The 264,361-nt window shown below is 43.1% G+C and overlaps 1 protein-coding gene across 3 annotated transcripts; it reads right to left on the bottom strand.

Moving 5' to 3' along the window:
- Positions 1-46,452: 46,452 nt before the first annotated feature.
- Positions 46,453-241,064, bottom strand: ARL15 (ADP ribosylation factor like GTPase 15). 3 transcript variants are annotated; one of them, XM_056848586.1, is made up of 5 exons: positions 241,022-241,064; positions 171,167-171,311; positions 167,531-167,590; positions 160,495-160,703; positions 46,453-46,736 (listed from the first exon to the last, which is right to left on the bottom strand). In XM_056848586.1, exons 1-5 carry the CDS (start codon positions 241,031-241,033, stop codon positions 46,584-46,586), a joined length of 579 nt encoding a protein of 192 aa, XP_056704564.1. In that variant the 5' UTR covers positions 241,034-241,064; the 3' UTR covers positions 46,453-46,583. The 3 variants fall into 3 exon arrangements, with proteins under 3 accessions (XP_056704564.1, XP_056704563.1, XP_056704565.1); XM_056848585.1 differs by lacking the exon at positions 241,022-241,064 and adding an exon at positions 208,112-208,168; XM_056848587.1 differs by lacking the exons at positions 167,531-167,590; positions 241,022-241,064 and adding an exon at positions 208,112-208,168.
- Between the last annotated feature and the right edge of the window lie 23,297 nt (positions 241,065-264,361).

Here is a 264,361-nt window from a genome sequence, read left to right as displayed (position 1 = left end):
GCACCTTAGAGACCAAGAATATTTTTGGGATATAAGTTTTCCTGAGTCAAAGCTGTCAGACACCAGCAGTATTCCATCAGGGTTTTCGGGGTCTAGTGAGTATTTACTTGCTTGCTTGCTTGGTTCATTTACCCCCTGCCTTTCTCACTAAAACTCAAAGTGGATTGCAAAACGTTTTTAAAAAGTTAAGTCAGACAGCATAAAACATCCACTAAACAACAAGATAAGACTTGGATTACAGAATTAGAAAAAAAGCTGTAGTGAAGTGCTGTTAACCATATGTAATAAACCTGCCTAGGAAGGGTTATTTCTCTTGGCATGCACAGTTTAAAATCTGAAATGTCACATCTCCTTGGCGAGTATTGATATGTACTTTGGTCTGTATTTTTTCTTTTACATAAACTTCTTTCTTGTTCCTTTAAAAAAGAAAACTGCATTGTCTCTGTCTGTTTAGTTTACATCTCAGTTATTGATCCCGGCCCAGATTCTATCTCCAGCCCTTTTTAAAAAAATTCCTTCTGAAATTCCCCAGTGCAATGGGGAAGGGGCAACATTTTTGACAGGAAATCCTTCGGGGTGGTTTCTCGCCCCACGAAACTGTCAAAATGACTGTGTTATTTGGAGTCTGCGGTCATAAGCAGCAGCTCCACAGGGCCAGTTCAGGTAAGAATAATTGTGTAGGTGGAAAAAGGTTAATTCTCTTTTCCCGTAGTCCCAATCTGATTCAAATGTCCCTATACCTATGATAAATAAATATGAAATGCATGGCAGCTCCAGCCAGGGAATTCTCAGCATCACCAAACACACAAGGGACAGGGAATAGAGACAAACAACAGAGGATGGCTATCGGCCTGACTGTGTGACAGTTCATATATGCAGCTGGGCCAAGCTAATTTTCCCTCGCTAGCGGTTCTTCTTGGAAGCGATGGGATGCGCTGACCCAGTGGCTCTTGAATGTCTGGCAAAGGGCAGGGTGTCCTTCCACTCTTGGCTGCAAGCCCTGGGCAGCTGGCAGGGAAAGCAATGTGTTCTTTTTGGCTGGGACGGGGAAGTCAGTTCCCTGTGGCTGCTCATTCTCTGCACAATGGCTGAGGCTAGGCTGATCTTTCTGGGTAATGTTGTTTTTCCTGGGTAGGGGCAGCCTCCCAAAGGCCCTTTGAATGTTGACCTTGTTTTTTACATGGTCCTATCTCCCTTCAGCAATCCCCCTACCTTTGGTTTTCATAGCATTCCTCTTGCTCATGCTGAATTGCAGTCGCTAGACTGAACCACACCCCATTTCTTTCAATACCGGGAAGCATTCTACATTTAGAGATGGATTGACTCTATAAAGGAAGCCACAGCCCTCAGTTTGCAAGACCTGAGCAAGGCTATTAAAGATAAGACGATTTGGTGGACATTGATTCATAGGGTCACCATGAGTCGGAAGCAACTTGACAGCACTTAACACACACATTCTACATTTGCAATTGTGCAGAAAAGATTTACAGTGGCAAATCTTCTTCCAAAATGTTCAAGTTCATGATTTTAAAGGAGTCACATTTGTGTACCGCAGAAATATATAACAGTAATGCAAGGTCATAGGAATTATATTTTTCTAGAAATGTGTGTAACCTCTAGGTGTAACCACTGTGGTCAGTTTTCCTAACACAGCCTACCAGATTTCTAAGGTGCATCAACTGTTTCTCAAATGGGGTGGCCAACCTCCAGGTACTAGCTGGTGAACTCCTGCTATTACAACTGACCTCAGCCAATAGATCAGTTCCCTTGGAGAAAATGGCCACTTTGGCAATTGGACTCTATGGCATTGAAGTCCCTCCCCTCCCCCAACCCCACCCTCCTCAGGCTCCATCCCAAAAACCTCCCACCAGTGGCAAAGAGGGACCTGGCAACCCTATTCTCAAATATCTTACATACTGTCTTGTTTGCTTAAGTTAGAGAACACAGCTAGTGTGTGTGTGAGTGTGTAAAGTGTTGTCAAGTTGCTACCGACCTATGGTGACCCCTTATGGGGGTTTCAAGGCAAGAGAGTAACACAGGTGGGTTGCCATTGGCTGCCTCTGCATAGCAACCCTCATATTACTTGGTGCTCTCCCACCCAAGTAGTAACCATGGCCTACTCTGTTGAGCTTCTGAATCTGATGAGATCAGGCTAGCCTGGGCCATCCAGGTCAGGGCCATAAAACATTAAAAGTTATTAATTAAAACCCCAGAATTAAAAAAAATAGTCAGAACATAAAACCATAAATCATTGAACAGTGAAATGAATTCAACAGTTTTCAGGCGAAAAGTGTACTATAAAAATGTTGTTAAAAGATCAACCTCTTAATTAAAAGCCTGGGCAAACAGAATCTTTTTGGCCTGGCGCTTAAACGAGAGTTATGTAGGTGCCAGGGGTGTAACCTCTAGGTGTAACCACTGGTCCGTTTTGACTCCCATATTCTCTGAGAGAGTTTTAAGCCTCTAGGAGGAGTGGATGCTGTCCCACTGGCAACTGAGGGGATTTCCATCGCCATGAACATCTCTTTGGCTTCAAGCTTCGACCTCCTCTATCTATCAACACTTAAATAATAATTTTTTTTTGAATGGAAACCGCATCTTCCAAAATCTGAGTAACTTACAAGAACTCCCTTGTTTTTACCTTGAATTCGAAGTTTTGAAAGACCGGGAAAATCACCTATGCAATCCGCGCTTCTCCGCCCAAAAAATAAGTGACTTTGTAATTTAAAAAGATACTAGATAAACTGGCAGGAGCCTTATCTACTTGATCTGTACTTAGACACAACAAACGGGACTTTTGAAAGACATTACAACTACCAATCAGACCCCGAGACGTCAAAAGGGGTGGGAGTAAACAAGAAAAATACCTTTGGGTCTTGCCGGCTTTAGAAGGTCCTCCAGCCACGTTTTCACTGAAATGATCTATCTCGGAGCACCGGAAGACTGCAAGGAAATATACTCGCTGCTTTTTAAAGTACCCTATAACTAAGACCCAGCACCACCGAGATCGGAGAGGACAGACTAAATCGTTGGACCAGAAGTGCGTTTCCCTCGTGCAACTACAAAATAACTCCTACAACCCAGGATCATAGAGAGGAGACGATGGAAGGTCCGCGAACCAACAACATCCTGTCTACTTCCTACTCCACTGCCGAGCTAGAGCGCCACTAAAACTTGATGGTTTGTTGAAACTTTAAGTCTCATTCTTATTATAAAGGGAAAATTTAAACTGATTAAAGTTGGTGGAAATACAAAGTAAACAGAACTAGGCCCTGCCATTTCATTCAAAAGACAAATGTTAAGGATATAAGTTTTGACTTTGTTAAAGATTGGATTTTTAAGCATCACTTCTCTTGTAACATCAAAATTTCTGGAACCTTTTTTAGAAATAAATATGGATGACATTGAAAAAAAATACAGGGAATGCTAGCAAAACAACAGGATCTGATAAGTAAACAACAAGAAAAAATGTCACACCAATTGACTCAATTAACTGGCATGTTAACCATGTCAACCAACTCCAACCAATCTATTAACCAAAAACTAGTCATTCTGACAAGAGATATGAAAAACATAAAATCACAAGTGACTATAATGAAAACGGATATGGGACAAATGGATTTATCAATAAAAAAGACAGTTGAAGAACAGAAAGAAATAAAGAAAAAACTGGAAACTCAAGATCAACAAATTAAAGCTATGCATTCCCAAGAGGAGATTATTAAAGACCAACTTGCTATGATAGAGATGAAAGTAAGAGAATCTAATATTCACCTTCGCAATTTGCCGGAAGAACTAGGTGACACCAGAGAATCAATTATAAAATCATTGGCTGATCTAACTCAGATAAGTGAACAAGATTTGAACTATGCAATAAATAGAATATACAGAATCACTTTACCATCCAGATTGGAAAAACCGAAGACCAGATATGTTAAGATCTCCTTCTATGACAATAGGATGAAAGACATGATCATGCAAATCTTTTACGACAATCCTTTGTCAGTGAAGGGAAATCCATTGATAATTCTCAAGGATATCCCTCAACATTTGATGATGAAGAGAAACATGTATAAAGAGTTCACTGTGATACTGAAGAGGAATGGAATAAGATTCTCCTGGATATTTCCACAGGGACTTATTCTTACCTACAAAGGGGTCAGAATTACCATCATTTCACCGGAAGACATTAAAATATTTTTGAAATGTTACGAACAAGATTTAATCAATATAATTCCAGAGCAGAAGCAGGAACAAGAAGAAGGGAAAGAAGCTCCATCTTTGAAACTTGGACAAAAAGGAACAGATATAAGAAACTCTAGAAGTGGTGGAAAAACTATAATCCATGGCAAGAACAAATCCAAAAGACATCGTACAACCTATGGGTGAAAGAGAGACTCGGAGAGCTTACTATGTAATTTAATAATAACCAACAAATTTTAGTTAGTATTGATCTAATCCTTTTACTTTAATGATAATTTTTGAAAATAAACTTTCCACTATTATTTTAAGTTAAAAGATAATATGTAACTGTTATATCTATTATAGTGATAGAAGACAGAATTGAAATTACAGTTTGGAATGTCCTAGTAGGATTAGAATTTTAAATACAAAAGAGTGTACAAATTTATAGCAAGACGGAGGAAGATGAAGGGGAAGTCTTTTTATTACATTATATTTTCTTAACGATGAAAGAGCTTTTCTACAATATTGTTAAATTTCTCCTTATGCTACCTATTCATAAAATGTATATGTTGTTGAAAAGTATTTCCTTACAGTATATTTTGAAGGAAATATATATATATATATATATATATATATATATATATAAAAGATATTTAAGCAGTGGAGTAATATGATACAATAAAAGCATACATTTTTTAAATGGTCCACTGCTCTGGAAAATATAATGCAGATTTTTGGAAAGCCTGCCATTCCAATGAGTCCTCTTAGAATCTGGGATGGCAATTGTGAACAACACTTAAGATTTTTGTTTGAACAGCTACATTGGCTTCTCAATCACCCCAGCCACCTTCTCCAGAACTGTGGTGGTCTGAGAAGTGAATGCCGAAACTGAGCTCCCCGGTATGAGAGCTGTCTTGATGTAGTCCAGGGGTGTCAAACATGAGACCCGCGGGCCAGATCCAGCCCCTTGAGAGCTCTTATCTGGCCTGTAAGCTAGCCATGGAAGCCACCCCCACTCAGTCTGGGCTAGCAAGCCTACTGCGAGCTTGCCACCCACCAGTCCCAATCTGGGCTTGTGAGCTTTATGCGAGCTCATCAGCCGAGGCAACCACCCTCCCCCACTCTCCATCTGGGCTGGCAAGCCCGCTGTGGGGTTGCCAGCCAAGGCAGCCACCTCCCCCAGTCGTGATCTGGGCTGGGTAGTCTGCTGTGGTCTCACCAGCCGAGGCAGCCACCCCTCCGTCCTGGATCTAGGCTGGTGAGCCAGTCAAGGCAACCACCACCACTGCTCCTGATCTGGGCTGGCGATAGGGTTGCCAGGTGGGTGATATTGGTGGGCAATTGCCCGCCAATCCACCCAGCCACTCTGGAGCAGTGTCTGCGTGCATGCGTGGGTGCGCTTACACAGTAACGGCACTTCTGGTTTTACTTCATCGTCACGGCTGCTTTAACACTCAAACTCCCAAAACCCACGGCTGCCCCAGCCACGCCCCCTAAAACCTCCCACTGATCGGGAGGGGGGACCTGGCAACCCTAGCTGGCGAGGCATGGCCCCGGCCTGACCAAGTGATATTTATGTCATATAACAAATGAGTTTGTAACAAATGAGTTTTGTAACAAATGAGTTTGACACGTTAAAGAAGAGCTAGAGCACTCTAAATACTACAAGGAACTAACAAACAATGTGAAGCTTGGGTAAGGGGCTGCTATCAGGAACAACGTCTAGGCAAGGTGGCCTGCTAGTTTGAACCGTGAAGCTCCTCTTCTGTTCTTTTATGTCCTTTACTACTGGGTAAAGTGATCACAGTGACAGGCACCCTTCCATGCATGTCAAACGCAGAGCGGTCCTTTCCCTTTCAAAGAGACTTTCCACATAACACCATGTCAGGCAGCTCAGTCACACATCATTCATTGCCCATGGGACATAAAATCTAATGAGAGCCAATTAGGGGCATTGTGTGTGCACTCCCGGAGTAATCACTAATGGGTCTACTTATATTTTGGGATCTCCATTTCAACGGAATAAAAGCTATCAGGCTTCGTTCATTCACACCTTCCATCATTACCTCCTTATAAAACAGGATGGAAGAAATTAAGGCGTGTCAACTTTAAGGCGAAGATTCTACCCGGTTAATTTTTCTTTTAGAGCTCAGACTACTCCCCTTTCATGTTTAGCATTGTTCAGTCCATTTCAGCAGCTGGCTGGAGTGTCCTGAAGACCATGCTGTTAAAATAAATCAAGGGTGTGTTTTTCTAAGGTGCTACCAAAACCAAGCATTTCTGCTTTTTGTTAATTAGAAACGATACCAAGGGGGAAAAAATCATTTCCTCCTTCTGGCAAATTGGTAACAAAAACCAACCACCAACAATTTAAGTTAATCTGGTCGCATCTCCAATTATGAAAGGAAATTAAAGGAAAAGGGAAGGGAAAACAGCTTGTTTATTTTCTTAATTGACACCCTCCTTTCTCCCCGGTGGGGACCCAAAATATTATTAGCTGTACAAAATAGTCTTCTCTCTGACACAGCTGCTGTCTTCACTAGTTCTTTTCTCTGTTTCCCATAGTACTTCTCTCCTCATAGAACTTATTTTCACCCTTCTATTTTCCCCCTCCTCATCTACACAATCATAATGCCCCTCAGGAGCCCAGGACAGCATCATGTCCCTCTCATGGTTGTGATGTGTGAATTCACGAAACTCAGAAAATTGATCTTGACACGAACCTTCACAGTGTAGATCAGCAGCTCTCAACCTCTGTGGTATGGTGACTCACAAGTCCAAATTTATTTGAAGAAGAAGAGGAGGAGGAGGAGGAGGAAGAAGAGGAAGAGGAGGAAAAGTTGGTTTTTATATGCCGACTTTCTCTACCACTTAAGAAAGAATCAAACCAACTTACAATCACCTTCCTTTCCCCTCCCCACAACAGACACCCTGTGAGGTAGGTAGGGCTGAGAGAGCGTGTCTAGCCCAAGGTCACCCAGCTGGCTTCATGTGTAGGAGTGGGGAATCAAATCCAGTTCTCCAGATTAGAGTGGGGAACGAAACCCGGTTTTCCAGATCAGACTCCACCGCTCCAAACCACCCCTCCTAACTACTACACCACACAGGCTTTGATATGGTGTGACCCATAAGTCCAAATTTATTTGGTATGGTGATCCATCCAGGGCTGGCCCAAGGTTTTTTGGCACCCTAAGCAAAATATGAACTTGGCACCCATCTAGCTCAGCATTCCATTTTCTACACTGGCTAAGCAGATGTTTTTGAGAAACCAACAATCATCGCGCAAAAGGCGCAGCAAAGCTGCCCCCACTATGAAATGTCAACCAAGTGCCATTCGAACATACAACATGCAATCTTTCATATGGAGGTTACATTCCAGCCTTTGACCACCCTCCCCTTCTCCGTTACTCCCTGTAAACCCCCCCCACAGAGCCCATGACCCAATTTCAGAGGCTTCATGGTCTACTTTTGGGTCCCGACCCACAGGTTGGGAAACGCTGGTGTAGATTATCTCAATCCAGTTGCATGACATTGGAGCATACATTTGGTCGTATGCTCTCTTTGCAATTTCATGGATCTTTTCAATGACTCTCCTAATTTAGTTTCATCTTCTGGAACGTGCAATCTTTATTTCCCTCTGTTCCCCGCTGTAATATTTACAGCCTGATCCAGCAAATGATAAACTTGTGGGTAAATCTTACACACTTCAATGTGATTTGCTCCCATGCAACTGATTGCAGCCTCAGTGTGCTTACTTTTACCTAAATTCTCAGTTGATTTCTCATACGTTCTTTTGTTAATTGTTACAGAAGCTTCCTTTAAAATGTGCCATTATTATCCTAATGCATGGGATAGGGAGAATGACTGCAATTTATGGAATGAATGCTAAAAAGTGTGTAAAACCCACTATCGGTAGCTTCTAGCTGACATATTCTTAGATGTTATGACATCTAATGGGTGCTAAGTCATCTTTGTTAAGCACTATGGGAAACAAACAGCGTAGTCGAGTTCTCGCCCCTCACGTTGGGATGCAGAGGCGGCAGCATCAAGGTAGATATATACTGCCTACACTGTGAAATAAACAGGCAAGGTTAAAGGGTTTGGTCCAAATGACCCACATCTCTTTTATTCTCCTTTATACATATTTGTGTCACTTGTGGGGCACAGCTTAGAGACCCTCTTTTGCATCTGACTTGTAAAGGACTGAGGGCCATTGCTGACTAGCATTCTATCCGTCACTGGTAAAGGTAATTCTGGGGCGCCAGAGGCACCGACAAACAGAAGCCCAGCACAAAAGGGGTTACTCGAAAGAGTATGATAGGAGGAGAGGGTTAGCGGAAAGAAAATAGCCCGACACTCTTCCCAGCTTGTTTGATGGAGATGCGACCTGGCAGCATTGAAAAGCTTCAAGATTAATGGAGAAAAGGGGGAATCTGACAGCTTTTCCGCTGGTTTCACTTCTCCTGGGTGGGCCGATTGGTCTTGAATGTCACTTGCTACTTAATCTTGTGTATCTGAAACAGACTGACGTGTTTGGGGAGCCCTGCTTGCTCTGTATAGACATCAATTGGTAAGGCAGATAAAAGGAAACGGCATTGAATTGCTCTCTTATGCCTTTTATAGAGCAATTTCTGACAACAAAATAATTAGCGGGTCCAGCCAATGAAACTATCACACTTCGGATGCTCTTCTTCGACACCAAAAAGTGAAATTTTGTTTCTCTCATTTCAGCAACTTTCCGAAATTGCTTCTGCTGGTATCATCACATTATTTAATCTCTTCTCAAAGTCTGTAAAAATATATATCTTCATTGTTCTTATGCCTTCTACACAACCCTCTTGAAAGTTGGAAGTGAAAAGATTGATAAATTATGACTTACACAAGAGTAATGCAGCACGCACTTTAAAAACAAGCATGCTAGACTTGCTGCATGTGTATTGGCTGGGTGTGTGTGTCATATTTATTATTTAATTCAATAAAATATTTATATACTTCCTTTCCTACCATCAAACAGTGGCTCGAGATGACTTCCAAATGGAGGTGTGAATTCATACCTGTGAATAAGTATAAGCACAATCAGAAACTATCAGCATGCCGAATAATGCACTTCCGATGTACTTTAACTGTTTGCAAGTGGAATTTGCCGTTTCACACGGCATGTGTGAAAACCCCCTATGTTAGCAAGATAATGTGTGAGGAATGCATTGAGCTTTTCAGGGAAACGAATATAAGTGCACTGAGGTTGCAGACCTCGTCATAAGTTACTCGGGGATAAAGCCCATTGAACTCACTGTTTGAAAGTCTAAAATATTATAAATACAAAACCTAAAAAGACAGAAACAAGGTAAATATCACACTATAAGAATGTAAAAAAAAGGTGTATGAAAAGCTTGTACTTCTTTTTGGTGGCGGGTGCTCTTCCCAATTTGTTGTTTTTTAATTAAACAACCCATCCTCTATTGCCTACAACAATGCTGTGCCAGTCAATTTAGAGAATGGGAGGTTTTAGAAGAAATTTAAAAAATGTTCCATTTGGGTGCTCCTGGTTAAACTCTATTCAATATTTTTTAGCAAAGTACTGTAACATGAAGGAGCTAGAAAAGATTCTGAAGTGTAAGGATGTGTCACTGGCCACCAAGATTAAGTTAATTCATGCCATCGTATTCCCTAATACTATGTATGGGTGAGAAAGCTGAACATTGAAGAAAACTGATAGGAAGAAAGTCAATTCCTTTGAAATGTGGGGTTGGAGGAGAGGGTTACGGATACAGTGGACTGCCAAAAAAAACAAATCAGTGGGTTATAGATCAAGTCAAGGCTGAACTGAACCTAGAAGCTAAAATGAATAAAATGAGGCTATCGTACTTTGGTCACATTATGAGAAGACAAGAGTCACTGGAAAAGACAGTCATGCTAGGAAAATTTGAGGGCAGGAGGAAAAGAGGAAGACCCAACAAGAGGTGGATTGACTCAATAAAGGAAGCCACAACCCTCTGAACAAGATCTGAACAAGGCTGTCAAAGATAGGACATTTTGGAGGACATTGATTCATAGGGTTGCCGTGAGTCGGAAGCGACTTGACAGCACTTAACACAACTGTAACACTGATATAGCAATATTCCTGAACACAGAGTTAGCAATCCCTTCAATATAGTTTAAAGGGATTGCTAACCTGTGTTGAGGAATATAGCTGTTATCAATGTAACAGTGCATTGTTAGCGATCACGATCATAACAGTTTATAAGCACACTATAAAGATATACACACAGTCAGAATAACCAAAGGGTAGTGACGAGACGAGTTATACCCACCTCCATGTATGTGGGGAAAGTATTGTAATTAACCTATGTGTTTGACAATACAGAACAATACAGAACCAGGTAATTGCTATGGTTTGGATGTAAAGATATCCTTGCATGAGTAGAAGGCAGTTCCCTTTGTACAAGAAGGCATTCCCAATTTTTGTCAATTCTCAACTAAGGAGGGGCTGTGGCTCAGTGATAGAAAATGGTCGCCTTGGAATGTGGACTTTATGGCATTATACCCTCAACCCAATCCTCCTAAGGCTCCGCCCCCAAAATCTCCAGGTATTTCCCAACCCGGAGCTGGCATCCCTATCTGGAGCCCATTCATTTGAACATGTAAATTTGACCTACTAAGTTTTGCCCACCCCCTCCCATTCACTTGTTTTGTCAAACGTAGACCCAACTTAGCCCAGAGCCTGCCGGTTGCCAACTTCTGCTTTTCCTCCTGAAGGCCCCAGATTCAATCCCCAGCATCTCTAGCTAAAAAGATCAGGTAACAGGTGCTCTGACAGACTTTGACCAGAGACCTGGGAGAGCTGCGACCAGCCTCAAGCAAGTCTCTAGAGAGGTGCCATGAAAATTCTCTAAATAAATAAATATATGCTTGAACCTAGGAAAGGATGCATGCAAACCATATGTCCACCTTGAGTCTCCATGAGAAACAGCGACTATTAATGATGTGAATAAACATATTCTGCCACCAAACCAGAGCTCAGTCCATGGTTAACGTACTCCAAAAATCTTGTGGTTAGATGCAAGAAGCTGTAGTATACTTCTTACACCAGATGAAATATATTTATTTATATAGTCCACTTTTCTCACTGAGACTCAGTGGATTACATAATAATCTAATTGGTAATGTCATAAGATTAGGATTACAGAAATCTGAAACAAAGCATAAAGTATTAGACATGATGTGTAATACAATGCAGGTAATGGGTTTTTTTCTTTCTTTCTTTGCCATCAAGTCACAGCTGACTTATGGTGACCCCTTTCAGGTTTTCAGGGCAAGAGAAGAACAGAGGTGGTTTGCCATTGCCTGCCTCTTCATAATGACCCTGGACTTCCTTGGTGGTCTCCCCTCCATATACTGACCAGGGCCGACCCTGCTTAGCTTCCAAGATCTGACAAGACCAGGATAGCCTGGTATAAAACAGTGAAGAGAGAGCAAGATAACATAAACAGTAAACAGTTAATACATACCAAATGCTGTATTTTACAGTGAGAGCCAGCGTGGTATAGTGGTTAAGAGCGGTGGTTTGGAGCGGGCAAGTCTGATCTGAAGAACAGGGGTTGATTCCCCACTCCTCCATGTGAGCGGTGCACTCTAATCTGGTGAACTTAATTTGTTTCCCCACTCCTACACACGAAGCCAGCTGGGTGACCTTGGGCTAGTCACAACTCTTAGAGCTCTCTCAGCCCCACCTAGCTCACAGGGTGTCTGTTGTGGGGAGGTGAAGGGAAGGGGATTGTAAGATGGTTTTATTCTTCCTTAAATGGTAGAAAAAGTCGGCATATAAAAAACAGTTCTCCTCCTTCTTCTACATGAGTCTAATTGAATATAATCAATCCAATGCCTGCCTGTCTACAGTATCTGTAAACTGATTTCAAAGCATATGCAACTCCAATTTATGGATAAGTAAAGTCTAATAGAATCTTGCCACCTCTTACAGCTTATGAATGCTTTAAATAAATGAATAAATCTCCAGAATTTTACTTATAAATTGTATGTATTTTATGTGCAATTAGATATAGTCGTTATTTTAATAGACAATTTCCTTCCAAGTGACGCATGTTTGTTTCAATAAATTCTGCTCTCTCTGTGTGTATGTGTTTTTTCCATTAACAAATTTTGAACATGTCCCATGCCCTTCCCATTTGGGTCAGTGGTGCCCATTCAACCTCAGCCACCACCCAATGAACGTAGCACCAACTATGCTGCAATGTGCTATATTGTACAGATGGGGGCTCCCGCAGACATCTTCCATAGTGATGTCCAACTGCTTGTTCCTCCCTAAGACTGGATGAATAGGCTGCAGGTGGGGAGAAGGACTGGGGCCTCTGAATTCCACTGTGGGAAGTGTGCACGGGCCTCCTGTCCTAGGACACATTGCAGTGTGTTCAGTGATATGCATATCAAAGACCACAAGACGAAGTTAAAAGGGTTCCACCACAGAAACCTATGGATGAAGGGGGGGGATCGTGCCCTTTAAAAAAAGTATGAAGTGTTGGTTCTTTTAGAATTCTAGAAACAAAATCCTATTAAAAACTTATAATAGACCTGCCATGACTATGTTTATATCAATTCGTGGGAGTTCTCAGCTTGGTGTGGTGGTTAAGAGCGGTGGACTCCGATCTGGAGAACCGGGTTTGTTTCCCCACTCCTCCACCTGAGCAGTGGACGCTAATCTGGTGAACCGGGTTGGTTTCCCCACTCCTACACATGAAGCCAGCTGGGTGACCTTGGGCTAGTCTGTTAGAGCTCTCTCAGCCCCACCTACCTCACAGGGTGTCTGTTGAGGGGAGGGGAAGGGAAGGTGGCTGTAAGCCGGTTTGATTCTTCCTTAAGTGGTAGAGAAAGTCAGCATATAAAAACCAACTCTTCTCCTCCTCCTCCTCATGCTCTTGTTGGGAAGAGATGGACTGAATGATGGATCCCCATCATGTTCGCATCACCAACCTGTTGCTTTTCTTTTCCTTCCCAAACAGGTATCCCTAGCCACTTACTATTTTTAACGAACCAGCTGTCCTCCAAGCTAGTTATGCCTCGTTAAAGAAAGCTGCAGCCAACACCCCTGATGTTTTGAATGCATGTTGAGCAAATAACTTCAAAGGGGGAAATTTTGGGACCTGCTTTATCCAACCATTCAGGAAACATCTGAGACCCACCATTTCTGTACTCTGTAGTGAAACTGTGATAAGCATGCCTTTTAAAATTGTAGCATTAAATCTTTTCACTCAAATGTCTCAGTTGATTAAAAAGCAGGTGAATCGAGAGCAACATTTTGCCAACTTGTTTTTTGGTAAGCTGTTTGCCTGTCTCCTCCTGCAAAGCAGAGGAGAACTTTACTGCGCTTCATTGGGAGAACGGGAATAGTGAAATTCTCTTCACCAGTTGGGTAAATCTGTACACGTAGCAGATTACTTGGTGGTTGATATGCATGTACTTCATAAACACTTACCTATATTTTTTCCTTTCCTGTTTGCAGAATAGGAGCAGAAAATACATGGATTCCCTGCCAAATTCTTTCACATCTTAGAGGGGCCGCTGCTAATTTGTACTATACTGCTAATATTTACGTTATATTTATTTTTATATAAGAGAAAACAAACATAAGATTGTATGGAATCAGAGAATTTTCTATTCTAGTGGTCAATAAGCAAAACCCAATTAATCGTAAATCTGATCAGGGTCTTTCCATTTCCCTCTAATAACAAGTAATTTTTGTTAGAAGTGGCACGGTTCATATCTTTGAACACCAGTTCATAGCTGATATTGAGGTCTTGATTTTTCATGCTTATTCCATACACATTCTAGCCATGAGAATCAAGCCTGTGAGTCGCTGTGTATAGTTAATACCAACACAGTTTCTCTAATCAAAATACAAGCAGTTCCCATACATAACCAATAATATCTGCTTATATTATTTTTTATCCCACTTTTTAGCCAACATTGTCTCCCAAGGTAGATTCCAAGAACAAAATCAACTCAATACAAAATATTCCCCCGCTGAACTGGATTCAGGCACAATGGAACCTGGCCTCATTGACAGAAGTGGAGACAGGAGGGAAAGTGGAATTCTCAGAAGGAGGTAAAGACCCTGATGGCTTCCTTGTTGTGGTGAGGAAGAAGTAGTAGTAGTAGTAGTAGTAGTAGTTTGTATACCCCGCTTTTTCTCTACCTTTAAGGAGTCTCAAAGAGGCTTACAATCGCCTTCCCTTCCACTCCCCACAACAGACACTTAGTGAGGTAGGTGGGGCTGAGAGAGTTCGGAGAGAACTGTGATTAGCTCAAGGTCACCCAGCAGGCTGCATGTGGAGGAGTGGGGATCTAATCTGGTTCCTCAGATTAGAGTCTGCCCTTTATGTGGAGGAGCGGGGAATCAAACCCATTTCTCCAGATTAGAGTCTGTTGCTTTTAACCACTGCACCTTAATTTCACTCAGCCTGTCCTGTGGAGTAATTCACTATGAGGACATGCCTCTATTTTCTTTCTCCATTATTCCAGGAAATGGGAGGCAGGATTTTGAAATACTTCGCATCTCATCAAGTAGGAACGGTGCAGTGTGGTCCTGGTAGTAGGGAGTCCTAGCCTCAGGCAGGCAGATGATGGCAGAGCACTCAGAACAGCTTGCCAAGCACTGCAGTATCTACCAAACTGATCTTGCAATATCAAACTTCTAGACAGCTTATGCAACTGCACAGAGCTCTTCAATTGTGTCAGTCATAATCTGAAATAAGGCCCTCTTTTTACGTCCTTAGCAATCAATATTGCTCATGCAATACAGGGACATGTTTCAAAAGTCAATTTCATCCTTTACATTCGCCACAGTTTAAGGAGGTATCATAGAGTCTCCCTTACAGGCTCCCCTTTAAAGGAAGGGGCAAGTGCTTGGAGATAGAACATCTGGTTGGCATGCAGAAAGTCCCAGGTTCAGTCCCCAGCATCTCCATCTGGAAGGATTGGGTAGTAGGTAACATGAAAGGCCTCTGCCTGAGACTGTGAAGGCATGCTGCCTGTCTGAATAGACAATACTGACCTGGATGGACCAGAGGTCTGAGTCAGCATAAGGCAGCTTCATGTGTTCATCACCTGATAACTGCAGTATCAGGCAATAGCTCATTCATAAATGCAAGCTACCAGAGTTAAAGGCACTTTTCACACATGCCCACTAATCCACTTTCAATCAACTTTCAACACACGTTGAAGCTGGATTTTAATGTGTGAAACGGCAAAATCCACTTGCAAACTATTGTTAAAGTGGGTTGAAAGTGCATTATTCAGAATGTGTGAAAACACCCTAATCTGACAGACGGAAGAGTCATATCATGACACATCAACTGAAACACAACCGGTTTCCACAAAGTCTGCTCACACATTTAGTTGCTTGGCATCAGGACATACATAGGGTTGGGTACAGACTAAATTTTCCACGAATGGAAAGGGAAGTGTAATTTCTGCAACTTCCCCCTTCCTGCTGCAGACTCCTGATTTGCCCATCATGTCCTTCCTGAGGGTCCCTTGCCCCCCCAGGAGCAGCCAGTCAGGGAAATCAGTGGGCTGAGGGAAAGACAGGAAAGTCCTACTTAGTGGAACTGCCTTCCTTTAGCAGAAAACTTAGTCTAGATCCAACCCATAAATCTGTAAACTCTCTGTCTTGAAAAAAAGATGTAAATCATTAATTTCATATTAACACCTCTTAAGTATCTTAAGAACATACCACTTGATAATAACAGTATTCACACATTACTGTATCATGTAATCTTTTTAGCCATTTTATGGTCTAGGATCTATTTTAGGGATACTTTTTAGGGTGCTCAGTGGTTGTTTTATGCTGATTTTATGCCCTGCTTTTTAATAGCTTGTTTTGTTTTTTATTTATAATTTATGATTTTTAATGATTTTATAATATTGTTTTTACTTTTAAGCCATCTCAAGCAGGGCTCTGGAGAGATGGCATGTAAATGCTGGGGTCCCAGCCTGTGGAACAGTCAGACATCAGTTGTGGGTTCCTCAGTTCCCATGTATGGTGTGCCCAATTCAGATCAAGATCACAGCATCCATCAAGAAGGGCACCAGATAGGGTTGCCAGGTCCCTCAGGGGGGCTGAGCCTGAGGAGGGTGGGGTTTGGGGAGGGGAAGGACTTCAGTGCCATAGAGTCCAATTGCCAAAGCGGCCATTTTCTCCAGGTGAACTGATCTCTATTGGCTGGAGATCAGTTGTAATAGCAGGAGATCTTCTGCCATTACCTGGTGGTTGGCAACCCTAGCGCCAGACCTCTCCCCATTTTCCTGACCTGAAATGGTTTGGGAGGGGTGCTATTTGGCCCACTGCAGAAATCCAAATATATCCCACAATGGCCCATTTCAGGTGGAGACAATGGCATACTATATTCTCCATCCATATTATATTCCCAATCAGGCACAGGAGTCAAGGAGAGCTCATAATTCACATCTATTACTCAATGGAATCTATCCAGACACAATCTGTGTATTCCATAATATGTTCAGATTTGACATCTGTCTTTGGGGGATACTTAGAAGATAAAAGGGGACATCTTGCTGGCTCCCAGTTTGCAAATGGTGGTGTTTAAGGCACCAGTATTATGTCTACACCTAGAAGTGAGGTATTTTTAGTTAAAGAAGAGCTTTATTTAAAACCACGGGAGTTCAAACATTTTCTTTCTTTCTTTTGGGAGATTATAAATGGCAGGAAACACTAATATATTTCATCTTTTCACCTAGGGAAAGGCTTTAGTAATATATACACTCTTAAAGCTCTTTGCGTTGTTATGCTGTCATGAAGCATGGTCCCTTTAGAACTGAAAAAAACAGCAAAGCAAGATCCTATGTGAGGGAATGTTTTATTTCATCTCCCTCTATAACATTTGCAAGTGATTTTTTGCCAGGGGTTTTTAGTTATGTCAAATCATAATATTTTGGGAGGCATGTCGCTCTGGGTATCTGTCTATATAGGAACATTACAGTGTGGGCACTTTAGACATTTTAGGATTTTTACAGTTGGAGAGCATACAGACAGGGTGGAAATTTATACTGGAACCCACTGGTCCCTTATCCCTGGAATATATGTACAATGGTAACAAGAACTAGAGAGCATGGTATACAGTATTACAGACAGACAGCCCTTCTATTCAATCTGATTAATGGGGGGGGGCTTTTATGCAGGGACGTTTCCCCGTGGTCACCCCTGCCAACTGCTTCGGGCTTCCTTTTGATTATGCATGCCTTTCCTGCCTGTCAGAGGTCACCTTGCTCTCCCCGCACATTTTGCCCACATTTTCCAGATGCTGTTTTAGCCAAAATCTGGAAAATGTGGGCAAAACACACGGGAGAGCAAGGCGACCTCTGGCGGGTGGGAAAGGCATGCATAATCAAATGGAAGCTCCAAAGCAGTCGGCAGGGGTGACCGCGGGGAAACATCCCTGCATAAAAGGGGAGGGAGAGAGACAGAGGGAGAGAGAGAGAGAGAGCTCCTCTTATTTTTCCTTATTCAGCAAAATAGCCTTTGGCCAAGGCTGGTTACACATCTGTCTATCCTATAATATATTTATTCTGTCTATCTTAAAAGAGCTCAGAGCTTTTGCCCTCCCTATTCTTATCTTCACTATAAGGCTGTGAAGATGGTTCAACTAAGAACTAGTGACTGGATATAGAAGGGTATAACTGCTTATGATGGCACTACAAAACCCACACTCCCTTGAACTTGTGCATCAAAATTATGTGCTGAGAGAAAAGGAGAAGTGGCTCACTGATAGAGCAGGCAGAGGATCCCAGTTTCATTTCCTGGCATCTCCAGTTTTAAAAGCATCAGGCAGTGGATGATGTGAAAGACCTCTGCCTGAGACCCTGGAGAGCTTCTGCCAATCAGAAATAGACAATACTGACCTTGATAGACCAATGGGAAGACTCTATAAGGCAGCTTCATGTGTTCCTAGGAACAGGAATCTTGGCAGAGCTTCCCTCCTTTTGAAGTCTAGACTGTACTCTGTGGCAAGCAAGTCATCTTTTTTTTCTTTCATTGTTACAAGCCACAAAGAACATCTGCATCCCAAATGTAAGCCTGCACTCATGATAAATGGGTTGCCACCAGCAGAGCTATCTGGGTTCAAAACACCAATCCATAATGTACAAAAGCAGTCCTATGAATTAGCCCATGTTGTAATATCATTAGAAGAGCTTGAAGGAAACCACTTGCCTCTGTACAGACAAGAATGTTTTAAGACAAACTCAACTAATTGCACTATAGCAGACTGGGGGGACGGGACCTAGTTGACAGGTGCCACAATGGACTGCCTCGATATATGTAAAATCTTTGTAATATTTTATGTGGCAAATTTCATCCTATGACACCCCAGGAGATTTGAACAAGCAAAGTTTAGTCCAGCACTTGCTAACAGTGATGGCAAAATGGCTGCTGCCCTAAATTTCAGTTAACGTAAGAACATAAGAAAAGCTGTGCTGGATCAGACCAAGACCCATCAAGTCCAGCAGTCTATTCACACAGTGGCCAACCAGAGAGCCTCTGGGAAGCCCACAAGACAACAGCAGCAGCATTGTCCTGCCTGTGTTCCACGGCACCTAATATAATAGTTCTCTGTTGGTGTTCCTCAGAACCTCTTGCTTCTCTGTACTCCCTTGTAGAACATTTTGATCCCCATTCCCATGATAATACCTGCTTTAACCCATCCTTCTGTTTCATAAGAGATAAGGTCTTCTGTTCTTCAGACTCTTGATTGTGTAGCTTGTCTCACGCTCTGCCAGCCAAACCTCACCCCTTGTCGGTTTTCTCTCTTCCCACTCATATTTTCCTCTTTCTAGACCTAGGTTGAGAAGACTCTTTCCCCTCCAAAATGTCACCCCCTCCCTTTCCTGTTTCCGAGGATCCCCAGGTGCGGGGAGTGGCAAATGTTTGGCTTTCACACAGAAAAACAAGCATTTGGTGACGTCATTGTCACCCTGGTTGAGACTCTCAAAACAAAGATTGTGTTGAAGGAAACGTCTGCTGAAGAACTTTGGTCTGGCTCCTGACTGTGGGTTCTAGCGTGGCAGATTATATACGGTTTAGGAGGCCTTTAACAAGTCTGGGGGGTTAATCTGAACATAAGAAAAGCCCTGCTGGATCAGACCAAGGCCCATCAAGTCCAGCAGTCTGTTCACACAGTGGCCCACCAGGTGCCTCTGGGAAGCCCCCAAACAAGACGACTGCAGCAGCACCATCCTGCCTGTGTTCCACAGCACCCAAGATAATAGGTATGCTCCTCTGATCCTGGAGAGAATAGGTATGCAATCTGGTCTTGTTCGCTGAGCATGCCAGGAGACTTTTCCTCCCCTGCAGTTCATTACCTCTTCACCGGGTGCTGCTTTTCATGATAAATGGCGGGTTTTCATCTTATAATGAGGAGATGGTTGAAGCTCCCCAGAAGTTCTCCCAATTTATTATGTTTGTTAAAAGCTTAAGGTTTTTCCAAACTGCTGCAGTTTGGCTAACACAAATCTTTCTCTCTGCCCCTCTCCAACTCTCCCCCTATACCAATGCGACTAGTAAGAATACTTCAGGGAACCTTTGTAAATGTTCCCACAAACTCAAATTCACAAGCTGTTCTGTTATGGGGAAAAGTACAATTCAGGACAATCCATGCAAAAAAACTTTGTTTTTACAGAACAAATAAGTTAAAGACGTTAAACTGAATTTTTTTTAAAAAATAGAGCCACTGTGATGTAGTAGTCCAAATTTTAAGAAAGGATCGAGGAGACCTGAGCTTAAATCCTCAATCTGCCCTCATGTTTACTGGGTAACCTTGAGCCAGTCTTTCTCTCTTTTACTTCATGGAGCTTGAGGAAAATAAGAAGAGAATCATGTATGTCACCCTGAACTCCCGAGAGGAAGGGCTGGGTAAAAATGCACACCACAGACAAATTCAGGGTTGCTGGGGATGAGGGCGGGCTATAAATTTGAAAAAAATAAAATAAATATAAAGCTGCCATATACTATGCACTTCAATATTGTTTACTGAGCTTACCTTTTTTTTTTTCTGTGAGCCTGTCCCCGCTCCTCGAATCTTCCCAGAAGGTTGCCAGCTATACCTGGCAGCCCTTCTTGTTCCCCAGTCTGCCCTGTCCTCTTGCCAGTGGGAAAGAACTAGAAACTAGAACTAGGGGAGACCAGTGTAGTGGCCAAGTTGGTAGATTCAGGACGGTGAAAACCAAGGATGACTGTGAGAAGTTCCAGGAGGATCTCCACAAATTGGGTGAGTAGACAACAATGTGGCAGATGAAGTTCAGTGCTGATAAGTATAAGGTGTTGCACATTGGAACAAAAAAAAAATCCCACCAAGTATAGGCTAATGGGGTTTGAACTTGCTGAGACTGAGAGGGGAAAAGATCTTGGGGTCATAGTAGATAGCTCTATGAAAGTGTCAACGCAATGTGCTGCGGTGGTGAAGAAGGAAAACTCTATGTTAGAGATTCTTAGGAAAGGGGTTGAAAATAAAATGGCTGATATAACATCCCTGTACAGGTCTATGGTGCGGCCTCTATTGGAATGCTGCATGTAGTTCTGGTCACCATATCTCAAAAAGGACATCTCAGAGATGGAAAAAGTACAGAAGAGGGGAAGGAAAATGATTAGGGGGTTGGAGCACCTTGCCTACGAGGAAAGCTTGAAGAGTCTGGGACTTTTCAGTTTAGAAAAGAGCCAACTAAAGGGGGACATGATAGAGGTTTATAAAATTAAGCATGGGGTGGAGAGAGTTGCGAAGAGAACCTTTTCTCCCTCTCCCAAAATACTAGAACTCGAGGGCATCCAGTAAAGCTGATGGACAGTGGATTCAGGACAGACAAAAAGAAATACTTCTTAACACAGAGAGTGATTAAAATGTGGAATTTGCTGCCATAGGATGTAGTGATGGACAGCTTTACAAGGAGATTAGACAGATTCATGGAGGATGGGTCTATCTAGCCATGGTAACTAAAGGGACTTCCACATTCAGAGGCAGTAAACCTCCAAATACCAGTGCTAGGAGGCAACATTAGGGAAATGCCTCAGTCTCTATGCCCTCTTGTTGGCCCTCCAGAGGAACTGGTTGGCCACTGTGTGAGACAGGATGCTGGACTGGATGGACTACTGGTTTGGTCCAGCAGGGCTCTTCTTATGTTCTCACAAAGGCCTCAGCCTCTATGCCCGGTAGTTGGCCCTCCAGAGGAGCTGGTTGGCCACTGTGTGAGAGGATGCTGGACTGGATGGACCACTGGTCTGATCCAGCAGGGCTCTTTTTATGTTTTTAGAAAACGAAACGGCTCATACGAACAAAGGTCCCATGGTTAGGTACAAGCAGAAAGTTTCCCCAAAGTCACTGGGAGTGTGCAACGATTGACAGAAAGTGGAAACATGCTGCTCAAGATCAATTGATCAAGGAGCTTCTAAGGGATAAAAGGAAAGGAAAGTGGAAACACGATGCTCAGGAATGACAATTGGGCAACCCTGTTTGGTGAGAATATTGGTTAACTGTTCTGGTTGGAACTCTTTCCCCTCTCTTGCCTGGGGAAACAAAACCAGACAGTGAGGCAACAGAACATTCCCAACTGTTCCCAAAATGTTGCATATGATCCTGTTTGGATTCCAGGCATTTCTGATATTTACGATTGTGTGTGGTTCAGGTCAGATCTTGTCTAACAAAGTTTTGATTACACACTGCTACTGTGGAAGAAGATGGAAGATATCCATCATCGGATTTTAGGATATGATTGAGGAATTTAACACCTACAGAGCGTGAATTTCTTTGAACAGCCACTGAGTTAGGTTTCAACGGGAGGAAGCTGGGCTGCATATCGCTACCAGCTTGTCAACTGTCATGTCTCTTGCACCAATGAGTGGGATAGGTCACACCCATTAACAGGGTCTTTCTGAACAAGTGGGTGTCTTCACATTGGCTTCCTAATATGGTGATCCTGTGATCTTCTCTCTTAGGAGATGCAATTTTTGTGTTGAATGCTGAAGGCCAATTCTTTTTCTGAGAAGACTCTACCCTTTGATACAAAACAAACTGCCCTTTAATTTCATAATTTCTTTGACTCTTCCGCGTCAATGATTACCTTCAGTCATTTGTCTGGCCTACCCAATTTCAAAATAGACACATGAAGCAACACAGGTTTAACAGGAGCAAAGGGGGGGGGGGACAAATTATCTTTTACAAGAGTAAATTCCCATTACTCTTGCAACATATGCTTATATGTGAGGTAGAAATTCTAAATCCTATTATAAAGGAGATGAAGCAAACCTTGCCAGGATGAGGGCCCATTGGGGTGTTTTTCACATGGGAAAGACCTGCACAATATTTCCTCATACTTACTGATCCATACACTCTCCAGACGTTTAGAATTGCATTATGTGGACATGGCTTCCTTGCAGCTGTGTGTAAAGAGGCCACAGTTCCTTAGGTTTCTTTACTTACCATTTCTAGGGTTGCCAGGTCCCTCTTTGCCACCTGTAAGTGGTTTTTGGGGCGGAGCCTGAGGAGGGTGGGGTTTGGGGAGGCGAGGGACTTCAATGCCATAGAGTTCAATTGCCAAAGTGGCCATTTTTTTACATTTTTCTATCAGCTGGAGATCAGTTGTAATTGCAGGAGATCTCCAGCTAGTACTTGGAGGTTGGCAACTCTAACCATTTCCTAGGGTCACAGCTGCCAACAAATGTCCCTTGCCATATTTTCTGCAGCCAAGTCAATTTGAAACTGCTGCTGCGGGAGGAACTGTATCTGGCTACATGGAAATGTGTCCTTCTTCCAAGGAGCTCAAGGTGGCATACACTTTATCCACATTGTATCTTTACAACAACCCTGTGAGGTAGGTTAGGTTATGTGTGTGTGAATTAGGGTTGCCAACCTCCAGGTAGTAGCTGGAGATCTCCTGCTATTACAACTGATCTCCGGACGATAGAGATCAGTTCACCTGGAGGAAATGGCCGCTTTGGCAATTGAACTCTATGGCATTGAAGTCTCTCCTCAAACCCAACCCTTTTCAGGCTCTGCCCCAAAAACCTCCCGCTGGTAGCAAAGAGGGACCTGGCAACCCTACTGTGTGTGTGTATGTGTGCGCACGCATGTGTGAGGGAGGGAGAGTGAGACTGACCCAAGATCACTCAATGGAGATTTGATCCTAGATCCTAGTCTGAAAGTCTAACCCACTATACTACACTGGCTCTTGGGATTAGCTCACTTTACTGTAAGAGTAGATGTAGCAAGGGTAAGGCCCTCAACTGGATAGCGCTAGGCTCGCTCAATCTTGTCAGATCTTGGAAGGTAAGCAGGGTTAGCCCTCGTCCGTCTTTGGATGGGAGACCACCAGGGAATATCAGGATCGCAATGCAGAGGCAGGCAACAGCAAACCAACTCTGAATGTCTCTTGCCCCCAAAATCTCCAGGTATTTCCCAACCTAGGCTGGCAACCCTACCTGAACTCCTTAGAAATGTGATAAAATTAATATGTGAGAAGACAAAAGGCTTGTTTGGGGCAAAATAACTTCTACAGCAAGGCCTCTCAGGGTAAGGGAAAGGGTTATTGATCACCACCGTCTGCAGGTTAAAATGCTCTCTGGCAGTTAGATATTTCCCACACTCTTTCAAAATACAATGTTCTTCCCTTAATGCTGTAAATCATGTTCTGTCCTCAGACCCTACTGCAACTCACTGCCACATAAACCCCGCTGCTTCTTACAAACAAAAATCAATTTTTTTATAATTTTTTAAAAAATGGGTGGAGAGGCAAAAAATAAAGGCACAGAGACAAAATTTATTCTGAATACTAAAATTTAATTTTCTTGGCATAAAATATGGGATTCCTTGATGCAGAATTTGGGATTTGGAGCCCAAAACTTAGACTGCCCAGTTCCTAAATTATGGCAAAACCAAGAACAGTTTGTCTTGAAATTCTTTCCACCTTGGTTCTCAGTATTCAGTTTTCTAAGCCAAAAGCAAAAACTCTTTACTCTTTAGTAGTTTGCATAGTCATTTGCTAAATATTTTGGAAACAGCTCTATTGCTTTTGAGTTGCAAGCCTGGAAGTTCTTTCCACTCTCTGAGAAAATTTACAAATTTTCATTTCCACATAATGTGTCTTTTGCTGGTTACAGTATTTTTTAAGTAGGACAGAAAAGCCATTTAGAAACCCGGCGATTGTTGTTTAACAGCTTTAGAAAACAATCTTCCTCAAGGGAAGTGATGGTATCGCTTTACTCTGCTCTGGTGAGACCTCACCTAGAGTATTGTGTTCAGTTTTGGGCACCACAATTTAAGAAGGATGTAGACAAGCTGGAACGTGTCCAGAGGAGGGCAACAAAGATAGAGAGGGGTCTGGAGACCAAGTCCTATGAGGAAAGGTTGAAGGAGCTGGGTATGTTTAGCCTGAAGAGGAGAAGGCTGAGAGCGGGTATGATAACCATCTTCAAGTACTTGAAGGACTGTCATATAGAGGATGGTGCCAAGTCATTTTCTGTTGCCCAAGAAGGTCGGACCAGAACCAATGGGTTGAAATTAAATCAAAAGAGTTTCCGTCTAGTCATTAGGAAGAATCTTCTAACAGAGCAGTTCCCCAGTGGAATAGGCTTCCTCAGAAGGTGGTAAGCTCTCCTTCCCTGGAGATTTTTAAGCAGAGGCTAGATGGCCATCTGTCAGCAATACTGATTCTATGACCTTAAGCAGATGATGAGAGGGCATCTTGGCCATCTTCTGGGCATGGAGTATGGGTCATTGGGGTGTGGGGGAGGTAGTTGTGAATTTCCTGCATTGTGCAGGGGGTTGGACTAGGTGACCCTGGTAGTCCCTTCCAACTCTATGATTCTAAGTAGCAAGAGTGACCCATTAGTGCCAGTGGGGCATAACAGTTTGATGTTAGAATAGGGTCTGAGAGACCCAGATTCGAATCCCTGCCCTGCCATGGATGCTTGTTGGATGACCTTGGACCAGTCATCTACTGTCAGCCTAATCTACGTCACAAGGTTGTTGTGAGGATAAACTGGAGAATGCTGTAAGCTACTTTTTGTCCTCATTGGGGAGAAAGAAGCAAATAAAATGTGCAGAAGATATGCTTTGGGGAGAAAGGAAAACAGGGGCAGAATTCAGGCTTACTGTTGGAATGTGGTCCTTCTCTGACCAGAGCTATTGTTCCAGTATCTCCCACAGACGGTTGCGCCCTGGTCAGCTCTAGCAGCATCAAAAACCTGTAAGAGGCCACGGGAAGGGAATTGACTGCAATCCTTCCCTGACTCCAGCACTTCCACTTCCCTGAACTGTCAACATGGAATTCACCAACCATCTGTTCAGCTCATTCATAGGAAGAGATTTTGCATGCGGGAACCTGTGAAATATCACTTATAGCAATATTGCAAATTATGTCAGTGCCTTGAATACCCAATGTCCTTGAGAAATTTCAGGCATTTTATAACACTTGAAAGCATTTCTGCTAATTGTAACATTTGTTCTAGTTGTTAAAACGGGGCCATTCAGAAAAGCATCTTAAGAAGAAAAATATCTGCCAAACAGAATTTTCCAAAAGCAAGATTTGTACTGCTGCAATGTGTTGTTGTGGCAAACAAGCAGCAATGTGCGTCCTGTGTGTTCCAGGCTATTTTATTTTTTGCCATGAGAAAACTTATTTTAAAATTTCTAACTTCCCTAGACTCCTTGTGGCCTGGGGCCACGCCAACGCATTGCTGCCTTCAACGACTTTGACCCAGGTGTCCTTGTCTTTCTTGCAAAGTAATGTCGACTAGGTAAGACTGCCAGGACCAAAGAATCCCAATTCATCTTGGCACTGGGTGTTCATTAGATATTTCACCAATGTACTGGGGAATGGGAAGCTACACTTTTCCATATGGAGTCGAAAGCCCCTCTGAAAGGTGAATTTCTTCCTCTCAAGATGCATCAGCCACAAATCCATTCATGTCTGAACCCTGTCCAAAGGCAACCCAGAGCTGCTAACTGGAAGAAAAGAGATTGTTATGCCAAGTATTTTCCAGTAAGGCAAATGGAAACGAACAAGGAAAATGCAAAAATGTCAAAGGCGGAAGCACAAAAAATTTTTTTTCAAGAAGCCAATAAATTTCTACGGCAGAATCCCAGAAAACTAAGAAACCAAGTCAGAGTGTGTCCCGCTGCCTGGAAATTGATGGCTAAGTTTACTGGAGGAGAAGGACTCATTAGTCAGTATGGCTGCAGAGGCTGGCTAGACGGCAGGTAGGTTGGTTTCCAAGCCAAGAAATAGCTTCTGAGGGCCCCACTTTTGTTTGCAGTTTTAAATCCTTTCAGTTAGTCATAATCAAATGCCTCACTGGCACTTCAGAAAATGGGCCAATGTCTGACTTTCTGTTAACACATTAGACCATTACAAAAACGACCAATCAACTAAAAAGCCTCACTTCTATTACTTCCATGAATTACTTGGCAGCAAATTGCCTTTCATTTAGTGGAATGAAGCCCAACTCGATATATTAACTAGGCAGAAAAAAGATAATGGATATGGATGTACACTAGGGTTGCCAACCTCCTGGTACTAGCTGGAGATCTCCTGCTATTGTAACTGATCTCCAGCCAATAGAGATCAGTTCATCTGGCCAAAATGGCCACCTCATCAATTGGACTCTATGGCATTGAAGTCCCTCCCCAAACCCCGCCCTTCTCAGGCTCCGCCCCAAAAACCTCCCACCAGTGGCGAAAAGGGACCTGGCAACCCTAATGTACCCAGTGGTACAGACACCTCAAAAAACAAAGAAACAAGAAACAGTGAAAACCAAAATATATGCTTTTGTTTTACTGTTCATCATTATCTTCTTTTTAAAAAGTTATCACTGTCATGCACTATTTGGTTATTTCACCATAAGCAAAATTACAAAGATTTTGCAGTTGTTTCACATTTAAGTTCCAAGACCTTTCATGACTCCATCCACTTTACAGTAGACAACAGCAACACAGTGAAAAGCAACAGCTAAAATATTTCACTTCCACTATGACACCATTGAAGCTCAGAGTAGTGTAAATAGTACTGGATGAAAATTGGTTTATCCAAGCTTTTTGCTAAAGATTTTCTTTGGGTGAGGGCTTCGTGTCTGAAAAATTAATTATGATTTTAATGCTCTTGTTAGCTGCAGTTTAGTTTGTTATTACTAAATTTTAGAGCAGGGTTGGGGAACCTTTTTTCTGCCAAGGGCCATTTGCATATTTATAACATCGTTCGGGGGCCATACCGGGCGTAGATCTCCTGGGGGGGGGGAAGCTAGGGTTGCCAGATCCTCTTCACCACTGGTGGGAGGTTTTGGGGGTGGAGCCTGAGGAGGGCGGGGTTTGGGGAGGAAGACTGCATAGCCATAGAGCCCAATGACCAAAGTGGCCATTTTCTCCAGGGGAATTGATCTCTATTGGCTGGAGATCAGTTGAAATAGCAGGAAATCTCCAGCCACCACCTGGAGGTTGGCAACCCTAGGGGAGGCTATGCAGAGAAGGCTTGGAGGGTGCCCCTGCTCCCCCAGGTCTTCCCCTTCCTCCCAGGTGGGAGGGCAGCCAGCGGTGGGCCCAGGCAACTGAGGTGCCAGGGGAGCGCAGCTTGCAGCCTGCGGGTCGATCTGCAGGGAAGGAAAGAAGGAAGGAAGGAAGGAAAGAAGGAAGGAAGGAAGGAAGGAAAGAAGGAAAGAAGGAAAGAAGGAAGGAAAGAAAGAAAGAAAGAAAGAAAGAAAGAAAGAAAGAAAGAAAGAAAGAAAGAAAGAAAGAAAGAAAGAAAGAAAGAAAGAAAAGGGAAGGAGAAAAAAAGAAAAATAGAGAAAGAGAGAGGGGGGAGAAAGACAGAAAAAGAAGACAGAAAGAATAGGAAAAAGATTGACAGAAAAAGGAAGAAAAGAGAGAAAAGCCTTCATACACACACACACACAGCCGGCTCCATGTGACCGGGCTTCAGCCTTCCCACTCCCCCCCCGACACTCCAAAAAAGTTCTCCACCTGATCGGCTCCCACGCGCATGCTCTGCTGCTGGGAGCAGCTGGCTTTTTCCTCTTCTTCCCACCTCTCTCAGCGGCAAGAGAGGTTTAAACTGTTGTGCCGCGGCGTGCAGGAACGCTTCGCCTTCCCGGCTTGGGGGAAGCGTCTTTCTCCCTCCCCCCTCCTCTCGCCGATTAACAGCTGACAGTCGGCGAGGTTTAAAGGGGCCGCAGCGTTTCTGCACGCTGCGGCTTCAGGGAAGGCCATGCTGTGCTGTGTTTCTGTGGCAGGGCCCTGGAGCTCCCGAGGGCCACTGAAAATGGCCTCGGGGGCCGTAAATGGCCCGCGGGCCTGATGTTCCCCATCCCTGCTTTAGAGGAAGAAGAAGAGTTGGTTTTTATATGCCAACTTTCTCTACCTTTTATGGAGAAGCAAACCGGCTTACAATCATCTTCCCTTCCCCACCCCACAAAAGACCCCTTGAGAAGTAGGTGGGGCTATCTACCAGGAATTAATTAAATGGGAGGGGAAAAAATGTTCATTAAAGGAATTTCAATTTTTTAAAGAGGATCTACAATGGTTGCAATACTGTCAGATTAAATCAGTTTTTGTACAAGATATGAAAAATGGATTTTCTAAAGAAAAGTCCCCTTTCCACAAGATGTTATTAGATAACAATTTGAAACTGATCTCGAAAATGTATAATCTACTTTTAACAATATATTGTGAGCAGGAGACAATTAAACCAACTATGATCGACTGGGCTCAAAACATGGGACATGATATTGCTTTAAATAAATGGGAAAGACTATGGTCAAAAGATTTGAAAGGAATAAATGCGCAATCAATTCGAGAAAACATTTATAAAATGATGTATAGATGGCATTTAACACCTAAGAAGATTGCAAAGATATATAAAGTGACATCCCCTAAGTGTTGGAAATGTAATAAGGAAATTGGTTCCTTCTATCATATGTGGTGGACTTGTGATAAAGCTAAAGATTTTTGGGATATGATCTACAATGAATTGAGATTAATAGTACAAAAAAATATACCCAAAACACCAGAAATGATGCTATTAAGTATGATACCTGACGATTTGCTAATACAAAGAACTTTTTTGATCTATGCTACAACAGCTGCGAGACTGCTTTATGCAGCAAAATGGAAAGGGGCAGAAATTCCCGAGAAAAAAGACTGGATTGGGAAAATGTTTGAATTGGTGGAAATGGCAAAACTTACAGCCATTTTAAATGAAAAAGACAATGTTCGATTTTTAGGGGAATGGGAGGATTGGATGAAATATTGTGAATATGAATTAAAACTGGGGAAAATGGAAGAATACTTATTAATCTGATCTAGAGGACACAATTAATATTAAGAGTTATAATCATTTATATTAATAGAAGATGTTTTATGAAAGTTAAATGAATTTATGATAGTTAAGATCAGACCAATTACGATGGGATGAATACTTTATTAAGAGGCGGAGAGAGGTGATGGGGAACTCATAAATTTTCCTTTAATTGTTTTTTTTGTTATGAATTTAAGAAACCATAACAACATAGAGTTAGAATTTTGAATTTCATATTGCCTTTATTGTTGTTTACTATCATGGAAAATTTGTATTATAAAAACCAATAAAATTATTATAATAAAAAAAAGAGAGAGAAGTAGGTGGGGCTGAGAGAGTTCGGAGAGAACTGTGACTATCCCAAGGTCACCCAGCTGTCTTCATGTGTAGGAGTGGGGAAACCAACCCAATTCTCCAGATTAGAGTCCACTGCTCTTAATCACTATACTACATTGTCCTTTAAATGATGCTTTATTGACTAGAAGAAGCCACTAGGCTCAAATCTTTCTGGAATATATATATTATAAAATAAATGTTTTTTAGTAATATCTAGTAATATCTTTTAGTAGAAGCAACCAAACAATCACAATATCAGGCTGGTCCTAAGAAAACGTTTTACATTATGTTTGTTTTTGGACCAGTGGGGATAGTTAGGATCTCTCTCTCTCTCTAATAAGAAAAATCTTATAGATTATGCATTCTGGTAAATATCTCCCACTCACATTGCCTCTCCCTTCCTCTGGGATGAAGCTGAAAGTAAGTCATCCCAATTGGCCCTAAACCAAGTTCAACTGCAAGAATACAACTTTCAATTTATTTATCCCATTTGTTTCCACTAGGGTTGTGCAAAAATAATAATAATAGTAAATTATGTGTTCGGGTATATTGGGCCCGATTTTTTTTAGCTAAACCCGAAATACACTGAATACCCATACCGGTAAATATTGGCATTTGGCTTATTTCCGGGTTTACTGAAAAAAATTGGGGCCATTATAGTCTATGGGGAAAAAATGCAAAGTTCCTGTGGGGGTGTTTTTGGAGGTAGAGTTCCCAAACTTTCAGGGTAGCTTGAAGGAACTCTCCTTGCATGAACCCTGGAATTTGGTGAAGATTGGGTCAGGGGGTGCAATTGTATGGGTCCCAAAGGGGTTACCCCATTCCCCACAGGAAAACATTCCAAAGTTCACACAAGAAGACACCAAACTGCCAAAAAAACCCTCTCTAAATTCAACAATGAGAATGATGATGACAATAACAAAGCAGTGCCCCACCAAACAATCAAATCACCCCCTCCCTTCAGGTAAAAGCCAGAAAGTTCTGAAGCAGAGAAAACCCCAAAATTCAAACAATGCAAGCCCCAAATACAACAAATTGTTTAAAAGGAAAACGATGATATCTCAAACCCTTCAATGCCTTCTCCTCCAGGCAGCAGGCAGGAAGGAATCCAGCCCAAGCAGCACATTGTAATCCATCAGGTCAGGATGAAGCACCAGGATCCAGAATTGCAGAGGAAGAATCAGGCAACAGGAGCTAAAGCCAAACGATGCCACCAAACTCTCTCAAACAGCCCGCTCTGGGAACCAGACCTTCTTTTATAGTCTTTGGCCAAGCACAGAAAAGTTTGAAATTAGTTCCAGCCAAAATTGACCTTGGTCTGATCCAGCATGGCCTTTCTTATGTTCTTATGTTACATCCATCCCTGGCATGAGGCCCACACCTCAGGGAGGCTCATAGCTTACCTGTGCTCCAGTTGGGGTTGCCAGGTCCCTCTTCTCAACCGGTGGGAGATTTTGGGGGTGGAGCCTGAAGAGGGCAGGGTTTGGGGAGGGGAGGGACTTCAATGCCATAGAGTTCAATTGCCAAAGCGGCCATTTTTCTCCAGGTGATCTGATCTCTATCGGCTGGAGATCAGTTGAATTAGCAGGAGATCTCCTGCTACTACCTGGCAGTTGGCAACCCTAGCTCCAGTATCTCCAGCAATGACTGTTGCAAGGTGGGAAGACTTGCTAACCATGAGCCTCACCAAGCAATGGCCTTGCCCACTTTGCTGAAACATAGGGTGGGTGCCACATTGGGGAACAGGCCTCAGAAGAACCACAGGTGGTATGTCAAAGAGCCACATGTGGCTCCTGAGCCATAGCATGAGTGGGGATTTGAACCTGGGTTTCCCAGGTCCTAATCCGATACCTTAACCACTGTAGCATGCAGGTTAGATTTTATAACCCTGTACATTCCTGCCTACTAACCATATGATTTTGTTTTTATGATACTTCTGATGACTTTATACACTATCCTAGAAAGATCAATGCACAGGCTTTTAAAGGACATGGTTGACATTTATCCCTAGGGTTATCAAGGTACCATAACTGGCAATCTGGCTACATGAAGTTTCCCATGAAACATTTCCCTCCTCTTCAAATTTCAACTTAATATATTTTGTCCCTGCCAACCACAAAGCACAAGGACTTGCGGATTGGCTGAAAACACCTAATGCATCTTGTAGATTAACTTTACTGGGTTATGAAATAACTTTCTTCATCACATAATTAATTTACATAAAAACTACTCTTTGTCGGTTTTGGCTGACCGAACAGCCCAAACATAATGACAAGTTGGGCTTATTTTTTTTGGTGGGGGGAGAGGGGACAGACAACCCTTCAGGATTCAGAAAATCCAGATGGAAGCTACACAGCATATCGATAGCAGCTAGGCTACATCCCAAAACATTCCCTGCTAGATATTTCTTTTACCTCACCATAAGAAGTGGAAAACAGACAGAAATTCAAACCATTGTACGTGATTCTTCTGACTGCCAGGTTAAAAAAATAACAGTAATGCATCAATGTACTAAAAGGATCATATGACATTTGGGCTAACTACTGAAGGGAAATAAAGTATTAAATAGAAAGCAGAGAGCTTATTTACAACCTGTTAGACTGGGCTCCTGTGCCCCTCTCATTTGTCACCGGAGATGGATCTGAAACTCACCCCCAAGAGCCATGCTGAACCCTAGGAGAAGTTCAGATCCTAACCATGCAAATCAAGAACATGGGCAGCACAGTATTTACTAGCCAGAAGGTTCAGGATCCCCATGTTCACAGGCTGAGCTGCAACGAGGCAGAATAAATCTTGTGGTTATGGCTGGGGGCTTGAAGCTAGATTACCAGTAGGGTTGCCATCCTCCAGGTAGTAGCTGGAGATCTCCCGCTGTTACATTTGATCTCCAGCCAATAGAGATCAGTTCACCTGGAGAAAATGGCTGCTTTGGCCATTGGACTCTATGGCATTGAAATCCCTCCCCTTCCCAAACCCTGCCCTCCTGAGGCTCGCCCCCAAAACCTCCCGCCAGTGGTGAAGGGGGGGCCTGGCAACCTAATTACCAGGTTGATACTAGCATGCACACTTTGTATGAGAGACCAATACAGCTCAGTGTAGAACTTACAGGTATTCTACCTAGAGGGATTTCTAATTTGAAATGTATTATACATCCTATACGCATGCCTGGGCTTATATAAAGTTATCTATCTATATATGGTGATACATTTGTATACTACTTGTGTGTGCATTATATGGGTTTTTATTTGACCACTGATGAAGGTCTGTAGGCCAAAACACGTATGGTGTGTGGTTTAAGTCTATCAACTTTATGAGTTGCCATAGTCTCTAGGTTTATCATTTTTAATGTTTTTAACCCTGAAATAAGTGCCTTAAAATAAAATATTTTTCTATTATTTCATTTTACCTTCTCCACCCAGCCTTGCGTACCCAGCTTTAGGCATTCAGGTATTTCAATAATGAGTATCACAAAACACAATGGGAAAAGAAGTGAACCTTGTTGGTTAGGCTTAAAACAGCAGTGGTGGCGGTGTGTGGGGGGGGAAGGATGTAGGTTACTTTTAACTACAATCACATTGATGTCTTCTGTCCTAGAACAGGCACACTGGCGAGGCTTAAAATTAGCAAAACATGCCACTCTATCTTGATACGCATTGTTTGTAGTAACTTCTATAAATATTGTGGCCAAGGGGAGAAGAGTTATCCATTTATCACTGCTGGCTCCAATTATTTTCTCAGCTGTGAAGCAAGTTAATTGTGGACACTAATAGATAGGAATGCGAGGTAAACATTCCCAATACCATTAATGTATGTCATTATTTTAGCAGCCATAGGTTACCTTATTTACTGTCACACTAAGGTCATGCTCATTACTTTAAAGGTGGAACAGCAAATGAGTGAGCACTGTGCAAATTTCGACAGACACCCTTTCTAGCCTTCAGGATTTGCCCTGCTGGGTTTATAATTACTTGCATGAGAAAGAGAGGCCACCAACCAACCAATACGGAAAAGTATGAAGTACCTGAAAACAAAGAGTACTGAATGCATAGAGTTTACAGCCTTTGCCTTTTGTAAAGGAATAAACAGGGTGATTTAAAAAAAAAAGTTAGGGCTGCAAATTAATAGATTGGGGGGAAATCCATAAATTAATCAACTGAAACGCCAATTCCAGATCCAAGTTGGTGCATATTAATAGTTGGGGCTGAGATAGAGAGGCACTCACATGCACCAAGTCCCTCACCTCTGTGTCATCAATTTGAAAAAAAAGATATGTAAGGCTGGCTTTTCCTCCTGCTGCTTTGTGTCCAAGCAAAGGAACATTTTACATCCCAGTTTTCAAAAACGGATGAAAAAAGAAAATATTTTTTCATACAACAAATGGCAGAATTTCAGTTCTCACAGTTAGAAACTTTTCAAGGTTCACAAAAGGCACATACATTAGAATTTTAGCAATATTCAAATGTAACTCATTAAAAGACAGAGTTAATCATCGGAACCTTTTATAAGTTTAGTGGTTATTGTTACTGCTTCACTAACTGACACCGTCAAATTCCCATAAATGTTTATAGAATGATAGAGTTGGAAGGGACCACCAGGGTCATCAAGTCCAACCCCCTGCACAATGCAGGAAATTCAAATCTACCTCCCCCCGCCACACCCCTAGTGCCCAGAAGATGGCCAAGATGCCCACCTCTCATCATCTGCCTAAGGTCACAGAATCAGCATTGCTGACAGATGGCCATCTAATCTCTTCTTAAAAACCTCCATGGAAGGAGATCTTACCACCTCATGAGGAAGCCTGTTCCACTGAGAAACCGCTTTGTTAAAAAATTCTTTCTAATATCTAGACGGAAACTCTTTTGATTTAATTTCAACCCATTGGTTCTGGTCCGGCCTTCTTGGGCAACAGAAAACAACTCAGTACCATCCTCTATATGGTTATCATATCCCCTCTCAGTCTTCTCCTCTTCAGGCTAAACATGCCCAGCTCCTTCAACCTTTCCTCATAGGCCTTGTTCTCCAGACCCCTCACCATCTTTGTTGCCCTCCTCTGGACATGCTCCAGCTTGTCTACATCTTTCTTAAATGGTGGTGCCCAAAACTGAACACAGTACTCTAGGTGAGGTCTAACCAGAGCAGAGTAAAGCGATGCCATCACTTTGCGTGATCTAAACACTATATTTAATCAGCAAAATTGTGAAAAAAGTTCTAGCACGAAATAGAAACCCACCATAATATGTACAGCTTTCAAAAGTGACTTTAATGCATGCATCACAGTGAGGTTGCATTTACCTCAATGCATTTCAACAGTCACCTGCAAGAATGTTAAACAGAAACACTAATATAATACCACCTATTTAAGCATTAATGTTAACTGAAATGCAATGAAGCAAGTGCATCATATGAATATGGGATCTTAATTCAATGTGTGGGGTTGACACTAGCTGAATCGTGTTTTTTCTTTCCCCAGCAGTAAAACACAAAGCATAACATGCATACGTGCTCCCACACAATGCGTAGTGGACTGTGCTAGAAAAACCCAGCAAATGTGATCGCTGTGAAACTGGGAAGTGGCTCTTAGACGAACCAAGCCTCGCCTTAGGAAAAAGATGCTCATTGTAAATACATGCAGTGCCATTATTTTTTTTGTTGAAGGGCACAAGGTGGCAGTCAGAAGGGTGCATTAGTTTTTAAAATAATCTCACAGGTTGTCTATTAGATTCCAGATTCTGACGTTACAGATGGAGAACTGAGCCAGAGTGTCAATGGCTTACCTGATTTCATGATTTGTATCAGGGATGTCGCCCTGACCTGGATGGCCTGGGCTAGCCTGATCTCATCAGATCTCAGAAGCTAAGCAGGGCTGGCCCTGGTTAGTATTTGGATGGGAGACCACCAAGGAAGTCCAGGGCTACGATGCAGAGGCAGGCAATGGAAAGCCACCTCTGAAAGTCTCTTGCCTTGAAAACCCTATGGTTGGCTGTGACTTGATGGCACTTTCCACCACCACCATTAGGCACATCGTAGCTCATATGGTTGCTCTTACAGACACTACATACTTAATGGTTGCTCTTACAGACACAACATACTTTTGGCCACAGTGAAGAGAAGCCCCATTCCTTGAGGCCGTACCTCTACTGATATTACAAACAAGCGTCTCCCTTCCTTTCCCAAAATTCTCAAAAGGGAGTACATGTTTATGGAGCGCATGCATGAAGTGCTCTAAAACTCACTACCTCCCAAGTGGCCCCCAAGAGCCAGCATGGTGTAGTGCTTATAGGATTGCCAGGTCCCTCTTCGCCACTGGCAGGAGGTTTTTGGGGCAGAGCCGGAGGAGGGCGGGGTTTGGAGAGGGGAGGGACTTCAATGCCATTCAGTCAAAGCGGCCATTTTCTCCAGATGAACTGATCTCTATTGGCTGGAGAGCAGTTGTAATAGCGGGAGATCTCCAGCTAGTACCTGGAGGTTGGCAACCCTAAGTGGTTAAGAGTGGCCAACTTTAATCTGGAGAACTGGGTTCGATTCCCCACTCCTCCACATGAAGCCTGCTGGGTGACCTTGGGCCAGTCACAGCTCTCTCAGAACTCTCTCAGCCCCACTTACCTCACAAGATGTCTGTTGTGGGGAGGGGAAAGGAAGGTGATTGCAAACCGCTTTGAAACTCCTTAAGGCAGAGAAAAGCAGGGTATTAAAACCTACTCTTCTTTTCTTCTTATTTCAGTGCACTTTGGTTTCTTCCAGCATTTTTCTCTCAGCCTAGTGCCACTTTACTCACAGAAGCAGGATTCAGAGAAAAAAGTGCTTCAAAAAGAAGAGGGCTCAAAGGCAAGGTAGGGGACTGAATTCGTGTCCATTGCCTGCATTCTTTGGTTTTGTTTTAGAACAGAATCACATGAACAGGTGGACTTGGCATATTGAACTCCTCCGCAGCTGCAAAGCGTTTAAATAAAATAAAAAAAGACTGGGAAGCCTCAGATCCTAAAGCGACTGTTCTTTCATGTAGGGCTGGATGACCTGATTCTTTGTCATCACCTCTTCTCATCTGACCACCAAGTGTGTGTTTACTCTTACTATTGCAGAAGAAAGGGAAGCCTGAAGCCTTTCCCCCCAGTATGCAGGGCAGTAGGGATGCCAGGTCCTTCTTTGCCTCCGGATGGAGCCTGAGGAGGGCGGGGTTTGGGGAGGGGAGGGACCTCAGTGGAATATAATACCATATAGACCATCCTCCAAAGCCACCATTTTCTCCAGGGGATCTGATCCCTGTAGTCTAGAGCTCAGTTGTAACTCTGGGAGATCTCTAGGCCCCACCTGGAGGCTGGCAATTCAAATCCCTCATCATTCTTTGCGGTGTCCCCAGCCTTCTTCCTATTGTATCCCAGGAACGCCTTTGCTTTTCACAGGGCGGTGAGAAGTCCTAGTTTCTCTGTTTAGCCTCCACCACAATCTGCACTGCTTGCAGGTACAATCAAAGTTCTACCCCTTACACGTTACTGCCCCGGGGTGGGGTAGGGGTATCACAGAATACAGGAGCCATACTTACACAAAATCCTCAAGTTCTCCCAAAATCACAGAGTGCAGACAATGGCAGAAAGTGGAAACACTGGGCGAAATCGCATGGTCACTTTAGCCTCCTTTGTTCCCTGTTTCAGCCAGGATTCAGCCAGGATCGAATGCACGTTCGGCGAAACGCATGCGTTCGATCCTGGCTGAATCCTGGCTGAAACAGGGAATAAAGGAGGCTAAAGCGACCGTGCGTTTTCGCCCACTGTGTACATAAATGCCAGTTTGGACAATCCTGTTTGAAAAGATTGGCTAAACGTTTTGCATGGGTTTATTTATTTTATTGCTTTTTTGCCCCACCCTCCCCAGCCCAAAGGTCGGGCTCAGGGTGGTTTACATAATCCAGAATATAATAAAAATCAATAAAACATCAAAAGCATAATTTAAATATACTTTAAAATAACCCTAATTAATTCAACAAATAGGGGCAATAATACCCCCCCCCCGATAGTGCTAAAATCACAGAATAGCTATCTGCAGCTGGGTAGATGAATCTAACCGCCGCCCCCCTGAATGGGGGAAGGGGCTCAGCAGCAGGGGAGGGGAAGAGATTAGGGAGGCCAGTATTTATAGGGAGAACCATAGCTGGCCTCAACCATAAGCCTGGCAGAATAGCTCCATCTTGCAGACCCTGTGGAATTGTTTGAGATCCCGCAGGGCCCTGATCTCACGTGGGAGATTATCCCACCAGGCAGGGGCCAGGGCAGAGAAAGTCCTGGCCCTGGTCAAGGCCAGCCGGACACTCCTGATGGGCCGGGGACCATCAGTAAGCTGTTATTTTGTGATTGTAAGTTCCTATCAGGCACAAACCTTCTCTCATAGCATCTCTGCCCCCATTGCCTAGGGGGGAAAACTAGACAGGAAGGTGCTAGAATAATTATTTATTAAAACATTTATATCCCACCTTTCCTCGTGGTTCAAGGTTGCTTACAATGATACTTAAAAACATTTTCAGTTAAAACCAATAATAAAATAGCAGACCCCACATCTCTGCCCCCCTTCCAAGATGCCTGCCATTCAAACCCCCTCAAAAGCCCTGGCAAACAGGCAGGCCATGTAGAATGTCTTGAAGATCTCCAAGGAAGAAGCGCATTCCACAGAGCCAGAGACCTGGTGGAAAAGACCCAGACTCTAGTCGATGCCAGACAGGCTACTCTAAGTGGTGGGATGGCCAACGGATGGCTGCCTGATTACCATAGTTGGCACACAGGGATATATTGAAGAAGATGGTTCTTCATATATGTGGGTCCCAGGTCATGAAGGACTTGAAAGGTCATAAACAGCTTGAATTGAGTTCGCAAACCAACTGGCAGCCAAGGTAGCTGTTTCAAAATGGGCAACGTAAGTTCCCGGCAGCTACTGACAATAGTCGAGCTGCTGCATTCTGGACCAGCTGTAGTTTCTGGGTTGTCTTCAAGAGCAACTCCACGTAGAGCGTATTGCAGTAATCCAAGGTTTCTGACTGCTCCTTAACATAAAAAGTAGATCTGGAACACTTGCTGTATTTATGAATGTCAGTATTCCAGATCTTTATGAATAACTATCCAACTGCACATCTCTACAAGTAGGAAGTCATGTATTATGAGAGCCAGCGTGGTGTAGTGGTTAAGAGTGGTGGTCTGGAGCGGTGGAGTCTGATCTGGAGAACTGGGTTTGATTCCCCACTCCTCCACATGAGCAGCAGATGCTAATCTGGTGAACTTGTGCCAGAGGGGCCACCCTAAGTGGTGGGATGGCATTTCCCACTCCTACACACAAAGCCAGCTGGGTGACCTTGGGCTAGTCACAGCTCTCTTAGAGCTCTGTCAGCCCCACCCACCTCACAGGGTGTCTGTTGTGGGGAGGGGAAGGGAAGGTGAGGGGAAGGTTTGAGTCTCCCTTAAGTGGTAGAGAAAGTCGGCATATAAAAACCAACTCTTCTTCTTCTTCATTATGGTCCCGTGTATGAGTACTTTGCTGTACTTGGCTAGAAGTTACACCTTACATACCTTCCCTGTACATGCATGTTTATACATATTAATACAGTTCATGTCTATGCAAGGTCATCATCACTACTGGAAAATGAAACACAGGCTGCATGTTATTTCCCACACACATATGCTTTCAGTGTAGGAGAAACATCTCTTAAAAACCAGAGTGACGACTAGGAGCAGTTCTGTGATTTCCACACATCCCTTAGGAACTATGCGAACTTTATCTGGATTTTGTCGGCCAGAACTATTAGATCTCCATTCACCGCTATAAAACTGAACCTTTGAGTACATTAAGCCTGGTAGCCTGTGAACATGTAGAGGAAAAGCAGCCTCTTTCCAAAGCAGATAAATTAGCTCTTTAACTCCCTCTGAAGTCAGCTGGGCTCAGGCCAGAAGCACAGACATGGTGCGGCTGCTGCTGAGAGCAGTGTCCCAGCATCGTCTCCTTTCTCTCTCCTGCGGCAGTTCAAAATGCAATTCATGTGTAATGACATCACTGGGTTGGAAATCTCACTGAGTCCTGCAATCAGTAGTCACAACAGAAATCCACAATATGATGTGTCACATCTCACTTTTTCACATTAGTAGTAAATGCTACAGGATGGAGGAAGTTAATCTCTGTGCAGCTCCGCCTCAAAATGCTAATATCACGAATGCGGGGCTGGCTTACCCAGCAGTTTCTTATAAGTGATGATGATGAAGAGTTGTTTATATGCCGACTTTATTACTTAAGGATCAAACCGGCTTACAATCACCTTCCCATCCCCACAACAGACACTGTGAGGTAGGTGAGGCTGAGAGCGCTGTGACTAGCCCAAGGTCACCCAGCTGGCTTCATGTGTAGGAGTGGGGAAACCAATCCGGCTCGCCACATTAGAGTCTGCCTCTCATGTGGAGGAGTGGGGAATCAAACCTGGTTCTCCAGATCAGAGCCCACCGCTTCAAATCACCGCTCTTAACCACTACCCCACGCTGGCATTCATCATTCCTAAAATCAGATTATGAACCACAGTGGCTCTCCTTCCCACGGTCCCCATGTCCAGAGAAGGGAGAAGAGAGGAAGATGGAGTCCTCCTTACGATCATCACAGCCAGTAGTAGCAGTTTGAAGGTTAATACAGAAGACTTGCAGTGTGTGTGTGAAGGGACTCACAGGGAGGGTCCAGCTAGTATGAGTGATTTGAGAAAACTCCGAAAAACAGAAGAGCTCTCTGATGTTATTTGAAAATTCCTGGGCCTTTTGCAGTTCAACCCTGGATGTCTGGCTATCACTCATTTCCTTGATCTGCTTGCTGATCTGTTGCATAACTAAACATTACGAGATAGATTTATGCTGTACCAGAGTCCAAAACTGTTTCTGTTTCTCACTATGCTTTTCCTTTGAGCAGATGTATCATGTTTACAACTTTATCTTGTTTACACACATTTTGACACAAGCACAGTATTATATTAAGGGTGTTTCTGGCACATCCCAGGTCTTACATGGTTATTCTATCCTTTTGTGGCGGGTGTTACGTTAGTTATTGTGTTGAATGTATTACTGAGTTTTATTGTGAAACCACCTCCAGCATAGAATGTGTACATACAAAGACCTTTATTGCACCTGAACTCTGGAAGGCCCTAAAAAAATGAGGAACTAGTCACTGAGCAAACCATTTCTGAAATGGAGAGTACCTTCACAAGCCAATTATGATATGGCTCAGGAGTAAGTCATTAAAAGAATAAGTTCCTTCCCCCCTTGTGTGAGACTAAGCCAGTGATATTAACTCTGTGGCTTGGGGGGGGACGACACGTGGCTGTTTTGAGCACTGTTCCCCAATGTGAGCACCCGCCCCATGTTCCAGAAACATTAGGAGGGCCATTTCCTGGTATGGTTTATGGCTAGCAGGTGGTTCCCACCTTGAAATAGCAGCTTCAGGAGGGAATGGATGATAAGTAAGCTGTGACCCTGACCAAGGGCCCTGTGTGATGGATAGAAGGGCCGATTCATGCCATGGTAACATCAAGCATAGACTACTGTAATGCACTACACACAGGTATAAACTTTCGAGAATCAAAGCTTCCTTTGTCAGAGAACTCTGACTCTTGAAAGCTTATGTGTGTGTGTAAAGTGCCCTCAAGTCACAGCCGACTTATGGCGACCCCCTATGGGGTTTTCAAGGCAAGAGACTAACAGAGGTGGTTTGCCAATGCCTTCCTCTGCATAGCAACCCTGGACTTCCTTGGTGGTCTCCCATCCAAATACTAACCAGGGATGACCCTGCTTAGCTTCTGAGATCTGACGAGATCAGGCTAGCCTGGGCCATCCAGGTCAGGGCCTTGAAAGCTTATCCCCCCCCCAAAAAAAAAACCCATCTTGTTGGTCTCTAAGAGGACACTGGACTTGAGTCTAACTTTTCTACTACAGACCAACATAACTATCCTCTGAAATTACTTTTTGTTTGTTTTGTGTGGTGGCATACAAAGCATACAGTACTCATGTGGCTCTTTGGGTTGATGACAACTGCAAATGTGGCTCTCCATGAGTCACAGATAACCACTGGCTGAAGCTGTTGTTCAGTTCTGGTCACTAACTACATGTGCTTCTCTGGCCTGTGTTCCTCAAATTGTTTTAAAATTCATCATGTGCAGTTTGCCATCATGTGATTGGGAGATAACCCATTATGAAAATTAATCTTATATGGCAGATAATTCACAGTGGGTAGCCGTGTTAGTCTGTTTGCAGTAGTCAAAAAGGGCAAGAGTCCAGTAGCACCTTAAAGACTAACAAAAATATTTTCTGGTAGGGTATGAGCTTTCGTGAGCCACAGCTCACTTCTTCAGATACAGCTAGAATGTGAATCCATCGGTCTTTAAGTAGAGGAACAGTATGTAAATGTGAATAGCAGGCTTGATGGGATTAGGTGTGATATGCAGAAGAGTCTGTGATGTCCAGGGGAGAGATGGGTGTGGAGAAATCAGCATTGGTAATGGGCCATGAATGCAAGGTCTTTATTCAGCCCAGGTAAATGCATTGACTTTATTCAAACTAAAGTCAATGCATTTACCTGGGCTGAATAAAGACCTTGCATTCATGGCCCATTACCAATGCTGATTTCTCCACACCCATCTCTCCCCTGGACATCACAGACTCTTCTGCATATCACACCTAATCCCATCAAGCCTGCTATTCACATTTACATACTGTTCCTCTACTTAAAGACCGATGAATTCACATTCTAGCTGTATCTGAAGAAGTGAGCTGTGGCTCACGAAAGCTCATACCCTACCAGAAAATATTTTTGTTAGTCTTTAAGGTGCTACTGGACTCTTGCCCTTTTTATATGGCAGATGATATTGAGATCTAACATTTGTTTCGATCCATTCCCCTAGGATATATCTCAACAAGGTGCTGATATTTCCATGGAGGAGCTTATTGGCATGATTCCAACCTTCTCCAAGGAGCCTTCTTCCAACTTACGTGGCTCTTCGATCGGAGGAAAAGCCACATAAGTTGAAGAAAGGCTCATGAGACTGGAGGAAAGGTTCAAGCTTTGTTCAACAGAGTGGTAGGAAAGGGGTAGGATCCAGCCAATTGCATAAAAATTCAAAAGCCACATGGATTTTGCAGGAAACTAAGTACTTGCACACTCCCGCTTGCCCGGCTTTCTGAAAGAATTCCACAGATGTTGCTTTACAATGTAAAATGTTCCTCATATCACATAAACATGTTCTATGGGTATAATTTGCTGGCAGGAACCCATACATTGGGCTTTACTTTTATTCAAGTAAAACTCCACCCAGACGTCTGAACACACCTCAAATGAAGTGACTTAGTGAAATGCACACCTTTGCAGGAACATTCCAAGAAATTGTTGTGCAAGTGAGTCTTCTGAGCACCATAACAGACTGTGTAACAGACACTAATAACACAATCAAAATGTTAATATTGATGATAACATTTGAACTGACGTGTTCTACACAGCATTTATTTCCATTTTGGTTAGCGTAAATTATATAAATCACAAACGGTTCCTCCTGCATAGCAGTTGTCTGCACAAATTGGTCAATGAAGTACTGATGCTGTACTTTTAGTATAAAGTCAGGGCTATATGATAGTTAGCTATCATCCATTGCATTTAACTAAAGAGAGATACAAACCTTTGGAATATAAATTATTTGCCATTACAAAAAAAGGCAACTGTATTAGCTAGTTAAGTACAAAAATCTGTTAACTTCTATAAATAATGAACCATAAGAAGCTCAGTAAAACAACACATACTTAACAGTATTTGAACATGGAAGCCAAGACATGTGGCACATTATACAGGGGAAAAATACTGAGCATGTTAAAGATATTCAGAGATATAAGAGCGAGGGACAGACATGGGAACAGCACAATGAACATTTTAGAACTGGTAGACAAAAGGAGCCACTGACGGTTGTAAAGCATTAGATGTCTGACAGAAACCTGTCAAAACAGCTGCTGTTAGATACTGATTGATAATGTTTTTATTCTGCCCAAGTACTGCAGACACTCATAGGTCTGAGAAGAAGGGGGGGAAGCCCAATGTGGGCACTCAAGTCGCACACTCACGCATACTCAGAAAGCAATTTAACAGATGTCTATGAGAGTCTTGCGCCTCAAACAGCATTCTCTCTCTCTCTCTCTCTCTCTCTCTCTCAAAACCTCCCCCAATATTCAACGTTTAACGACTTTCCATGGCAAGTAATCCCCAACAACGGGGTTTATTTCATCTATACGATGAACGTACAGGACGAGCTTTAAAACAAACATTTCAACAGAGAGGACAAACATTTTAACAGAGAGGAATGAAGAACCGTGTTGTTGTTGAGAGGTTAATTTACATTCAAAAACATTTTAAATAGTGGTCTTGATATGTGATATTAACGAACTTATTAATCCTACTAGCTTAAAAAATGTGAAGTGTTTAAAGATATAAAAACTTTACAGATATGCTAAAATCCAGTTATAATCACAGAACTACCAAAGACGAACAACAATGAAAAGGTACTTGTCAAGCATATCTGAGGTATCATTTCTTTACATACAATGGAGTGAACACCCAGGTATCTATGTCTAATGAAAATCCTTGGACAGATGAACTTTTCTTGTGTACTAAACATTTTTCTAAAAAGTCCTGCAGCTTAATCTGACGTAGGTTTATTCACAAGTAAGTCACACTGAGTTCAATTGGGGCTTTCTTACAAATAAGCACACACAGGTTCACTGCCCTATAATTTCTTTTACCATGAGCTTGAGGTCTTGTTCTTCATTTCTGGGGTTAAGCTGTTTTGGTTTTTCAGTTAGGCAGCACCTAACAGCAGTGGCTATATGTTGGTGATTTCAGAACTGTGACACAAGTCAAAATGCTCAGTAGTTTGTTTCACATCTGCTGGTGAGCAAGTTACATTCAAGTCATGGCAACTGGACCCACATTTTACCTTGCTGTTAATTGGGCCTATTAGAGATAAGAAGCCAATTAGAAAATTATTCTCTCCTGATTTTTTTTAAAGCAGTGAATGGTTGACTCTCGGTTGTTCTTTTTGTGCAAAAGACAAAACAAACAAAAGACTTGAACCTCTGCTCATCACGGAGAGGAACCATAATAGCCCAACCATAACGTTTGGGTTTCTCAAGATGACACCAGGGTGCAATGTAAGAGATTAATTGGGAACAAGCCTTGGGAATATAATTCATCCCCATAAAATGTACATCGCGGGAAGACTACAGGCAAAAAAAAAAAAAAAAAGGATGATGGCAAAAATTATTATATGCCTTTAGGTGTCTGAATTCCTAAACTTCTGATTGATTTTAAGTCAACTTCTGATTTTCTGGTAAACTTTAACTCTTCTTCTGCAATTAGTTTTTAAAACTTTGGGCTGGATATCGATGTGTCTCAAGGAAGGACTCATTTTGTGAATGAGAACGTTTCTTTAGAATCAACTCCATGGTTTCAATACAATCCCTTATTTAACAGCCTTGCTACTAAAGAGTATATCATACGGCACCCTTCTGCAGGAACAAAAAAGATAACAAGAGATCAGCGGCCCAAAATACCAAGTGTACTGATGTATCAAATTGCATTATATACTGAGAGGTTTCTTACAATTGTATGCTGTTCTTTAAAAGTGACAGACAGCCTTAAAAATAATTTTAAAAACCCAAGACTCCAAATCTACAAAAGCAAGATAAAATGCTGCAACATTCATATTCTTGGAACAAAATGGAGTGCTTTCACATTTAACAACAAACACTCCTGCCTTTTAGATTAAGCGCTTTATACCAACATTCATCCCAAACAATGTTTGAAAGAAAAATCCAAGCCCCTGAAAATAGGGGTATATAAGAAACATGGGCACATCACCATATAATTTAGACACTAATACCTTAAACAAAACCAAAAAAGATCCTGTGGCTTAGGAATTCTAACATAATGCTAATTATATAGAATACCTCTAATGGTTATTTAAATTTGCATATTGCTCTTGCACCACAGTTGTTACTAAAAGTGAGCCTCCATTCATCATCATTTTAGGTGATCCGGTTAATTTACATCTACAAATTTACCAAGGCTACTCTTTATACTCAAGATGCTTCTGAAACCATAACGCAATACTGATATTCCCATTGTCTTGGCTTTATTTCCCACTTAATCAATGGTTTGTCTCATTAAGAATTAAAATAGTAAATGTTAAAAGGTACGTGGGTGCATTTAGTAAGGCTTCCAACTAACGTTTGCATCAAAATCACTCCTGTGACTATGAGTGACCGAAGTGCTCATACCACACAATTGTAAAATAGCTAGAGCACTGTTGAACACTATTTTTAGAACTGTAATTAGTTCTTTATTTGTCTATTTTTAGGTTGCTTTACACGTGCAGCACAATTCCAGATTATTGTTTTTCTAATGACCGCGCAAGACCATGCCACGTAGTGAGCAGAACTGGAGGTAAACAAGAGGAACTCCCCATTTTAGTAGTATAGACAACCTTGCCAAAAAGAATCATGACCAGATTCACAGAACTTATTAAAAAAAAGTTTTCCAGACTAAACACAAAAATATATTTATTGCAAGCTCTAACGCAGTCTCCTCAATATCAAACCATAATTCAGCAGAAAGCAAGACGAACAGGTACAACGCTATCCAACAGCCATTCTTGTTTCTTTTCAGATTTGGGCAGGCTCGAGATCTCTGTCTTCTAGTAAATTGATCAGCAGACCAAAGCTGTCTTTTACAGCTTCCATGTCATCCAAGGAACATGGCTTAAGTATCCAGCGTTTTCCTCGTGCAAGCGGTTCAAGTTCCAAATATTTTTTTATCTGTTTAAAAAGAAAGAAAAAGAATCCAGAAAGAATGGTCAGATATGGTTTTCACAGTTACCAAAAAGAAGTAGAAGTAGTAGTAGTCGGGAAAAAACAACTTGGATGCTTACTTTAAGAGTTACCACACTGCTGTTCGTAAAATACAGGTTATAAGTAGTGACCTCAACATGTTTTCTTTAGCAGGGAGTGACCTGCTTGCAAAACACCATTCTAACAACACACTAACAGCACAACGAATTATACCCACTTTTATGACACAGGCATACCAAGTGTTCAAAAAGGAAGAAAATCTAATCAACAGCATGGTTTCAATTTCTGAATTAAAACATCTCCCAACTTGTCATCCGCAGGCATGCAGAAGTTTATTGCTGGACAAAATAAAAGATCTTTATGAAGCTCGGTGATTATTATCACTTGCAGTGTGTTCCACGCCCTTGAAGCCCGTGCTGTTCAAGTGGCATGCACAACGAGGCCTTCCTTTTATAGTTGTGGAAGGTTTCAATATTATAATAATAAAAGCTACAAAAATATTAAAATTCTACTGAGCATCTACAAGTTGTTTGGGACTACAAAATATTAGCAGCATGCATCACAACTTGAGGTTCCAAGTGTACTTACAAAGGATAAGACAACCTAACGACATCTCCACAAATTAAAATCTAAATGCAAAGGTACAAATACTAAAACATCATTCCATATCAACTTAAAGTGAACTAATCAGGACAATAGAGTAGCAAGCTCCAAAAAGTCACTTTATGTGAATAAGCATCAAATAAGAATGCCTGAAGTTTCCAAGGAGCTCTAACTGCTCCTCTGCCCCACGTTTATGGACAGCAGTGAAACACGGAGATTGTACGTCTCCCTCTTCCAGCCTCTGAACCTCCGAGTGTCTAGATCTACCACTGGACTAGGAACTTTTGATATCTCTGGCCTCTGTTCTTCTCCCTTGAAAAATCTGCATTCAGAGCTAGGAACCATTTAGAGATAATTGCAATTACTAGCAGCAGCAATCATCCTATCATATTATAACAAAGAACTATATATAGGGGAGGGGCTGTGGCTCAGTGGTAGAGCCTCTGCTTTGCATGCATAAGATCCCAGGTTCAATCCCCGGCATCTCCAGTCAAAGGGACTAGGCAAGTAGGTGATGTGAAAGACCTCAGCCTGAGACCCTGGAGAGCCGCTGCTGGTCTGTGTAGACAATACTGACTTTGATGGACCAAGGGTCTGATTCAGTATAAGGCAGCTTCATGTGTTCATGTATTAAAATAGTTGCAACCTATGGAGGTCAAAATATCTAATTCCCTGCAACTCTAACGCTGTTGACAATGCCAACCCTTCTCAAACAGAACCACTCAATGGATTTCATTAGCCTCATCTGTCAAGGCAAATGCTAGAAGTCCTATCATATTTAATTAACAATGATTCTATCGTTAAAAAATGTAACTTATTTAGGGTACCAGTTTCCTAGCATTATTTCTCCATATGATAACAGGCATTTGAATTCTTGCAATACGCTAACCATGCAATCCTATGCAGTTACGCCAGTCTAAACACTTTGGCTTGGATCCTACCCAGGTGCAAAGGGGTGTGTGTGTGATTTTTGCTCATCCCCCATCCAGCAGGAGACCTTGAATCCCTCCCAAGTGGAGCAGGGCCGTGGGTCCAAGCACTTGATTTCAGTAAGTTTGAACTGGAATAACTCTTGCACAGAACTGCACTGTGAGGATTTTGAGATAGCTGGAAAGGAACTTATCACACTGATGTTAAAACCTGGTACGTTAACCACATAATTTAAGGAAAACGAAGGACCTCTGCGGCTTGTTCCAGCAAATACAACCTGACAGCTATATGCAGAGAGGAAGCAAAAGCTGTACGAAAACATAACAAAACACAGTTTCAGTGCAGCCACTTGATAACAAAGCCAGCTGGTGCTAAGCTGACAAAAACAACTGAGTAACTTGAGATTTTCACAAAACTCCAATGTAAAGAATGCCTAGGACCCACCCCCCTTTGCAAGCCACTGTTCCCTACCCCACTAACTACCTCAAGGCCTGCATTTGTCAAGGTATTCAAGCCTACCTGCTGGAAAGAGCAATTTGCTTAAACATCTGTAACATCAAACTTCTGAATCTTCCATAACCGTTACAGAAAATGGAAGACAATACTGAATGCACACTGGTGTTTTCGACAGCTGGCATGAAAAAAGCTGCACTGCCTAATGGTCTGAACAGATAAATATAGAAGCTGATTTCAGAAAACTAGTCCACGACATTTCGGTACTCAAAGCAGCACGATATGAAAAATATGTATCCAAGAAAAATGTCCAACGCAACCATCACTTTTGTGTTATGCAAAGAACATAAATCAACCAAGGTCTAAATATTTGCTCTCATTACTCAGGCAAATTGTACTGGTGTTGAAAGCCCAACTTAGGGTAGCCATTAAAATAAGAAGAAACAGATAATTTTGTGGTAGCTTTTGATGCCGTGACCTTTGATGCCGTGACACACTTCTCATGGATCCTGTTTTTTTTTTTTTTTTCATGATCTCTGGGCCAAGAAAAGGATATTCCTGTTCATGTTATTTAAAGTTTTAGTAGTACACGCAGTTTAAAAAAAAAAAAAACAACAACACCACAGGATTCTTCAGCTCTACAGTTTGAGAAATCACACTTAGGGTTTTTTTTTGGGGGGGAGGGGTTAAGCGTCCTACAGAACTCTGCTACAGTTGAAACAAACCATGCACTGCCCTCTCATCTAAAGCATGGTCACTGCTTTAAGACCACTTGTCTGACAGAACTGTCCTCCACTCAAATGCTCTGAGGACCAGAGCCTAAACAGAAAAGTAGGGGTTAGGCTTTAGTTTAAGGTGAAGACTAGGGATGCTGGCCTCCAGGTGAGAACTGAGGATCTCCTGGCATTACAGCTCATCTCCAGTCTACAGAGATCCGTTTCTCTGGAGAAAATGGATGCTTTGGAGGGTGGACTCTATGGCATCGTACCCTGCCGTGCCCTATCCTCCCCAGGCTCCACCCTCAAATCTCCAGGAGTTTCTCAACCTGGAACTGGCAACCCTAGTGAAGATAACAGCCACAAAACCAGAAGGCACACACTGGATGGACTTGATTGCTTTTACTGAATTCACTTTTTAATATAAAGAATTTTTAATAGTTTTCCCCAAGTCGTTGATATGTTATGAAGCCTCTCAGTTCCTGGCCTAAATTCTGAGCAGCTTTAATAGGATAATGTTTACATAGGTTCCACATACTGGAACATTTTGCTTCCTTTACCATTTGAAGGGTCAAACGGGTGATCTGCTTTTAGTTCAAATGGAGATCTGCTTTTAGTTCTTTGGACCCAACCAGTTGTAATGATAACCCGACTGAAGGCTACTCAGCATTTTACAAGCAGATCTCATCTCACCTTTGCTAGGATGTCAAATGATATGCCAAAGGAGCTTCAAACGTAAACGGCAGCGTTGCTTATGTGGTTAAAATCACCTGATTCAATGGGGGAGCCACTCCATGCAACTCCCTTTAAATTTTGCTACAGCAGTGGGGACTACACCTGAAGCACGAGGATGTGCCTAAAACACATTTCAATCAGGAGTTATATCATAGCTTAAGAGATAATGGGCTTGATTCAGCACAAACTTTTTACTTGCTCTGGAGTTCTTCTGCAAGCAGAAATGCAAGAAAAGGACAGCGGCAACCACTTGTGTTGTCTGCCTCATTGCATCCCCACTTGCTTTTTTGCTTGTGAAAGATTTTGTGCAGCCAATTCCTGGGCACTATCATATATAGCGAGGAAAGGGCTAGTTATTGCACAAGATCTTCTGCAAGTGGAACTGTGCTGCGTGCGCTTATGTTTCCACTTATGCACTGCTGGATCCAAGCCAATGCATGTAAGCGAAGGAGATCCACAAAAGAAAATGCCTCATTCTCCAGGATTCACGTTCAAAGGCAAGGCACAAGAACAAGTCCTCCTTGTCACACCACTGCCTGATCCTGTGTACCGTTAGATGTATTTCAAGAGTTTCTGAAAATATGGGCTGCCTCATTTACTTCAGTGGAAAGGGTGAACAGACCACAGGCGGAGATGATCTTCCACTCAAGTGAATGGGGCAGACAACTGTGGGTGAATTTTAACTTGGCATGAGCAGAGCCATCTTTATTGGCTGCAAGGTTTCTCTGGTTGAAAATGGGCCTTTGTACCCTGACAAGTTTTTATGCTGGCTTTGCTATTCTAAAAGGACTATTGTCAAAGAAAACAAGGCCTCCATCCTTGGGCGCGATAAGATGGTACAGAGTAGAATTTTGAGTTACCCTCCCTGAAGCTACAAGAAGCTAGATACAATTTCTAAGCTGCATGAATGCATCAATACTTGCTTATGTCTAATTGGATGGGATAATTCTTCTTTTGCAGTGCTTCCTTAGTAACACTGTGATGTCATTAAAACTATAAAAGTTGTATGCATAATGAGCTCATTAGAACTTCCCTGTCTTCAAGTGACTTAGACTAGGTGAACTTCTCAGCTCAAACTCTTAATAATGGATTACTTTAATGGCTGTTTTGTTTGGAGTGCATCATTGGGCAACCCTCCTTGGAACCTTCAATAAATTCCCCGTCACAACACATGTGTGTTCTCTATGCGTTCTGCATAAAAGACTCCTAATTCCAAAGCAAACCAACTAACAATTTCAGATCCACATTTTTGTCACATTCTTCCTGTTGGGTCAAGCAATGACATATCCATGACTTTATATCTGCCAGCAGGCTCTCAGAAATAACTACCATTCCAATAATATTTACCAATGTCTGCATTAAAAACTCAAATACACATGTGAGAGCCAGAGTAGTATAGTGGTTAGGAGTGGTGTACTCTAATCTGGAGAACTGGGTTTGATACCCCACTCCTCCACATGAATGGCGGACTCTAATCTGGAGAACAGGGTTGGTTTCCCCACTCCTACACATGAAGCCTGCTGGGTGTCCTTGGGCTAGTAACAGTTCTCTCCGAACTCTCTCAGCCCCACCTACCTCACAAGGTGTTTGTTGTAGGGAGAGGAAGGGAAGGTGATTGTAACCAGTTTGAGACTCCTTAAAAGGTAGAGAAAATCAGTGTATAAAAGCTAATTCTTCTTCTGAATTGAGAATTTTCAGCTAAGTATCACACAGAATATAGATTGACAGGCAATATATATTATAATTTATTAGATTTTTATCCCAGTCTTCCTCTAAAGAGATCAGGGGATATACATGATCCTTTCCTCCCATGTTACCCTCTCAACAGCCCTGTGAAGTAGGCTAGTATCAGACACCATGAGAATATGTAATTATATATCTTACGACTAATGATGTCTGAAGGATAACTGCATGTAATTAGCTTATCTGTGCCCCAAGGAAACTTTCCTCCTCTTACATCTTATTACTAATATTTTGAAAAGAACTTGGCCTAGTATAGAACAAAAGTTGGTTAAGAAATATTCTGTGCACTGAGAAAAGTTAATGAGTCTAAGTCCTGAACTCACATATCAGAGGCAACCAATTATCCTGTCTGAAACACAGGCTTGTAAAACTATCAGGTACTTATAAAATGGTCTGCTACACACGAGTAAGATGTTGTTTAAATGACTCGTTTGACTAGATGCACTCACCATGAAATTGATTCTTTTAAAATACTATTTTTAAACTTGATACAAGTGAACTGCATGGGCTGAAAATGGGGGGAAAATCTGGCATTAGAGGGCAGGTTTCAGGTATACATTCAGTTTTATGGGGTCGAGGGTTACTTGAATGAGAAACTCATCAAGTATGGTGAAATCCAGAGCTGAACTGACGGGGTTTCACACAATTAGATCATTCGGTTGCCATGCCAAAGGAGATAATGCCGTTTCACCACAAAGAGATTCATCGTACAGCACCACAGTTACAGACAGTATTTGAACCTCAAAATAAAGGATGTGGGGAAGACCCTCCAAATTCCTCTCCTGACCAAAACCTGCAAATATTATTTTACCCTGTAAATATTACCCTGTAAATATTACTTTAGATATTACAAATAAGACCAAATTAAGTCTCCCTATTTGGTTAGTGAAACCCTTCAAAATTTAAAGCCTTGGCTCGTATCTTTAGCATTGTAGACCTGGTTGCCACAATCCAGTTCCAGCACTAAGCTTGTTTGTGCCCATAGGAAACCTTGTTATTGTGTAATAAAAAGCAACTGCAGCCAGTCCTAGCTCCCGGAACATACCTTTGTGGCATATGTTTACAAACTCCAACTACTGCGTTCATGGGAACAATGTCACGTTTTTAAAAATCTTAACTATAATCTTAAAATGAAATGGGTGAAGTAGCCCTGAGGGATCAACCATACTCGTGTCCACCATGTTTTGTTTTAAAATCATGGCACGTGTGCTCTTCTGCAGTGGAGAATGAGTTGTATACCCTTCAGAGAGAGCGGGCGTGGTGTAGTGGTTAAGACCAGATCAGCAGACTCAGATCAGCAGACTCTGATCTGGGGAACCTGGTTTGTTTTCCCACTCCTCCACATGAAGCCAGCTGGGTGACCTTTGGCTAGTCACAGCTCTCTTGTAGCTTTGTTTCCTGCGCTCGAGTCTGTGTTTTGTTTCTAGGACAGAAGAAAACTTGGTAACATACCGGGGGCTGGGGGAGTAGCTTGGAATATTTTCCATTACTCAGAAGTAGTTCTAATTTTAAAAAAAGATGGGCAAACCCTGGACTACAGGAAAGTGGGAACAACTCTTCAGTTCATCTTACCCCATCCTTCCTCCAAGGAGTTCACGTATTCACCATGGACTGGCCCAATGTCACTCAGTAAGCTTCACAGCCAAGTAAAGATCTGAATCCAGGTCTCCTCAAATCCCATTAGCCATTACACCACATTGTATACAAATGTTGTATAACTGCCATTTATCCAGTGTACACAGGCTATTTAAAGTCCAATCCAAAAATGCCTTGTGCGTTCTCTTTAAAAAAAAAAAACAGGCCTACATACACACACACACAGACTGTAAAACTAATGTATTCAACTTCTTCTATTTTGACTCCAAGACAACAGGTTTTCTCTTGAAAATGTGATGCCAAGTTGGAAGAGGAGCAATGGTAATAATTGGACAGAATATGTGCAACAAAACTGTTTACACACTATCTTAGGGGATAATGCAACAACGAACCTGTTCTGCCAACTGGAAAAAGTTTAAGCTCTGGAGCAGATTCAGAATTTCAGGCCCCCAAAAACTTGGCTGTGTTGTGCCACAAGACGATTAGCACTCACCAAAGAGTGCCAGCCACACTGTTTTGTTTTTAAAATAATACCAGCCGCAAACAGTTTCATGGAATGAGTCTCTCTCCATCTCGTCTTTCACTTCACAGGCAACGTGCCATAGCAAAAGGAAAGAGGAAACAGACATAAATATCAAGAGAACAACAAGAAATGCAGCTTCAGATTACAAGGAGGCTATAAAAATGCCTCATTCTAATATGTGCCTGGTTCACCATGCTGAAGACAGCGTATCAGACTGACATAAAAGAAAGTTGTATTGATTTTGTCTGAAGATTACTTTTAGGGCTTCAGACTTGGAAGGAATGGGGAGACTTGGCAAATTGCATCATTTCCATGGCCAGGACACAGTGAGCTACCTTAGGCACATTCAACCAGTTGTGAGCCTCAGATTAGTAACTTCAACTTTGCCAGACCTGGGACACACCTATTGGCTATACACTGCTAGCCCCTTTAAGGCCAATTATAACAACTATGTCTATAGCAACCACAAAATTTCAAGTAAGGTTGTATATGAGCTTTAGGAATTCTCCCTTCCACCTCCAGTTAAAAGGGAGTAGGTGACATGAAAGATCTCTACCTGAGAGCCTGGAGATTCGCTGCCGGTCAGAGTAGACAATACTAATCTTGATAGACTAATGGTTTGACTCCTGTAGGTAGGGTTGCCAGGTCCCTCTTCACCACCGGTGGGAGGTTTTTAGGGAGGAGCCTGAGGAAGGCGGGGTTTGGGGAGGGGCTTCAATGCCATAGAGTCCAATTGCCAAAACAGACATTTTCTCCAGGTGAACTGATCTCTATCGGCTGGAGATCAGTTGTAATAGAGGGAGATCTCCAGCTAGTACATGGAGGTTGGCAACCCCACCTATAAGGCAGCTTAATTTTTTTCAGCAACAGTTCAAATGGATATACAACAGGAATAATTTTTTTCAGCAACAGTTCAAAGGGATATACAACAGAGATCCCCACCAGAAATTTACTCAGCCTTATGTTGCCATCTTTAAAATCATACTTGGTTGAAGCAGGAGGAAGAATTATCCTGTTGTATTTATTTATATGAAACTGTATCTGGAAAAGTAATATTCCCCAATTCTCGGGGCCCGGGATTTGGCTGGCCTGTGAAAAAGTAAGTCTTTAATAAGTTAACTGTTTGTTTGTTTTAAAACAGAGCCTCAAGATTAATCTGAACACATTGCCTGGACTGTGAGGAAAGGTTTATAGCGTTAGTTGTACAGGTTTAGTTAATGGCCAGTGATTGGTGAAAAGATGTGTAGGATCAGATATTAAGCACACATGGAACACAGTTTACAGAATTAACGATCCTCATATCCCAGTCGATTTCAGAAAGCGTGCAAAATCCACTCCTTTCCAGCAAGTACATCCTCACAGAATAATAGTCCGAGGTTTATTTTACATGGATCAGCTATCGTGCTATCTGTAGCTTGACTCAATGCAAGACAGACAAAGAGCTAGGAGAAATTAATGCACTCTAACAATCCAGACTGTCTGAAACATTTGATTCTACTGGAGACTGCTGAGTCTCCATTACATCCTGGAAGTATTAGCTTCATAATATTATCTTTTTGGCCTGACAATTAACTTCGCTAACGTAGCGGCTAGGATGCTGCCAAGTCATTCCGGGAAGCACTGGTGAGGATGAAACAAAAATATACATACGCTAAAGGAACGGGGATACGACATTCAGCTCAGTCAAAAAGTGTTGGAAAATCTGCCCTCCCTAACGGTGTCACTTGCCTACACATTAAGAGGGGGGACTGACCACAGAGAGTCAGATAGATAGCAGGACTCGGGAGGTATCTGTAGTTACACCTCACCCTCATTTCCTGTCCCCTTTGATGTTTAGAGATGTATTGTCAGGGAAACTTCCCCCTCTCTCTCTTTCCCTTTGCCCATCATCCAAGCAAGACCTAGAGCCGGGCGCTCCGCACGTCCAGGCCTTCCCACCCCAAGATGGAGTGGAAGGCAGATATAGGGCTGTTGAAAAAAAATCGGTAAAGTTCAGCTTCGGCAAAATTTGGCCCGTTTAAATTCAGGACGTGCCGAAGTCCGAACTCCCCCTCTTCGGATCCGCAAAATTCGGTGCGAGATCCGGAGCTCGGGGGAAAATTCGCCCCCCCCGTGGGGCTTCACGGGGCTTCCATGAATGCGCGCGGGGGGCTCTTTAAACAGATCTAGGCACAGATCTGTTTAAAGCGCCCCCTGAAGGCGCGCGGGGGGGGAACAGATCTGTGCCTTCCAGCTGGAAGGCGCAGATCTGTTTAAAGCACCCCCCCGTGCTCCTTCAGGGAAGCCCTCTGAAGGCGCACGGGGGGGGGGAACTGAAAAAAGGCGGGAACGCCGAACCTGCCAAATTTATTTGGCGATGCCCGAATTTGCTGAATTTGGGGCGTCGTTTTCCCGCCTTTTTTCAGTTCAGTTCCATCCGAACTGAAAACAGCCGAATCAGGGGAAATTCAGCTGTTTTTCAGTTCAGGACGAACCGAATCAACAGCCCTAGGCAGATACCCTTTTATACCTAGAGAATTAGCAAGGTAGATCAGGATAGGGGACCCTTGTTTGTCCTTTCCTATCCAATGTGTATTTCAACAATAAATGTACTTTAGTTTGATTAGAGCACACGACTGATGCTCCTTTTTATTTTCACACACGCACACATGGGTATGCTTCTGCTGAATGCTAAGCTTGAAGCACTCTGCTAAATACAGGAATATCTCCACGACAGTTATTCCAACAAAAAGTGCCATGATTCAGTGAGCTTCAAATATGAACACCATGCAGGCTGAAGAGACAGCGTGTTTCTTCCTGCAATTGAATACATGAAGCTGCCTTATACTGAATCAGACCGTGGAAGAGTGGGAATTTGAACCTGGCTCTCCCAGATCCTAGTTCACCACTTTAACCACCACACCACGCTGGCTTTCAATATCCTCCTAAATATCACCTATGGCACAATTTGGAAATACATTAATTCTCTTCACTGCTGCTTGGTCCAACGATATACAAGGGGGCTGTTGCATACTTGGTCTTCAACATGAAACTGGTGCCTTCTGCCTGTATCTGCTGAGAATTAGGAGGGATGGAACAAGAAGAGTAATAGCAGGTGACACTTTGATGGGGGAAATGGAGGTCCAAGCCATACTTGCCAGGCAGGTGGGGCAGTTTAAATCCTGAAACTAAGAGCTATCTGGAAGGGACTCAGGGGTGTTCAGGAAGCATCAATGTCCCCAGTGATGCTCTAAGACCACAGACAGGGTCTACAATGATATGAGCTACCCTTGGATCATACGCTGTGTCCAGCACTACAACAGATACTTATTAAGGTTTGGACTGTTTTACTAAGCCAGGAAGTAAACTGGAAGCATCACTGACCACACTTTTAAGACCCTTTTAAGGATTATCGTAATTGTTCTATTTACATAGTACAGTCAATATAAATTGCGCTTTATAGAGTAAATCCAGGACAAAAAACAAATAAGGGAAAGGAAGAAGTAATGGGGAAGGTGAGGATAGCAAGTGATGAGCGCAAACAAAGCAAAATCCACATTCTTTTTATGACAGGTACTACAACAGTTTCAAAGAAATTCAAGGTGAACTACAATATTTTGATATCATGCATAAAAGATATAACATCGGTAACAAGATACCTCTCCCAAATCACAAAATGGACAGTGCAAAAACCCCTCAGACTTCCTGCTCAAAAGCAAATGTTATTTTGGAAGATACTCAGGGTCAGCTAAATGTTTAGGATTTTTAGCAGAAGCGCCTACACATAAATGAGTCCTCTGCTTACTAGTGTGAGAGAAGTGCACACTGAATATAAAGGGCAGAAATGTAATGAGCCAGTCTTGTACCATTGCTTCACATTTACAACTGTCTGGGGGAAAAAAACACTGCATGGGCTATTAATAGCCTGAACAGATGTTCAAGAGATACCTTGGGCTTCTGTTTGGCATCTAATCAACGTGACAAAATACTAAAAACCCATTAACAATGAGCAAATTAAAGGATTAATGTGAACAATAAACTGTCTAGAGAGAAAATGAGAAAGACAATAAAATTTGATCAGAAAGTTAATATATTTTTATTACTGCCTGGCAGCCGACGACTAAATAGATCATTTATGCGTGTTCAACAATATATGAGTTAAGCGGCACAATGGTGAAGAAGACTGAATGACAACTCAATATTTACAGCAAAATTAAATGAACCTGACTAGAATCAAGGTAATTGATTCCTATTTTTTGATTCACCTATGTTTGGAAATTCTCACGAGACTCCAAAAAAACCTACTCAAACTATTACAGATGGCTTGCAATTACAATTTTCTCTCACAACACATGGATACTGTAAATCCATGAGCTGAAGGGAATACTGACAGCCTTTCATAGAACCATTACATTTACTTCTGAAATATACTATATCCCATCATCTCAGATTCTTAAAATGCATGTTTAATATGCACCAAAATGTCTGAAAGCAGTGGACACATACTATCCTTTACAATTTCTAATATTCAGATGTCTTAATATGATCACCGTGAGGGCAGAACAAATTCTGAATATACTGGAGAATGTCTGTGCAACAAGGGGGAAGTTGCCAATTCCCCCTTTGGATAAGACTTTTGACCCCCCTTATTTATGTTTATTAAGATGTTTTATACCCCACCTCTCCCCATGGTTCAACAATAATAATTAAAAATATTTTCCAGTTAAAACCAAACAGAAATAGCAAACACCAAATCTTTTCCCCATTCCATGATACCTGCCATTCAACCCCTCCCCAAAAGCCCTGGCAAACAGGCAGGACTTGCGGCGCCTCCTGAAAGGTAGCCCCCCCTCACCTCTTCAGGGAGCTCATTCTACAGAGGTTGAGTTATGATGGGAAAAGCCTAGGCCCTGGTTCATGCCAGACATGCCAATCCTAAATGGTGGGGTAGCCAACTAATGACTATATTCAGTGCACAAGGACATATGAAAGGAGATGGTCCTTCAAATATGTGGGTCCGAGATCATGAAGGGCTTTAAAGGTCAAAGGAGCCAGAGTGGTGTAGTGGTTAAGAGCAGTGGTTTGGAGCGGTGGACTCTGATCTGGAGAACCGGGTTTGATTCCCCCCTCCTCCACATGAGCGGCGAAGGCTAATCTGGTGAACTAGATTTGTTTCCCCTCTCCGACACATGAACCCAGCTGGGTGGCCTTGGGCAAGTTACAGTTCTGTTAGAGCTCTCTCAGCCCCACCTACCTCACAGGGTGTCTGTTGTGGGGAGGGGAAGGGAAGGTGATTGTAAGCCGGTTTGAGTCTCCCTTAAGTGCTAGAGAAAGTTGGCATATAAAAACCAACTCTTATTCTTCTTCATAATGAGCCCCGTGGCGCAGAGTGGTAAGCTGCAGTACTGCAGTCCAAGCTCTGCTCACAACCTGAGTTCGATCCCAATGGAAGTTGGTTTCAGGTAGCTAGCTCAAGGTTGACTCAGCCTTCCATCCTCCTGAGGCCGGTAAAATGAATACCCAGCTTGCTGGGGGTAAAGGGAAGATGACTGGGGAAGGCACTGGCAAACCACCCCGTAAGCAAAGTCTGCCTAGAAAATGTTGGGGTGTGACGTCAACCCCATGGGTCAGGAATGACCTGGTGCTTGCACAGGGGACCTTTACTTTACTAAGTGGTAGAGAAAGTCGGCATATAAAAACCAACTCTTCTTCTTCATAACCCGCACCTTGAATTGAACTTGAAAACAGACTGACAGCCAATGTGGCTACTTCACAACGGACAGCGTATGTTCCCTGCGGCTAGCCTCAAAAAAAATGCTAAGTTGTGTCCCATTCTAAGTCAGATAGAGTTTACTGAAACACCAACACCATCCCAACTAAAACAAAGATTTTAAGATCCACCAATTTCTGCAAATGAAACCAGTAGAATTTAAACATACTTCATGTTGGCTGAATCATACCAATTGCATATTAGCAAGCCAGTGGGATGAAAATGTTAGAGCGCCACACTAGGACCAGGCAAATTACATTTCAGACCTCCGGTTCTGCCAAGATGAAGCTCAATGGGTTGACCTTGGGCCAGTCACATACTCTCAACCTAACCTCACAGGCTGCCCTGAGAGGGAAAGGATAAAAATGTGAACAGCAACAATCCTCTAGCACTGAGGCTGTTCGCTATGCAAACCTGGATTAGCTAATGTTAAACATTTCCTTCATGAAATTTCATATCCTTTGAGTATCTTCCTTCTTTCCTTCCTCTGCCAACTGCAATTACTATTGAGAAGACCTCGCCATCACCGTGAATGTGTATCCATAAAAACATCTGAAATTATATTACACACGAAAACACTAAAAAGAACCAGCCGCTTATCACAGGTCAGCCGTAAAAATAGACCAAAGCATATAAAGGACATTCCCACAAAATGGTTTATGTTCCATTATTTTGTACTTTAAAGCCCCATATATGTCTGAAATTTTTTAAAACATCAGAGTAAGGCAGTGTAACTAAATACATGAGGTCAATGACTGCGATTCAGCTCTTCCACTGATCTTAACCGAAGACTTGAGAAAAGGAGCCAAGGAAAGTAACAGGGAAATTGTATTTGTCTGACCTTGTGACAGATCTGTTAAAGCTATGAGCAACTTGACAGGTACCATCTGGGTTTACCGACTATGGGAATTTGGAAGGCTGCCATGCCCTTAAGTTTCCTATTATAAACTGATAGTCTAGAGGCGGGCCTTAAAAAATACAGCTCTAAAAAGGAGTTCCAGGAGGTCCAAACACGCTCATTCTTAGAGAGAAAAATACTTTCACAACCATCCTGGCTATGTGCATGTGTGCGTGACAGTGAGTGGTTTTTAAATGGCTGTGTGCAACACACTGGAACCACCCAGGGGTCTAAGAACTGTTCAAGGACTGATAAATACATGGCTTGATTTGCTTGCATCATTACTATGTTCTCTCCAGTTTACAAAATTGTTTTTGAGAGTCCTAAATGAGAAGCTGTGTGAAAGGGGATAATATCACACTCTGAAGTGGAAGGAAAGCCAAGCAGATTGTGTGGGGGAAAAAAAAGCATTCTGTGAATACAGCATGATACCGGCTTAAGAAGCCCTCCAACTGGCTTGGCCTCCCCCCCCCCCTGAATTTTGTCCCCTTGGTGGCCCTGAGCCTGGGGCAATTGTGCCCACAGAGAGGAAAAGAGAAGTGACACTTGACAGGAAAAGGCTGAAGCCAGCATCCAAATAGTCGACTCACCTGGATCGAGTATATGCCCTAACTCAGTGTGTACCATATTACAAAACATGATACACAGCATAACATGAATTCCCTGTTTCAATCCCTGTGTTGCAGAAAGATCCTACTAACCTGTGAGAGATGTTCTGCTTTGGGCCTTCCATGAGGCCAAGACTCAGTGCCCACCCAACTCGCAGAGGGGTTCTCTTTGGGTATCTATGTTGCCACTAACTGGTCATTTACATTATCTCCTGCTAAGAGGGCCAGCAGCCTCTACTGTCAGACCCTTTAACTGGAGATGCCAAGGATTGAACCTGGGACCTTCTGCATGCCAAGCAGATGCTCTACCACTGAGCCACAACCCCCACCCCCCAAGAAGGCAAGCACTTCTACCACTCCATCTGCATCACCCTTTACAGGCTCTGCCTATTGCTCACATGTCTCCCTCGATCCAATTGCCTTCCGCAGGGACAGCTTCCCGCATTTGCACACCCTGGAGAATTTAGCAATCTACTGACGTGTCCACCTCCCTTCCCCTGGCACCCTTTTAGTAATGTGTTTGAGAGGGGTTTAACGTGGTTATGGAGAATGAACCATTTGGAATCCCCATATCTCTGTCCCCTCCTAGTTGTCACATTCCGGCCAGGGCGTGAGATGTCCCTTCACATTTTTCTGCTGGCCAGAAGTATTTGCATAACCAAATTCAAAGTGCTTGCGAGTCATGCTGGGATACAGGATGCTTCAGAGCAATTACTCTATTTTTATTTAATTTTACTTATACCCCTCCCTTTGCCCTCCTACTGTTCCCTGTCCTTTTACCAAAACAGAAGCTGCTTGGAAAGATTGTGGGGCTTTGCTGCCCCCCAAAAAAGAAGAAGAGTTGGTTTTTATATGCCGACTTTCTCTGCCACTTAAGGGAGAATCAAACCGGCTTACAATCACCTTCCCTTCCCCTCCCCACAACAGACACCCTGTGAGGTAGGTGGGGCTGAGAGAGTGTGACTAGCCCAAGGTCACCCAGCTGGCTTCGTGTGTAGGGGTGGGGAAACAAATCCAGTCCACCAGATTAGCCTCTGCCGCTCGTGTGGAGGAGTGGGGAATCAAACCTGGTTTTCCAGATCAGAGTACACCGCTCCAAACCACCACTCTTAACCACTACACCACCATAGTGTAAGGTTGCTGCAAGTGGTAGGCATTTTGCCAAACCCCACAACTTCAGAATGCTTCTTATTTTTGAAAGACTGCCAGTACTTCTCAGGAGATTTAAATTATCTCCAATTGGCAACACTACCCAACAGTGAAAATAACTTGTCTAGAGTCCCTTCTGTTTTCAGCATTTCCTGCACCTCATCCATTGCTTCTCCTGACCTTGGATGTCTTCTGTTGTATACTAATAGATACTTATTATGGGGTAAGGGGTTATTGGGAAAAAAAATTCGGAATAGGGTTAGGAGAAACAAGTGGAACTTTTAACATTTATCTTTATTAAAACATGCATAACCCACCTTTCCTTGTAGAAGCTCTTTGTGCAAACTTCTCTAATGAATCTGGCTAACAGACGTGGTTCAGGACAAAGTGACGGATTACCAGTATGTTCAGCCTGATCCAGCAAGTGAATTCTTGTGTTCCCTTGAAGAACACTACTTTTTGATGGTGTTTAGCATATCCAAAATTTGAGTTGTTTAATATGTACTGGTGGAGGCTATTTGTACATTTAATATCCAAGTTTATAACTATTGATGGAGGTCTTATACAACAACCCAAAGAGGACCCATGTAATCCAATGGCTGCAAAGAAGATCTAGAGTTATCACAACTGATGTAGCTTTGGTGAGAGATCTCACGAGCTCATTTCCTTTCACACATAGGAACTCAGTCAATAGTAACAATCAAATGCGGAAAGACAGCTTCTCTATGTCTTATGAGGAGATGACATAATCTGTGTCCAATTAGCTGCTAAATAAGGTATTCTATTCTCTTGAGTTAGTTATGAATGGTTTATTCTTAGTCTTTCTTTTATCAACCTTGGCCTGAAGGTCTGTGCTTCTAAAATCACGAAGCAATAAGATATTTGTAGTTAGTTCTGAACAGTGGTTTGTGTCATTATTTTATTTTAGTGTGATGTATATGTTAAGAGTAGATGATCGACTTTTAAAGACATATAGGCATTTTTTTATAAGGGTTTATGTTTGCGTTTGATTTTATTGGATTACGGGCTTTTTTACTAATTTACATATATTTATTTAAAACATTTATTAACCACCTTTCTGCTTTATGAAACACATTGTGACTTAAAATGTAAACAAAACATAAATCATAAGAATACATAAAATAAAATGAATTAAACCCACAATTTAACACTGCTCATAGACAGAACAACTAAGCATATGAATAGTATGAAGTCATGATCCATGCTGCAGTTTTCATTTATTTATTTACTTCATTTATATCCTACTTGTCTCCCCAGTGAGGACTCCATATGGTTTACATTGTTTTCCTCCTCTCCATTTTTTGGGCACCACAAGCTGGAACGTGTCCAGAGGAGGGCAATGAAGATGGTGAGGGGTCTGGAGATCAAGTCCTATGAAGAAAGGTTGAATGAGCTGGGTATGTTTAGCCTGAAGAGGAGAAGACTGAGAGGGGATATTATAACCATCTTCAAGTATTTGAGGGGCTGTCATATAGAGGATGGTGCTGAGTTGTTTTCTGTTGCCTAAGAAGGCTGGACCAGAACCAACGGGTTGAAATTAAATCAAAAGAGTTTCTGTCTAGACATTAGGAAGAATCTTCTAACAGTTAGAGCAGTTCCTCAGTGGAACAGGCTTCCTCAGGAGGTGGTAAGCTCTCCTTCCATGGAGGTTTTTAAGAAGAGGTTAGATGGCCATCTGTCAGCAATGCTGATTCTGTGACCTTAGGCAGATGATGAGAGGGAGGGCATCTTGGCCATCTTCTGGTCACTAGGGGTGTGTGTGGGGGAGGTAGTTGTGAATTCCTGCATTGTGCAGGCGGTTGGACTTGATGACCCTGGTGGTCCCTTCCAACTCTATGATTCTATAATTTTATCCTCACAACCACCTAGTGAAGTAGGTTAGGCCAAGAGTGTGCTGGCTCAAAGTGATCCAACAAGCTTCTGTGGCAGACTGGGGATTTCAACCTGTGTCCTGCAGATCCTAGTATAACACCCTAACCACTATACCACACTGGCTCTCCATTATGATTCACTGCATATGTGGCCATATATATTGCATCTTTTTGGCTTTTGGCAGCAATTACCCCTACTAATCTTGCTCGACAAACTTAATGGGTTAGATCCTATAATCCATGACCATGAAGTGGATCTTCTCCCACCTTCCCCTTACCATAGCAGCTTTCTCTGTCCAGAAAAGACACTGCCAAGGATTGGGAAATTCATATGGACAACAAGCCACCAGGCATTCAACTGTAATTGGGTGAGATGGCCACTCCTCTCTCTTCTGCTAGAGTGCAATAGGTCCTGCTGATAGAAGAGACAGGAATTGGCAATTTCAGACTGTCATGCCTATTTAGCAAAATAAAGTTAACCAGTTCTCTCCAATCCAGTCCAGTCCAATCACTGTTCCTTTGACCATTGTTATGAACAGGAGCACACAATCAGGTAAAACAAACCAGGCAGGTGGAGGAGGAGGAGGAGGAAGAGGAAGAAGAAGAGTTGGTTTTTATATGCCGACTTTCTCTAGCACTTAAGGGAGACTCAAACCGGCTTACAATCACCTTCCCTTTCCCTCCCCACAACAGACACCCTGTGAGGTAGGTGGGGCTGAGAGAGCTCTAAGAGAGCTGTGACTAGCCCAAGGCTACCCAGCTTGCTTCATGTGTAGGAGAGGGGAAACAAATCCAGTTCACCAGATTAGCCTCCGCCGCTCATGTGGAGGAGTGGGGAATCAAACCCAGTTCTCCAGATCAGACTCCACCACTCCAAACCACTGCTCTTAACCACTACACCACGCTGGCTATAATCGCCACCGAATATTTGGCCACCAGTACACTGACTTTTTCTCATCCGGGGAAGCAGAGCAAGCTCCAAGTAATGGAAGAATTAGTTTGATCTTAAATATGAGGACACAGGACAATCTAAAACTATATGGTCAATAGAATCTATTTGATCTGAACTGCAGGTACATAATCTGTCAGAGAATGGTATACCTTGGTATCTTCCCATTAAAACTGCAGACAGCAACGCATTCAACCGTGCTAACATAAATGCCCTTCTATACTCAGATACTGTCAGCAGAAAAAAATATTATGGTATAATTGGAGGGGCTCTAGTGGTTGTGCTTCTAGAATTAAAATCCTTCAAATGACATTTTATCAAATTGCTCAGTTCCTGCTTTCCCAGGGCAGCCATAATTTCATTTGTTTTATTGAAATATAACAATTTACTCTCCACCATCCTGTCCCAACATATTAAAAGGGTGATCCTTTGGATCCACACAATTACTGTCCTATTAGTTTGCTATCTGTAGTGGAGAAGCTGTATGTTTCTATTCTTTATAACAAATTATCAATCTTGTTCGGAAGAAGAGGCAATTCTGGGCCGAGAACAGTTCTTTTTTCACAGAATGCCGTTTCTCTTTACATCAGACATAAAGAAACCAATTCTCTTCTCAATTTGATTCGGACTCTCCTTGATATACACAAGCTCCTTCCAGGAATTTTCTGAAAAAAACAACAACATTGAGTTCTCTCCTGGTTTGCAATGCTGGTGCATGCACCATATAGTCTGACCCTTGGAAACTGTAATTCTGAGTACCAGCCATGGCTTAGAATTGCTTGGAAATTCAACCTCCTCCACCCCTTCCCCAAAGCCAATAAACCACAAACACACCTGGAAATATGACAGGTTTTAAAACCTGGATGCAGATCAGCAATCATATTAAAAGTTTGTACGCAACACTGAAGAGTGTTGGCTGAAATTTAAAGAAGATACACGTCAAACAAACTGCTTGGGTGGTCTGGATACGTAGTTCACAGCAGAGCTTCATTGAGAAGGAAGGGTTAAGGAACTTTTGTGCATATGCTAACAAAACAGCCTGGCCAGTCCAAGATTCTGAGCTTCGGAAAAACATCTAGAAAAAAGGGCAGTTGATTTATAATACCAAATACCGCCAAGAATTACAAGGTGGACAAAATTTATATTGCAAATCAGGTAAGTACAACCACTAATTTAAACAAAGCCTTAATACGCTTTAAGTCCTTGATGATGACTTTCACAAACCAGAAATGACAATAATTGATTCCTAATATGCACATATAGTAAGACTTAAAAAAAAAAATCCTGGGGACAATGATGCATTAGCTAGACATGTTTTTGCTGTGTTGTGACCTCGACAACAAACACTATTGCTAACAAAGGTAGTCCACTTCACCAAAAGAACAAAAACAATTGAAGACAAGAAGAAGTTAAATGCATGCTAGTTACTGTGCGAAAGATGTTTCTGCATTCACTCTTGGCCTTAAAAAACAAACAAATTTAAACCAGAAGTCAAAGTTTATTCAGAGTGCTGAAAGAAGGAAAGGAAGAAGAGTTGTTTTTTATATGCTGACTTTCTCTACCACTTAAGAAAGAATCAAACCGGCTTACAATCACCTTCCCTTCCCCTCCTTGCAACAGACTCCCTGTGAGGTAGGTGAGGCTGAGAGATCTCTAAGAGAGCTGTGACTAGCCTAAGGTCACCCAGCTGGCTTCATGTATACGAGTGAGGAAACCAACCCGGTTCACCAGATTAGCATCCGCCACTCATGTGGAGGAGTGGGGAATCAAACCCGGTTCTCCAGATTAGAGTCTGCTGCTCCAAACCACCGCTCTTAACCACTACACCACGCTGACAACATAGATCGCTCAAAGAAGAAAAATACAGCACAATGTAGCTACCAAGGCCAGTACTCTTCCGCCACTCTAACCACTACACCTCACTGACTTGTTACTCTAGGCCATCTGCTATTTTGTACAGCCTTGCTGCTCCCTGGCAGATGCCAGAGGTTCAGGCATGGCACCGTGCTTGCTTATGATTTAACATATTAGCACAACTAAGGCTTGAGCACCTTTGGTTAAACCATCAAAATCCCAAACAGTAATCATAAAAGCCATTTTAAAGCACAGCTCATCATGGTAAGAGAAATCAGATGTCGGAGAAGAAGTCAGAACAGATTTTGTTCCCTAAATGTGTTGCTCTCCGAGGGCTTTGCAGAATCCCAAGGGTTTGCCCACTTAGGAGGCTTTTTCCAGAGCCTTGGGTCTCAATTCACGGTAAGTGATATTGTGCCAATTATGATGCCACACTTGCATGCATGATATATAAAGGTGCACGGGATCCAGGCAGTAGTCACTACATATTGACAGAGAAGTGTAGGAGATAGTGATAACAGAAAGGGAGGGGAGGGGACCCTGTTTAGCTTGGAAAGAAGGCGGTTAAGGGGAGACACGATAGAGGTCTATAAAATTACGCATTGGTATGGAGAGAGAGGACAGGGAGAAGCTTTTATCCCTCTCTCATAATACTAGAACGTGGGGTCATCTGCTGAAGCTGGAGGGGGAGAGATTCAAAACAGATAAAAGGAAGCATTTCTTCACACAACACATAGTTAAATTGTGAAACTCCCTGCCCCAGGGTGTGGTGATGGCTGCCAACTTGGAAGGCTTTAAAAGGGGAGAGGACATGTTCATGGAGGAGATCGGTATTTATGGCTTCTAGTAAAAATGGATACTAGTCATGATGAATACCTATTCTCTCTAGGATCAGAGGAGCATGCCTATTATATTAGGTGCTGTGGAACACAGGCAGGACAATGCTGTTTCAGTCGTCTTGTTTGTGGGCTTTCTAGAGGCACCTGGTTGGCCACTGTGTGAACAGACTGCTGGACTTGATGGGCCTGGGTCTGATCCAGCAGGGCTTTTCTTATGTTTTTATGTTTTCATGAGGCATCCAGATGGGACACTTAATGAAACCTGAAGGCTTGAGGTCCTACATGGATGGCCAACCAAGTCAAGCTTCTCTGCAAAGAACACAGGTCTTTTCTTGTAGCAGGTCATAAATATTCCCACAGGAACCAAAGAGCTATTACTAACCTCCAAACCTTCCACTCCTAATGCTTACTTAAGAGTAAGAGTCACTTACTCTTAAGCTCAAACAGGTCTTACATATGCACATCTCTCAACGTTCGACCTCAAAATGCAATAAAAAGCAGAACGCCACCTTTCGGCACATACAAAATCTCTACAGCGGAGAGAATGTAGCTGAATGAACTATGCCGAAACCCTTGCACAATAACACAAAGCATAGTACCGGGGCCCTCAACCTTTTTGACCCTGTGGCACCTTTGGAATTCTGACACAGGGTGGTGGCACAGTGTGGGAGGCAGGCCCACACAGAGAGAGAGAAGGATACCAAACGCACTTTAAATTTAAAAAAACACACTGTGAAAGAGGAGTGAGAGAGAAAATAAAACCAACACTGCAGTGAAACAGTGTTATTTGAATCTGCATAGCCAATCAGATCTCCAATGGCCAATCAAAAGCCCTACTGGGCAAGAGCTCCACCTGGCCCCACCCACTTTCTATAAACACTTGGTGGGCACCAGGTAGGGTTGCAGCTCTGGGTTGGGAAATACCTGGAGATTTTGGGGGTGGAGCCTGAGAAGGGCGGAGTTTGGAGAGGGGAGGGACCTCAATACCACAGAGTCCAGTGGCCAAAGTGGCCATTTTTCTCCAGGTGAACTGATCTCTATCGGATGGAGATCAGTTGTAATAGCAGGAGATCTCCAGCCACCACTTGGAGGTTGGCAACCCTAGCACTAGGAAAGGTGTTGGTGCGCACCATTATGCCCATGGTCACCATGTTGCATGGTGAAACCTGTATATTGTGTACAGTCTCACTGCAATGTCCCAACCAACAGAATTTATGGGTGAAAAGAGGCGCTAAGCCCAATAAGCAAACTCCACTCTTCTAACTAATCCTTAGTTAAAAGAAGAAAACTGCTGTTGGCATATACTGGAATTTTAAACTGTTCTGGATTACTTTTTTCTACATTCTGAAGAAAGGAATTATTTTCCATCCTCCCACTTTCACCCAGGAGCAATGTCTGCCTGTCACTTAGATACCTGCAGATTAAAAAAAAGTAGTAGTAAGTTGTTGATTTAAATCATTTATTGCCAAGTGTAGCAGCAGAACATTTTATTTGCCTGTCAAGCTTATTAACCACCATAAACAAGCTTGTGCCCTTTAGGCTTAACATGATCACACCTTATAGCTATTTTTTTTAAAGGAAAAAAATATTGCCTACAAACTCGCTTTACATAATGAATGTCTAAGTAAATTGCATTTCTACTTACCGGTCTAGATTCTTAAAACATTCAACCAAGCATAGTTTACTGAATCTACAAGTTTTGTCAGCTGCAAGGAAAACAGAGGTCTGACTGTGACCAGCTTTGCATGACCTCTTATGGGAGCTCGTATGTTGTGGTGGGGAATAGAAAGATATCTTCCATGTTGTTTAGTGTATTCTGGTATGTGATTTCAACTTCTGCAACTTTATATCTCTTGCCTTGGAAACCCTACGAGGTCACCATAAGTCAGCTGGGATTAGATGGCCAAAAAAAAAAAAACACCCCTACTTTATCTGGTGCAAAAAATGGAGTAAGAAGGCATAAAGACACAGCATATGCATGGGTTGAGGAACAGGCATAGCTTAGGCACTGTTTGCCACTACGTGAACAATCCTTGAAGGAAATTCAAGGCTCCATCTCCAACCATCAAGGTTTAGAACCCCATCTTGTGTGGAGTAAAGAAACTTCAGCTCTCCACAAGTCCGCCTGCTTTTGGACACCACGGAGAATTGCAGCATGGTCAAACTGGGAAGCTTTGAATAAGGCTCCAAAGGAGGAGGAAGGCAGGAGGAACACATGGATCACCATAAAAACAGAAAGAATGCCTTGGCCCAAATGCAGTTTAATTGCGGCTTGTTGAATGCAGCCAATGAGGTGCTTTTGTGGCAAGTCATTACATCCAGCTCTGCAACTGATGGTTTGATGGTCTATTTAAACACACACAAAGTGGGGAAAGTTGCCAGCAAAAAAATCTGTTCACCACACTTTCTGCAAAACGTAGGATTCATTTGCCTGTAGCTCCGGAAATGTACTCATTCTTCTCCAGGAGATGCAACTGTCCTAATCCATTTCTACCTCCCTTAACTCCTTTTAATATATTGTTAGATCCAAACATTGTATAGCTACTCGTATCACACATTCATAAAATAAACACTGATGATTTTGCTAGAAACACAGGTAGCTTTTCTTTTTTTGAAAAGGGGACAGTCCAACAGCATTCATTGAAAGCAACCATTTAGCTAGTTTGCTCTCCCAATCCCTCTCCTATCTTGTCCATTTCATAATAGCAATGTGTTTAGGTCAAGCATGGCTTGCTTTTGGGAAAACAGTTCCTTCTCTCAGCTGACTTTGCTCCAGTGGCAGAATGTTTCTTCACTCCATCTTACACAACTAATGGGTTGATTGTATAAACTCCTTGTGACTGATCAGTATATTTTTGTGAAATTGAGTCTTGAATAGGGGTGTTCATCATTTTTTCCAGTATTTTTCATATTTAATTGATCTGAAATTTTTCAAAAAAATCTACAAAAAACCCAATCTCCATACCAATTTGGTTTTTGGGGGCTTTTTATGAATATCAGAAAAAACTTTGGCCCATCAAACTCTATGGGAAATCTTTGCAGGGCTTGGGGGGGACGTTTTTTGAGGCAGAGCCACCAGATTTGCAGCATAGCTGCAGGTGACTCTCCTTATAAGAATTCCCAGGTTTGGTGAAGATTGGATTAGGGGGTCCAATATTATCAGCCCCCAAAGAGGGTGCCCCATCTGTCCTCCATTGGAAACAATGGAGGAAAATTTAGGGGTCCATAAAATTGGACCCCCTGATTCAATCTTCAATAAACTCAGGGATTCTTGTAAGGAGATGCACCAGCTGCAAATGTGGGACCTCTACCTTAAAAAATAGCCTCCTCAGAGCCAGGGCCGGTTCTAGTCATTTTTGTGCCCCAGGCAAGACTTAACTACGTGTGCTCCCCCATTGCTAACCAATTTTCAAAAACAGATGTCTTGTAGAAAAAAATAAAAGCACAAAACTTTTGCTATAAAGACGTTTATAATTAATTACATTCCATACCACTGTTCTGGTACTTATCTTAAAATTAATAAATAAATAAATTGTCAGTTGCATTTTTTCAAGAAACTAATCTGTTTAAAATTGTGCCTCTCAGACCAGTTCTGCACCCCTCTGGGGTCTGTGCCTAGGCGACCGCCTAGTTCGCCTAATGGTAGGACCAGCCCTGCTCCGAGCCCCACAAAGTTTTCCCATTAACTAACATAAGAGCTGTTCCCTTTAACTCTCCAGAGTCTTAGGCAGAGGTCTTTCGCATCACCTACAGCCTGATATTTTAACTGGCAACGCTGGCAATTGAACCTAGGTCATCCTTTGTGCAAAGTATATGCTCTACCACTAAGTCATGGCCACCCCAGCAGGGAAGGTTCCTGGAGGGTGGGGAAAAGGGTCTCTCTCTTCTTTTTCTTACTTTTACCTCTTCTGAAATCTCCCATCTCCTTTGAAACCTCCACCCCCACCTCAGTCTACGGTATTGTGCAGAGGTTCAACTCTCCTTCTCTAGACTGACTGAAGCCCTGAACAGGAGACCTCATGGTAGAGGACTGTGGGATACACTGCCACACTTTGTTGTGTGCTGCCACTTGTTACCGCATTAAGCTCCACACAGTTGTGACATATTTGCCCAGTGTACAAAAGAAAGGCTGTTAGTTTGTGAAGTGGGCTGTCAAATATCAGATTATGTTTTCCTGTTGGCTACAGCTTTCCTTGATTTAGAAGCCATGCTGATGGGCCATTGCGATCTCTAGAATTAATTTAAACAAAAGAACTTTTCTGAGTCTTTCGAGTGCTCTAAGTACACCCCACATATATTCTCTTACACTGAAGCAAAAAGAAAGCAAGACATTATACGGCTGTGGTAGAACACATGCTTTGCATGCTGAAGATCCTAAATTCAAACCCTGGCAGTTCCAGTTAACTGCTCCTGGCAGTTCTCATCTAACAGGGCTTGCTTGGATAATTATTGCTCGGTGGCCAAACCACATTTTTACACACAGTCATGCATGTTTCCCTTTGCATTTTTGGGTTGTGACAGAGCGCATATTTTGCAGGCAGAAATTCCAAAGCTCAATATCCAGCATCTTCAATTACAGGATCTCAGGTATTGGGAAAGACCGTTCTCTATCTGAGACCGCTGGAAAGCCCCTGAGACTCAGAGTAGACAATACTCAACTAAATGGACCAATGGTCTGACTCTGTCCAAAGCAGCCCAATGTGATTATAATCTTTATAATTTGGTGAACTGGATTTGTTTCCCTACTCCTACACACGAAGCCAGCTGGGTGACCCTGGGCTAGTCACAGCTCTCTCAGCCCCACCTACCTCACATGGTGTCTGTTGTGGGGAGGGGAAGGGAAGGTGGTTGTAAGCCGGTTTGATTCTCCCTTAAGTGGCAGAGAAAGTCGGCATATAAAAACCAATTCTTCTTCTTCTTCGCAATCTGTCAAGTCAACATATTATCCTCATATGGCAGATGACTGAGGGAGGCTCACAGTGAGTGGCACCCAGTGAATTTGTGTCAGTGGAGAAATTCAAACCAAGGATTATGATTGTAACTCAGTCTCTTAGCTGTTATGCTACACCAATTCTGGGGTAACGACACCACATAAACTATGCCAAGTATGCTGTAGGGTCATTTCTGTGAGCTTATAAAGAAAAGCATGGGGATCAGCATTGGCTGGAGACCCAAGACTGTGAACTGACCACAACTGATCTCCAATACTACCTCTGTATGGATATACTGTTGGCATTCATGTTGCTTGATGCCATTTCCCCCTCTTATATTACTTCTCATTTGGGTGCTGGTGAAAACACAACAGTGAGAAGGAGAAGAAGAAGAGTTGGTTTTTATATGCCAACTTTCTCTACCATTTAAGGGAGACTGAAACTGGCTTACAATCACCTTCCCTTCCCCTCCCAACAGACACCCTGTGAGGTAGGTGAGGCTGAGAGAGCTCCAATAGAGCTGTGACTAGCCCAAGGTCACCCAGTTGGCTTTGTGTGTAGGAGTGGGGAAACAAATCCAGTTCACCAGATTAGCATCCACCACTAATGTGGAGGAGTGGGGAATCAAACCCAGTTCTCCAGGTTAGAGCCCACCGCTCCAAAAGACTGCTCTTAACCACTAAATCACGTTGGCTCTCAGCCATGCGAGGTTATTGCTGATCCCCCAAACCACCTATGTGTGGATATCTTGTTGGCTTTCGTGTTACTTGATGCCATTCCCTCATCTTATATGGGTGCTGGTGACTAGGGCTGTTGATTCGGTTCGGCCCGAACTGAAAATCAGTCGAATTTCCCTTGATTCGGCGGTTTTTAGTTCGGGACGAACCGAACTCAAAACTGGCGGGCAACCGGGGAGCCGAATTCAGCGAGTTCGGGAGTTCACGAATAAATCCGGCCAATTCGGGGCCGTCAGTAAGCAGCGTAACCGTCAGTAAGCAGCATTCTCCTCCCCCGGCCAATCGGTGGCCAAGCTGGGTCTTCTTCTGGCCAATCAGTCAGGATTGAGTACTGGAGGAATCAGCTGATGTGCGGCCCGGCCGGGGAGAGAGAGAGAGAGAGGGAAATCCTCCTGTGTGTGTGTGGGGGGTGGTGCTTGTGCACATTCGCTCATTTCCATGGCTGCAGGGGGCGCATTTTTTGGGGTACAGACCCCAAACTTTCAGGGGATATTCAGACAATCCTTCTTAAGAGACCACCCAAGTTTTGTAAACATTGGGTCAGGGGGTCCCGAGATATGGGCTCCCCCCTTTTTTTCTTTCCATGGCTGCAGGGGGCGCATTTTGGGGTGTGCCGACCCCAAACTTTCAGCGGAGCATCAGACAAGGCTTCTTAAGAAACCCCCCAAGTTTTGTAAACATTGGGTCAGGGCCCCCGAGATATGGGCTCCACCCCTTTTTCCTCTCCCCCCTTGTCCATTTCCGTGGCTGCAGGGGGCGCTTTTTTGGGGGTGCAGCCCCCAAACTTTTATCATAGCTTCAGACAATCCTTCTTAAGAGACCACCCAAGTTTTGTAAAGATGGGTTCAGTGGGGGCAGAAATATCGGCTCCCCCCTTTTCTCTTTTCGTGGCTGCAGGGGGCGCATTTTTGGGTGTGCCGACCCCAAACTTTCAGCGGAGCTTCAGACAAGGCTTCTTAAGAGACCACCCAAGTTTTGTAAACACTGGGTCAGGGCCCCCCGAGATATGGGCTTTCCCCTTTTCCCTATTGGGATGAATGGATCACCCTCGAGAGATGCATACATATGGATCTCATATTGGATACAAATGGAATTATGTTGGATTACCCAGCCTCCCAGCCCCTCCTGATGGAACAGAAGACAGCCACAGTAAGACCCCTTTGGGTCTTACTTTTTCCTTTCTGTGTGTGTGTGTGGGGGGGAGCAGTTTCTGTGGGTGGGGAGGGAAGCCAAAGGGGGCTTTTGCTGGTTCTGCCTGGGGTGTGTGTTCCCCCTCCAGTCTCTCTCTCCCTGGTTTGGGGGGGGGGGCTTCATTTTTATGTCTTCAGGTTTTCCCTCATTCATAAGATCAGTTAGGTTATTTTGATGCTTGCTCAAAACTAGTTTTCAAATGGTGACTTAAAGAATGCATCTGCCTGGTCCCAAGTCCAATGCAAAAGGAGAAATTCCACCCCCTCCTGCTCATTATGCATAGCTAGCTGCCTCTGTCCCTTTCCATGGTTTGCAAACGCCCAGGTGTCAGGTGTTGCTTTGCACTGTTGCAAAGGTGTTGCATTGCGTGCTTGTGTTGCTTTGCAGTTGTAGTTTTGCAAAATTCTTCACACCTGCCCCGCCCTTTGCATGTTTGCAAAGGTGTTGCTTTGCAGTTGTGTTGCTTTGCAAAGTTCTTAGCACCTGCCCCGCCCTTGCTCTCATCAGCTGTTTGTCGGGGCTGGGAGCTTTGTGCGTGGGCAGCAAGCTCTGCTCAGAGATGCACATTAAGGGTGGGGGGGACTCCTTTCGGGGCCCATATTTCAGTCCCCCCTGACCCAATCTTTACAAAACTTGGGGGGTCTGGCAAGAAGGGTCCTTTGAAGCTCCTCTGAAAGTTTGGGACCTCTACCCCAAAAATGCCCCCCCAGAGCCGCGGAAAGGTGTGGTTGTGTTTTTAATGGCTTTATTCGGCCAAATTTTTTTTCCGAACTTTGAATTCCCGCCGAATTGCATGGACCCGAAGTGGGGGAGTTCGGACTTCAGCATATCCCGAATCTAAACGGGCCGAATTCAACCGAATCCGAACTATACCGAATTTTTTTTAATTCAACAGCCCTACTGGTGACAACGCAACAGTGCCGTGAAGGCGGGGTTGCTGGACCTTCGTAAGTTAATTACATTAACTTAGCTTTATTTTAGTGAACAATTGGCTGAGAAACTTAAAAAAAAACTAAGTCCCAGACAGTGTCAACTGCTACGTTATCTCATTTTACGCTACAATTCCGCTTCGTAGAGTATTTAAATAGCACATGAATAGTAAACAACTCCAAAGTGCAAATTAAATGCTCTCCTCTCCAGCTGTGAAGTCTCATTCTTCAAACGGAGCTTCCAATGATGACAGAAAATGGTAGTGGAAATGATTAAAACATTCTCAGTGGTCAGGAGCCAGAACAAAATCCAACTGTCAAAGTACAAGCAATGTCTTGAATTCATTACAACAGGCCAATCTGTTGAGATACACCAATATGGTTTCCCCTGAATCTGGCTCCTTTCCTTCCCTCCCCATTCCTCAGCAAGAATGTACACCATCACTTTCAAAATATACTTTTAAGGACTTTTGCATATGTTTTACTAGAAATCCTTATCTCGACAGGCCAGTATTAACTTCCCATTCTTATTATTTGCATTTTATGAGACTCCTTTCCTCAAATGTTTGCCAGCCAGTTTAAACTCGCTTAACATGCTAAAAAAAAAAAAGCTGAAAAAGTTCATTCAGAAAGGTGTGTCTGCAGTATACACACAAAAAGTAATCAAATTAGTGTAAACCATTTGATTGGACTCATTTAAGAACTCAAGGCAGTGGATGTGGCGGCTAAAACTGTAAACCACTACTAACAAATGCCATCACTAATACAATTATCAAGAATAACCAGTAAAATTTATATAGCTTGTGCTGAGAGCCAGCATGGTATAGTGGTTAAGAGCGGTGGTTAAGAGTGGTGGACTCTAATCTGGAAAACTGGGTTCGATTCCCCACTCCTACACATGAGCAGCAGACTCTAATCTGGTAAAGCAGGTTGCTTTCTCCACTCCTCCACATGAAGCCAGCTGGGTGACCTTGGGCTAGTCACAGCTCTCTTAAGAGCTCTCTCAGCCCCACCTACCTCACGAGGTGCCTGTTGTGGGGAGGGGAAGGGAAGGTGATTGTAAGCCAGTTTGATTCTTCCTTAAGTGGTAGAGAAAGTCAGCATGTAAGAACCAGCTCTTCTTCTTCTTCTTCTCAATATTCAAAGCACTTCACATACATGATCTCAGCAATCCTGACAAACAGGTAGGGACATCCCTCCTCTGGAAACCAGCAGTATACTTACTATATCTTGTTATGAGGCTAAAGAGCAAACAGGGCCTGTGGAGGAATAATTCAGGTTCATCTGAGATCCACAATTCCTTACTGGATAAAATATGAAAGAACATCTCACGCCACCCCACTAGCCAATACACTGGTGTTCCACAAGGACCGTTCCTGAATGGGAGGATTCAGTTCCAGCTGCTAGAATAATAAATATATCCTTCCCGGTTACACATCCCCTCCCCACCTTCCAACCCTTTTACCTACAACGGCCTTTCCCGATCTGCATTTAGAGAGCAGGGAGAAATAGTGTAATTCCTGGAATGTTGATAATTATTATTCTCGTAGCACAGTAATGGTGCAATAAGAAAGACTGGAGCAGTGCCTAAAACTGTTCATTGCTAGAAGCAAATATGCAAATATTAACATATTTTCATAGAACTCATAGATGGTTTGTATATCCCAAATGTGTTCTCTTGCACTCCCGTGGGGAGAAAATAACCTTAGGTGCTATAGATGAAAGAGGGTGCCTTTAAAAAAAAAAATCCCGCCTTGGGAATATATACAGCCTAAATACAACACTAAGTTAACAAAAGGAAAGTTAATAACTCAGCAACCTCAGACAAGTCTTTCATGCTGGCATATCTGCAGCAGTAATAATACATAATGTACTCAACAAGGGAGACAGATCTTCAGGCAAAGATCTGAACACCTGTACAGAAAGAGGGCAAAAAAATGCTTTTACTCTATATGAAAGAGGAAATTCCCTATGCAGGAGAGGCAAAGCAGCTGTAACAGCCCCTAAACAATTTCCACCCGTGCCCAGAAATGAACAAACTTCTGTGCTTCTTGTGCAGGGATGGCAGGCATCCTACTTTGAGAAAGCTATTATTGAAGATGACAATTTGATAAACACCATGGCGATAATGGAATTGGAACATCAGCTGTTGGCAAGCACTGTGTTCTTGGGAGCCAGCATGGTGTAGTGGTTAAGAAAACGGTGCAGTGGTTAAGAGTGGTGGACTTTGATCTGGAGAACCGGGTTTGATTCCCCACTCCTCCACGAATTAATCTGGTGAACTAGGTTGCTTTCCCCACCCCTACACATGAAGCCAACTGGGTGACTTTGGGCTAGTCACAGCTCTCTTAGGGAAAGTGATTGTAAGCCGATTTGAGCATATAAAAACCTCCTCCTCCTCCTCCTCCTCTTCAAATACAACAAAACGAAATAATACAATTTAATTCAGATTTTAGAGATGAAATCCCAAATACAAATGTTTTCTGTCATTCTAGAGGAAAGAATTCCAGTACACTTCTAAAAAATGGATGTTTCAAAAACATACAGTTGAAGCACCCAACAAACCTACACCCTTACTCACAACATTGAATGAGCGATTTAGGAAATTACAGGACAGTTAGCCCAATGTCTGTTCCAAGTAAACTGTGGAAACTATCATTTAATAGAAATAGAAGAAAAGAGCACTACTGAGGAAGAATTAGCATGGGTTCCTCAAAGCCAAGCCGTGGATCACCAATATTTTAGGAGTTATTTGAGAAGATTAACAGGCATATTTATATTTGGAATCTGACATACATCTGGACTTCCAAAGAACTTTCAACACAATCACTTCCTAAAAGCTCTTGACTAAACTTATAAGGATAAGAGGACAGGTCCCATCATGGATTAGTAACCTGTTAAAATGACAGGAAGCAGCCTGTATGAGTAAAGTGACAGTTCTTCCAATGAAAATAAGCAAGCTAGTGGCGGGATACCTCAGGGACTTTTATTAGGACAAATGCTATTTAAGTTCTTCATCAATTATTTGAAACAGAGGGATCAAGTTTACAGATAAAGCCAGATTATTCAGATGATGAACTGTGAGGAGCTAGAAGATGACCTCTCTAAATGTGGTGACTGGGTGAAACACAGTGCATAGGGCTCAATGTGTGTAAATGTAGCTACAGACCAATGGTGTAGCTGCATTTGAAATGCTGTGTTCAGTTCAGGTCGACAGCACCCTACCCGTGGCAGAAACAGCTAGCAGATGACAGCAGGAAGACCACACCTAACGCACAGGTGCATGTGAGAAGAGACGGACCTTTAGATAAGTGGGTCCTAGGAAGTGAAGGGCTTTAAATGTCATAACTAGCACTTTGAACTCCGAAACAAACTGGCAGCCATTGTGGCGGTGGAGGATACACGTGGAAGCAAAATTGGGTTTGCATATGGTATGAAAAGGTTCTAAAAATTAGTTTTTTTGGTGTGTGTGTGTGTGCTTTTACTGTTAGTACATAGTGTTTCAACAGTCAATCCACACTATCCGTACAAAATGACAATGACAGCATTCCAGAAGACAACCACGATCTATTGTGGTACAAATATTTCCATCATTTTCAAAGTTTTTAAAGTACAAAACACAGTATTTTGAGATCTGGAGTGTAACTAAATACGAAAAATCATTATTTCCCCAATGGGAAAACCAAAGAATGTAACAAATTGCTCATTCAGAGACATGAGATGATCATCTCCAAATTTACCTTATGCCTGAGGTCTGTTCCTCCAGAGTAAATTAAGATTTATTAAAAGCTACATAAAATGTTTCTGGGGAGTTAAACTAGAGAGACAAGTTTATTTTTTGCCGATTCAGATTGAAAGCTTTAGAGGCTCAGTTCCAACCTTTAGGCTGCTTATTATTCAACTTTCCAATGTTTAAAGCTGTTACAACTAGGTACACATGCATATGCCAGAGAAAACAGGAGAAAGTATTAATTGGAATGATTGCAAATACATTCTTCTTCATAAATTATAACCTCCTTGTTTGCCAAGAGTAGATTTAAAATAGAAACTTTCTTGGAGTTTTTATAAGGATCTGTTACAATGTTCTGTGTGGCTATCTGAAACTGAACAAAACAAGTTTAAATCTATGTGCAATAATCTTTCAGCGAAGTCTTATTCCATAAATAATATTTAAAAATGGTTTGGGAGGAGTTTAAAAGGTTTTTTGTTGACATTGGTAAGAGTTGTTTGCACTAATGGATGCAAATAGTTGAAAACAGTGCAAACCTTTCTCAAATAGATCATTTTACTTTCTCTGATAACAGCTAAGAATCTCAGAGAGAGCTAAAGACGACACAAGATATTGGCCAAGGCCATCAAGAACACAGAGCTAATCAAAGGATAAAAAGCTTCAGTACTGACAGATGAGATATCTGGTTAGGTTTTAGACAGGCCATCCAAACAGCTGGAAAAGATGTTGATTCTCTTAGGGAAATTTATAATGCATTTGACTCATGTTTTTGTGGAGTTGTAGATTTTCCTGTGGGATAAGACCAAACGAGCAAATGCCAAAAAATTATCAATGGTATCTGGAAAGTGATGCTATTCCTCTAGTTTTTCCTTCCTAATTTAACTCAAGAGAAAAAAAGTAAAACAATATTTTAAATAGCAGCGATGGGAACTTGGAAATTATTGATTTTATTCTTTATAATGAATGTGTGCTTTACTATCAATACTAAAGAGCTTTCAGGCATGTATACTACAAAACTGCTTGGAAAATGTCTTTCTAGACAGAATCATACCCTTACCTTTTTAGTTCACACCACGGGTTTCACTTTTGTCTTATTATAAATTTGAAACAAAAGTGAACTGTGTACTGAGTATCGAAATGCTAGCACTCATTATCAGTCCAAATTACAGAGTATGTGGATTTTAAACATATATAGCTAACTATACCATGCATTAAATAAATGAGTTCTAGTCTGCCTTTTTCATCAGCTGTTGAAAATAATCTGTGCATTTATCATACTCTGTTAAACTTCGGACAGAACATGGCCACAAAACGATCAAGGGGTTATAGAGCAGGGGTGTCAAACATAAGGCCCCTTGCGAGCTCTTATCCAGCCCGCAAGCCAGCCGGGGTAGCCACGCCCCCATTCCCGATCTGGGCTGGCGAGCCCACACCAGGCTCACCAGCCGAGGTAGCCAACTCCCCCAGTCCTGAGGTGTCAATTATCAAAAACTGTTAAATAAAAGAAAATACTATGAGTTTTAATGTTTTAAGCATGTTCATATTTTAAGTAAATAATAATATTATTAATTGGCTTTGCCTGTATCTTCTATACAGTTTGTATCTCTGGTACCTGGCATTACATTTTATGGTATATATACATAGCCCAGCCCGACCAAGTGACATTTATGTCATATCCAGCCCTTGTAACAAATGAGTTCAACTCCCTAGAGTCTAAGACTTCTCAGTTTAAAAAACAAGATGACTGAAGGGGGGGATGTGATAGTGGTTTATACAATTATGCATGGGATGTGTAAGTGCTTTCTCTCTCTCCCATAATACTAGCACTTAGGGGCACCTGATAAAGTTGATGGGCAACAGATTCAGGACAGAAAAAAGGAATTTTTTTTTACTCAATGAGTAATTAAATTGTGGAATTCACTGCCAGTGGATGTAGTGATGGCCATGGGCATGGATGTCTTCAGAAAGGAGGTCAAGGAAAAGCAAAAGAACAATTGGTGCAGTGGGACAAATAATTTATTGAACTTCACAATCCCTAAGCATTTTGCCTATGATTTGTCAAGGGATCTCTAGAACACCATTGCCAGAAATTTCCCACAGCTAACTTTCTGGCAACACTATTCTACAGGTGCCCCTGATGAAGCATAGGGATTGTCAAGTTGAATAAATTGTTTTTCCCACGGCACCAATTGTTCTTTTTCTTGTTCTGGTTATTGGTACAGTGCTCTTTTTGCACTACTTTAAAAAGGGGGTTAGAAGGCTCATGGAGGATAGGTCCATCAATGCCGTGGTGACTAAAGCCAACAGATTTCTCAATACCAGTGCTGGGAGGCAACATCAGGGGAAAGTGTTCACCTTTATATCCTGTTTGTTGGCCAACTGGGGTAACTGGTTGACTTTTGTGTGAAACAGGTTGCTGGACTAGATGGATTCCTGGTCTAATCCAGCAGGGCTCTTCTTATGTTCTTATCTTGACAAAATATAGTTTAAACCAAACTCTGGTTTGTCATGCAATTCGAATACTAAAGGTTCTTGTAGGTTATCCGGGCTGTGTAACCGTGGTCTTGGAATTTTCTTTCCTGACGTTTCGCCAGCAACTGTGGCAGGCATCTTCAGAGTAGTAACACTGAAGGACAGTGTCTCTCAGTGTCAAGGGTGTAGGAAGAGTAATATATAGTCAGAAAGGGGTTGGGTTTGAGCTGAGTATTGTCCTGCAAAAGTATTGTCCTGTAAGTATCAAGATAATGTGCTAATGAGGGTATGGTATGTTAATATGGAACCATTGTATCCTGAAGTGATCTGTTAATGTGTGTAATCCAAAACTAATCTGTATGGCTATTGTTGAATGTTGTCTTTGTCTGGAGGTTTTTCAGGGCAGGAAGCCAAGCCTTATTCATTCTTAAACTCTCCTCTTTTCTGTTAAAGTTGTGCTGATGTTTATGAATTTCAATGGCTTCTCTGTGCAATCTGACAAAATAGTTGGTAGAATTGTCCAGTCTTTCAGTGTCTTGGAATAAGACCCTGTGTCCTGTTTGTGTCAGTCCATGTTCAGCCACTGCTGATTTCTCAGGTTGGCCAAGTCTGCAGTATCTTTCATGTTCTTTTATCCTTGTTTGTATGCTGCGTTTTGTGGTCCCGATGTAAACTTCTCCACAGCTGCAAGGTATACGATATACTCCTGCAGAGGTGAGGGGGTCTCTTTTGTCACCTCTGCAGGAGTATATCGTATACCTTGCAGCTGTGGAGAAGTTTACATCGGGACCACAAAACGCAGCATACAAACAAGGATAAAAGAACATGAAAGATACTGCAGACTTGGCCAACCTGAGAAATCAGCAGTGGCTGAACATGGACTGACACAAACAGGACACAGGGTCTTATTCCAAGACACTGAAAGACTGGACAATTCTACCAACTATTTTGTCAGATTGCACAGAGAAGCCATTGAAATTCATAAACATCAGCACAACTTTAACAGAAAAGAGGAGAGTTTAAGAATGAATAAGGCTTGGCTTCCTGCCCTGAAAAACCTCCAGACAAAGACAACATTCAACAATAGCCATACAGATTAGTTTTGGATTACACACATTAACAGATCACTTCAGGATACAATGGTTCCATATTAACATACCATACCCTCATTAGCACATTATCTTGATACTTACAGGACAATACTTTTGCAGGACAATACTCAGCTCAAACCCAACCCCTTTCTGACTATATATTACTCTTCCTACACCCTTGACACTGAGAGACACTGTCCTTCAGTGTTACTACTCTGAAGATGCCTGCCACAGTTGCTGGCGAAACGTCAGGAAAGAAAATTCCAAGACCACGGTTACACAGCCCGGATAACCTACAAGAACCAATGAACTCTGACCGTGAAAGCCTTCGACAATATTTCGAATACTAAAGGTTTGCTAAAGGATGATAAATGAGGATGCTAAACTGTGTTAGTTCCAGGCTTGAAATGGCATCAAAATGCAGAAATCCCAGTTTGTTCTGTTAATGTAATTCCTTATCGCCACCTGGAAACAAATTGTATATTTGCTTCTATAACATATCTTAATGTGCAAATGATAGGTTAACAGCAATAGATACAAATGGAAATCTATTAAGGTCTCTGATGTTCCATGTCCATCTATGCAGGTCTACCCTTCAGTCACTCTTAAATGAATTATTCATGCTGCCGAACTTCTAATTCACAAGAAATTTTGACATGGCTGCACTGTTGTTTTTACTCTTTGCTCAGTTAAAGGTTTCCACTAGTGAAGATGTATCACAATATAATGAAGGGATCACTGAAAGTGCTAATAGTTTAGACATGGTGCTGAAGAAGGAGAAGGAGAAGAATTCAGTTTTTATATGCCGACTTTTTCTACCATTTAAGGAAGAATAAAACCGGCTTACAATCACCTTCCCTTCCCCTCCCCACAACAGACATCCTGTGAGGTAGGTGAGGCTGAGAGCGCTCTAAGAGAGCTGTGACTAGCCCAAGGTCACCCAGCTGGCTTCATGTGGAGGAGTGGGGAAACCAACCCAGTTCTCCAGATCAGAGTCCACTGCTCCAAACCACCACTGTTAACCATTACAGCATGCTGGTACCTTTATTAATATACCTTTGGGAGATATATTAATAAAACTGTGATGACTCTGATAGGATACCCTGCCACACGACTCAGCTGTCCCCCTAGCAGAGGAAAGTTGCAAGAGCCATTATCAAAGTGAAAGCAAGAAAGGAAAAGATCATACTCGGGGAAAGGTGGGACTTCCTTTCTTCTCACATTAAAAGCCAAATAGTGGAATGCAGCAAGAGGTCAAGAGTCTATATCCATGGACTGCGTGCCCAGACTCAAAAAGAAGCACAATTGCACACAGCAATATCTGGTAGGTGCTACAAATAAAATTCAGCTCTTGGAGTATCTCCAATCCTGCCTGATGTCTGCAATGGGTTAATTAAACCCAGTAGCGCACATACAATGCATGCTTAGGGTCCCATATTGAATCCCTGATACCTTCAAAGGGGGGCTTTGATAGCCACTACTAATCAGGGGAGACCACACTGGGCTAAAAACACCAGTGCTCTGACTCAAAATAAAGACATGAATTTTGTGTAAATGTTAAGTTAATTTTAGACACCAATTTCATTACTATCAGGCTGAACTACAGAACTGTAATCAACTACAGGTCATTTATGTTACAAGATGAATAGTTTCAGTTATTAATTATGTTTTGATAGTCCAATAACGAGTCATCATAATTTAAGCAGATAACAACTCAGCAGATAACTCTGATCCAGAATACAAAAAACAAGCAGCCAAAAAAGAAGCCTAAAGGGACTTTCTAATCAGTCCAAAGAATTTAAGCACCAAGCCCAGCATTTACTTAATCATATAACTTTATAAACCAAGTACAGAGAAAGGCCAACATATTCATTATCCTTATTGAGCCATGAAATTTTGACTCAATTTAAGAAAAGGTCAGTTTAAGTTGCAAGTTTGAAAGGCAAACTACAGAAAACTCCCCATTTTTATTTGGATTTCATAAAAAGGAACATGCCTGGACACACACACACACACACACACACACACACACAACTAATGCCACCAGGAACAAAGTACCAGCCTATTTCTGATGCCAAATCATCATCCATGATTACTGGAATATTTCATGTTTATTATTTATTAGAACAAAAGATATTTATGACCTACGCATATGCCTGACAAAAGTATGTGAATGTTTTGTGAGATGTAAGGGCTGTAACAGTACCTGCTTCTCTGCTACATCTGGAGCACAACTGGAGTTCTTTTAGCATAGTTTGCGTTCCAAAATCCTTGTCTTCTGCGGCACCTGAAAAGCTGTGGGGATGGTTTCAGGTAACAGACTCAAGGTTGACTCAGCCTTCCATCCTTCCGAGGTCGGTCAAAGCTTGCTGGGGGTAAAGGGAAGATGACTGGGGAAGGCACTGACAAACCACCCCATAAACAAAGTCTGCTTAGGAAACGTTGGGATGTGACGTCACCCCATGGGTCAGGAATGACCTGGTGCTTGCACAGGGAACCTTTACCTTTAAGCAAAGGCTTAACCTAAAAATCCGAGTTATTACAGAAAGTCCATCTATTAATTTACAAGAAAGCTGATCTCCTGGAACAAGAAATGAATGTGGAAAATGAGTCAATAATGTTAAGGACAGATATGGACTGAATGCCTCATAGTTTCAGCGCAAATCTCTGCTATATATTACACTGCATATGCAAGTTATCAGAGCTGCCAGCAACTCCTGCTGGATGGGTTTGCAAGATTTCGTTACCCTACAAAATAATCCTGGACGCACACACAACTATCCAACTGGATCTAGTTTGGACTGAGAGGGATTCCCTGTTGACTTATCCATAAGCACTATGAACTGCTGGAAAGATTTATAGAAAAATGTTAACCCCTGCCCAGATAATACTGATCACCTGTTTCATATCCAACTCATGAAGTCTGTGTGCCTCAGACAAGTCCGGCATAGAAATTTAGTGAAAGTATTGCCCAGTGTAGACAGAAACCTGGCACTGCTTGTTATAAAAGCTTTGTAGATAAGAGCAGAAAGCATGACAATATGAAAAGGTTGGAAAATGCAGGTTTGCATAATTTGCTATTACAGCTCTCCCTACCTCCCACAAGATTCAGTTTCTGCTTTGGCTAGTAGGCTTTTTCAGCTTACTGTGCCCTGGGAGGGAGAATCCTTTAGCATAGTATGTTCCCAGGCTGCAGGTCATACATAAACCCAGTAAGGAAACTTGTGATTTTAATACTTGTTGATATGCTGTTCTATATATGCTGGTTCTCAAGGAAACTGACCAACGTAAGGATGTGGATTAATGAATACAACAACTGTAACACCTTCTGTTAATGATAAATACAATTCAATTCCATGCAGTGATTTCAACATTTATTTTACTTCATTTTAGGGTTGCCAACCTCCAGGTACTAACTTATAAACACAGCAGCATAAGACAACAAAACACATAAATCATACATGCAAAAAGTGCTATATTCTATGTGCAGTAGTCAAATACAGTGAATAAATATATACAGTGATGTTAGCTAAACAAATAGAACTATATACAAATGTTAAACGTTCTTTTTTAGAACCAGTGTCTTTTGAGTCATTGTCCATAAGTAATCCTTTCAAGGTTGCCACATTTGGGTGGCTTGTTGTTGAAGTGCATCATGGAATTGTATCCTGTTGATTGCACTGACAATATGAAGTTGGGGTCATACAAATTCCACAGTCCAAGGTGTATAACAGGGGTCCGGATTAACGCCCAGTTTGGACCCAAGGTCTTCATCAGAATATATCAGAATATGTTCAAGGCAGTTAATATGTCTGCTCTTGTGGTAGAGGGAACTCAAAGTGTGTTGAGACTCATGTGTTGCGACCCAGAGTTGCCAACCTCCAGGTACTAGCTGGAGATCTCCTGCTATTACAACTGATCACCAGCCGATAGAGATCAGTTCACCTGGAGAACATGGCCGCTTTGGCCATTGGACTCTATGGAATTGAAGTCCCTCCCCTCCTCAAACCCTGCCCTCCTCAGGCTCCGCCCCAAAAACCTCCCGCCGGTGGCAAAGCGAGACCTGGCAACCCTACCTCGTTTATACCCCCACCTTCTCCCCAGTAGGAACAAAAAACAACTCGCACTATTCTCCTCTTCTCCATTTTATTCTCACAACAACCCTGCGAGATGGGTTAGGCTGAGAATGTGTGATTGGCCCAAGGTCATCCAGTCAGCTTCCGTGGCAGAGTGGGGATTTGCACCCGTGTCTCCCACTTCAATTCTAACCACTGCCACACACCGGTATTGGAAGCGGTGGTTTTGTGACTACGTGCAACTGCATATTCACTCCACAAATGTGAAGCAGAGGCAGCTTTCCTTATACAGCCCATCTACCCTGTGCTCAGCCCTTGACCTTATGGAAAGGAGTATTTAAAGGTTCGAGATCCCTTCTTAACTGCATGCCATTCACTATTACATAAAGTGAAACACATCCAGCTGCTGCAGCTCCTTCTAAAGTTGAGCACTTTCAGATTTACTTAATTTTACCAATGGGGAAAGTTGGAGTGGTAATCTTTGGCTCGTTCTGCACCTACCATTTCCCAATTCAAACAAGAATGCATATGATGCAATCAGTCTAAGGCACTGTCAGGAGAGAACAACAATAATCTGTAAGCTGAAGGGGGGGGGACACCCACTACAGTCACACAGGTTATAGTGGTTCAATGTGCCCAACCGTGAAGAAGAAGAACATTCCATCAAGTCTCAACAGGGTTGCCAGGTCCCTCTTCGCCGCTGTCGGGAGGTTTTTGGGGTGGAGCCTGGGGAGGGCAGGGTTTGGGGAGGGACTTCAATACGATAGAGTCCAACTGCCAGAGTGGCCATTTTCTCCAGGTGAACTGATTTCTATCAGCTGGAAATCAGTTGTTACAGCAGGAGATCTCCAGCTAGTACCTGGAGGTTGGCAACCCTAAGTCTCAAAACATGAACACATGAAGCTGCCTTCTACTGAATCAGACCCTTGGTCCATCAAAGTCAGTATTGTCTACTCAGACCGGCAGTGGCTCTCCAGAGTCTCAGGCAGAGGTCTTTCACATCACCAACTTGCCTAGACCCTTTAACTGGAGATGCCGGGGATTGAACCTGGGGCCTTCTGCATGCTAAGCAGATGCTCTACCACTGAGCCACGGCCCCTCAACCAACTCATGGCAACCTCAACTATGGGGTTTTCGAGGCAACAGAGGAGCATAGGGGGTTGCCATTGCCTTCCTCCACATAGCAACCCCAGTCTTCCCCATTGATCTCCCATCCAAGTACTGACCATGGCTGACCACGATTAGCTCTGATGAGCTCACACTAACCTGGGTATCCAGGGTGCTATCCAACATTACATCTATGTAAAATAAATCTTTAAAGGTGTATATATCTGAGCAGCTTACATTCATCCAGGTTTTCACTAAAACTAGAAGGATAGACCCTGGTCATCATGAAAAGTTATCATATTTTAGCAGCTGTGCCAGTGTGCCAAATATTAAGATTAATTGTGAATTACAGCAATTTCCTTGGTCTTCACTCTGTCTTGTGGGAAGAAGCCAGAATGTTCCAAAACACTAAACCACAGTCATACAAAGGTTCACAATTCTTTCATCAGACATGACGATGTTTATTTTGTGCAGTGCAAAATTATAATTTGTATGAAACCAAGAAGACTTTCCCCTTGGTTTAACTTCAGAATTTCAGTTAATTTATCTAAGCTTTACACGGTTGCATTCTCATGCGCATCAATCATTTTCAGAAGCAGATACCGTATTTTTCGCTCCATAAGACGCACTTTTATCTCCTCAAAAGTGAGGGGAAATGTCCGTGCGTCTTATGGAGCGAATGCCGGCTGGGCGCGTGCGCGTTGGGACGGCGCGAGCCAGCGTTCCCCGCCCTGACGGCCAGCTGGGAGATTTTTTTCTTGTTTTCCTCCTCTAAAAACTAGGTGAGTCTTATGGAAAGGTGCGTCCTATGGAGCGAAAAATACGGTAAGTAAAATGCAAGGAACTGTATAGAATACTAGGGTTCAATTATTTAGAAAGTTGGATTTGAAGTGATCGTGCTGATGCAATATTTCAGTTAAAAAGATCGTTAAGTATTTTAAAGGTATTTGAGGAAGCTTTAATATTTTGAAACAAATCAACAAATCATGGGCAACCTACTTTGGTTTTAAATTAAACTTTTCTTCTTTCCAAGAACTAAAGATTAACAGAAAGAGATTTAATTAACTTTAAAGTAGAATATTTTTGCATTTATTTTGGAGATTTTACAGTTGTGCCACAATAAACATCACTGAGCTGAAAGATGGGGTGCAAATACCAAAAAATACAGAAATGATTCAAACAGAATATTTCATGTATCTAAAAGGCTTTACCTAAAGCAGGCTAGGGTGATTTAATCTCGGTGTCTTGTGTGTGTGTTAAGTGCTGTCTAGGGCTGTGGCTTCATTTATTGAGTCAATCCATCTCTTCTTGGGTCTTCCTCTTTTCCTGCTGCCCTCAACTTTTCCTAGCATGGTTGTCTTTTCCAGTAACTCTTGTCTTCTCATAATGTGACCATTGATTATAACCCACTGAATTGTTTTTTTGCTGTTACTATAACAAAATATAGCTCAGAATTACTTTTTCTGCCGTCATTTGATATTCAATTATATATTAAATATACACTAAGTCTCCAAGGGGACAGAAGGCAGCATGGTATAGCCTGATCTCGTCAGATCTTGGAAAGTAAGCAGGGTCAGCCCTGGTTAGTATCTGGATGGGGAACCACCAAGGAATACCAGGGCTGATAGGCAGAGGAAGGCACTGGCAAATCACCTCTGTTCGTCTCTTGTCTTGAAAACCCCATAAGGGGTCACCATGAGTCGGCTGCAACTTGATAGCACTTTATACACACACACAAGCCTCCAAGGCATATTGTTAACTTGTACATAACATAGCAATTTTGATGACTCAGAGATCACAATGACTTCTGTACAAAAGGAAAAGGGTATCAACACACTTTCGATATTTAATTTCTATAAAACACGGAGAAGATGGGTAACTAAGTGTTGCTAAGTATCCACTGGATTGTGACCTTTCCAGCTCCTTCATAAACCAATTGGGAGCATGACATCTTTATTTACAACACTTTTTTGTCAATGATTCAAGAGCATCAACGATACTGTTCTTCTTGCAGCTGCCATCGGACAGCTGCTTTTTCTGCTGACCCAGGCATGTTCCCCTCACTGTCACTAATACTAGTTGTTCATTTCAGTTGAGTCTGCACTGGAATTCCTTATTGAAATTTCAATTGCCTGTCCAAAAGCCTCTTTTTGCACAACATACTAGGCATGCTACAGTCACTGGGATGCTCGGGGCAGAAAAAGTGGACAAAGAACTTTTTCTCCCTCTCACATGAACACATGAAGATGCCTTATACTGAATCAGACCCTTGGTCCATCAAAGTCAGTATTGTCTCCTCAGACCGGCAGCAACTCTCCGGGGTCTCAGGCAGAGGTCTTTCACATCACCTACTTGCCTAGTCCCTTTAACTGGAGATACCGGGGATTGAACCTGGGACCTTCTGCATGCAAAGCCGAGGCTCTACCACTGAGCTACAGCATCTCCCCAGATACTACAACTCATGGACACCCAGTGAAGTTGATGGGCAGTGGATTCAGGATGGAAATGCTTCTTCACACAACGAATGATTGAAATGTGGAATTTGCTGCCAGAGGTTGTAGTGATGGCCACAGGCATAGGTGGCTTTAAAGGGGGATTAGGTAGACTCATGGTGGATAGGTCTATCAGTGACTACTAGCCAAGGTGATTCAGAGGCAGTAAAGCTCTGAATACCAGTGACAGAAGTAGGGTTGCCAGGTCCCTCTTTGCCACCGGCAGGAGGTTTTTGGAGAGAAGCCTGAGGAGGGTGGGGTTTGGGGAGGGACTTCGATGCCATAGAGTCCAATTGCCAAAGCGGCCATTATCTCCAGGTGAACTAATCTTTACCAGCTGGAGATCAGTTGTAATAGCAGAAGATCGCCAGCTAGTACTTGGAGGTTGGCAACCCTAAGCAGGAGGCAATATCAGGGGAAGGCTTCAGCCTCTATGCCTCCAGAGTAACTGGTTGGCCACTATGAAAGATAGGCTTTTGGACTAGATGGACCACTGGTCTGATCCAGCAGGGCTCTTACGTTCTTATGCTTCTCAGACACTGACTGAAGTCCGAAGGTTGCTTCAGAGACTGCAAAATTTCTACATGCAGTAATTTCCATGTGGCGATTAACAGGTAACATGAATAAGAACAACATGTGACAGTCTGTCAAGTAAATACATGGCATGAACATGTACTGAGAAGCAGGATGCAGCAGGTTTAAACTGGAGCAGGGGTCACACGTATGAGCCTACACATTTTGCACATTAACTCCTACAGTTGAAGTACCTTCTCTGCCATAACTTTTAAGTGTAAAGCAGGCCATATTGTAAAGAATCCTTTTATTGCTACTTTTCATTAATCTGCTCAGCCACAAATTAAAAGCATTTTTTTCCAGCTGCTTGCTATGGCTCCCTATAAAGGCTGCAGACGCAACACAGATCCTTTGTTGTAGTAGAAAGCCTTCTCAAATGTTTCCCTAATCTACTAGACATTATTTTGGGAATATCATGCCTAGGAGTGCCATGTTTTTCTCAGGTACAGTTATTATGAAGGTATTCAGCAGAAGTTGATTTATCCTATTATTAATTCAAGGGAGCTTGGCACGGAGGAAGAGGAAATGAAATTTCTTCTGTGGGAAGGGGACTCTTTCTGTCTTGCTCAAGCAGCCAAATTCTGCACTGTGGCGATTAAGATCCATTTGGAAAGGACTAATAAGGATGGTACTGGTTAGTTTTAACTGGTAAATTTGTGATTTTAAATTTTTAAATCCTTATAATTTTAAATCTTTAAATTTTTGATATTTCCTAGACAAAGAGATTATTCTATTTCTGTTAGGTTGATATCATGGCTGAGGTCTTCTGGCTAATGCTGTAAAAATAAATTCATTCATTCATTCATACCTAGCAGTGATGAAAACTATACTGTGAACTGCTTGTTTGAATTTCCTCTATTGCAATTGACGAAACTACTGACTGGTTTGCCTCAGCGTTTACTGGTGAAGCTGTTTCAAGCATACTATCATGTCGCACAGACTTGCGCATTCGCAGTGGCTGCTTAGTTGTGGCAGCTACTTTCCCCCAGTTCAATAACTGTGAATCAGCTTATTCTCCAGAGAAGAGGTTGTATCCCCCAGGGTCATGGTCGTTCCCATCATTAAATTGACCGACTTACGTAAGCCACAGAATCGCTTTCCTTTTTGGTGCCTGAGCAGTTATATTCATGCTTTAAATTACCAACACCAGACTGCATTTCCTTCTTTTTGCATCTGCATAATCGGTGGATCTGTTCAAAAACTGATCACAAGATTAGCGGGGTTCACAAGAAGACACCAAGTAAGTCTCAACTTTAAATATATATATATCTAATTTCTCACTTTATTCATTTTAAAATTTAGAGGTGGAGGCAGTGTTGAGAAAGCAGCTGTAATCATACAAACTGACACATCTGAATTTATTTGGTCACATCTTAGCTCACCAAAAAATTGGCTCCCTGCTTGTGACTAGCAAGCAGGACATAAGCCAAACTGGTGGTTGTTTGAGAACTATGAGGAACTCTGTAGCCAGCTGTAACATTCATTCATTCATTCATTCATTCATTCATTCATTCATTCATTCATTCATGGCACTTATAAACCGCCCTTATTCCCGCCAAGCCAGGCTCAGAGTCAGTCACAACATAATAATAAAACATCAATTTAAACATACTTTAAAATTCCAAACTACATATAACAATAAAACAAGATGGCATTTAATTCTAATTCGCTGCCACTAGACATGCTGGGTCAGTAATGGACCCCCAGGCCAGGTTGGGGGGAGGATGGGGAGCCAGCAATGACGCTAATGTAAAGTATTTCCCCTCTGGGTTTCCAGGCGTAAAGCTTGGATGTGGCCAGAGGCATGAGCCCATGTCAAAGGGCTCTTTGCCCATGGCTTGCACCCTATGGCCTTTGACAAGCTAAACCAATGGATTCAGGACTGGCCAAAGCTATAACTCAAAATACAACGATTTGTTTTATTTAAATTGTATTTTCTATATTATAAACAGCTTTGGATCCCTTCTGGGAGAAAAGTGGAGGCAAGTTTTCTTACTTAGAATAAGTAATCCTCTCTACATCTACCACTAATGACTTAATAACACACAATACCAATGAAATGAATGGAATACTGGGTTGCCAGAGTGGATTTAGCAATGATTGACAGGATTATCTAGAGTAGGCTACCCTCCAGAGTAGTGTATATTAAAGAACTGGCCCCTCTGCCTCATGAAAGTTTATGCCACAATAAATCTGTTAGTCTTTAAGGTAACACAGAACTCTCCATTATTTTGGCTACAGCAGACTAACACAGCTGTACTTCTGGAATTTAACTCTATTGGATTCTTTTTACACACACAAACAATAGAAGTAAAGCTGGGATGATTTCTGAAAAATTACTATTTGCAAAAGACTGGGGATAAAACATACAAATTTGCCACAGAGGGGGAAAATAAGAAGCACACCACTGATTTTAAGTGACTCTATTATACACCGATCTCAAATTTGATGAATTTTCTTCAAGCGATTTCAAAACACCTACTCTATATACATTTTTATTATGTCAGCTCTGACTCAAGCGAGAGCTACACATCATCCAAAACACATGGCTACCAACCACCAAACAGCAGTAATATGCCCTCTTCTCCATAATGTTCAACACAATTCTCCTCATGTTGTAAAATACCATGATACTGTGGATTTCCTCATCCCTGCAAGTCCGTAATGTGGAGTTGGCAAGAGGGACTTCACATCACATCCAACATGCTGAACTGCAGTAAATGTTACAGAAGAAAACACATGGTCGCTTTTTTCATTAGAAACCATGTGTTCCTGGTCATTCGGCTTAAGTAACCCAAATAGGTTAGTTTTCAGCAGTACTTCCCAAACAGCTAACATAATACTAATACCCCCAGTTTACAAAAATAATAAAGCAAAAAACAAACCCAAAGCCGATGACATTATGAATCAAAATCCAATACCTACAACAACCCAAGAAAAAAAATGTTTTTAACCATATCACCAAACATCACTGGAACAGGAGCATTCGTATGCCTTCTAAAAATTCAAAAGGGGTGGAGCAAAATCAAGTATGAATGCCTGGTCAACCATTTCTTCCTGTTAAAAGTCTGACGGTGACTGATCACAGAGCAGGATCTTTCCCACTGACTTGAGTGCAGGTAAGTTCTGATCTCACACCATTTAAGGATTTAACTATCAAACCAGCACTTTGAATCAAGCCCAGAAATGAACTGGGAGTCAGCAAAGTTGGATGAAAGCTGGCTTGATATGCTTACAGCTGAATCATTGTTCATAGGTGGGCAAGGAAATTCTGGAGCAATTGTAGTTTGGATCTTTTCAAAGACAGCCCCATGTACAACACTCTAAAACAGTCCACTATGGAAGTCATTAAGGTATGCATAACAAGAAACTAGAAAATACAGTCTTACCTTCTTGAGCAGGAACAGAATTTTTCGAAAAGAGTTTTTCAAAAAATCTACAGCATAGCATTTATGATACAATTGATTAAATCTTGACAGATTCTATATATATAGTATCTAGCAGTAAGATAAACACCCACCTTTAAACACCCACCTTAAAGTACAGGCTGCGTATCCCTTAAAGGACTGCTTGGGACCAGAAGTGGTCCTGTATTTCGGATCTTTCCGTATAGTGGAATATTTTGGAGTTTTTACATATACGTAATAAGTTATCTAGGGGATGGGACTAGGGTTGCCAGGTCCCTCTTCGCCACCGGTGGGAGGTTTTGGGGGCAGAACATGAGAAGGGTGGGGTTTGAGGAGGGAAGGGACTTCAATGCCATAGAGTCCCATTGCCAAAGTGGCCATTTTCTCCAGGTGAACTGCTCTCTTTTGGCTGGAGATCAGTTGTAATTGCAGGAGATCTCCAGCTACTACCTGGAGGCTGGCAACCCTAGATGGGACCCAAATTCATTTAGGATTTATATACACTTTATACACATAGCCTGAATGTAGTTTTAAACAATATTTTAATAATTGTGTATATAATTGAACCACCAGAAAGCAAAGGTGTAACTATCTCACCAGAATACCTATATCAGCTGTTAAACAAGAGCAACAACAAACTAACTAACAACGGCAGGCTTTCAGTCTCCACCTACTATGCAGTGTACACTGTATTTTATTTTTTTAGGTGAGAGGAAACATTGAAAGCAGTCAGCATGAATCTGGCTGCATGCTGGCTCGAAGGGTCCAGTTTTCCGATCAATCTGGATATAGGATATCCAGATAAGGGATACTCTACGTGTTCTTGAATTTTGTTCTTGTTCACAGTATTGTCAGACAATGAGCTCATGGAGTACTCCCCACTATGTTTGTAGAGAACATTTTCCAACTTCTAAAACAAAATGGAAAATTATGAAGGGAAACTTGTGCATCAAGCCAAACCCAGAGAAGGGCTTATTTAGCATGCATTTTGTTGTCGGGATTCACCTGGGCTGCACTCAGGACAAACATACATCTTCCCATCTAACTTTAGCGAAAAAGATCAACCTGCCCAGAAGGACGCTGAACTGGACAGAACATTTTACCTCATACAAATTATCTACAAAGGTAGAAAAAAGGATCAAGAATAGCTGCATGTGTTTTAGTAAGTGTTCAGGATTCACAGTTCTAATATTCAACAGCTCCTGTTATCGCAGTGAGTTTTGAGAGTTTGTAATGCCTTAATGGAAACTAGCCTACTTGAGGAAAGGAAAAGAAACTTGTGTTGTTGTTGTTGATAAATGGCTTTTCTCAAGTTAAAGGCATTTGAGGAGGCAGCATGCTGAAGTTTCCCCCTAGAGCATTGAGCTGTCTTGAGCAATTTCTTTTAGGCAATACACAAAGTCTTCTGTCTCCAAAGGTCGATAGGAGAAGATTCTACTACATGTTCATCCAAGTTGAACGCACTCTATCCTACTTATTAATTCATTGTAATCCATGGAGATACTGGATCACAATCACTCAATCTTAGCAAGAAGTGCTGACCCCAATGTTGCCGTTAGTACATTACAGTGATGATAGCCAAAAGGGTTGTAACAACCCGTTATAACAATGCTCGCAAAAAGAATTTGGAACCAAATTCTCTTCCACACTGAAAGCCATGTCAGCTTTCAAGCTCTTTAAAATATACACCATAAATATTTTAATAAGCTACATTTTTTTCTTTTCAACCAACATTAAAACAATGTTTCTATCACATTTAGTTTCTTCAGTAAATTAGCTTTTTATGTGTCTGTTTACTAATTTGAATGTCCTCATCTAGAGGTCAGTTTCTTCCCCATTTCTACCAGATGCTTGAAATCACACTACTATATTCTCATTTTTATATAAACATGAGCAAATACAAACCCTTCACCAGAATTACATGTTCCCTTCCTTTTCTATTTTTAAGTAATTGTATTTTAATTAGTCTTCTGATCTTTAAAGTTAAAAGCAGACTTTCAATTAATTCATGCTATAAACCACCAATTCAAAATTTGGCAAAAGCTGACAATTAAATAACAATTATCATACCAGAAGCGTTCAAATAAAGCAAACGTGGTCACTGAAATTACTATTGGGACACCATACCACCCAGACTATTTTCAATTAAATTCACTATGTTTTTTCCTATTGAACATGATTGTTTGTATTCTTCAAAAATTCATAAATTACGATGCATCATGTGCATTTATGGACAAACTTTGGAGCAGAGTATAGGATGAGCGCAAAACACCTCCTTGTCTGATACTTTAACATTAGGGACCGAGGCTTGGGAGATCACAAGAACCCACAAAAAGAAGAATTTGCTTCTGAAGGAAAAATAAAATGTTTCTATCTGTGCTCTGCTCCATTCCCTAAAATGCAAGCACATAATGAAGAAGAAAAAAAGAAAGACCCACCCAATCCCTTGTAAATCAAACTAGACAGTGGCAAGCCAAAATGCAGAACTGAAGCAAAGAAGTGGAAAGAGACTGGCTTTTGCTTCACTCTCAGTGCTTAATCATTTGTAAAGGCTAACGTCTGCCAGCTACTGGCTTCACAGGAACAAAAGAATACATCTGTGGCTGGAAGCCATTACAGAACTTATTCAGGGTTATTATTGTGCTGTAAAGTTACATAGATGCCTATTAATTTTCAACTGATACAAAGCATGTATTGCAAACCGCCCTAGTGTATCTGTCAACAAACACCTGGAAATACACCAGTGTTTTAGATGGATTTCAGCAACTTCATAGAGATTTCCTTTTCCCCTATGTGTACCCAAACCCAGCTAAACTCAAGCCGTTCAAACGCCGCTTTTGTTTTTAAATAGTCCCTTGCTAGAGAGGGGGAGGGAATTAACTGGTTGCTTTATAATTTGTCACCTTTTGTCTTCTTTCACCAATGTGTCATTAAGTCTTTAATTTGGTGTTTCCTGTTGTCTGAAATAGGATATATGCTGCTTAAAATCCAAAAGGACCACAGCTATAGATGGTGGGTAAAAATCTGTGAACCATAAGTAAATTCCTATAAGGAACATACAAAAAAAAAAAAAAGAAAGATTGTTCTTCAGTCAGACTTAAGCCATTACTTTCTTCAAAAGAAGAAAAGACACAAGTTAAGAGAAAGGAACCGCCAAAGACCTTCTGCTTAAATGTGCATCTCCATGAAGTTTCCTGCTGAGTGCATAAGAATGCACCTCGATCTGGGAAAAGGATCCAAATAGGATTTCAAACATCCAAAAATTTTAACTCAAACATTTAGGTATTTCACCATGCTGCTATTCATTCATGCACTGATTTTTTTTTGTCTTAGTTTAAAGAGATGCTAAACAAAAGGAGACGAGCTCTACATGTATTTACATTCCAAAACTAAGCTCGCCCCTCTTCTTCCCCTCCCCCCAACAAGTCTGTCATCCCTTCATAGCTAAACAAACCGTAAAGTTTAGCCTCACGTTCTCAAAGCCACGTAACAAACATGGTACAAATGAAAAAAGTTCCTCACCACCACCAACCCCAACCCCCCCCCCCCCCGGCAAAGAAAGATGTTTGGTTTTTAAAGCCATTATAGCTGTGTGCACTGTTTTGACTATGAACAGCACACACTTCTCTAAGGGACTTAGACTAAACTTGCTGAGGAAGGGGGATCCGTTGCTTCACCATTTTGGCTTTAACTGAACTCTTTGTTCTCTGACAACTTCCCTCACTGTTAGCCCATTGTGCCTTATCACTAAAATATATTCTGTTACAGATTTGTGCGAGACCATGGTGCGTTTCCCAAAACGATGCAATGTTTATTTTTTATTTTTTTAAAAAAAAAATCAGATTAATGAAGTACAAATAACATATACATATTTGAAGTTGTAGCTTAATTAGGGAGTGATATAAGAACATGGTGCTCCAAGGAAAATTCTAAGGAAGCACAAGTGTGTTCGGTAAGGGCATACAAAATGGCCTCCACATAGAGGCTGGTTAAATGGTTCATTATTTCATCTGTCTACACGCAGCCATAGAGTTGCCAACCTCCAGGTAACAGCAGAAGATCTCCTGCTATTACAACTGATCTCCAGCCGATAGAGATCAGTTCACCTGGAGAAAATGGCCGCTTTGGCAATTGGACTCTATGGAATTGAAGTCCGTCCCCTCCCCAAACCCCGTCCTCCTCAGGCTCCGCCCCAAAAACCTCCCGCCGATGGCACGAACGTTCTGGAGGACTGAAAGTTCTACACATTAGCCACCCGGGGGTTGTGCGCATGAAGGCCCTAGCAAGAAGCTGTGTGTGTCGAGGAGTGGGTGAGCCGTTGCCAAACCTGCCAGGAGTCACGCCTGGAGATGCCACAGGCCCCAACCCAGCGCTGGAAGTCTACCCACACACCCGCATCCACATAGACTTTGCGGGGCCGTTCCAGGGTAAGACATTCTTGATTATTGTGGACTCCTACTCCAAGTGGCTGGAGGTGCTCGACGTGGGTTCCATGACCTCAAGTGTGGTCATCTGTGAGCTGCGCAAGGTCTTCACAACCCACAGCTTGCCCAACACCGTGGTCTCCGACAACGGGGCCCAATTTACGTCCTCCGAATTCAAAGACTTCATGGCCAAGAACTTGATCCGCCATGCAACCTCGGCCCCGTTCCACCCCGCCACCAACGGGCAGGCAGAACGGATGGTCCGAACGACAAAGGATGCGTTACGGCACATCGACCACCGTGACTGGGACAGGGGGCTGGTGGACTTCCTCTTAGCTCAGCACACCACACCCAACTCCACGACCGGCAAGAGCCCCGCGGAACTCCTCATGGGTCAGCAGCCGAAAACACTGCTCGACCGGCTGCACCCTGACCTGGCGCCTGAGTACCCGGGCCACAAGGACTCGACCGCCACACCGAGGGTCATTGAGCAGGACGACCCCGTGTTCACCCATAACTACAGAGCGGGCCCCGCCTGGATCCCAGCCACGGTCCAGGACACCACTGGCCCGGTATCCTATCACGGATCGGGGGGGAGTGGCCGCAGGCGGCCAGGGGGGCATACAAGCAGGGCACGTTCAGTGTGTTAGTTCTGTGCTGAAATCAAATAAAGCTGTGTTGTTGAACTCCGTCTCTGATCTCATGAATCCTTCCCATGCGGACTTAACAGTAGTATTTTGAAGATGCAAGGGAATGGAGTCTCCACAAAACATAATGCTGTTTGATGCAAAAGCTCTGGAAAGGAGTTGTGTAGCATGTGGTCTATCTGATGAGGGAAGCAGGTGAGGGCTTGGTGGCTCTGAATATTTTTTAATCAGATCATGTTGCTGAAGTTTGAAAACCACTGAAATAGAACATTTGACTTTAAAGTTTGGCAGTGCCTGCCTAGGCCCAGGAAGCTGATTTGCACATTTTTGAACAATCCCTGTTCATAATGATGGGCTGCATCTTCGGTGAGGATGTCCTGAAATTTATAACTGCCATCAAGTTGCAGGCAAATACATATTCGATGAAGGAGTATTTAGGAAGGAGCAATCCATTGGCAATTCAGAAATACAGGAATTGTGCAGCAAAGTATGAAACCTGCTCAACTATGTTTGAGCGATGACCTGCGATGGAAGTGGCCAGGGGTGTCATAAGACCTGTGACCTGATAGTACAAAGAGCCAAGTTGCAAATTCGACTATCCATTACGAACCACATTTGAAATCTGATAGAAAGCAGTGAAAGACCAAGTTGATATTTATGGAAAAGAAAACAGCAATTAACATTATTGTACATTATGAGTATATATTGACAGCTGTGAAAGACAAAAGACCAGAGAAGTTTTGGTTCAAACAACCAACAGCTACTGAGGAAGTGCAACATAATAGGCTACATCTGCTAAATAGGAGTTGTCACTTGCTGTCAGTCTGTAGAAATTCCTGGGGTTGCCACTAGCTTCAAATTATCTTCTGGCTGATTAACACGTGCACCCACTGAAATGGTAAAATCTACTGACATCTATATGATTACCTATTGGGATGATGTTGATGAGAACTCTGTTTAGGATGGTTATTTTGACTGTTAGATACCGATGTTCCTTTTCTTTTACTGTCCCTGGACTACAATATAACAATACTGTATAACGCAAATATGAGTGCCCCTTCCGTTCAAAAAACCCTTTCCTAACAATTCACAGTGTGGAAATTGTCTTTTTACTGTCTCATACACACTGCATTGATGTTTTCAGCGACCTGCCCAATATAACCCCAAAAGAATGCTTTTTAAAATAAAAATATTGTAAATAACACACAATTATTCACCCTTATTAACATCACCACTAGAAGCAGCTCAGACTGTCCCTGACAGTGCATCCCTAAGGAGAGTTACTCCAGTCTAAGCCCATTCATTTCAATGGGCTTAGACTGGAGTAACTCTCTTTAGGAATGCACTGTAAGAACAGTAAACAGACTGTTCAGGACCAAAGAGTTTTTAGATGGGATAAAGGCAGTCTAAAGTTTTTAAAACCTCATTCCATTTTAAGGTTAATTTCTTTGCAGCAAAGAAATACCTGGATGAAGCAATGGTTCAGCTTGTCACACCAAGTTTCTTTTGGTCAATGTCCAGAAACAAGCTACGCAACACACGACAGAGCGGAAACAGTAATTGGATGACTTGGCTCTTGAAGGCATTGCCCTCTCTATCCGCCTTGGCGGCAGATCCTGGCTCCTGTCTGCAATGCTGCAAGCAGAAAACCTAGCTGTGGTTACCAGTCTCTTCCAAAAGTCAACAATGCTACTGTGTTTGTGTTCATAGTCCACCTGTTAGATACAGCCTCCGCACCAGAAAAGAAACCAACTTATCCCCCTTGTATTGCATTTCCCTATTGTATTGCACCTGTTACTAGAAAAACTGGAGATTCACTGACAAGACTTCTGTGAGCCAATCAGAGCTCCTGTCCCACCTGGAAACAAAGATTTATGGCGCAGAGAGTTTGCTTTCATTTGCTGCATCAGATTAAAATAGTTTCAAAACAATGCTTTGATGGTATAACTAAAGAACAGCTATGATACTGCTTCCGAGCATTTATGTAGTATGGAAACAGAACCATTTTCTTCATGGGTTTTTGGAATGTACATTTATACAAAGATTCTGGGTGATGCTGGAGGACCATACCATTCATCATTATTTTTCTTGAGTACTACAAAAGGAAAAAATTCTTAAGACACAGAATTAGTCAAGCTTTTAACAGCAAATAGCACTGAAATTTAGGAATCTGTAAGGACTTGGAAATGTTAATGATAACCAAACTCACATTATGAAATAAAATTCAAATATAAGTTTTGTTGCTAAGATGACCCCATTCTGTCTCGGGGTGTGTGTGTGTGTAAAAGATTAATTACAAGTGGTTTTAAAATATAACAAGACCCCTAAATATACAGCAAATGAACCTACTTTTTGAAGTTATATCCTTCTATCAATACCCCAGCATACACACACCCCTCAATGCTACCACTCCCTCACTGCAAATGTGCTGGTTCTGAAACCTGCCTGGCCCAGCCAGGGCGCCATGGGAACAAGACATGAGCAGCAGCAAAATGCCTTGAGCTTCCCCTAATCAGATGACAGGATAATGTAGAAAAAGATTTAAAGTGTATGTCTGGATCCATCTCTCATACCTTCCCACTTCCCAAAAGTGCCCTGAGAACTTCAAAAAGCCTGATGCTGAGAGTTTTGGGGGCCTCATTGACAGAGTACCATGGAGACTGCGTTGAGGAAGGGAAACCGGGCAAAACTGCCCACAACTTCCTTTCCCAACGGCACAAATGGCTCCGTTAGTGGTAGAGGGAAGTGGAGGTCATTTTGCATTCGATATCTTTGATGCAGTCACCCAGAACACCATAGGCCTCATGGACAAAAAGTCCATGGACTACACAGAATCTTTTGGAGCTCTTCAGCAACAGCTGGGGAAAAACAGCGGCATAAAGATCCAAGTCTACAAGAGGCTTCAATTCAAACCCACAAAATCGGAAGCTCTAAATACCATAGAGTTATATGCAATTTAAATTTAATCAGTTCCAGCATGTTAACTCTGGTTACTGTCCTTGTGTTGTAAATTTTTAAATGGTAGAGAAAAACGATTTTATTTATTTATTTATTTATTTGATTTTTAAGCCGCTCTTCCAGACTAGGTCCGGCTCAGAGCAGCTGAGGCATTATGAGGTTTTGTCAACATTCTGTGCCTGGCGGATATCCACAATAAAGAAGCTGAAATCTCTCTTTCCACAGTTAGATACTTCTCCCAAATCCAGATTGTGGATATGAGTATTACAGGAACCAGACCTAGATGGATGGCCTTGTTGACAAAAATATCTAGGATGAAGGTACAGGTAGAGTATCCCTTATCCGGACATCCCATATCCAGACTGATCCGAAAACTGGACCCTTCAAGCTGGCACGCAGGCAGATCCCTGCTGCCTGCTTTCAGTGTTTCCTCTCACCTAAAAAAGTAAAATACAGCGCATACTGCGCTGAAAGCCTGCCGTTGTTAGTTTGTTTGTTGTTGCTTTTGTTTAATAGCTGATACAGGTATTCTGGTGAGACATTTACATCTTTGCTTTCTGATGGACCAATGTACACACAATTATTAAAATATTAAATTTACATTCAGGCTATGTGTATAAAGTGCATATAAAACATAAATGAATTTGGGTCCCATCCCCAAGATATCTCATTATGCATCTGCAAAAAATTCAAAATATTCCAATATACGGAAAGATCTGAAATACGGACGACTTCTGGTCCAAAGCAGTCTGGATAAGGGATGCTCAACCTGTATCTGCTTGGATGCACTGTAGCACTGAATTTCAGTCAGTGGGCAGTGATTTTTTTGCCTCCCCCAGCTGCTGCCTGAACTGCCGTTCCTGGGGCACAGGGAACCTGCAAGAGCAGCATGGGGGCCAGAGATCAGGTCGCTCCTGGTCCCCTCAGTCCACAGAAATCCTCCACTGGACATTTGTTCAGTTGTTTTGCACAGTACTTCTGACATGCTTCTACCAATAAGAAGTGCTAATCTCTTATGCTTATGTACCATGTTAGTAAAGTATAGTTAAAAAAGAGTGGCATCATCTCCATGATCGACCTTTAGAGGGCCAAACTACATGGTGACTACCTACAAGGATGCTGCCGCCATTTTAAAACACTGCAGTGCAGTGGGTTGAGGCATTCTTGTTTCCTCCCAGGCCTCATCAAGTGCTGAAACTGCTGCACCCAGATTTCGGCAGGTGCACAGGAAACCATCATTGCTAGTTTGGCCACCATCGTGTCAAGTTTGGCACAGAGGCCCATCCTCACAGACAATCTGCATGCAGACACTCCCATGATCATTCCCTAGTATCGCTATTTAAAAGATCCCTGGTAGTGGGTCTAGATAAAGGGGTTTTTCTCTGTGTGTCCAAGTGAGATGCAACAGTAATCTGAGAATAACGCAGTTTCGAGTTTTCATAAATCAGCTGCCAGAACTCCATCGGCAGTGTTTGAAGATTTTGCCATTGTAAATGTTCTTTTATTAGGTACAAAAAGTTGATGGATATCTTTTAAGACCTCTCTCTTGGAGGATCATATAAATGGCATGCCAGAAGGCAGCAAGGGCATAGTTAAAAAGTAAATTTTGTTCTAGGGCATAGGTTGTGTTTGTGCAAATTATGTACATACAATCTTTCGACTTGACTGGGCAAAAGGAACCAGTTTCTGAAAAGTCTTTATTAAGAAGAAGAGTTGGTTTTTATACGCCGACTTTCTCTACCACTTAAGGAAGAATCAAGCCAGCTTACAATCACCTTCCCTTCACCTCCCCTCCCCACAACAGACACCCTGTGAGGTAGGCGGGCCTGAGAGAGCTCTAAGAGAGCTGTGACTAGCCCATGGTCATCCAGCTGGTTTCATGTGTAGGAGTGGGGGATGTTATGCCTCTGTTGATATACCCAAAGACTGCATTAGCTTTTTTTGCTGCCGTATCACATTGACTGCTCATATTTAGTTTACAGTTCACCCGTACTCATAGATCTTTTTCACACACACTGCTAACCAGAAGTGTATTCCCCACCCAGTATGCGTGCTTCTCATTTTTGTTACCCAGATATAGAACTCTGGAATTATCCTTGTTGAACTGAATCTTGTTCCCATGCACCCACTTTTCAAGCAAGTTCAGATCTCGTTGAATTCTATCTCTATATTCCGGGTCATTTGCTACTCCTTTCAATTTGGTTTCATCTGCAAATTTAGCGAGTGGTTCCTTCTCCCCTCATACAGATAATTTATCAAAATATTGGGAAATACCAGGCCCAGAAATGAGCCCTGTGGCACCCCACCGGACACCTCCCTCCAATCAGTTGAAATGCCGTTGACAACTAATCTTTGTGTGTGGTTCTCAGACTAGTTCCCTATCCACCTAACTATTCTAGAATTCAGTCCGCAGTCCTCCAGGTTATCCATCAGAACATCATGGGGAACCCTGTCAAAAGCTTTACTGAAATCCAGATAAACAAAGTCGACAGCATCCCCATGATCCAGTAAGTCTGTCATTCGATCGAAGAAGAAAATGAGGTTGGTCTGGCAGGTCTGAGGACAAATCCTGAACAATTCAGATGCAAGATATAGTCCCAAACCCAAGTGGTATATACAGAAATTAACAATTAATATAACACATATTGTTATCCAAAAAATAATAAAATGAGTACATTTATTAATGAAAGACTTCCTGGTGATGGAGTTTCTTTGGGCAGGCAAACTTTTTAAAATACTAGAGAGGATATGAGAACTGGATACTCTCTGCTATTAGATTCAGCATGCACACGTAACTGTATTTTCTTTTAACACGTCTGTCTTCACTAGTAAGAGAAAACAGTTCCCTCCCTGTTGAAGGAGTCTGGTGAACCAGGATTGGTTGAGCCACCACAGAGCCACCAGCTTGTGTGGCTGGCACAACATCTGGTGGTCTTTGGTTCTTGTAGGTTATCCGGGCTGTGTAACCGTGGTCTTGGAATTTTCTTTCCTGACGTTTCGCCAGCAACTGTGGCAGGCATCTTCAGAGTAGTAACACTGAAGGACAGTCCTTCAGTGTTACTACTCTGAAGATGCCTGCCACAGTTGCTGGCGAAACGTCAGGAAAGAAAATTCCAAGACCACGGTTACACAGCCCGGATAACCTACAAGAACCAATGAACTCTGACCGTGAAAGCCTTCGACAATATCTGGTGGTCTGTTCAGAAGTTTCGGATTTAGGGAAAGAAAAAAAAACACAGAGAAGAGCATTCCATCTTGGTGGTGATACCATCTTATCGATATAAAGTCAGGTAGTGACCGTTGCTACCTGGATAATATTGTGGAGAGGGGGGAAAGAGGAATGAAAGATGGGCAGTGCTAGTACTGACACTTTATGAATATGCCCCTGTGTGAGGAAGACCACACCATGCTGACAGCAAGATATCGGTAATGGTCTCCCTCACCCCACGGGGATACCTAAGAAGTAAAGAGTGAGGAAAGAGCTCACTGTGAGGCAAATTTTATTTCTTTCTCCACCACCATGTTGCTAGTATCAGATCCAGAATGCTCCCTATCATCAGTGCATCTTAAAATGGAAAGATCAACGAAACCCACGCTAAAAAGATAGTATCTTAAGACAAGAACCATGGAACACCAGTATGACTGCTGCCATATGTCCCAGAAGGCATATTATATTGATGAAAGACACGGATTCACAGTTGTATAAGAACAGAAGTTAATATTCCCATAATGGTCAAGAGGCCAATCTAATTTATGGGCCTGTGTCCCTGACCTCAGAAACATACTACAATAGTCTTGCAAGGCAAAGTGTTGCTGTCATTTATTCAGCAAAGCCAGGTGAGATGAGATAAGGCAGTGGACATTTGAAGACCCCTAATAGAGGGGATTGCTTCAGTTTCATGTTACTTGCACACAGAGGCCCAGCTGCTTGCATATGTCAAGCAATGTTAAAACTACCTCAGCATGGGGCAGGAGTTGCTGAGGTCTTGCCAATTTAAGTGCTGGTAAAGAAGGATTGGATGGAATATTAGCAAAAGCAGATATTCTTGGGATGGTAAACATAAGTACCAAGAGGAGTAAAATGAGGTCATATTTTATCTGTAGGCAGGACCACTCTTACGCTGATGCTGCTCCTCAGCTTCCTGGTGACAATTTATGGTAACTAAGAAACCCTTGCGGTCCCCATCCCTGGACTTCTTGGAAGGCACCTCAGAAGCCTGATTAGAACCTGAAACCTTAAAGCACTTGGATTGGTGATGAGAACTGGAGTCATTCTAAAGACCAACACTGAAATTAGGTTGTACTCAGTACTCATGGGCAAAGAGACAAACACTAAGTGCTGCTGGGTTTTTTGTTTTTTGTTTGTTCCTCATGGTCTGAGGAACTTTGGACCAGACAGGGATAGTAATTACTCAACTCTGGAAGAATAGTTATGATGTGAATTTTAAACAATGGGAATTCATATTTATATAACGTCACAGAGACTATGGAAGAGAACTATTAAGCAGCCTACATTAAAAAAAAAACCGACTTTGCCTTTACTAGGCATCATTAGGGTTTTATTTTTGTTAAAAAATAAGATTTCCATCAACTTGGTATGTTATGAAAATACATCATTCAGCAACCTCCAGTAATCATATCTGCAGAGTACATCTGGAGATAATACAATGTGTGGCTACCCTTTTAAAAAAAAAATTCAGCATTTTATCTTGCCTTAACCAGTCTGAAACAATGGTTAAGAAGAGATGAATCTGTATATTACTCCAACTCTTCTAATGAAATTCAGGTGAAATCCCTTAGGCTCTATAAACAGAGGACACCTTGCTCAACTACAGGGGGATTAAATCTGTTCAGTGATATCTATTATAAATGTCATTGGATCTAAAACATTATACAAAGAAAAAAGAATTAACCCTTGAAATCAACATGGTCTATATACTACTTATTTAAAAGTAAACAGTTTCCTGACATATCTCAGAAGACTCATTTCAGTAGAGATGTTCCATAACTGTATTTCACGGACTGTCCTAGTCTTCTCCAATCAGCTGGAGTTAATATAGTCCCAGAGGTTCAAACTCATCATTTATAAGATCTTAAAAGACAGATAATATAAATCCAACTCCAGTTTTTAAAAATATCATCTTCTGGAAAACATATGCAAGTTTTTAAATGCGTCATAAAATACATGACCTTATGTTAATGTACTTCAGCTACACACACTCGCCTGACATTCTGCCGAAAGAAACACCACTGCAGCTGTCCCTGAGCCAGCACTGTTTCACAGTGGGATACATGCACAATATATATGGTAAAGGTCCCCTGTGCAAGCACCGGGTCATTCTTGACCCATGGGGTGATGTCACATCCCAACATTTTCTAGGCAGACTGTGTTTACGGGGTGGTTTGCCATTGCCTTCCCAGTCATCTACACTTTACCCCCAGCTAGCTGGGTATTCATTTGACCAACCTCGGAAGGATGGAAGGCTGAGTGAACCTTGAGCCGGCTACCTGAAACCAACTTCCGTTGGAATTGAACTCAGGTTGTGAGCAGAGCTTTGGACTGCAATACTGCAGCTTACCACTCTGCGCCATGGGGCACCTGCACAATATTTACTGATATGCAATGTAATCTGCACAATAGAAGGAGTGGTCATGGTGCATAAAAACTGGTATACGCCATCTCAATTTTCCTTTAACATGCACCATTTCATGGAACTGCTCATAATTACATGTATGAAATGCAACTGTGATGTTTAGCATTACAAGATTTAATGTTGCAGATTCCATCCCACTTGACTCATCCAGCATTGGCCACCCAAATTCCTTCAGGCTCAAGAAAGCCTTTCAAGATTATTATCAGACTTTCCTGAAAACAGACATGTTAGCTACCAAGATGGAACAAGGCACAGTGCTTAAAAGGAGCAAGAGTAACTTTGATAACGTAAGGACAGTAAAGCTCTGTAACTTAAAAATATCAGGTTTTTTATTTATCTTATCAATATTTCTAATTCTCAACATGTTCTCTTCTGTGGATACTTAAATTCAGAGACTGGGACCATGGACAGACAAAACATGTTTCTACAGACCTAAGAAAAGCTCCAGGTTTACAGGGAAAACAGAAATCTTAATGCCCTCAATGGCTGTTGCTAGGCAACCACAACAGTATCGCCAGCATTCAAGACTCATTAAGATCAGGTCTGGCAGCAAACACCAGGGCAACTTCTACCATGCGACTTGCATGACTCACCCAGGCCCAACTTCTTCCTACTGTTCAACAGCAGAGAGCCTGCAATGGCCAATGTGGTAGAGTGGTGCAGGTTTCTGATTAGGATCTTGGAGACCCAGGAAAAAATTCCCACTCTGCTGTGGAAGCTCACTGGGTGACTTGGCACCAGTCACACACATTCAGCCTAACCTGCCTCACAGGGTAATGTTGTGTTGTGGCCAAAAGTACAGTCTATCAGCTGCATTTTAACCAGCTTTCTCCTTTCTTAGACTTACAGTGCATTCCTGAGCTTTCGGCATGCGGGGACGGTGGGGAGGAGACACCGCTGTAGCACCTCCTAACCCGTTTCCCTTGTGCCAAAAACTTTTTTAAAAAAGGCTTTTAAAATGGACTTTTCGCCCCACAGAGAACAGCGAGGCTGCACCTACTAAAAAGCAGGTGCAGCACCATCATTCTTGCTGTGGGAACGCCTCCTGGAATGCTGGTGTGGGACTTTATGCCAGTGGGTTGCTAGCGGAAGGCCCCGTCGGTGTCCCGGGGTGGCGCTCCTATAGCAGCGCCAGGACACTGGCGTCCGGGCCTCCCCACCAGCGTTGGGGCCACTTATGGTGGCGTAAGTAGCCCCAATGCCGGTGCAGCCCCTTCCTGGCCTCCTGAGGACTTTCGTCCTCAGAAGTCAGGAATGTGCTGTTAGAGCATCTCACCACACTAACTATGCTTTTATTTTGTTTTTTTAATATATTTTTATTTTCTACTTAAATCACATTCAGTTCCATCATTCAATTTAACATAATTGTACAACATAAACAATATTTATCTAAACAATATAAATTCTAACTTGTTGACTTCCCCTCTCCCCTTTTCTATCTATTTGATATCTCTGTTCTCCCCTTTGTATTTAAATTCTAATTCATTATAGCATTTCATTTATAAATTTAATTACCGTATTTTTCGCTCCATAAGACTTTTTTCCTTCTCAAAAGTGAGGGGAAATGTCCGTGCGTCTTATGGAGCGAATGCCGGCTGGGCGCATGTGTGATGGGACGGCGCGAGCCGGCGTTCCCCGCCCCGACGGCCAGCTGGGAGGCGGGCAGGGCTGCACAGAGCCGGGTGGGCACGTGTGCCAGCTCGCTCTGTGCGGCCCCGCCTGCCTCCCAGCTAGCCGTCGGAGCAGGGAACGCCGGCTCGCGCCGTCCTGACGCGCACGCGCTCAGCCGGCATTACATTCCTTTTCGACTTAAAATCTGAATATTAACATTAATATTATTTCTAGTTTAATCAGTTGAATTAGATCAAAACATAACCTTTTATATTTCCCAAGTTAAATTCATTTACACAGTATGTTGTCCATGCCTCCCATTCTCCCACAAATTCCATATTCTCCTTTTGATTTACTAATGCAGTAAGTTTAGCCATTTCTGCTAGTTCCAACATTTTATTAATCCAGTCCGTCTTATCTGGTGTCTCAGACAATTTACATTTTGCTGCATAAACCAATCTTGCAGCTGTAGTGGCATATATCAAAAAAGATCTCTGAGTCAGTATAGATTCCGGTATGATACTTAACAACATCATTTCCGGAGTTTTAGGGATGTTTTGTTGTACTATCAGTCTTAATTCATTATAAATCATATACCAAAAGTTCTTGGCTTTTTCACATATCCACCATACGTGATTAAAAAAACCAACCTAAGCTTGACATTTCCAACAATTTGGTGACATTGTTCTATACATTTAGCTAACTTTTTTGGTGTCAAATACCACCTGTAGATCATCTTGTAAATATTCTCTCTTAACGATTGTGAAAGTATATATTTCATATCTCTTGACCAAAGTCTTTCCCATCTATTCAAAGGAATGTTATAACCCAGTGTCTGTGCCCGTTATCATCGTAGGTTTGATTTGATCTTGTTCTGTATATATTATCAACAACATCTTATACATCTTTGAAATTAGATGATCTTTGTTATTCAATAACATTTGTTGTAAAGTTGATTTATCTTTAGTAAAACCTATTTTCATATCCTGTATATATACAGATTTTATCTGATGATATTGAAACCAAGTCAGATATTCTTTTAGGTCTTCATGATCCTTTAGGACATATTTATTGCCCTCCCATAACAATAGGTCCTGGTATGTTACAAATTGGGATGGTCTCAGTGGTCGTAATGTTAACATTTCTTGTGTAGAGATCCATAGAGGTGTTCTGGTTTCTAAAAGATGTTTATATCTTAACCAAGTTTTTATTAAGGAAGATTTTACAATATGATGTTGAAAAGCCGTATGGTTTTTAAGTTTATCATACCATAAGTAACCATGCCACCCAAATCTGTTGTCAAAACCTTCTAAATCCAATAACCGTGTATTTTTTAATTGTATCCAGTCCTTTAGCCATACCAAAGCCGATGCTTCTGCATATAATTTAAAATTTGGAAGAGCAAATCCTCCTCTTTCTTTAGAGTCAACCAAGTATTTATGGGCAATTCTAGATTTTTTCCCTTGCCAAACAAAATTCAGCAAGTCCTTCCTCCACACATCAAAGTATTTTGTTTGTGTAATTATTGGCAAATTCTGAAACAAAAACAACAGTCTTGGTAAAATATTCATTTGTATTACTGAAATATGACCCAAAAAAGAAATATTTTTATTGGACCACGATATCATGTCTTTTTTAACTAATTCCCATAGGTTAACATAGTTGTTATCTATTAAGTCTTTACTTTTGTTTGTAATCCAAATGCCTAAATACTTTGTTTGTTTTCTCCCATCTTGAAGTATTTATAAAGTCTTTTTGTTCTTCTGAGAGATTCTTAAACAATATCTGAGTCACTAATCATGCTTTTGTAACTTGATTCTAGTGCACTCTAAAGTTGGATTACTGTAATGCACTCTACAATGGGCTGTCCTTGAAGACTACCACAAAACTGCAACAGTTTCAGAATGTGGCAGCCTGAATGTGTTCCCACTGGCTAGCCCCCAGCATCTTGTCTATTTTAAAAACTTCTACACTGGCTGCCAATTGGTTTCCCAGTTCAAATCAAGGTGCTAATTATGACTGTTAAAGCCCTTCATGGCCTATGATTCAAGTATCTTCACTCCTCACAGGTTCCCCTTAAGCCAACTATGGTCTTCAGTTGCCACCTACTGGCTGTTCCACCACTTACAGTAGGTTACCTAGCATCTACCAGGATCTCTGCTTCTCCTATCCTACCATCTTGTTAGTGGCTTCCTAGAGGCACCTGGTTGGCCACTGTGTGAACAGACTGCTGGACTTGATAGACCTTGGTCTGATCCAGCAGGGCCTTTCTTATGTACCCTATCAAATGGGCTATGGGAGTGTTTCTGGAATGTTTAGGAAATACTGCAAGGCTGTTTTATTTGTTAGAGTTGTTTATAGTGTGAGATGCTGGGATTTGGGGGGGGGGGTTAGTGAGATGCTGGGATTTGGGGGGTTATTGAGAGTTCTATCATATTTCATATGCTTTAACTTAATATTTAAGTGCTCTTGGATGAAGGCCTACTTTTGAATAAGCAGGGGGCAGTTATGGCGAGGCGAGCCTTTTACCAGCTTTGACTGGTTAGCCACCTGCGACCTCTCCAGGGCAGAAAAGGTTTGGCCACTGTGGTGCAATACACTCTACATGGAATACCCATGAAAAGTATTCAAAAACTTTAATTGATGCAAAATGCCAGAACGTTCACTGGAGTTGGTCGGAGAGACCATATCACTCCAGTCTTGGTTCATCTACAATGGCTCCCAATTTATTTCTGGGCACAACTCAAGGTGCTGGTGTTGACCTTTTAAAAACCCTATGTGACTCAAGACCAGCATTCCTAAAGGACAGCTACTCCCTCACAAGCCTACCTGACTGCTGGGGGTCATCTTCTGCAACCCTGCTTTGGGTGCCTCCACCCAACGATAGCAACCTGGGAGAGGCCTTCTCTACTGAGGTATCAAAACTCTGGAACACTTTCCCCAGAGATACCTGCCTGTTCCCTATTGTTGCCGCCTTCCATCAGTGGGTAAAGATTTTCTCTGCTTCATTGTTTCATTCAGTGATCCCTACTTTCTGCTCTATGTATTAATTGTTGTTTTCATGCTTTTGTGTGTGTATTTTAGCTTTGGTATTAATTTTTTAAAACGATGTGTTTTTGTTTAATTATTTTCAAGATTTGTTTTTATTATGTATGCTTTTAATCTGTTAGCTGCCTTGGTGGCCCTGATGAGAGCAGAAAGTCAGGGTATAAATTTTGAAAATAAACTAAATATACCTTCAACTGTAATAGTTTGAGCAAGTGCAGAACGTTACAGCCAGCCATTATTTCATCTTTTCAACCAGTCTATGGGCCAAAAATAGATGATCAATGTATCTGTGCTGTAGTTAAACAAGACAAATCTGAGCAATTGTCCCTTTAGGATTAATTCAGACAGCTCAAGTAGGGTAGACTATAGTGGACATTTTTGGACTGGCCCTATGGGATTAAAACTGGGGCCAAAACTAGTAAAAGTTTTAACTACATATTTTTCAAATTTTATAGTTTTCTTCTTTAAAAAATCAAGATGTCCAGGATGTTATTTGACGGTGTCACCCAGAGCAGAAATGTAGTTATGCCAAACTCAAACACAGCATAGAAGGAATGGCGCCATAAACAGAGTAAGTTTTAGGCTATTGGCCTTCCAAGCTAGGTGCGACTTGATTATCAGTGAAATTGATTTTGGTCAACTCTTGCAGTTTTTGGAAAGTAAATTATTGATCAGCCTATAAAGAGAAGATTCAATCAAACCCAGTAATCACTAACCACTCCCCACCCCGAGAGCAAATGCCACCACTTTTAAGAAGGTATCTTGCAGTGAATTTGGCCAATCAAGAGGAACTATTTTAACCTTCAGGTTTTCAACTGAAACCTGTTGAGATTTAATAGTTGCATCAAATATATATGCTCTTTTTCTAAACAAGTTATGCCAAAGTATGTACTTCCATTTGTGGTATCTTAATTGTGCTGTATTCTTTTAACCTGTTTGCATACATTATTCTTTAAAAAGGTCTCTTAGATGGTTGAATGGTTTAATTAGTAAAAGCTCATTGAATTAGAGTTTGGTCTGGTCTGTGTTTGAAGACATAAAAGAACTTTAAAAGCAAAGAGACTCCATTATATCCTGGTTGAACCTTTGACCAGCTCAATACCCCACTTGGCAGTGGTGTGGCTTACACACTAGCACAAAAGGATAGCAGCAGCAGCAAAAATAAAAGCCACGGCTCCAAATGGTTCATTCAAGAAGTGCCTTATGCATTTCAAGGAGCAAACTCCAAAAAATGCGTATCTAGAGAGATTGACATCCCTATCACTCTATATAAGTACACAATGTATTGCAGTTTGCTCACAAACGCCCACAGGCCTTAACTATATTGTTGCTGCTGCCTATTGTATTACTTCCTAATCCCAGAGATGAAAAAATCAGTACTAAAAGTTACACTTCCCAAGTGGGCGGAATTGTATATAAATGAATTCTAAGAATTTAGAGGAAATTTGCCAATATTCATCGGATATATCATTGGATATATAAAATGGTTCTGCTTCTTGATATAGAAACACGCTGGTACTAAATTTCTCAAAGGCAATGTCTGGCTATTCACAGCATAATTTTAGTTTACTCCTATTTTTTTTAGGCCAAATGCAAATAAATCTGTAATTGCCTAAAGGAAAAAAATCCTTTCCTCATAACCTCTGATAAGCAAAACCCAGGTACACTTCCATATTACTTCAGAATTTTGATGGCGTAACTGTAAAAGCATACCCAAATTCTTCCACCTATATATAAAAGATCATCTCAGCACTATAAATACTCATCAAAACAACAACTGAAATACTGCCATAGCAACTCTATTGATACGTGTATGCCATCACAACACTCTAAAATAGGCATGCTAGCAGGACAAGCTCACGAGCACTGGTGCTATGACATCAACAACTGTATTCAAACAAACATGTTTACATTCTCTCCTACCTTGATAACTTGAAAACAGACTTCAGAACCCGCCTGACACCCAACCTAAGGCTCTGCACTAGAGATGTTCAGATCAAAAAAATTAATTGCTTCCAACCAGTACAGAAGAAAAACAGAATAAGGCACAGACATAGGCTGGGATCCAAAAACCACACAACTAGTTCAACGTTTCTGAAATCGTAGGCTCCAACAAGAGGTGGATTGACTCAATAAAGGAAGCCACAGCCCTCAATTTGCAAGATCTGAGCAAGGTCGTCAAAGTTAGGACATTTTGGAGGACTTTGATTCATAGGGTCGCCATGAATCAGAAACGACTTGACAGCACTTAACACACATACACACGATGCTTCAGCAAAGCAAGACTTTTGGAACTGGAGGAGCTTTCAAATGTTGTCACATGGCATGGGGGGTGTCTAATGCTCAATGGGGGAAGCAAAAAAACAACAACAACCCTAGTCTTGTTAACTTCTTGACAACTCTTGAATACATTCTTAGGATCCCAGAAATGCATTTTCTTTATGGAGCAAGTGTCTTGCTACCTGCCCCTGGAAGGGTGCTATTATCTGAATAGTATTAACATAGCAGTGGATATACCCGACCTTCCACACCAAGAGCTCTGTTTATCCATGCACAGGAGTCAATCATACATATAGGAGGCTCTAGAGAGGGGGGGGCTGTGGCTCAGTGGTACAGCATCTGCTTGGCATGCAGGTCCCAGGTTCAATCCCCGGCATCTCCAGTTAAAGGGACTAGGCAGGTAGGTCATGTGAAAGACCCCTGGAGAGCCACTGCCAGTCTGAGTAGACAATACTGATTTTGATGGACCAAGGGTCTGATTCAGTAGAAGGCAGCTTTCATGTGTTCATGTATAGAGATCATTCATTTTGCCTCAAGCTGTAGTGTCTAGTGTGGGTTTGTATATTTTAGATAGTTCCTCAGTACTCATACTCATAGGTAAATTTACTTACTTGCGTCATTTCTAGCCCACTTTTTTCAGTAAGACTCAAGGCAGAATACACAAGTTATGCAAGCCTAAAGCCAAAGTGGGGTGAGAATCAGCGTATCAGTTTTATACCCCAATCCTATGAATGTTGATAGGTGCTTACGTATTCAGCAATACAAACATCCATCTGCCATCTTCATACTTTTCTGCTGCTTTAGTGGACATTTTAAAACCATCGGCACTTAATAGATAAACGTATGAGTGGTGAATACTACAATGCGTTATAAAAGAAAATATGGTTATGAGTACTTGAGTCCGTACACACAGGCCCAAATCCCTTGTGGGTTCTTAGTTAAAGCGTTCAATGCTTTAAAAAAATATCACAGCATGTGCTGGCAAGAGTTGCTCATACACTAAAAAAAGAAGCTGCTGAAATACCCTTTTTAACACTCTTCCCAAACTATCACAAAGTATACAACTAGCACAGCAGAATTCATTTCATTAATACTGTGCTCACTTTGACAGATTTAGTAGTTCAGGAAAGTGGAACATTTCTTCCGTTTCCAGCAAGGGCAGAAATCTTGGTCTAGATACATAGTTGTGTTGTCACCAGTCCATACACGCACCAGAGGGCCACAAGCTGTTTGACAGCTGCATATCTGCATGGTATTGCACAAGCCTCAGCAGTTCAACTAGGTGCCCTTCAGTAAGAACATGGGGATCCTCTCCCTCTCAGCCACAGTTCAATGGAACTGGCTGTTTACCACCCTCTACGAATAATCATTCATAAGAACATAAGAAAAGCCATGCTGGATCAGACCCAGGCCCATCAAGTCCAGCACTCTGTTCACACAGTGGCAAACCAGGTGCCTCTAGGAAGCCCACAATAAGACAACTGCAGCAGCATTGTCCTGCCTGTGTTCTACAGCATCTAATATAATAGGTATGCTCCTCTGATATAGGAGAGAACAGGTATATATCATGACTAGCATCCATTCTGACTAGTAGCCATGGATAGCCCTGTCCTCCATGAACATGAACCATGTCCACTCCCCTCTTTAAGCCTTCCTTGTTGGTTTTGCATATTACTGATGTGTGAAATGGGCCATCGTCAGCACACATGCCAAAGGTGAGAACGTTAAAGATCAATGGCACAGCCTCATTTGGAATGCTGTGTGCAGGTCTGGTCTCTGTTAACTGAAAAAGAACATTGCAGAGTTGGACAAAGTACAGAAGAGGGCAACCAAGATGATTAGGGGTTTGGAGCACCTTCCCTATGAGGAGTGGCTGAAGAGTCTGAGACTTTTCTGTTTAGAGAAGAGACAACTAAGGGGGAACATGATAAAGGTTATAAAATTATGCACTGGGTATGAGAGCTGGCAAAGATAACTTTTTCTCCCTCTCCCAAAATACTAGAACTCGATTGCATCCAATGAAGCTGATGGGCAGTAGATTTAGGACAGACAAAAGGAAATACTTCTTTGTACAGCGAGTGATTAAAATGTGGAATTCACTGCCAGAGGATGTAGTGATGGCCACAGGCCCAAGCCTTAAAGGGGGATTAGACAGATTCATGGAGGATAGTTCTATCAGTGACTACTAGCCATGGCTACTTTAGGGAACCACCATGTTCAGAGGCAGTCAGCGTCTGAATACCAGTCCCAGGAGGCTATATCAGATGAAGGCCTGTTGTTGGACTTCCAGAGGAACCTGTTGTTGACTTGTTGTTGGACTTCCCGAGGAACTCATTGGCCACTGTGTGAAACAGGATGCTGGACTAGATGGACCACTGGTCTGATCCAGCAGGGCTCTTAAGTTCTTATGTTCTTACTTTTAAATATAAAATGCCTTTGTAAAACGTTCCAGACTTCATAATATAATTTTAGTGAACATTTTCCGATACTGAATTTTCTCTCTTCGTTCTTTCCTAAAATTTGAAACTGCTTTCCTATCAGTTGGCTCCTTCCCTTTGTTCTAGATTATGTGAAGAACAATAGCCAATTGGGGAGGATCTTGTGTGGGGCAGGCAGGCTATGAACTTGCACCCCCCCAACTCCAAATACACAAATTTATGTATTTATTAAGGCACTACTTCCTAATTAGCAACAAATATACATGGTGAAATGCATTTCCTTCCCCTGCAGTCAGCCAACAAAAACATCTGTTGGAACATTTTTTTTTGAATGAGACAAGCACCAAAGGGAAAAATACACAAGGCACTATGTAAGTCAACAAGATTTGCCATTTGGAATACTGTTCTTATTAGTAACACGGCTGTTCTCTCTCAGTAATACAAACAGAATAATTTTAAAGATAAATTAGATATAACCCTGAATATTTCCAAGCCCTTGCTATTGACAACTGCTAACTGGAGAATAATTACCATTAGCTATTGTTTAGTCAGCAGTACTTGAAGACCCATGGCTAGCTAAGGGCCAGGTTGCAGTAGCTACTGGAGTAGATTCAGTACTTTCCTATCCCCACAGACCTAATCTCAAAGCGACCACTGTAACATGCTCAACATGGAGCCATTTGGGGGGGATTGTTCAAAGGCTATGGATAACACAGGAGATGGCAGGTAGCAGGACATGACATCAGCAGACGCCAGTCTTTTCATTGGCTTACAGGACAACTGAACTGTGTATGTTCTCAAGGCTGCTTTCCTTGTGTCCCATTATCAGCAATGTAATATTTAGTTACTTTTTCTCAGAGTCAAAATGAAAGGAAGAGAGAGATGGAGGACACAAATCAGAGAAGGAAAGAAGGAGGACTCCAATTTCTGCCTTCTTCAGCAATTGCCAATCACCGACCCCATTTATTTAAGAACCACTGGCTTCTGTGTCCTTGGTCAACACCAAATGTACATTTAAAGGACTCACTCTGCAGCAAAGTCATACTGTATTTAACATATCTTCTGGCCTAAATTTGAGAGGCACCACATTATGAGCTTAAATAATTGAATTAGATTTTTTTAAAAAAACTTTTTTTGCTATGCGGTATGCATGCGTCATCTTCCGAAACCGATTTTGCACCTAAGTTGAAAGCACAAGTAGAAACATACCCTTGAACAAACTTCAGCATATTCCCACAGTGCTAAAAAGGACGGGTTTTTTTCCCCTCCAAATCCTGTAAGTCAGTCATACGCAGGTAATCATAATTTGTTAGTTTCCACTTCTTCCTCATCTGGATCTGTTTCAACTATGTGACAACAAAGAAATGAAATACCAAAATAGCAGCAGCAACATATCCTCCGCATGACAGTGTAATTTCTTCTGCCTTTAGGCAGTGTCTAGCACTGAAATCATAGCCTGTTTACTTCCAACTGGTGCTACGTTAATATCAAAAAAGGCTCAACTCTCCCTGATGCACATCTGAAGACAGATTGATGAATTTGAACGCTATGTTCAGATGACAATTAGCAAAAGCACTCACTATTGCCAATTTATACAGGACACAGGTGGGAATATCATTGAGTTCGTATCAGAAATAAAGACTCCACTTATGTACAGATGACAAATTCTGCAGAACATTTCCTCTTAAAATTTAGCACATTTTGCATTTCATAATCCTTGCTCCTTCTGTCACTCACTGAAGTGTCTCCAGCCTTATTTTCTCCCACACCAACGCAAACACTGAGAACCCTGGTATACCCTATGGTTTGTACCCTATCAAGAATACTAGCTCCTTCCAAACTACAATTAAAACAATGAAGTATATAAACATGGACAAATTGCAGATGCAATTAATAGGACAGGGATGAATTCACACTGCGATGCAAGATCATCTAATAACGAGTGATTAATGTAACTCATTCTTTTCCTGAAGCTCTTTATGCCAAAAGCGACTCCCCAAAGCACCTTAGCAACAAAACTATAGAAGATGCTTGGGACATATTATTTGAAGTACTTTCTGCCTTGCTTTTCAGCAAATAGCATTCTCGGAGTGAGTTACAGGAGTCAATCAGTTATTAACCAAACATGGGGTGGCACGAGGGTTGCGAGGTCTCCCATGGCCACTGGCAGGGGATGGGGGGGATGTAGGGTTGCTGGATCCAGGTTGGGAAACTCCTGCAGATTTGGGGATCGAGCCTGGGGATGACAGTGGGGTATAATGCCGTAGAGTCCACCCTCCAAAGCAGCCATTTTCTCCAGGGGAACTGATTTCTGAAGACAAGCTGTAATTCCGAGGGATCCCCAGGTCTCACCTGGAGTCTGGCATCCCTAGGTGGAGAAGCCTGGACCTTGATAGAAAGTTCTCCCCAGGCAAAAAATACTGTAACTGAGGGGTATTCATGGCTGTTAGTTAGAATGGATACTAGTCATGCTGCATACCTATTCTCTCTAGTATCAGAGGAGCATGCCTATTATTTTGGGTGCGGTGGAACACAGGCAGGATGGTGCTGCTGCAGTCGTCTTGTTTGGGGGCTTCCTAGAAGCACCTGGTTGGCCACTGTGTGAACAGACTGCTGGACCTGATGGGCCTTGGTCTGATCCAGCAGGGCCTTTCTTATGTTCTTATGTAAGCTTTTTAAGGCTTGAGCAGTCAGGGGGTAGGGCTGAGTAGGTGGAAAGCTCGGTCCTTGATGGAATGTTCTATGTGGGCAAACAATTAGCTCATTTTACGTATGCATTTTAAGACACTTCCAGCCACAGAGGGAAAGGCAGGACATTCAAATAAATGAATACATTGCCACTGATTATCTGTTGCAGGTTTGATGAAAAACAACATTACTAAAGAGGCTGCAGCTGGTGCCAGAAACAAACCACCATGTTAGAACAGGAATTGCTTATAGAACAATAAAAACCCATGATTTTAACAAGCTCTTAAAACTTGCATTGTTAGATGATGTACATATTCATTCCAAAGGTTTTATTATATATATATTTTAATTTGTGCAAACTTGGTAGAGTATTTTACAAGAACCTGATCTCAGTTTTTAAGGGATCTTTGGTCTGAGGACACCTGATAAGCATTATCTGTGACCTGGTGATTTCAAGTGGGAATTTTTACCCCCCTCTTATTGAACCAGACTTCTACGGCACTCATCAAATTGACAAAGATTAATATGGTAGCTCTCATGCTTAAAACTCTTGACACTGCCGATGAGACTCAAGTGGGCTTTTGCTAGAAAAGACGACTTCATTAAAACAGGATTGTGCATGTCAAATGTTATAGGTTAACTTTAAATTTGCTCTGTGATTTTAACAATTACCTATTGGTGTGGGCCTCTTCAAAACACAATCGTTCTGAAAGGGTGTAGCTTGTTATGGTTACTAATTAGATAGATTTAAAGCATTTTAAAGACAGATGCCATAATGTGATTTATGGATTTGTGCTGTCACCTGGGAAAGACCTCTTGAACTCTGCCTTACAGGTCTAGCACTGCTACTCGTTTCAAGAGGTAATCTTCCCTTTCAAGGGAGGCACTTGATACTCCTCCTAGAGGCAGCCTTAAAACGCTGCAAATGAATCAACACAGAATCAAAGAGAAGGGGACTAATGCAGCAAACTTATACGTGCAAATACATGCTCTCCAGGTTTAAAAGAGCTTGTCGCTGGGCAAGTTATGAAGAAGATGATCTGGTGGTAGCGCATAGTGACTGCACAATCTATGGCAGGTTGCAGATTTACACATGCCTGAAGTTAGTGATGCTACCGTCACGATTCACATTGAATCACGGAAGCCCTGTTAACTGGCCGCTTCTCCATTAGCACCTCTGTGAAAAGACCCTGATCAGATCTAAGAGAATGGAGTGGCCTACAGAGAGTTTTCTACACACTGTGGCTAATATTCTTCTTCTGCCTTGCCGATGAACTTCCAAGCTCTTGGGTCACAGGGCTCAAGTCACTAATTCCATGACTTGGATGCGAAGTAAATGTTCAGTTTCATCCATTTCAGATGACCTCTTTAAAAAAATATTGTAAAAATTTGCTTGCACTGATTAACAGAGTTCAGAATCAGCTAGGTTTCGTAAAGAAGTACCTCCCCGGAATATTTTAAGACCCTTTATCAGATAATCAGAGGAATAAAACAACAACTTCCCGATGTAATGGCAGTCCATCACGATATTAGTAATGGTAGGACAATTACAAACAAAACCTATGGCTATATAACCCATGTAATAAATAAAACCTTTCTCTATATTGTAACTGAAAAACATAAATTTGCAATAAAATTCTTTTTAAATTTTTTTTAATTTTTTCATACAAACGAAACATAACTCCAACATACACACAACATTGAAAAATCAAATTCGTATGGCTCCTTATCTAAAACATAACTAGAACAAGGTCTTTATTTGCATCCCAATAAATGAAAATACTGTATTTTATCATGTTATATCCCCCCCTTAAACGAAATTAACCATATGACGCTTCATTTTTATACTTTGAATTACGTCAGTTGCATCAAGAAGCCGCAGAATGCCGAATGTGATTGCTAGGTGAAGAGGAATGAAAGGGAAATGAAGGTGGGACAGGAGCCACTGCTTACAGCAGCGACAGTCATTCAGTGGCTCGCGGGAGCCACCTGTGCCTCATCTGAGCACCACTGCCCCATGTGGCATCCACCTCATGTTTCAAGAAAGTGGGCAAGACCCTTGCCCAGCAGGGCTTGTGGTTGGTAGGTGGTTGCCATTTTGAAACAGTCACTGACACAGGAATGGGAAAAGCTGCGAGCCTCATGCCAGGTATGAAGGTCAGTGTGGCTCTTTTGGTTTGGTGGCAATGAGAGCCATGGACTGAGTACAACCGGCAACGGTAACCATAAACTGAGCACAACCGGCTTTCAGTATCCTGGAGTAGTCAGGCCCAAGATATGGGGGGGAGTTTCTCAATAACTTGCAAGATTTCATTTTTCCAATGTTTATACAAAAGCTTCCGTCACAGTTCCGACGGGGTAACTTGTACTCACAACAAATAATGTATTGTTTCCATTGCCTATATCCTGCAGACACTCTCATGACATAAAAGTGCTTCAAGGGGAAAAACGTCAGTGCATGTTAGTTTTCCAGGTCAAAATTTTGCAGAATAATCACAGATATTTAACAATATGAACACTAGAGCTATGGCTCCTAAAGATTGCCTTGAGACTTACTTCAGAAAGCACGCGAATATTTAATATAAATGGATTTAGCCAACTGCATTTCTTTGTTCACAATGAAGAAGCCAAAAGAAAAAGAAAAAGACAGGTCTGAGTAAAAGTTTCCACTCCATGAACTGAGGCACATACAGAGTTGTCATTTTTAAAATGACATTCACACAAACTCATGCCTTTTTGGGGATAAACCCCAAATTTGATGCCTTCCAATACAGCTGCAGTTAAAAAAAACAAAAAACTTTTAAAGAGTCAAGAAGCAAGAGGAAAGTTCTGGCATGGGAAATTATTGGTTAAAGCTCTGATGTCACACCCTATTATACCTGCCAACACTTATCAAGTCATCATACCTTATCTTACTTCCCTATTCCTGCAAAGCAGAAGCCAGAATCCTTAAACATATCCCAGATTTATAATTGAAGATAACAAAATATTGGTGTTTGAATACAATGCATAAAAAGAACTTAACTAGGGATGCCTGCCTCCAGGTGGAACCTGGGGATCCCCCGCAGTTACGGCTCATTTCAAATCTACAGAGATAAGTTCCCCTGGAGGGTAAATTCTATGGCACTGTACCCCACTAAGGTCCCTGTCTTCCCCAGGCTCCACCTCCAAATCTCCAGGAGTTCCCCAACCTGGATCTGGCAACCCTAACCCCCCACCTTCCGCCAGTGGCCGGGGAGACTTGGCAACCCTAACCATAACCCATCTTATATCTATACTCGAGTAATACGTTATGCCTTTCCATTATTTTTCTCTCTTAAATGATTGGTTTCAAGCTGACCCTGTAGTGCAGGGGTATCAAGCATAAGGCCCAGGGGCTGGCCCCGGCCCCTTGAGAGCTCTTATCTGGCCCGCACCCAGCCAAGGCAGCCCCCCCCCACTCTCGATCTGGGCTGGCAAAACCCACTGCGGACTTGCCAGCTGAGGTAGCCACTCCCCACTCTAGATCTGCGCTGGTGAGGCATGGCCCGACCAAGTGACATTTATGTCGTATCCAGCCCTTGTAACAAATGAGTTCGACACCCCTGCTCTAGTGTATTCCAACTGTATGCTCTTTTCAAACTATTTCATTCTTCTAATAAAGTTTGGTGTTACTAAGTAAAAACTTGTGCCACGTAAACCACAGTGCACACGGACATGTGGGCCTTCCAAGCTACAAAGAGTACACACGTCCTCACTGTATAAGGAGTATTTTGGATCAACTGTTCCCTACATGCATAAATAGTTCATATACAAGTGTGGGAAGAAAGCACAGAAGGGACGCATTTATAAATATGTATGATATATGCAGCCATTGATTTAGACAAACTGCTTCATGCATATTTGGGGTTCATATATCACCAATGTAAAAAATACATACTGTGCAAAGTGATATTTATACCTCAATTTAAGGTTCCAAAAGCACTTTCTATTCTTCCTACTATTAAACACAATTACCTGTCTTGGATCTGGTACGCTGAATTCAGTTTCAAGTCAAAGACGAATGAAGGTGCACTGGGCCCTATCGCTGGGCTCCAGTTTAAAGAGAATGCTAGACCACCACTTTTAATCATCCATTCATTAACAATTAACAAGTGAATTTCTTTTAGATTTCTATTTGGCAAGACTTCAGGTTAGCAAACGAGCAAGCTTACTTGCTGAATTTCAGTGTTGCTCTGGAATGTTAGCAAAAAACAAAACAAAAATGATTAAGACAGCTGGAGCGCAAACACCAGGTGCACAACAAGCTATAAGACAGATCTGAAGCTATATGGGCTGGCTTTTGCAGATCTTTTCAAACTATGTTAGCATGCCATGCTCAGCTATTGCTTGTTGGTTTCAGCTTGTTTCTAGAGGTATCACATTGACATTGTCCAACTACGTTTAGCTCAAACTGTGTTTAAACACACACACACTCACAAAGGCATTACTGTTCAGCCGCAAGAAGCATGTGTAAAACATGCAATACAATTAACCATGATGTTCACAAAGAGCTGCTTTTGCAAAAAACCCACATTAAAGTATGGCTTTGCTCAATATTTTCTGCTTCCTGAAGAAACCTAGAATTGTTTTTTGGCAATTTAAAATGTTCAATTTTGCATGGCATTAAATAAAATGCTACTCCAAAAGTTTTTTTTTATAAACATTAAACTGTTTAACAATACTAAAACAGACAGTTAATTATAGAAAAACATGTCAGGGCACATATGGCAGCCGGATAAATTATGCACATCTGGATTACTTTTGGCAAGAGATACAGTTAAGTGTCTACAGCCAAATTTAGCAATCTGTCACTAACAATATGTACATTTATTCTGAAGATGTTAAGGCCTCAAAGTAATCTTTTTTAAAACAAAATTCATCAACTTTCCAGATCTTCTTAAGAGAACAAACAGGTGATACAACATATTGCTCAAATTGCCTCAGGCTGTATAAACAGGAAGAATTCAGAATCTCTCGCAACAGACACAACAATGTTCATAATTTAAGAGCAATTTTAATCCTTCATTGATGTATGCTGAAGTCTAGAATCAAAACTCATTTTTATGGCCAACAAGGGTAATCCATATAGCATCTTGAAGACATGGCACTAAGCAATGGTATGTCTAGCAGACTAGAACATAACCAACCGACTATTATTATAGGGAAAAATAACACCAGAAAAATCATAAGTGAACAAGCACTTTCCAGCAACATGCGACAAGTACCCACAGGCCACAACCAAAGTGCTTGGTATCACAGGGCCAGGCAACCTATTCATCAATGTGGTGTAGTGGTTAAGAGAGGTGGTTTGGAGCGGTGGAGTCTGATCTGAAGAGCCGGGTTTGATTCCCCACTCCGCCGCAGGAGCGGCGGAGGCTAATCTGGTGAACTGGATTTGTTTCCCCACTCCTATACACAAAGCCAGCTGGGTGACCTTGGGCCAGTCACACTCTCTCAGTCTCACCTACCTTACAGGGTGTCTGTTGTGGGGAGGGGAAAGGAAGGTGATTGTAAGCCGGTTTGAGTCTCCCTTAAGTGGTAGAGAAAGTCGGCATATAAAAACCAACTGTTCTTCTTCATCACTAGCTTAACCTATTGCAAGTACACACACACACAAATGATCAAGTTCCACCTGAGTTTTAGTCTATTAGATCTTTCCACATGAGCGGTGGAGGCTAATCTGGTGAACTGGATTTGTTTCCCCACACCTACACATGAAAAGAGGAAGACCTAACAAGAGATGGACTGACTCAATAAAGAAAGCCACAGCCCTCAATTTGCAAGATCTGAGCAAGGCTGTCAAAGATAGGACATTTTGGAGGACTTTCATTCATAGGGTCACCATGAATGATACACACACACACACACACAAAACCAGCTGGGTGACCTTGGGCTAGTCACACTCTCTCAGCCCCACCTACCTCACAGGATGTCTGTTGTGGGGAGAGGAAGGGAAGGTGACTGTAAACGGGTTTGATTCTTCCTTAAGTAGTAAAGCCAAGGTCGGCAGTCAATTATCTAATTAGTGAGGTCTTTCATTCCTTGGTGTAACGGCTCCAGTTAAAAAAAGATTAAAAGATTTAGCAAAAAGTTTAGTGAAAGGAACAAGGTGTTCTTAAAATAAGAAAGAAAGAAAAAGTTAAGCAGATTAAAAGCTTTTAAATAGCAATTAAAAACTTATCTTGACAGCGGAGCTACGCCCGCACACTTGGTTCGAGCGAAGCCGGAACCGGAACCCACTTAAGTAGTAGAGAAAGTTGGCATATAAAAACCAACTCTTCTTCTTCTTCATTGAAACTGGATGACAGGCAGCCCAATCCTGAAGGGGGGCGGAGATCCATGGCAGCTGGGAGCGGTGCAGCCATGCTGCTGCCTCAGAGGCTTCCTGGCCACCATGGAGGCAAAAAAAAAAGAAGTTTAGCAAATAAAAAACAAAAAAAAGGGGGAGGAAATCCCTCATTGCCTCCAACGGAGTTGTGCCACCCAAAAAGGTAGCGCAGCACCACCGCAGCACAAGGGGGCGTTCCCAGGGCAAAAGGAATAAGGAATCTGCCAGCGTGGCTGTGCTGGCAGCGGGGGTTGGCAGTGCCCAGACGCCGGCGTGTTTGCCCCCACACTGGCATTGGTGCCACCTTATTCCATGACAAGATGGCATCTACGCCAGCACGGGGAGGCCCCTTCAGGAATGGTCTCTTAGCCGCACACAAAAATTAGAGCTGCTAGCTTGTCATACCATGTTGTCAGGATAATTACAAAAGTTTTCAGACCTTCCTAAACTATCATGAGAGAGCCAGTGTGGTGTAGTGATTAAGAGCGGTGGTTTGGAACAGTGGACTCTGATCAGGAGAACCAGGTTTGATTTCCTGCTCCTCTACATGAGCGGCAGAGGCTAATATGGTAAACTGCATTTGTTTCCCTGCTCCTACACACAAAGGCAGCTGGCTGACCTTGGGCAAGTCACATTGTCTCAGCCCCACCCACGTCATAGGGTGGCTGTTGTGGGGAGGGGAAGCTGGTTTGAGTCTTCCTTAAGTGGTAGAGAAAGCTGGCATATAAAACGGAGCCTTGGCTTACCTGTGAGGGCTCCTTCTTCTCTGAGTGAAGAGGACATCTTATGAGCGGGTGTTTCTCTTCCTATGCTCAGGGATAGGCAGGAGCTTAAAACTTTCACTTCCTGTCCTGTGGTTGAAACGCTCCCCGACTTCCAGTTCGAGGACTTCCAAAGCAGAAATTAGGACAGAAAGCACATGTAACATATAAAAGTAGTAATTTTAAATAACATGCAAAAAACATGCAGCAACAAATGCAAACAACTGTGTAGCCATAACTAACTTGACAACAATCAAGGTGTTAAGAACTTGGGAAAGCACACTTGGGATAGAGCGAATGGCGGCAAATACGTGCTTGCATCATGGTGTTTAGCAGTGGTGTGCTTAGTATGTGTTGATCTTCACCCTGGGTGGGCAAGATGTCCTCTTCACTCAGAGAAGAAGGAGCCCTCACAGGTAAGCCAAGGCTCCGTTTTCTTCTCTGAGATTAAGAGGACATCTTATGAGAGGGATTTTCAAGAGCTGTAACTTCTGGGTGGGATTAGTTATCCTCCACCACCTGCTGTAAAACTCTTCTCCTGAAGGACGCATCAGCGGAGGCATAGGCATTGACCTTGTAGTGCCTGACAAAGGTGGAGGGGCTTGCCCAAGTGGCCGCTCTGCAGATCTCTTCTACTGAGGCGTGTTTATCAAAGGCCGCCGAGGCCGCCGCACTGCGGACTGAGTGCGCAGTGATCCACTGTGGGCAGGGGATATTGGAGTGACAATAACATGCATTGTTTAATGCATTTGCTGATCGTTGAAGGTGTCATTCTGAGTCCCTTATTTGGTGGATTGATCAATATGAAAAGGGCCTCCGCTCTCCTGAATGGTTTGGTTCGTTTTAGATAGATTTTGAGAGCTCTACTTATGTCCAAGGTATGCCAGTTTTTCTCTCTGGGATGTCCCGGGTGTGGCCAGAATGATGGTAGGTCAACTCTTGCTGTCTGTGAAAGGTTGAGTTTACTTTGGGGATAAAGGTTGGATCCGGGCGAAGGACGACTTTGTCTGCATGGAATACACAGAGACTGTCTTTAGATGAAAGGGCTCCTAACTCCGACACCCTTCTTGCTGATGTAATCGCAACTAGGGCAATGACCTTCATACGCAGGAATGAAAACGACACCTCTCTTAGGAGTTCGAACGGTGGTTTTGTCAGTGCATTGAGCACAACGTTCAATCTCCAGGTGGGGAACCTGTGAACCGTCGGAGGAGCTAAGTATGAAACTCCCTTCAGGAAGGTGATTACATGAGGATGCTGCGTGGTAGGATATCCATCCAGGTGGGTGACCATGGTAGCTATAGCCGCCACCTGCCTGCGTAGGGTGGCGGACCTCAGGTTAAGTAGTAGGCAATCCTGTAAGAAATTGAGAAGGTTAGCCATAGAGATATTCAGAGGATCTAGGTGTTTTCTACCGCACCCATGGACAAAAGCCTTCCAGGTAAAGCTGTAGATGCGCTTTGTTGATAACTTTCTGGCTTCCAACATGGTGGATACTACTTCAGCAGAATAACCTAAGTTCAGCATCCTCTGACTTTCAAGACCCAGGCGGTCAGTTTTAACCATGCTGGGTCCGGGTGCAAGATGGGTCCCTGATGTAGAAGGTCCCTTGTTTTTCGGCAGCTCCCACAAGTCTTGAGTGGATAGCTCCCTCAGTGCGGGAAACCACGGTCTTCGAGGCCAGTAGGGGGCGATTAGGATGACTTGCGCCTTTTCCCTCCGAATCTTCCTGACTACTCTGGGGATTAACGGAAGGGGTGGGAAGGCATACAGCGTCTCCCGAGGCCACGGTGTCTCCAATGCATCCAACCCCTTCTGCCTCTGGGTGCACGAACCTTGTGAAGAACCTGCTTAGTTGTCGGTTCTCAGCTGAGGCGAAGAGGTCGACCGCTGCACGGTCGAAACTCGCGCATAGGAGTTGAAAAACTTCTTTGTTCAGGGTCCACTCCCCTTCGTCCAGCTGCTGCCTACTTAGCCAGTCCGCTTCTGAATTTAGTGTGCCCTTGATGTGTTCTGCCCGTATGGAGGAAAGATGTTTTTCCGCCCAGTTTAGGATGAGTAGTGACTCTGCATGGAGGGATGAGGAACGAGACCCTCCTTGCCTGTTCAGATGTGCTTTGGAGGACACATTGTCCGTCCTGATCAGGATGTGTTGATTCTTCACCAGAGGCTGGAATTGTAGAAGGGCTTTGTGTATGGCCCTCAACTCTAATTTGTTGATATGCAGACGGGCTTCTGGTGTAGTCCACTGACCCTGGGCAATGTGATGTTGTAGGGTAGCTCCCTATCCTTGTAGGCTCGCATCTGTAAAGATCTGAGTCGTGGCTTCTTGAATGTATGAGAGGCCCTTGGTTAGGTTGGATTTCTTGGTCCACCACTGCAGGCTGGCTCTGACTTGCATCGTTAAGGTGAGGCGAGGGTTCCGCTTCTGAGATATTTGGATTTGATATGGTTTTAGGAACCATTGAAGAGTCCTCATGTGCAGTTGTGCCCACGGTACCACGCCGATGCACGCTACCATGAGCCCTTGGAGCCTCACTAGGGACGATAGTCCGGTTGATGTCGAAGTCATGATGGCTCTGGCTAGAGCCTGTAATGTGGATACTTTGTCTTGAGGTAGGAACATTTTTTCTGAATTGTGTCTATGATGGCCCCCCAGGTGATGTATTGATTGTGTTGGTGACAGGAGGCTCTTGGACATGTTGACCAGGAACCCATGTTGTTGTAGGGTTCGAATGAAAGTCTCCATGTGGAGTATCGATGTTCGTTCCGAGGGGGCGCTCACCAAAATGCCGTCGAGATAGGGGAAGATGTGGATTCCCTGCTCTCGTAAGACCACCATGATGTTGACTAGGATTTTGGTGAAGACCCTTGGGGCAGATGTAAGGTCGAAGGGTAGGGCTCGGAACTGCAGATGTAAATGTCCGTGCGTGAATCAAAGGAATCTGCGATGTGCTGGGTGTATCATGATGTGCAGATACACCTCTGTGAGGTCTATTGATGTTAAATAAGCTTGAGGTCGCAGCGCCTCTACTATGGACCTGAGGGTTTCCATCCTGAAGTGCTTTTGCGAACAAACCGGTTGAGGAATTTTAAATCTAGAATGGCCCTCCAGTCTCCGTTCCTTTTTGGCACAGTAAAGAAATAGGAATAAACCCCGGTGCACTGTTCTGAGACTGGAACGTGTACTATCGCCTGAATTTCCAGGAGGTGTTGAATGGCTCCTTGCGTTCTGAGGGCCTTGTCTGGATTTTGAGGGACTGGAGAGACCAAGTAACGATTTGGAGGAAATTTCAGAAAGTCGATGGGATATCAGCCGATGAACCCAGGCGTCTGCTGTTGAGGAGGTCCAGATTTTTACGAAGAACTCTAACCTTCCCCCCACCGGTGCCAGATTGGAGTCATTGTTTGGACTGTTTGTCAGCAAATCTGCTTGCTTTGTCTGGCCCCTGGTTGTTGAACTGGGGGCCTTTTTCAAATCTGGATCCTCTCCTGAAGGCTCCCCTTCCGGAATTCCAAGAGTTTTGCCTCCCATCTGATCTGGGGTGTGCCATGTAGTGTGATGTCCTGAAGGGACGAAAGGAATGAGAGAAAGATGGTTTCCCATCCTTTTTGAGGTATTTTGGCAAGGCTTTTTTCTTATCCTTGTTTTCCACAAGGATGTTGTCCAGCTTTGGCTAAACGATTTTCCCCCTTCAAACGGGTACCCCAGTAGGATGGACTTAGACCCGCAATCGGCCGACCAAGATCTAATCCAGGCACCTCGCCTACCTGCACAGGATGTCACCAATGATCTAGCGGTGAAGGACATAGAGTCCAATGTCGCATTGGCCATGAAGTTGGAGGCCTTTAAGAGACGTGAGAGACCGTCCAAGACTCTTTTGTTGTCCTGTGGGAGCAAATCAATTATTTTTCGAATCCACATTATGCTAGCCCTTGCCACCAGGGCGGTGGTGGCTGATGCCTGGATAGACAGTGCTGCGGCCTCATGTGCCTTCTTGGCTGCGTAATCAATTTTCCTATACAGGGGATCCTTTATATTGCCTGCCCCATTCTCCGAGATTAGGCCCGAGGATTGGAGGTCTGTTACTGGTGCCTCTACCTGTGGTACCTGCGGCAGAGTCATGGCTCTAGGCTCCAGTGTATATAGTTTTTTATGGAGGCTGGAATTTGCTTATTAGACATGGGTTTCTGCCATTCAGCCTTAACCAGATCCTCGAAATACTCTGGGAAGGGCACTGATCTTGTTTTGGTTTGGAGTCTAGTTAAGAACTCCATGGATCCCCTAAATTTTGCCTTGCTCTTGATGGCCTCAGTGTCCTCATCCTCATGAAGGTCGAGGGCTGCCATGACTTTGCAGAGGAAAGACTGATAGTCCTCCCCTGCGAATAAACATGGGTGGGGGTCTTGGCTCTGAGTTCCCCCTTCATGCTCCTCTTCTGAGGAGAACTCCCCATCTTCCCTCTCTTCTTCAGAATAGAGATTTCCCTGAGATTGTACATCTTGGGATTGCCTGGGAGGATTGGCTGGATGAGCCTTTTGGGCTGCTTTAGTCGGCCAGGCAGTACTGGGACCTTGTGCTGCCGGCTCAGAAATCATTAAGCGTTCTGATCTTAGTGAGGTTCTAGAGGGAGAAGAGGCTCTGGAGCTCACTGGCCCCCTAGAGGACAATTCTCCAAGGAGCGCAAACTCTTCCCTGAGGGCCCTTTGCATTAAAGTAATCATGCTTTGTTCGCTTGCCCCCCCCCCCCCCCCCCGCGCACGCCATAAGTTGGGAAAAAGAGGTTCTTACTGTGCTCGGTCCGTCACCCGTAGCAGAGTCTCCCACAAGGTCGGCATCACGGGCTGGTTGAGAGCACTCACCCTCGTCACCCTGCAGGGACAAACGGGGAGGTTCGGTGGCCGTTTCCTCAAAGCGTGCCTTTTTTGTGCCATTTTTGGCTTCCCTGGCCGCCTTCGCATCTTCGGCCGGCTGCCTTCGTTTTGGTTTCCCGGCGGCCGCCTCAGGCTCGTTGCGCCGCTTACTCTTTCCCCCACCCGCCTTCATCGTTTTTTGCCGGCGGGGGGGGGGGGTAGGAGTCCCGCGTCCACAGCCTCGTCCCCGGAGAGGAGTTCGTCTATGGACCGCTCTTCCATTGCCACCATTTTCCTCCGTGAGGGGAAAAAATGAGCAGGCTTGGGTCGGGAAGGTGACAGGGGCACAAGAGGGACAACAAGGCACAGACTTAACAAGGAGGACACAAAAGGACAGACCTTAGGTTTTAGTAGGGAAAAAAGGTAGGTTGAAAAGGTAGCTCAGCTCAAAGCTTAGCAGTAGCTCGCTTTGATGATGCTTATCCCTCTGAGGCAGGATTAGAACTGGAAGTCGGGGGCGTTTCAACCACAGGACAGGAAGTGAAAGTTTTACGATCCTGCCTATCCCTGAGCATAGGAAAAGAAACACCCACTCATAAGATGTCCTCTGAATCTCAGAGAAGAGAACCCACCACCACCACCACCACCTCCTCCTCTTCCTCCTCCTCCTCCCCCTCCTCAGACCTCTTATTGAGCTACTGGACTGAGAACTGATGTCCCTGTCCAGATATTAGCTCGGTTCACAAGTTACAGTCAATGTACAATCCACATACAGTGTACTGTTGACTGTTCATTAAACATATGTTCAGTAATTCTCATGTTACAGTCCATGCATGTACAACTGAATGTGTGATACAAACCCCACCCAGGTCCAGTTCCTACTCCTGCTTTCATTTGTAAAGCGAACACCCACTGGCTCTTTCCTACAAAACAGATGTACACACGTACAGGCAGGATGTCTGTGCGTTCGCTGTAACATGTGAGCAGGGCTACCGTGTGCCCAAGGCAGGAGAAAGCTTGTTACCTTCTCTTATAGGGCAATCCAAAGCAGACTCACTCCGGACTACTTGAATCATTAGATTGTATCATTAGTTTATCTTTCATTAGTAAAATAACCTTACAACACACAGACTTTAGATTCTATTCTCAATTATTTCTTCTTTCCTCACTCAATCTTGACACTGGCAACTTGTTTCAAGATCAAGGTGTAAATTTTCCGACAGAACTGTCAGCGCCTGTCATTAATTCCTGGTAATCGTAAACAATGAACAGGGAAACAAAGTATATTTGACAATACATAAATTATTCAGCATTCTCATAGTAAATCATCTAAGCCAGCTCTGAATGCCTCCTAATAATGTTTGCCTTTCTTAAGAATTCTCATACGTTCCCCTGCAGCATTACTAGCCAAATGTCGGTAGTAGCTGTTGACTCGACAATAGGCTGACGGAGAGCACGCAACATAAAGCTAGTGTTATGTATAGCGGTAAGAGCATAACCTTTACTAAGGGACACAGCTATTAGGCTGCAAGACAATCCGTGGGTAACTTTTGTCAGCTACCAGCTTGCATCAATCTTGTTCACACTCTTATTATTTCAAAGGAGTGTAAAGTGATATTTCAAGTTTTGTTTTTATTACTGTGTTCCTTTTAGGTAATCCCACAGTTAGTTCAGCCCATGAAAGAAACTCACTCTCTGCTACAGCAAATATGCATCTGTTGAAATTTGAAAGCAACGCAGAGATCTGAAAACCCTACTAGACAAATTTTCTTGCCAGGCACATGTACAAACATATCTTAGCAGACAGTTGCATTCTTCTAAGGTCAATCACTCAAAAATAATATAAATGGCTGCCTACAATCAAATCTCGAGCGAAAAATTACAAGGTCTAGAAACACAGCCCAGAAGATGTAGTAATGGATTAGGAATTTCATGACAAAATATGTGTTACCTTCCAAAATTAGGTGTGTGATTGTTTAAAGAGAACACTTCCTTGAGTAGGGTCAGCTAATGAAGACAAAAATAAAGTTAAGACATGGGAAACGCTACCAATTCACATTACCAATAAAAAACTTAAATTTGTCAATTTATTGAAAACTTGCACCAGTGATCCCCAACATGGTACCTGGGGCATCGTGGCACCCACCAATGTGTTTCCTGATACCTGCCCGGGGAATAAAACCCAAAGGGAACAGAAAAAAAATATAGAAAGCTTCACATGACTGATTAGCAAAGGGCTGAGCTTAATCCCAGCTGTACACCTTTGGCTTGGTCACAGATAGAACTCTTGTTATCTGGGCTTGGGAACCTTTTCCTTGTGATCACAGGGAAAGCAAACCCCCTCCTTTTCCTTTGGAAACTGCACATCTTTCTCACTGTTGCCTTTCAGGAAAGGTTACCTGCTGCTAATGCCAGGTAGGAAGAATTAGGAAGAATTTTCTAACAGAGCAGTTCCTCAGTGGAACAGGCTTCCTTGGGAGGTGGTAAGCACTCCTTCCTTTGAGGTTTTTAAGCAGAAGCTAGATGTCAGCAATGCTGATTCTATGACCTTAGGCAGATCATGAGAGGGAGGGCAACTTGGCCATCTTCTGGACATGGAGTAGGGGTCACTGGGTGTGTGGGGGGGAGGTAGTTGTGAATTTCCTGTGTTGTGCAGGAGGGTGGACTAGATGATCCTGGTGGTCCCTTCCAACTATATGATTCTATGATTGGTACACCAGAATTAATCAGAACTTTTCCAATTTCACAGTACCCTAAAAGTCCTTTTATACAAGATGGCACAATGAGAGTTTTAGTTAGAGTTGCCAACCTCCAAGTAGTAGCTGGAGATCTCCCGCTATTACAACTGATCTCCAGCCAATAGAGATCAGTTCACCTGGAGAAAATGGCTACTTTGGCAATTGGACTTTATGGCATTGAAGTCCCTCCCCAAACCCTGCCCTCCTCAGGCTCTGCCCCAAAAATCTCCCGCTGGTGGCGAAGAGGGACCTGGCAACCCTAGTTTTAATGCATAGAGTATGCTTCATTTTCAAGTTTGGTTATATTTAGTGCATATTCCGTTTGCATTATTAACAGCAGTCCAAGTTTATATTGCAATAATAATACCAGTTATTAGCATGGGAAAGAATTGATAAGGATATCCGATGCTGTGTCATCACTGCATTTAGCAAGTTATTAAAAATTCAGTTTGCTGAGTTTATTCCCAATACAGAATCCCGGGTAAATGCCTGTCAAGTTGAGAAAAACCAAAATGTGATTCCTTCAAGATAAAGGTTTGGTTTAGATGGAACAGCTTTGCAAATAAGCTTTCTTCTACCTCTCATGCATGGCCAGCTAATGAATTGTTTCTGCTTTAGTTTGCCATTATATATAATAAGTATGATTTGCCTTTCCCTGTGAACTAGGATTCCAAAGATTTCATTGGCTTGGAAACCTGATTAGCAGCAAAGGTGAAAACCATTCATCAGATGGCCATATGTAATGCAGTGGGGAAGCGTGCGAGTCCAAGGAACCTCCAGGTTCATTTGTCAAAACCACAGTTTGATATTACATCTGAGAAAAGGCTCACAAATGGTGCAATTAAATTGAGATCGCTTTGACAGATGCATAAAGCAAAGTATCTGATGGTCAGGTCTTACATTCATCATCTTAAAATATATATTGTGCAACAGCTGAAAATTAGAAGAGATATGCATTTCTGTAAGCTTACCAAAAAAGAATGCACACACACAGGGTACACTTTGAGCACAATCCTGAAGGGGCCTCCAAATTGGCATGACCCTGCACCAACGTTAAGTGCCCATTTATCCCGGGATAACGCACTTACGCTGGCATGGGAGGCATTCACTGGCGCTGGTAAGCCATGCCGCTGTGTGGGGTTCTGCTGCCGGCGCAACTATGCCAGGAGAGAAATTCCAGAGGTAGCAGCCCATGCCGGCATGTGGGGGTGGGCATTCCAGGGGGAGGAGCTGCCTTTAGGCAGCATCTTAACCCCTTTCGCCCCAGGAACGCCCCCTCGAGTTGCAGCGTTACTACGCCATCTTTATTTTTTTGTGGCGTCGCCTTGCCGTTTTCTATGGGAGCATTTTCCCCATTTTACATTCTAAATTGTTTTATTTCTCTGAGGAAGCCAGGAAGCCTCTGTAGAGGTGCCGCAGCTGTGCCGCTCCCAGCCGCCACGCTTCAACCCCCCCTTCAGGAATGGGCAGCCCCGCACATCAACCTTCCTATTTATTTCTAATTAGATGCATTACAAAGGACTGTATCATCTGCTTGCTCCTCTGCGCATGGATTAAAAATGCAAATAGGGAAAGCATCAAATGTATATGAGATTGAGATGAATATTAAAAAAACGGAGTCCATCAATACAGTAGAAAATAAATACGCTATACAAAATACACAAACCTATTCTTTGACGACTGCCAAGCTTTATAACTTGAATTAATCAGATTGCATGGCCTATACAGCTATGAACATAGATGAAGCAACAGATTCTGCTGTTTATCAGGGTTCTTCTGGGTCATTAGAGCAGAGTTGATCTGTATCTCAACACAATGAACTGACTCACTGATTTACATGTTCGTGTAGATTGCTAGCCATGGTAATGAAGGAGATTCCAGCCCCAAGCTCGGGACTGAATCCTGACTGAAAGTGATCCAGAAATTTCATTTATTCAAGAATTCCTAAAACTGCCTACACCCTAGACCTCTGAACTAGTTGCCACAAAATGAAAATTTGAATCAGGCCTGTAAGTCAGTTACAACTTGCCCAAGGAAGTTCCTTTCCTTTTTTATAAACAGAGTGTGTGTGTAAAGTGCCGTCAAGTTGCAGCCGACTTATGGCGACCCCTTTTTGGGTTTTCACGGCAAGAGACTAACAGAGGTGGTTTGCCAGTGCCCTCCTCTGCACAGCAACCCTGGTATTCCTTGGTGGTCTCCCATCCAAATACTAACCAGGGCTGACCCTGCTTAGCTTCTGAGATCGGATGAGATCAGGCTAGCCTGGGCCATCCAGGTCAGGGCATAAACAGAGTAGTTCAGCCTTATTGTCTTTTAAACCATAGCACCTGTTGACACCTTTCCTGGCACCCACTACATGTTTTTAGAACGTGGGTGGGGCCAGGTGGGGCATTTGCCCAGTAGGACTCCTGATTGGCCATTGGAGATCAGACTGGCTGTGCAGATTTTTATTTTTTTAAAAAAGTTGCTTCCTGCAGTAGCTACCACCACAGTACAATGATCTACACTGTGTTACTGAAGGTAAGATGTGTGCATGCAAGAATTTTTTAAAAACATTTTAAAAGGCATCCTGTTAAACAGAGCTTCTGCCTGAAATGTTGGAGAGTTACTATTAGAGTTATGCATAACCTCACTCCCTCACATTTTGTGGCAGGCTTTGCCTCCCTGTGGCAGCCATTTTCTAGTTGCACCCACCACCCTGGGTCAGAATTACAAGGTGCCCACAGGGTCAAAAAAGTTGGGCCATCCTACTTTAAATTAAGTCTTTCTCCAAAGATTTGCTCACCTTTAATGTAAAGTACACATATTTCATAAGCCCGTGTTGGCGAATCTATGGCACGCGTGCCACAAGCGGCATGCCGAGCCCTCTCTATGGGCACGCGTGGAGCCGCCCCCTGCCCGTCCCCCTCGGCCGCCCCCTCCTCACGGCCTTGACGCCATATGCCTCCCGCCGCCCCACTCCGCCTCAGCAGCAGCACCGCCGCCCCACCCAGGCGCCGCTCGCTCATGCTCGCCGAAAACTCCCACAGAGCCCCCCCCGAAAAACAACCAAACCCAACGGAAAAAAGGGGGCAGGCAAAGGCAGGCGGGCTTCCCTTCTCGTCCTCCTCGCGCCGTACGTGCTTGTGGTACCACGGCGGCGGCGGCGCAGGCTTGGGCGCCGGGCCGGCGGGTGGAAGAGCCGCCCCGCCGCAAGCCATCTGCCTCCGGCCGCCCCTCTCCGCCTCAGCAGCAGCGCCGCCGCCCCACCCAGGTGCTGCTCTGGAACCGCCGCCGCCACCGGCCGCTCATGCTTGGCCCCGAGGGCTGCCCTGCCAGCCGCACCGCTATGCCCGCCGAGTTGCCCCCGCCCCGCGACAAAGTTGGCTGCCCGTCCCCCTCCTCCGCCCCTCCTCGTGGCCTCGACGCAAGTTTCCGCCACGCCGCAGCCAACTTTGTCGCGGGGCGGGGGCAACTCGGTGGGCGTAGCGGTGCGGCTGGCAGGGCAGCCCTCGGGGCCAAGCATGAGCGGCCAGTGGCGGCGGCGGGTCCAGAGCGGCGCCTGGGTGGGGCGGCGGCGCTGCTGCTGCTGCTGAGGCGGAGAGGGGCGGCCGGAGGCAGATGGCTTGTGGCAGGGTGGCTCTTCCGCCCGGCGCCCCAGCCTGCGCCGCCGCCGCCATGGTACCACAAGCACGTACGGCGTGAGGAGGACGAGAAGGGAAGCCCGCCTGCCTTTGCCTGCCCCCTTTTTTCCATTGGGTTTGGGTTTTTTGGGGGGGGCCTCTGTGGGAGTTTTCGGCTCCTCCTCGACGGGCCGGCCCCCATCTCGGCCTTCCTTTTCCCTTGCGCGCTTCCCCTTCCAGGCCAGGAGGTGTGCGCGGTGGTGTCAGCTTTCTCTCCTTCCCCCCAACTTTCTAAGCCACCGTTCCCGATGGGCGGCACCACGTTCAGAGTGCTGCAGTGGCAGCCAGTGGGGCCGGCTCGCAGCTTCCTTTTCCCTTCCTCCCCTCAAGGGATCCTTTCCCTGCTCTCCACACACCCCGACCTCCAGGCCGAATGAGCTCACAGACTGCCCTCCCCGTCCCCCCCTTCCCTGGACTCCCCGCTGTGGCTTTGAACCTCAGTATTCAGGTTAAATTGCCCTGTTGGCACTTTGGGATAAATAAGTGGGTTTTGGGTTGCAGTTTGGGCACTCTGGCTCTAAAAGGTTCGCCATCACTGTCATAAGCTATGTGGGGTAAGAATTATGCTGTGCCTAACAGTGTGATCCTATGCAGTTACTCCAGTCTAAGTCCATTGATAGGATGCCACAGTTACAGTGCCATCCTAAGAACACTATTCTGGGGGTAAGCCCCACTGAACAGACCTGAGTAGGAATCTAAGTAGACCTATCTCCACTACTCTGCTACAATGCTATTCACAGCCTGAAGCCACAGCCATTTAATTTTGTACACCAAAATTGGACAGATGATTCGGATACTCCTCCTCTGACCAGCAGAAATTTTGGAGCCCAGGTCAGAGCAAAAGTAAGCAATTTCACTGACAAAAATTACCAGAGTGAACAAAAGGAAGTGTACCCCCTTCTGAAATAGGTAGATGTAGCATACCTTTATTCAAACACACAAAAAAGGTTCAACTCAAAGATACTTACAAGGCACAGGATTGCTTCTTTGCCATCATAACGCCACAACACAGACTTCACAATGAGTTCTAAGCTGCGTTTGAGCCATTTCAATCCATATCACATTCTTCTACTTCGTCTCAAACCTCCCAACTGCATATAACTCCATCATAACATTAAAAGCACATCCTACTGGGGCTCTGGTACCAGAGAGCCAGTGTGATCCTACTCCCCAGAGCACAGAGGAATAATTGCACAAAGCTATTGGAATACAAATATGGAGAGAATTCGGTTCTTGTAGGTTATCCGGGCTGTGTGACCGTGATCTTGGTATAAAATACCAAGACCACGGTCACACAGCCCGGATAACCTACAAGAACCGATGAACTCTGACCGTGAAAGCCTTCGACATGGAGAGAATTCTTTGCATTTTTATGATGACACACTTAACATACAGTTATGAGAAGGTAGAATATTCCTGGCATTGCAGATTAGAAAAATATAATTTCTATGGCTCATCTCTTGATTGTATCCAAGAACACACTACAATTTTAAGTTGATTACTTGCCAAAAAACTGTGTGTGTGAACACAAAGAACAATTATAAATATACCAAACCATTAGGCAGTTAATTATCCTTTTTTAAAGTTAAAAACACAATGTTTGAACTACTATGCATGCAGTATATGTAATTAACTAGATTAGATTCCTATTTATAAGCTATATAGTCTGCACATGCTTTACATTTTATCTAAACTTGACATACTGGGGTTATTACTGTGCTGTCAACAGCATTAAACTCTGATGGAAAATAAATTTATTTTCTGCAGCCAGTGTCCCAACATAAATCATAGCAGGGAAAGCAGCCTTCTACACTAAATCACATCTTATTTTGCAAGACTTCAAGGGCTGAAGGACAACTCTGCTAAAGCTTTCAACAACACGCAGTGTACTCTCAGGGGCATTCATTTGCTGCTACGGTGGTCTTCATATTGTCTTCATGTTGTCTTTTTTTTAAAAAAAAATAGTGACTATGATACATGCTGAACAAAACCTTCCATTATTTCGGAAAGCTGCTGCTAAACTTACATCTTGAATTGTGTTGTACTAGATTTTCTCTAAGCCATTAACTGCTTTTTAAACACGATTTTATGGAACAATAAAACTGGCGAGCTGGTAGACATGTCTAATGACTTTAACACAAGACCCCCCAAAAGGGGGGGGAGATATACAATAAGTAAAAATGGTACATGGAGTCCAAACCAGAAGGTAGTACTGCTAGCTCTTGTTTTCTCTCTCTTTCTTTTTTAATAAAAGTGGAGGTGTTTTTTTAAGCTTTCGGGAAAAAGTCCTGAAAATTCGGCATGTAAATATTTCAAATCACTAAAGGCGATATAGTAGGCTTCAGAGGTATAAAAAGGCTCTCCTGGAATAGAGGTATTGTGCCAAGACCAAATGTACTGCTTATGTTGAATAAAGAGATCTGTAATATTCTGGCTGTAATATTCTACTATGAAGCACGGCCATAGTCCATCTGAACTCCAACAGCAAGGGCCCCAGTACCACTTAGACCAAGGTGGAGAACTGAACCAACCGATCAGATATTTTGAGCTTTTTCTTGTGGAATACGACAAATGGAAAACTGGAATTTATCATGAAGTTTAATTCTTAACGGCTCTGGAAAGGGGCAGTCTTTCAAGTTGGGAATTCTCTCTCCTTGGTTGCAGATAGATTTTTCCCACTGAGCATCAACAAAGGGAGGGGCTTCTCCTTCACTTCCAGATTTAATCCTAAAGTCTGGCAAAACCCTTATTCTTATAAACCTATACATTAGAACTACAGAAAAACAAAATATGAGACCTGTGTACACTCCAACGTGATGTAGTGGTTAAGAGCGGTGGTCTCTAATCTGGAGAATCGGGTTTGATTCCCCTCTCCTACCCATGAAGCCAGCTGGGTGACCTTAGGGTAGTCACAGTTCTCTGAACTCTCTCAGCCCCACCTACCTCATAAGGGGCCTGTTGTGGGGAGAGAAAGGGAAGGAGATGGTAAGCCAGTTTGATTCTCCTTAAAAGGTAGAGAAAGTTGGCATTTAAAAACCAACTCCTTCCATTATAAATAGATAGATTGGTACAAAAGACATATCACTGGATTCAATCTGACTAAGCTGCAATGGATGTACAATGACTACTCCCCCCCCCCCGATGTTACAAACTGCATGTGTTCTCCATAGGAACTTGCAGGTGTACTGTAGCTTCTCTTTCCTGGTGGCAACTCAATGAGTAAAATGCACAGCAGGGCTCAGTTCAGACCAGAATTGCTGCACAGGAGAAGGGGGAATTCCTGCCTTCTCCTCTGTGCTGTTTTTGATGGCTGAAACAACCTGGACCACAGGTGGGAACATTATTTTTTCTGTGGGAACCACAGCACATGCTAACAATCAGAGCACGTTAGGGCTGTTGAAACAAAATTCAGTAAAATTTGGATTTGGCAAAATTTGGCCCGTTTTTATTCGGGAAATGCCAAAGTCTGAACTCCCCCACTTCAGGTCCGTGCAATTCGGCATGAGATCCGGAGTTTGGGGAAAAATTCGGCCAAATAAAGCCATTAAAAACACAATTGCGCCTTTCCGTGGCTCCGGGGGGGCATTTTGGGGGGTAGAGGTCCAAAACTTTCAGCTTAGCTTGAGGGGACCCTTCTTGCAAGAACCCCCACGTTTTGTGAACATTGGGTCAGGGGGGGCTGAGATATGGGCCCCGAAAGGGGTCCCTCCTCCTTAATGTGCATCTCTGACAATGGGGGTTTGCAATTAGCAGAGCTTGCCACCCACTCCCGAAACTCCCAGCCCCGACAAACAGCTGAGCTGCGGGGAGCAAGGGCAAGGCAGGTGCGAAGAAGTTTGCAAACCATGCAAAGCAACACGTTTGCAACCATGCAAAGCAACACGTGATGCCTGGGAGTTCGCAAACCATGGAAAGGGACAGAGGCACGCTAAAGGAGCAGGAGGGGGTGGAATTTCCCCTTTTGCATCGGACTCGGGACCAGGCAAATGCATTCTTTAAGTCACAATTTGAAAACCAGTTTTGAGCAAGCATCAAAATAGACCTAACCGATCTTATGAATGAGGGAAAACCTGAGGACACACAACTGAAGCCCCCCCCAAACCAGGGAGAGAGAGACTCAAGGGGGCACACACACCCCCAGGCAGAATGGGTGAAAGCCCCCTTTGGCTTCCCCCCCACCCACAGAAACTGTTCCCTCCCCACACACACACAGACTCTGCTTTCCCCCCACACACACACACACAGGAGAAAAATTATAGAGAAAAGCCCCCAAACGGATCTTACTGTAGATGTCTTCTGATCCATCTTCTTCGCACCTGCCTCGCCCTTGCTCCCCGCAGCTCAGCTGTTTGTCGGGGCTGGGAGATTTGGGCGTGGGTGGCAAGCTCTGCTAATTGCAAACCCCCATTGTCAGAAATGCACATTAAGGAGGGGGGGCCCCTTTCGGGGCCCATATCTCAGCCCCCCCGACCCAATCTTCACAAAACGTGGGGGTTCTTTCAAGAAGGGTCCGCTGAAGCTATGCTGAAAGTTTGGTGGCTCTATCCCCAAAAATGCGCCCCCTGCAGCCACGGAATGGTGCGAATGTGTGCTGTAAATGGAATAAAAATGCATATTAAGGGGGGGACCCATTCCAGGGCCCATATTTCGCCCCCCGATCCAATCTTTACAAAACGTGGGGGTTCTTGCAAGAAGGGTCCTCTGAAGCTATGCTGAAAGTTTGGGGGCTCTACCCCCAAAAATGCGCCCCCTGCAGCCATGGAATGGCTCGAATGTGCACACGCACCCCCCCAAGGGGGATCTCTCTCACACAGAGACACTCTCTCTTTCTCTCCCCAGCCCGCGCAGCAGCTGGGCACTCAATCACGACTGATTGGCCAGAAGAAGACCTAGCTTGGCCACTGATTGGCCGTGGGAGAATGCTGCTTACTAACTGACGGTTATGCTGCTGCGCCGAACCCCGAATTTGCCAAATTTATTCGCTGAACACCCCGAACTCGCTGAATTTGGCTCCTTGTTTTCCCGCCTTTTTTGAGTTTGGTTCCATGCGAACTAAAAAAAACTGAATCCGGGAAATTCGGCTGTTTTTCGGTTCGGGGTGAACCAAATCAACAGCCCTAGTGCACATGTTAGCTCCCAATGGAGAAGATTGCCCTCCCTCCCCCCTCTTGATCCTGGATTGTTTTCAGCCACCGAAAATAGAACAAGGGTTAAGTCAGAAATTCTTCCTACTCCTCGTGCAGCACTCCTGATCTGATTGGGCTCTGCTGTGCATTTACTCATGAGTTGCCACCAGGAAATAGTAGCTACAGTATAGCTGCAAGTCCTTGTGGTGAACCTCTATAGTTTATAGCATCTTATGTAGTTAGGCTTACACACAAACACACAAGCCAACCTTGAGTTCGCTGTCTTTTCATAGTCGTTTACTGGTAAGTATACTGACCCATTGCAGAATCACCAAGAATGAGACCCAATGGTAAGTTTCAATTTTCCTCAAGCTGGATTCAAATTTATGAGAGCCTAATTTGCTTATCCTAGAATAGAAATACATTACATTTTTACCAGAGTACCAAATGAAACGTGTCTGCTTGTGCAGCACAACAACAATACTAATCATGGGGGCATGGGGGGGGGAGAGAGTCAGCAGGAGCTCTGGATGATGACAGATGCACACCATATATGGATGCAATTTTGTCTGGCCAAATGGCCATGGAGACCAAGACTCTGTTGTCAAGGCTGCTAAAAACTCTTGGATTGACAGTAAAGACATAAAAGCCTTGGGGGGGATTTGGGGGGAGGGGGATTCCCCCAGTGCTTTTCTCTTTTCAATTTTTCCAACAGAAAATTTGGAAAATTTGCAGAAGCACTGAAAACACAAACTCCTATGAAATATTTTCTCTTTTAGAACAAGTAAAATGCCTCTTAAGGGAAGGGGTTTTCACACTCAAAATGTATAACATGAAATTTTTCTCAATTTTTCCAACGGATAATCAGGAAATTTGAGAGAGTACTGATTAGAAAAAAACCTTATACTGTAGACATACAACATATTCAAGCTATTTATTTAAATTAAAATAATTTTGGGAACAATTAATAGCCAACGTGGTGTAGTGGTTAAGAGCGGTGGTTTGGAGTAGTGGTTTGGAGCAGTGGACTCTGATCTGGAGAATCGGGTTTGATTCCCCACTCCTCCACATGAGCCATGGACGTTAATCTGGTGAACTGGATCTGTTTCCCCACTCCTACTCGTGAAGCCAGCTGGGTGACCTTGGGCTAGTCACAGTTCTATTAAGAACTCTCTCAGCCCCACCTACCGCACAGGCTGTCTGTTGTGGGGAGGGGAAGGGAAGGTGATTGTAAGCTGGTTTGATTCTTTCTTAAGTGGTAGATAAAGTTGGCATATAAAAACCAACTCTTCTTCTTCTAATATGCTACAATATGTTCACTAATACCTTAATGAATTCATTGTTTTTAGTGGTATAAAGTTAAGCTTAATATCAAACATGCTGGCAGTCTGACTTATTGTGACTCAATCTGTTTTTTACCATCAACGTTTACTTTTTCCAGCCTCTCAGGTGGCAAAAATTAAAGATACATGTGCTATGGTAGCATAGGGTGCAGCAGATTGCCAGTATTGGATGTATTTGAGATTTTTCTTATAGAATATGAAGATATTTATACTATCCAGTTCTATAAATATGCCAAAATGGTACAATTTTGCATGCTCACAAAGTTCTAAATACTGCATTCCATGCTGCTAAATCAGTAAAAGAAGTTTCAGTTTGATAGAAAAGTAAGTATTGCAATATGGCTTGAGTTTCAATATTGCGGTTTTTAATTGTAAGCTGCCATATGCAGAACTTTGAAGCAGTGGCATAGAAATAATCTGAGCAAATAAATATTTTAATCCCCCCCAAAAATTCTGTTTTTTAATGAAAATGTATCCCCCCCCCCCCCATAGTTTCAAATCTCTGCAAGTTTTACATCTGGAATTGAGAGAGGGGAGAAAAGCCGGCATTGTTCCAACAGCATGAAGGTCATGAGGCTTGAGCAGCTGAACAAGTTGCTGGCCAATATCCATAACCTTCTCCTGCAGGAAGAAAGGGCCGCAGAGTGCTGGAGGAAGCGCAGATTTGTTTACTCTGTTCTTGCTGTAGGGAAGGGGAGGTGAACAAGGGAGGGACACTTCCCTAGTGATAAGGTACACCAGGACTGCACATGGTCGATTTCCTCTGGCTTCTGGGTGATAGGGAAACTCCTGCAACTCACCCTCACCATCACTAGGGAAAAAGAAAAGAAACTACTGTGATAAGAGTGAAGAACCTGTGCCCTGCTAGTCATAACACCAGCTGGGAAGCCAAGATAAAACTCTTCCCTTGGTTGCTACTCCGTGGGATACCTATCTTCAACCAAGCAGACATGTTTTCCAACCTGAAAATTGGCCCAAACCTGGAGCCACTGGAGAATGCAGTCGTTCCTACACTTGAAAGAGACTAATAGTAGAAAATGGTAGATGGATATAACTTGATTAATAAATTGCTTCTTGCTCACTTTTTCTAGTTTACAGTATTATGCTGGTCTTGGACCGTATTAAACTCTCTTTGTTTTAGTTTACAGTACAAAAAGAAAAAGCCACACCAGCAGACCGATTTAATAGGAGACAGCTGCTGACCACAGCACATTAAGGAACTCAATATCAGTTCTCATCTTCTCTAACCTCTAAGAAACCACTTCAGTCCACAAAATCTTACATGCAGTCCAAAGGTTCCCTTTGTTCAGGCAGGTGATTACATGTGTATCCCTTTCCTCTGTTCCATTTCTCATAGTTTTCTTTAGTTGGCCCCATCATCTAAGATCCATCACCCTTCTCCCCCTCCCCAAAAAAAACATTTACCATCATATTTGGCAAAGCACCCAATTGGTAGGTACCCATTTAAAGTGAGAGCCATTTCAAAATGTAAATATTTTTTTTTGATAACTTCAGTTGCTCAAAAGCTCTTTTGCGAGTTAATGGAATTAAAGTGGGGGGAGGAAACAAATTTGCTCAAAATGGAAAAGAAGATTGAAATGTCTTAACACGTTCTGAAACATATTTAGGATTTTATTTCCACAGACACTAAAACATTTTAAACAATGACAGTTTAAAAGCCTTTCACCATGAGCCCCAAATAAACTTTCCCCACCGATTTCCGGTATTAAACAGCTGGCAACACTGTTTGGTTCCCTAGCAACAGCCACTAAGGGCATTCAATTCTTAAAGCTACAGATGTTGCTTCTATTAGTTGGGTGGTTTTAACCCCCAATTTATTTTATTTTATTTAGATTTCTGGTTTTTCTGCAAACCTATTTTTTTCAGGTTTGTAGAAGGTTCTTTCTTTTGTTCATGGCTCCCATCTCTGGATTTCAGTATCCACAGTTTGGGCCATACTAAAAATTAGGTATACTGATATGAACTTCTCATTAAGCTCTCAATTACTTACTCTGCTGTATCCATTCCACCTACTATTATTAAAGGAACAGTAGGACCCAAGTTAAGTTTTGCACAATTTAGTTTTATTAATGAATGTATAAATACAGTGTGTGATACTTATGCAAATTCTACATGCATATAAGTTTTATGTCCAAATATTTAGTGATGGGAGGTTCCAACGGAGGAGCTGAGTGCCCTTCTGAAAACCCAGGAAGAGTTTCCCATAAGTGATAATTTTATAAACAGGTTTATAGAGTAATTTTGGTAACATAATCGTTTTGCTCTGTGAGTGTTGAAGAGCTGGAATCAACCAGTGAGAGAGGATGCATTGCAGCAGAGTTGTCATGATTACTTGAGAAGCTGTCGAGAAGCAGGAACTGTTACTGACCCTACTGAGTATCCTCCTGATGAGATGGGTTCTTTGCATATTGTGACAACATAGAACATATCAGCAGTTTGTATTCATGAAGTGTGAAGGTCCCAAGTTTGGACATCTCCACAGTATACAAAGCTTTGCAAAGGAAAAACGAAGTATGGACTATTTAAATGCCCTCCTTCAGTAAATCAATGGATTGGGGACTTTAGAACTCTTATCAATATTTGAACATATAGCATATAGACAAGTCCAAGAAAATGTGTGACCTGGGCTTTTTGAATGCCCTATTACCTGAACACAAAACTGCAAGTTGGTTGTTAGATGACAGTTCTCTTACTTGATCGCTCCAACTTCTTAAGCATATACAAAGCTTCCGCATGCAGAATCAGGCTTCTAGTCCAACTCTCTCAGTATTTTCTGACTGGTAGCATCTCTGCAGAGTCTCAGGTAGACAGAAGTCTTTTGATACCCCTCATCCTTTGACTTTAGATGCCTCACGTTTAACATGGGATCTTCTGTAAAGCGCATGCTCTCCACCTCAGTCTAGGACTTTCTCCCAGAAGAGGAATCGCTCTGCCAAGGTACTTTTGCTTTCATCGACTATGGGAGCAAATGCTAGCTAAACTGTTTTTAGAGAGCCTGAGCATGAAACTACATTAGCCCTAATTGAAAAGTTAATGAAGGAATGTATAGAAACCCATTCCGAGACCCAATGGAAGTGAGAATCAATTAGCTAACCTACAGAACACACACACACACAAAGTATTCTCTACTGTTTAAGACCACCTGCTTGTTTTGTTACCTAATGCCTCGGTGAGCAACAATAATGAAGCTTAGAGACTGTACTTCCACCTTTTACAAGTGACAGTTGGGCCAGAAATAATGTCTGAATTTCCATGGGTCAAAGTATTATCAGTTCAGTAAATTAAAAAGATATTCTAAAAAGTGCATTCTCACAAACTCGTCTCTCCTTCCCAAAGGGTAACACTATTATCAACCAACATTCCCAAAGAGCAAGATAAAAAAGATGACAGATTCAATTTAAAAAATGGGGGGGGGGGACTCCACGGCTAGTACTTTTTACACATGCCTCAAATGTTTAGAATAGTGGTACGTGAATTTAAATAATTTCGGTACATATGAAAATAAGTAGTATGCGTACGTCATAATGGCGCCCAGAGATCTCCAAGTTGATTATCCTTTTCCGTGGTTCATCTCCCCCACCCTCCACAAACGATTGGGAGACAGTAAACCAGTCGTGTACTTTTTAAAAGACATGTTCCTGTTTACATATAAATGAAAAGTAGCTGATTGTGTATGACTTGTGGAATTGTCATGTCAACCATCGACATATGAAAAATCATAAATCAAACTCCAGTTTTTTTAAGTATTGGGAATCGGAATGCTTTGGGGGCACAGTCCTTTATATCTTGGCATTTAATTTCAGTTCTGTTGCTCCTGAACTGTTGTGAAATAAATCAGGCATACTAATGTGGCCTAACATAACATGGCTTTTTCACACCGTTCGATCACTCTACATCTCTTTTCTCCACAGACAGTACTGCTCTCCCCCTCTGTCTAGCCGTCCCTCCCAACAAAGCAAACTAAATTGTTCACTGTAACCCCACATTATTGCTCATTAGATCACAGATTAGTGAAATGGAACTGCCAGAGGTTCTCAAATGCCAGCTGTACTTTTTTTGGGGGGGGGGGAATCCATGCCAAATGAGGGAAAGAAAGCCTGGGCACGGGGGTCACTCAGACCAACGATCAAAAGAGATCAAGAAAGGGGAAATCTTCCACCCTAAAAGGTTCTGTATCATAAATCAGAATAAAGTCACACAGATTGTATTTCCCTTTTCATTCATTCATGAAATGCAGCCGAGTAGATTTCCCCTCTCCCCCCCGCCATGTGGAAGATGAGATTTTAGCAAACTCACAGCAATCCTATAGTTTCTCCAGTCAAGGCCTGCGCTGTCAGTCTTCACTCTCCTTTATTTGATACATCTGTGTCCCAATCTCTCTCCAAGAACCTTAGAGTAATTTCTGTGGCATTTTTCAGGCTATTTGCTGACGGGGCTGAAGTCTGCTTACTTTCAGCCACTGAACTACATAAGACACGAACTACTTTGGGGTCTAAATAAAAATGTGGAATTATTTAGTAGGCTCTCTGTCTAATTCTGAAGTCTGGTGGCACCTTAAGGACCAACAACGTTTATTCTGTTTTATTTTGTTACAGTAGCTAACATAGCTACCCCTGTGGATTTATAATCCTAACCCAAACACTGAGTTTCAAATAACTCCTAATTTCAAAGCTTTTTTTAAAACTAGCAACTAAGGTAATGCAAATCAGAAGTAGTTAATATTTTGAAGAAACATACACTTTCCAGTAACCAGTTTCTAAAACTCCCCTGTACAGTCATATTCTGGAGAATCATTTAAATAAAATGAAGGCCTGAACAAAGGATATGCAACTGATTTTGTATTATCACAACTTTATGTTCAACAAAACAAATTACAGTTACTCCTCCTGTTGAGAATATTTAATAGAATTTTAACCAAAGAGAAACATAACTAGGAGTGTACATTTAGATCTTTCCCATCTGAAACAAAATCCAAAATTCCTTTTAGTTTTTGATAGGAAAAACCAGAAATGATACTAAACTAGGTATTTTGGGCACTGTTTTGGAGCATAATATCCAAATGAACATTAAACATAACCTCTGATATTAGACAGACAAAGAAAGGTACCACCTAGGCTAGTAGTCATCAATCTAACTACTTGCACTGGGTCCCACAATTTAATTGCTCATTGAATGTCTGTCCTGAAGTCTATTGCCCATCAACAGATATAACGAATTAATTCTCTGCTATCACCTCATCCTTCCACTCTTTTGTCATTCACTGGACCAAAAATGTTCCATTTGTGTTGGCAGAACCTGTGCTCTGTACTAGTTTTTCTTCACCTCGTTTGGTTAAGCTTTCTACTTTATAAAGGAAACCTTCATGCCTTTTACGTAGTTAACCAGTTTGGTAGTACTTTTCCTAACCTGAGGTATGCGCTGCATAATATCTGGGCTTCAATTTATGTGGTTGTAAATGGCTTTCAAACATCCTAGAGGGAGGTGACTCTTGATTCTCCCTTTAATTGTCCTTTTGAAAAGTCCCATTTCAAAATAAAATGTGATTGTTTCTGACTTTGGAGGCAACTTTCTGGTGACATAAACACTTAACTTAATAGCACTGCGGTCACTGTTCCCATCTGGTACATCCTGCATCAGTTCTCAAGCTCTGCTGAGAACCAAGTACACATGAACACATGAAGATGCCTTATACTGAATCAGACCCTTGGTCCATCAAAGTCAATATTGTCTACTCAGACCGGCAGCGGCTCTCCAGGGTCTCAGGCAGAGGTCTTTCACATCACCTAGTTGCCTAGTCCCTCTAACTGGAGATGCCGGGGATTGAACCTGGGAGCTTCTGCATGCCAAGCAGATGCTCTACCACTGAGCCACAGGGTCAACCTCTCCACTAGCTGGCTCTGTGACTAACTGTTCCAACACAGTCATTCGCAGTATCCCAAAACCATGCCTTTATGGCATGACTTGAACACACATCTACTCAGTCAGTCTAAGGGTATGTTTTCTTTCTTTTGTTTTCTAGACTATTGGACTATATGCCCTCTTTGATAAAGAGAGCAGCACCATGCCCAAAAGAATCTCCCCTGCCCAGTCCATGGAGTTTATATCCAGAGATAACTCTAACCCACTGATTACCCCCATTCCACCGGTTTCAGAAATGCTCGCTGTATCTATGTTATCATTTAGCACAAATACTTGAAATTTTATTGCATAAACATGTATCTTGAGATTGCATGATGACCCCTGGTGCAATATAGAACTATTAAATCAACATTAAAATCAACATTATTGATATTCATAATAACCCTGCTCATGGTCATAATAATTATTCCCAGATGCTAAATAGCTGATACCTCACATCTCTCCAAGGGTGTTTGCTTGCTGCTGAATCATAGCTCACTGTAGAAATGAGAGGGGAGAACTGAAAATGATTTCCTGTTCCTTTAACAAAGTGCCATTATACGCTAGACAGACTACATTTCAGAACAAATAATGGGACAGACATTGCCTGTAGCATTATCTTCAGTTCAAAAATTCAATATAGTCCATTTGGCAGTAATATTTACAGATTGTAACATAACTGCAGATTCGTCCTGTAACTTAAAAGACAGTGGTAAATAAAGTATTTCAGTTTGTTTCTAAATTGCAGGTGAACATAATACAAATTCTACAACAGGTACTGCACATACACTTCAGCTTTAGCAATGGCCATTCATACTAATCAAGGTGGCCAATATACCTGAATAAGCATGGTTAGTATACAGTTTAGGTGGAGTGTTCTATATTCGTAAGGGTGCTAGGAAACACTATTTTGGCTACCACGGATATTGAGTTTCTCTACACCAACATCCCCCACAAAGATGGGTTACCTTACTAACAAGCTCTGCTAGTTTTTTCTCACCTACAACTACTTTAGATTTGGGGAAGATTTATTCCTTCAGATCAATGGCACAGCCATGGGCACCCCGCATGGCACCACAATATGCCAACATTTTCATGGCCAACCTGATGCAGCGCTTACTCAGCTCCCATCCATTAACACCCCCTCTTGTACCTGAGATTAATTGATAACATTTTCATCATTTGGCACATGGGAAAGAAGCACTGGAGTAATTTCATTAGGCCTTCAGCAACTTCCAACCCACCATCAACCTTACCATGAACCAATCCACACAAGAAATATGCTTTCTAGACACCACTGTATAAATATATAATGGATGCATAAAAACCACTCTGTATCAGAAACCTACTGATCACCAAACATATCTACATGCCTCCAGTCACCATTCTAAACGCACCAAGCGATCCGCTGGCTACAGCCAAGTTCTAAGCTACAGCCGCATCTGTTTCATTCCCTCAGACAGAGATTCCCACCTGAAGGATCTACAACAGAAATCCTTGGAATTACAATATCCACCTGATGTAGTACGAAAATCGATCAACAAAGCCGGAATGATATCAAGGGAAAACCTGCCACAAGATAGGCCCAAACTAAATAACAACAGAACGCCACTGGTAGTCACAAACAGTTCTCAGCTCACACTGGTTCAACGCATCATTAACGACCTACCCCGTGGTGCAGAGTGGTAAGCTGCAGTCAAAAGCTCTGCTCACGACCTGAGTTCGATCCCGACGGAAGTTGGTTTCAGGTAGCCAGCTCAAGGTTGACTCAGCCTTCCATCCTTCCGAGGTCGGTCAAATGAGTACCCAGCTTGCTGGGGGTAAAGGGAAGATGACTGGGGAAGGCATTGGCAAACCACCCCGTAAACAAAGTCTGCCTAGGAAACATCGTGATGTGATGTCACCCCATGGGTCAGGAATGACCCAGTGCTTGCACAGGGGACCTTTACCTTTACCTTTTTACCTATGCTGGACAATGATACCCCCTCTCACAGGCATTGAGAGGCAAACCGTTTCTTGGCCACAGACAGCCTTCTAACCTTAAACAACTTCTCACCCACAGCAATACCCTTCCAAACATGGACACAGACTCTGGGTCCAGGGCCTACAACAAACAAAGATGCCAGCTCTCTCCCCATATCCACTCTGACAATACAATAACTGGACCTAACAAAAACTGCCATACCATCTCAGGCTTGTTCACTTGTCCCTCTTCCCACATTATATATGCCATCAAATGTCAGCAATGCCCTTCCACTCTCTACATTGGACAAATAGGTCAGTCTCTACACAAAAGAATAAATGGACACAAATCCAACATTAAAAGCCACAACCCTCAAAAACCAGTGGGAGAACATTTTAATCTCCCAGGTCATTCCATTGCTGCAGGCCTAAGAGTGGCAGTCTTCAAATAAAGTAATTTCAAAGGGGAATTACAGTGTGAGATTGCTGAACTCCTGTTAATCCACAAGTTCAGAACAATGGACCCCCAAGGCCTGAATAGGGACATAGGATTTTTATCTCAGTACAGATGCTAATTTTCTGCCTCCAAGCATTTTCCCTGTACTCTAATCAAGCTGATTACAATATGCATGGTACCTCTACCTCCTTTACAAGCTTTCTTTACATCACCCCTCCCACCTTCTGACTAGGATAAAAGGACTCAGATCTCCACTTCTATTCTACTGTGTCTGACAAAGGGAGCTTTGACTCTCGAAAGCTTACATCCTGAAACTCTGGTTGGTCTCTAAGGTGCTACTGGACTCAAATCTAAATGTTGACTGAAGACCAACACAGCAGCCCTCTGAAACTACCTCTTACAAGCTGTTGTACATGATGGGACTGAATGCTTAAAATGAACTATACAAAATGTGGCCCACATATCACACCAGTATGTGTATGGAAGGATTAGGATTCATGTTGCAAAGGAAATTATTCAGGATGTTTGATTTACATTGTAAGAAATAATTACAAAGCAACCAACAGAGGAACAAATTTGACCGGAACCTGGAAACTAGTTTGAAACTCCAAGCTTTGAATCTTGGAGAAAAAATTCAGATTTTCTTTACCTCCAATATTCATGTCCCGATCATCATTTCCATAGAGCTCTGCTTTCCAGCAAACTGCTTTCTCTTTCAGACACAATCAACTTCCATGTCTGACCTGACTCTTGTTATCTTCTTCCTATCCTGTTAGGTCCTGTCTATAACCCTCTCCCACTATTCCCTTTCCCCCTTCAATCCCTTCTTTATCCCAGAACCCCATCTTCATTGCTTACTCTTGCCTCTTGTTCCTGTTTTTCATTGTATGTGCTTCACAAAAAAGGTAGACCCTACCGGACTTTCCTTCATAAACAGTTTAAATATCTATAAATATTCTATATTCTCATCAAAATACTTTTACCCCACCTTGAAAATTGATAAATATTTCAGGCTTTTCAAACATAACATGGAGAGTTCCATCATGAATGTTCCTACCAAGTTTTATAGCTGTATCTTATGCTTCAGGGAGACAGTTCGATACAAGTAAGCAGAACATGCCAAACATCTGGCTAGTTAAATGGCACTGAAATTTTAGTAATAATACATTTGCATGAATGCAAGCAAGTTTCATGTTCCATACTAGCATACACCACCACTTTGGGTTTTTCTTTAAAAAATTTACAGAATAATACTGGAAATATTCAGAGCCTCTCATCCCTGAATATATCCCAACCTCCAAAGAATGTTGACATCTGACAGAAAATCAAGTAACAAATTAACATTTCTATCTTTCCTGAAGTAAAAGTCACTTTTTCTTGAACAGAATGCAGATAAAAATCACCCAGTTTGGGAGACATTCAGGCCCACTATTTACATTACACAGAAATGTGAAATCATAGCTAAATGGCTTTAAATTATGAACACCCACTTCTGGTGGAATTAACGATCACAAGATATCATAATAGTGGCAGAGGACGAAGCTGTTTAGGCATTTCCCACTTACCATTTCCCATTTAAAACAGCCTGTTGCCCAAGATGTTCTCTTTTGTAGGGTTTTAAATGCACGATTATTTGTAATTGGAACTCCAGAGGGGGGAATGCCACTGGGGAAGGACCTAGAGTGGGAACATGGGTGGTGAAAGAGTAAAGCATCTCCCCCCCCACACACACACACACTTCTGCTGATTCTTCCATCTCAATCACCCTTATTCAAAAGGGGTAATGAGGGTAACGCCACACACAACGTTATGTAACAACTGATTGCCCCTTAGCTTACTCTTGGCAAATTTTTAAAAAGCAAAGGTAGAAACGTTTAACATACACCTTAATAAAGATTAACAAACTATTATAAGAACTGTTATATAGAGATTACTATACAAAAATCTTCATTAAATATTTGTTTACTGTGATGCAGTCAGAGGGACAGTGGAGTTAGATGACAACCAGGTGACACAAAAAGTGTTCTGTTGATCTACTGGGGCCTCACATGACCCAGTCAGCTGAACCACAGAGTTATCAATTGGCTTGGCTAGTTAAGCAATATAAAAAAGGAGGAAATGTATTATGAAAGCAGTCTTAGGAGAAGCTTTCGTTCCGACGAGAAGGAATATACCAGTCCTTTAAATGGGGGTCCCCTTCCATGTCCTTTGCTACACAGCTGCCTGGGAAGGAGGGCAATCTTTGCACACACACGAATTGTGAACCATCAAGGAAAAAGTCTGAACAGGCAATTAAAAGGGGGGAAAGCACAAGGCCCAGATGGGTTTTCAATGGAGCCCGTTTTGAATGGGTATCTATAAGAGCTTCCTAGACAGCATTATAGAACCATTCAGACAAAAGTTCCTGGACGCCATTCAAAACAAAGGCTGCATTATAGTAATTAGCAGAAAATGGAAGGTTTAATTAACTGGGAAAGAGCCTACATTTTGCTCATCATACAGCCCCATAAACTGATCTATTTGGATGCCAAGAAAATAGCGAAGCCTCAGTGCTAAGACTAGAAAGATTCCTCCCCCCCCCAAAAAAAACCTTTATGTTTAATAAACCAAAGCCAAATTGGTTTGATCCAAGAGACTACTGCTCCTCCTCTTAGCCACACTTAGGAGCACTGATGTTTCTCAACCTATCAAATAAATAAACAAACATACCTTACTCAATATCATCGAGAGCTGGAACTCGATGTACTGAAGAGAGGCTACAACATACCCAGATGAACAGCAGAATATTGTGCCTTTAAGCTGGTCCCATCTGGGTTATAACAACAGAGGAGCAATATCCAAGTAAGATAAGCCTACACTGGGACCAATAGAGGCTCTAAGAAAGGGGTGGGGGAGAGAGCTGATCTTTCAGAAGCATACTTCTGAAGCCCTGCTTTTAACGTCTGAAGCAAGGACTCAGTCTCACTGCAGAGAGATCATTGTGTTTCAGAGACTTTGAACATGCTGGATCAACAAGCTCCTTCTCTGAATAGTACCACGGAAGCAGGAATACAGAACTAGAAGTCACACTTCTTAAATCCCAACTTCTTCTGGATGTCCAAATCAGTTCAGTAAATAAGTATGGTCCTAATGAGTATACAACTGCACAGATCATGTGGCTAAAATAAGCCACACCCTTTTTAAAGTGTTGGCTTCATTTGCTAAGGAAGAGAAATGAAACCGATAATAATGTAACACAGTGGTTCCCAAGTGGGCAATACCACCCCCTGGGGGGGGATTACCTAGGGGGGCACTAAGAGGCAAGGGATGGGCCCCTTCAGCTGTGTTGTTCAATAATTTACAATAGATCAAGCTATGGCACCATGCTGGCAAGTTTGGTGGAAACTATCAGAATTTTTCCCCAGACTCTGAAGAGCTGGTACCACTGGATCAAGTTCATTAGTTTTGTTGAATAAATTTCAACTAAAAAGTTTTAATTTGATTTTGAATAGATATGCAATTAATTGTTACTGTTTTGAAATATTATTGTTATTATAATGTTTAGTGCACCCTATTTTGAATAATGCTTTTTATAGAATAGTATAGGGGGCGCTGGGGTTGAGTTTGTGGAACCAAGGGGGCGGTGGCCCAAAAAGTTTGGGAACCGCTGATGTAAAGTTTTTAAAAAGCAAGAAATACTAACAGCACAATCCTCTGCACATTTAAGTATGTTCTAATGAGCAAAATGGATTTGTATCCAGGGAAGTGGTTTATCGGGCTGCAGCCTAAGTTATGGAATTGAGAAATATGGCAGCTAGAAACTCTCAGTCTTAACACACTTGTGAACTGGCCCTGAAAGGCACAGGAGATGCAATCACATGACATTTCATATAAGCAAGCAACACTATCACATTATTTTGGATCCATTGATTTGGTTTCTGAATTAAGTTACATCTGATTTTCTTAATGGCTTGAATAAATAATTTGTGCAATGCTATTTTGAAAATGCAACATATAAAGAAAAATATTTGCTATAAAAGTTTCAAATTTGGAAACCTCACAGTACACCTCCCACAAGTGAATATCACTACCAGCTGTTGCAGAATTTCTTTGGCTCTTGCACAGTGGTAGACAAAACAATTTTGCGACTACTACTCATCATGGTACTCCAATTTGAAAAATGTTCAGCAATCTTCATGTTTATCCTCACAATAATCTCTGAAGTGGATCAAAATTACTCTCCTATGAAAGATTCGCAACTATGCTTGATAAATAGCAGTTTACCCACTATACCTATTTCTATCCTTCTCTTCCCTGTACGCTCAGAGCAGCAGAAGGAAGGTTTTGTGATGATCAAGATGAAACCTGAATCCACATCTTCCAGACACAAAACCAAGTCTCATTTTCATTAGTGTGATTTTGTAACAGAAGTATTCCACAAGAATTAATCAAGAATAAAACACTGAACCAGGCATGCCTTTCCAAGTGCTCTGGAGAGAGTCCCATTTGATAATAGGAGAAAGTATCTCTGTGATGAGGTTAATGTTCTTGGCAGTTAAAAAACACCATTCTAGATACAAACAAGACTAACAATTATTAACGTTACCATAGAAGTTCTCTAAATCATGTGAAAGAGTGCTTTCAGGCTCTGGATGTTTGGGTATTGTGAAACTCAATGGGTTCTGACACCACAAAATACCCCAAGATACATTGGAATTTGGCTTAGAGTCTGAATATACCTCAGAATAGAATGTGAAGTTTTTTCAGAACCTGTTAGCAGCTTCTGCTTTGCAATTACTCTTGCAGATATGGAAATGTTCTACTGGATCCATTAACAACTGCTGTGTGGCGCTTTGTATAGAGTGGTCAACCTATGCTCTATGACAGGCAGTCTCCAACAGCCTCCCTCCCAGCCTCACTGCTGCTTGTATGAGCGGAGCGTGTGTGGGGAATGCCTGGGAGACATCATCAATGTGTCATCGTCACTTCCAGCTGAAACCTGGAAGTGAAAGCACCAGCACTCTAGGACTTTGTCGATCTCTATGGTTTCACCAACCCCACAGCCTCTTGGGGCATGCACCTGGCAACCCTAGCTTCATCAAAGGGGTGGTGGTGGAGGAGAATCCTTCCATGCTGCACAATTTCATGAATAGAAACCACCCTCTCCAGGAAAAATATAGGCAAATAAAGAGTGACTTTCTTTCCATTTCCCGGATGAACAGCAGCGAAGAGGTAGTAGCAGTGGTTTGGATTAGCAAAACAGTCTGGAGTTGAAGGGGTTTAATTCTTTCCCCCTTATCTCACCGCGCACAGTGATCCAAATAATTTCATATACCTAATGAAATAGGTTCTAGACCACAAAAGCAGGCATTGTGATAACTCATTTTTGCCACAATAGACTATCACTCTGGAATTATTAGGGGTACTATCTTGAATATTGCTCTAGATCAGTGATGGTGAACCTTTTAGAGACCGAGTGCCCAAATTGCAACCCAAAACCCACTTATTTATCGCAAAGTGCCAACATGGCAATTTAACCTGAATACTGAGGTTTTAGTTTAGAAAAAACAACTCATACATTAACATCTTTTGTCTTAAAAGAAAAACACAATAACAAATCTATCCCTATACAAAAAATAGCTAACACTATTAGTTAACATTAAAGAAATGGATATTCCATGAATCAACAATCTACAACAGTGATTCTCAGCTGGGGTTCCTTTTGAATTTGCAGACCTTTTGGCCTGCTTTGAAAAAGGCATCTGAGTGCATTTCCCACCTTTGATTCACCTCCGCTGTTCATGACCTATCTAGTCCAGCTCCTGTATCTCACAGTGGCCCACATCTATAATAAGGAGGTAGCACATACCCATCAGGGCTAGTAACCAGTGATGGACTTTTCCTGGGGCGATGGCGTGTGTGCCCACAGAGAGGGCTCTGAGTGCTCCCTCTGGCTCGCGTGCCATAGGTTCGCCACCACTGCTCTAGAAGAATATATTAGATGGGCTCAGTAAGTGGCCTGGGAGGTCTGACGCAGCAGCGCCGCTGAAAACATAGACCTGAGCAGTCCCTTGTATGGGGAACCTACTGGGAGCCACATGTAAATACTGGATATAACCCCCCCTCCCAAAAAAAAATGGCATGTGAATGCAAATTAAACCTACACTGGGAGCACATTAACATTATGTCTATTTGAAGGTATTCATGTGCATTTCATAGAGTTACATGTAATTCGCATTAACAGGAGTGTCTACAATCAAAGCATGAGAACAAGCAGATGAGACTCGGCGGAGTGCCAAATCGCACAACTATATCTGTAAACCCAAACTTCATAGCAATGTAATAAGGAAGGCTATAATTTCCAGTGCTACCAAATGAACACTGACAAAGTACCACATTACTGATCAAAGCAACATATAATGAAAATTTTCAATTTTATTTTTAAAAAGCATGCAATAATCCCTTCCCCCTTCACAAAGATCCAAAGAACCAAATTCATCAGACTACGCTTCATTCTGGCAGAGTAGAAAATTTACACGAGTTTGTTAGTTTGTTTAAGTTAAACCCAGGACCCATTAAACCAAGGGAAAAGGAGAAAACACAAATTTTCTAGAGAAGTCTAGAGAGTTCTTTTGCTCTAAAAGCAAACAAACAGGAAATGTGCTAAAAAAAGAATGTTAGCTAAAAAAGAAATCTAGATTTAAAAGAAACACATGGGCACTCACAGTAATCTTTTGGTAAAGGCAACGTAAAGGCTCTTTCTTCCTTTAAGCGAGGTGCAGAGAAAAAAGAGCACAAAATATAGACACGCACACCAAAAACAAAAAGGAAGACATAAGGTGTTGTCATATTACCTCCTGTACTGAACGAGCTGCTGGTTTGTCTTGATGATTGGCCAATATTAGAAATGGCAACGTGCATAGCTGTGGGTGCTGAAGCGCAGAGTGCAGTTCGTTTCTAGCTGTTTCTAGGTCATCTTCTGAAGAGGCACTGTCTAATACAAATATTACTCCTTGGGATCCCTGGTAGTAACGACTCCAGTATTTCCTGATATTGTCAGCCCCTTAAGTTAAAAAAAAGGCAATAATAAAACAGATCAAAACTAATATTAGGATATAGATGTAAAGTAAACCTACATTTAAGTATGATAGTTTCCATTCTGATTACCCTTACTGGTATTTTGAAGCAAGCAAAGAGGAAGACCCAACAAGAGGTGGATTGACTCAATAAAGGAAGCCACAGCCCTCAATTTGCAAGGCTGAGCAAGGCTGTCAAAGATAGGACATTTTGGAGGACACTGATTCATAGGGTCGCCATGAGTTGGAAGCAACTTGATGGCACTTAACACACACATCCCATATTTAGTGTTGGAAAACTTGCTCTGCCTTCTCCATTCCTAATACCAACATTCTTGTATGAGTTTATCTTGCCATAATTGCTTCTACTTGCTGTCTTTCTTTATTTCTTTCATCTCTGTCCAAAATTCCCAAACTAACATCTCCTATTCACTGGCTTCCCTTTCTAACCAACAAGTGCAAACAGTTTTTAATGCCTTTAACCTGCTGCATGCCCACACACATGCAACCCCTCGAACAGTGCTCGTTCCTGCCGGAGATTATTGCTAATGCATCTCAACCACCCTGCAAACATCACCTTACCATTATATTCACCAGGCCAATTCTTTTGCAGAATCCTTTCCCATTACCTACTCAACACCTGTTCCTGGATTAGAAATAGGTCCGCTAATCTAAGGGGGAAAAGACTCTAAGGCATTTACTTTCTCTTGTCATTAGGGTTGCCAACCTCCAGGTAGTGGCTGGAGAGCTCCTGCTATTACAACTCATCTCCAGCCAATAGAGATCAGTTCACCTGGAGAAAATGGCCATTTTGGCAATTGGGCTCTATGGCATTGAAGTCCCCTCTCCAAACCCCGCCCTCCTCAGGCTCCACCCCCAAACTCTCCAGTTGTTTCCCAACCCGGAGCTGGCAACCCTATGTGTCATGGATTCTTCTTTTTCCCCTCGTCTAACAAGGGAGAGAGTCGAAACAGAGACCTCTCTTCCCTGTTATACTGTGGTGATAAGATCCATAAATGTATTAAGGGACTTTAGTAAACAGCAGTTGTTGAGGGAAGCAGGAAGTACCTTGCAGGGTACTTTGAAGGCTGACCCATGAAGAATGCATACAAAAGAGGCAACAGAAATTATTGTGTGTGTGTAAAGTGCCGTCAAGTCGCAGCTAATTTACTCCTGGTGGGGTTTTCAAGGCAAGTGATATAAGCAAAGGGGGTTTGCCATTGCCCTCCTCTGCAGAGTCCTCCTTGGAGGTCTCCCTTTCAAGTACCCAGAACTTCCAAGTACTTCCAAAATCTGCCGAGATTGTGCTACACTATACCATTCCACATCGTGAAATGACTATAGCATACCTATAGTGTAGGTAAAAAAGAAGCAGGTCATCCAACAGCCGCTAACCAACACAGTAAGGATCAGCCTAGTCCTTTTTGGTTCTCCATCAATTTGTGTTCCCACCCCCCACCTTAGAAAATCTCTAGTTGTCTTTTAATAAAATAGTGAATTGACAGGACTGATCTAGCACAGAAGCTCTGCTATAATGAAACCTCTCAACGAGTGCTGAGCACCTATTTTTTTCATGGAAAGTTTTCAGCATCCAAGCAAGAAGTGTAAAAAAAAAGGTAAAGGTAGCCCCCTATGCAAGCACCGGGTCATTCCTGACCCATGGGGTGATGTCACATCCCGACGTTTACTAGGCAGACTTGGTTTACGGGATGGTTTGCCAGTGCCTTCCCCAGTCATATTCCCTTTACCCCCAGCAAGCTGGGTACCCATTTTACCGGCCTCGGAAGGATGGAAGGCTGAATCAACCTTGAGCCGGCTACCTGAAACTGACTTCCGTTGGGATCGAACTCAGGTCATGAGCAGAGCTTAAACTGCAGTACTGCAGCTTACTACTCTGAGCCACGGGGCTTTATGCGCACTATTCACATAAAGGTGACAGCCTTGCTTAAACAAAAGTAATTTTCCATCAATTTGGATAATGAGAAAAAAATTACACATTTCATAGCATTCTTTTCCCATCCAGAACATATTCCGGGATTTAAATTATTCATTAAACAGTGGACCAACCAAGATAATATAAGTAACGGTTATGTTAGATAAAGACTCTTTCGCTAAAAATCACTTTTTGCTGATTTAGTTGATTGCTTTGGAGCTCCTGATGCATATGAGAGATCGCTAACAGGTGAACAACATTGAATCTCAGCCAATATTGTGCTCAAGGATCACACACTACACCTACCTGTAGGTAACTTAAGTGCAGCATCAAAAAAGAAAAGGGCTTATGTACGCTAATGTATATCAAGTATAATTATGAATAAAAGTTTAGATAATTTGTCTTTTTCAACAGCTAAAGAACTCAAGTTGTTTTGGTTTCTAACACAGCAAGCATGTTTTGCCTTCCAGCGTTATTTGTCCTAACTTTCGAACATGAATCATACTGATATACAAGATTCCAGCAGCCTCTCCTTTTCTACTTGGACTTCCCCTTTCAGGATTTCCACTCCTTAGCACCTCAATCCTTGGGGAAATTACCGAGTAATTTCCAACACTCCACGTATCTGTTGAATCATCTTCATGGCAAAACTTTCAGCTCAGGAGCAGGCAAGTTCTGGAGACAAAACTAACCAGTTCAGTATTTTTCAGGTAGGAAGAGGTCCTCTTGTAAAGGCCTCTTGCGTAGCTTCAGGAATGATTACAGATTCCTGAATGACATGCGGACGGATTAAGTACATCAAGGTAAGAGTATAAGAACTAACAAAATATACACAGCAACACCCTAGAACAGCTTCCTCCTTCACTTGAGGACATTTAATTCACAATTTCATGAGATATTGCTTAAAATCAGCAGCGTTTCGCTACTGGGTGCTTTAACAATTATTTCTCAGGGATAAATGTACCAAGCCATAGGCAAAGATTTTCTGACAAAGTTGGGCATGGAGGATGGATACTTGTGCCTTAATAACTACCAAGAATTTTCACGATACATCTTCAAAATATGCTTCCAAGGCTGTAGCCTGTCCTGGCAATGCCACATACCAGAATTAGATGGAGACTCTTCAGCCTTCTGCTGTTCAAACATTTGTCTCAGCCGCAGGGACGGCACTCCAGTTCCCAGACTTCAAGTAACACCTCTTCTTCGGCTCCCAATGTGCCACTGAAAGATGCTCCTACTTGGTCCCTTCTCGGCAGCTTTCAAAGATGCCACACTTGTCAACACAAAGCAACATACCACCAGGTATGTTCAACCAAGCCAAATCCAGTGGCTATTTCCACTGCTTCCTCTGGTTCTCTGACAGCCAGCATGGTGGAGTGGTTAAGAGAGATGGAGTCTGATCTGGAGAACCGGGTTTGATTCCCCACTCCTCCACATGAGCGGCGGAGGCTAATCTGGTGAACTGGATTTGTTTCCCCACTCCTCCACTTGAAGCCATGTGGGTGACCTTGGGCTAGTCACGCTCTCTCAGCCCCACCTACCTCACAGGGTGTCTGTTGTGGGGAGGCGAAGGGAAGGTGATTGTAAGCCAGTTTGATTCTCCCTTAAGTGGTAGAGAAAGTCAATTTATAAAAGCCAACTCTTCTTCTTCTAAACCATGCAGTATGAAGAGGCCTTTCAGGAAGATATTATGAAAGCCTGTTGCAAAGTTTAAATAGCTCCTCATTTCCAGTTGCTGGAAGGCATGTCCAATGTCATTCTTATTTTTATTTACTTAATGGTCATTACTCCAAGCATGCACACACAACCAGGGTTCTCAAAGGAGTTTCTCTTGTGTTTCCTATGGGTGAGTCAGACAGACTGATGCCATTCAGGGAGGCTGCTGGCTTCTAATACTTCATAGCAACCATCACCAATAGTTCATAATCTCACCACGCGCCTGGGCCTTTTCTTGTTAGAGCAGTACTTCATCCAGGTGCTTCATTTACTTCAGATGACATGACAAAGTGTTCACACAGATTTACTGAATATCCTTCATTGGTGGTGGGCAAATGATTTTTATAGTCTGGTCTGCATAATTTTTTTTTTAAATGCCCTTTTTCATTTCTGTAAGGAAATAGGAGGCCCTTTTCATAAAGGAGATGAAATTGTAATTTTAATGTCTGAAGATTTTTAGGCAATTTCAATTACATTGTTTGATATATACATCATACGATTTTCACACAGCTTTATTACATTCTATGTAGTCTACTGTTTTATTGCATTGTTCTCCTGTTCTGCGATCTCATTTTATTGCATTGTTTGTTGTTATTATACTGGCATTTTTGCATTCTCTAATTCAGTAATCCACCTTTAATGACTGCTTGCATGTGTGCTGTACTTTTCATTGCATGTTTTAAAAATTATGTGATCTGCCTTGAGTCAGTTAGAAAAGTGGACAACAAATGATGTAAATAAATAAACGAGAGACGTTCAACATAAAAAAATAGGAAGTCTTCTTGAAGAGCAATTAAGTCATAAATGAGAAGTGGGCTACAGATTACTGTGCATCAGTGCTGCCTGCGCGACAAAATGCCAATTTAGCCATAAAGGGGTGGTGGTAGTATAGAGGATATATTACATTTAAGTGCTAGCCCTGATTCAGTACCCAGTGCCATAATCTCCCATCCCTCGTAACAACTATGGCACACAGAGTGACTGCTCTTACTGAAGATAGTTTCAGAGGGTAGCTGCGTTGGCCTGCAGTAGTACAGCTAGATTCGAGCCCGGTAGCAATTTAGAGACGAACAAGATTTTCATGGTATAAGCTTTCAAGAGTCAGTGCTCCCTCCGCCAGATAAAATCCACATTGTACCTCTGCATCCTGAGTGCCTCCTCTGCAACACCACTCCCATCTTCTGACTGGGGTGTAAGAACTCCGATCTCCATTCCAACTTGTATCTGATGAAAGGAGCATTGACCCTTGAAAGCTGAGAATCTTGTCAGGCTCTAAGGTGCTGTGGAACACAGGCAGGATGGTGCTGCTGCAGTCGTCTTGTTTGTGGGCTTCCTGGAGGCACCTGGCTGGCCACTGTGTGAACTGACTACTGCACTTGATGGGCCTTGGTCTGATCCAGCATGGCCCTCCTTATGTTCTTATGTGCTACTGGACTCAAATCTAGCTGGTCTTGCTGTATTTATTTACAACCCACTTTTCAGTGTTGTTTCCAAGGTCGTTTACAGTGAATATATATAGTTTCAGAGGGTGTTGGTGCGCAGTACAACTGCTAGATGAGTCCAATAGCATTTAGAGTAGTGTCAGGAGCAGGCCATGAAGACAGTTCTTGGTTGTGCTTCCAGGTGTAGTTTTGCAGTTCTCTTCCAAGGCCACTCCGTGCCCCGTGTTTAGACTTCATAGATTCCTTTGGTGTGGGAATTGCCAAGTACTCCTTCCTGCCTCTGGGAGGGGGGTTGCCTGGGTTACCGGTTATCTTCTTTGCTTTTCCATATATGCCAAGTCCCTTGCCCTAGCCCCTCCTTTGTGTCATTCTGAATATGGCTTCTGTAACCTGTCGAGTCTAATCAATAAAGCTGCTTTCGTGGATCTGCCGTCTACTGGAATCTGTTTATGGGTTTGTCGACGGGCTAGAGCTTACAAGTAGCTAGCTGAGTCCAATAGCACCTTAGAGACCAACAAGATTGTCAGGGTATGAATTTTTGAGAGACAAAGCTCCCTTCGTCAGTGAATACATATAATTCATAAATGATGCCTTCTCTGGTCCTGGCCCAGCAGATGTAGCCTTTCCCCTTCTTTGCAATGTAGCCTTTCGCCTCCTTCGCAATGCGGTTTGTTCTTGATGGCATCCAAAAAGGAGGGGCCATGTAACAGATGGCCAAAGAGGCTGATGGAAGGAGGCTTGTTCTTTCTCTCCTCCTGCACAATGGCTGCAGAGAGGAAATCACTTACTGTTTTAGGTAAAACACATAACAGAGGATTCACGCTCTAGTGTTGAAAACAGAAATGCCAGGGCTTACTGGAGTTTGCTCTCCACCGCCCATCTGTATTACGCCAGAGAGGAAACTGCCCCACAGTCGTAAGTCTTGCGGTCTGTTACACTCTGGTAAACTGTTTTGTATATTTTCAGTTGCCAATGATTCTTATCTCAAGGTTCCAAGCAAGAAAAATGCTATCCATTTTACTAAACTGAATACAGTCCAACATTAAATACAATTAAAATTAAAGAGGCACGTAGATATCTAAAATCTTCCATGGCTTCATCTCATTCCTAAAATAGCACTTATTTGCTTTAGCCATAGCAGTGAGAGCTGGTGAGCTTTCGTGTTTCTGTCACTTTCTTTGTTCTACTGGAACTAATCTTTCTGGAAAGCCACATCTCCCCTATGCGTGTTTACTATTGTATCACCTTACTTCTGAAATCCAAGTCATTCTAGGCGTCCATTGCATCCACTTCCAAAAATACACTTCTTAAATTTATTTTTTCTCTCCTGCTTCTCTCCCCTACTTTCCTCCCACCCCTTTCTGGCCCCACAATTCAGCTAGTACTTTAAAATTTGCCTTATGTGTTCCTACGTGTTGAAATCATACATGCACTGTAAAACAAAGGATGGTTTAAATCTGATTGTAAATCAGCCTTCCTGCATAGATTCAGAAACTTGACACAAACCCATTTAAAACTGTCCATGTATGACATGCACCACAAAAGCAGGAAAACTTTATGTAACATGTGTGAAGCCAGCCTTAAATTGTAAACCTACAAGAAAGGACTGTGTCTAATTACATGTCTGGAGTATAGGGTTTTGCTGGTGCACTATTAAATATTGTTATGATTAATAAAGACAAAGGAATGTAGTCAGATATGCAGGAGATTAATAGTGTTATACCTCCAAGCTCTTTTACATTCAAGACGGCATTCTGGAATGGCACTGCTTTTATGCTAAAACCTGAAATCAAAAATTTAAAAAAGAAATAGAGTTAGTAGCTTGTTTGGGATAAGCAACACACAAAACAGCACATCTGTTAATATGCCCCCTCATCCTACTGTTTAATCCACGGCCTCTAATTTTGCTGAGCCTGTGGAAACTTTTAGAATTTTGAGAACCGGGAATGGGCACTACCACAAAAAAGCACCCATGGCGGGCTGGAGCCAAGAAGAAAATGGTGGCCATGGGGCCCATCACAAAACGTTGGCAAGTTGCAAGCCAAGTGTCCTCCTACTGAGCCAGTGTGGTGTAGTGGTTAAAAGTGGCAGCTTGGAGCGGTGGACTCTGATCTGGAGAGCCAGGTTTGATTCCCCTCTCCTCCACATGAGCAGCGGAGGCTGATCTGGTGAACTGGATTTGTTTCCCCACTCCTCCACATGAAGCCAGCTGGGTGACTTTGGGCTAGTCCCAGCTCTCTCAGCCCCACCTACCTCATAGGGTGTCTGATGTGGGGAGGGGAAGGGAAGGGAAGGTGATTGTAAGCCGGTTTGATTCTGCCTTAAGTGGGAAAGAAAGTCGGCATATAAAAACCAACTACTCTTCTTCTACTGTGTAGAAGAAGTTGTTTCAGGATTCTCCTGCTCCCCTTAGGTGGAGGAGAGCCAGGATTGAGTCTTTGCTTTGGGAGAGAAGCAAACTGGCACCAGGAAATGCATCGGCATGCACCAAAGTGCCCACGGGTGCCACATCGGGGATCACTGATTTAAGCCTTCAAAATCTTGTGAGTGGGAAGCCCATTCCTGAAGTGGGGTGTGGATGCGTGGTGGCCGAGAGCAGCACAGCCTTCCCAGAGGCTTCCCAGCAGAGCCCCTCACAGCAGCGTGGTGTCCTAGGGCCGGCATGAATGCCCCCCGTGCCAGCATAAGTGCCCCTCTCAGCAATGCTGAGCTGTCAGCAATGCTGAGTCTATGATCTTAAGCAGATGATGAGAGGGAAGACATCTTGGCCATCTTCTGGGCTTGGAGTAGGGGGTCACTGGGGGCATGGGGGGGAGGTAGTTATGAATTTCCTGCATTGTGCAGGGGGTTGGACTAGATGACCCTGGTGGTTCCTTCTAACTCTATGATTCTGTGATTTATCCTGGGACAAATGGGCACTCATGCCGGCGTGGGGTCCCGCCGGCTCCTATGCTAATTCGTCTCCCCACCCCTTTCTGGATTGTGCTCTTAAAGTATCTGATCAAGGCTTGAAAAATTATTTCTCATTAATCCCTTTTCTGACTTCCAGTCTCTCTTTTTTTCCAATATCTAATTTGCTTGCACAAAATGATGGATGCAAAATAGTTACATATAATTATACAAACATATGTTGCACATTTAGTTTAACAAAAGTAAAGAATTTTTATTGGGGGGAGCACAGAATACACACTCCTTGGCTTACATTCGCCATAAACAGAACGATCCAAGAAAGGAATCATTGCTTCAGATCATGGTTATGCAAGCAGCAATGAAAAGCTCTTCATTTCAAATCCATCCACTTTCCAATTTTGTCTCTGGAATTCTTTCAATTTAGACCACACTATGAAATCAAATTAATCTTTCAGCAATTATAAACTATGCAAATTGATATCTAAATCCAGAATTCAGAATCCCAAACCCAAGAATGATTTATTGTTACTTATATCAGTGTTTCACTGTTTCAAAATTCCAAATATTCTGGGCAGACATTAAGGATTTAAACAGTAGGCTCACTTCTCTCTTGAACCTTAAAAGATATACCCAAAAATACAGTATTGGTATTGTTTGGATATATTCGGCATCCTAAATATATTCAGAAATTTTCCAAGATACCCAAAAAATGGTCCACGAAAATCTCAAAAATATCTGGGATCAACAGAATGATCAGGAGTCAGCATTTGCAGCTCCAAGGACTGTGTTTTCTTTTCTTTCCCCCTGTTTTTCCTTTGTTTCTGTGCCTCCCAGGGGTTTCTATGGGCTTGCCAGGCTGATTCTGTCTGTTTCAAGCCTGCTTGTTAGTTTCAAGATGGCTTTCCCCAACCCCTTTGCCGGAGTTTCTTTGTGCCCACCTTTTTTTAGTGCTGCAAAATCCACCCACCCCCAGGATGGGATTTGTTCTGCAAATCCTCAACCACAACAACCTACCCACCCCGGTCACCCAGAAAGTTTCCCCATAGGGAATAATGGACCCCAAAAATTCAGAAACCCAGAAAAATCCCAAATCCAAATATCATACTAGCATTTGGTATTCAGGAATATCAGGAATACCTATATTTTCGGGTCAAATATAACTGATTCAAAAAAATACTGATTTTGTTTGCACACCCCTAGGGCAGGCTAGTAATCCAGGAAGGAAACAACTACTCTAAGCAATGGCTGAGGTTGCCTCCGAAAGGTGGGTAAGTTTAGATATTGTTGTCCTCCAGGCAAGTATCTCTCCCAAAGATGTTGAAGCTTCCAGAAGAACATTGCTCCAACACATCAGGCCAGATCCAAGCAAAATTGCTGCTGTAGAACCCTCCTCATATAATTCCTCCGGGCCACATTTTGTGGAGATCAGTGGACTGCAGCTGTAGCAAGAGCCACTCTAGGCTCCGTGTGTCCACCACTCCTTTGTCAGAACAATTTCAGTGCTGACCTATGAGATGACAGTGCACTATCAAGTTCTAAGATGACTGGCCAAGACACAGTGCTTCTATGGCAAACCCTTTGGAAATAGCTGTCCTGAATATTTCAATTAGCTTACTTACTCATTTCTTCACCCCTTGCAATTTGTCCCTTTTAACCAAACTTTATTTCCAAAATTATCTCCAATTGCTATATCAGACCTTAAGTTACCTTATCTTCCCCCGGGCATATCAAGATGGGGTATGGTCGTGAAGTTGTCAACAGCAGTGGAACAGTGACTAATTTCACACAATATGCGTATGAGAAGTGCTTGTTGGTGAAATGAAAAGTCTGCCTAGGTCTTCAGTTCCCTCAGCCCACCAGATCTGAGTTTATATAAACAAATTCTACTGTGTAGGGGTCATCTAAGACAGTTATCTGTAGAAACTAAATACATACATAACATATATGCTACTGGATCTTTATTCCTTAAAGATGTATCAGGTCAAATTATGTACATTTATAGATCTTTGAGAAGAAAGTTACACTTCTTAAAGAGTCTTCTATAAAGTGGAGGTTATCTTCTGCCTTTGTTACATGCAGTGCTCCATAGTGACTATTCTTAAAATTCAATATACACCAATTGTACCACAAGATCTCTCTCAAAGGACGTCATTGGTATCTACTGGTTAGATTTGGTCTCTTCAGCTTCACATCCACTTTATCGAGAAATAACCCACCCACCTACCGAAACCCCGCAAAAGAAGCCGAACTGAGACTTAAACGGCTAAATGTATATCGCTCAACCAACAAGTTTCATGTTCTTTGCTTAGTACTAATTGCAATTTACAATGCCCACCCAAACTTCAGCATATTTCAAAACTCGCCTTTTGATTTGGCTCCAAGAAGGAGAATTTTCCAGAGATTTGAGTACAGTTAAATTTTATAAAGGACTTAAGTGACATGAGCTTACCTGTTGTAGACACAATGTTCTCTCTATTTTCACTGCAGAGCTGTGATAGCAGACTGGTCTTGCCCGATCTAGTGAGACCTATACAAACCAAGTCATACTCTGGTCGTGGCGGTGGAGGTCCTTTGCAGCAAAGCGCTCGAAAGCACTGTTGGGGAGAACAGAGAGGAAAGACTAGTCACATTTGTTATGAAGTCCAAAAGATTTTTTTAGGGAGCAGGTTGACAAACAGGAAAAATGGGGGGGGGACTATTCTGAATAAAGATAGCCACTGGGTTTGTTTTTCTACCATTGAGCTTAAAGTTTATTAAATTGAGCATGGTCTGTCCCCAAATATTTCATTTCAGGATCTCAGAGAGGCTTAGCAAACAGTTTTCTTTTCTTTTTTGACTACTTTTTATTTTATAATCCAAAAGGTACAGATGGGGAAAAAAGGGAAAGGGGTAAAATACAAGACACAATCAAGAAAGAGCATGAATATTTGGGAATAATTCGAGCAGATCATTACCTTGCTATGGTTAAACATATAATATAATTTAAAAAAAAGAAAATCACCTATTCTATCTATCATATACATTTAATACCTCTACAGTCAGAGTGATTATCAAATTTTGAAATTAGAATATAAATGCCATTATTTAAAGTTTTGCCTTTTCTTCTTCCCCCCCCCCCTTCATTTCATTTTACTAGTATTAGTCTCCAACGTATTTATAAAATAATTTCTATTTCTCGTTGAACTGCTTGTAGCTCGGGCAAAAAGTTTTCCATCACCTATTTGGACTAAACCTATAGTTCTCAAAGGGGATGCACACAAGTCTCCCTTGCATGGACTGTTGATAGAGGAGGCAAAAGGTGTTCCTTAGAGCCCAGCTCAAGGGAAATCATCAATCAAGTTCTTCCATAACCAATGTTACATCAGCAGCTACTTACAAAGCACACTCCTCCATTGGCTCTTTTGACATTGTAATAAACCACCAGTCAGTAAACCATTTTGCCTCAGCTGAATATCCTCCTTAGTGATCTTAAGTATCACAATACAACTATTTGGCTCCCTCTCTTTTGAGCCAAATGAGAAAACTGTGGGTGGGCTCCTGCATTGAAGATCATATCCACAAATCCAGCCTAAGACATGCACGTTCTGCCATTCCATGACTACAGGCAATGATAAAAACTATACAGATTTAAGGGACCAATTTTAGACATACTTTAAAAGAAAAAAAAGTCAAAATACTCCAACAGACAATATGCTATTGTCTCAAATAACATGTAGCTCATTGTTTGAGCATAACAGCCCCACATCAATAAAGGGGTCTGAACAGTAATTTAACTATATCTACTATTCCTTCACAATGTTTTTGCACACTCCAATGTGCAAAAGGGAACTTACTTTCTTCCTATGGGATATATTACTTTGTCTTCTAATACCAAAAAAAAAAAAATGTTTTATATGTTTCAACAGGCAAATAAATCCTTAACACATCAGGAGCCAAAGAAGGTGCGAATACATAAGGATCTGCTGCTACAGTTTATAGTGCTTCGGAGAACAAGTTTCAAACATTAAAACACATGGTAGAAGAAAGGTTGCACCTTCATATTTAACAGATCTGCACCTGTATTTATTCAGGCACAATATTTCTTAGTTTAATCACTACAGTTGATATGTTATTCTAGTTTGTCCCAGACAGTAAATACAGCTATGGGACAATAAAGAACATTTCTGAAAATGCCTCGACTTGTCATTTAAATTCAATGAATAGAGGAGGTCCCTGCAGTTACAACAGAGCCTCAGATAACCTGCAAGCTGGTGACTGATGCCAAAGGCCTCTTTGCACATCTCAAGTAACAGGGATGTACCCGCCTTACATGCTATAGGGTACACACATTACAAGGGCATGTGGTAAACTCACCCACATATAATAACTTAAGAAGCCAGTCTAAAATTAGAACAATTTTCCTTTCAGATTATAATTCAGGCATAACATCTGCAGGCGAGATAAAGACATTATATAAATGTTTTAAACAAACAAACAAAATATGTGCAGCCAGAGAAGCTTTGCCAAGAACGATCCATCATGTAGACGAGACTTAGATTCAGAGTGGTTTGGTATACTTTAGGATTCAAGCATCTTCTTAGAGCAGTATGTCTTGGGAGAAGAAAACTGAAGGTAATAGGGAATGGTGAACAACTGTTGTAAATGTAGAACACTTGCATAATTTTTATTTAAAGTATTTCTATCCCACCTTATCTCCTTAGGCTAACAAAGGAACTAAAGCTGCAAAAATACAAGAACAGCAACAAAATCAAACAAAGTTCTAGATATGCAGCCAAATCAGTTTACGCTCTCAAGTAAATCAGTATTATAAAGGTAGTCCCCTGACCCATGGGGTGATGTCATAACCCGACGTTTCCTAGGCAGACAATGTTTACGGGGTGGTTTGCCAGTGCCTTCCCCAGTCATCTACACTTTACCCCCAGCAAGCTGGGTACTAATTTGACCGACCTCGGAAGGATGGAAGGCTGAGTCAACCTTGAGCCGGCTACTTGAAACCGACTTCCGTTGGGATCAAACTCAGGTCGTGAGCAGAGCTTTTGACTGCAGCTTACCACTCTGTAGCTTTGAGCCACAGGACTCTCAAATCAGTATTATAAACCTTCCTAAATGCAACGGGTGAAGGAGTTCACTTCACCTCCACTTGGGTAGGCCATTCCAGAGGAATGGACCTACCACAGAAAAAATAAGTGACCAAACTATCGTCACAGGAATAATCCTACGCGAAGGTACCACCAGGAAAAGACTGGCTGAAGTGCATCACTGCAGCATGGGTGTAACTGAAGGACCAGGAGATATGGTTTGGTAAGTGTGACAGCCCCAGGACTTTGAAGATAATAACCAGCACTTTGAAATAAATAGCCAGCACAGCTGATGCAGCACTAGGGTTATGGATTCCAAGTGGCTGACCCGATAGGAGTGTTGCCTCTACATTTTGTAGCAACTGAAGCTTCCAAGCAATTTTCAAAGGCAGAATCACACAGAGCACATTACAGTAGGTCCAGTCTGGAGGGTCATTATCGCATGGGTCAGTGGGACCAATTTTTGAGCTAAATGTAATTGAAAGAAGGTGCTCATAGCAACAGCAACACCCTCATTCTAGGGTTGACAACAGGCTTGGAGAAACATGTCTTGCCCCTTTAACAGAAATGTACTGAGTGCGAATGGGCAATTGAAACTTTTCACAGCATAGAGATAATAATATCCCATTAAGCCTTTTATGAGTCAGGATATTTTTTTCTCCAGAATTGCTGGGAATCCTACCTATTTCTCCATCAACATGGCAGCATTCAAGAGCAGTGACAAGTTCCTAACTTGATCAGTTAAAGAGTGCTGATACCCCTTAGGTCTGGTAAACCAACGCCAGCCAAACACTCTGCCTTCCCAACCAGCACCACCTCCCTCTTCTCTGCATTCAGTTTGTTCACCCTCAGCCGCTTGACCACAGGCTCAATTTATCGGCCCAGGACTACCAAAGCTGCTTCTAGAGGCTCAAATAATGAAATAGAAAACAGGGTATCACAGACATATTGACGATAACCCACTCCGAAGCCCTCAGCCAATTTGCTTACAGAAAATTCAAGAATATAGGGGACAAACAAACCCCTGTGGCGCTCCACACATTAGGTCCCAACTAGCTGATTTTGACTCACCTATGGAAACTTTCCTGTCAACAAGAAAATAACATGGTCACAGAGAGATGTCCCTTTAATCTCTAACATTCATTGTAGCTGGTCCACCAGAATATTGCGGTCAACCATTATCAAATGCTGCTGATAGGTCTAGCGGTATCAGCAGTCATGGACTGCCCTTATCCCTAACTAGTATCTACCGCCTTATTCAGGGGATAGCACAAGCCAGTGACAGAACTTGGACTTTGAAATTAACAGTAAGATTTATAACTAGGTTAAACAGAGCCATAACTGGAACAGTATGGCTTGTATACCAACAGTAGTTGGCTAGTATAAGCAGAAAAGGATTGCTCTTAGGAAATCTTACCCTACAACAATTCTTCTGTTCCCAACAGTCTCCACAGACCTCAGAAACGGTTTTGGGCCTATGTGGCTGCAGAAGAAAGGAGGTAGAAAACATCCATTTTGGAATTTTAAAAATGGTTTTAAAGATCGAATCCTATGCATTAGCCCTGACCTGGATAGCCCAACCTAGCCTGATCTTATCAGATCTCAGAAGCTAAGTAGGGTTGACCCTGGCAAGTATTTGGGGGGGGGGGGAGACCTCCAAGGAATACGAGGGTTGTGATGCAAAGGCAAGCAATGGCAAACCGCCTCTGAATGCCTCTTGTCTTGAAAGCCATAAATGAGATGTGACTTGATGCAAAAAAAACAACAACAACCCTATGCATTGGCAGCAACACACCAATCACAACTAGTACTTTTGAGGTCCAACTGCATGCTATGTCTGTTGTAGAAAACAGTCAGACAGAATGCCGCAAAACAGACTACATTGTTTTTTGTGGAATCAGGCAAAAGAGCCTGGTAATTTCACACCAACTTTCATGTTCTCCACCTGGATGGGCCCCAAAATAATTTGCTCTTCATAAGCACAAAGTGCTTCATCTCCCTACACGATTTACTTCATTTATACCTTGCTTTTCTCCCCAACGGGGGCCCAAAGCTACTTACATAGTTCTCCTCTCCCCCATTTTATCCTCACAAACCCCTATGAGGTAGGCTAGGCTGAGACTCTGTGACTGGCCCAAGGTCACCCAACAAGCTTTCATGGTAGAGTGGGACTTTGAATCTGTATCTCCAATATCCTAGTCCAACACTCTAACCACTGCAAGACACAATACATTCAATCTCAACAGGTCCCGAGAATTTAAGGACTTCTTTCCGAAAAACGCATATTTAACTCCCAGGTGTAAGAAAGGCACGTACATGCATAACCACTGTTTATATTTTTTTTACAATAAATACGAGAAAGTGATGAAAAGAGTTTGGAGACCTGCATGTGTGTCTTTTCAAGGGGAAATGACAATTTTTCATGTGCGTCCTTTTAACTAATGCAAAGTACACTCATTTCAGGACTCAGCCCACCCATTGGCAAGAAACCTTAGATGAAGATATGGCAAACTGAGTAGAAAGCCTGGCTATAAGACTTCAGAAGAACTTGGAACCATTCATTACTTCTGCTAAGCATTTACTGGTACAATTTTGAGAGCACTTCACTGCCAAGCAGTCTGAATACTGTTTAGACATGTTCAGATTTTTTTAGTAATATATATTTTAAGAAAAATGTGACATCTGTGTGAATACAAGTTCTCTACATGTCTGGGTCGAACCGTCAGCCACAGCTTCACAACACTAGGTACGTCTATGTCATAGGTGAGGCTAACTAAGCCCTAATAAGATTACAATTTATACTACATTAGAAGTCCTTAACACCTAGGATCAGATTCTCACATATGTCACAAGTTGTTCTTGACTGTTTTCTACTATACATATCGATGAAGATATGGAAAGAGTGTCAACCCCCCAACGCTGCACCCCACTCCTATACCATGTAATTCACAGCAGGCCTTCATTATTCTCCGCTACCATCCCCAAGTTCTCCTCAGTAGAAGTGGCAGGAAATTACTGCCTCGTTGGGGGATGAAACACATTGGACAAGCAAACCCAACCATCCGCAGTATGTGGGGAATATGTTGCGTAAACCTGAAACCCTGGGGTGCTGATTTTGAAGGTCTTTCAAATTACTGAATTAAGGAGTTTCCACAGCCCTCCTGGAAATGGGCACAGCCTTACTGTATCTTTGTAAAATAGCTGGTCCCCCGTGATGATAACAAAAAACAGCAAAAATCAAGCCACCTGCAAACAATATGACCTCCTGTTTACATAGAAAAATCTTTGTTTTCCTTCACTTTTTTTGTTAATTTACAAAAAACACTCTCCAAAAGACACCTTGGCAAAGACTAAATATACTCCAGAAGGGACAGAACATTGAATATTGTTTAGAGGCAATTAAAAGGGGAAAGGGTAGAGGAAAAATAGACAACTTCAAGCCCCAAAGAGCTCAGAGAGGGAGGGGGGAGTTGAGTCGATGGAGCAAGATTTCCACATTGTCCTCTTCACAATTCCTTTTGGATTGTTGATTGTTCTAGAACAAAATGGAGTAGACAGGAGACAGCTTCCCTGTGCCTGCGATATTACTCTCCTTAATGAGAACTGATAACATTAAGGGTCCTTCTACTACTAGTAGTGCCCACAGCAGAACACATTTCTCACAAAACACTTCAGAGAAACCGAGTCACCCTGTCACATACCACGGTGCCCTAGTCCTTTCTCCCGCTGTGGTGAACTCAGTTTTTTGCTAACCACTTCAATGCCTAAACCTCTCTGCCGCCTCAGTCTCTAGAATACACACTGTATTCTTAAGGCTCGAGGCAATTTTCTTAAAGATATTTTTCTTATTCACACATGGAGCTGCACATTAATATTACTATTGAATGTTGACGGCAGAAAAATAACCATTTGCCGAAGGCATGGGCTTTAGAAAACAGATCACGATGCCCTCTGCAATAGAGCAAGCACTCCAATACGTCTAGGACAAGTAAATGAAAGGAACAGGACATTGTTGTTTTCTAAAGGGCATAGTTCTTTCAGTCGTTATCTGAAAACCAGACAAGTAACACATCATATGCAGCAACAGAAGAAGGCTAGACATATTGTTCAGTAGAGGACTATAAAAATATTCAGAAACAGAGACAGAATTTACTACATTCTTTTTTAAAAAAAAATCTTACTTTAATTTGGCTTTGGATTATTGCTCCTTTTTTTAATTTCTTGACAGAAAGCAAGTTAAATGACAAGCAGTACTAGTCACCGCATCCTTTCACTCAAAATGTCTGTGGGGGACGATGTCGGTGTGTATGAAAAATTCAGAAAATATTAAAAATGCACAGTCAGAATTTCTCTGGGCATTGCAGTTTTAGTTTCCAGGGTTTGCTTATAACCAGACACTGTAGTGCTTTATTAAAACGGTCTCCCTAAACCATTCAGCAAAATTTATTCAATCCTTTTAATTTTTTCTAGTATTAACGTATAACTTTATAGAGGAGAAAGTTCAATACAGTTCAGATACATCTAATTCTGGAAAAGAAAATTATCAGTTTACCACCAATTTGGAACAAGCAATATTCAAAATGAACAGTTCCAGGTGTACATACCAAGTATTTTAAATAATCAGCTAAATTTGCCTTGCTGCCAAAAGATGAAATTAAACCCATATTCCTGTTCAATATTCAGGTTTCAGGAATTCAGGGCAGAATCCAGAGAAGTTAAGGTGAGCCTGAAATTCCAGTAGGGACTAACAAATTCTAGGAATTGTTCAAGGAAGCACCATTCTAGCTTGTATGATTGTAAAGATGTGGACCAAGATCCAAAGAAAAAGGAGAGCAGGTCCTCAGAAGAAAAACAAAGAGGTTTGTCTTCTTTTTTCTCCTCAAAAGAAGCAAAAAAATGGGGGGGGGGGTAGAAAAAGAAAGAGGAACATAAGATTTATTATTCATATTGCCAAAGTAAAAACAATCAGAGGAATTATACATTCTTGTGATCCAAGTAACTAGTTCTGTAAGTCCAAGAGGCACTTTTGACTCATTTTCTTCCCTCAAACAACCTCCCTATATACTGCATAGAAGCTGCTTTTGAAGCTGAAGGGAGTTTCAAAAGTAGTTTGTGACATGCATACAGTATGCACAAGCAGAAGCCTCTTCCATGAGCTTAAACAACTTTTTGAATAACACTTAGAAGAAAAGTTTTCCCTGGACAAGCAGCCTAATTATTTAAAGTCTGTAACATCCATCAGCGTTCAATCTCCTAATGCAAGATTCCCAGAAAAGCAGTGAATACTTTACCAGGATATATACCTGTGCTTTGGGTCAAGCAAGTTTTTAAATTATATAGTTATAAGAAACTCAAAAGCTATGCTAATCCAATGTATGCTGGCCTTTGACACATGTTGGAACCTGGTATGACATCACAGCAAGTGATAGGAAAAGAAATGGGAAAATCTACATCCCCACCTCAGGCATTTGGGCGGGAAGTCTAGATGTTTTCAGTAAATAGCTACTCAGTAAATAACCAAATAGCTATTCAGTAAACAGCCAAATAAAATATACTGTATGCAGACAGTATTAACTCATCCTAAAACAGCTATTCAAGCAGTATTTGAATTAAAACAGGACTTCTATAATTTATCAGGCTTTAGGTTTCATACAGTAAAATGGAATAACCTGATAATGTAAGCAATCAAATTAATACATAGAATCATTTACTTTGGGGTGTAAAATGGATAAGGTATTTGAGGATTCTTCTGATCGATAATGAGCAGGATTTATTCAATTGCATTCCTCTTACAGACATGATCAAGGTAAACTCTTAAAATCTCTTGGATATTAGAAGGATAGCAGTTGATGACACCTAGCTATACATCACATTAATAAGTTTCCAAAAGCAGACCTCTCCACATTCAGACAATGTCTAGACGCTATGGGCAAGCAGGTGAGAAGAATACATTGAAACATAATCCTGATAAAATAGAGATGATGCAGGAAGTGCTAATGTTAGATAGAGTGGCATTATTACTGACTGTTAAGAGGTTGGGAGTTCTGTTGGCTCCAGCTTTTTTGCTGTAAAGGTGGCAAATTTAGATGCCTCCTTCAATAGCCTTCCCCCAAGTTCATACAGTACAGAAATGATCCTATTTTAAACATTCAGCCAACCTAATCATGCTTCTCCACACTATAGTAACCTGAAGTCTAGACTATTGTAATATATATATCAGGCTGACCTTGAAGACAACCCACAAGTTTCAATTGGTGAAGAATGAAGCAGCAAGATTGTGAGCTGGCTGCAAATTTGCTTCAGAGTCCTTGCGCTAGATAGTAATTTTTTACCTCTATGAGACATCTCTACCACTTAACAGAAGAAGAGTTGGTTTTCATACCCTGCTTTTCTCTACCATAAGGAGTGTCTCAAAGCATCTTACAATCCCCTCCCCCCACAACAGTAGGGTTACCAGGTCCCTCTTCACCATCGTCGGGAGGTTATTGGGGCGAAGCCTGTGGAGGTCGGGGCTTGGGGAGGGGCTTCAATGCCATAGAGTCCAATTGCCAAAGCGGCCATTTTCTCCAGGTGAACTTATCTCTATCGGCTGGAGATCAATTGCAATAGCAGGAGATCTCCAGCTACTACCTGGAGGTTGGCAACCCTGCACAACAGTCTTCTTTCTGAGAGCACTGGATCTTTTTTAAGGCAATTGGGAATCTTCTTGAGACATGCAAGGCTGATGAAGCCTCGTTTGGTGAAACGCAAATAATTACCTGGGATTTGCGTCCTTCTCTACGCGGTCCTGAACATCCAACTTGTGGGTCCCACCAGGAATAAGAAATTACCCTTTTCAAGGGATTTTTTTGACCTTGGTACCACTAGCGAAACGGAATACAACTGTCGCATTCATGAGATTGTTCAAGCCGGTTTTGTGGCTTTTGGCTTTGGACTGTGTGTACCTATGATCACTATCAGTACATTGTGGGACCATTTTGACCATCTTGACCATTTTGGCTAATTTGGCCACGTTGTCTTTTGTATATATTGTACATAGTTGCTGTTCAGTACCTCTTGTGTGTTTAGTCATATCTTTGCATGTTATCATATCGGTTAGTTAGTCATGTTCTATAGTATGATTCATTTTCTATAAACTGTGCATGTTTAAATATTGAGAGTGCTGTGATTTGTTTTGTTTTGAAGTTCCCATTACAGCACCAGGTGATTCTTATTTTGTACTAAAATTATGAGCAGCAGACAGGCTCGGTGTGTGTGTGTCAGAAAATCAGGGTATCTCTCCCCCACACATGCATACACCAAGAATTGCGCCCCCCCCACACACACACACACATTTAAAAACAAAATTTTGGGAAGGTGTTTTTAAGACAATTGTTTCTCGATATGTGTAGTATGAATATTTTTATGAAAGACAAACTAAAGCTTTAACTAATATACTGTAGACATGTAGAACACTTTAAAGATATGTTCCTTGTTTAAATGTGACTATTTTGTAGACAATCAATATGCTATCATGTATTTGATAATGTTTATGCCACAACTGAAGTTTGGTGTTTTCTGTATTATAAACTTTAATAAGCAAATAATCTGCTAGTCCTACTATAACTATACAAGCCTGTTTCTACCCAAATACTACACTTTATGTTAACTACAAAAGTTGCTTTCTATTTTCAACATTTTATTGTTTTACTAATTCTCAGCAAACACAAAGACACATGCATTAAGGTAGCATAAGATAGAACACCTTGTGGTTCTCTCTCAAGTACTAGGCATATTCAAACATTGCTTGAGGAAAGCTGCCTTTTATACTTCTAAATTGCATACACAATCCAAATAATAAGTTTATAAAAATAAGCAAAAAGTTATTTTATGCTATCAAGACAATAAAGTGACAAGTACTGCATACATTTCAATTTTGTGCAAAATTTGGTTTCCCCAGGATAAAATGGTTTCTGTCCACGACTTTAAAATTTCCACGCGTCTTGCATCACTAATCAGCTGGATCATCTGGTCCTGCACTTGCCAGAGTGGCCAGTCAGATGAACCTGGAAAGACTGGAAGCAAGGCCGCAGCAATCACTTGAACCCACCTGTAGGGGGGGGGGTCATTACTTTAAACAAGGGGTGGGGAACCTTTTTTTTGCCAAGGGCCATTTGGATATCTTGGACATTATTCGGGGGCCATACAAAATTTATATATAAAACAAAAAGTGATCAGCAGAGAAATCTTATGCAGGTCTACTCTAAATCCTACTCAAGTCCAGTCAGCAGGGCTTACTCATTGGAAAGTGTCAGTAGGTTTATCCTGCAGATGTCTAGGATCTTAACCTATAGGCAACCTACCCATTTTGGCCCAGAGAAACTATGAATACATTTTGTTTATTGAGAAATTTTACATGCTGCCTGGAACTTGACTTGGATGGCCCAGCCCAGCCTGATCTCATCAGATCTCAAAAGCTAAGCAAGGTCGGCCCTGGTTAGTACTTGGATATGAGACCACCAAGGAATACCAGAGTCGTTATGCAGAGAAAGGCAATGGCAACCCACCTCTGTTCATTTCTTGCCCGAGCCAGCAATGCCGTGGATTGAACTCCCTCTGATCCACAGCCCCTGCCAAGGAGATGCTCTCCCCCTCTCCCCTGATCCACAGCCCCTGCCAAGGAGATGCTCTCCCCAATTAACATCCCCTGCCAAGGAGATGCTGTACCACTGATCCACAGCCCCTGCCAAGGAGATGCTCTCCCCCTGATCCACAGCATCTCCCAAGCAGATGCTCTCCCTCTGATCCACAGCCCCTGCTTTTCCCCCTCTCTCATAATACTTGAGCTCAGGGTCATCTGCTGAAGCTGGAGGGTGAGAGATTCAAAAGAGATAAAAGGAAGTATTTCTTCACACAACTCATAGTTAAATTGTGGAACTCCCTGCCCCAAAACGTGGAGATGGCTGCCAACTTGGAAGACTTTAAGAGGGGAGTGGACATGTTCATAGAGGAGAGGGATATTCATGGCTACTAGTAAAAATGGATACTAGTCACGATGCATACCTATTCTCTCCAGGATCAGAGGAGCATGCCAAATATATCAGGTGCTATGAAACACAGGTAGGATGGTGCTGCTGCAGTTGTCTTGTTTATGGGCTTCCTAGAGGCACCTGGTTGGCCACTGTGTGAACAGACTGCTGGACTTGATGGGATTTGGTCTGATCCAGCATGACCTTTCTTATGTTCTTATGACTGAATTAAAGCAACATATTAACCTCTACATCACAGTGCCGCTTAATAACTGAATGCTCCCTTAAAAGGTTAAATCTTTGCAGGGAACAGCTCCCAATCTCTAAAGGAGATGCTGAAGTTTATCTGTTTGTTCCAGGTTCAAGGTGAAACCCTGTATTTCATAGGCAATAAACAGACAATGTGTTAATTTTCTATTTAAAAATAATCTGAAAACAAATGGGAGAAATTACATCAGTAGGATCAGAGAGATTCCCTATAAACCAACGTTTTTACTGTAAAATGTGTGGTCGACATGCTCACCTTCTGTATATGATTAAGTACACTCTTTATTAAGTATACTTTTTATTGTATCAAAAAATTAAAATAATCCAATAACCCTAGATATGATTAAACAAAATACAGAGAGCACAGACATACCCCACATAATTCAATCCTATATAAGAATACATGTCATTGCTATTCTACCTAAGTTGACTTCATCATCTCTTGCTGCAATTCCAAAGAACAAACCTAAAACACAAGCATGTTGTTCACACGTAATGACCAAGACATGGTTTGTTCTCGCCAGAATAAACCTCGACTGATCTTCAGACTCCGCCATGTTGATAAAACATTGATTAGGTACCAGCAGCTAGTAGGAAAAGCAGGTGAAACCCCCAATGGCAGTAAGCTCCAAACGGGCTTTCAGCTGTCCAGCCTTTATGAGTCAAACTCTCTTTTTACAAGGTATGAACCAGCCACAACTCTCAACTCTGGAAAGGGGCTGTGGCTCAGTGGCAGAGCATCTGCTCGGCCCCTCCAGTAAATATCAGGTTCTGTGTGTGAAGTGCCGTCAAATCGCAGCCGACTTATGGCGACCCCTTTTTGGGGTTTTCATGGCAAGAGACTAACAGAGGTGGTTCGTCAGTGCCTTCTTCTGCACAGCAACCCTGGTATTCCTTGGTGGTCTCCCATCCAAATACTAACCAGGGCTGACCCTGCTTAGCTTCTGAGATCTGACGAGATCAGGCTAGCCTGGGCCATCCAGGTCAGGGCAAATATCAGGTTGTAGGCGATGTGAAAAACTTCAGTCTGACACCCTGGAGAGCCACTGCCAGCCTGAGTAGACAACACTGAGTTTGACAGACCAGTGGTCTGATTCAGTATAAGGCAGCTTCATGCGTTCAATAACCAAATATTCGGTAACAGTCTTTCAAAAGATATGCTGCATTTCCCTCGTTTCTGTTAACCTCATATCTACTGTGTGCTATGTGTAAAAACAAAATTTACTTTTTTTATTTGATACTTCAAGTGATAAGATAAGGATGAGAAAAGAAATTCACTACATACGCCGTAGTAACTAAAAGACCGGGGCAGGGGGAAGAATAGGTACTTCCAAAATTGTAATCCCAGCAAAAATTCACCAGCGACGCAAAAGAAGTCTGTTAAATATTTGATTCTTTCAAGAATCAGCCAGGTAAATAAGTAGCCCACCATTTAAAAACTGCACTGCCCAAACAATTGACCCTCCAACATTTTTTAATCACTTTCAATTACTAATTTTCAAACACAAAAGAGTGATAGTCCAAGGATTTTGGTTTCAGTTTGAATGCCCCCCCCAAATCCTCCCAACCCTCCAATTTATCTTTTGCTCAGGTCAACAGCTAATGGTTCTTTGCCTTGCATAGTAGCTATGACCCCTATATTTGAGGTGATATGATCAAAGGCACTCTGGCCAGACTTGGAAAAACATTTCCACTGAGAATGGACATAGTGCCTGTCAAAAGGTTATTCCCACTGTGTACAGGGAGCAGCTCATGTTACTTCCAGTGTAACATGAAAGTGCAAACTCGAGCCGGAGCAGCCCACATACATGTTTTTCTTTCTGCAAAGGGCATGTGGGAGGCTCTGACTAGAAGAACACACATCCATCTTGCCATCTGAAAAAGTGGGGGGGGGGGAGAGGGAAAGGAAATAAAAGGTTTCCTTAAGCAATCCAGCTGCAAGTCACTTATTTTTAATCATTTCTCTAAAAACGTAAGCCTCCCATTTGAAAACTGTTTTCTATTGAATTCAAGCCCAGGGAGGGAATGGGGGCTTAAAAAAAAATAAATTAGGCTCCCTATATCTTGTAGAAAGCAAAATAACTTGGCGGCGTAAATCTTAATGTCAGTGACAGGAAGGCTTTGGTGAACCATTACCATAAATCTGACAAACGCTAATTTGATGGGTGGCTGTATCTGTCTGCTACAAAGCCAGTCTAGACAGTCTATTGAGAAATCCTAAAACACAACTGTTTGTTCCCCGTAACACCATCTGGATATGGCAATAAGAGCCGACCCAGTGCCATTCACACATGGATCAAAGCGCATGCTAATGCCATCATGAAGTCATACACATAAAAAATTCAAATCTGAGAACTCGAAGCAATTTTGCTAAGTCCTCGGCGGAGAAACCTCAGACTTCGCTTGACTCGAGCTAAGTGCATGAAGAGGGCCGGGGAGGGCGGGGGGGGGGGGAGCTTGGAAAGAGAGAGAGAGAACGGAATATTTAATGAGCTTGGCCTTCCAGAGGAATGTTAGGCCACCCATTGTATTGGAAAATGCTCATGTCACACTTCAGCCATGGCACACATCAGGGAGCCGCCTTTACAAAAACTGATATGAGGGCTTTTTTGTAATTACCTGTTTCAAACGGTACCCCAGAAAGCGCAGATGGGTCCCCTAGGTGTAACTCGGGGGCTTATTGCAAATAAACTATTAGAATACCCTGGATTATAGACGATATTCCGAACCCCCTCTCATTAAAAAAGGGTACTGTGGCATTAGATCAAAGCATCAAGGGCCCCCTATTGAACTTCTTTAAGTATTACAAATATAAAGAGCAAGTCTGGCAGCACAGACAGCTTGTCTTCCCACTCTTCTCCCCCCCACCCCCATTAAAATCAAACCACAAATCAGAATTTTTAGAACAGTGATATGAGTCTGTATTGTTCCAATAAAGAGATGTTCAGAAAATAACCTCCAGAGGATGGCTAGGCGTAAAACATTCAAAGCAACTTTTCTAGCAAATCACACTCTCTTTTCGGATTATTTCCCCCACACGTTGGTTTTCCATAGTTGTATTTTGATGGAAGAGTTTAAAGAAGTAACAAAGGTTAGCGGAATTATGTTACGCGCTTCTGTAAAAACAAAACAAAAAAAGAAAGAAATGTGAGTACAAAGTAACACACTTCAATGTGGGCAAACAACGCCAATATTAAAATTTCACCGTAACTGCAAATTGGCAGTCACTTTTAAAATGTTTACCATCGAATCATGGTGAATGCAACTACTTTTTTCCACCTTTGCGCGCCCGATCCTCTCACACCACCTCAATGTGCTTTTGAAACAAATTTCAGCTTCTGATAAGGCACAGATGAAGCTTGCAACAAAAAAAAATATGCATCTCTCAAACCAGTTTCACAATTCTTTGGTCTGTCGCTTGAGACAAAAAATATAAATGTTATCAATACTGTAATACATTCAATACATTTTTTTAAAATGCAGCAGTTGTTATGTTTCATAAATGTAGGCAAAAAGCCTTTCATTTTCACTCTGCGTGTAAATACCACGAGTGTTTCACTTTTGTGCAGTGTGGTTAGAGTTACAACAAGAACAGTTGGACAAGATCTGCTCATCATGTTTCTTCGGCCTCACCTATTCACAGATGGCCGTGGCCCAGTATTTCTCAAATTTAGTTCTCCCCCAGCATCGCAGAGCCTTCATGTGGGCTAGGCTGAATATATTTCCATCAGCAACGGTTAGTGGCAGATATAAGAAAATACCCTGTGAGAAAAGGCTCTGTAGTTGCCATCTTAAAGAACGGGACTCAGTCCATCATATCTAGGGTTGCCAACCTCCAGGTAGTAGCTGGAGATCTCCTGCTACTGCAACTCATCTCAGCCGATAGAGATCAGTTCACCTGGAGAACATGGCCGCTTTGGCAATTGGACTCTATGGCATTGAAGTCCCTCCCCTCCCCAAACCCCACCCTCCTCAGTCTCCACCTCCAAAATCTCCCACCAGTGACAAAGAGGGACCTGGCAACCCTAATCATATCCTTTTACGCTGCCCCCTTTGCCCAATAACGCTTGCAACTGATTGGTCCTCATCTACAGGCCCAGAAAAACTCAGCAGACATGAGTACTAGGTTTTTGTTGATGGATAGAATCCCGGATGTTACTGAGCATGTTGCTGTGTATCTTGCTATTCTTATGAAGATAAAGAGAGAGAGAGAGAGAGAGAGAGAGAGAGAGAGAATGGTGGGGTAGGTTAACAACTGTGACTATAGATATGTACCGGTGTATTTGTCATTAAAGGGTTTGGATGGCATTATCTGCCTGTTAAGCAATTTTATTGAAGCAGACGGATAGCTCATGATAGAATATGATTTTCCTTTGGTGTTTGTATTATGGCATGTTAAAATGCTGTTATTATGCCAATAAAGGTTTATGTATGTATAACAAGAACAGTTAAGCAGATTACTAACGAGCAACAGAGTACTCAGCAATGAATACTTTGCTGCAGGTGGAACAGATTTTTCTGTTATATTAATTAGCAATCTTACAGGCACTTCAAAAAGTTTACAACACAGCACTTCATTAAAAGGAGGCATTCACGAAATTCTGAATCAGAGGCAAAGGCCACAAGGAATCAAACCTGTGTAGTTTCACCCTTCGAGAAATTACTGGAGTTAAGGTGAAGATAGTGGGTTAGAACCAACTGGTTGCATTCCACAAAGCGAGAAAATCTTTTCTCCAACAAAAGATTCCTGATCCAAACCCATAACTCCTAAGCAAAAAAGTCAACACTGTATTATACAAAGTATTCAGGTGAAAAAAAAGTTTACCAATTTGAGGAACTAATTTTCATCATAACCAAAGATGTGGCTAGAAAATAAAAATTAAACCAGTTTTAAAATGATTTATTACACTCTTGTTCCAATGAGTGTGTAAATAAATCTTCACCCACTGTTATTAACTGATGTCAAGAATAAAACTATGCCCATGGGGAAGGGGGAGATGTACCTCAATCAATGGAGATGAAGCCTTGTGGAACTTACTACATTTTGCTGGAACATAATAGGTAATATTGCTAGTGAAAGCCTAAAAGACAGTTGTATATGGGATGCAGTATATGTCAGCAGTCTCATACATGAACAGAGAAGGTATTTAAGCAAGTGTTAATATGAACTCGGTTCCCCATTAACTGACTTCAGGATTCAACTGGGATAAGAATATATAAAAAGTCAATGCGAAGTATAGCACATGTGAGATTTAAAGCCTGTTGAGTAGAACTTTACAGGAGTTTCCCATACAACAGAACAAGGCCGCCATCTACTGTTCAGCAGAAGAGCATTCTCTCATCAGATTCACAGCAGACCTAACCTTGGAATCATGTAAAAACGTTCCTGCAGTCGCTGGCTGCACTTGGAAAAACATTTGGTAAACTTACAAGTTATCAGATTATTGCTCTTTTGCTACAGCTGTTAGTTGCTTGCTCAGAAACAAACTAACAAAAACAGTACTGCACTACAAGATGTATCTCTTTTTCTTTTTTTTTTACCTACATTTTATAAACCCATCAAAAATAATCCTGGGTCCAAAAATTAAACAGAAAACATTACAAAACAAAAGACGGTTTACAAGGAGTCCGGAACAGAGAGCATGACCCCTGCAGCAGGCCATGCCACAGGACAAGGACCACTATAAGTTCTCAGCACCACTCAAAGGCATCCTCAGACAGAGGACCCAGTCCGCAAGGACTGTTGAGCACAACTTAATTGGCATGTGGGTTTATATGGTGAGAAGCACACCTTCAGGTATATGGGCCTCAGTTTCTGAAGAGCTTGAATAGATAATATCAGGATACTTGCAGTGTGGAACCTGCCTCCCCACTAGTGAGATCGTAACACTGGCCCCTCTTCCAGCGTGGTGTAGTGGTTAAGAGTGGCAGACTCTAATCTAGAGAATCAGGTTTGATTCCCCACTCCGCCACACAAAACCTGCTGGGTGACCTCGGGCTAGTCACAGTTCTCTCAGAAATCTCTCAGCCCCACCTACCTCACAAGGGGCCTGTTGTGGGGAGAGGAAGGGATTGTGATTGTAAGCTGCTTTGAGACTCCTTAAGGTAGAAAAAAGAGGGGTATAAAAACCAACTCTTCCTCTTCCTATATGACTTGACTACCACATGATTTCCCATCATGTTTGCAGCTTAGCAATTCCCATGTGCCACTTGGATATTAATGGTGGTCTGAAAAGGCTAGCATCCACTGATCTATTTCAGCATGTTATTTCCAACAGCTGCCATGCAGATGCCTCTGGGAAACCCACAAGAAGAACATAAAGGCTCTTCCCTGTCATTTAACCCTAGTATCTGGTATCCAGTGTAAAACTGTTCCTATATTGTCATAATACATTGTAATAAGACTGGAATACGAAGTTAGAAAACAATACAATAAAAATAGTATAATGTATGACATAAGAATGCAAAAACAGGATTACAGAAGTTAGAAAACACAATAAAAATGCATACAATAAACAATGCCATAAATTACAGTCCATGTCTCCTTGTAAAAGTGCCCTGCTGTCCCGAATAATGCCATTTCACTACAATCCTATTTACTTGATAAAAATGCCTTCTTGAACTATTCTGTTTTAGAAGAAGAGTTGGGTTTTATATGCCGACTTTCTCTACCTTTTATGGATAATCAAACTGTCTTACAGACACCTTGTGAGGTAGGTGAGTCTGAGAGAGTTCGGAGAGAACTATCACTAGGACAAGGTCACCCAGCTGGCTTCATGTGGAGGAGTAGTGAATCAAACCCAGTTCATTAGATTAGAGGTTCACCTCTGTGGAATGACAGAAGCATGAAGAGCCTTCCTGATCTTCCCAGGCAGGCCATTCCCTAACAGACATTATTGGGTACAGGCAGCTGCTGATTCATTGGCAAGATAGCACCTTCTGCAGATGAATACACCTGTAGCTAGGGAGTCCCTCAGCTATGCGACTCCTAGGCCATTAAAGGCTTAGCAGATGACAGTCAATACCTTGAATTGAACCCAGGAACTAAATAGTAACCACAGGAGGAACTGAAGAATAGTTATAAAGTGTAATATAAACCTCCAACACGTCTTTCGTCTTTAGTTAATAGTTGCCAATTATTGTTCTGAGAATGGTTGAAAATGGCTGCGATATCTTGTACAGGAAAACTCACTTAGTATAGCCTGCCATATGAAAATGGGGAAGCCAAAACTGTTGGTTATGTCCTCCTGTATTGCCCTTTTTATTGTGATCTTAGACATGATTTTTATTATTCCTGCTCTTCAAAAAATCCCAGGGAGATCTGAGGTATTGTATATTGCCTTTCTCCTCTCGGATCACTTGCAGCTGCTGGAGCTATCACGGTTCTATGTTAACCTAATGGGTTATATTTGTTCATTTTAATCGAATGTATGTAACATTTTGCTGGTGTTGCATTTACTTCTGAGCTTGTCTTTGACCATAATAAATATTTCATCCATTTACTGTCTCCATCTCCCTCTTTCACTTCTGGGTCTGGAGCTATCGGTGCCAGCTTTGGTCCAGGTGGCATAATTTGCTGACCAGTCTAATAAAATTCTCATATATATTTTTTAAGTCTTTACAGCTCCTACGCTGGCGACTGCACATGCGGATGTTACTGGACTATGGTCCAACTGATTTTCTTCCAGGCCAGGCACTGGGGGACGTTCATCTTCAAGACAGTGTGCTCCAAATGGAAGACAGCTAGAGATGTCAAATAAAAATAAGACCAGGTTTGCTGCAACGCATATTCCCTTTCCCCAACAGAGAGCTTATTTCAGAAAAACAATGCAGTTGAGAAACCACTAGCAAGCAATGTGCACACCCACACTGGAACAGATTAGCAGGATGCGTCAGCTTGCTCCTGCCAGACATTTCTTAACACAATCTCAGCTCCCCTTAAAACATAAATCTTACATAAACAATACATACAAACAACAAGCCAATAGCTTTGCGGAGCTTCCTATATCAAGCTGCTCCAAAATGGTGGATGAGGAACTCCCAGGGCGCCTTGCAGCAGTTGCTGCCTGCCAAGAGTACAAAGCCAAGGACATAGAGGCAGGATTGATATGTTACTGGCAACGCCAGCGAGGAAAGGAACCATGTCATTCTACTGACCAACGTGGCTCCTTTCTGCAGATGTTACTTAAGCAACATGGGACTAGGTTATGGAGAAATGAATTCAACACCACCCCAGGGTTTGATTCCCCACTCCTCCACTTGAGGCCTGTTGGGTGACCTTGGGCCAGTCACAGTTCTCTCTGAACTCTCTCGGCCCTACCTACGTCGCAGGGTGTCTGTTGTGGGGAGGGGAGGGGAAGGTGATTGTAAGCTGCTTTGAGACTACTTAAAGGTAGAGAAAAGTGGGGTATAAAAACCAACTCCTCCTTCCTTCCTTCCTCCCTCCCTTCCCTCCCTCCCTCCCTCCCTCCAGAATGGCCGTGGCTCAGTGGTAGAGCATCTGCTTAGGACGTAAAAGGTCCCTGGTTCAATCCCCACATCTCCAGTTAAAGGGATCAGCCAGGTAGGAGATGTGAAAGACCCCTGCCTGAGACCCCGGAGAGCTGCTCCCGGTCTGAGTAGACAATACTGACTTTGATGGACCAAGGGTCTGATTCGGTAGAAGGCAGCTTCATGTGTTCATGTGTTCAGTAGCACATGAATTAGGTCCAAGTGGGCCCCCTACAACAAATGCAAAGTACTATGAATTTAGAAACCCTACAGAATGAAGCTGGTTGCTTTTAAGCAGCTTTAAAACAGTACCCAATACCTGACACATGAACACACGAAGCTGCCTTCTACTGAATCAGACCCTTGGTCTATCAAAGTCAGTATTGTCTACTCAGACCGGCAGCGGCTCTCCAGGGACTCAGGCAGAGGTCTTTCAAATCACCTTCTTGCCTAGTCCCTTTAACTGGAGATGCCGGGGATTGAACCTGGGACCTCATGCATGCCAAGCAGATGCTCTACCAGTTGTGTGTGTAAAGTGCCGTCAAGTCACAGCTGACGTACAGTGACCCTTTGGGGGGGGGTTTCATGGCAAGAGACTAACAGAGGTGGCTTGCCAGGGTCTTCCTCTGCACAGCAACCCTGGACTTCCTTGATGGTCTCCCATCCAAATACTAACCAGGGCTGACCCTGCTTAGCTTCTGAGATCTGACGAGATCAGGCTAGCCTGGGCCAGTTAGAGATGTCAAATAAAAACAAATTTCAATCCATCACCAGTGTCAATATGTTTGAAAATAACCAGGCAGTGTCTAAAAAACAATTCAGTATTTAGTTATATCCTGCACAAAGATCTCTCATTGTTACCCACGCCTTCATTCTATACAGTCCAACAGCTTGACACTTTCCCCTGGCCCGCTCAAGGTTCATGTGGACTATTTTCTAGAGTCTTTTCCACCATAAGCAGAAAATTGCAATATTATACTGAGGACAATTTTTTAAGCTGTTCCTTCCTTTCTCCAAAGGGTATCAACGTAGCTAAAAAAAAATGCAACGTATAATAAAAACATGTATTATGCATAATCCAAAAGGGTGGGGAGCAATGCAAAACTTTTATTAGGACTACCACAAAACATAGCATATGAGCTTCCTGAACTCTCTTGAACTCTTCATTAGGCAGGCTATTAAGGCAAAAATAAGATCATGGAGGAAGATTTTCTAATCTGATGGGAGTCTCAATGAGAAACGTGGACTATAAATGAAATAAATAAAAAAATAAGATGCTTTAGTCTCAGATTTTCAAGTGCAGTCTGTTTCCTGTTCTGCATGCCAGGAAGATTACATTCATGCATCCATCCATTCATTTAAAAAACTACATCCCATCTTTTCTAGTAGTTTAAGGCATCTTACAATAATAGTTAAGCATTATTTCCAGTTAAAACCAAAAAATAAAATAGCAAACCCCAAATCTCACCCCGCCCCCATCCTCCCATTCAAACCCCCTGGCAAACAGGCAGGTCTTCCAGAGCTTCCTGAAGATCTCCCCTACACCTCTTCAGGAGCTCAATCCACAGAGCTGGAGCAATGATGGAACAGGCCCTGGGCAATACTAGACGGGCCACCCTTGGTGGTGGGTTAGCCAACAGATGGCTGCCTGACAACTGTTGTTTACACACATGGACATATGGAAAAAGAGTGGAACGAGTATCCAATTGTATCTTTGATCTTCTGGAAAGATGGAAAAAACAGCACGCTTTTAAGCTGAGGAAGGGGGGGAAAGAAGTCAAACTCTCATGCCTTGCTTCAAGTATAATTTTTAGTAAGCAGCTCAGAGTACAAAGCACTGCAGTCGAACACACAAAGCTGCCTTATTCTGAATCAGACCTTTGGTCCATTAAAGCCAATATTGTCTACTCAGACCAGCAGTGGCTCTCCAGGGTCCTAGGTAGAGGTCTTTCACATCACCTACTTGCCTAGTCCCTTTAACTGGAGATGTCGGGGATTGAACCTGGGACCTTCTGCATGCCAATCAGATTACCACTGAGCCAAGCCCCCCCCCCATAGTTGTAGGACTGCCCCCACACCAGCACTTCCCTGTGGTTTGGTCAGGATATCCTACTAAGCTCCCTTTACCCCACCCTCTTCCTCCTCTTCTATGCATCATTTCCTTTCTTTAGCACTCTTACTCTACCACTAGCTCCATTCCTCCACTGCCACCTGCCATCTTTCTGGTCACTAGGCATTGCGGAACCGGTCTCGTCCTCTTCCTCAGTATCTCCCACTCTTCCACGCCTGCTCTCCTTCTCAATTGCTCCTAGCGTACTCTAATGAGCCTCCACGCTTACACAAGCGTGCCTCATAACCACTTGCTTACCACAGTTGATGTTGCTTGGCAGAATCCCTACCATCCCACTACCCCACAAGAAGCCAGCTGGCTGACTTTGGGCCAGTCACAGTTCTCTCAGCTCCACCGACCTCACAAGGTGTCTGTTGTGGGGAGAGGAAGGGATTGTGATTGTAAGCTGCTTTGAGACTCCTTAAGGTAGTTTACAGAAGCCACCTAGTATTCCAAACTATCAAGATTCAATACCAGTGACAATGAAAACACATTTGTTCATCTTGGAGTGGCAAAGAGGAGAGATTTGGGCCACTACCCTCAATTCTTATTTGCAAAACTGCCTTAGTCAGATTTACCAAGCTATTTTTGAAATGTTGGTGCTCAATACTGGGTAAGCCATCTGACTGTTAAAATGTAGCCTGAAGAATAAATCATTCTCTTAAAGTTGTTTAGATCAGTATAAGCAAGTATAAGAGTCAAACTGTTTCAGGTTTTGTTTCCTATTATGATCTCAGCTTCTTTTGGCTTTATTTCTCTTCTTCAGATTTTAATCTCTAGTAAATCTTAAGGAAATGGCCTCTCTTCCAGAAAGCCAAAGTCCAGATGTGGTGGGATGTTGGAAAGATGGAACCGCTTTTCCGCACGGCCACTTTACCATCACCATCTACATATGCATCTTCCAAAGAATAAATGTGGACTCCTGATGCAGAAAATGGTTTTCACAGACAACAGAAAGTTTATTGACAGCCACGAAAATAAAGAAAATGGGATGTAGTCAGGAACCCATCTTCAACCTGAACTAGAGGAACAAGCTTTTAAAACACATTTCTTCCATCAAATGTGTGGTTTTGGTTATTGCTAGCCAATGGCAGACTTGTACAACCCACTTCCTAACCACAGCCTAATTTCTGGCTGGCTGTCATCACACAGTGGAGACTCACAGGAAACCCGGTGGTGAGAAATTATTTATTTAAAATGTTCTCACAACTGAGCAGAGTATACAAGTGCTCAGTGGCTCCCTTATCCTGCAAATGCATGGCAGAACTTTAAAAAACCAGGCTCGCCAGATGTATGGCTTTGTTAACAGTTGTCACCAAGATTTATTATAAATGCTATGAAACAACTGTGCTAACAAACTATTGCTGGATTTTCACTGCACGGATAGCCACCAACAACCTGCTGGGGTACGTTTGTGGACCAGTGCTCCCTGAAGAATAAATGGGAACAGGGAATAATACTTTTTATTAAAGTGAAAAAAGTTAGAGGACAACCGCTACTGTTACCAAGAAAATTGCAGAAACACAATTAAGCTGTGGTATAGGAAGTTACTCTGGCTAGGAGAACATGTACTGCTATTCGTATATCCACAGCACAATTATATGTACATTCCTAAGTATTTATTTACTTCATTTGTACCCCAACTTGCTCTCCAATGGGAACCCAAAGTGGTTTACATTGTTCTCCTCTCCTCTGATTTATCCTCACAACCTTGTGAGCATATGACTATAAATCCCATTGAGTTCACTGGGACTTCCTTCCTAATTTAGTGTGTTTAAGATTGCAGCCCTAGTCTCACACTCCACCAGGATTAGTGTGGCTTCTTCATCCAAGGTGAGTATTGGTCTTCTAAAGGAGCAGCTTACTGGAACCCACCATTCAGCCAAACTGACAACAGGACCACTCACCCATCAATCACCCTTTGAACTCAAAGCCTGCAGTAGATGAAGCCAGCATGGTGTTGTGGTTAAGAGCAGTGGTTTGGAGCAGTGGACTCTGATCTGGAGAACCGGGTTTGATTCCCCACTCCTCCACATGAGCGGTGGATGCTAATCTGGTAAACTGGATTTCCTCACTCCTACACATGAAGCCAGCTGGGTGACCTCGGGCAAGTTACAGTTCTATTCTCAGCCCCACCTACCTCACAGGGTGCCAGTTGTGGGGAGGGGAAGGGAAGGTGACTGTAAGGAAGTTTGATTCTCTCTTAAGTGGTAGAGGAAGTTGGCATATAAAAACCAACTCTTCTTCTTCTTCTTCACTTGCTAGCGGTATGTTTGTTTCTCTCTCTGCAGACAGGTAAGGAAAAGTCACGTTTGAAGCAACCTTAGCAAGCAAAGTGTATCCAATCAATCTTTTCCAATGAAGCTGGGCAGAATGAATTCCTGAGGGTCCTAAGCACCATGCATGCATGGAATTGCTTCTGGAGGAAGATTCATCTAGCTATCGCCCCCAAAATGCCGCCTTTCCAGATGCCATTTTATGTTTTATTACATTTAGCTTATAGTACCTTGTATCTGTGCTGTACCTTTATTACACTGCTACACAGTTCACAAACACAGAAGGAGCTTTAATGGGTAATCAGGAAGAACTGCTCTAGAACACACATAAAATGGTATGTAGGTCTATGAAACTTCAAACTTAGAAAAATCAGGGACTTTCCAGGCTAACGCATCTGTACATGTAGCATCAAGCTATTTATCATTTGTAAAGGTTACGTATGAGCTGTTTATATCATATCATATCTCTACTAGTAAATTAAAAAGTGTTCCGCAGTCTTGGCAAAAATTGCTTCACATGGTATTTGATTCATAAAAGATTAAACTGCACCCTCTAGTGGTCCATCACACACTCTGAAAATGTACACAGTTGTACAATTGCAACTCTGGGTAACTAAACTGCACTTTTTCAGATGCCGATAGCACTTCTGACTGTTAGCCCCGGGCTGAGTAAAAAGCTCCAGAACATTTGATTTGCACCTCAGCTGTAAAAGGATTCTGGAAGGAAAATCTGACTTGTTACTCAATATGACAAGCCAGCATGGTGTAGTGGCTAAGAGCGGTGGTTTGGAGCTCTGATCGGGAGAACTGGGTTTGATTCCCCTCTCCTCCACATGAGCGGTGGAGGCTGATCTGGTGAATTGGATTTGTTTCCCCACTCCTACACATGAAGCCAACTGGGTGACCTTGGGCAAGTTACAGCTGTGTTAGAGCTCACTCAGCCCCACCTACCTCACAAGGTGTCTGTTGTAGGGAGGGGAAGGGAAGGTGATTGCGAGCCGGTTTGAGTCTCCCTTAAGTGGTAGAGAAAGTCGGCATATAAAAACCAACTGTTTGTCATCTTCTCTATACCTACTCTCTAGATAGGCTTTCAGTATTGTGGCTGGGATACAAACCCTGTCTTCAACTCATGTGATGGCACCTCTGCCGGTAGGCAGGGAGAGATTTTTACCAATACCCCCCCCCCTTCCACTGCAGACTCCACATTGCAGCCACTGCTATTCCAGGAAAGTCCCCTTATCCTGGTAGCAGCATGGGGAGAGCACCCAACAGAAAGAGCTATAGCTTCAACCCCACCCATTGCTGCATGCCAAGAGCGAAGTTGAAACTACATATCACAAAGCACATCTAGACAGTTCTCCTCCTGCGAATCTTATCCTGGCTGTTTCTAAATTTATCTGCACCTCAAGTCAGGCACACGCTCAAAAACACGTCTGATTGTGGGAGGCTGCCAGGGAGGCATTTGCCCAGCAGTCAGCAGAGTAAACCATGATCCAGGAATCCCCAGTTCAGATCTCATCAGTGATATAAGTGTACTGAGTGGCCTTAGCTTAAGAGTCAGCCATTCATTTACAAGATGGGAATAATCTTCTGGGCATGTAGTGGGGGTCACTGGGGGTGTGGGGGGGAGGTAGTTGTGAATTTCCTGCATTGTGCAGGGGGTTGGACTAGATGACCCTGGCGGTCCCTTCCAACTCTATGATTCTATTCTATGAATAGTGGCTGGCCTTACAGAGCTTGTTGCAAGGATCCCCATTTTAATGTGTGTGAAACACTTTGCACACAGGAAGTACTACACAAATGTAAAGTATCAATCTCTCCCACCCACTGACCATCATCCTTGCCCCTGCGTTTTTAGAATTGGGCACATTCAGGCAAGGTCAAAACATACATGTTTCTTCAGCACCTTCATGGTTCCAGCGTCACAGAAGGAAGGAGAAACTTTTATCGATTAACATCATGAGAGCAAACTATTGTTTGTGGTTCAGACAAAAATAACAAGCTATGATTTTTAGCATTTGCACACATTGGAAAGGCAGGGTTGGCAACCACCTGGAGAAAGAAGAGCCTATGGACTTGGAAGTTGAAGCTCTTTACAGCGTGGAAGCAAATAACGCTACCTGGTAAGTAACATGCCAAGGGACAGGACTTTTTTTTTTCTTCAGGTTGTTGGCAACCCTAAAGAAAGGAAAGTGTGCAGGATCCCCAGATTGGAGAGCCAGTGTGGTGGTTAAGAGAGGTGGACTCTAATCTGGAGAACCAGGTTTGATTCCCCACTCCTCTACATGAGCGGCGGACTCTAATTTGGTGAGCCGAGTTTGTTTCCCAACTCCTACACATGTAGTCAGCTGGGTGACCTTGGCCTAGTCACAGTTCTCTCAGAACTCTCTCATCCCCGCCTACCTCACAAGGTGTCTGTTGTGGGGAGAGGAAGGGAAGGAGATTGTAAGCCAGTTTGATTCTCCTTAAAAGGTAGAGAAAGTCCGCATATAAAAACCAACTCTTCTTCTTGTAATGACAAAAAAGATTTTTATGTTTGAACCATTCCAGAATCTGCAATTTCAATCACTTCACAGATTTCATGGAAAAAAAATGCTTAGTTTTCCCACATACCTTTCAGTTATAGATGCCCTTCTGGCTTGGTAAGAGTTTGATTATACTGGCTATATCTGTACCTGCCCTTTTTGCAAGTACTCAGCATTCCCTGCTCTGTTCTCTCATCCAGGTACTGTCTAGGCTGAAGCTTGCTTAGCACTGGAGATTGAACAGCATCAGACAAATTCTAGGCCACTGTAGTTTCTCCACATTTGACCTATTACTGTGACAAACTACCCCTCAAAAACAACAGTGAACATAACAGGCCCAAGCCACACTTATCTTACATGATGTAGCCTTGTTGAATACCTGAAAAACCATTACAAGTTATTAGACTGAACAGTTACTCAAGGAAGCGTCTATTTTACTTGTTTATTGATTTATACTCTGCTTTTTCTCACAAGACTTAAGAAGCTGAAAGGGCACAAAAACATCATAAGCATCCACCTATTTCCTTTCTTCCTTATTCCAGCCTATTCTTACTTTCTTAAATTCTAGTCACTTCCTTCCACTACCACAAACTGTACAACATAATATAAGCTGCTTTTCTACTAGTCACACAAATTCTTATTGACGGACATTACTTGCTGGCTCTCGGGGAATGATGGGGGAAGTTACCAAGCATCATTCTTCAGTATGCTGGGTCATCTCTAACCAGGATATACTAAGCCTGCCTGCCTTCCAGTTCCCAAAATAGGTAGATTCTAAGCCAATCTTTTCCTGCACCACTAAAACAGGAAAAAGTTATAATTTTGTTTGTTGCTTCCTGAAGATTGCTTGCTTTCCTCATCTCTTTAGAGGTTTTAATAACAGACACAAAGACTTATGGCCAAGCCTGAGAACAGTAGTTTTTAACAACATGTCATCCAAAACCTACCTTTGGGCAGATACCAACTACAAGAAAGTTCTCTCCAGACACTTTATAGGATATGCCAATGTAGTAAAATTGCAAACCTGGGTTTATTTATTCGGAAATTCTTCTAACACCATTCGTACACACACTCAGATGTCACAGAGATGATCAACAAATAATGGCTTGGCAAATCAGAATTGCCCTCAAAGAGTCCTCCACATCCCTGTCTCATACGTTCACAGGGTCCTTCTCCCTTCTAGCCATGAGCTGAGCTAACTACAGCTTGCCATGACACTTGAATTGGGCACTCCCAGTTGTTAGGTGTCTGTTTGGGGAACAGTTCCATGACATCTGAATGGAACCACTGAAGATGAATGAGGCTGAGTACAGCAACTAAGTATAAAGAGTTGGAGTTTTAAATTAAAATTAGTTGTGCAATGCCTTCATATGGCTTCACAGACGTTATATTCTATACTACATTGGTATTCCTGTATATAAACTTCATATGGCTTCATAGACATTGTATTCTATACTGCATTGGTATTCCTGTATGTAAACCTGCAAATTTAAAATGTACACGCATCTTGTCACAGATAAGGAATGCAGACTGGTAACGGGTAATTTTCTTTTAATATGTGAGACTGCAGACAACTCTGAATTCCTTCTGACTGATTTAAACCTTGGTTTGGAATCAATTATCCAATTCTCAGCACAAGGGACCAAAGAGCCTCTTCCAGTCCCAGCTTGCCTTGAGCTCATGATGCCATAGTAGAGCATGGCAAGGCCCAGCAGCACCAGAATTAAGCCATCTTTTAAGAACTCAGTAGATAGATCACATGACGGCTTGAGAACCTTAGGAGACCATAATTGTTTTCAGTTTATACAGCAAAAATCATCCTACTGGCTCAGTGACAGTCGTATTGCCATCAAAGGCTGGATGTTTTCATTTCTACTCAAATATCTCAACAGTTCATGAATACCTATTATAGTACAAACAAACAGTTTTGGACTCCCGGAGCTTTAGAGGGCCGAGAAGGCTGAAATCCCTGCTGTAGAAACAGTGCTCAAAACATAAGGCAAGGAACATTCTGTCCTATTAAAAACAAACATACATAGATAAATGTGTCAAGCATCTTTGCGCTCATTGTTTTCAGAGATAATTTTATAATATAAACCACAAGATAAGCCAGTTTCTGGTTTGGTTGAAACACCGACATAAAATGATATGGTCATGATGACAGTGTCTGGAGTTTTTCCCCTCCAGCTGTATTTTATACAATATAGTACTAATTAAACCTAATTGCCCTGACCTGGATGGCCCAGGCTAGCCCGATCTCGTCAGCTTTCAGAAGCTAAGCAGGGTCGGCCCTGGTTAGCATTTGGATAGGAGACCACCAAGGACGCCCAGGGTCCCTATATAGAGGCAGGCAATAGCAAAACCACCTCTGAACATGTCTTGCCTTGAAAACCTCATGAGGGGTCGCCATAAGTTGGCTGCAACTTGACAGCACGTTCCACAACCAAACCTACCGTAATTAGAAACAGAATCGTCTATCAACTGACAAATAGACAGTGCAATCCAGATCCATTGAAAATAGACACTCGGTTGTGTCCTTAGATCTTTAGATGCGCATGTCCCAGCTGTACACAGATGAATGCCCTATGGGTGTTTCTGGAGGACTTTATCAGCTTTTATTCCCCCAGTTAAATAGATCACAGAATTTTTTTTAGATTACACTATCCTGAACAAAGCAACGTATGCAATAGAACTTAAATACAAAAAGATACCTTCAAGAATTGGAAACTTCAATGGCTCAAATACTGCCATGAATACTTTGTTTAATATTATTCACAAGGCATCATCAAGAAATCAGTAGATTCAACACTGTAAAAGGTAGCTGTGAGAAAGTTCCTAAAACTAAACTTCATTTGTATTGAATTATTTATATCTACATCCTGTTTAGGAAAAAACAAAAGTCCAGCATGTATAATCTTTACAAGAGTATCTTCTTAAAGGAGGGGGGCCCCACCAGCATTTGCTTCCTGCCATTCACAACCCACAGCACTTTGAACTGCCAAAGCATTCTTACATCCATCGTTTCTATATTTAGAACTTTAAAACTAATGGGTTGTATCTGATTTTTAGTCCTTTCTCACTCCTTACCAAGTGTCTTGAAATTTCAGCATTGGTTGCTTTTTTTATCCTGACATGACAATATTTAGCCCAAGGTTTCCTATTTCCCTCCCATACTTTCCAAGGTAACATTTTGCCAGTGAAGATAGTTTCAGCGTAGCCATGTTGGTCCGCCGCAGAACAGAAGGGAACTTTGACTCTCAAAAGCTCACACCCCGAAAATTGTGTTGGTCTCTAGGGTCATTTACGCACGGGTACTTTCACTCACGTTCGCCCCAGGTCTGAATCGGTTGTTCCTTGGATTAATGCATGAGTTTTCCATTCATTAGAGATGACCTCGTGCCCAGCCCTTGCAATGTCTGGGCCTTCCCATTCCTCTGTTAATCCGACTCTTCCATCTTCCCTGAGCAAAGCCCGGGTGAAATCCCCATGCAGAAGGCAAAGTACGGGACACCCAAGCTTGGTTTCTTTCCCAGCCAACTACAAAGCAGCGTGTCCAGAGGAGGGGAATTAAATACTCCCTGCTTCCTCGGAGCTATTTCTGAGCAGAAGAAAAGCTTTTTAAAACCAAGGCTTGGATTTCTTTCCCCCCCCCCTTTCAGATCGCTCTGTTGTTGTTCTTAAAATGCTTTTTTATGCAGCAGTTGGGTTGGGGGGATTTTCTCTCACAGTAAGCACTACAAGTAAGCCAATTACAAAGCAGCATTTAAAGGGTCGGGAACTTGATTTGAGCTTGGAGACTGCTGGTGCAGAGATTCCCAACAGGAAAGTGTGGGTCCAGCCAGCAACAAACCTCAGGTAAAACTCCCATGCATAAATGACCTAAGGTGCTACTGAAGTCGAATCTAGCTGTTTTGCCAATGAGTATCCCAGAAGTGCAATAAGCCATTCACAAACAGCAAGTAGCCAACCAGCCACCCGCCATTTTCATGGTCTCTCAGCCACCACAGCAGTCATTCCATATCCAGAACAGAACCATTCCAGTCACAAAGCTCCCAGGAAGCAACAGAAGGAATTCCAACAAGGAATAAGCACACTGTTGCCATTGTGGGTGCCCTTCTCAGCTTTAGAGCTGGAAGAAGTGCCCATAGTAGTATAATCACAACGTGCTTTCCTGCCCAAGAAATAGTACTATGGTGACAGGGGGTGATTGACACTGGAAGGCCGTATCAGACATGGCTTCTGGGGGACCATGGATGACACACACACACCCCAAAAAATCACCCAACCAAGGTTCTTAGCTGCAGGCTTAAAACTAGAGTTCATGGCTTAAATACAGTAGAGGACTTCTGAGAAGAGAAGGCAGTTGCAATGTCCCACTGCAGACCTCCAACTACCATGCGGTAGTGTACCTGTGGGGGTCATTTTTCCTCAGAAGCAGCATTCTAGAGGAATTCTGAGCTGCAACAAGGAGGAGGAAGCAGGGAAGTCCTGGTCCATAGATGAAAATTCCTTCTGTCCACAGAAATCTCCAGGGGATCCAATACCTTATTTTCCAAATGTAGGCAGATCATGGGAGAGAGGGCAGGAAAGAATGAGTCAGTGCTTGGCTCTCATGGCCCTTTCTTACATGCCCAGGGTAATGCCGATTGCTACTTTGGGGTCAGGAAGAAATTTTCCTCCAGGCCAGATTGGCCTAGGGATCCTGGAGGGGCTTTGCCTTGCTCTGGGCATAGAGCAGGAGTCACTGGAGAAGTGGGGAGGGGGAGATAGCTGTGAATTTCCTGCATTGTGCATTGCCCCTTGGGATCACTTCCAGCTTTATGTTTCTACCCTGTAACAGACATTATGGTGTGTGAAAACAAAACATTTAGCACAGGCATAGGTAACAAGTGGAAGATAGAGTCTATGGACACCCAAAACTTGTTGAGAATTTCTATTTGTCATATAATCACTATCATCATCATTGGCAAATGATTGGCAGCAACATGGAGGATCATTCCTTTTGACTTGCTCTTCCAGTGCTGTCAATTACCAGTCTATGGAGGAATAAGGAAATCTCTACGTAAGGTTGAACATGCTCTGAGACAGGGCAAAGGCATGCCAGAACAAGCCACTATAGTCCCTCCTTGCATTTCTTGCTTATTTCTTCTGTGGCTGTAGAAAAAGGAATGGAAATTTTATTCTTAATGGAATTTGTCTTCAGGCAGTAAGCCTAAAGCACTTGCTCATTTTTCCCCACCTGGGACATAAAACCTCAAACACCGTACGCACATAGTGTGACTAAGTTGTTGCATGTGACTTTTAAGATCTTCAAACTCTTACTCAGCCACATGCGCTAAGTAGGCCTTGCACCGTCCATCTAAATGAAAGTGTAGTAAGTACACACTCAAAGTATGAGGGGACACGATGGGATAACCAAACCTGATGTCACTGTAGGTTAACTGAGGGGGGGGGGGATCTTTCACAGCTACATCACAAATCCTTCCTGAAGCACAGATTTTAATAAGTTCAATGCATTATCCACTAGAACTTAATGCTTCTAAGGAGGAACTAGAATGAGTCAATGGTTAGTGTATTAGACTTGGGGTATATGAGAAAATCCTATTATTGACAGCTGTCACAATATGCCAAAGGCAATTATTACTGAATAGATGGTGACACTGAATGTGAAACAAAAAAAATATTTCCCTTGCATTGTAATGTACTTGGATTTTTCACTGCATGTGTCTATCATACAACAGGAAAGGGAGGAGTAGACAGGATATAGCCTAAAGCTCTGTATTTCATTTTCCCCCTCCTCACAATGGGAAACCATGGGACAAAAGATTAAAGCAAGCTTTGCCATATTATGAGTTCAGTCTAAAGGATTTTATGGCGCTGTGTTAGAGACTTGTTTTTCTCATGGTGGAGGGGGGAAATAATATTCCATATTGTTATCTAAATGGTTAGGATGGAAGAATGATTTCACCAGCTAGATGCCTTTCAAAAATTAAGATAAAAGTTATTTCTAAAGGAAAACCAGCCTTTGTGCAAGCCCTCAGCACACCAGAATTCAAGAACAGTGTTGGGGCAAAAGGAAATGGTTTACACAGCAAACAGTTAATGCTTCCAAAGACTAGGAGGAAATATTAAAGATAGCAAGCTTGCTCTGGAAAATACCGCCTTTATTTTTGCATTTAGTTTGCATCTTATGAACACCCATCTTGAACATTTCACTGTGCTTCAAATAGAATAAACCACTCCCCCGAGCCCTCTTTTTAAAAACTATCCAGCTTAAGTAGGCACCATGCATAGTGCTGACACTCAAATAAGTCAAGACCATAGACGCTTTCTACCACATCATTGTGAAGCAAGGAGTCACACCTGACATTTACATTGCACAACAGAAACAAGTGACCAACCAGCAGAATGCACCAAACAGACCTGAGACAGGGTATCCTTAAAACGGCATACCCAGTTCTGCATTTACTAAGTTGCACCAGCTACAGTAGGAAAGACAAGAAGGGCTTGAGAAAGACTCCATTGAGAAAACACAACTTCTGGGAACTGTGTTACTTATATGTTACGTAAGGCTTGTTTGAATAGTAAGAAAACTGGCTAGTCTTTAGGATCTTGTATTATATAAGTTAGTTATTAGAGATAAAGCCTACTTGTATTGAGGACGATTATGTGTAGATATAATAATATATGAGTAAGGTCCTTAAATAACCCTGGGGGGGAATATAAGATGGTCATAATTATAAATGGATGGGGGTGGGGGAAGACACGAGATAAAGGTAAAGGTAAAGCATAAATATAAGGATTGTAAGGTTATTATAATAAGTTTGTTGGTAATTAATAGTATATCAGATTGTCATGTTAGATGAATTCATAATGTTTTAAATGCTCCCTGGCAAAGTATGTAATGCTATATTGTAGTGCATGGTTAGTGATTGTATTATGTTGTGTTGGCTATGTGATACTGTATGTATTGTAGCCTTAGTTAGTAATATATAGTGTGAAAAATACACTATTTATATGACTTGTAATGTCAGCTTTCAAAAAGCAAATTTCTAATCTTCGTGGCTTAAATGCTATGCTTGAAAGTGAGGGGGGGGAGTGATGTCTGAGGACATCTCTCAGAATCCACCGTTTTCTAGGTAAGATTTCCAAAGTGATCAAGGGACACACCTTCAGTGTTCTGTAGAATTTGCTCTCTCCCTCCCCATGACCCTGTGTGGTATTGGTTTCCTCTTTTCTGTTCCTAGGTTCCAAACTGCACAGATAACACCTCATACAAAGAAACCACGCAGAATGGGCAAGTGACAGTTTCTATCCCATTGCCTCATCTTTCCTGTGTTGACAGTGCTAGTGTGGAAAATTACCACATATCTATTCCCACCCCATCCCTGTCAAGTTCTATCAGTTCAAGGCAAGGTCTCACCATGTGCAAGCAGCAACCACACTGAATGACCAACATAAAAGTAGGCCTTGAATGCTACAGATGGCAACCAATGAGCCAATTAGAATCAAATACAAATACAATAGATGGAGCTGCTTGAGGTGTGCAGCCTCTTGAGCGGGAAGAAGATATGCCTGTTCTGAACAACATAATGCTCCAAGAAGCCAGTTCACTGCATGCATTCAGGTCCATTCTTAAATCCCTTAAATCACAGTATTGAAGTTGAAATGAATCCCTTAAAAAGGTAATGTAAAGCATATGGTGGGGACCACAATCCAAATATAGTTCAAAGTCACAGGATAGTTGGGCAGAATCACAGCGCAGAACGCAGATCCCGAGTATTCTTTGCGTTTCACCAAAAGAGGCTTCATCAGCCTTGCATCTCTCTAGAAAGATTTCAGTTCACCTTGATAAAGGTTTGGAAAATGTCGCAGCTTGTAGTCAACCACTGGATTACTCTCTGTAAGACAGAGAGTAATCCAACGGTTACATTACCTTTTTAAGGGATTCATTTCAACTTCATTACTGTGAGTGAAACAAAGGGAGGGTTGCTCCGTTCCCAGTTAAACCTGTGGAGAGTGTTCTACTCCGTACTGAAAAGACTCTTCCTATATCGAACTTGCGCAGGTGAACTGTGGGACCATGTTTGTAGACTCATTTGTACATAGTGTGTATATATTTCTTGTGATTGTTTTGTTCAGTATCTTTTGTATTTTGTAATTGTATACTTTTTGCATGCTCTAGCTAGTTAGGTATCCTCTTTATTCTTGTCACTTTGATGCTAATACACTGTATTTGATTAATAATCAGTGTGCTGTTGTTTTGATTGAGAACATCCAGGTAGTAGAAGGTGATCTCCTGCTATTACAACTAATCTCCAGCCAGTAGAGATCAGTTCATCTGGAGAAAAGGGCCGCTTTGGCAATTGGACTCTATGGCGTTGAAGTCCCTCCCCTCCCTAAACCCCGCCCTCCTCAGGCTCCACCCCAAAAATCTCCCGCCAGTGGCAAAAGGGGCCTGGCAACTCTAACAATGGTATTTGAAACCACATATTGAGCTGATCTACTGCGAAACAATAACTTCAGTGAAGATTTCCTGCTATTATAGCAGAACTTAACCTACAAGAGGGAGAGGGGTTTGCCATGAGCACCTGCTATCTCTTATCCCATCTAAAAATGATTGGTGTGGACACAGCCTATCCCTCTCTCAGAATTCCACTGCCAATCTCGTATTTATTATCCCCCATCCCCCTAAAAAAGACCAGTGCTTGCTTTAAACTATGTCCTTGGCCCAGTACTAGGTTAGTAATGGTAACGTAAGGTACAGAAGAAGCTGAATATACTTGTTTATAATAGGATACACAGTGCCCAGTCTAAGACAGCACACGTGGTGCCACGATGCAAAACAGATCTATGACATGTTTGTCTGACCTTTGACCAAGGAGCCCAGGGCAGCATACATGATTCACTCCTCCTCTCCTGTCTGGTAAGGCTGTTCCACTTATGTGGTGAGCACAAAGTTCAGCTCTACTTGGTACTCACCACCATGGTGAAAGAAGATGCATCGCAGTGGTCATGTGAATGCACACGGTGTCTTTGAAACTCTGATTAAAGGACGACAAGAAGCTCTGTTTCCTTACTCCTTCGAAAGACATGGACAGAGTGTACACGGGTGCACCTTTCCCAAAGTAATATCAGGCTGACCAATTAAAAAATTCAATTATTGTAACAACTAAAATATTCCTTCCAGTCCTACCTGTTGGCAGGGTTGAATTAAGCAAAAGTATGGCATGGGCCCAATACAATTTGTACAACAATTTGTACGGTACTTATTCACACCAGAGAATTCATGTGAAGGCCTTGACAAAGTAGGCTCACCTTTACCCCTAAATTATGTAGCACACATATCTAAACCATTACCTAGGAACCACTATGCCACACATCTATGAAGCCTAGTTTTAACTCAAGATGCATTATCTTGTGAAAATGTTATTTATATATGCGTATACTTCACAAGATGGTCTACTTCTAGGAGCTTAACTGAAGCACAGTTGCCTCTTTTTACTGTGTTCTATGATATGATTTAGCTAATAACATATGCCGATTACTGACTGGAAATAACAGGGTAACAAACTCTAATACACAAAGAACTAACCAGCAAGAAACATACATAGGTGTCAAAAGGTGTCTCAATGCTTACCGTGTAAATGCCAATTCTACAAACAGCAAATGAAAGCTGGATACATTCAGACATTCTCTAAAGAAATTGAAATAAAGTATTACCAAGAATTATAAAAAGGGGCATAGAAACAGATTTAAGCCACATTTTCTCCCATCGTAACCCGGGTAGGCCAAAGGAATTTTTAATAATATCACATGCAAGTTGGTCAGAAGAGCAACCTATTTTCAAAGTATCTTACCTATAATGGCAAAAATCTGCATGACAAGCATACTTGCCCATATAGATAAAGAGCTGGTTCCTAAGTAATATTTCTGATCCATATGGTTATGTTTGCAGTGAACTTCTGAGAACTTAAAATGTGCAAAAGTTACTTCAGAATTAGTTACCTGACTAATTTTTCATGAGGGCAGTTTTGAAGCAGGGGTGCAAAAGCAGGATCAAATCTGGAAAACATTACATGAATAAACTACTCTAGAACATAGAAGACTTTTACAGACAGGAATAGAGGAATTATTCCCAAATTGTCACAGTCAATGGCAGATGTTACAACAGAAGAGGACCTAAAATTGGCTGTAGAAAAGAGCTTCAGGCCTGACGATCAAACACAAGTCTGGAAAGTTCACCACAGTCCTTTTATTGTAGTACTGGTTTATTTTAAATCCTGCCTAAACACACCTCTGTCTAGTTAGCTTTTCTAAAAGACATAGATCAGGGATCCCCAAACATTTTGAGCCTGTGGGCACCTTTGGAATTCTGTCACAGGGTGGTGGGCGCAACCACAAAATGGTCATCACAGGAGGCAGAACAACATATGTACACAGAGGAAACCCGAGTGGTGAAGAGAACAAGGGTTATTTTTTAAAACATTCTCTGGAGAAGAGGATCACACACACATGAACACATGAAGCTGCCTTATACAGAATCAGACCCTTGGTCCATCAAAGTCAGTATTGTCTACTGACTTTGATGGACCAAATCTACTGAGTCTGAGTATTGTCCACTCAGACCGGCAGTGGCCCTCCAGGGTCTCAGGTAGAGGTCTTTCACATTACCTACTTGCCTAGTCCCTTTAACTGGAAATGCCAGGGATTTAACCTGGGACCTTCTGTATGCCAAGCAGATGATGTACCAATGAGCCACGGCCCCTCCCCATAATAAAACCAGCCCTGTAGTGGCAACTGACATTAAAACAATGTCATTTGAATCTTCCTAGCCAATCAGATTTCCAGTAGTCAGTGAGAAGCCCTGCTAGGCAAGTTCCCCACACACTTTCTAAAAACACTTGGTAGGCACCAGGGAAGGTGTGAGCAGGCACAACGGGGCCCACAAGCACCACATTGGGGACCCCTGCTCTGTTTGCCCTTATTACCGGCAAAGAAATAAGTAACATCCAGAGGAACAGCATGGCACCTCGCCTGTGGAATGCCTCCCACACCCCTGCAAGAAATTTGCCGGGCACTTATTACCATAAGTTTTCCATACCAGGTAAAGAGGTTTTATTTGCCCCAACTAATTTTGTTGAAGCTATTATGTTTGTGGATTGCTCTTACTGATGCTGTTTTATCAAATTTAACTATCCTACCATTGAATTTGCTCTTTGTATTTTTATGATGCTCCTTTGCATATTTTTACACAGTAAAAATATTAATGGTTATTCCTGCTCCATAAGAATGGAATTCAGGAAATAGCCCTCAATTTTCCCCTCTCTGCCTGGCCATTTACGCCATTGTTTTATATTTAACATAGGAATATAAATTAGACCAACACCTTCACACAACTTGCATTAAAACATGCAGGTGTTCAGTCCAGGAACTGTATGGCTTATCCCTCCAAATGCTTTCTTTAAAAGGGTGGGATGACAGACCATATTACAATATTAAGTAATACCAAAATGTGGCTATTTTCCATGAGAGTTTAATCAGTAATCCTGATTAGTTATGGAAAAGAAGACATTAATTTTGCCTCTCTTTGACAAAGGGCGCAGAGGAGGAAATTAAGATGGCTTAGTGCATAAACCCTGTATACAATAAAATACATTCTATGTCTTTGAATTTGTGTGAATTTCAAGCCATATTCACACTGTCAGTTTAGAGATCTGTTTCATTCGTTGATGATACATCATGAAGTGCCATATATATTGTTAGCATTAGAAATGCATATATAAAGAGATGCATATATAAACAGAAAGCTGCTATTTACCCACAAAAGCAATTTACAGTTGGCTAATAATGAGTAAGAATTATGCTCCAATTATTCAGTTTTATGTTTTGCATTCTAATGCTTTCAATACAATATGGAACTGAAATTATATTTGACAGGAAAGGCCTTCAACTAGTTCAAAGGATTTTTTAAAAGTTTGATAATTAATACAGTTTGTTAGTTGCATTTAATAATAAAATTTTATAAATCAAAAGATGTTTCCAAGAAGATGTAGTAATCATTCACAATACTGGAGATTTCTTCTACATTTTCTAATACAAAGATTCAGTTAAAGTTCAGCATGACAAAGTACATGAAGTTTGGACGCATTTGAGTGGGGAAGCCAATACACACAATGGTGATTAGATAACTTCAGTTTTTATTCCAGCTCAAAACACAATGAATTCACACTGTTTCTGGGCTCTGGCAAATGCAAGAATCACTGTGTTCTTCATCTATAAATGTTAAGCTTCACAGGAACGTACAATTTCATTACAAGAAATTATATATATATATCTGTGTGTGGTGTGTGTTAGTTAAGTGCCATCAAGTCGCTTCCAACTCATGGTAACCCTATGAATCAATGTCCTCCAAAACATCCTTTCATTAACAGCCTTGCTCAGGTCTTGCAAACCGAGGGTCGTGGCTTCCTTTACAGAGTCAATCCATCTCATGTTGGGTCTTCCTCCTTTCCTGCTGCCTTCAACTTTCCTAGCATTATTGTTTTTTCCAGTGACTCTTGTCTTCTCATAACATGACCAAAGTATGGCAGCTTCAGTTTAGTCATTTTAGCTCCTAGGGACAGTTCAGGCTTGATTTGATCTAGAACCCACTGATTTGGTTGGGGTTTTTTTTGGCAGTCCACGGTATCCATAGCACTCTCCTCCCACACCACATTTCAAAGGAATGGAGCCTTGACTACTTACCGTGAGGGCTCCTTCTCTTCTGAGGCGGAGGGCATCTTGGAACTGTGGGTTATTGTCCACGCCCCATCTGGGGAGGCAGGACCAAATTAACTTCCTGCTGCCCCCTGTCGGGACACTAACCTGCTGTACCTCAGTCACAGGCTTGCCTAGCTCTTAGACAGGAACAAAACGAGGTATAACGGAACAAAAACGTAACCTTAACCAATGAACACATGAAGGAAAAACATTCCTATAACATTACAAACAGACAGGCAATGGGACCGGAATTAGGTCTGAAAATGGCTGTCTTCTGAAGGTATGGTCGATAGCACGTTGTCCTGACTCTTCGCCCGGGTGGGCAAGATGCCCTCCGCCTCAGAAGAGAAGGAGCCCTCACGGTAAGTAGTCAAGGCTCCATTCTCCTCTGAGGCTCGGGCATCTTGGAACTGTGGGACCTATAAGAGCTCCCATCAGGGTGGGTCATGCGTTCTCATCCACTACGTGCTGTAAGACCCTACGGCCAAAGGCCGCCTGTGCAGATGACCATGTACTGATCTTGTAGTGCTTGACAAATGTTGACACGCTTGACCACGTGGCTGTGTGGCAAATTTCGTCAACAGGAGATTGTTTGTCAAACGCCGCCATTGTAGAGGCGCTGCGAAGCGAATGAGCCGTAATTCCCGGTGGAAGAGGAGCCCCCGCTGCTTTGTATGCCTCAGCTATTGTTGACTTTAAGGCATAACTGATGGATGCCGCTGACATTCTGAAACCCTTGTTAGGGTTGGATATGTTAATAAACAAATAGTCTGTCTTTCTCAGGTCTGATGTTCTCTCAATGAAGATGCGCAAGGCTCTACGTAGGTCGAGAGAGTGCCAAGATCGTTCCTTTGGGCAAGATGGTTTAGGACAGAACGATGGTAAGGAAATATCCTGACCGCGATGAAAAGGAGAATTAACCTTGGGGATAAAGGTGGGGTCTTAATACCACCTTATCCCTATGAAAGATGCATAGTCCCTGACGAATAGACAGGGCTCGCAATTCTGACACTCGACGAGCCGATGTGATGACTACGAGGAATAGAGCTTTCATCCTAAGAATCCTAAGAGGAGCTGTCCGAAGGGGCTCGAAGGGTTCCTTCGTTAGGGCCTTAAGAACGATGTTAAGATTCCAGGTAGGGAACCGGTGAACAGTAGGAGGTCGAGTCTGGGAAACTCCCTTTAGAAAGGAGACGATATGCCGATGCTTGGATAACGCCGCTCCATCCACCATTGGAACCACTGTTGCTATGGCCGCAACCTGTCTGCGAAGAGTAGAAACTGCCAGGTTTAGTCTCACTCCCTCCTGTAAGAAACCCAGGATGTTGTTAACTCCTGGTTGAAGAGGGTCAAACTTCTTTCTACGTGCCCATCTGACAAACGCTTTCCATGATGCGGAATAAATGCGACGGGCTGCAAGTCTGCGCGCCTCAAGAATGGTGTTCACGACCTCTGTGGGGTAACCCAGTTTGACCAGGCGCAACCTCTCAAGTGCCAGACGGTCAAGCAGAACCAGTGGGGGTCTGGATGGACTAGAGGACCTTGGCGTAGAGTCCCCCACTGAGTTGGAATTCTCCATGGTTCTTGAACTGCTAGTCTTTGTAGAGTGACGAACCATGGACGGCGAGGCCAAAACGGGGCCACCAGGAGTACATTGGCCTTTTCCATCTGGATCTTGCGAAAGACCTTCGGAATGATTGGCAGAGGTGGGAAGGCGTACAACAGAGTCCTTGGCCAAGGACTGAGAAGAGCGTCGATTCTCTCTGTGTCTGGATGGAAGAATCTCGAGAAGAATCTTGGAAGTTTGGAATTGTCTGACGAGGCGAACAAATCGACCTCTGGAAGACCAAATTTTTGAGTGATGAGACGAAAGGAGTCCTGGTCCAAGGACCACTCTCCTTCGTTTACTTGCTGCCTGCTCAGCCAGTCGGCCTCCACGTTGAGAGCGCCCTTTATGTGTTCCGCTCGTATTGATAGAACCTTGAACTGGGCCCAGCGGAACAGTTTGACTGCTTCCCAATGTAACGTCGATGACCTTGTGCCCCCCTGTTTGTTCAGGTGAGCCTTGGTAGTCGTATTGTCCGTCCTGACTAGGACGTGGTGGTTGCAAATGTCCGCTGAGAAGAATAGAAGAGCCAGTCTCACAGCTCTTAGCTCCAGGACGTTGATGTGAAGATTCGACTCCTGAGCAGACCAGCGTCCCTGGGCCATCTGCCCGTTGAGGGTGGCTCCCCACCCTTCCAGACTGGCGTCCGTAAAGAGCTGGAGAGGATCCTCGTGCAGGTACTGTGTAGGTTTGGTTAAATTCTCCCTGGATGTCCACCACCGCAGGCTCTTGCGGACCCTGAGTGGTAAGGGAATGCTCCTGTCCCTCTTCTTCCCAATGTCCCCTTGATATGGACGAAGGAGCCACTGTAATTGTCTGGACTGGAATCTGGCCCAAGGCACCACTGCTATGCACGAAATCATGTGCCCTAAAAGTATTGCTAGGGACATTAGCCTGGCTGATTTGGAACTGGCGGCCGAAGCAGCCCGACTGACAATTTTTTCCACTCTCTCTCAGGACAGGGTTACAGTATTTTTCCGAGAGTCTATCCGCACTCCCAGGTGTACCAGAGATTGTGCGGGGGTGAGGGAACTTTTCTTGAAGTTCACTAAATATCCATGGTCTTGAAGAACCTGGACTACTCTGTTGGTATGGGTCCGGGATTGTTCCCTGGATTGTGCACAGATCAGGATGTCGTCCAGGTACGGATGTACCTGGATAGACTCCTGTCTGAGGGTGGCCATAACAGTCACCAGGGTCTGTGAAAACCCAGGGGGCAGAGGCTAACCCAAAGGGGAGGGCCCTGAATTGATAATGATTGATGCCATGGGTGAACCGAAGGAACCTCCTGTGGGCTGGATGGATAAGGACATGGAGGTAGGCCTCCGTCAAATCCACCGCCGTCATGAAAGTTTGAGGCTGGAGGGACTCTATGATGGATTTTAACGTTTCCATCCGGAAATGTTTGCGCCTCATTCTCCTGTTCACATACTTTAAATTGAGGATAGCCCTCCAGTCTCCATTTTTCTTCGGAACCGGGAAGAAGATGGAGTAGATCCCCAACCCCCTCTCCTGGTTGGGGACCTTCTCCACGGCTCCTATGTGCAATAGGTGCTGAATTGTTGTGGCGGTTCTGGCCCTCTTATCTTTCTTTAGGGGTAAGGGGGAAGAAAGGAAACGATCCCGGGGCAGGGAAGAAAACTCCAGGAGATATCCCTGAGAAATTATTTGGGATACCCACGAATCCGGGTTGGATCTGGCCCAAATGTGACTGAAAGCCTGAAGTCTCCCCCCCACTGCCAGCAGTGAGGCGTCATTGTGAATTGCTGTTTTGGGGGAACTTATCCCCTTTGTCAGGTCTAGTCTGGCCTTGTCTCTGGAACTTCCCCCCTTTCCGAAAGGATCTACTCTGGTTCCATGAGTTACTCTGGTTCCAGGAGCCCTTTCTGTAATCTGCCCGGTATCTGGGAGGGACCTTGGAAGAACGAAAGGACGGGTAAGAAGAGGATCTATTCTCCTTCCGAAGTTGCCTAGGGAGGACGTGTTTCTTATCCCTAGTTTCAATCAAACTCCCGTCCATTTTTTCTCCAAAAAGCCGGCCCCCTTTAATGGAGTAGGACATGAGAATGGTTTTAGATCTGAAATCGGCCGGCCAGGCCCTTAGCCACAGGGCCCTTCTAATGGACGTGGTAGAAGCCATGGCCCTGGCCGTAAAAGACATTGTGTCGAGGGATGCATCTGCCATGAGAGTAATGGCGCTAAGCACTCTTTCCAGGCCTCCGACTACCCTGCGGTTCTCGGCTGGAACCAGTTGTAGAAGCTTTTTGACCCACAAATAAGAAGCCCTCGCAAAAATGGAGGTAGTGGCGCTAGCCTGGATGGCTAGGGCCGAAGCCTCGTGAGCCTTTCTTGCCAAATGATCAGTCTTCCTGTCCAACTGGTCACGGATGGATCCCACCCCATCCTCAGGAATCAACCCAGGGGTCTGAAGGTCAGCCACTGGAGCATCGACTACATGAACCTTCAACATCTGCATGGCGTGAGGAGCCAGAGTATAATGTTTTTTGACGTAGGCCGGGACCTGTTTATTAGAGGAGGGGTTATCCCACTCATCCGTGATGGCCCTAATAAAAAACTCTGGGAAAGGAACTAGGTTGCTTTGAGTTCTCCTTCTAGGGAAGCACTCCCTAACTCCCTCTTTGAATTTTGATTTGGGTTCCTCTGAGGACTGTTGCTACTCATTAAGGTCCAAAGCGATCATAGCCTTCGCCAACAGGCCCTGGAAGTCCTCTCCCGAGAACAACCTGGGCTGTTGGTCATCGGGGCGGGGGGTCTCGTCCTCGGAGTCGAACTCCCCCTCCTCGCGTTCTTCCCCTTCTGACTCCTGGTCAGTGGTAATGGTATCCTGAAGGCTAGGGGAGTCAGAGCCAGATTGAGAAATTGGCTGTGACTGTGCCTTTTTAGCGGCCTTAGTGGGCCATGAGGCGGATGTCTCCCCTCTGGATGGCCCCCCCGAGGTGGATGAACTGCCCTCTTCCCCCTGAGATTGGGGGACTAAGGTAGGAGAGGATCCTGAAACCCCGTTAGAGAACTGGGGCAGGCGCATTTGAAAAGCCTGGAAGGCTTGCCACTGCCTCTGCAAGGCTATATTAACCATGTCATTAGCTTGATCAGCAGTTAAAAACCTCCCTGTTGCCGCCCCTGAGGTGGGAAAGGGGTTAAAAAATGGTTGCTGGACTGGAGCCTGCTGCATAGGCATAAAGTGGCCCCCTATAGGCCCCAAGGAAAAGGCGGGAACAGAAACAGCGGGCTGCCTTTTTGTTTGCTCCGAAAGGGGGGGGTACATTACCACCTCCCGATGGGAGACCGTCTGTCGCCACGGGATCTTTAGTCGCGGGCGAAGTTGCTGTTGAGGAGGGCTGGGTCCGCGAGTAGACAGTCGGGGCCTTCCCGCTGGCTCTCGCCACGCCGGCGAACTTCCCGCTGCCGCGCTTCCTGCGTTTAGCGCCGGCAAGGGACAGCGCCGCTTTTCGCGCCTTTTTCTGCTTGGGCTGAGCGGCGACTCCGCAAGCCTCCTGCGGCTCTCCGCTCTCCTCCGTCACCGGGGTGGATACGCCCTCGTTGCCCTTGGGCAGTGCGCTGTTAGTCGGGGCGAATTGGACCAGCCCCACTGAGTAGTCGTTCTCCGAGAGAAGGTCGTCTTCTCTGTCCAAAATGGCGTCCGCCATTTTTTCTCCCCTTCTCCTCTCGCTTCAACACTCAGGAAGACACCAGGAAGGTCGAGGGAAAAGACACCGGGTAGGTCGGGTCGGGTGGGGAGGTAATTGGAAAGAAGGTTGAGGAAAGGAATAAGGGAAAGGACACAAAAAAGCCTCTAAACCTAAGCCTAACTCACAGAGCTGTGAAAACTCACTGCTCTCCCCACTAGGCAGGACAAAAGACTGAGGTACAGCGGGTTAATGTCCCGACAGGGGGCAGCAGGAAGTTAATTTGGTCCTGCCTCCCCAGATGGGGCGTGGACAATAACCCACAGTTCCAAGATGCCCGAGCCTCAGAGGAGAATCTACTTTCTTCCTCTGTGTGTGTGTGTGTGTATTAAACTGTACAACACCCTTGTGTATAAACAGACGGGTAAGTTTACTGAATAAATGCTGACGTCCCCACCACTAAGGGATTGTTTTACAAAGGTGTAGGAAGGACAACTAGAAGAACAGCTGTAGCTTGTCTACACAGACTCCTTATAATGACTGGTTTTATTGCTTTGGGTGGCATTTTTTATAAGCAGATAAAGTTATTCAAGGGCCCAGCTCCCATGAACTAAATTCAGATTTATAAGCAAACCCTCTTTTATGACATGTAAACTTTATACTCCCCTTGAAGGATGGGAGGCAGACAAGTAGATTAAAGAGTTTATGATAAAATGCTAGCTAGGCTAGTAAGGCATGAACCTTGTACTGCCATTCACCTCACTCTTCACACATTCCAAAAAGGCGGATCTCTTAACACTGGATCTTGTAAACCCAGCATAAGTCTATCGCTTTCCAAGGAAGTCTACAACCCACTTCTCCTCGACAAGCAATTTCCATGCCACGTTAGTGGATGCTTTAGTAAGGAATCACCACAGAACTGTTCAGTCCTCAGACATAATACAAACCCTAAGTCACTTGAATTCAGGCTGGCAGTCAGCTTCATTTCCATTTGGCTCTTTTCAGGTTGCATCCTCATACCCAATCACCCTTTATTCCTCTGGGCTCAAAAAAAGCATTACTACTTTGTAAGTAAAGATGCTGCTAGAGTTCATGATACACACATCTAGGTCCCATCTCTCAGTTTCAGTCCTCAGAAGAAGAGACAAGATTGAAGGACTTAGAAAAAACACTGCCTGAAAGAAACCCTGGGTCCAAAACAAACTTTGATCAGCGCTGAAAGTACTGAATACAAGGAGACTCTCATGGTCTGACCCATTATAAATACAGTTTCCTACATGCTTACCCCCAAACTTTTTGAGCTTGTGGGCACATCTGGAATCCTGACATAGTGGGCACAGCAATAAAATGACTGCCGCAGGAGGCAGAGCCAACCAAAAAATGATTAGAACATAAGAAAAGCCATGCTGGATCAGACCAAGGTTCATCAAGTCCAGCAGTCTGTTCACACAGTGGCCAACCAGGTGCCTCTAGGAAGCCCCCAAACAAGACATCTGCAGCAGCACCATCCTGCCTGTGTTCCACAGCACCTGATAATAGGCATGCTCCTCTGATCCTGGAGAGAATAGGTATGCAGCATGACTAGTATCCATTTTAACTAGTAGCCATGAATACCCCTTTCCTCCATGAACATGTCCACTCCCCTCTTAAAGCCTTCCAAGTTGGCAGCCTTCACCACATTTTGAGGCAGGGAGTTCCACAATTTAACTATGCGTTGTATGAAAAAAGACTTCCTTTTATGTTTTGAATCTCTCACCCTCCAGCTTCAGATGACCTCACGTCCTACTATTATGGGAGAGGGAGAAAAACTTCTCCCTGTCCACTCTCTCCAAACCAAGCATAATTTTATAGACCTCTATCATGTCTCCCCTCAGCCACCTTCTTTCCAAGCTAAACAGCCCGAAGCATTTTAACCGTTCCTCATAGGGCAGTTGCTCTAGTCCCCTAATCATTTTGGTTGCTCTTTTCTGCACCTTCTCAAGCTCTGTAATATCCTTTTTTAGGTGTGGTGACCAGAACTGTACACAATATTCCAAGTGTGGTCTCACCATAGATTTGTACAATGGCAGTATGATATCAGCAGTTTTATTCTCAATTCCTCGTCTAATTATGGCCAGCATGGAATTTGCCTTTTTTACAGCAGCCGCACACTGGGTTGACATCTTCATTGAGCTATCCACTACCACCCCAAGATCCCTTTCTTGGTCTGTCGCTCCCAGCACAGATCCCATCAGTGTATAAGTGAAGTTGGGATTTTTTGCCCCAATATGCATCACTTTACACTTGCTCACATTGAATCTCATTTGCCATTTTAATGACCATTCTTCCAATTTGCAGAGATCCTTTTGGAGCTCTTCACAGTCCGATTTTGTTTTAACCACCCTGAATAATTTGGTGTTATCTGCAAACTTGGCTACTTCACTGTTAATCCCAACTCCAGGTCATTGATCAACAGGTTGAAAAGCACCAGTCCCAACACAGATCTCTGAGGGACCCCACTGCTCACATCTCTACATTGGGAGAACTGACCGTTGATTCCTACTCTCTGCTTCCTATTTTTCAGCCAGCTCTCAATCCATAAGAGGACTTGTCCTCTTATCCCATGACTATGAAGTTTACTTAGCAGTCTTTGGTGGAGGACTCTGTCAAAAGCCTTCTGGAAATCCAAATACACAATGTCCACAGGCTCATTCCTGCCACAGCTTAACTTCAGTAACGCAGTGCAGATCCTTGTGCCGTGATGGCAGCTGCTGCCAAAGCATCATTTTTAAAAATCTGAATAGCCAATCAAATCTCTAATAGTCAATCAGAAGTCCTTGCTGGGCTCTAGTCCTACCTTGCCCCACTCACTTCCTTAAAATACTTGGTGGGCACCAGAAGAGGTGTCAGCAGGCGCCATGGCAGTGGCACCCACAGTCACTACATTGGGGACCCCTGGCTTAAGTATTGAGGAAACAAAGCATTTGTCAAAAAGATATTCTTGGAGTAGTAGTCTAAGCTTCAATTCTTGTTTTATCACAGTTAAGGACAGAATTGGTGCATAGTATACATCGACACAGTAGAAACTCAACATGTGTCAAACATCTTGGAGACACTGTTCACACAGAGGACATAATGTATGAACTATCCAATGATACATCAGCAAGAACCAGCTGCAATTTCCATTACGCACTGGCAAAAATAGAGAAGCCGGCTTGCTCATCACTCCCTCTGCATAACTGTGGGAAAACATGAAAACATAGATGGCTCTGAACATATCACAAAGAGCCAATTCTCACTATCTGAACTAGCCCACAGGTCTCATGTGTCAGCAAAACAGGCAACTACATATGGCTTTCCTTGGGAAACTCCATCAGAAATCTATTTGGGGAAAAGCAGTATCATGGAAAGGTGTGCCTTTTCACAGATCAGTGGTTAAGATATGCCCATAGTAGATTTACATAATGATGTAACTCTGATGGACCTATACTTGTTTAATGTTCTTGAAAACCACATTAAAAGAACTGGCAAAATCCGCATGGGCAATATTTAGCCTAAACACTTCTAAGCCTAGTAAAGGTAAAGCACCGGGTTATTCCTGACCCATGGGGTGACGTCACATCCTGATGTTTACTAGGCAGACTATGTTTACGGGGTGGTTTGCCATTGCCTTCCCCAGTCGTCTTCCCTTTACCCCCAGCAAGCTGGGTACTCATTTGACCGACCTCGGAAGGATGGAAGGCTGAGTCAACCTTGAGCCGGCTACCTGAAACCGACTTCCGCCGGGATCGAACTCAAGTCATGAGCAGAGCTTGGACTGCAGTACTGCAGCTTACCACCTGTGCCACAGGGCGGAAATGCTAACAGAAAAAAAATTATCACACACATCACTCAAGAGTACTGATAACCGGAACGAGATGCCCTTGTACAGTAATCTGGCCTTCCCAGTCAACAAATATAGGGCAGTCCTCAGTATCCCAAGACAGAGACCAATGATCAGAACAGCACAGACTGCTTGCTCTTGGTATATCCTGCTTCCCAGAGCAGTTTAAAGAAACCTAGCTCCCCTATTCAGGGATGTTTCTGATTGCAAGCTAAAATGGCCAACTGGGAGCACAGGCTGCAAGCAGCATTAAACCCAAGCATGGATAAGATCTTCTTAAATACAATGGCAGCTAGTTTTAGGTAATTTTAAAAATTATTATTAAATTAGACCTAGCTGCTCAAAGAAAACAACATGCAGCTACTTTGAGGTACAGCAGATTTTACTGTAGGGGTTCCCCAGCGTGGCACCCATGGGCCCACCAATACCTTTCCTGGCAGCCACCAAGTGTTTTTAGAAAGTGGGTGGGGCTCTTGCCCAGAGGGCATCTGATTGACCACTGCAGAGCTGATTAGCTCTGCAGATTAAAATAACATTTCGGTGTTAGCTGCCACCACACTGTTGGTTTTATTCTCTCAGTCACTCCTCTTTCCCCTGTGCATTTTTTAAAATTGTCCCTGTTCTTCCCTGCCCTTTGGCTTCCTATGTGTGTGTTTGCCTCCTGTGATAACCATTTTATGGTTGCCCCCACCACACTGTGTAAGAACTCCATAGATGCCCACCCAGACTCAAAGGGGTTAGGGACCCCTGTTTTACTTAAGTACTAAGACAGGAGGTAAAGATAATGAAGAATATAAAAACAACAATGATCCCATGTAACATCAGTGGTCTCCTCATCTCACAAAAGACAGATGACCTAGAGAATGGCACCCAAAGGAACTGGAATTAAACTCCTTCCCTAAGGATATCTACCTATTTATCTAGTGCATTTTTATCCTACCTTTCCTTCAAGGGGCTCAGGATGACATACATGGTTCTTCATTCCACATATCATCCTATAACTGTTCTAGGATATAGGTTAGGCTGACATGGAGTGACTGGCCAAAGGTCACCCAGTGAGCTTAATGGCTGAGTGGGATTTGACAGGGATGGGGGTGGGTCGGTGTGATTTTTATCACATCCTACAGTGTGATACTGTAGGATTTCCATGAAAGGAAAGGGGTGTGATTTTTGCCGATGCCCTTGTTCCATGGTTCCTGTGGGCCCCCTGTCTCCAACGAACATCTCTTTGGGGACATTTTGAGCTACAGGATGGCACAAGTAAAGTCACATCCTGTAGTCAGGAATCCCTTCCATCTGCAGAAATCTTCTGGGGGATCCAAAGTTGCGTCTTCTCCAAGTCCTGATCCAACGTTCTAACCATCACACCCCACTGGATGTGAAAATTAGAGCCTATGAGAATTTAGCTAAGTTAAGATAGGACAATAAACAAACAATTTGCTGTAATCACATAGTACTACTACTGGAAAACAACCAAGCCTATTCTGTTTATTTTGTTGATGTATAACTAGGCCATGTGCCAATTTCTCCTGCACAAGGAAAATGTCTTTTCTCCTAAACGGTAAACAATGAGAAGAGTTTTCTGCCACAGGGCATGGAATGGGCCACTGTGCAATTTGTTTGGAGGGACAACTCATAGCATGCTGTAATCTTAACAACTTCTAGCTGAGAGACAAGACAGGCCCGATTGTTGTAATTATCAGGGTGCTCTACGCTTGAAAGGAACAGGCTTCAGGTTTGAACTACGGAGAAGAAGAGGGAGGGTCTATCATCAAACATTTCTTTAGGAAAAAAGTTCAACAGCCAGCAAACATTCAGGGCCGGATCATGCTCAGATTTCATTTACTTACAGTTTACTGTGGTTTTCTGCAAGGAGTTACATGGTGAGCATGAAAAAGAAAACAAACATTTTCACTCACAAGTTGTTTCAAGTTAAACATCCAAGGTTGCCAGGGCATCTTCATCCAATGCTTTATGGCAGCCCTAGAACAAGCAACTGGGAACTAAATCATGAGGCTAAAATCATTACCCACCCGAGGCTTTGGAATGTCCTGGGATTTAAAGAAATAATAATAAGCAAGCAAGAAACATATGCAGGAAGCCAAGATGCAACTTTCTAAATGTTTCCTTGCAAGTGTAAAATAGAAACAAAAATGTTCTGTAGAACTGAGGGGAAGACTTAACATTAGCTATGCACCATGTGGAACGTGTATTTATGGTCTACGGTGACCCTTGAAGACTACACTGCGTGTGTTTTTTAAACTACAAAAATTTAGAAAGCAAAGATGAGCAGATTTGGATTCATGCTTGCTCTGCTTATTCCGTATCGGGCATTCTATCACATAGGCGCATAGAATACTGCTGCCACAGCAAACAGATTGCACTGTTTGAAGAAACATCCCCTGGGTGGTAAACTGAGTGAAAACAGCTGGGTGTGCCCTGTGCCTTTTCAGAGCTCCCTGGTTCACCGGAACTTGCTGGGATTATCTTCAGAAGAACCCCAACACAACTTCTCCTCTCACAGCAATGTAACATTCAATTCTTTTGGAAATCAAGGGGAAATTCTTGATTGCTCTGCAGGGGCAATAACTACCAGTATTCTGGGTGCGCCAAGTGGAATGCTTGTTACTATGCTTTCACAGAACTCTAGAATTAATTGGTAGCGTTCCTAAGTGCCTTGGAGTTATTTCAGATCTACCAAGGCTTCACTAGTACCAGACGCATGCGATCGGGAAATGTTCACATGGCTTCGATGCCTTAGTGCAGGAAACAATCAAGGGATATATATATTTAACCTCAGGGTGAAAAGTATCGATCCTGTACAATCCTGGGGAGTCTCACAATCACACTTACCAGCAAGAGCATTGTGTGTGATAGCCTCCAAGAGATCCCACCCTCTTTTCCCTTCTCATATTCACAGTATCACTGAGTCGGGTGCACAGAATATGCATATGGAACAGCCAGCAGGGTCCAGAACCTCAAGCAGAGGTATAACGTAGCATTTATTTCAGAATGGCCTTAAATTCCAGAGACCATAAACTACACCTTCAAACTCAAGTTTCCAACTGCAGAAAGAAAAGACGGCCTCTTTTCAGTTTTACTCTTTTCTTTGGGTCAGTGACATCAAGATTTATAGTACAATTATACCTATAAGATTGGAGTATGTCTTAGCAAGGTACATTCATCAAGAAAATAATGCAAGCATTGTAAGCAGAGCCTGATTTTCATGTTCTTTTAACTTAAGTACAGGGTTAAAGCAAACAACAGAGTTAATACTACTCAAAGGTCATCAGTTAAGCCAATTTCCAGAAAGAGATGGAACTACTGTCCAACGAGACTCCTGCAGGAATTCTGGATCTGCACTTGAAAACTATCAGCTACCTAGAAGCCCCACTGGAAATCTGATGTTATCTTTTACCTGTTCACATCTCTCTGTCCTACTACAGTAAAAAGACAGACATATAATACACCCTCTTCTGGTCCATATAATACCCTAATTTTTTTAATACAGAGAATCTAGTGACCTCTCCTGCTCACCTGATTTCCAGTGTTGGAAAAACAAGTAAGTACTAGAGCACTTCTGTAGCTGTGCACAACAAGGTGCACTAGCCATGGTTTTAGAGACCTGTGCATAAAAGAACAGTGAGATATCAGTGGTTGCAGAAAATTGGGAAGAACTGGTGCCATAGAAGATTGGATGCAAAAAGCCTAGACCACTGCCAGAGAACAGGAGATCAATCTTGCAATTCAGTGTGGGCCCATCCCACCCCTGCTTATTCACACGTGCTTAGAATCAACGAACAGCTCTCATCAGGTAAGAGCAGCAGAACTGGATCAAAATTTCAATGGGAGACTACCAAGGAAATCCAGGGTTGGCAGGCAAGGGCAAACCATCTCTGTTCATCTCTTGCCACAAAAACCCTACGGGGTCGGCACAAGTCGACTGCAACTTGACGGCACTTTCCACCACCAGACATGCTACAACTGTGCTTTTCAGTTGTTCTTACAGCAAAAGTTTTCTATATTACCTTGCTCAAGTTTCCAAACACTAGGGTTGCCAACCTCCAGGTACTAGCTGGACACCTCCTGCTATTGCAACCGATCTCTAGTTGATAGAGGTCTGTTCACCTAGAGAAAATGGCCGCTTTGGCAATTGGGCTCTATGGCATAGAAATCCCTCCCCTCCCCAAACCCCGCCCTCCTCAGGCTCTGCCACAAAAACCTCCCACCGGTGGCGAAGAGGGACCTGGCAACCCTACCATGCCCTGTGCTCTTAGATATTGCTTGTCTAACATTTTAGCAGATGCATTACAAAGCCCCTATCAAAAATATGCCTTTGTTTGTACTCCTGCTTATTCAACTTTCATAATGCTAACAAGTAGCCACTTTATTTTCTAGCCAAGGCCTTTTAGAGCAACATCAAAAGGTGAAGCTTTTTCTAGCATGTACCACAGTGATGACAGCAGTCATCGGAAGCATAGAAGCCCTACAAGAAGTAGGCAATGTTCATTTAGATCCCGCTTTTCTTATTTATCCAAAGGTGGCTTATAGGCAAGACCTCCAGACAAGCAACATGGTTAATATATCATTAAAATTACAATATTTTTTAAAAAAATTATCAGAGCTTCCCAAGAAAGCAACATCAGACTGAAAGCTAACTTTTCTGGCAGGCTATTTCATATTCAGCATGAACCCCACTGAAAAATAACAGTCTTACAGAAGACTAATGAACATGCTTTCTGAATGGTCTCTGGTTATCCATTGCATATCATGGGGCAGCAATCAGGGGGGAAATGGAAACAGAATGGGCCACAAGAAGAGAGAACCAATAGGAGAAAATACCATGAGAAACACTGTTGGAGCAAAGGTTAATTTAGAGAGATGTATCCTTCAAATATACATCCCAGATCATGATGGATAGAGCCCTTAACTTGAACTTGGAAGCAAAAGGAAGACAGAACCATTGCTTCAGAGTTGATGCTCTGAGGTTAGTCCTTTAAATAGCTGAACAGCCCTATTCTGCAACAGTTGAGGCTTCAAGATTATCTCTAAGGGCAACCCCACATAGATCATCTTCAAGGGCAACCCCACATAGACCATGTCAGAAAAACCCTAACTAAAATTTACGGAAGCATGAATCAGTGTGGCTAGTTCAGCAAGTCTAGAAGTGAGAACAGTTTTCTGAATCATGCACTGATGAAAGGAAGCATTCTTAGCAACATCTCCAACCTGTTTTTCCATTAATAAGGAAGGCCCAAGAGCACTGAGAGACAACGATCCGACCTGCTGATGAGTGCTTCATACTACCTAGATTTGAAAAATCAGTCTCCTCTAGAACATCTGATTTCCCAAAAAACATCTCCTTCACCTTACTCGATTTTGTTTCAAGCTTGTTTCCATTCATCCACTCAACCACAGCTTCAAGACATTAGTTAAGAACCAAAAACAGCTCCTTCTGGGGGCTTAATAAATAACATATGTGGAGCAATGCCCTCCACTTCGTTGAGAAATGCCCTCCACTTTGCGCTACATAACACTATGGGGTCCGCCCCCCCCCCGCGTACATTCCAACAAGTTTCTCTGGTGGAAAAAAGGACAGGAAACAGGATATAGGGTAACTGCTCTCAACACCGCCCATCCTGGTGATGGCTCTCAGAACCACCCGGTCCTTAAAGATTTGGTTATGAAAATGCTTCTAGCCAGCAAAAGACAAAGAGCCATCTTCCACTCTGGCAGGAATGCAGCACCTATGAGGGGATAGAGGTGAAGGGGTGGCAAATAATAGATTGCATGTCTTCCTTGAAATAACAGGAAGAACTGACCCAACAGGGGTGGGGAAACAGAAGAGATAAATTCCCTTAACTTAAGGAGGTCCATTTTGGTAGATTCCATCTGAAGATAGCTTGCAGGAGGGAGCTTTCACACCTGGGCTCCATTATGATGGCCACCATTACCACATGGAGCTAACAAAGGCAGCCCAGACAAAGACTCAAGGCTACAGATGGCTGATAGAATGCTGTCACTTTAAGAGTAAACAGTCTACCTTAGAACAGCAACAGTCACGGTAGGTATGGAGCAGTGGCAGAGGACTGTGTGTATGCACCTTTACTTTGTACCCTTGTGCAATCTGCTGCTGTACAGAGTATGTATGCGGCAATTTTCTTTTTTAACAGATTACTTTGAATGATTGAAGGTTGAGGAGCCATGTTAAGCCCCACTCGAACATGTTATTAAAAAGGCACCAGGGAAGGGAAGAAGTTGGACAAAAGACCGCTAAATCCACAGGATGCGAAAATGCAGTAAATCATTCCTACTGTAGCTAATCAGAGCAAGTGGGAAACCTGGGCAATTAGCCAGAGCTTATAAATGGTGGTGCAGACAAGAGTGCTGGCCCTTTTAGCAAGAGATACTCTAAATGACCAGCCGGTGGCAGCACAGATACCCAGAGAGAAGCAAAGAACCCTTCCAGGAGTTGGGTAGCCTTGAGTGAATGGTGCGCCACCGAGGAAAGACCAGGATGACCGCTAGTGTCTAGACCTCTCAGGGGACCCAAAATGAAATGGTGCTTGCAAGACTGCTGGGCCATTCATTCTGCGACAGCATATATAGCTGGATATCCACATGCTGATGACAATTCCAAAGCTCTGGATGACCTCATCTGACAAATATTGAAAAGCAATAAAGAAAGGACAAAGCGGGGGGGGGGGGAGAGTGTAGCACATTTCAGTACTCACACAAAACACAACCTATTTGTAACTCTGTATCCTCCTGAAACCACCTAAAGACAGTTCCAGACCCTTTCCAAAATATCTCCGCAGGACTGTAACAAGGCCGCAAACACATCAAGATAATCAGTTAACAACTGTCCATTTGCTAATGGAGATCATTCACCAGAGCACCAAAAGCTCTCCCAGTCCCAAACCACACCTAAACCCCACTGAAATGTATAAGGGAAGATTTATAAACTTAACTAAAAACCTTTTATCAGGAGTCTGTCCTCATGGCATCAAGTGTAAACTAAAAACCAAAACAGTACCATGTGAAGAATACATACATAAATGTTCCAAACTGAGCAACCACTGCCCTTGTTCACTTGGCTGTTTCAAAAGATGTCACACTACATAGACACTCAAATGACCATCAGAATATCTTTGTATATTGCAACACCTTTGCACATGATGTTCACCAGCACTGGCTACATTCTCAGATATGTGCTACATGTGAAAAAGCTCACTTTACAGAAGTGTGGGAGAATACAATTGTCTAGTCACCGTGATACGGGTATTCTGCCATCTACCAGTATTTCTGCAAGAAGCCTCTGAAGGTCAGCGTTAAAGGTGTGCTTCTATGACACAATCACGAAAGCTGATTTTCAAGAAATTCAAAGCAAGTCCATGGAGCAACAAGATGCCAAGCACACACCAGGCCTGCAATAAGCCAGAGAAGCTTTGCGACAAAACCAAAAATGTAAGAGCCAATTATCTTCATGAATGACACAGAGTTGCCTTCAGGCCATAGAACACCCAGCAGTAGCGATAAAAATCATGCAATCGTGTTCTTTTTTGAAATGCCATGTGAACTCTACTAATGACTCAAGGGAACAACGTATCAGTTATCCTGAGCTTTCTTAATTTGAAACTGTAGTACCTTGCAAGAAAAGCCTGGATGTCCACTGTAGCCTAGGATTCCAAGAGCTTTACAAGCTCCATCCTGGCCCTAGATCTTACACTAATTAGATGGAGCCAATGTAGTGTAGTGGTTAAGAGCAGTGGAGTCTAATCTGGAGAACCGGGTTTGATTCCCCACTAATCCACATGAGAGGTGGACTCTAATCCGGTGAACCGGGTTGGTTTCCTCACTCCTACACATGAAGCCTGCAGGGTGACCTTGGGCTAGTCAGAGTTCTCTCCGAACTCTCTCAGCCCCATCTACTTCACAAAGTGTCTGTTGTGGAGAGAGGAAGGGAAGGCAATTGTAAGCCACTTTGAGACCCCTTAAAGGTAGATAAAATCACGGTATAAAAACAAACTCTTCTTAACATGATTAAAAAAAACTCTTAACACGATCACATTTTCTTTCCCAGTACTACTCTGTGGAAAGCTTCAGTACTGACTACCAAACATCTCTGGTATTTATCCACCATTCTATTGAAACTAGTTCTTCTTTGCTTCCAAATCCGCTCCCAATGCACCCTTTTTAATCCTTAAGAAAACAATGTCGCGGCTGTCCCATATACACAATCACTAGGAAGGATGCAATGTTTAAAGAAATATTACTGACAGTTATTTCAGTTTTAGAAGGCAGAAAGTGCTCTTTTACAGGACTTTGGCAGAGCTTGGATACCCAGTAGAACAAAAGGATTGTTTTAATAAGCCAATGAAACTGCCAACAGGATTGCAGTTGTTTTGGGCACAGCTTTCACACCTTTGACTGCTGTAGGATAGAAAGAAGTTGAGCTGGAGAAGTTTTGCCAACATACAAATTAAGTAGCAGCTAAAGCTTCACCTACTACATTTTCGCCTTCCCCTCTTCTGGCCGAAGGGTCCCTTTGATTGCACTTGCTCCCAAGTAAGCAGTTTAAAGGAGAAAGCCCATCCATCCATCCATCCCCACACGGCAGGCTGCTGACAACAAAAACATCTTTTAAGTTTCAGACTATGGAAGTCTCGCAGCACAATCTTATGCACGTGTTCATGGAACAAAGACCCAACGGGCTGAGTGATGCTTACTCTTAGAACGGAGGTACAGAACTGCAGTCCAACAGAAGATCTGAGAGGGGTATAATTAGGGTTGCCAGCTCCAGGTTGGGAAATACCTCGAGACTTCTGGGGTGGAGCCTGATGAGGGTGGGGTTTGGGGAGGGACTTCAGTACGGTATGCCATAGAGTCCACCTTCCAAAGATGCCATTTTATCCAGGTGAACTGAGATCAGTTGTAATCCCAGGAGATCTCCAGCTAGTACCTGGAGGTTGGCAACCCTAAGAATAATTAGTTTTACAGAGAAACTTGTATCAACAGTTATAACTCAATCATGTATGCATTGGAATATGTAGTTCATTGTCTAAAGCTGCAGATGTGTCCATCTCGGCTCCGCACCAATGCTTTGCCACTGGACATCAGTCTCAAAGGTAGGGCATGCTGAATGCAGATAAGACAGAGGTAATGCTGGTCCACTAACACTATATGTTTTATTACCTTATATTTTGCAGGGCCTTTATCAACTTGTTCTGGATAAAGTTATTGTTCACAGAGCAGGTTAAGAGATTGGGGGATCCTTTGAAGTGAGCAGATGCTGTCTTTCATAGTTTTTAATAGGTGTATTTTTATTTGCAAGGACTTTTAATAGGGTTTGAGCTGCAGGCATTTTCTTGGGGTTTTATTGCATTTTGTTGGTTTTCTTAATTTTGGAACTGTAAGCAACTTGAGCCCTGTGGCACAGAGTGGTAAGCTGTAGTACTGCAGTCCAAGCTCTGCTCACGACCTGAGTTTGATCCCAACGGAAGATGGTTTCAGGTAGCCGGCTCAAGGTTGACTCAGCCTTCCATCCTTCCGAGGTCGGTAAAATGAGTATCCAGCTTGCTGGGGGTAAAGTGTAGACGACTGGGGAAGGCACTGGCAAACCACCCCGTAAACAGTCTGCCTAGTAAATGTAGAGATGTGACATCACCCCATGGGTCAGGAATGACCCAGTGCTTGCACAGGGGACCATTACCTTTTTTTTTTTAAAGCAACATGAGCCACAGGGCAGTATATAAGTATTATAATAAATAAATATGCGGCCATGCTGATGTAACCCTCTTGTAAGTGGGAGACACAGGAAAAACAAGAACAGTCCTAGATGACTTACCAGCCACCCCATTCTAAACACTGCTACGGCTGGGCACTTGGAGCACCCACCCTTGCGCAAACAGTGCTTCACGGTGAAGTCCCAGCAGGCAGTGCAGATACAGTTCCAAAGCAATTCCTTGCAAGGGATGGGTATTTTCTGCCTCAGCTGCCCCACTGCGTCCCCAAGAGGTGTCTACCACCATGTGGGAATGCTCACATTCACCACTCCTCCACATGAGGGGCGGAGGCGAACCTGGTGAACTGGATTTGTTTCCCCACTCCTACACACGAAGCCAGCTAGGTGACCTTGGGCAAGTCACACTCTCTCAGCCCCACCCACCTCACAGGGTGTCTGTTGTGGGGAGGTGATTGTAAGCCAGTTTGAGTCTCCCTTAAGTGTTAGAGAAAGTCGGCATATATTTCCTTTCCTTTATCCCTTAGAAGCTCCTTGATCCATTGATCCTGAGCAGTGTAAATCTAATGTTTGAGGAATATAAGGACTGAAACAAAACTTGCCACTGACAATGTAGCCTTGGGGATCCCTGTCACTTAATAAAAAAGGCATTATGTCAGACACTGAGGCATTAGATTTATATGCTAAAAGGGGAGAGATATAACGTGATCGAAGTTCCTCATGATAGCGGCATTCCAAGAGGGCATAAAATTGGCATATAAAAACCAACTCTTCTTCTTCTCCTCCTCCTCAATGGGGAGGGGGGCCCTGAAGCAACCCCAAGGGCAACACGCACAGAGGTTTAGATCCTGCTTGTGGCTTCTGTGGAACTTCACTCTGTTGCTGTCCTCCTATCTCCTTGCCGAAGCTCTCCAACAGGAGTACAGGCCAGCGTGGACTTCATTTATAGAGCAATGCCTGTCACCTGCTCATCATGCAACACAACTAACAGCTTCAGTGGCCAATGTGCAACTGCCCTACTGTGGGATTGCAACTCTTCTTCCAGCCCAGCCCCTGGACCTTTGCAAGCTGTTTAACAAGCAATTATCGGACCAGCACAGTTGTCTTTCTCGCGGGCCCTCGCTGATAGGAACAGTTCTGCCTGTGATTCTCCAGTTTGTCATTGCAATTTTCAATAGCACAAGAGCCTTGCTGGAACAAGAGAGTTGCGAACCCCGCTCATCTGACTTGCTTTTAGCATGCCTGATGCTGTTTGGTAAGTATGTCTATTAGAGCATAAGAAAAGCCATGATGGATCAGTCCAAGGCCCACAAAGTCCAGCAGTCTGTTCACACAGGGGCCAACCAGGTGCCTCTAGGAAGCCCACAAACAAGACTGCAGCAGCATTGTCCTGCCTGTGTTCCACAGCACCTAATATAATAGGCATGCTCCTCTGACACAGGAGAGATTAGGTATGCATTATGACTAGTATTACAGAGCTGATTTTGCATCAAAATAAATTTGATTTGACTAGTATTCAGTTTGACTAATGTACTCCCTCTCTTTGTGATTGACCTCAGCTCAAGCTCTCTGGAAAGGAGCGAAAGGGGGTCAATCAAATGGTTGTACGGGTAGGCTCTTGCAAGGGGAGGGGAAAGGCTCCTCAGGAGGCACTCACAGCCTAGATTGCTGTGGGCAGCCTACATGAGCCGGGTGCATGCACCTAGGCCTGTGAAGCACAAGGATTAATGGGATGAATGGAAGCAGGTGGCAATAGGGGGCCCCAAGGCGCAGCAGGAGGAGGGTGCGTGAGAGATGGCTGGACAAAATGACTGACGTGTGCACAGCCATTCCCCCATGGTTGTACATGATGCTATAAAAACCTCAGCTCCGTGTAGAACTCTTTCCAGAGCTGACTGGAAGTTAATTCCTTGCATCACTTGAACCAGGAATCCTATCTTAGCTTCTCTTTACAGCCCTCCCCTGTCCTGGTATATCAGGGCAGCAGGGGCTTCTGCAGGTGCCAACCTGCAAATGGGCAAAATCAACAACTGCCCATACATGTTTTCTCCATTGTGGCTCACATGAAGCTGCCTTATACTGAATCAGACCCTTGGTCCATCGATGTCAGTATTGTCTACCCAGACCGGCAACGGCTCTCCAGGGTCTCAGGCAGAGGTCTTTCACATCACCTACATGCCTAGTCCCTTTAACTGGAGATGCAGGGGACTGGACATGGGACCTTCTGCATGCCAAGCAGATTCTCTACCACTGAGCCACAGCCCCTCATGCCTTATGGACTGGTCTGCCCGAGGAGGTCAAGGAAGTTCCCACTCTCCTGGCCTTCCACAAACTATGCAAAACTAAACTATTCAAGAGTGCTTTTCCTGCAGGTACAGTGCAGGGTTGCACTATACAAAACAGTTTATAAACTTGACTGGATAAGTTGTTAGGGACTGTGGTCCCTACTGCTATGGATAGCTTACTGCAAGCAGAATCCTATTATGTATTTTTTTCATCCCTTAATGTGTCATGTTAACACTTACGCTGTTCTTCAGCTTCTTCCTGGTAGTTCCAGACTTCTAAAATCCTAACGCAATGGTTATTGACTGTCCCATTTTGTTGACTGTACCGATTAGCTATGCATAATCTGCCTTGAGTCCCAGTGAGAAAGGCGGACTATAAATAACGTAAATAAATAAAATAAATATATGGCTGGTGTCAACAAAAAGGCTGCTGGGGGGTGCTTAGTGCCCTGTGGTGTGTTTTGTTCTCAGCTGAGGATATGGTTAGGAGAGATCCCCAGGGTGTGTGCATTCTGGCTTTTTGCTTCTGTGTTGCTGCCGATCAGACTGTTGTAGGCAAAAGGTGAGCTTCGCCTTCTTGAAAGCATGCCTATTAACGGGATCCAAATACACATCTCCCATCCGTTGCATGGGCATCCAGTGAGCTACTAGGGAGTTGCCAGGGAGGACTCCTGTGAAGGGACAGTTTATATCCTCTTGCTGCTGCCCAGGGGTCTGCCTCCCACTTGCCCAGCAAAGAGGTGGGTGGTCCTGAACTCCCATGCCCCCAAGCTGAGTCCTTGTGCAAGAGAGGTCTCGGGTAGTATCGGAGTTGCCCCGCCAAGTGAGCTGTAGAGGCACACAGGTGATGAAATCAGAGTCTGCTTTACTTTCCCTGGGTGTGCCCCTGGCAAAAGGGAACACGGGTACAGGGGGAAATCAAACTAGCATGTCTTCATTCCAGATCTCCTCCCATGAGAGCCAGTATGCTGTAGTGGTTAAAAGCGGTGGACTCTGATCTGGAGAACCCGGTTTGATTCCCCACTCCTACACACAAAGCCAGCTGGGTGACCTTGGGCTAGTTAAAGTTCTCTTAGAGCTCTCTCAGCCCCACCGACCTCACAGGGTGTCTGTTGTGGGGAGGGGGAGGGAAGGTGATTGTAAGCCGGTTTGATTCTCCCTTAAGTGGCAGAGAAAGTCGGCATATAAAAACCAACTCTTCTTCTTCATGCCACAGCCCTTCTTGCAGAGCGAGGTGCTGCGTCCACTGGTTACCTCCCTTCCAGGTTGACATCCGCCGACTGCTCCCATCTCTGCCTATCACAGTGGCTTTGTTAGCATGTAGTACCATGACTAGTGGGGCTGCTGTGGTACTGTCATGCACTGCTTCCCTTTGAGATTTGCTTCCTATCGGTCCCTAGAAGGATCACTGAGCACGACATGGGCATCTGTACTGTTGCTAGGTATTTTCATTTTACTGAGTGGTGAAAATCCGCTTCCTTGGGAGGGTTCAGGTGGGCGGCTGTTGATTGGGCTGCACTTTCCCTTTCTCTCGAGCTTCTCAGCTTTGTTCTCCTTTGAGCTGGAGGTGGAACAACAGAAGCAATTTGTACTGGAGGGAGTTCTCTTCCTGGGGAGGCAGAGGGCAAGATTGGCAGGGGGAAAGCAAGCTCCAGTCAGAAATTACTTTCTGAAATGGGAAATTAGAGGGCAAGCTGAGAAGAAAATGAACTTGTACAGGGGGCAAAATATTCAGTAATATGTGGGGCAGAGTAACAAAGAACTGCTCTGTGGGACCAAGTTATAAGTAGTCCAACATTCTGATCCCAGCAGTAAGCCAGCTAGATGCCTCAGAACTGCACAAGAAGGGTATGAAGATTGTGTCCTTCTATTTGCTGCTTGTAATGAAAAATCTGGATTTCAATGTAATATTGCCTCTTTGTATCAAAGTTCCATTTAACCATTGCAGATAATAGCTTTTTGGAAGAACTTTCTTTTATTATCCTGTCTAATTTCGTTGTAAAGCCACCCCCACCCCCTGGCTTGGGATTTCTTACTAATTACTGGTATTAATTTAGCAACACCTGGGACTGCCCACACATATCAGGAATTAACCAGTTTTGCATTAGTGGACATTCCCTGGAGTTTTCTTGATTAGATCTGAATTTTACATTTCACCCTGTTCTTCCTGCCTAGGGTTGCCAACAGGCCCAGGGAAAATACCCTTTCCCCTTAAGTTTTAATGAGTGGACACAGGCAGCTGAAGCTTTTCATGACATGGAGGAAAATAACATAACCCAATAAACATCCTATTAAACCTCAATTAAAGGGACATGACATTTTCCCACCAAACAGTTGGCCACCTTTTGTTCTGCATTTCGTGATCCCTTGACTTGGCTGTTTGTTTTCGTCGTGGCCCTCCATAAAACAGCTGCGTAGTCATGGATCCGCTTATTGCAACTGAAGTAGGCTCCGATGCACAAAAGCTGATGCTGAAATGAATGCAGGAAGCTGCCTTACACTGAATCAAACCGTCAGTCCACCAAAGCCAGTGTTACCTACTCAGACCGGCAGCAGCTCTCTAGGGTCTCAGGTGGCAGTCTGGAGATGCTGGGGATTGGACCTGGGACCCCGCTTGGCATGCAGAAGATGCTCTACCTCTGAGCTATGGCCCCTCCTGAAATAAAACTGTCAGGCTAAGACTCCAGCTAACTTTAAGCAACAGAACCTGTGGCACCTAACTGTTGTATGAAGTAGCTGTGTGCACAGCTTTGTAAAGCCACCCAGATTTTTTTGGGGTGGGGGGATCTTTGGGAAAGATCAAATCAGAGCTTAGCATCAATGATGTGGGATTTTCAGAAATAAAAAAGTTAAACTAGAAAATTATCCAGTACTCTAAGAAAGCACCACCTGATTTAGCATGATTATTTTTACTTATTTAGTACACATTTAGGACTTGTAATAACGGGTATAAATTGCGTGCAGAAAGGTACCATCTGGACATTAGAAAAACATTTTTACCATGAGATTAGTTCAACAATGGAATTGGCTGCCTAGGGAGGTGGTGAGCTCTCCCTCACTGGAAGTCTTCAAGCAGCAGCTGGACGAAACGCTTGTCAGGGATGCTTTAGGCTGATCCTGCATTGAGCAGGGAGTTGGACTAGATGCCCTGTATGGTCCCTTCCAACTTTGTGATTCTATGATTTACAAAGTACTTCATGTCAATTTTCTGTCCCAAACGCAACAAACGCTTGAACTGATAGCTAAAAAATAAGCCATATGCCATTTAAATATTATATTCAAACAAATTCAAAGCTTTAAGTGGAAATAGTCTTTACTAGACTAATACATTAGTCTAGGACAGGGGTCGGCAAACTCATTAGTCAAAAGAGCCAAATATCAACAGTACAACGATTGAGATTTCTTTTGAGAGCCAAATTTCTTAAACTTAAACTATATATTGTCGAAGGCTTTCACGGTCAGAGTTCATTGGTTCTTGTAGGTTATCCGGGCTATGTAACCGTGGTCTTGGAAAATTCCAAGACAACGGTTACACAGCCCGGATAACCTACAAGAACCATTAAACTATATAGGTAGGTACACTGTTTATTAACTTAATAAACTTTAATTAAAGTGTTAAGTCTTAATTAAACTATAGGTACACTGAATAATACTTGATATCATACTTAATAGTGATCTTATTTTAGTGATAAAAATTAAATTGTAAGTCCCTGCCATTTCCCCCTCCCCATCCGGAGTCCTCGTCTGGAGGCCTGGTCTACCACCATAAAAGCCTATTGGTAGACCTGGCCTCCGGCTGAGTCCCATTGGGAGGCCAGGTCTACCCATTGGCTTTCTTGGCAGTAGACCTGGCCTCTGGAAGCCCATAGAAGCCAATTGGTAGACCTGGCCTCTGAAGGGGGACTTTTTCCCCTCCTCGGAGTCCAGGTCTACCGCCAAGAAAGCCAGTGGGTAGACATGCCACCCAATGGGACTCAGCCGGAGGCCAGGTCTACCAAAGGAAGCCCGACTCACCCAACAGCTGATAGGTGGGCGGGGGGGGCAGGAACCGCTGAGCCGCCGGCCCAGCAATCGCGTGGCTAGAGGGGAGGCTTTAGCCTTCCAACCATTGAGGGCAAGGGAAAGGGGGGCCTGGCCATTCTCCACGGCGGGGGGGGGGAGAGACAGCGCGCCCGCTCGCCTGCTCTCTCGCGCTCGCTCTCGCTCTCAGGCACGTCGGCTCCGCAGCCCGGCTGCCGGCGCGAGCGGGCACAAGAGCAGGGGCTCCGAACCAAGTTTGGAGAGCTGCACTCAACGGGCCAAAGAGCCGCATGCGGCTCGGGAGCCACAGTTTGCAGACCCCTGGTCTAGGACATTTTGGAGGACTTTCATTCATAGGGTTGCCATGAGTCGGAAGCGACTTGACGGCACTTAACACACACACACAAACTAATATATATAACACATTAAAGACAGCATAGCACTGTGTTTTTTGCACTGCTAAATTTAAGACAAGCCAAAAGCACTGAAACCTGCTGACACTAATTTCAGAACAGAAAGAACTGGGCATGGCATGGCTTGGAGGTGGTTGTCCACTCATCTATTTCATTCTCTCCCCTGGAGTCTACCAAAGCACCTCAGTTTCACTCTCATGCTCCAAAGCCTCACTTGCATTATTTCTTAGTTCCGTACCAGATTAATAAAGCATACACATACTCTCTTCACACATTCGCTACCAACAAATAATGGAAAATACCAAGACTTGGTAACCGACAAACTCGCCTAACGTGAAATTGCCAATTGCCATCCGTTCATTGTTATTAGTTGTCTGAACCTGAAGTGCAAAATTTTCCATGGAAACATAAATCATTAGAAGCTTTCTGCAGAGTGTCCACGGAAAGTTTTCTGCCTCGTATTTGCTACAATACCATCTACAGAAATACTGAGTTAAAGAGTTGCTAAATTTTGGAAGGATAAGGTAATGGGGGGTTTCACTGGGGCTCAGATTTCACTTGCAGTTTGTTACTCCTCCAAAGACAACTTACTTGTTGCAATTGAGGCAAACGTTCCATTTCCAGCTATGGCCTGCAAAATGCCTCTGTAAAGCTTACAATTCAGCGCTGAAGTAAGCAAATTATTTGATCCAGTATTCAGATGAATGCTGCCCTTAATTATGGGAGTTTCATTTAGCTACCCTGGCCATTAGAGAATGGCTTCCATGGGCTGAGTCATGTTGGTGAAGACAGGGAAAATCCTAAGGGCACAGAGAAGAGGCTGAAAGTGGTTGGATGGGAAGTTTAAGCACCCCCCACTATGGGCAGGGTCAGCCCTGGTTAGTATGTGGATGGGAGACCACCAAGGAATACCAGGGTTGCTGTGCAGAGGAAGGCACTGGCAAACCACCTCTCTGTTAGTCTCTTGCCATGAAAACCCCAAAAAGGGGTCGCAATAAGTCAGCTGCGACTTGAAGGCACTTTACACACACACACTACGGGCACCAGCCTCCCCTGCCCTATGCTAACTATTTAGGGTCAGGCTGTTAGTATGTCACCTACATATAAATCAATGTTACTACTGACAGGCAATATCAAGAGAAGAGATACTAATGCCAGAGGATTTCCCTAAATCTCAGTTGAAATCAACTCTGGAGGGAAACACCTTTAGAAGATCCACCCCAATGTTAATCAGGATTAGCTCTAACAAAGGGGAGATAAAGACACACAGCACACTGTCTTAAAGCTGTTTGTTGTTAAGCAGAGATGTTATCAGTATGTGTCCACTTTAATATTTTTTTAAACTGAAAGCAGCAATAATTCCAGTACAGAATTAGAAACCACCTTCCACATGTGTTCTCCCTAGAGGTCAAGGGAATTAGCATCAGATTTAAGATAGAAACTCTTTCTACTGTCTTTCCTTCCATGGATGGGCATAACCCAAATACAATAGCCAGACTCCGCAAAAAGAAGATCCTGATCTCTTAACTACATAAAAGTGTCACTACTCATGGGAGAAAAGCAAACTGACAAAGTACATTCGTTGTAAGAACAGTACAAACGGGGGTTGTTGGTTGTTGTTGTTTTAAAGAAAAGCAAGCTTGCCATATTGTCAAAATGTAATTAATTCGCTCCAGGGGGCACACAGTATAGGCAAAAGGGCCAAGGAAGTAAGTAGCGCAAGAGGTCAAGTCGGACTAGGTTAAGAGCATTTTCTTAAGTTCCATGTGTACGCAAATAGATTTCAAAGTCAATTAAACACATTACGTTCACAACAAAAGCTCTTCCACAGCAGTCATGCAGTTCAATTCCCACCCCCCATACAAAACAGCCGGCTTCATCTGGATAAAAGTTTCCAGAAGAACTATTAAGAAAGCTGCAAGGCTCCCAAGGAGTTACAGCATGAATGCACTTGGAATGTCCAAGTTCATTGCTAGTGGTCAATTAACTAAGCTCTTAAAGAGAAATGGATCTCCACATTATAAACAGCAATGCATCTCCTCTCCCCCTGCCACAGCAGCGGGGCACAGTTGGTTCCACGCAGATTTGAAATAAAATGGCTAATTCACACAAAACTATAATCTGCATTCTTCCTCAAAGCCTTACATTTCTATTTTTAGAAGCATAAACCTTTTTTTTGAAAAAAAAAATCTAAGCAGTTCAGTCAAAATCTATTCAGGTCTGACAAAGTTCTTGCTTAAAATATTGTCGAAGGCTTTCACGGTCAGAGTTCATTGGTTCTTGTAGGTTATCCGGGCTATGTAACCGTTGTCTTGGTATTTTCTTTCCTGACGTTTCACCAGCAGCTGTGGCAGGCATCTTCAGAGGAGTAACACTTGAAGGACAGTGTCTCTCTTGCTTAAAGTTTATTTGCAGTAACTTCCATTATGAGAGATGCTCTACTTGCACAACAAAGACACACCGTGCGTCAAAACAAGCCAGAGCACATCATGGTTTCTAACTCCTGTTAGCGAACCCATTCTTATCCATAGAAATTAAAGGGTCAATTTATTCCTGCATGCTTTTTCTAGGAGGTTCCAGTGCTATCATCACAGCTATCAGGAGAACAGAACATTTCATAGATGCAGTCTGGATGGCTACACAAGTTTGGATAGAAGCACATGAGACTGCATCTCTTCCTATGTCCCCAATCACAGATCCGACATGGCAAGTCACAGGTCCTTCCCTATAGCTACAGCCATACAGTTAACATTTTACGACTGACCAGGTTGTCATAAGAACATAGGAATGGCCAAGCTGGATCAGACCAAGGTCCATCGTCCAGCAGTCTGTTCACACAGTGGCCAACCAGGTGCCTCTAGGAAGCCCACAAACAAGACGACTGCAGCAACATTATCCTGCCTGTGCTCCACAGCACCCAATATACTAGGCATGCTCCTATGATCCTGGAGAGAACAGGTATGCATCATGACTAGCATTCATGTTGTCATTTACCAACTCACAAATCAGCATTAAGTGGCAATATAGATTTTGAAAAACAAGTGAGCAGAAGAAGGTACTAGTGATGGTCTTGTCCAATAACAAGTCTGGCCAGGAGAGTCAACAAGAACAGAGGTGACATTCCCAACTGGAAAAAAAAAAAGAGAGAACCGTGCTTCCTTACCACTTATTAAGTAAACTTTGTTTGGGTTTGCATGCGGGGAGTGGGGGAGAGAGTCAGACATGCTGAAGTACACAGTTCTCATTCCACAGGTAGAAGCAATTCAGATTTGCACTCGCCCATGTGTTTTCGTGAGTCCGTAGCCTTCCCCAAGCTTGAAGCGAACACAAGCGATACAATCTCTCCGCACAAATAAGGGCAACGCTCATTAAATACAGCTAAACACCAAACTACTCATGTGCACAACCACTTAAGGGCCGCACTTTCAACTGTGTGCATTCAGGCGTCCTCTGTGTTTATAAGTTCAGGGGGAAAGCCAATGACTGAGGTCAGAGCTTTAGAGTTCTAATAACCAAATGAGCACAGCGACCGTGTCCTTTAGTGAAAGCACTCCGGTTTATTGGCCTTTAATAGTTCTGAAAGTCTGCGTTAGAAGAAGAAGGGTTGTTTTTTATATGCTGACTTTCTCCACCACTTAAGGAAGAATCAAACCGGCTTACAATCACCTTCCCTTCCTCTTCCCACAACAGACACCCTGTGAGGTAGGTAGGACTGAGAGAGTGTGACTAGCCTAGGGTCACCCAGCTGGCTTCATGTGGGGGAGTGGGGAAACAAATCCAATTCACCAGATTAGCCTCCGCTGCTCATGTGTAAGAGCGGGGAATCAAACCCGGTTGTCCAGATCAGAGTCCACAGCTCCAAACCACCGCTTGTAACCACTACACCACGCCAGATTTATACATCCCCCCCCCCAAAAAAAAAAACTGGCTCTTGAAAAGTACCTTTGTGGGGAGGCGACAATCTCTTTCCGGTTAACCTGCCATGCCAGCATTAGTTTAGCAGGGTCATCTTTCAGCCTCTTAGCTGTCAGGTTTTTTTTTTTTTTACCCACAGCCGAAGAGCCATTCCTAGCAACAGGCAAGTTTCACTCAAAGAAACAGACAGGTGGAGAAAAATATAAAGATAAATTGCCGGTATAGAAGATTGGAAACGCAGCAGCGGTGTATGAAAGGGGAGGGGGTGGGTTTCATTGACTTGACACCGGGTACCTACCAGATAATCCATGAACTGGGGTCGCAATCGAGATTAGGGACTAAGAGATCTCCAAGGGAAGCCTGCTCTGCACAAGCAGCCCGCGGCAGGGAGAAGGGAGCGGGGAGGGCGGCTCGAGCTGGGCGAGGCCAGCCCCGGCGACACCCGCTGCCCTCTGCAGCCCGAGCCCCGGCACCAGCAGCCCGGAGCGGAGGCGGCCGTCCAGCCCGCAGCAGCAGCACAGCCCGAGGTTGCAGGAACACGGAGAGCTTCCCCCCCCCACCCCCTGAGCGTCACTGTCAGCTGACCGCCCACGTGAGAAAGCGAGAGCGAAAGCTCTTAAAGGGACACGCGCCCGGCTTGGGCCTTCCGTCCGGCGAGGCACACGAACACAGGACGTTGCCTTGCTCTCAAAGTCAGTGTTGACTACTCAGACCGGCAGCGGCTCTCCAGGGTCTCAAGCAGAGGTCTGTTCCCACCGCCTACTTGCCTAGTCCCTCTTAACTGGAGCAGCCGGGGACCGAACCTGGGACCTTCTGCATGCCAAGCGGATGCTCTACAAACTGAGCCACAGCCCCTTACAACTGGTAAGTTGTAGAGGAATGATATAAGGTAGGCGTGCAACAGTGGGAGGCAAGAGGGACTGCGGGAGAGGGGGGGGGGAGTGGGGTGCGTTACGAGATGCTAATTCAATTTAGCGGCTTTACTTTCGAGCGAACGTGCATACAGTAGGACGGTGCAGTGGGACCCCCTGGTGCGCTTAAGGGGATATATATATCCCGCGGTTGTAGCGGGGCTCTATTCTGTTCGCCACTTATGCCCGGGAGGTTTTGCCTTGGGTTTGCTGCTCTCTAGATGCACGTTTTCCCCCATCCGAATTCTCAAAACTGCATGGGGGCTTGTTTTTGAATTTTGAGAGTGCGTTTGGGGAAAATGTGCATCTGCAAGTCCAAGACAAAACCTCCCATGCATAATGCATGCAACTAGGTAAAGGTCCCCTGTGCAAGCACCGGGTCATTCCTGACCCATGAGGTGACGTCACATCCCGACGTTTCCAAGGCAGACTTTGTTTGTGGGGTGGTTTGCCAGTGCCTTCCCCAGTCATCTTCCCTTTACCCCCAGCAACCCATGCAACTGGTCGCATTAAAATCGAGACACGTGGAGGGCCAGGGAAGAGAGGAGCACTGTCCACTCCACCATCAGCGCCTTGAGGAAAGGTGGTATGAAAATATACTAGAGAAAAAAATGCCTGGGGATATAAAAATATCCCAAATAAATAGTCTTAGAAACAGAACTGCGGAATTGCAGAAAAACTGAAAACCGCATTTAGAATCAGCACTGGGTTGCTGGACGCTGCTGAAAACAAAAAAACAAAAATTTTACACAGGCCCTTTATGCACTTGTTGCTGACAAGCCCTGAGTACTTCGGGGTTTTGTTTTCATTATGCAAGTATTTTCCAACCTTTAGAAGTTGCCTCACTCTCCCCTCACATGCTGTTTTATCCCGAGTTTAACGTCTGCCTCGATCCCAAATTGCAAGCTGGCCCTGTGCATGCTTGTCAATTTGGGGTTTTCTCCCCACCCCATTCTTGCTTCTCCCTCCCACTTGTCTTTCCCCTTCATCCAACCCCTCCCCTCGAAGCTGAGCTACTATGAGGCTGCTTATTTGGTCAGCTTCACAGCGAGTGGTCAGTTTTAGACCTCAGCCTGATCAAACAGTTGTTGTTGTTTTGCAACCAGTGGGAATGCTGAAACAATCACAAACGACCTATGAGGCTGCTTATTTGGTCAGTTTCAGATCCCTGTGCAGAGTGATTTGAGAATTCGACAGCAAACACTGTGCATCCAGAGAGCAGCACATCCAACGGAAACAACCCATGCAATAAAAGGCCACAACGAAAATATGCATGGTCACCCCCAGGCTAACTGAAGCCGCACACCTTCCTTGCCAGCAAATGCAACCCAAAAGTCTTGCAGTTTTGCACAGATGAGCTGCAGGGTAGCTGAGCTATGTGAAAACAGTGAAGCTTGACTCTAAGTAAACTTGTAAAGCGTGAGGGGCAGAAGAGCTCTTTCGATTCCTAGCTCGTGATAGGAAAATGGCAAGTTGCTGAGAACATCAGAGAAGCAGTGCCAGAGCAAAACAGTGGTCCAGCTACTCTAGCAGCCTGCTTCAAACCGGGGCCAATCAGAATGTCCCTGGATGGCCTACAGGCAGGACCCAGCAACTAAGCCTCCCTCTGATTTTACTCTCCTGCCCAGTACCAGTATCCAGAAGTTGCTGCCTCTGAACATGGAGGTTCTCCATTTAATCACCATGGGGAACAGCCATTCATGGACTTCCATGAACATTCCTGACCACTTTTCAAGCCAACAAAATTAGTGCCCACCACCACAGCCAGGCCCCACTCTGGATGGCCACTGTGTGTACAGACTACTGGACTTGATGGGCCTTGGTTTAATCTAGCATGGCTTTTTGTATGTTCTTAATGAATAGATCCTTTCACACTGGCCTCTCTTTTAATGTTCCTCTCCCACCACACACACTGGATATGAAATCAAGCACAGTAATTGTATACTTCATGCACCTGAAGAAGTGAGCTCTGACTCACAGAAGCTCTATGCTGAAATAAATTTAGTTAAGCTTTAAAGTGCTACTGGATTCCTGGATATTTGTAATACAGTGTTAGGCTCGATGGTCCTCTAGTCTGACTCCTATAAAGCTCTGATACCTTCAGAAGTCATGCTGGCAGTCCCAGGACTTCCATATCCATCTGTAGCCCTTACAACTGAGCTTGCTTCTCAGAGCAGCAGCTGGTGACTGTCTAAATACGCTTTAAACAGCGCTCTGTCAATTATAACACACATAAGATCAGCCGCAATGAGGTAGGCTTGCTCAGGTGATAATTGCTTGCTTTGAGTTCTTGGGGCCTTTGTCGAGGTAATTTGCAGTTACTAATTTGAGTAGTTTAATGCTGCATTTAGGAGGAAGAATTCATAAATACAGGCCTTTAGTTTTTATTCAATACTATACCCGCTTTTCCTGCTCTATACTATCACTTTGATATTTAACATGAGATGGTTTTTGAAGCTTTCAGTGTAGACATCCTTGCTTAAACTCAAACATACATATTAAAACATAAGAAAAGCCATGCTGGATCGGACCAAGGCCCATCAAGTCCAGCAGTCTGCCTGTGTCCCACAGCACCTAATATAATAGGCATGCTCCTCTGATACTGGAGAGAATAGGTATGCATCATGACTAGTATTCATTTTTTACTAGTAGCCATGGATAGAACAATGAGGGGGGAAACATAAATGGTAAAAGACTCAGTAGGAGAAGCAAAGGTACCCCGTGGCGCAGAGTGGTAAGCTGCAGTACTGCAGTCAAAAGCTCTGCTCACAACTTTAGTTCGATCCTGATGGAAGTCGGTTTCAGGTAGCCGGCTCAAGGTTGACTTAGCCTTCCGAGATCGGTGAAATGACCCTTTACCCAGTCTGCTGGGGGTAAAGGGTAGATGACTGGGGAAGGCACTGGCAAACCACCCTGTAAACATAGTCTGCCCAGTAAACATCAGGATGTGATGTCACCCCATGGGTCAGGAATGACCCGGTGCTTGCACAGGGGACTACCTTTACCTTTTAGGAGATGCAACTTGTCATTTTAAGGATCAAGATATGCTGGATGACAGGTACATGACTTTATTGGTTCTTGTAGGTTATCCGGGCTGTGTGACCGTGGTCTTGGTATTTTCTTTCCTGACGTTTCGCCCGCAGCTGTGGCAGGCATCTTCAGAGGAGTAACACTGAAGGACAGTGTCTCTCAGTGTGACACTGAGAGACACTGTCCTTCAGTGTTACTCCTCTGAAGATGCCTGCCACAGCTGCGGGCGAAACGTCAGGAAAGAAAATACCAAGACCACGGTCACACAGCCCAGATAACCTACAAGAACCAATGAACTCTGACCATGAAAGCCTTCGACAATACATGACTTTATATTTGGAAAGCCTTAAGCAGACTTGTGACAAATGTCTTACTGAAAGGATGTGCTCTCCTTTTGGGGGGTGGGGGAAGCAGGATACAGATATTTAAACAAATGTAAATGAAATAATAAACATGGGAATAGAAGAAGAAAAACCAGGACAAAAATTGCTTAAAACACTTGTGGTGACAAGAGGTAGAAATGATTTTAAACTGAGGGTACTTGTGCATGGAGCTGATTCACTATGTAGCTCTTGTTGCAGCCGCAAAAGTAGACCCATGCACACCGCCAACTGAGCATCCACGCAGGCACTTTCTCTGCACGTTCCTGGCTTCACTGCCCTGAAGCTGCCATTCCCTCCATCCATCAGAGGGCTTTTTATTAAAACTCTGGAATTTGCTAGACTGTTGCAATGTTATAAGATCTATTGCCATGATCTCCTAGTTCCCAAATTTCATTTAAAAAAAAAAGTCTGTAGCACTTTCCACTGCAGCCCGCACATTTTTAAAAATGAAAACAGGGAACAAGGAGATTGTGGCAACAGGTCTTATAACATTATAACTCTAGTGATCTAGCAATTCCTGATTTTTTTTAAAGCCACTACCACCCCAAAGCAATTCAGTGTGAGGGGATGGCAGCTTTGGGGATGAGGTAAGGAAAATGTTGCCAATGTAGGTAGGACCTGCAAAAGTGCGCAACTTGCCATCCCCATGGTGTGCAAAAACGCTTTGACTGCTGTAAAATGTTACAATGCAAAGGGATTGTTTACACTGTCTTCAGAATCCGTGCTTAGGCATCTGAATGGTGCTGAGGATCAAACCTGCCACGAAACAACTCTTTCTCATTTAGAAGCCATTTATTCTTAACCCCATAGGTGGAAAGCCTAGTTGTGGCTTATTCAGTGGTATCCTTAGCATATGTACAAGACGCAAGTTATAGTTTCAATGCACGTGACACAGCCGTTTGGCTGAAGATAAGCAAATCTGCTTCTGGGTCAGTGCTTGGATGGCATATCTCCCAAGAACCCTGTGTATATTAATAATGAAAAAAAGGTGGGATGGAAGCTTACTGGGTGACCCTGGGCCAGTCACACACTGTCAACCTAACCTACCACGCGGGGCTGTTGTGACGATAAAATTGAAATAATAATAAGAAGAGTTGGTTTTTATATGCTAACTTTCCTACTACTTAAGGAAGACTCCAACCAGTTTACAATCACCTTACCTTCCCCTCCCCACAACAGACACCCTGTGAGGTAGGTGGGGTTGAGGGAGTGTGACTAGCCCAAGATCACCCAGCTGGCTTCATGCGTAGGAGTGGGGAAACCAATCCAGTTCACCAGATTAGCATCCACAGTTCATTTGGGGGAGTGGGGAATCAAAACCGGTTCTCCAGCTTCAGAGTCCATCGCTCCAAACCACCACTCTTAACCACTATACCACACTGGCTCTCCCACTACACCACGCTAGCTCTCTCATGAGGAAAATGATGTAAGTCAATTTGAGTCCCCGTTGGGGGAAAAGGCAGGGTATAAATGAAATAAATATTTTAAAATTGTGCTTTCAAGTGTTTAACGTACATTATTATGTTGCTTGTCATACTCTGTAAGATATGGGAGACACCCCCGCCCCCGAGAACGGGAGGCCAAAGCTGAAAGTATATCAACGTGCCTAAGGCTACCTTGGTGTGGCAGAACTCAGCTACAAGCAAGACTTGAACCAACATCTATAGAACTCCCTGGAGTATGTGAATTCCAGGCTTCTTGCTGCTTATGCCACTGGCCTCCTGGAACTAAAGGAGCTGACCACTCTTTTCTCCCTGCCTTCATGCTTTCCACGGCCGTTTATGCAGGGTCAATTTTGATGCTCGCTCAAAGCTCTCTCTTTTTTAAATGCGACCTTTAAAATGCCTGTTCATGGTCCCGATGCAAAAGGAGAAATTCCACACACGCACCCCACTCGCTCCTTCGTTTGCATAGGCGTTGGCAATGGTTGTTTGCATAGCTAAGCCACGTTTGTGATTTTTCATGGTTCCTTCAGCTTAGGTGCGGGGGCAGAGCAAACACAAAAGGTCGCATTAAAGGGGCTCTTAAGAAATGCGAAGCCGGTATGCGCCGGCTTCGCAGTCACTTCCTGAATTACGGTTCAGCGTGAAAAACTCAAAAAAATATGCGGGGCAATTCAGCCTGGAACGCGCTACTAATTACCAAGCATAAATGGCTCATGCGTGGGCAGTGGCTGCATGGTGGGGCCGTGACTTCACCAGCGTGTGACCATTGGCACATCCATGTGTGCCACTCATGGGAGTAGCGGCAGCACACCACTCTGCGATTGGTAGATCTGCACAGGGTCACCATGGACTACAGCCTGATCACTATGCTGTCCACACCTTACCTTAGGGTGTTTCCATCACTCATTTTCCCTGTGCAGAACAGCCAATAAGATGCTGACTACCAATGCCAGCACCCTTTTTTTTTTACCATCAAGTTACATCTAACTTATGGCAACCCCTGGTGGAGTTTTCAAGGCAAGAGATGTTTGGAGGTGGTTTGCCATTGCCTGCCTTCACATCACGACCCTTCAAGGTCTCCCATCCAAATACTTGCCAGGGTCAACCCTGCTTAGCTTCTGAGATCTGACGAGATCAGGCCAGTCTGGGCTATCCAGGTCAGGGCTTGCCGACACCAAACCAGCAGATAAAAAAACAAGGCCAAGGCCAATTGAGCAAAATAAAGTGTGTATATATATATATTATTAAAGGTAAAGTAAAGGTAAAGGTCCCCTATGCAAGCACCGGGTCATTCCTGACCCATGGGGTGACGTCACATCCCGACGTTTACTAGGCAGACTGTGTTTACAGTGTGGTTTGCCAGTGCCTTCCCCAGTCATCTTCCCTTTACCCCCAGCAAGCTGGGTGCTCATTTTACCCACCTCGGAAGGATGGAAGGCTGAGTCAACCTTGAGCCGGCTACCTGAAACCAACTTCCGTTGGTTGGTTCTTGTAGGTTATCCGGGCTGTGTAACCGTGGTCTTGGAATTTTCTTTCCTGACGTTTCGCCAGCAACTGTGGCAGGCATCTTGGACTGCAGTACTGCAGCTTACCACTCTGTGCCACAGGGCTCTTATGATGATTGTATTACTCAGTTAAAATTCCCCAAAAGCTGAGTAATAAATATATTTTTACTCTATTTTGCACCATTGGCCTTGGCCTAATTTTTTATCTCCTAGTGACTGGAGCCCCGTGGCGCAGAGTGGTAAGCTGCAGTACTGCAGTCAAAAGCTCTGATCATGACCTGAGTTCGATCCCAACAGAAGTTGGTTTCAAGTAGCCGACTCAAGGTTAACTCAGCCTTCCATCCTTCCGAGGTCGGTAAAATGAGTATCCAGCTTGCTGGGGGTAAAGGGAAGATGACTGGGGAAGGCACTGGCAAACCACCCTGTAAACAAAGTCTGCCTAGGAAACGTCGGGATGTGACGTCACCCCATGGGTCAGGAATGACCCGGTGCTTGCACAGGGGACCTTTACCTTTAGTGACTGGTATGGCCTTTTAATTCTCCTTACCATACCAGAATTATTTCTCTGCCAGTGCGCCATCATAGAATGGGGCTGCCTACCACTATGGTATATCAGTTCTCTGATACTTTGGAATTCCTTCTTTATGGTTATGCTCAGGGTTCGTCCCTAGCGTCGAAAAATGTGTTTGGAGATAAACTTTGGTAAGCTTCCCTCAAATCAAGAATAATCTTTTTACAAAAGAATACCCATGTCACTCTGTCAACTCTGCGCACGCCACTCTTTTGTCGCAGGAGGGTGTGTTGGGTGGCAAAAAAAAAAAAAAAGATTGGAAAAAAGGAAGTTGGAAAGCATTTTACTTTTCAGCCTCCCTGTCCCTGTTTCCTGAAGTGATTGTTTTGCATTCTACTACCAGAACAACAGCAGGAAATATAAAAACAAAACAGGATTCAGTAAGTGAATCAAAATGGAGCAAGGGGCCTGATTCTTGTCGCCGCTACTGCCAAGTAAATCTAGCATACAACAAAGAGCTTGTGCATGAAGAAGTCAGCACAGATCTGATTCTGAGTAAGTACAGGTTACTAATGCTGCATATAGTCTTTATTGCCATATTTCACGGCAGTTATGCATGAAAATGCCTACACACTCACTCAGTCCAAAGTTCAGCAAAGGTCACATTACACCGCAAACCAGGAACAGGATATAGTGCCTTATGTTTCTAAATTGATGGTTTGGCCTCACCATCAGCCGGTAGTTAACCAGAAATCGTTTGCTAGAGACTTATTAAATTAACCACCTGGCTGTAGCCATGATTCTGTAACAATTTACCCCAGAATGTTAAGAGGAATGGAGAAATTATATATGCCACCTTGAGCTCCTTGGAGAAAGGACGGAATAATCATCTAATAGACCTTGCACAATGGCAGAAATACTACTTTTCCACTAGTCGTTAGCCTTTTATGCAGGGACGTTTCCCCGCAGTCACCCCCACCGACTGCTTCGAGGCTTCTTTTTGATTATGTACACCTTTTCCACCCATCGAGGTTTCCTCGCTCTCCCCACACATTTTGCTTGTGTTTTCCAGATGCTGTTTTACCCAGTATCTGGAAAATATGGGCAAAATGCACAGGGAGCACGAGGCAACCTCTGACGGGTGGAACAGGCATGCATAAAGGAAGCCCCAAAGCAGTCAGCGGAAACCATGGGGAAATGTCCCTGCATAAAACCATGGGGAAACGTCCCTGAATAAAAGGCCATTGTCACATCACAGTAACCTTAAGTCGGTATCCTGTGCTCTCATAGTAGGTAAAAAGAAACAGTATCACTTTTAGGAACATAGCAACGCCGCTCGAGCTCGAGGTGACATCATCACCAATACTGACCAATGATGCAGCAGCATTCCAATGCTTCTATATAAGCCATAAGTGGAAGGTGCCAATCTACACAATGGCCCTGGGAGACAGAGAAGGACGTTTCAAGCCAGGGGAACTGGAATAAACAATGAGGGAAGATAGAATTGCACATTCCTACAAAGTATTCTTCCCATCTACCCACAAGCTCGATGGGGGATAAACAAAAGAAAGGAATTGGTTTCCCTCTAGGGAAGTGGAGGGAGGGAGGCAAAACCTGCCTTTTGGCTTGCAGCAATCATGTTATGTGTGTTAAGTGCCGTCAAGTCGCTTCCGACTCATGGCGACCCTATGAATGAAAGTCCTCCAAAATGTCCTATCTTTGACAGCCTTGCTCAGATCTTGCAAATTGAAGGCTGTGGCTTCCTTTATTGAGTCAATCCATCTCTTGTTGGGTCTTCCTCTTTTCCTGCTGCCCTCTACTTTTCCTAACATGACGGTCTTTTCCAGTGACTCTTGTCGTCTCATGACGTGACCAAAATACGACAGCCTCAGTTTAGTCATTTTAGCTTCTAGGGTCAGTTCAGGCTTGATTTGATCTATAACCCACTGATTTGTTTTTTTGGCAGTCCACGGAATCCGTAACACTCTCCTCCAACACCACATTTCAAAGGAATCTATTTTCTTCCTATCAGCTTTCTTCACTGTCCAGCTTTCACACCCATACATAGTAATAGGGAATATGATGGCATGAATTAATCTAGTCTTGGTGGCAATCATATCAGCAGCAAAACAGAAAGGGGCATGCAGCAAAGGGGCAAACAGGAAAAAAGGGGGGAAATGTAGTATTGGAAAGCTTCCGTGGGCCCTGGTGCTGCCACAATGGCACAGAGAGTACATTCTGGAGTAAATTGTTAAGAGAGTTCCAACTCTGTAGGACCAGCACGGGTTAGCACACCTAGTGGCTCTGGTTCAAATCCTGCGCATGCCCCCCCCCGGTGGAGGAGCTGCCAACCCCACTCCCAAATGCACATACGAAGGACTGCCCAACAATAACCTATCAGTAGGGATCAGCCACATCCCATTTAACTGCCTCAGGCTAGAATTCATTTTGCCTAGCTCCTTTCCATCCTGCCATGCCTCTTCTTGGTCATGAGGCTACGTGCTGTTTGCCACGGATCCTAGCAGCCCTTGGTCTCTCTCCCTCTCTTCTCTGCCAACATCCAATTTCATATAGCCTGTGTGGCTCACCATAATAGCAGCAATCGGGGCGACTGTGAACCTTGCAACATTGGCATCAGGCATCAGGTACTGGACTGAGCGTTTCGGATCCTGCCTAATTCCAGTTTATCCTGAGAGACCTAATGCAGGTTACTCTGCCAGGGTTACATGACAGTGGTTAAGAGTGCTGGACCAGTACCTGGAAGACCCAGGTTCAAATCCCCACTTGTGCCATGGAAGCTTCCTGGATGACCTGGGCCAGTCACACACTCTCAGCCTAACCCACCTCACAGGGTTGTTGTGAGGACAAAATGGAGGAGGGGAGAACGATGTAAGCCGCTTTGGGTCACCAATGGGGAGAAAGGCAGGTTATAAATGAATTAAATAAATAAAACGATGCTGCTATTCCACTGTCATATTTCTCCTCAGGATATTTATCCATATTTTATCCTCAGGATATTCTGGCATAAGGGATTTAATTTCTACCCTCAACATCCAACATTGTGAGAACACAGGACTGCACTGTAAAGATGCTCCCCCTAATGACTACTTCATGCATTGCAGCTGAGGCACATGCATTAACCATTTAACATATACTCTGTTTTCTCCCATAATAAGGCCATTTTTGCATGGTAATTAGCAGCGCATTCCAGGCTGAATTGCCCCGCATATTTTTTTTAATTTTTCCCGCAGAACCGTCATTCCAGAAGTGACTGCGAAGGCAGTGCATACCTGCTTCGCATTACTAAGGAGCCCACTTAACACGATCTTTGGTGTTTGTCGAGAAGAATGCCTCTCAAGGAACAATGCAAAACAACAGAGGTGCATTAGCTATGCATATGCTAATGGCTATGCAAACAAGAACAAAGGAGCAGGGGGGTGAGATGTCTCCTTTTGCGTCGGGACTGTGAAAAGGCATTTTTAAAGCCACATTTTAAAAAAGAGCTTTGACCATGCAAAAATGGCCTAAGGGTTCTGCAGGGCCTGTAAAATGGAACTATTCTGCCAGGCCTGTGGTTGAGGTCAGCTACGGTTCCCTTATATATAAATGCTGGCCTCCCTAACCTCCACTGCCGCTGCTTTCCCCCACATTCAACTGGGTCTTTATCCAACTGCTCGCCTGGATGAGGTTTTATGTTAACACCCTAGAAGCGCCTGTAGATAATTTAGGACATTGTTTTATATGATCATTTGATAGGGCTATTTTAATTGCTGTTTTAAGGTTTTTATCCATGTAATAGGATGTTTATATTCCTTTGTAAGCCGCTCTGAGCCCGGCCTTGACCGGGGAAAGCAGGATAGTAAGTTGAAATGATAAATAAATAATGAATAAATAATAATTGAAGCAGATTTGAAGAAGAAAAAGAGTTGGTTTTTATATGCCAACTTTCTCTACCACTTAAGGGAGACTCAAACTGACTTACAATCACCTTCCCTTCCCCTCCCCGCAACAGACACCCTGTGAGGTAAGTGGGGCTGAGAGAGTGTGACTAGTCCAAGGTCGCCCAGCTGGCATCGTGTGTAGGAGCGGGGAAACAAATCCAGTTCACCAGATAAGCCTCCACCGCTCGTGTGTGTGTGTGGGGGGAATCAAACCCGGTTCTCCAGATCAGAATCTACCGCTCCAAACCACCGCTCTTAACCACTACGCCACGCTGGCTCTCTGTGTATCTTCTCTGTGCATATGCCACAGAAATAAACAGCAGGGTGCCTGGCCCTGCTGTATCTTTCTCTGCTGCACATGGTGAAAAAATATGCACCTTCCCCTCATGTTGCAGGGCAGGAAGAGGCAAATGCTAAATATTTTAACTTCTACTCTGTAGCAACATAAGAAATGCTACTTAACAGAGCTACTGGCTGGAATCAGCTAAGTTTAGCTCTCAGAACATCTTTCCTAAGTGTCATAATTCAATTGTGACAGCTACTCATAATAGCTTTTTATTACATACAGGTCTGAAATATTAATAGTACAATTTCCATTTCCCTGTCTTGTGTTATCAGGTCTTCCTGATGGAGAATGCAATGTGCACAACAACTCGTTTTTCCAACTGCATATTCTACAAAATATTGTCTTGTATTTCTCTTTCTAATCAGTCATTCCAGAGCAACATTCTTCAACGATTGATGAACAGTATGCAAAGTGATAATTTTATTAACTGAAGCACATCTTGGTGTTCAGCATTTCGATCAAGGGAAAAAACCATCCACTTGTAGTTGGCCACATATACACCAGTCATATCGTCCTTTATTGGCATAAAATCACTGTACACACGGTAGCATGTAAAAATATAAATATTTGAGATATAACCTTACAAAATGGTTAAAAGACACTTGCATAAGATAGTGTTGTGAGCTAACACATCTGTCTATTTAAATAATTTGCGGCGTTCTATAGCAATCTTTGCCCTGACCTGTATGGTCCAGGCTAGCCTGATCTCATCAGATCTCAGAAGCTAAGCAGGGTCAGCCCTGGTTAGTATTTGGATGGGAGACCACCAAGGAATACCAGGGTTGCTGTGCAGAGGAAGGCACTGGCAAACCACCTCTGTTAGACTCTTGCCATGAAAACCCCAAAAGGGGTCGCCATAAGTCGGCTGCGACTTGACGGCACTTTACACACACACACATAGCAATCTTTAAACATTGTGCAGACAAGACACCAGTGTAACCGGAACAACTGGATAATGGCTTCAGTATAAAGCAGCTTCAAGTGTTTAAATATTCAAATGCAAAAATAAAGTTCTGATATCCCCATCTGCTAGCAAAAACAACAACTGGCTCGAGGTATTTAAGAAGAGTTGGTTTTTATATGCCAACTTTCTCTACCACTTAAGGAAGAATCAAACCGGCTTACAATCACCTTCCCTTCCTCTCCCCACAACAGACACCCTGTGAGGTAGGTGGAGCTGAGAGCGCTCTAAGAGAGCTGTGACTAGCCCAAGGTCACCCAACTGGCTTCTTGTTTAGGAGTGGGGAAACCAACCCGAGAGTTCTCTGCCACCACAGCTGAGCCCAGAGCCGCTCCCGGCATCTGCCGCTACAGCGGCGCGGCCTGGAGCAGCTCCCAGTGTTACAGGCTTTGACATATTAGGGAATATAAACTACTGTATTAATATTGTACATGTGCAGAATTGTTCAATGTAAAACCCTAACAGCTCATAAAAGCCCATTTAAAAAGATACAAGCCTGAGCATTCTTGGCCAAGGACAAATGTGGCAAGCCAGAACAATGCTTGCACCTTATCCTTGAAAGACTTAAATGTCTCCGAGCTCAATGCTTTTCCTTTATTCTTGAAGGACCTAGAATACTGTTAGCATTCTATCCTTGAAGTGTCATGCAGGAATTCTACTTGTATTTCTCTTTCTAATCAGTCATTCCAGAGCAACATTCTTCAACGATTGATGAACAGTATGCAAAGTGATAATTTTATTAACTGAAGCAAACCTTGGTGTTCAGCATTTCGATAAAAGGACATCACCTTCACAAACGTCTGTCCTACAACCTTGTATTTTGCTGACTAATGTACTGTAACATTATATTGGGTTTTAATATGATAAAATGATGGTAGAAACTTATAAATAGGTTCATTTTATTCGTAATATCCAGGAGATGAGAATGATGGTAAAATTAAAAATATAAAGAGATAACATGACTTAAAACTGACTATTTAAAGTTTAGCAAAATAGCCTGGTGGAAGGGGAAGTCCTTATATGGTAGTCTAAAGGGAAGCCACAGAGCATGTGCAGTACAACTGTATCCTGCTCGAGCTCAAGGTTCAAGCCCATTGAAAGTGACTTAAAGCAGTATAAATAAAAGCACAGAAGGGCTAGAATTTCAGACCTCTAAGGGAGGCTCAGAAGATGGTATTGGGTATGTATGAATTTAAATATATTATTCTAGATATTGTGAATCAGAATTTTTGAACTAAGTCAGACTTTTAACTGTTATAAGTATTGGATTTTAAAACTGAATAGTCTGTAGGACTTGCTTGCTTTATAGTATACATTGTTACTGAATTTTAAGACTTTGTAATACTTGCATATACACATATATACATTAAATTACATTGAAGCAATTCAATAAAAAGACTCATTTTTATGTGAGTAAAGTAGTTGAGTCCTGCTTAGTGGGTGACTAACTGAATAAGATAACATACCACTTCTCAGGAAGTGGTCGATTCTAAGAGTATAGTTATCTGAAATGCACTGACCCGCTTCACCGGCATCCTCTGCCATGGTAGCTGGGCCTGGATTGGATCCCTGCCACCACCAGCAAAACTGGTGTGCTGACTGCGCATTTGCAAAGTATTATCATACAAGATGAAGCAATAACATATCAAAGGAAGAATCTTGTTACTCAGGTTACTCAGCTTCATTCTTATCTTTGACACTTGGAAACTTTTGGACAGAAAGGAAATATTGAGGAGACAAGGCAGTGTTACATAATGCCCGATGCTAAGAGAAATAGGTCTTTATGTCAGTTCTCCCGGCCAGAGTTTGTCTGTCTGTTATTTGGGGCAGAGTCAAAGTCAGATGACTTTCCAATCATGTTAGTGTCTTATGAATGCATCAACATCTGTCCTAACAATGCCATGGTCTACGTATGAAGCACAATGTGGTGGCAGAATCCTGAATAGGCAGGTTTCACTTTTGCAGGGGCGCGGAAAATGTAGTCTGAGCGGCTACTGAAATACCAGCACCAGAAGGACTGCCAGCCTCCAGGTACTAGCTGGAGATCTCCTGCTACTACAACTGATCTCCAGCCGATAGAGATCAGTTCACCTGAAGAAAATGGCCACTTTGGCAATTGGACTCTATGGCATTGAAGTCCCTCCCCTCACCAAACCCTGCCCTCCTCAGGCTCCACCCCAAAAACCTCCCACCGATGGCAAAGAGGGACCTGGCAACCCCACTGGCAACCCTAAGCACCAGCCATTGGAACAGTTAATTTCTGTAGACTCAATCTATTTTACACATAGTCTATGAAGCGCACATGTGTGTGTAAAGTGCCGTCAAGTCACAGCCGACTTATGGCGACCCCTTTTGGGGTTTTCATGGCAAGAGACTAACAGAGGTGGATTGCCAGTGCCTTCCTCTGCACAGCAACCCTGGTATTCCTTGGTGGTCTCCCATCCAAATACTAACCAGGGCTGACCCTGATTAGCTTCTGAGATCTGACGAGATCAGGGTAGCCTGGGCCATCCAGGTCAGGGCATGAAGCGCACATAGTCTTAGGGATATAATTGAGTTTAAACATGCTTAATTCTGCTGGATTCTAGCCAGCATTTATTTGCGCACAGTTGACATTAGAGACATCAGTAAATCATTTTCCACCTTCCCTGCACTCTGCAGGCCAGCCCGTTAGGTCACCTCTGGACCAGTGCCCTTAGGTTTAAATCACAAGGCTTTGGCGCATTGATAGGTCCTGGCAACCAGGAGCTGGAGGCAAGGAACTGGAAACAAGGATCCATAGACAATGAAGGAGCAGGAACTAGAGGCCGGGAGCTGGCACACAGGCTTGTACCTAGTGGACCGGTTGATCCAGCAAGGCAGCCTTCCCAAGCCTCAGCCGAAATAGGCTGGGAAGTAGTCAGGCTCAGCTGCCCTGCTGGCACATGTTGAGCTCCAGCAGCTACACTGTGCTTTGCCCAGGATCCTGCGAAGAATTATTATTCTCACCACCTGGCTCTGGGGTGGGGTTGGGTGCACCCAGTCAAGTTCTTCACCTCCTTTGAGCAGCATTGGCCTGGCCCATCTGTCACCACCGTTCCTGCAGAATGAGAGCATCCCCTGGGGGCGGGGGTATGGGCCTGAGTTTGCATTTTGCCCAGAGGAATCCTGGTGGTTATTCCAGGGGCCAGTGGCGAGGTCCCCCTTACAGGCTCTGGCATGGGGGCCTCTGGCGCTGCCGGAACATGGTCAGCAGGCACCTCGGCAGTGTTCGGCCATCCCTGATCACTCTGGTCCTCCCCTCCTGAGGTTTTGGAGTCACTGGGCTGAGCAAAGGAGGCCATGACACCCCTTTTGGTTCATCTCGTTTGTTTTGGAAGCTTACAAATTTGTTCAGATATCTATAAAGCTATTCTAAACAGATGTAGCCTCAGCAGAATAAAACGGTAATTCTAAAAATGCTGGCGTAGAAGAATTATTCCAGCTTCAGTCCTCTACTTTGGGGAGGGGCTGTGGCTCAGTGGTAGAGCATCTGCTTGGCATGCAGAAGGTCCCAGGTTCAATCCCCAGCATCTCCAGTTAAAGGGACTAGGCAAGTAGGTGATGTGAAAGACCTCTGCCTGAGACCCTGGAGAGCCGCTGCCGGTCTGAGTAGACAATTCTGACTTTGATGGACCGAGGGTCAGATTCAGTATAAGGCATGTTGTGCTCATGTGTATATCAGTCTGGCTAAGTAGCCTGAACAATCCAGTGAAGTAGAATCTACAGACTGTGTAGCCGTGGACCATATTTTTGGAAATCTGATATATGGAAAGTAACACATCTTTGCAGTACCCATGATCTTGTTTTACATGCAGTTAATTGATACAAATTAACTGTATCTGGAGGCTTTTACATTCACAGGCACTATGCAAACATGTGTTGCCATTATTCCAACATCTTTGTGAAGAGTTTTGTTCCACTGTTTAATTCAAGGTGCGTGTTGGAAAGCAACGTGCAGAATGTAGCTCAAGGCAAAACAGACGATTACTCAACAGATTAACATTTAGGTGAATTATGGGTGCAAACAAAGAAGAAGAAGAGTTGGCTTCTCTACCATAAGGAGTCTCATACAATCACCACACACACACACACACACACACACACACACACACACACAACAGGCACCATGTGAGGTAGGTGGGGCTGAGAGAGTTCTAAGAGAACTGTGACTGGCCCAAGGTCACCCAGCAGGCTTCATGTGGAGGAGTGGGGGATCGAACCCGGTTCTCCAGATTAGAGCCTGCCACTCTTAATCGCTACACCACGCTGGCCCTCAATGAATGACGTATTCCATTTATACAAAACAATCCCACTTTGTGGCTGCAAAAAGTGTTCCCCTGTGTATGTTACATGGAAGTCACCAAGGACACATGAATATTGAGGTACTAGATTATGGCCACTCTTTCCATCTCTTCTCTCCCATTCCTCCTCTACCATCCAGTGTCATCCTAAGCAGAGTTGCACCTTAGAAGGGTGTAAGGATAGCACTGATTCCTACCCTTCCTGAGACTTTGGGGGACAAAATTAGCTAAGAAATGCTTCCCACCCCAGGTTGAACACATAAAGCTGCCTTCTACTGAATCAGACCCTTGGTCCATCAAAGTTTGTATTGTCTACTCAGATCAGCAGCAGCTCTCCAGGGTCCCAGGCCTTTCACATCACCTACTTACCTAGTCCCTTTAGCTCGGGATTGAACCTGGGACCTTCTGCATGCCAAGCAGATGCTCTACAACTGAGCCATGGGCCCTCCTCTGAGCAGGAAAAACCACAGGGACATTGAGGTTTTCACCTGATCCCACAGCCTGCCTGCAGCACACAAGATGCTGGTTGCAGAATGTGGGCTGCGCCCATCAGCCACCCTTCCCTAGAGAGGCAGATCAGCAACAGAGGACCCCCATACATACACACACACTGCTTCACCAGTACTGTAGTTTCCGGTCTGTTCTCAAACTAAAAAGAGGAAGAAGAAGAAACCTTCCCTTCCTCTCCCTGTGAGGTAGATGGGGCTGAGAGAGCGTGACTAGCCCAAGGTCACCCAGCTGGCTTGGTGTGTAGGAGTGGGGAAACAAATCCAGTTCACTAGATTAGCCTCCGCTGCTCATGTGGAGGAGTGGGGAATCAAATTAGGTTCTCCAGGTCAGAGTCCATCGCTCCAAACTACCGCTCTTAACCACTATGCCACGCTGGCTCTCAATGGCAAATCCTATTGTTTCTTCTTAACCATTCTGTGTCAGAACTTCCCCTTCCTTGGGAAGTTATTGCAGGAAACACTAGCTGTCTGCTAAACCGTACGCTTGTCGTTACAATTAGCCACAGTGACAACTCAAAGCCTTAAATGTTCCCATAATCTTTCCCCAAAGGACAAAGATCAAATGCTGTCTTCTTATAGTATGCAATTTGAGCATCTAGTTTCATTTGGTTATTTATTGCATTTAGGTTAATCTCCTCACCGGAAAATGTATCTTGTTTTGCACAACTCACAACAATACAGATTTATCAGCTTCAGTGACAACTGACAGCTTGTAAAGAGCCACCCTGGTTATATTTCAACCACAGGGTGTCAGTATAGCACATTTTTCCAGAGCTGTGCTTAGGCATGGACAGCCCGAAATCTTTGTAACTGCATTAGTCCCACAGAACAAAATCATAACACAAGTGAGATGATACACTAATTGGAACCACCTAACATTAAAAAAGGCAGCATGTGAGTTCTCATGTGACACACAACTCTTTCTTTGATTGGGTTTCAAGAAAAGAAGTGGGGAAATGATTCAGTGTCTGAACACGGCAGTTAAGCCTGAATATTTTTCCCCCAGATTTTTTTGTATATAAATAAATGGTAAGGCTGCAATCCTGTGCTAATTCCATTAATGTCAGTGGTCAATGACCTGCTGTATTACGTTCAGGCCCCTGTATGGCTTTGATTCTTCTTAAAGGCTCTTTAGGGCTTGTGTTCCATCTCAACAAGGCAAAATTATAGAACAACTGGATCTAGGAAGCTTGCTGACATTGTAATTTAATTGATGATATGCGTGAATTCCATTCACTGTTGACTGAACAGGGATTGTTTGAGCACTGCAGCATAGCTATTTTTGTTCCCTAGAGACATCTTTCCCTTAAGCCTTTAATGTGTCTGCAGAATATTTATGTTTTAAAAGAGTGTACAAAAGAAGAAGAGTTGGTTTTTATATGCCGACTTTCTCTACCACTTAAGGAAGAATCAAGCCAGTTTACAATCACCTTCCCTTCTCCTCCCCACAACAGACACCCTGTGAGGTAGGTGGGGCTGAGAGAGCTCTAGCAGAGTTGTGACTAGCCCAAGGTCACCCAGCTGGCTTCAAGTGTAGGAGTGGAGAAACAAATCTGGTTCACCAGATTAGCATCCGCAGCTCCTGTGGAGGAGTGGGGAATCAAACCCGGTTCTCCAGATTAAAGTCCACCACTCCAAACCACCGCTCTTAACCACTACACCATGCTGGCTCTGCTTTAGTATAGGAATCATGAGCAAACCAAGCATCCAGTTCAGGCTAAGCAGTCATTATTCTGCTGTACCGTGAGATAGACAGGCTAGTGTTGTTCTTCTCCTTCAGAAGAGAATATCACAGTATTTGGCTTAGAAACTGAGCTGCTGTGCTAAAAGGCCCTTGAGTAAAGGGTTAGGGCAAGATTTGTCCAAACATTTGGCTTGTAGTACTAACATCATACACCAGAGAGCAGATGTGAGCCACTGAAAATACAGATTTGTTTAGCCATGGGCTATTTGATTCACAGCAATTATGACACTTTGAACTCCAATCTTTACTCAATCTCAGATCTTCTTTCCAAATGGATAATTAAAATGGAACTTTATATGCACATTCCGGGGCTTGAGGGAGAATGAAGACCACCTACACAAGCATGTGAATACCTTCTGGTTTTAAGAGGTTTGAACAGGTCCAGCTGTACTGGATTGCAGCCATTGTTCACAGCTGTTTTTATCTCAGTAAATCCAAGCCGGATCTCAGATTCCTTGTGGTGCCTGGGTCCAGTCCCACTTCAAATCCTATTACATTGTGTGTTCTCAAAATGTGATTACAGCGAAAGCTACCTGCCACAAAAGTTAAAATACAAAACTGGAAGACACCAGATCAAAGCAAAACCAGAGATGTTTCTAACATCCCAAGCCTGTGGTTCAATGCGGTCTCAGGGGTGCAAAAAAGGATGCAGTTTACAGAAGTCTTTCCCCTAATGTTGTATCAGAAATAGCTAACCTAGTCCCAACAGTCAGACTGGTAATACCCAAATTCAGAAAATACATAAATCAGTGCTACTGCACTGGTGTTTGTTCCTAACAATTTTGTGAACCTCTGAGCTTCTTAAAAGGCCATTTCATCACTGGCGCATAGAAGCAGCATTCTGGAACTCTGGAGGCTGGTACAAAGCAACGCCAGACACCATGGTAAGAGAATGAATAGATATTTCTTGTACGTAGAAGTAATTCCCATTGACTTCAGTGGGACTTGCTCCTTTGGCTGAGACCCACAATATTATTTGAAAAGGTCGCTGTTGTCTGAGCCTGAAACCTGGGCAACTTAGATTCCTGCATAAATGGTGCTGGCACAACTCTGGCATAGTTAGTCAGCATCCTATGTTCTCTCAGCAGAAAAAGGACATCAAAAACACATAACCCCAAGTATCCGAGGGCCCAGCAACATCATCAACACCCACCAATCACAGAGTGGTATGGTGATGACCATCCACCCTATAGGAAGGAGCCAAACAACATACATAAATTACACATGAAGGACTGCGAAGTGCAAGTCAGAAGCCGATGCATACTAGACTCTTGGGAGTGCTGCAGAAAGGGGTTTGGATCCCCTTCAGCAACCTCATACCCTTTTCACAGGTAAGCATAAAATGAAGGAAGAACAGTAGCAGTAGAAGGAGGAGGAGGAGGAGGAGGAGTTGGTTTTTATATGCTGACTTTTTCTACCACTTAAGGGAGAATCAAACCGGTTTACAATCGCTCAAAGAGAACTGTGACTAGCCCAAGGTCACCCAGCTGGCTTCATGTGTAGGAGTGGGGAAACCAACCTGGTTCACCAGATTAGCGTCCACTGCTCATGTGGAGGAGTGGGGAATCAAACCTGGTTATCCAGATCAGAGTCCACAGCTCCAAACCAAGCCACGCCGTCTGCATGATGAGGAGAGATGCCGAACAAATGTCGCTGGAATGATAACCAGTGTAATTAGTCTCACAAGTGCAACTAAGGGATGGCTCCAGTGGAAGGTGCTAAGCGAAAATGAATAACGTTTGGGGCAACCAAGTGGTTCGTACCTCACAGGGTGTCTGTTGAGAGGGGAAGGGAAGGTGATTATAAGTCAGTTTGATTCTTCCTTAAGTGGTAGAGAAAGTCGACATATAAAAACCAACTTTTCTTCTTCTTGAAGCAATCAACTCAGATTCACACATCTCTGTCATGAGGATAAACTCATGAGAGCCACATCAGTTTGCAGCTGCATAACATATGAAGCTAGTCTCATATTACTTGAAGCTGCCTTCTTTGCTTAATTTAGTTTTGCTTTTCCTTAAATCTTTCGGGGATTCATGCATATGAGAGACTAGTGTAGCAAAGAAAGTAATTGTGCTGTAAGGTAGGAAGTCTCTGGTTCATATTAGCACAAACATACTACATGGCCTTGGGCAAGCCATTTTTTCTTCCCATTCCCTACCTGCAATAGGAGAATAATAATATGGAGCAACTTTACATATTATTGCAAGGATTAGTAAAGTAATTTACATAGATTACTCTGAATACTCTAGCAGTGCCATCCTAAGCAAGGCTATACCCTTCTAAACCCACTGACTTCAGTGGACTTAGAAGGGTATAACTCTGCTTCAGATGACACTATAAATTGCTGAATAAATGTCAACTATTACTGTTTATCACTTGGTCAGTAACCTGCATTATATTAAAACATGAAGCACACGAATACCTGGTTTCTGTATTCTGTAAAAAATTATGTGACTATCTGATAGTAATACTTTTCATACAGAGAGTAAAAGCTAATTTTAGATCCGGAAAAGTTTTCCTTCAGCACCATTTTTTCTGCTGCTTGCATTAACACGCTCGTTAATAATTTCCAGAGCGCCATCTGCTCTCAAAGATTCTGAGTAGGGCAGTATTGCTAGATGAGGTTACCAAAGCAACATTCGCATATTCAGGTTTTAATAAGGAATGCCAACCAAACTTGCAAACTGCCATCAAGCCTATTAGAGGATATCCCATGAGATGTATCATCTAACACCACTTTCGGCAGTGCTATTTAAAAGGCACTTGAAATATTGTGCTTTCAGCTAAAAACAAAGCTAAATATTTCCAGTTTTTTTGGGATTGCAGTGGATGTTCTGTCTGTTTCCACTTTCAGATGTTAAATTCTGCTTTAGTATTGTACTTTGCAAAGACCACCTCCTTATCTGCTAATGCACCAGGTGCGGAAAGCAACTAAGAAGGCAGCAGGCATTTCAGGGCAGAATAATGCAATCAGGCAAATTGTTGGGAGCAATTCTGTTTAAAGAACATTACAGATATCTAAAAAACAAAAAAAACAAAAAAACCAGATTAGCTAGGAATCCAACCAGAAAATGGGGCATTAGTGGCCTGTATTCTACCAATATGCTCATAGTGTGGCTGAGGTACAAACAAACCATTGTAAAAACAGCACAGACAGACATGGTGCTTAACTGAGCAACTGTCAACAACAAAAAACCTAGCTGGACAATTCAGAGCAAAGTTTAGAAGATGCAAAACATTTATTTCTAGCTTTGTCTTTGGGCCCAACTCATTCCAGAGTCCTTGAAAATAAAGCTACTGGCTGAAAAGCAGTGTTTCTTGCTGAATCACAAAGAACTGCTGTAAATCTGCCTTAAACTACACTGCTGAAAAATGCAAAATCCATCTTTTCTAGGTATGCAATTTGAATTCTCTTCCTGTAGCAAAAGCACAAACAGTGTACTTAGCCACACATCTAATGAGACAATGCAACCAACGCCTCACCAACCATGATAGGAAAGTTGGATTCCCTTACAGTTCTGGGACCACAGCAGCCTCACCTTAGGACAAGTCAGGGAGATATTGGGAAGTCCATTTCTCCATTTCTGCAAGTTTAAAGGATTCTCCAGTCTCCCAGTTGTCAGTGGGGTGCAAGATGGTGCATTTGGAATTTGCCAATGCTATTGAAGGATTGCCTCCAAATATAATGTACAGCACACCAATTGTGATCCTTTTCTGAAGCCCTGCTCTCTGTACCTTCGGAGGTGAGGAGGGTAGTCACTAGTGACGGGGCTTTTTCAGTGGTGGCGCCTCCCCTTTGGAATGCCCTCCCCCTTGAGGGTCACATGGCATCTACTTTACATTCCTTTGGGCATCATACCAAAATACTTAATTTTACCCAGGGCTTTTAACGAAGGGGTTTTTTAAATCTCTTTTAGCTGTTCTATGGACTTTTTCTGGCCTGAGGACTGTTTTATCAAAATAATTGTAAGCTGTTCAATGTGTGTTGTATGTTGTTTTATGCCCTGACTTGTTTTTAATAGATGGTTTG

This window comes from Euleptes europaea, chromosome 4 (assembly GCF_029931775.1).
Source record: "Euleptes europaea isolate rEulEur1 chromosome 4, rEulEur1.hap1, whole genome shotgun sequence".
NCBI lineage: Eukaryota > Metazoa > Chordata > Lepidosauria > Squamata > Sphaerodactylidae > Euleptes > Euleptes europaea.
Note: the sequence above shows the minus strand (reverse complement) of the source record. Positions and strands in the feature narration are given on the sequence as shown.

Coding starts and splice junctions, on each gene's coding strand:
- ARL15 (XM_056848585.1), bottom strand. CDS start 208,165: ATGTCTGAATGTATCCAGCTTTCATTTGCTGTTTGTAGAATTGGCATT. Junction 160,704..167,530: donor GAATGTAAAAGAGCTTGGAG/GTATAACACTAT, acceptor TTTTAACTTAAG/GGGCTGACAATATCAGGAAA. Junction 46,737..160,494: donor CAGCTCGTTCAGTACAGGAG/GTAATATGACAA, acceptor CTTTTTAAACAG/ATAAAAAAATATTTGGAACT.